Here is a 276,753-nt window from a genome sequence, read left to right as displayed (position 1 = left end):
GTTCGCTCTTGAACACATCAAACACATCAAGCCATAATCTATTTCGGTCACGTTTTCTCATCTCGTCCAGTTTGCCCCTCATCACAAATGTCCTACAGGTACTCAGGTTCCTCGTTTTGCGCAGAAGCTGCTGAGATATCAAGGACAGCTTCTGACAGCAGCGCTGATTCGGATAATTGAGTCAATATCAGGAAAGAGATTTGTTAGTGATTTGTTCCACCGAACCGTCATATGCGTTTGTAACTACTCGATAATAGCGTGAGTCCAGCTGAGGTGTCTTCCAGGTGCAGATGTTGCCCCACTGCACATCTGTAGAAATTGTTGAGATGTGTTTATGTAATTCTGCTGCAGCGTTTCCTCAGATAGTTCTGTGGACTCGCCTGCACAAAGGCTGCTTCTCTCTCTTTTGAAGTTGAGCTGAATCTGGTTTTGATTTGATCAATACTTTGTGTTTTAGAGAGAAGAAGGGCTGCCAGAGAGGAGCTCCCCCGCTGACATAAGAGAGTGAGGAGATAACTGTTGGAGCTCAGAGGAGGCGAACAACACACAGGCTGCTGTCTTCAGAGCCATGAGCCGTGCTCTTATGGACCACATCTCCAGCAGTTTCCGAGAAGATGCGCCTCGACCCCCGGTGCCTGGGGAGGAGGGCGAGGCGCCCTGCTACCCTGGCAAACTGTCCATGATGAAACCTTTGGAAACCCCCAAATCGGTTCCTCCATGTTCTCCTGGCTCTTCTACGAGGAGAAACGAGGATGGACTTGGGGAACCAGAGGGGAGCGCTTCTCCAGATTCGCCGCTCTCACGGTGGACCAAGTCCTTGCATTCTCTCCTCGGGGATCAGGATGGTGCTCTTCTTTTTAGGACATTCCTGGATCAGGAGAAATGCGTGGACAGCTTAGACTTTTGGTTTGCCTGCAATGGCTTCAGGCAAATGGACCTCAAGGATACCAAAACGCAGAGAGTTGCCAAAGCAATCTACAAACGCTACATTGAAAACAACAGCATTGTCGCCAAACAGCTCAAGCCAGCCACAAAAACCTTCATTCGGGATAACATCAAGAAGCAGAACATTGACTCTGCCATGTTCGACCAAGCACAGACCGAGATCCAAACCAACATGGAGGAGAACACGTACCGAATGTTTCTCACCTCTGACATTTACCTGGAGTACGTTCGGACCGGAGGAGAGAACCCAACTCATGTTAGCTCTAATGGGTTGGCTGAACTTAAAGTTGTTTGTGGATATTTACCAACGCTCAACGAAGAAGAAGAGTGGAGTTGTGATATCAAAGGCAAGGCTGGGCTGTCTGCAAAGAGTCTGGGGGGCGCCATGTCTCTGAGAGCTGTAGAAGTCATGGACAGGGCTTACAGGTAAGACCGCTTTTTTTGAAACACATGCATCAGCATTGTTAAGAACTGCAACAGATCCCTGTGGTGCACCACATTTCACCAACATAGTTGTTGGATGGTGCTTCACAACTTCTTCAGTACACACTCCGATCAGCCGCCATCAAAAGAGCAACTGTATCATCAACTTGTCCGCACCAAAAGCAACATTCCGCATCGTCGGCACCTTTGAAACAGCTCCTTTAACCCCACCCTATCTGTGAAGTGCGTATCACGCAGTCATGTCTTTGACGCCCTGGCTGTCTCTGGCACCATCTCCCCCTCTCACCCTCCCTGGCAGCAGCGACAGCCCTCTGCTGACGCTCGCCTGGATTTCCGGGGCTTTGAAATAGTTCCGCAGAATGAGGGATCATCTTCCACAGGAAAAGTTCATAGAGCAGAGTTGGCTCCGGCTGCAGCCAGCGAATAATAGATGATGACATTGCTATGCTCTCTCCTCAACTGCACTGTCCTCGGGCCCTTGGCAGAGAGACCTTGTATATTGACTTTCTAGTTTCATTTTGGGAGGACACTGTAGTTCGCTAACTTTGGAAAGTGATGTGCTCATGGGTACTTGAAGAGTTATTTTTAGGGTTCATAGTGTACAGAGTGCTGTAAGGAATGTATCCCCAGGATGATTGTTATGACATATATGCTAAGTCAAACAACCATTATGTAGAAGAAAAACTCTTTCTTTTCCATGTCTTTTTGCCACTTTTTTGCCATCTACTCAAAGTCATTAGTGACTGAAGGTTTTCCATCTTGTCAAGCTGGCGATGTGCATTTGCCTGTAGGTGAGTCACTTTCGCAACAAACTACCTGCCCTGCCTGGACCATGTGGACTGACAGCGAGTCTAATTGTGCTGGAGGGATTCAGACCTGTAGAAAAGTCCTGGCTGACATGCGGCCCCTGTGCCTTTTCTCTCTCCCCACCATTGTCACCGTACAGATTCAAAACATGTGGAACCCATTTCTGCCTTTTCCGCTCCCCTCTCCTCACCTCTTCTCATCTGGCTCAGGTTGTCTAAAAAAAGGGGAAGAGAGCGAAAACAAACCCTGATTGGCAGCAGCTACAGTGCAGAATCCACTCCCCCCCTCCCGCCGCCACCCCAGCCGCTCACTCTCTTCCCTCTTTTCTTGTTTGCGTCAATTCTCCTCTGATTCCCTCCTTTGCTGCTCTCCCCCCGCCTCCTTCACTTTTATCTTTCCTTCTTTTGAAAACTCGGGGATAGGGACTTGGAGGCATGCTTTGGAGTGAAAGTAAGGGGGGAAGATAGCAGAAAAGGAAGGATGGAAGAGAGAAAGAAGTAGTAGAAGTGTTTTTTTTTTGGTTTGGAAGAATAAGGGGGTGAAATGGAGGCAGGGAGGGAGGAATGCAAGGCCAGCTGTGTTAAATACCTGACTCTTTGCGAGCCCCTCTGAAGGTCAGCTTGGAACTGGGGCCCTACAGCTTTAGTCATGCTGGCTCATAGAAACCCCTTACCCCCCTCTCCCATTTCTTCCCCTCACTCATGCCCCTGCTATACTTTTTCCTGATGGTCACCCTCCTTCCTCTGAGGAGGATGCATGCACAGTTGGAGATGGGGAAAGAGTGAGTGTGAATGGCAGAAGTGGAAAGATATTTGAGGAGGCATGAAAAGGACTTGATGGGATTTTTTTTTCTGTTCTGTTGAACTTGAATTTTAGCAAACAGCTGCAGAACATATTGAAAAGGATGAAGTGGAGTGGAGTGGAGTGGAGTGGAGTTCAGGCCAGGTGGAGCAGCTCGCTGACATCACCGATCTGGCTTTTATCAGCAATATGGATGATGAGATATGTGAACTATAAACTCCGGTTGGACAAAATGGCATGTGAGCAGATGTACCACAGAAGCCAAACAATTGAGCTACACTTCAGGAACTTTCTGATGTAGAAGTAGCAGCGCAGGGGGAGTTGATGACTATCCTTGCCATCCTTGCATCAAATTATGGACTTGGAAAGCACTCACAGAGTGCAGACCACTGCCAAGCTGCTTCTTTAGACCCTTGTTGTGATTCTATTAACCATTATTATTTAGCACCTTTATTTTATTGAAATCTGTTCATCAATTTTCAAGCTGTTTATATTTAGAGATGCCCTGTTTATGGACGATGGCTGTCCTGAACATGAACCAAGTTTGTAAATGCCTGAATCTGTAATCGCCTCTCCAGATCCTACAAGCGAGGCGAGTCAGTCAACGCCTGCCAGGTGGGCTCTTGTGCCCCCGTCAGCAGCACCAACGACAGCGAGGTGTCCAGTGACGCGCTGACCGATGACACCATGTCCTTGACAGACAGCAGTGTGTAAGTGAAATTGTTATGCTACTGAAAAAGTGTTTATTACCAAGAAAAGAAGCTCTGCATCTTGTAATTGCTACGTAAAATGGTTTAAACATGATCTAGAAAGTGTTTTTTTAAGTCTACATTTTGTCTTGTGGTGAAGATCCAATCATTCCTCATGTAGTCCAGCTGACTCTCCTCTCATAGTGCAAAAGTTACTGTACTAGAATTCGCCTAAAGCTTTACTGTGGACTTTGGTGCTTATCAGCGTACGTGCTTCAGCTCTCATACTTCTCACACATAATCATGTGTCAGTGAAGCCCACATGAGGTCACCGTCAAGGCCGGAAGTTTTCAGATCACAACGACAGGAACCTCTTGGCGCTTCCTTACCTCATCCCACATGGGAGCCGACAAACACAAGGTCAAGGAAACGGCAAGATTAAGTACAATCAAGCCGACGAGGGTCACTTGGTCCAGTGGGCCGGGCTCTACACGTGTATATGACGGCTGTAAAGGGACTTTTTTTACAACCTCCTCTCAGACATTACCGTCTGCTTCAAAGAAGCCGAGGTCCATATAGTGACGTTGTGCTGCACTTTACTTTGGCCGAAGGAACACACCCCCACGCCATGTTCCGCTTTGATCTGCATATCTGCCCCTCTTTAGGCCAGTTAAAGCCACCCATAAACATTTGAATACAGTTCACAGATAAAGAAAAGAGAAGAAACAACAGCGGAGGAGGCGGTCGGGTGGGAAGAGAGAGCGGTGGAGGGGGAATTTTTGCTTATATCTTATTTATGGATTTGCTTGGACGCTAGGGAATGCAGCTGCGCAGACTTCAAACATTACCTTATCTTACAAACCAGGCTTTTGATGTGCGGAGATCAGAGGCAGAGGCAACGCTTGCCAAATGAAGATTGGGGCAGGAGGGGGAGAGCGCGTGGGGGGGGTTGCTTATGCTCATGACTGTAGCATTTCAAAGCAAAAGTGAGAAAGTGCTTCTCAGTTAGGCTAGGTCACCAGGAAAGTGCTGTTTAGCATGAGAGGAAAGACACAGATTTACACTGTCAAGTGCCTCAGTTTGAAGTCGGAGCTCTGCTGCTTTTGTCGCTTGATTTCAGCCACTCAGCCGTTCTGCCCCTCAGATCGATTCCAGCGTGTTGGGGTGACACAGGGGCCCTGCCCTCTGAAACTCTTTCGAGTAGCACTGAAGCTAACTTGGGCCTCTGCACTGTTTGTCTGGGGGATGTTGACCATTATTCTCGCACCTTCATTGTCAATTTCAAATCTTTGTCTGGATGTATTTCGGCAAACATATGTGGCCCTTTTACTGGGCCCCCACAGACTTTCATCACAAAGAAGATAGTTCTCTTTTCATTTACTTTTATTTTTTCCTTTATGTAATATTGTAATATTTCGCCACATTATTTTTCAAAAATATTATACTCTTGAAACAAATAATGAACAGGTCAGTCAGTTATTGCATTATATTAAAGCCATGACCTTATTGCTATGTTTAATAAATATTTTATTAATTTAAAAGACTTGGGTTTTTGGTCACAGGAGACTTTGTTCCATGGAAGGAGCCCAGGGGAAGTGTAGCTGAGAGTATAGCTGAGGATCCCTCTGTTTCAAAGCCTTGTGGTCATGGCAGATAAAAATGTCCTTGGAAGATTTGTTTTAACCCTTTGCACTCGCTCTGCACTCCCACAGAGATGGCATCCCTCCATACAAGCTGGGCTCCAAGAAACATTTACAGAGAGAAATGCAGCGTAACATCAGGATGAACAGCCAAGTCTCCCTGCCCGCCTTCCATGTAAGTACACAGTTTTTGAACCTGCTTACCACGGTTTGCAGCTTCTTTGCTGGGTTTCTCAAACTGTAACCTGCATTCACAACTCGAGCTCAGATCAGACGACCATTGTCAAAGTCTTCCCGCTCTGTCAGACGCATAAGCTCACACACACACTTCCAAACATGAAGCCCCCTGCTACCTTTGGTGTCACCTATACCCCCATTAGGGTTCCTTGAAGTCAGCGGGAGACGAGGAGGTCCCTAAGCTGTTTATCGCCGCAGAGCTCGGAACACACCAGGGTTTTTCTTCCCTGCCAGTGCTGTAAATGTGGAGAACAGAGGAAGATGAGGAAGATCTGCTGTTTTATCCCGGGGGCTGTGAAATCAGTATGGTCCCCCTGTAGAAACACAAAGATTCTTTCTCACACACTTTATTACACACACACACACACACACACACACACACACACACAGACGCACACACACTTCTTTGATCTGAGGATGAATGGAGCGTACTTGCCGGAAAGTGACAACTTCCAACTGAGCTGGGCCGCTTTTTCCAAGCCCCCACCCCCTATATACACTTACACATCCAACCTCCTGCACCCGCCCTTTAAAAATGAGCAATCTATGGGAAAAGTTTGAGCATGTCATGTGAGTGTTCGGTGGGAGTGTTCGTGTTTCTCACTCAAGATTCCAGACAATTATCCTTGCAGGCAAACGTTTAAATGACCATTGCCTAATTCTGCTCCTGCGGCATCTTTACTTTTACCGTGTTTGATTTTTGGCAATGCCTGACATTCCCATGGTGCACCTGCCTCGGGCTTCGTCCTCTCTTCTTCTCCTTCATCCTTGTAACAAAGGGATGGCGGAAACTAAAAACGAGGAAAACCAAGAATGCCCCGCCGCACAAAATGCAAATACTGACAGATCAACGTGCACGCGCTCACACAGACACACTCCCGCTGTCACTGTACTGTACCTCAAAGATGCCCAGCAGGTGACGGAGAGGTAAATTACCTCCGTCTTTTTTTGATCCTCTCTTCTTTTCTCTGGCCCCTTAATCTTTTTTTTTCCTGCGAACACACATCTTTGCATCTCAAATTTTCACTCCTCCTGTTATTGAGTTCCTGGTCGCCCCCATTGTGATTCACTATTTTCCTGTATCGCTTCATTCCAACCACATTTGCAAACCTTCTCTCCCCTACTGTGTTTGATATTTGACATGGACGCCTTTGAAGACAGGGGACTTGAAAGAGAGCAGCTGCACCAAACCTGGGCATTGTGTGGGTCCATGGCCACATTGGCTCTCTGATTGACCTGTAGAGCTTCCTCCATGTATACTGTTCATTTCTTGTCTCACCGGTCCTCCACACACGAGTTATCAATGAGTCATCCCACTTCTGACACCAATTAAAGGGGACATAAAAACATGACCCCCCATTTATAAGTACCACATTATCAACCTGTTCTGATGTTCTTCTTTTCTAAAGCGCACACGCTGTCCACCAAAGGAGGTTGTTCCGGTGGAGCCCGCCAAGTTTGCAGCAGAGCTGATATCTCGCCTGGAGAGAGTGAAGAGGGAGCGGGACAAGATGACAGACGAAAAACTCCAGCAGATTCAGGAGGTTTGTATTTGTTTGCTGTTAGCTCCGACTCCTCTGTCTTGTCATTGGAATTCATGGTGAATGTTCTGTTGCTGCAAGGAGGAGGAACGGGAAGACGCAGAGATCTTGGGAAGCGCCTCCCAGCTCTCGCCACACCCTCTGTCGCTCTTCTCTGGCTCCATGGACGAAGATCCACAGGCCATCCTAGATGAGCACCTCTCACGAGTTCTGAAGACGCCTGGCTGCCAGTCCCCGGCCATTGTTTGCCACTCACCTCGCTCCAGCTCCCCAGAAGATCGGCCCCTGACTCGGGCAGGTTTCGGAATCAAGGCCTTGATGCGGTCTGGGCCTTCGAGCTCCCCTGATCAAGGAGCCTTTACACTGACTTTAGGACCCAGCGTGACCCTTGTGAGCAGGCAAAGCACCAAACATATCCACCACCACTACATCCACCATCATTCCAGTCCCAAGAGCAAGGAGCAGATCGAAAGAGAAGCCGCTCTCAGGGTCCGGGGTTTGTGCACTGGCGGTGGGGAGTGTCAACCCTGCCAGCCTTTCCATCGGAGCCGCAGCCTCGGCAGAGAAATGTGTGGCGCTGTTTCAACAGATAACAACATTGGGTCAGTTCCTGGACTTAAAGCTGTGCATCGTAACTTGTTTTTGTCATAAAATTTAACGGTTTACTTCCTCATAGGCGTTCCAGCTCCCTGTCAAGGCGTGTTTGCCGTTCTGGCGCGGAGGACGGCGCGGACAGGTGCGAGGACTGTGGACCAGTACAGCTTCCCAGTGACAAAACGGACCCCACCCAGAATGTGCTGCAGTGGATCCTGGAGAGCAAAAGACAGAGCAGACACAAGTCTAACGGGTAAGAAAGTGAAAATTGTTGTGATAGCCTCACCATGCCAGCCCCTATGCTTGCAAATGGGATGGGCTTGATCTCACCTCTGTTTTGGTCTAGCTTCTCCAACACGCTTCCCTCTGTCTTGCAGTACTCAAAGTGGCAAAAGAACCTTCGGAATATCTTCCAATCAAACCCACACTTGGGGCGGCGGCGGCAACTGTGGCCATCTTCGCAACCACCAACCTGCACAGCCCTTCATCCAAGACCCCGCCATGCCACCCCTGCCTCCTCCCAACACCCTGGCCCAGCTGGAGGAGGCCTGTCGCCGGCTAGAGGAGGTTTCCACCAAGACCACTAAGCCAAGGTACACACCGTCAGTCTACCGTCAGAACTTCTCAGGCTGTTGCTCGCCTAACATGCCTTTCTTTCTTCCGACAGGCATTCAGTGTCAAGCAATCCGCGAGAAAAGAGCCACCCAGTGTCTCTGGCCAATGCTAGAGACAGTCCAGCAGGCCTCCCAACCAGCCCCAGTCTCCACTCAGAAGAGTACGATGCCTCTAGCGTCCTGCCTTCCCCTTCCTCTCCTCCTCTCTGCTCCTCTTCTTCTTCTTCTCAACCATAGCCTCCACCTTGCAGTGTACTTTTACCCTTTTAACTTTTCCGTCTCTTCACCGGCACTCAACATGTAGGCTGTTTAAACACATGCACGCCACTAGTACATAGCAGGTCAAGGTGACCTCCTTCCTAAGGGTGTCTTTGCTGTGTAGCAGACGCATGTGTGCATGAGTGTAGTCAAGTGTGTATTTGTTGCACCAGCTAAACACATTCTTTATATATATATATAAATATATGTAGTATTTTCATTGGCTGTCCTTCAGTGAGTGTGCAGTTGGCCCGTGCAAGCACAGCTAAGCAAAGAGCGCGCAACCCTCTGAAGTGGGCCTACAAAGACTTGGAAACATCTGTAGGGGAATTGATAATACTGACCCCCCTCACTGGGTCACATGCCACGAGTCCACTTCATCTCTGTAGGAAGTGGAATATCCCTTTATAACCCAGTTTATCGTCGAGTGTCGTCCACGCTTCTCTACAACCTCACACTCATTTCTCCCTCTTTTTTTCACAGGATCGAATGTAAAAATGGTACAGCGAGCGGTGAGACGGTAGTGACATACTTCTTCTGTGGCGAGGAGATCCCTTATCGGAGAATGATGAAGAGTCACAGCCTCACACTCGGACACTTTAAGGAGCAGCTGCGCAAGAAGGGCAACTACAGGTGTGTATGCTGGAAACTTGAAAATCACATTTCATCCATCGATGTTCCACTCACTTTGACGTCCTTACTGAGATATCACCACAAACGTGGTCAATTCAAATGGTTCCCAGGGCTTTCAAGTGTGTTTCAAGTGTATTTGTCTGCATGTTTATGTTTCACTTGTGCGTAGATGGTGTCACAGGGTGCAGTGAAAAAGAAAGGAGAAGAGGGAGGGTGGTGTGGGGGTTAGTGGGAGAGCTTGAACTGCAGCGATTTAGGACCCATCTGGTATTGATTTCCATGCTAAGGCACACTTAATACACACGGCTTTGAAGCCTCGGCCGCTTTCATTTCCACCAACAAAGACTCACACAAATGGCCGGCATGCAAATTCTTCACTGATGCTATCAAGGCTGCTCCGCTCCGCCGCTGTGATATGTGTGAATACATGCGCCCATCAACGCGCCCACAATGTAATGTTTACACATGTTGTAATCATTTTATGGATACTTTTGAAAGGCGGGTTATTAAATGCCAGATTGTTTGCCGTGCTGCAGGGAAGCGGAGCGTCAGCGTGTTTGCGTGGAAAAGATCTTTCTTTGATTTCCAGTGGCCATTAAAAAGGGAAAAGATCAGACGCTTGTTGTTTAGGCTGCCAGGATCTGTAAGTGTTTTGTTAATAATTAAATGTTTCGAGCTGATTTGCGGCGAAGAGGAAAGTTACATCCAGTCCAGATGTGCGCTCTGCTTTTTTGGGCAACAAAATGAAATAGACTTAGTTACTTTTCAGTCAACTTATTCAGTCAACAACAGCTAAAACTTGTGATGAAAACATTATTTTTCAATACAAAAACCACATTCTAATGAACTTTGATTCATCATTCTTACAATTAAAAAGATTGTTTTGTAGAATACCCAAATCTATGTATTAGCTTGTAATGTTAAAAACATGGAATGAATCGGTGAATTGTGTCACACTTTTAACCTCATATTTAGCTCTGAATTACTACTTAAGCTTCTATTATTCTAAGTAAAACTTAAGGTAAACTCATAAGAAGACCAAAAATGAAATGCTATTTTTACAGTAGTAGTCTTTAAATTTTGTTGCGAGTTGAAGTTGGGTGAGAATCAATGAAGGAAATGCCATAAAATATGATCATAGTTGGACCCTCCCAGCACTGCTTTGTCCTCCACATCAATCGTCTTCGCTCTCTGCCGCTTGCTATTTCAGTTCCTGTGTCATACCGTCCACATTTTTGGGGGGGAACAAGAGCTTTAATAGCAGCCAGAGAATGTGTGGAGTTGGGTCATTTCAACATGGCAACGGTTCAACAAAGAACAGTACTGCCTGCCGCTGCCAGACGATATTGGTGCCAGATGTCAGTACAAACGCAGATAGAAAAAAAGGAGCGAAGGGGAAACAGATCTCACCACATAAAACGTGTTCCAGTAGAAATTCGTCTCCCTGTCTCTGTGAGAAGGGATCACTGCACTCTAAAGAGTTTTGTAACATTCTCTTCCTCCTCCTGATATTAAAGGACTTTAAAGACCTTTATTAATGTGTGTTTTCACATGCTGCTTTTTATGAACGGCCACCCCGGCGCTGATTGGGCGGCGCACGCCCGCGCGGGCACCTCCGCCGAGCTGTTGTTTTATAAGTTTGCTTGCCGCCGGCCTTGTTAAAAAGAAAACACAAGCAGCAAACACACAAATACATTCCAGTTGTCCCACACATGGAGCGTATCAAGACCTTTTTCCATTACATACTTAATGAGTGAGTTCTGAGCCCCCCCCCTTTACTAAGTCACCCCTGCTGCTTTCTCTTCCTCTAAAATTAGGATGGGGGGGTTGTATCATTAATGGCCCAGTGAAGTCATGGCTGACAAGAAGTCCCTCCCTGAACGCTCTTTCCCCTCCAACACACACTTACTCTCTCAAAATGTTTGCAGTCTGCTGCCCTTCCTATAGCTCCGTGAGAGCCAGCGGTATAATGGGGGGGTAAGGACACGGTGTTCCGCTCCCTCGCTCTTCCATCTCCCCGGCTTTCACTCCCTCTTCTCTCCACTTTGTCTCCCGCACAGTGGATAAAGGCTTGAGTCTTCTCACGTGTAGATTCGAGGGGGTTGAAGGACGGACTTGGGACCGCCGTCTTTTCTGTTAATTTGGACAACATTGAAAAGTTGATCTGATTTTTTTCAACACTCATGATACACTATAACAACGACATATGGTTGTGCGTCTGTTGGTGGTGAAGTGTGTCTGTAGCACGAGCTAACAGTAGCGTAGTTTGTGTGTGTTTTGATGTGTATTAAGGCCCCACAGGAACCTTTTTGTTGAGGACCCAAAAGATGCTAATGTATAGTGACGGTTCCCTTCCCAAATTGATGGTTCGTGTCGCTTCCTCTCCTTGGCATCATTGTTTCAGAGGCCGGCTCTGAGACACATGGTGTCAGAAGTAGGATGCTATTGTCAGAACACAGTCGGAAATGGTGCGATAATCAAGAGTTAGTGTTCTATGTCACTAAGTTCGGCAAAAAAGTGGTATCAAAAGCTTTGCTCTAAACTCAGTCTCCTTTGTGCCGCAGGTACTATTTCAAGAAGGCCAGCGATGAGTTTGAATGCGGCGCCGTGTTCGAGGAGATGTCGGACGACTCCTCCCTGCTGCCCACCTACGAGGGAAAAATCCTGGGGAAGGTGGAGCGGATGGATTGAGACCCCGCCCCTCCCCGGACTTGCTAAAGGACGTTTCACCACTACAGATGGATGTACCGCTTCACATGCACACAGCACGAGTGCCGCGTCCGAGGACTGGTCGAACTGGATCAGGATGCAAAGACTGAATGTTGAGGTGGAGGAGGAGTGAAGGCCTGCGCTGCCCTCGCTCGTACATTGTGTTGTGATTATTTGAGTGTAAAGATCTCTATTGCTATTTATTGAAACTATCCCAACTCTAATTCTCTTATGGAATCGCTGCTTGAAAAAAAATCTATTGTGAGTCTGTTTCACCTCTCCAACCATCCCGTCTGCTCCAAGGGTCCCAGGTCATGCGCCGAAAAAGCAATGGAAATGCCATTAATGTTTGTCCAGCCTTGATCTGTGGCGTCTTAGTGCCTTTGTTTCAGCGGCGCAGGCATGGCACAAACTGCCGACCTGTTCACGAAGAAGAAGCCGCCCTCCAGTCCACACCGATGTGTTTACGTCCATATAGAACCATGTGCTCCCCGATGTGACGAGAAGATGATGCTCACGCGCTACGCCTCGCTGCGTTTCAATTGAGTACAGTAACTACATGGATTCTTGCCGTGTTTTACCCCGTTTTAAGGGTCTGTTTACTCCCTTGGTTTTCACAAGGGGCCTTACGTTGAAGATATTTTTATGCATTTTAGTATCATGCTGTTTATGTTTTATAATATTTTATCATGGCTTCCTCAGCTCCACTTGTAAATTATGCGTTCTATAGAGCTCAGTTAAAAAAAGACGCCTCGGTACTTTAATTATTGTAATTATGAAAAGATGTAGCCTTTATTAAAATGTTCTATTTTTCAAATTAGCTAATGGCTTCCTGTGGTTCCTCGTGTGTGTGTGTGTGTGTTTGCGCGGACTTCCTCGCGTTCAGCGCGTCTGATCCTGTGAGAAAACTGCGGCGCATTTGCATCCATTATCTGCTCTTAATTTACTCCCTGTTGGAGCAAGAATATGCAGCATTCATTTGGCCACCGGAGCCGAGTGTAGGTGTGAGAGTCTGTTTAAATGTCTTAATGAGGTTTTTGGTGAATGAATATGTTTGGACCAGCTATTTACACGGTAAACCACTCGGCCTCCTGTGGCACTTTACGAACTGCGAGAGTAATGTGCTCATTTGCTCCGGGCTAATTAAGAGTCCAGTGAATCTCCAGGTGGCTGAGCGCTAACTGAGCTGGCAGTCCACACGGATGGCTCTCAAATATTTATTTTAACGCTGAAGTGAGTTTTACTGTTACACTTCCCAACGTTTACTCCTGTTGCTGGTGAAGCGACCTCCCAGCAGCGAGCTTTTCAGTCACTTTTTTCTTTATTTCAATGCAGACAGGATTGAATGTCGGATGTAGCTTGGGTTTTTTATCGGTTTGTGAGCGCCCGAGTTCGGTTTGCTAACAGTTATCATAGCTAGCAGCATAAACCATGATTCTCCACCTGCAGTCGGAGGACCAGAAAACCACTTGGTTAACCAATGAAAGTTGAACATCAGCAGAAAAAAGTTGACCGAAAATAAAAAATAAAGTGTTTTTACAAAAAAATAAACAAATTTTAAATATTAAAAAGGAGTTAAAAACGGTTTATGGTGGGAATGCACAAGACATTTTATTAGTTTGAATTTAATTTTGGGTTAAAAAAGAAAATTCTATTTTACTCTTCACCAAAGAAGAAGAAATGTGAATGAATAAATGTGATTTTTAAATAAACAAAAACCTAGTCCAACAAAATTTTAACAAGAAAGAAGCAATAAAAGAAAGAGTACCAAAGAAAGCGCTTGAAAAAAAAGACACCCCCCCCCAAAAAAAAATCTCTGGACTCAAATATTTATTTTAATAGAGAAGTGACTTTTATAGTTGCGCTTCCCAACATTTATTCCTGTTGCTGGTGAAGCTAGATCTTAGCAACCAATTTTTCAGTCACTCAGAGGTTTATTGCAATGCAGACAGGATTGAATGTCGGATGTAGTTCGGGTTTTTGCGTTGGAGTTTAGTTTGCTAACAGTTAGCATAGCTGGCAGCCAAAACCATGATTCTCCACCTGCAGTCAGAGGACCAGAAAACCACTAGCAGAGAAAAAGTTGACTGAAAATAAAAGAAAATATCCCAAAGGTTTTTACAAAAAATAAACAAACAGTTAAAGGCGGGAATGCCAAAGACATTTTATTAGTTTGAATTGAATTTGGGTTTAAAGAACACATATGAAAAGTAAATTCAATTTTAGCCTTGACTGAAGAAGAAGAAGAAGAAGAAGAAGAAGAAATGTGAATTAATAAATGATGCCCCTAAAAAAGAAGAAAAAAAACAGGTCCTCATAAGGACCTGATAGCTGGACTGAAACATTTATTTTAACAGTGAAGTGAGTTTTACGGATTTTTATTTAAGTGAGGTTTATTTTATTGCAGACACGACTGAATGTAGGATGTCAGGTTTTTCATTGGTTTATGAGCACCTGACTTTAGTTCGCTAACAGTTAGCATTGCTAGCAGCTAAAACAATGATTCTCCAACTACAGTCAGAAAACAGTTTGGTTACCCAATGAAAGTCGAACATCAGCAGACAAAAAGTTGACAGAAAAAGAAAACTTTTCACAACATATTAGACGGGGGATGCTGTGCAGTCACCGCCGAGGTGCGTCGCACCTGTGCATCTGAGCAGATCAGCGATCACAGCGTGCCTTCTGTAATTTAATTTGAATATGTAACAGCCCCACAAATCCGCCGCGCGCTCCTGCCACCCGCTCGTCTTTCATTGGCTAACAGAGCCGCTAATGCTGCCTTTCATATTGAAAGGGCATCGTGATATTGTTAAAATACCATGGCTGCCCTCTTTCATCAGCAAAGGTCAGCGCATACACTTGAAGGCCACCTTTTGCAGCTAAGAGGCTTCACTCCGTGGTGCTCCACAGTCAGGAGTCCTGCCGAACCCATCTTTGTGTGGGGGACTATTTCTGAGCTCTTCTGTTTGAAGCCACGACTGAAGCTCACTAAGGAGCCCGTTCCCAGATTCTGATGATGATAAGGCTCCTTTCCAAAAAGCAGCCGCAGCCGCAGCTGAACTGGCGGGGACCAAACATGTGAGTCAAAGGTTGGTACATGATGAAGAGTGGGGAAAACATACTTTTATATAAAGTCCAGTTGAAATGTGACACATTCAGTTGAATGTAGCACAAAAGACTAAACTGGAGTTACGCAACTCATAATATTAAAAATGGTGCCCCGTAACGTGAAGTTAGCATTAGCATGTCATGATGCTAAACATTTGGACAGAGAACATCAGCGGTTGTGTTGCTTGTGTGCCACGTCTCTGCAGCTATTGTTTCCCTGTGGTGGTCTCCGCTACCTGTTCCACCCACACAGGCGGCGATCAAAGGCTCCCACTGTGAACAGCAGCACGACAGGAACCTAAACAGGAAGTGGAACCGGGATCACACGCGCTCTTTGATTCCAGGCGGCAGGGCGCTGACGTCCAGGACGTTTTCCAAAACGGGGCCTGTTATGGTGTAAAGGACCAATAACAACCACAAGAAAAGAAACAGCTGAATGATGGATTTCTCTGCGACAGGAGCGACTGTGAAGCCTGTAACGCCATGGGAAAAATCTGCTCACCCTCGGCCTCAAAACCATTTAAGTACACTCCAATCATTCCGCCATAGACGGATATGAGAGAGTGAGACCACCAATTTTGGGTCTTGAACCTCTTCATTAGGATCAGCCGTGAGAGTTGCTGGATGCGGGCATCAACCCAGACAGCCGTGGGACTGTGGTCAACCAGGGGGCCTCGCCTGGAACCGGGCCAGGCGCCGCCGCCGCAGCTGCTCAGTCTCCGAACCGTGTGGCTGCTCCGAACATCACCTGAACGCTGGAAATAAGTCTGGGAAACTGAAGCATTGCAAAAGTGTTTACATCTCTGAGGCTTTGGTTTCACTTTCAGAATTTTGTTTCCTTTTGCGATGCCACACAGGATTCTGTGAATGAGGAACAGAGGTTTGAAGCCGCCAGCTTGTATTACCATCTGAGGTGCGTCGGTGTTGCGAAGAGGTGTCGGATGTGGCCCTGCTAAATGGGGTGCCGGGGACATGAGCCGTGAAGGTCCGAGGAAGCCTCCACCTCGCGGCTGAAGGAAAAGGATATTTTGTAAAGAGAGCGAGCGCCATTGTCCTCCTTTGGTGTTTAGGTTTGTCTTGGGTTTCACTTCACGCACCGGGCCACAGGGCGGCCATTGTTCTGGGCCCGTGTTGGAATGGTCGCCTGCAGCCACCTTCTCTCTGACTGTCGCCGCCGTCCCGCCACTGATCCCCAGAAATCTCTTTGTCCGCGCTCGCTGACGCAGACTTCCTGCTTCCTCCTCTCCTTTTGTCTCCTGCGATCTTCCTGGTCGGTTTGAGTTTGGGGGTTGATCCCGGCTACACCGGGCGCATGTGAAACTTTATGGCCAAGCACATGTGTTTTGGGATCCTCCAGCTCTTTTTTTCCCAGGGTGAGGGGCTGCTGAGGGAGAATCGCACATGTGGTTCTGGTTTGGGGCTCAGCAGGCAGCGCAGCTACAAACATCTAAACATTCCCTGATTCTCACTAAACACCAGACGATGACACTTGTCAAGCGAGTTGCAGTTTTGCCTTTGCGTTATCGAAAACTCCTGGATCAGGTTTCCTGGCTTCCATGGCCAGGCCTGAGAGGGAGGAAATCAGCACGAGGCTGTGGAGTGGAGTTACACGGCAACACGTGAACAGACAACTGAGCTTGAAGCTGGTGCTGGCGGCACCACTGAGCAGCAAACATCAAGATGAAAAACAATACAACCAGACTTGAGTATGGTCCTCTGTTGACACCGCAGCAGTCCTGATGTGCTGTGTCTTAGATGTGTGTTGGGTGGGCGACCTATCCAGGGTGTCCCCCACACCCCTACTCATTCATTCTTTTTTTTTGTTGTTATTACTGGTGAATTGACTCACTTTTGACTCAACAAGTCCTCCCTCTCAGTGCGTGGCATTTATGGGACGCCTTTGTGCCGCTGTCTGTGTTGCTGGTATGTGTTGTGTCCTGCTGGTTTTGACACCCCTTCATCTGATGGTTAGATGGAAGACAAGTCACAACAATATATATATATATATATATATACTAACATGGAGGAATCCCTGAACAAAAGCAAACAAAAGCATCTGTTTGCTTTTGTTCAGGGATGTTTTTCACAATGGCCAGAGTTTCCACTACTCTGAATGTACTTGAAATTCTTATACAATTGAAATTCTTATACAAATATTTTCAAGACATTAAAAGAGCTTCAGTTGAAATAAGGTGATATAAAAACTTGAATATAGCCACCATCGATGCAAAATAAACAATATTTTGTGTTTAAATGTATGTATGAGTCCATTATTTGATTCGGTCATATACCAAATTTATTCAAATTGAATTGGCTTCTTGTGGCAAATATTCTTATACCATTAAACTGCGAATAATTGAGATTCATTAATCACAAATTCTCTAAACTAGAATTCTCTTAGCTAGATTTTTTTATCAAATCAGACTGATCAATTTGTCAACAGCACTTGTTGTTTATTTTATTTTATTTTATTTTATTTTATTGCACCATGTGCCAATGCACCTTCCTAGTTGCCGGGATCCTCACTGACATTGGCAATAAAGCTGATTCTGATTCTGAGATGACTGACTTCTGGGTCACCCTCGGACACCAAAACCTGCTCGACCACAGTCGATATGCCACACCTTAAGAGTGAAAATGTGTTGGCTAGACATAGAGGGCTTGTTGTCTGCTTTAAATACACCTCAAATTGAATGTGGGGCCATGTCATTCTCCTGGGACTTGAGTTCCATGCAACGCATTTGACTCAATGGGACTTCAACCTGTTTTGCCCAACTATTTCAGAATGCACAACTAGTCGGTGGTTGGTTCCAGTCTCTCTTGGCTTGTCATGGACTTGTTGTTGATCACTGCTTTTTTCAATATCCGACTCAGTCCGAGGCTGAGGCCGTCAGGATGAGTAACAGCGTGATCTGTGTCAGGAACAGACGTGGATATACATCACTCCCGCACACTCCATCAGCGAAGAATTCATATCAGGCCATTTGCTTGCAGGAGGAGTGCAGGCACACGTTTGTGTTGAAGGAGGCACAAAAGCAGAAGAAGAGACTGGCGCGGCTGCAGAGAATTAGGAAGGATAACGGCGCCCGCTCAGGAATTTGACTCACGTGTGTGCGTGTGTGTGTGTGTTGACTTAATGTGCAAGAAGTGTGTCAGAACAGCAGAATTGAAATTGATTCCGTTCCTCCGCTCCAAACATTTGGAAGGTCACAATTCTCTGTCTTCCAGCAAGAGTCATGAAATGCAGCAGTGATGATGGGCGGGAGAGCAAAAAGCTGTGATCCAGATGAAAAGGAAAATTTAAAGCAGTGCCGAGCCGCGCGTGTGTGACTGGGCGTGGGTCAGAACCGGAGTAAACAAACCCACAGCTTAGCAGCTCCTTTGATCTGCTCCACTGTGAAACAGTGAGTGGAGCAAACAGAAAAATGACTGTGGGTCAGCTACAGGGGAGCGCTGTGAAGGGACGTGTGTGTGTGTGGTGGGGGGGTCAGAAATAGGGGGGGCTGTGTGTGTGTGAGGGTCCGTGTGTGTGTGTGTGTGTTTAGGCAAGAGAGCACGGCCGCTAAAACAACATCTTAATATGGTCTGATCACCAGCGTTTCAACACCTGAAACCTGCCCTGTCAGCGCTCAGTCGGAGTTCATAAACATATTGAGGCTCGTATTGCGGCTTTGTTGTGTTGTTGTGCGCAATATCTTGCTGCAGGACAGAGTTTATTTCAAGAGGAGCCGACAACCGGAGGGTTCACATTAAAAAACAAATCTCTTCTGTTGAGGCTTCCTCAGCTGATCACCTTGCTCGTCGTATTCCTGACTCTCTGAGGTCCACGTCAGACGGTCAACACTGAAGGGATTTGAGGCCTTCTGTTAGTTTGATGAAGTCAGATGAAGAGCTTATTCTGGCTCTGGTTCCATCCTCCATGAGGGTTTATAGCACATCATTTCCGCGTTACCCTGAAGGCATCGCAGCTTGTGCTGTGGTGACCGTGTGTTGCAGGACCCCACAAATGTAGTCTGAACTTTGAAAGCAGCTCCACAAATGACACTCTTCGCCTCCTCAGTCAGCTGCATCAACTGAGCCTGAGCATCGCCCAGTGATCCATGTGTAACCGGGATGTTGCGCACGCTTTGGTCTCCCAGCACCTGCACCGCCACATTTGTGCTCTGGTTTTGATGGATTCGCAGAATCATTGAGCTGGTAAACGATCCAATCTGGCAACGCTGATGTTCAACAGCTGCTGCTGTTGTGGTCAAGCCAAGAGAGAGATGGGTCGGCTCTCTGAAGAGAAGTGAGCTGGATGAGCTCCACGGATGAGACATGAGTGGGAGAAGACTCAACCACGGCGCCGAGCGACACGTCACGCGCACGTCTCACCCACTTATGCTGGATAAAAGTGAGGCGATGGTTTGTGTTCGACGGTTTTTGGGCCGACAATGTTTTCATTAGCCTTCAGAAGTGACAGCACACGATCGCTGGAAGATTTTATTTTAGGCGGCATGTACCACCCAACAACAAATATTGAGGCGGATTTCGCGACATAAACAGACGTATACGTTCAAATAAATGTGGACTCTGCGATGCAGTGCTACGACCTTGAGTCCTGATTTTGTTAGCCGCTAGCTTGTGTTACTACGACTACTACCATGCCATAGGGCCGAGGCCCATGGTTGGGCCGCGAGTGCCTCCTATAGGGCAGAGAAAAGTGTTTTGTTTTACACCTTTGGGCCGTGAGGGCCGCAAGACGCTCAGCCTTAATACATTTGCCACATATGGTGGCAGTAGTGTGTTATTATATAGACCTGACAGCTGCAAATCTGTGATAGTTTTGAAAATAAAAAATGCTAAAGAAAGGGATGCAACCTCCACAAGGGTGAAAACTGTATATGAAAACAACTGTTGAAGCTGTTTTTAAAATTAATTTAAAAATTTTTAGGGCAATACTTTCATTTACACTTTACTTATATCATCTTTAGAGTTTATTTTGAAAATAAAATATATTATTTTAATATACGCCAGCAAATTTGACCAATATGACTTACACCTGGTTCTTCTGCTGGTTGGACTTTTCAATGACTAATAAATCTTTGCTATGATCACATGGTTTCATGTCATTTGGTTTTGGCTTCTTTACGTGTAAGTAGATTAAATATGGTTTACTTGAATGGGCCCCGGTCCCATTTGTTCTGGAAAAGGTGGGCCCTGAGATAAAAACAGGTAAAGGTAAACACTCTGGACAGGTCACTCTAGTAATTCTGAAAGATAGAGGAACATAAATAACAAATGCATTTTGAAGAATGAATGAATGAGTCTAAATGATCCTGAAACTGGGTGTCCTCCAACACACAGGTTGTAAAATCTGTAATGGAAAGTGACTTTTGTCTTTGTCCTGTCGTTCAGGTGTTCAGCGACGACGATAATGTCGTGATTGTTCCAATTTGCAAGCCGAAATTCAAACACGCTGATCCTCAGAAGATAAAAGTTCGCGCATCAGCGATCAAAAGCAGATCCAAACGCCGAACTTCAGAGTCGGCATTACTTCAGCCGACCTCCGTCTCTTTTGATTCTCCGCAGAATAAGAAGCAGGTCATGCAGAACAATCTTAATGACACACCTTTGCCTGTTTTTCCAACCTTGAAGTCTATAAAATGAGTCTTTAAAGACGATGGAATTCAAAGGCTGGCACATGAAAAGGGGGGCAGAATCAAATGTCGGCACTGCAGCGTTAAAAGCGAGATGGGAGATGAGAGATCCTAGTGTCTGACTTTGGTGTGACTTCAAAAGCGTGTGTTTAAAGCGGCAGGACTTAATGCTGGCCTGATAGCACAACTGTCGTTTCAGCGTGACCTCCCACAGCTGGCCGGCCGGGGACACGGGACCCATGCTGTCTGCGCGTCTAGATGTGCACATCGGAGCCTGTTTGTGTAGTTGTGTGTCGGCCCTCTTGCGGCTCTCACTCTTGCCGTGAATGTCTGTGTGTCTTTTAATGTTGCGGATGTGTGTGTGTGGAGGTTGAAGATCAGAGCCTGGCCCGGCCCTCTCTCCCCATGCACAGGGGCCTTTTTTTCTTCTTGTTAAGATTCAAAAGCTGATAGACTTTGAACTGCAGCTGTGGACTCTGCAGTCGTTTCACCACTTTAGCTTGCGACAGTCGCCCTCACAGCGCCACATCAGCCACAGTGGGCGAAGGCATGTGGCACCATTTATTGAAGCTTCTTTCTGATGTGGCCAAACAAACAACTGAGCTCAGATGACTTTGTTGTTCGATACATCTTTACCGTTTAGTCCCTATACAACCTGTGTCAGAGCCATTCCAGTCTGACTCTCTTCAGCTCCAAGCTCACAACCCTGGTGTGATCCTTCTCCAAAAGTTGTAGTTGAAGTATCCTAAGGTCTTGTTGGGGATTGGATAAAGGATTAGGATCATTAGATGGATCAATGCGGCCTCTTTTGTAGGGGTTGCTGGCAAAGGAAGTTAGAAGATGCAGATGGTTGAGGCACAGGGAAGCGAAACCCAGTTACCTGTCAAGTTAGATTTGGCAGCCGACTACAGCTCTCATTGCCTGAACAATATCTTTTATCTCAATTTTGAGGTTTGAGTTCTTTGGGGACCCGTGTTTTTCCATGTTTGGGGTCATTTTTTTAGCACAGTCTCAGTTATATGAATGTACAGTCAATGTTTTGCTTTGACACAATCTGACCCATTTGAGCAAAAAACACTCACAAAAAGCAACAAGTATTAAAACAAAACAAAGTGATATATTGTCATTTATATAATAAAATGTTATTTTTACTTCTACACTGTCCAGGACAATCTATCCCTCCGATGGGGCACTCGGCCATAGGGCGTCTTCTCAATAGGGTGCAACCAAGAAGACACCTAAAGGGGAGTCAATCACAACCATTGGGGAATAGATTTGGGATAGTCAATTCCACAACTGAGGACCTCTTCTGAGTTAGGCATTCGCATCGATGGCGACTCCCACAGGGTTGAAAACATCAATGGAGGAAAAACACATGACCTTGAGTCACCCTCCCGACCAGGACTATCTATTCCCCAGAAGAGGTGTTTGAACTTCCGTAAGGCCTCTTCCTAGCCAGGCATACCCACAGAGGAGAGCCGAACTGACCTGCCCTTTCTAGCCTAGTCAGTCATCCCAAACTAATGGTCACAGGTGAAATGAAGCCATGATGACCTGGAGAATCAGTTCCTTGAATGAGGTGCTTCATTTCTCCACCTATACAGGGTATGGCGTATCCTGGTCCTATCCTTCCCTCATCCAGAACAAAGCCCTGGGACACTTCAATCTAGTTGAGTGAGAACTACTGTCTCAGATGTAATGCAGCCGATGTCCAGGCATTAAACAAACATCATCACCTCGACAGTCCGAGGCACCTTTCCCTCTCGCTGTCCTTCTCCTGCTCCCCTTATCTGCAGGCAGAAAACTCTTTCTTCCTCTTCTACAGGAAGACACTGCCGAGAGCTGCTTCTTTTTTCTTCTGTGCATTTGTTCTCTTAGAAGAAAGCAGATGTTGTGGAGGGACCGCTAGGTACACAGAGCTTTGCCACACCTTTAGGTCCATGCGCCGCATACCGAGTGAAGCCCATCGGGGATCCTCTCTCTGCATACGCATCCTGTTTTTAAACCACACAGGAGAAGGAGGCCAGCGTGTTCCTATCAGTTGATCAAATGAAAAGTTTCCAGTGGTCACCTCCCGGCTCCTCACTGTGTGTCCGCTCTGCTGTCAGCGGGAGAGCGAAGGAAACATCGGGAGACGCTCCATCCCACCCCGATCCACGCTTTGATGAGTCACATCAAACGATGTCCACATCTAAACGTCATCTTTAAATGAGAATTTGATGTGCGAGTACGAGTGGAAAACACACACAAATGACACACAGGAAAATATTTTCAAAGGGAATCGTCTATAACTGGGCAGAAAATAACTGGCTTGATTTTCTATTTGATTCATTAGTGGGGAAACTTTTTTATTCCTGGTTTACGGGGCTTTAGAGATAAAAGTTTGTGACATAGTGTTTGATTTCTTTAAAACAAAATAATTATATTTAATGTTTTTCTGAGCTATAACGTTCAGTTCGAACGTGTAACATCCTGAGCTGAAAAGATACGTTTACATTTCTTGAAGACAGATGGTTTTTAGCGTGAAAGCAGTTTTGTCCTCTGGTTGTTGTTGGCACAATGCAGAACCAGCATCTGCCAATAAAAGAGGCTTTCCCTGTGATGAAGATTTAATGTGTTCGTCGCATGGAACTGCTGGCATATGTTTGCCCTCGTAGCTGCTTTCTTTATTCATCGAAGACTGCAGTGCTGCACTGAATTCGCGGAGTCCTGGTTTTAATTCAATATCAACGGCGAGGCATCACGAATTATGCATGAACCCGACCAAGAACAGGTTTGTCAAAGGGGTCAAGGGTGAACTAGTTGGACTAACCATCGACAGCACAAATACAGCTGCTTCTTTGACCATACATGTGCCTCTATAAAGCCCCTCTTGTCCTGGGCTGGTTGAGGAAGCTCAGATGATGAGGAGGTTGAATTCTTTAACGCCAGCATTTTCATCATTTTACACGGATCAGTCATCAAAAAAAGCTTGTTCAACAACTTCCTGTGTTGTGATCGTGACTTGTACTTTAGGCTAAATCTCACTTTTCCCTCTGCTTCTCTCAGTTTTGGGGGGACTCTTGGCTGGTGCTGAGACAACCACACACTCACACCTAGTATATCAATAAACCCCTTTATAGGGGTTTGACTGTGGGAGGAAACTGGAGTGCCTAAAAAAACATGGTAGCACAGAGGAGAACATATAAACACCCAAAACTTGCCCATAATCTTCATGTTTTCAAGCTTTTGTATTTCTATTTAGTGATATTTAGTGACTAATATGGGTTTGTATTAAATGGTTTTGTTATTTAAATATGATTTATTAATGGTTGTATTAGCCACGTATTGTGGCAGTAGTGTGTCACTGAATTGACTTGACAGCTGCAAATCTGTGATAGTTTCCAACTATGGAGAAGTTCTTGAAAAGAAACAATGATAAAGAAAGTGATGGCGCCCTGCCAACGGTAAAAACTGTTCATGAAAGCACCTATTCTGAAATGGTGATACTTTTATTTACACCTCAATTATATCTTCTTTGGAATTTTTATTTTATTATATTTAGACATGGTTTTATGATATTAATTTCATTCAGAATTTTATTCAGTTTTTCCATTTTTTTTCCTGGTTCCGCTGCTGGTTTAGTGACTAATATGGGTTTGTTTTAAGTTGTTTTGTCACTTAAATATGATTTATTTATGGTTGTAGCATTAATGTACAAATTCCTGGGCTGACCGTCCTTGCTCAGTGTGGGCCGGTACTTGACTCGTTGTTTGTGACACGTCTCCTCTATGTGTTGTCATGATAAAAGCAGTCGTGTTCCCTCTGCCAGCAGGGGGTCCCGTCGTCTGATTAAAAATGCTAATGTCTCCTGCCGGGACTTTCATCTGCATCTCTGGCGCACACAGCCTGCCAAGGTTACCGAGGGCCCGAGCAAGTCTTTATTTCAGAGCCCTACGCTGAGAGGCACCACGCTGGGAGCCTTGACAATCCCCATCAATGGTGTCAGGCATCTGCACGCAGGTCTGCTGACCCCCTGCATCACACTCTCGTGAAGAAACTGCACGTTTGATCATCTCGCTGCTTGAGAACCTTCAGACGTTCATGGGCATCGCCTGGTTCAGGGATGGAGATGAGGGTGTGGAAGTTCTGAAGGAAGACCTGGCCATGACGGCGGTCGGGCTCAACCAAGATGACCAGATAACCTCTGTCGAATGTAGCTTTTGTTTGCAACAAACTTCTCATTGGCAGTGGGCGCCGTTCCAGAAGCACCTGCGAACCTTCCTGCTGTCACACTCTGCTTTCATTTCCTGTATCCTCTGCTTCCTGCAGCCCTAACAACCTGGCAGGAATCCTCCCTGTGTGTTCTCATCGCCGTCATCCACTGCTCAAAAATACTCTCCTCTTCCATCGCTCCTGACACAGATCCGCCAGGCCACTCCAGCGGGTGTGTGGATTTCCAGTCTTGATGAAAACAGGTGCCTGCAGGATGTGATTAGTTTCGGGGAGGAAGAGGGGCGGCGATCAGCTTGGCATGAAGCGACCTGTTACATCTCTTCCTTCCTCCTTGTCTCCTCTCACCTTTTCAGGTGTCACATGGCAAGCACTGGAGGAATGTAAGAGGAGGGGGAAACAAACGGAGAATGTTCTTCTCCTCGGAGCGATCTGGCAGGGTTGGATTACACACACACACACACTACACACACACACACTTCTCTTTGTTGTGAGTCTACCTCTTGGCTCATTCTTGTCCGATCCTAGCAACTGAAATGTGAGACTGCATCTTGGTGCAAGGGTTTGCCTAAAGCTGGGACTTAACACAAACAGCAGCGTTTAAAAAAGGTCTATCAAGTGAGAGGATGAAAAAAAAACTTTTATGCAAACAACCTCTGCAGCAACATAGTCATTGAATGTAAAACCAACTTTTCCGTTTTTTTCCAGACACTCAAATAGAAGCTACACAGCTCTTCAAATGAAACATATTTAGGAAGGTAGTTGTGGTTGCTTTTACCCTTGTCTGCATGTTACAGGTGCAAAAATAGATCACTAGAGACTTTGGGGCAGAACAGGCTGGCGAGACTGCACTTTGAGGTTGAGTTTTCTCCTTGGCTGACCTTGAATAAGGGGATGGGAATGAATGGCAGATGTGAGCATCTCCTTTGCCACTACAGCGAGAAGTTCTGTCACTCGGGAGAGACTCGGAGTAGAGCCTCTGCTTCTCTGGGTTGAGAGAGGTGGGTCAGACCCAGGTCCAGGTGGAGGGATTTTATCTCTTCACTGGCTGGGAGCATCTCAGGATCCTTGGAGCTGGTGGATGTTGCTCAGAAGAAGGGCGTTTGGCGCGTCTGTTTGAAGCTGCTGCCCCCACGACCCAACAATGGATAAGTGGATGAGGATGGATGGGTGAGTTATTTTGTCATTTACTAAGAGATATCACCAGGAGGAGACTCAAAGTAGAGCCAACCACTTCCAAACATGTGGGAGGAGGCCCTGGGGCGGACCCTGGATATAGCAGAGAGCCTGTATCTCTCAATTGGCTGCTTCCATAGAGCAGTGATTCTCAACCATAGGGCTGGGGGCCATGGCTGGGCCGCGAGCGCCTCCTAGAGGGCCGCTAGAATTTTTTTTTTATTTACACCTTTGGGCTGCGAAACGCTCAGTTTTAATGCATAAGCCACATATGGTGGCAGTGTGTCTCTGAATTGACTTGACAGCTGCAAATTTGTCATAGTAAATAACTATGTAGAAGTTCATGAGAGGAAAAATTGGTAAAGAAAAAAACAGTAAGAAGTGTTCATGAAGGCACCTGTTGTCCTGTTTTGAAATGGCGATACTTTTATTTACCCCACATAAAATATTTTTATTTTATGATATTTAGAGATGGTTTTAATGGTATTTATTTTATTCAGAATTGTATTCAGTTTTTCCAATTTTCTCATCTGTTTGCATCAAGTTTTTTTTTTTTTTTTTTCATTTTTATTTCTTTAGTAAATTTGATGATGACATGCACCTGGTTCTATTGTTGGTTGGGCATTTCGATGACAAATATCTTTGTGATTATCACATGGTTTCCTGTCATTTCACAAGATTTTGGTTTGTTTACGTGTAGAGTAAGTAGATTAAATATGGTTGTTGATATAGTTATGTTGTTCTAGAACTGGAATGGGCCCATTTGTTGGGGGAAAGGTGGACACCGGGATCAAAAAGGTGAAGAACCACTGCCATTGAGCTCTGCAGAGAGGACAGCCCGGACTTCTCTGCTGCTGCTGCTGCCTCCGGGACAGATGGATGTACTTGCTGCAGAAGCCTTTCCTCTGCGACCCCTTCACTGACTGACCTGCCTCTGTCCCGCTCAGAGACCCACCTGTGGCCCACAATAGCGGCTTTATTCCGGCTGGTCCTGCTCTGCCTCTATCAGCCGCTGGGATCTGGACGCGGGCGGCTGCCAAGCCGACACCACAATGCTTCAAAGTATGCAGCTAAGAGCACCACATGTTGTTCCGCTTTAATCTGTGGCTTAAATAGTGACCTCATTAGCCAAAAGCATGGAGACCATCCAGAGTGTCATCAGTGGGTTTCTTGAACTCTGTGATGTAATAGTCGACTCTCATTATGTCCAGGAAGCCAAATCCTGTGATTTGTGCTTCCTCAGACATAACACAGCGTCCCAGCGACCAAACATTGCCGTCTAAATAGCACGCTTGTTAGGAATCTCTCTTGAAGTCTGCCGGCGAACACGCGGATGAAAGGCAGCCAATGACAGAGCAGGCGAAAGCCATCAGATGTTTTGTCCAGAGCAGCCGCCGGCCTCGGACGCAGAGTCGCAGGCCACGTGAGCGAGGACAACAGGAGGGGATGTCACCGCTGCGCAGGCCCAGGTTAGCATGGTCACTGGTCCACAGACTTGACCCGGGCAGGGTGACCCGGAATACCATCCCTTCTTCTTTATACTTTATACTCAAACAAGGAGCATTTACTGAACAGGTTCACTTTGCCATGTCCAGAACGGCAGCAAACTAACTCAGTGTATTCTGTATTCTTAATCAAACAGCCCCTGTGGGAAACACAAACCGCTGTCTCTGCTCCCGCTGTTGTTTTTGATTGTTGCTATTACGATTAGACCGCACCGATACGGAGGAACGAAGAGATAGACAACACCAATTCCGGCTCCCATCGGGGCGCCAGGTCTGGGATGGGAGTAATCTCAGACGTCGAGACGGAATATTGGCTGCTGAGGCCGCGAGGGAAAGATGGGCAGTCACATTTGGAAATGATGTAAGTTTGTTATGGTTGTTAAACCACCATCAGTTTACACAGGACGACATGGCATCCTGATATGACACTTGGTTAAAGGGACACTTGGTGAAATATGGCGGCCTCCATTTCGCTGACTCCATTCGCCTACAGACCTCAGTAGGATCAATTGGATCCGCTGTCACGAAAGACTGGTTTGTTCGGTGATTGATATTTTTAATTTGTTAAATCCAGAACAAAGTCAGCCATTTTTGTAGTCCTTGCTGTGCTTTCGATGTAAACACTTTTGTAAACCACCTATCACTTTGAAAAGATGAACATTTAAAATTGTATTTAGAGATGCAAAGCTACCCCTTGAGTCAGATCGGATCACAGGAGGTAAACAATGCGATGCACTGCAATGAGTACAACCTGCAATAATGAACAAAGCATAATAATAATAAAATAATAATAATAAATTCAAAAGCTATATATATATATATATATATATATATACACCAGGGAAAGGGAGAGGAGGCTGATATCTAAAGAGGTTCATGGATGAGGACATGAAGAGGTGAAGTTAGGGAGGATGAGCAGGTAGTTCAGAGTAGATTCGCTGGGTAACCATCAGCCCAGAAGATATTAGACAGATCAATAAGTAGCAGAAGTTTTTGCTCTTGAATATGCTTTCTGCTTTCATGAAGTGAGCCTTCTAGTCGAGGTTTTATTTTAAGAGCTGGCATCATTGTGAGGAGGATATTTGCTCAGCTAAATCCTGGGAATCAGACGCTGCGCTGCGCTGGCCTGGCCTGTCAGAGACGCCATCGCAAAGCGAAATGATTTCCAGACTTCTAACACGTGGACATAAAACTCTCGCAGTATACGGACGAGGATTTATAACTGGGATCAGAAGAATAAATATCAGCCGTCTGAGGAATTGTTTGACTCTGGCTTTGATTCGGCCGGCGCAGCAGTGATGTTGGCACCACACAATGCTCGTAAAAATCCAAAGTATCCCAAACAAACTTCATCACTCCCCTGCTGGCCTGTCCTCCCCTCTGATCTTGCTCTCCTTTCATCCTCCTCTGGTATGGCCCCCACTTCCTCCGTGTCTCTGTTGTCCCCATTCTTGTGCCGTTTCGTCTCCAAGCAACAAGGCAAAGAAGATTTTAGCGGCGAGAGCCGGCGACCGGAGAGATAGCTGGCTTCGCTTGAAACTTCGGAGACAGCAATGCAAGGAATGCAGGTGCCTGCTGGGAGGACAACAAACAGGGTGTCTCCACCTCAAGAGCTTTCCCAGGAGAGTGTGTGGAACAAAGGCCACTTTTTAAGATGCTTTTATTTCACGTCGTCTAACTTGTATCAGCGACCTTCAGGACGAGCTTCAGACCTCGGAGCTGAGTCACTGTCAATGTGGCAATGTTGTGCTAGGTCGCACTAGCTTAAAAAATAGTGAGAAATTGTGTAGGAAAAAAATCTTCTGTCAGGTTCTGAAAACATTTTGCTCACAGGAAGTGTTTTCAACATCACAGAGGTAGCTTTACAAATATCGTGTCACGTCCAACATCCTGCTTCTTTTAATCTGGAAACAAATTCTCCGCTCTTGCTTTGTGTTTCAGTCAGTGAAGAGTGAAGCCACATCAAGGAGCGCGGAAGAAAAGAGTTCCATAAGAATGTGCAGGAGAGTCAGTGTGTGTAATGTGGCTGGCTAAGAGGACACAGATGACAGAGAATAGTTTAGTCACTGACATGAAAGAACATAATTTAGTGAGTGTGTGTGTGTGTGTGTGTGCAGCTGCCCATCTGCCTGGTGGAGTCCTGGGGCCCTGTGGCCCCTTACAGCTTACGACTGATGTGATTTACTGGCGCAGGTCAAAGGTCAAGAGCCCCTAGTCTCCATCTGTGTCTGAAGAAAACGCCATCAGTAAAGGATTAGCCTGCAGTCAAAGGACCTGGTGACATGTCTGCCACCAGCACACATTAGACACAGCAGCATATTGTCTGATGGGTCGGTGACGCGTTTCACTCTCATCAGGTAGATGAGGAGCCATTGAAATCTTCATAAACCTGTGAAGACATTTGAAACCAGCAGCCTCCCTGGACTGATTCTAGTGTGTGACAGGAAGGCTGTGCAACATCGCTCCCCAGTGCGCTCCTCTTTTTTTTTTCTTTTTTTTTTTTAGCTTTGAGGATTTCTCTTTCTACATTTCTGGAGGAGACGGTGGTGTTTGCGAGGAGCTGTTTGACAGACAGACATTCCTGCGATGGGCTGAAGACAAGTGGGTTTGATGAAACATGGCAGGAGTCACATCCCTGTGAGTTCTCTCTCTGAACCTCCAGAAGGAAGATACCTGCTGGAAAAGTCTGCTGTTTTCCACAGTAGTTTGGAAAATAAGCTCATTTTTAGATGGTGCTGTGAAGTCCAGCGTTTGCTTTCGGAGAAATGCAGACTTCAGATGAGAACTTCTACGTCTTTACTCGTCGCCAACCGCTAAACTAACAAATAGCATTAGTGGTCATGACAAACCACATGTAAAATGAAAGGGCCTTCAGTGTTAATGAAAATGAAGAAAAAATGAATAATAAAAATGTAATTGATAATAAATTCAAATAAAAAACGCTTGTATATTATTATAATATTGAGCTTATCCTGATGTCATTGAATTTTCCACTGTTTATTATCATTAATATTATTATAAATCCTAGCTATAGTAATATGTCTGCCCTGTTTTTATCTGTCTGATAGTTTCATTTTGATTTGAATACTTATTTATTAATTCTTATTTATTATTTATTTATGTAATGCACTGTGTCTGTCTGAAAAGTGAAAGATTATTATGATGATTTGTGATGGGGCCGACATAAATATGTCGGTAACTTCATGTTTGTGAAAAAGTTTCTGAAATATTACGATTTTTTCTTACCCTACTGGAGGAGAATTGATGAAAGTAAGTAATGTAAAGACAACTTTATTGAATTTATTTTTTTTTTAAATCACTCATGCATCTTTTATTATTATTAGTAGTAGTAGTAGTCGCAGTTGTAGCACTAGTATTGTTGTTGTTGTTGCATTATTGCATATGTTCCGAGATATATAAATGAAAAGTTAAGAAAGTCAATTATTTCACGCGTACATTTTTTAGTTCATATTTTTATAAACAATATATAAATATATATTTATATTAATTGTATACTTATTATTAATGTGCTTTATTCATATATATATATATATATATATATACATTTTTTATTTATTTATTTTTTTTTTTATACGCGGTTCCTGAACCGCAGGAAGCCCAGGTGTAGTGCTGTGGCGATCCTGTTCTGCTGTATGTGATTGGTGGGAGATAATCTCTGCCTGCAGCCAGGTATCTGCCCGGATTATCACAACAACCTTTGGCCCTCACCTGTACGAGAGGATTGGTGCTCTTTAAATGCGTTTTCTTTGAAGACAAACTGCTTTTAAACCGTCGCAGTTACGATGTTATCACTTGAGCCCGGCTTGTCCCATCAGTTCAGCCATGGGGGTCACATGACGATCAGGGGCCCTTGCTGGGGAAGAAGGGTCAACATTTTGAGGGTACAGGAAAAAGCCCAGACCTGACTGAAGTTTCCCTCTAATATCACTTCAGAATTTTACAGTTTGGATCAGGACTCACGACAGACATCTTCAGCCTGGTGGAGTCTTTTTCTCGTGGTGAGCACTTTGGGTCGGCTATCAGAAAATCCAGAGGAAATTCAGCGAAGGGCGATTACGAATTCAAATGGTTGCTTCTACATCAGTGGCAGGCTTTGAAGACCTCTTAATGAGAAGATGGCTGGAGTTAAAGATTTGAGGAAGTCTTCAAAAGAAAGATAAAGATGAGAGATGTGATGAGGGAAGCAAAGAGTTGAGGCTTTTTTTGTCAGGGAGATATCTGCAGGGCGGCATGAGTGAACGCTATCAAAGAGCAGTTGTCTTGAGAGAGCCGCGTTCAAAGCTTTGTTTGGATCCAGAGTTGGATTGAGCTCCATGAATCTGCAGCGTCCACACTGCTCTGATGTCTCATGTCTGCCGAGTTAAAAGATTGTATATGTGGAGCAACTCAAAAGAGGACGTAGGCTTAAACTGCTCAAAAGGCCGAGGAACCGGACAAGTGGAAGAGAAAACTGGAATAAAGTGGGAGTTGTTTTCAAAGAGCAAGAGATGGATGCAAGGAATTAGAGGAAACAAACAGCGAGGCAGAGAAGTGTTCAAAGCAGCGAGGTCTGAATTTCAGAGTCAAAACTCAGGTATGCCAAGATGAGCTGCTTCAGAACCAGAACCAGTCCATTTTTTTATATTTCAGGAAGTGTTATTGGTTATTTTCATATTCTTAACTCTGGATTATCTTCTCCTCTTACCGAAGTGCAGTGTTCTTAAACTAACTATTTTTTTGGGAATCACATTAAATAAACCGAAAATAAAACTTTGCCCCAGAGGATAAATACTTTTGTGATTCTTTGTATACAAAAAATAAACAAATGTACAATAGAATTGAACACTTTTTAACAGGTCTATTGTTGAGAAAAAGGTGCTCCACTGATAAATAAAAGCAAAGAAACGACATGTCTCAGACGCAGGCTGGTCCATTTGACCTTGACCCTGTCGAGGGTCGGCCAGCGAGACGTGAGGCTTTGAAAAGCGACACACAACGAGCAGGTTTTGTCTTTGTGCAAGGCTCCGGTGTCACATGAAAGCAGTGTACGCCTCCATCTATATGTCAACATGCTCCGCCACATGCGCACGCCGACAGCAGATTTATGTATTTATGCGGCGCTGCTTCAAGGTTGGGTTGGGGGAGAAGACGGAGGAGAGTGAGCCGCTTTGGCCTGGAGACAAAGACGGATGGAGAGCTCAGGGGGTCGGAGGGCGACCTTTGGCTGACAGGAGAGACGGAGCAGTGGGGAGCAGGACATCTGGTCGATGAAGACACCGATTCCTCAGACGATCCTGCAGACCAGAAAGTCGTGAGATGGCGACGGAGGACAGCGGCCAGGGAGCAAGTCACACATCTCATGAGTTGATCACCTGACTGGACCACAACCCCTATCAAAGAGGGTTTAGAGGTGTAGTGGAGGGGGGGCAAGAGGGGTCCCTCAATAGCGTCTCTGTGTCCATCTAATATGGAGAGCCAGCATGCTGGGAGTCGGCCCTTTTTTATTCAGCCAGACCTCCATCTCAGACAATCTTTTCTAAGGCCCCCGACCTGTGAGCCAGCCGCCCAGGCCCGGGCTGATAGCTGCCTCTGCCATGGGAACAAGCAATCTGCAGCCTAATCCAGCCTCAGCCCCTGGACAAGCCTTTACAAACAAGCCAAGTCAGGTCTAATACCTTCTCGAAAGGCTTCAGGCTGGACCTTCCTTCCCCTCATATGCTCCCTTTGCTTCTGTCTGGAGAAGAGGACAAAGGAGCTCCTACCAATGGCACCACATTCGACTGCTTTTATGGTCATGTTGAAGGTGGTTTGGTCTTTGTTCGCGGGGAGAGACTGCGACTTCATTTCACTCTGGTTTTGCTTGAGGCCAAAATATATAAATTAAATTAAATGCCAGTGTTTTTTTAGTATTAGATGCCACTTTTGTGATTTTGTAATAATATTAAAAATAATAACTCCTAAGTAACTAAGATAAATGATTTGTTTTGGTTTTTATGGAGCCCAAATCCTCCCCCGTCAAACTGTGTCGACAAAGTTTTGGATTTTCAATGTTCAACCTTTTCCAGCATTTCATGCAAATGTCCATTTTAGATTCTGAACTGACTAAATATCTCAGTGTCTCTTCGAAGCATGTGTCAAACTCAAGGATTGGGGATCCGAAATTCGGCCCTATGGGTCACTTCAATGGGCCCTCAGGATTTTTCTATTTATATAGTCAAGCCTCAATAAGAATGCTGTTAAATCTTCCTCAAGAGTGTAAATGTCACCTATTAATGTGGAAACTTCCAACAATGACTGAGGTAACCAACCATGCAGCAAAGCAACTTTCTCCGTTGCCCTGACATATCAGGTATTAATGTGCATTTTCTACTGTTTGATGATGATTATAGAAAAATTAAATAGAAATTAAATGAATATATATATATATATATATATATATATATATATATATATATATATATATATATATATATATATATAAAATTTATTATTTGTCTCTATATATATTATATTATTTATCGCATAAAAAAGTTTTTCCCAACATGAATAATAAAAAATAAAAGACATTTTTGTGGCTATAAAAGAGTATTTAACAATCAAATTAAATAAAAAAGAAATTATTTTGATTTAAAAAAAAATACAAATATTAAGTTATTTGATGCATCTTTTAATCTGAGATCATAGTCTCATTTCCTGTTCACTTTCTTGCCCTATATTTTAGATATTTTAATGAACTGCTTACAGATGAAAAATAATAATGGCATCTTAATTCACCATAGCCGACCTGGGCAAAGTGCAGCCCAGGGGCCATATGTAGCGCGTTGCATGTGTTTTTGTGGCCCTCATGAGGTCAGACTAAAACTATACAACTGAGAAGTTGTAATTATCAGTCTTTTTTTTTTTTAATCCTGTTTCCATTTTAGCAAGTACTAGTTCAATACAACACATAGATAGATACAACACATTCATGACTAATTTTTTGTTTCTTCGTTTCATTTGGCATTATAGTATTTTCCTCAAAAATTATTGAAAGAAAATTCAAAATATAGTTAGAAATAAATCACAACAGTCACAGTTTATAATGTGGCCCTTTAGGAAATTTAACTGCCCACCTTTGCACTATAGTATGTATTTTTGTTTTAATAAGTGACCACAAAAGAAACACCTCAGTGGCACTCAGTCCATGTGGCGGGCCCCTCCCTACACTCTAAAGTGGCCCCTGCCTCTGAAAGACGAATGGTCATGAAAGCGAACCAAGGCGGGACACGCATCTGAATCAGGGCCATCTAAAGCGGCTCTTGGGCGAATAGTGTCATGTTTAAGTTCAAAGGTTGAATGAAAGCAAGTCTTGGCTCCTGTGCGAGCGCTGATATGAGATCCAAAGGCTTTTGGCCTTTCTAGCTCCAGAAGTCCCCCCTCCTGACCTCCTTTCATCCCTCCATCCCTCCACCTCCACTCTTTTTAATACAAATCAGCCACTCAATGCGGTGCACATGTTTTAGTGTTATTTGAACTCTGGCGGAGAACTTCAAACAGCTTTCAACAGAGTTTTTCCTCTCTTTTTTTCCTCCACTCCATCTCTGAAAGAACAGAGCCGGGCTTCCAAGTTCACCTGATCAGAAGGTCGAGGGACGGGGATTATGAAATGCAAATGAGACCTTGTTATCAGCTTTGACATTTGTTATGAAGCAGAACAGAGGAGAGAGCCAACATGAAACGGTGGAACCTTTGTCAGCACAACCTTCCTCTGTTTCTTCATTTGAATCAAACACCCTGGTGGAGAAGTTGGGAAAGTGATAACAACACACAAAAGACTGGAGCGCTGATGGACAGTATTACTTGAATGTTTACACTTTGCACGCACTTAAATGAGCACCAAAGGTTTTCACCCTCTCAGAAAGGGACCTGCTAAAACTGTGGGGGAGTTCAAAGCAACATGGTGGTCTACTTTCCCAGCCTGGTGATATGAAGAGGAGTGGGCTTCGTATGTTATTATCACGTCAGCATGGAAGATGGGCTCAGCACTCTTTGAATTTAGCAGCGGGGGTCCGCAGAGCTTTGATGTGAATAATACTGTTATTTGGAGGTCGAGAGGCCCACAGAGTCGCGTTCACCTGAACTGTATATGATGAATGTAGAACACATCAAAAGGCAAAATACATGCATACGCCTATGCATATTTTAATTTTCATACAAAGAAACATAATAAAAGAGTCATTAGATAGTAACATGGGTTCTGTCAAAGCTCTTCTGTCGCGTTGCGCAGCCAGAAAAGATAAATACATTTACAAATAAAAAAAACGTTCTTCAGAAAAAACAGTTTTAAAATTGTCTACATGATTCTATTTCTCCACTAGATGCCGCCAAAGCAATTTTCAGGCGCGTCTTAGGCTAAAACAATAATAGTAAAAGATTACTCTATCAATTACAAAATGCTACATTTTAGGATAGGTGGAAATTATTCACCTACAACACAAGTTTGTGAAGAAGATGAAATGAAATGCAAAAAAACAAATAAACAAAAATGGAACTTAAAAATGGAAATGTTGCACAGTCGAAAACAACACTTTTATAAACATTTTTTATTTATTATTGGTATGTAATAATTCACCGTTAATTTAATTTAAATGCTTTTGGGTTATATTTTTTTCGTTAAAAAATGCATAAATACAATAAAAGGAAGAAGAAAATCGACACAACCATGTAATCGGTAGCGGCTGAGATAACCACCTCCGACCGCCAGGTGGCGGCATCCTCAAACAAATGGACGAGGCAAAATTAAGTTCAATTTCAGACTGGTCTTCCGTGGTTACAAATGTAACTTGTTTTTCAAAGCGTGTGGGTTAAGACGCTTTTCTTATGCCTTTACTCGGAAACGTCATGTCGCACCCAGGCTTTATTGACTGGTTTGTTGTAGCTAGGTCCGGATGTTCGGACCGTAGGAGCCCAAGTGCTCCGTGTTGACATCCACGCGCGGCGGAGCGCCATGACGCAGCTGTCTCTCCGCTGCATCACAATGAAATATGAATCACCGCTGTGCAGGCGGCGGCTCCTTTTCCGGGTCTAAATGCTCGTTAACATGTGAGGAGGGGGTGTGGTGGCGCTGAGATTCTCGCTTTCACCCACTGAGCACACGCCCAGGTCTCGGTCGCCGCGGAGCAGGTTTGCTCGCTGGGCCGGTTCAGCGCCCCTCCGCGTCCCGCTGCAGGCTCCGGGTCGAGGCATCTCCGCTGTCGCCTCCGTCTCCCTGCAAACCTGGAAGCTGTGAGAGCGGATGGAAGGTGGGTTCGCTGTCAGCAGGACAAAGAGCTGATTTGCTTATTTAGATTTATGAATGCGATCCCAACAGACGGGCGTCAGGAGGCATGTTTCCTAGCAACCATTTCTGATAGGAAGATCTAACATTGATGTCTGACCTTTCACTGAAACACCTTGTTTTGCTTTGTGAGATGATTTATTCCAGGAGGAGGGGGTGACAGATGTATGTGTTGCTCTGTGGCGTCACCAACATAGAGATCCATAAACTACCCGACTGTAATCTTGATTTTAAAAAATAGAAGGTCATTTTAGATCACAATAAAGAGGAGAATGTTGTGCTAGGCTCCATGTTGGGGCAGAAGATTTAAAGTCAGCATGCATAGTCTGAAGCTCAGTGTTTACTGAGACTATCAATATGAAGCCAGATTTATGAGAAGAAATAAACACAGAAAAAAATTGATTTTTGAGAGAAACAGAGACCTGAATTTTAGAAAGTATTTTCTCATTTTTTCCTAATTTTTTCTTACATTTTTCCATATTCAGTATCTTAAAAATGTCATATTTTTTCAGCACTGCAAGTGTCGTGATCTGTGCTGCGCTGTCTGTCGGTGCCGAAGATTGAATGCCTTTAAAATCTCAAGGTAAGCTGTTGATCCGGTCGTGAATGCTGCTCTCTGCTCAAACACCACCTCTTATTGCCCTCAAAGATTTTCAGTAACGTTATAAATGATCAGGAAACCATTTAAAATTAAGAAAAACAATCTCTCAACTTTTCTGAACTGATTTAAAAATTAGATCTTTTTTTATTTATTAGTGGAAGTTAATTTCTAAAATCCAAACATTTTTATCCTCTTCTGTGATGTGGAGTAATTACATTTCCAAATAAAAAGTTAACACTCAAAATATATTTGTTATTTTATGTTGAAGATTTCACAGTGACTCAAGGGAGCGAGTGAATTCCACTGATGCAGGAGGGTTGAAGATGACAGCGAACAGGAGATGTATTTATTGACGTTTCTACAGCTACATATGTGTATGTTTAGGTCTGCAGGGTAGAAAAGACAAACACAGATTAGCATCAAAATGCATGTTGCTCTAACTGAAGAGGAAGTGACCATGATGAAACATAGGAAGTGTCGTATAATATGCTCCAGTAGAGATACAAGGCCACTGCTCACAGATACCACTTGTTTCTCAGGTGGCTGAATATGAACTTTTCTAAATGCTGAACAGTGGCTTCTACTTCATGCTAAACCATTTTAAAACAAATTTCAAAAACAGAACCTATGTGGGCAGAAGGATAAAATATATTATACAAGCAAGATGCATTATTAAAGTAATCAATGTTTGTTATTATTATTATTAGATTTCATGGCATGTGTCATAAAGGGAATCATTTTCATGGCATGTGTCATAAAGGGAATCATTTTCAATACCTTTTGTTTATAAATATGAGGGTGAACTATTCAAACAAAAAATGATAAGGCAGGTGAATATAGTTAAAATTTGATGAAAGTGGAGAAAGTAGAATGGAGAAAACTCAATATTTAATAAACTATAATGACTCAAAAACCAGGAATTAGTGATTATTTGAACAGTTTCCTAGTTTGAATCTGGTGCATGTGTTGGACAATCTGGTAATGTTATTGCTATAAACAGTTTGAATCCTTCATGTCCTGTGCAGTTCATATAGAGAGAGTGGCCTGGTTATCCTTTAGCTCTTTGTTTTTCTGACATTAGCTCCTGTCTCTGTTTTGATGCGTGTATTTCTCAAGCGTTTCCAATCGAACACGACCGTGATGCTGAATCAGAGTGTTCTACTCTTAATGGCTGTGCAGAGTCGGACAAACACTCCACTCCGCAGCGCAGAGCAGCTGCTCATTCACACAATGAGTCACAAACAAGGCTTCAGTGTTGTTATGGCAACAAATATCGCACAGCCAGGTATGAAGTGGAGAGGTTTCATTTCATGGATTATTTAGTTCCAGAATACTTTAGAGTTAATATTGAAGTACTGAGTGGATTTTTAATAGAGGCGTGGTTTACAGACCAGTCGCTGCTAGCTGGTTGTTAGAAGGATGATTTTTCTAAATCCGTTCATCCGTTATAGGGCTATTTTTAGACGTGCATATCATTAGAACTGTCTTGTTTTGCCTGTTATAGTTCTGAAAAGAAGCTACTAATTTAAATATCATTTCCCATGTCACCACTAGCTCACCTACAAATGTCACCTGTGAAAAGGTCAGGCTCGGCCTCCTTGGCTCTGACTCTTCCCTGGCTTTGTTCTTCATCTCTGTTGTGCCCTCATCTCTTGCCAAAGCACCCGCTAGCATCACAGCGCCAGTCGTTCCTTCGCACCTGTATCTGAAATCTGACACACAAAACCACCCTCATGCGTAACTAGGTTCTCGATCTCGGGGTCGTGAGCTGGTGAGGGTGGCCATCTGCTTCCCCACTTGTTGCTGCGACACTGATTTCCACTGAAACCCAGGTCGAAACCTGCGACCCACTTCAGGACACTTGTGTCACGTCATTGTTTCTGGTTATGATAAGCCATGCCTTAATTCTGGATGGAAACTGTGTCCTCTCTTACAGGCTGAGCCCTCAGCAGGGTGGTGATGAGCAGTCACGGCAACGGCAGCGGCGGAAGTGGACAGCATGCCGACTCTCCCCCGCCGCGCCCCCCGCCAGGGCCCAAGCTGCAGGTGCAACGCTCCCTGTCTCGTGACACGATCACCATCCACTTCTCTGCTCTGGGGAAAGAGGAAGACGACGAGGAAGAGGAGCTCTATGGCGGCACCATGGGGGTGATGACTCACATGGATGGAGCTGAAGAACGGCCTCCTTTAACTGGCGTGGAAGCCAAGGAGGAGCTGTTGCTGGATGATGCCAAAGAGGCTGCTGTGCTCGATGTGTCTTCAGGGTTCCAAGCCTCCACTCCCTCTCAAGCCATGACCATCGTCGCTACTTCCAGCAGCATGCAACTGAGCGCTGCTCCAGCCAGCTCCTCCTGGCCGTCTGAGCGGCCCTCAGGCATCGCCGCCCCCAGCAGCTCCAACTCCTCGTCCCCGGGCAAATCCACCCCTCTGTCGTCAGCCAAGCCCTTCCTCAGCCTGGTCAGGTCCTTGTCTAGTGAGGTGGAGTCCAGGGAAAGCCCCCATCCCCCCACTACCATGGCTCCGTCGCACGTACGCCACAGACATTTAATGAAGTCCTTCGTGAAGTCCCTCTCCACCGATGCCTCAAAGGCTGAACAGGAACAGCCTGCTCCTCACCAACTCCAGGCTTCGCAGCGGCCCCCGCCGCGCAACATGCAGCTGTTCAAACAGTTCTCTCAGCCCCGCTTATCTTCCACTCCAGTCATCACCAGTCAGGTCGGCAGCGATTCCAAAACGGCGCCGTCGTCCCCCATCATGTCCCCGGACGGCAGGTGCTTCTTCAAGGTGCAAGAGGTGGAGGCCAAAATCGAGGACACCAAGCGCCGGCTCTCTGAAGTCATGTCAGATCCTCTGCATCTTTTCAGCAAAATCATAGGGGATGAGTCAACGGTGGGAGCCGTTGGGAGCTCCCCGCATCGCGCCAAGCTTCTGTCGTCCAGTGCCTCGGAGCTCAGCGGCGCCACGGCATTAAATGGACACTCGGAGGGCACCAACAGCTTCAGCATTAAAGAGGAGGAGTGGCTGGAGGGGGAAGACGAGGAAGAGACCCCCACTGAGAGAGGCTACGATTCGGTGTTTTCATCGTTCGCGTCGCTGACTCCCGCTCAGACGCAGGCCTTCCCCAAGTCCCCCTCGCTCACGCTAGGCCGCTGCTCCATGTCCGCCCTGGTTGCCCGGCAAGAAGACGAGGACTTCTGCGAGCTGTACAGCGAAGACTTCGACTTGTGTAGCGACACAGAAACACCAGATGGAGACCACCCTGGTTCCCAGCAACCAGGGAGCACAGGGCTGTGCAGCGAGCTTGAAATGGAGGAGATGGCAGAGGAGGAAGTGGAGACTGTGCCTGTGGTCTGTCTGGTCTTCCTGACTCAGATGGTTTACTGCTATTTAGTCCTCCAGGTGCCTCCGTACGTGAGTGCGGTGGTGCACGGTGTGGTCTGCGGATTCATGCTGACCCTGCTGGTGCTGTGGCTCTCCGCTCCGAGACGCAGCTCTTCGGAAATGAGGAGGAGCAGGAGGAGAAGGATGGAGGTGTGGAACCAGCTGGACATCAAGGAGCCAGGGATATTCAAGGTACCTTGGCTCTCATTTAAAGCAATAGTTTTCTAACCCTCCGGAAAGGTTAGTTTTAAGTAACTACAACTCTACCCTTCTTCAGCTTGTGGTTGGATTCTGATTGATGATAAGGTTAGTGAAACTGGTTTGGCTTCAAAACATAACACTGTTTCAGCCTTCCAATGTGGGATGGTTAACAGGAGATGAGACTATGAAGTCAACAGGAAGTCAGTGAGGGCTGCCCATGATGCCATTTTGGGGTTGAAGTGAACTCCCTGCTGCAAAATGAGTGCAGATTATGATCTTTGCTCACACACTGTTCGCTCGTTTGTTGCCGTCAGAACTCTTTGGTTGACTAAAGCAAAGCCTAAGTCATGTGACAAATCTTAAACTGACATTTCTTTCTGCCTCAGTCCAAACAAAGCAAAGTATTCCAGGCATGTTCTCATTCAGGCCACTGGTTTTCCCCCAAAAGACAGTAGATTTAAATATCGTCAAAGCTCTTTGTTTTTTGTATTTTTTTTGTCTTTTTTTTCAAGACTTCGGATCACCTGTTTTTCACATCCTCCTGAAGCAGGTTTAAGTCAGACTTTGTTGCAGATTCAGAATGAACCTGTTGGTGCCGAATTGTTTACCAGTCTGGGGAGGTTACATAAGCACGTGCACTTCCAGGGTTGTTCCTTTCACGGAGCCATGGAGCAGTAGACCCTCGCAGCCCGAGGGCGCTGCCATTCTGAAAGAGACGGGGTGCAGTCAGGCGGAACCAGCGGACACATATGAGCAGCAAACCTTCAAGCTTCTTCTGCCTTGGGAACAATTATGTTTGTTCCCAATCTTGTCGTCGTTTCTTCATCTCGTGTCCTTTGTTCTGCAGGGCTGGATGAATGAGATACAGAGCTACGACCCGGAGATGTACCACGCCACCCTGACGCACTCGGTTTTCGTTCGCCTGGAGGGCAGCGTCCTTCGTCTGTCCAAGCCCAACCGAAATATCTCCCGGCGAGCCATACACAACGAGCCCAAGCCGGACATCACTTACATCAGCCAGAAGATCTACGACCTGACAGACAGCAAGGTGGAGAGGGGAGAGCATCTGTGGCTTGGTGTATCTGTGAAAGTGATTGGTCAAAATGCCTGTTTTCATTTTCCTTTAACTCTGTTTAGATCTACCTGATGCCACAGAGCCTTGCAAGGAAGCGAATCTGGAACAAAAAGTACCCGATTTGCATCGAGCTGGCCAAGCAGGACGACTTCATGTCCAAGGTCCAGGGAGAAAGACCAGAGGCCGGGGAAGACAAATGTCCAAACGAGAGGCTCGACAAAACGGAGAAGGCCGAGGGGCCGGGGGAGGAGCTGAAAAGGCGAACTTCTGGAGGCGGAGATCTGACAATCTACTTGTTTGGGAGGACGGGTCGCGAGAAAGAGGAGTGGTTTCGCAGGTTTCTGCTAGCGGCACGGACGAAGTCGGAGGGAAGAGGAAGCGGCGTCGCTGTCATCTGTAAGAACGGTAGGTGAAGAAAACTAACCCTGTTGCTGAAGTCTTCTTTGGACTCCATACTCACGAGCTGTGTTACCATTCGAATGTTTAGCCTTCCAGCCCTCCCACAGCCGCAGCAGCAGCAACCAATCAGGTGGAGGGCTGGAAGCCGAGAGTCGGAGCAGTAGCCGGGGAGAACTGGACGAGCTGTGCCACGCCCAGTCCCGCCTAAGAGAGAACTCCTCTGCGCCTTCCACTGGCTCTACATGGAAGCAGAAGATGCTGTTGGACTACAATATCTACATGGCTAAATATGTGAACCCCCCTCCACCGTCCACAAGCCCCACCCCCACCATGAGCTGCGGGAACAGCCCTGAGGGCAGCCCCAAGACATCCAGGAAGGTTGGTCAAACCCAGGTTCAAATATTGGGACATTAAGTCAGAAATGTGTGTGTGTGTGTGTGTGTGTGTCTCAGCCATCAGAAGGAAGCGTTGAACCCGAGGCCTGGGTCAATGCCTTCCTGGGGAGAATTTTCTGGGACTTCCTGGGAGAGAAGTACTGGGCCAACATGGTCTCTAAAAAAATCCAGATGAAGCTCAGCAAGATCCGGGTAAGTCCAGTTGGTCTGAGCAATGTCTCGCAGCCACTAAGTCGTTTGAACTGTTGCAGCTTCCATACGTTATGAATGAGCTCACTCTCACTGAGTTGGATATGGGCTTCTCTGTACCGAAGATCCTCGGGGCCTCCAAGCCATCTGTGGACCACCAAGGTGTGATGAAAAAGTTCAGCAAAACAGAGCGTGTAATGGTCTGCGGTGCTTGTTCATTATGAAACATCCGTGCTCAGGTCTGTGGTTTGACCTGGAGGTCTCCTACACCGGGTCGTTCCTCATGACACTGGAGACCAAGATGAACCTGGCCCGACTTGGGAAGGAGGGTGAGGGGCTCGGGGAGCACGGGAAGGAATGGTGAGAACTGCACATACATTACACGCGCAAGTGTCTGCCGTATATCTCATTCCCCTCTCTCTCTTGGTTTGCTCCTCTCTGGATGGTGAATGGTGAGTTTGGAAGTGAAGGCTGGTGAAGTCAGTCAGGCCTAATTTTTGTGTCTGTGGTAGGTCCAGGCCACGCACTTACTGCCTGGCAGATAGTGATGAAGAGTCATCGAGTGCTGGCTCCTCAGATGAAGAAGATACTACAGAGCTCCACACTGAAAAGTCACTTCAAGCTGGCACTGAAGGGTGAGTACATGAGTGTCACAGTTTCAGTGTTAACGTAGCCTTTGTTGGTGTTCATATCAGAGTATTAGGATTCATGTAAACGTGGCCTACGTTTTAGTCAATCACCCAGTCAGCGTTTTACACTGTGGGTGCCGGAGATGCTGCCGTGAATAAATCATGAACCTGACTCATTGCGCTGGTCTCCCATCCTCCTCTGCAGCTTCGTGGGAGGCCACAGGCCCAGCAAGATCATGCGCTTTGTGGACAAGATTGCCAAGTCCAAGTACTTCCAGAAAGCCACCGAGACGGAGTTTATCAAGAAGAAGATGGAGGAGGTGTCGAACACGCCCATACTGCTCACTGTGGAGGTGCAAGAGTGCCGCGGGACGCTCGCCGTCAACATTCCACCGCCCCCTACTGACAGGATTTGGTACTGCTTCTGCACATGAACACTTCTTGCTACCCGCTAGTGGGATTGAATTAATGATTATTATTGAATAATTATTGATTGAATCCAAGTGGCTCATCCGAGTGACAATATTAAGTTGCATCTGGAAATACACAGCAGAAAAAAAAAAGAATTCTCGGACGTTTCTGTTCAGGTACGGCTTCCGGAGTCCGCCTCACCTGGAGCTGAAGGCCCGACCCAAACTGGGAGAGAGGGAGGTCACGATCGTTCACGTGACTGACTGGATTGAGAAGAAGCTGGAGCAGGAATTCCAAGTAAGATTTGAGTCCGTAAGAAAACAACTTCATTTTTATTCACTGACTCTCAACCTTCTTGTAGAAAATATTCGTGATGCCAAACATGGACGACGTATGGCTACCCATAATGCACTCTGCCATGGACACGCGCTCGAATGCCAACCTAGTTACTGTGACAAGCGATGCCTTGAAGGACTCCGAATCAGAAGAGTCCGAGGTCTCGTAGATGCGAGCGACCTGGAGGGGTCAAAGATCACCATGGCAATAGGAAGAGTCACCACGAGGGGACTGACCTTCCAGCTTCATTGTTGCACAAACCCGTGGCCAGACTTGACCTAAATGCACACAGGTGAGCCGCAGATGTGAGTGAGTGAAGTCATTCGATCATGACTGCAGGAGTGTAATCTGTTCATTACAGCGTGTGTGACGCCAAAGTCTGTGTTAGATCCAGCCGCAGCAGTGATTTCCAAACCTTCTCACACACATCGGCCGTGCCGTTCTCAACTCCTTAAATGCTACTGAGCTCTGGCTACTTTGGCTTCACTCCCACCGGCTAGTCAGGGTGGTATTGGACATTTTACTGTACTGTGGGGTCTTGTTCAATCTGGGTCCAACGAGTTTTCATTGACCTGTGGTTGTCCCATCAATCTGGGTTATGAGAACTATAATGTTTGCAATGGCCAGCAAAAAGCCAAGATGGCTGCTCATGAGGTTAGTCAGCAGGCAAGCCTTGCTATTCTATTTGACTCATATTACAGTGGAACCATGTGTTGCTTTCAAGCTGCTCTTGACCCTCCTGCCACCCTCCGCCAAACTTGAAAAATAATATTGTTAACCGCAATACTCCTGTAAGCTGTGACCCAGAGGAAAGGAGTACCTGCTGCCCAACTTTGCCTCGGGTCTAAGGAATGTACCACACTCACGCTGCGCAAGGAATTGCTCTTTCACCAACGATGCGCTTCAAGATTCATTTTCAACTTTGGTTTGGGTGGGTTCTCTGGAAACTTACTCAAAGTTTTCTTTTCACATCTGGGCGTCGTTCATCCATGAATTTACATTCGAGTCATGGAAGTAGGAGGCAACATGAATACGTGTTTAGCTGCAACTTCAAGAGACGAGATTAGTACTGCCTTACTTGTAACAAAACTCCTTCCTAAACAAACAAGGATAAACAAAGACGATTAAAAAAAAGATGCAATTTCGGCGCAGTGCCACCTGCTGACCAGGAGGTATAACTGCATAACATCATGGCCGCAAGCTTTTTCCTGTTTGCGTGTATGACAGCGAACAGCGCCATCTGCTGTCATGTTGTACCAGTCATTTTTAATTCACAAAAAAAATCTTTTCAACATTTTCATTCCATGGTGACGTATGTGAGCGTTTGTAAATGGTGTTGCGTCGTTTATTTGAGGTCTTCACAGTGATATCACAAGCTCTGATACAGCTGGAGTCAAAATACGTTGGCTTTTATTTATGTAATATTTGATAACATTTTAAACATTCTGCTCCAGCAATCATGTCCCCAGATTGAGACAATTTTAACCTAATGATTTTCAGTTACATGTGATTTCATGCCTAATTTTACCACCACACAAATGCAAAATAGGTTTTGGACTTGGGTGAATTGTGACCTCTCAAACTGGGAAGCAGTGAAACGACTGATTTGGTGTTATTGCCAGCTTGTTTTAATAATTTGACTTGTCATTTCTGTACTGTACACACAAACTTAATGTGACCTGCCAAGATGCAGCGGCTTTACTTTTATGTTCTATGATGTCGGTGACGTATGAGGCAGAAAGTGCCTTGAAAACAAACATTCCTCCACAGTGAGCCGTTGCATTCTGTTGGAAGAAGAAAAACCGTCCTTGTGCCATCAGTCTACAAGACGCCTTTCGTTTCTGTTGCACAGTGATGAAAATGTCCACATTGCTGTTGTGTTCAGTAATGTCACAGAATGTTTCCCATCTGATCAAGTGGATCAATAAAAAAAATAAAAAAAACATTTGCTTGAACACCAGGGTTTTATTTAGTTTGGGAAAACAATCTTGTTTCTTGCTTTAAAAGAGAGACTTGGGAGGAAGCCAAGAAACCCCAGTTATGACAAGATCAAGTCGTCTCGCACTAGTCTTCACCCTCAGGACCACGAACGGTCAGTCGGATTTGAAGGACAGTGCAGGTCACGTGACATTTTAAAATAACCAAACACACAAGGGGATTATAGAACTGAACTTTATGGACATTGGAAATGAACAGCCCCGACAGAGATTCCTGGAAAAGAAAAATAAATCACCGATTAATAGAGCTGACAAGTACATATCAAACCCACCAGGGGGCGCAAAATTCCTCTGTAACCTTAAGGTAATGTGGGAATTAAATGACTTCTATGAATGTTCTGTTTTTCCAGGTCATATCAGACAGGTATGTTGACTTCATTTTTAAATCAGAAGTCTAACGCACAAATGAATCATCATTTATGACCATCAGACATTAAAATCTGCATTTATTTGGGCAAGCTCAATAACAATCATTGTTTTCATAGGTGAATCATCTTTATGACACACGTTCTTCAAAGTAAATATTTACTCACATCTACTACTCTTCTCCACTGACATGTTCCTCAGCACCCCCATGAAAATCAAATCTGACTCACTGAGATAAACAAAAAAGGAAAGAATCAGAATTTGACTTCAGAACGATTCAGAAGTCTAACGCACAATGACATTTTACTTACTGTCGGCGGGATTTGGCGAACAATAGTCACCGCTTCTAAAATTCTGCCACCATTATGGTCACACCTCAACAGCTCCTGGAGGGAGAAAACGGGTTTTATGTTTTTCAATAGCAAAAATTATTGAAATTATTATTGACATTAGGGTTGGTGGAGACTGTTCAGGTAGAAAGTTTGACTTCATTATTAATCAGAAGTCTAACGCACAATGAGCTCATCACGATCGCCCCACAGTTTACTTTAACGGCAAACTCGACGTTAGTAGAATACGCCGAATGAACAGAAATTATAACATATCCGTCACGTGTTCTTACGTTTTCGCAGGCCATTTTCGAGCCACGTGGGGAAGCGCCACCATTTCAGGCCATCTTCAGTGGATTCCCGCCAGTAAACTGAGTCTATTGCAAAATTAAAAACATGATTAGAACATTCTCACAAGAGGCAAGTATTTAAATATGAGCTTACCAACACGTTTTGATCGTCATTTTTGGCCCATTCGTGCGGTTAAAGACGCAAATTGGCTCAGCATTATAATCGCGAGGTGGCGTGTTGAAACGAAGTTTCGAAAGTTGATAAATAAAACGCGACATTGTAGATAGGCGCATGTTCGCCAACTCCAGAACCACTTGCTTTAGCTCGAGCTGTGGCGTGTTCGACGCAAAGAGAACTCGCCGTCTTCTTCTTCTTCTTGATCTTTTCGCTATTACGGGCGCTTTAAGGCTCATTACTGCCACTTGCTGACTTAAACCGTCATTACCTTTATGGGGGAAAAAAACAAGGGAAGCATCGTTTAAATGTATCTAAATTGCTTGGATGGTATAAATAAAGGCAAATCCAACTGAATAGACAATGCACTCTGACTTAGCATAACTATAATAACACGTCTGTCCTTTTGTTTTGTGGCCTATTTACGTCCATATTGTCTATTATTTAACTTAAAAAAATACAACAAATCATCATTTTGTGTGCCCTAATTATCGAGCGTTTCCCCGTCATATAGGCCTTTGCTCCTTTGAACAAAAAATCCTCGCGATTCGTTGAGAAATATTTGTTTATGACATTAAGTACAACAAGAGGATATGTGTATCTTTCTCCGCTAGGTGGCAGCATGCATCATAACGTTCTTCACCATCCCCGGCATTAAACAAGAGAAGAAGAGTGAATGCGCTGAAAAGCACACACACTGGTTTACTCCAGGAAGAAGACACCGCTGGTGGTGTCTTACGGTTTCATGCCTCTAGCTTTTTAAGAACAGTCGCTCACCCCTGCTGCGAGACCGAACTATGTCTGTTTTAATGTGACTCCCCCGGACTAGTTCCCCCTCCCGGCTTCAACGAACATGGACTGGACTGTGAGCAGTCGGGCCCTGGTGTGGTGCATTCTGGCACTGCTCTGCTGCGCGGTATTTCCACAAAAGGTAAGAATTCAACCCAATGTAATGTCGTCCTGCTACCAACACGGTCGCACGTTATAAAATACACCTGTCGTCGAGCACATATGACATTTCAAGCGTTAATCATTGCTGTCCATCTGTCTGTGTTCTGGCGTGTTGTGGCGCATGTTCTTCCCAGATGTAGGCTAGTATTAGCCACAGGGCTAAAAGTGTGCTTGAAATGCATTTCAATTCGCTTCCCCGTCGGTGTGTTCCACGCTCTCATCCCCTTTTTCCAACTGAAATAGATTTATCGTTTTCAATTGTCAGCCTGAATCGAGGTTGTTGAGTTGTCATACTCGAGTCAGACTGTTAAAGTGACTGGATACCGGCGTGGCTGCTGCTTAACTGTCATCACTTTAGTATAAACAATTCTGTCCGTCATGTTTTTGTCAAATTCATTCTCCACAAGCGCCACTTGAACTTGACTTTCCTCTTCCTCTTCAGTATCTGACTTCCTTCAACCTCATTGATGTTGTGGACGAGATGCCAGCATGTTACATGTTTACTCCTTTGGTGTTTTTAAATATCACAAGGTCCTTCTCCACTCACGGTTTTTCTTCAAACGCCTTATTCAATGCAAATATCAATGACTTTCTGCATACCTTCAGACCTTTCTGTACCAATATTCTTTACTCTTGCCCCCCTCCACAATATTGACCTGCTCTATAACAACCCACTCCTGCCCCCACCTGAGGGGATAAATAAATTAGCCAAGTGGCTCATTATGTCATAAAATCGGGATGTTTTTTTTGGAGTGTTTCCTTCTGTTAAAGCCAAGCGGTACTAAGATATAGTGTTCTCTGAATCCAGGCGATTTTCGAATAAAAATGAAATTGATAAACGGCATTTGCTGTTGCATTTGAATGATATAACTTGGAGATGTGTGCACTCACCCTCTCAGCTGCCACAATACTCTCATAAAAACATGAATCCTTTGTTGAAACCTGAGTGGTGCTTTGAGTTCAGACTGAAAATGTTGCAGATGAGCATCATGTTTGGATTGCGGGAAGACAATTTGCTCATCAGCGGTTCATCTTTGAACAGCCAGTTGGCTAACAATCTAGTTAACCCACTCAGCTAAGTAGAGGATTAGCGGCCTCATAGATTTGTGGCCCCCGCATGTATTGTAGCAGAAGCTTAGCTCTTCAGTAGATCCCATCATCTGTTGAGTGAAACACTGTTGTTTGTGATTTTTCTTTATGAAAAGCAGCATGTGCAGTCTGGCTCGTCTTATCTCGCAAGTATAGATTGGGCTCAGCGTGTGCACCAACCAGATACAGCACGTGACTGACATCCTCTCCGCTGAAGCTATGACATACAAAGAGTAACTGATAAAGCCCAGTGTTTGTTCAATGGCCACTACTCAAACACACACACATCATTCTTTACTCCCTAACATTGAGTTGATCTCAGCAAGTTCTGTGACACCATGTCAACCTGCTTGCTTCTGAAGAGTAAAAGCATAGTCAGGTTTGCGGAACCCTAAGGGGTCAACTGCCTCAACCACTTTTCCACTGAGCAAATATCCTTCCAGATCATCTATTGAATGTTACAGCTTATTTGCTTTGCTGGAAGTAGATTTGTTTTAACTCTGAAGTATGCTGGAAAGATGATACTGCGGCTGACCCAGAAGATGTATGTTGCTAGATGTCTCTAGTAAACTTTGAACCTCAGGGGGTGAAAGATCTTAGGCAGATAGCACTTGACAATTAGCATAGCTTTTACGCGCCACAGGGGAAAATGATGCAGCTGCTGTTAGCCACTTCTCTCGCCAAGTACCGGTTGTAAATCAATTTCCATGTTTAAAAATTAGTTTGTCCTAAAAGACTTCAAAGGCCTTTTTATTGGGTGGGAAATTGTAGATGCATTGAACACTGAAATAAATAAAAACCTGATTCTCCTAGTGAGAAAACGTGGCGGAGCAATAGCAGCCAAAGCTACATTTTAATCCCTTAATGAGTCATTCTCAAGCCAAACATGAAGCAATGGTTACTGCAGCGGTGTCAAACTCAGTCACGCAGCAGGCCAAAATGTACGCACCTTATTGCAGGATACAGTCTGAACACAAGGTGATATCAAGCTTCCTTGATCGTTGGAGGCTAATTTTAGCCAAAGCATCTCTGCGGTTCACCACCGACTCCACATCAGAACACTCTGCTTTCTCACCTTGAAGCACAAGCATGTGCTCACCTCCCCACCTTTCATTAAATTCCTTTCCATCTGCATATCTAGTTTCCTTCTAAGTTGTGATCCATGATTGCTTGAGAACGACCTGTGGTCGCTTGTAATGACTTCTCCGCATCTCCAATACGAACCTGTCTTTAACAATACACTACAAAAATTTGAGACGGAAAACCATTTCTGCTCAGTTTAAAAAATGATGTCGCTCAACCAAACAGTGTGGGCTGTGTTGTGTGCGATTTCCAAAGACTTGGATCGGATCTCATGCCAAGCAAATGAGAGCAAATATTAGCTCTAACATTGACTCCCCTGTTTTGTTTGTCATTATTAATGAAAATCTTGACACTTCTCTTTTAATGGCTTCAATATTCTATGCATTCATGCCTGCACTTTCTTAGATTCCCCTTTTGTTTGTTATGTAATTACATCTTGAGTGTGTGTCTGAGCAGGGAGGGTTTTTTTGTGGAGTGGGAGAGCAGCCAGTTACATTATGTTCCCGGTGCTCAAGGTTGTGAAATTCTAACTCTTCACTGGGTTGTGATCTTTTGAGCGGAGCCGCGCTTGTGCGTGACCTCTGCATCAAACAATGGCTCAACGCGCTTTGGCGTGATCCGTTTCTGTTATGCAACAAGTGCAGAAACTTAAAAAAAAAAAAAGGAAGTCCGACTTCTAACTGAAGCGTAATGATGCAGTCTTTTCGATCGATTTTGTTGTTAGTTCCTCCGCTGGTATAGTTTGTTAAACAAACTAAACCCCTGGTGCTAGGATACAAAGTAGCTTGTGAAATTTCGTTTTACAACTGGAAACTATGACTCAAAAAATTGGCTTGTATGTATGACTGGTTTAAGCAGAGCCGCAGTCCAGCGGCAGAGGAAATCTTTTTTTTTTTTTTATTGTGAGGTGCTAACAGATGTTTGTGACCCTTGGCAGTGCGCCATGTGGGGGCGCGTGACCCCTACTGTTCACTTGTTGTGCAGTGAGAACTGCTGCAGGTGCACAATGTCAACACTAACGCTGGAGATTACACTGCTGGGATGTAGTGTTTGCAAACGTGAGTGTTCCTGGAGATCCTGGGTGGTTTGAATCTTTCCTGTCAACAACCAATCAGCTGCTGTTATGATACTTTTGTTTCGTATAATTTATCATTTATTTGGACCCAGAATGAGACGCGAACAATAGTTCTATCTCAAGTCATCCGCACATTGCCGTCACGCTGCTCTGGTGAGAGACTATATTTTTGGCATTGGACTTGACTCTGCACTGTTTGCTCTCAACACAACTCAACCTGACTTTGACCACATCACTGCCCAAGAGGACTGAAGGGCAGCTCGCCCACCAAAGCTTCATAGAGAATCATTAATAGGTCATCTTGCTGTAGTCAAGCATATGTGGCTTTCATTGAATAGATTTGCAACCTTTGTGAGAAACCCACCAACATTGAAGGAAAAAGTTGCTGGACACAGTACTGCGGCACATGGTGATGCACTAGCTCAAGTCATTGGATCACTGAGTGTCATCACTATTGCTCAAGTTCAGGTGGTCAGTGGAAAAGCTAGAGTCGATAAACTCAATATTAACTGATATTGTTGTAGAGCAACTCTTTCTTTCTATGAGAAAGGTGGCGACTTGAGCTCCAAATGAAACCTCAAACTTGTGAACAATGTTCTTGTCTTCCCATTGTACCGTGTATTTAAGCGTCCCGCGATGACGTCCCTCGCTGACTCTCTCTATTGGCATACTCAAAATGTGCTGAGCAAGGTGTTTTCCTTTACCTGTACAAAGCTTATCTGGTACACAAATATTGAGCTTTCAGAGAAAAGCGTGAAAGTTAAATACCTGACGGTGCAGTGTAGCAACAGCCAGTTGTTTCCCTCTGTGTAGTTGTCTGTATTGTCTTATCTACCGAGGCTCGCTCAGAATGCCATGGCAGACCTTGTTGAGTCCATTATAAGTCGAGTCAGGCCTCAGTGATGAGCAGGAGAAAAGACTTGTGAGAATGTTTTTGGCTGTTTAGGGATGTTGGAACTCTGAATGATGTCAGTTGTGTGTTGACTGTATTTTTCTTGATGTCTGCAGGGGCTGTGCAGTGCCAGCACAGTCGCGCTCCCTGAGAGTCTCCTCTTTGTGTCTACACTCGATGGAAACCTGCATGCTGTGAGCAAGAAATCCGGCTCGATCAAGTGGACTCTGAAAGAAGGTAGGTCTCTCAGGAACAAGCTGGTGTAGCAAAGGCCCCACATGTTCTGCTGGAGGTGGAGAAGAAGTGTAATAATTAACCAAGAGATGTGCAGATGTAGCCTGTAATGTATGGCGCGTTCATAGAAAAGAGAGTTGGAAGTTTTTTTTGGTTTTTTTTTAAGGGTTGTTCTATTCAGTTACTTAATTTTTTGGTGACCTGAAATAAAACTCTAGTTTATTTCATTCCTTATTTTCAATTTTCCATTCATTCTAACTGAAAGCCAGAGTTGAGCTGAAATTTTAGAGCCTCACAAGCCGCCATCATGAATGAGCAAGTGGCTGGTTCCGCCTGCATCGTCTGTTTTTCCATGGGAGCTGGTGAATTGTAATGAGGCTTTTTCTGTTCCACTCATCACACACCTGTTATTTTGCTGAAGCAGAAGGCAGTAAATCCTTGTTTGGGTCAGGCATAGTTGACCGATACCTCTCGACGCCATGTCACTGTCTGTTGCTATAATGTTTGTTTGGGCTCCCGGGGGGTTTTGCCGAGATGCTTATTTGTCTGTCAGCACTGGACTCCACCTCTCTATTGTGTTGCAGTCTCTGCAATTACATTGAACGTATACACTGACACTGTGGGCCACTGCAGTTTCAAGCTCATCCTCCACTTCCTCATTCTCTTTTGGGGCAAGCAGATCAGACGTCTGCCTCGCCCTGAAGGTGCATCCTGCGGGGAGCCGTTTGAGTAGTCAGATGGATTTGGGCGTGTGTGAGCCCGGGTACATCAACCTGATCACGTTAGGTGTCGCCACCACTAACCAGGTCAAAACGGGATTAGCATCTTGAATATTCTGACACCATCCTGTCCTGAATACACAGCCTTGCTTCAGGGTCTTGCAATGGAGGGGGTCAGGAGGGAATACTGTGGAGCCTTGGTCATAAGATCTCTCTGCTCTCCTTCGGAAAGGTCTATAGAATGCAGCTGATAATCGTGGAAAAACAAATAGAATGAAGTGCATTTCAATTAATCTTGATTTTCTACAAGTAAAAATATGTCAAGAGGGTGGAGTGTTGTGATAAATCTCTCAACACTGATGGAGTCATTTATCAAGAGGTAATGTTCTATTAACCAAAGTGTGCAAGTTATTCCGGTAAATATTAAAAAGCTGATCTTAATAATACACATCTCATGTTCATGATCAAGGACTGACTGAATAAATATTATTTGAGAAATGTGGTTGTGATCTGAATGAGAAGAGAACTGCTCTGTGTTGAGTTAACCCTGTATATCAGGTTGTGCCCTTTCATTGCTTTCATTTTTTTAAGGGCTTAAAGTACTTTTTCATGCTCTCACAAGTGGTCATGCCTGCTTGTTCTCTCCACAGATCCAGTTCTTCAGGTCCCGACCCACGTGGCAGAGTACGTATCCATGAGTGTGGTGTGTCCTCGGTGTATCATGTGTCCATACACTGTTATTCTGAATGGAGATGGTCATTGTAGTGTCTCACATAGTCCTTCCTTTGAAAGTTAATGTGTGTGAACATTGGTGTTGGTGGTGTGATGGCAAGGTTTTCTCTTACAGACCAGCCTTTTTGCCCGACCCCAATGACGGCAGTCTCTATTCTTTGGGAGGGAAGAAGAACGAAGGCTTGACCGTAAGAGGAAATGGCTTTATCTAATAGAATAATCTCTGCTGTTCCCCAATCGGTCGAATGTGTGTCAGTGCGGTGAGTTTGACAGGGTTTGTAGCTGGTAAAACTTTCTCTCTCTCTCTCTCTCTCTCCTCAACAGAAATTGCCGTTCACAATTCCAGAGTTGGTCCAAGCGTCTCCCTGCCGTAGCTCTGATGGAATCCTTTACATGGGTGAGATGGAGGGCTTCTGTCAGCACGGAGCTTCATGAGTGTTGAGCAAAGCGCGAGCCCCGTGTTCGATACCAAACATCAGAGTGATTTCACAGCAACGGCTGCGTAGCTGTGAAATCACTCTGTGAAGCTGATAACAAACAAATGTCCAAGATGGCGGACTTCTTCTGTCAGTGTTGCTCATTGTTGTTGCTCAGGAGATCAACCACTTAGTTGACTTTGGAAACTGAATGGTTTTTGAAAACATTTTTAGTGCAATTAAATGTATCATATTTTAAGAAAATAATTTCTCGCGTCTCAAGATTGTGTGGTTCACAACGCAGATGTCCCACTTCAAGCTTTGATGGTTGTACTGGGCCAGCAAATCCCAGATTCAGTCTCCACTCCCCGTGATCCGGTCCAGCGTGGCCCTCTGTGAAATTCCTGTTTGACACGACCTCCCTGCAATTCCTGTCTTGAGCTCTATAATTGCAGCTCCACCTCACATTGAGAAAATGATTGTGTCGCTACATCCAACAACAAACACCGACTCAATGGTTTCAGCAAAGAATTTCTCCACCCTGATCTGAAAATGTCTTCTGATTCATGAATTCTCCTCATTGCCTAACTAAACCAATGGAAAAGGGCCAGTGTGGACTGTGTGAATGTGAGTTAGCTCTGACAATTTATTCCTCCTTGATGTGCAGGTAAGAAGCAAGACTTGTGGTACGTGGTGGACCTTCTGACTGGGGAGAAGCAGCAGACACTGACGTCTTCCTTCGCGGAGATGTTGTGTCCGTCTTCGTCACTTCTCTATCTGGGGCGCACTGGTAAATACTCCATCACTTTAGCTGCAGTTTTCACAAAGCTCATGGTAATAACACTGAATGCCTAACTGAAGGATGTCAGTACAATGTAAACAAGATGAGTTTTGGGATTTAGATTAAGCATTGTAAGTGTAAATAATGGTGATCTGAGATGGGGCCGATGATGTAACGTCACTTTGACAGCCAGTTTTTCTGCACGGCAAATGCATTCCACCTGGTGATTAAAGCCTTGGATCACACGTGACTGCAGCAGACGGTTGTTATGAAAGACTGTTGAACATATTTGTCTATTCGCCAGAGTACACCATCACCATGTACGACACCAAGAGCAGAGAGCTCCGCTGGAATGCCACCTACTCGGACTACGCCTCCACCCTTCCTGACGACGACAGCAAATATAGTAAGACTCAAAAGCAAATATAAGACTCCTGGACTCTGGCTCAAGTCTCAAATGTGACAGTGTTTTTTTTTTGCCGCACACAGAGATGGCTCATTTTGTGTCCAACGGGGACGGCCTGGTGGTGACCGTGGACAGCGAGTCTGGAGATGTCCAGTGGGTCCAGAACTATAACTCCCCCGTGGTGGCCATGTATATCTGGCAGCGCGAGGGCCTGCGCAAAGTCTCCCACACCAACGTCGCCGTGGAAACCCTGCGGTACCTCACCTTTATGTCGGGGGAAGTGGGGCGCATCACCCAGTGGAAGTACCCTTTTCCCAAGGAGATGAAGCCCAAGAATAAGTTGATGTAAGCAGCTACACACGTCACTCATGGCTTTATGTGTGCATGTTAAACACTGCTTTTCTCTGTCAGGGCAACTCTGTACGTGGGCAAATACTCCACCAGCCTGTATGCGTCGCCCTCGCTGGTTCACGACGGAGTCACTGTGGTGGTGAGAGACGCTTTTCATGTGTGGTTTTCATGAGTCGTCCCATCCTTCATCTCAAAACATCCCCTCCACTCAGCCTCGGGGAAGTTCCTTTCCCATGCTGGAAGGTCCCGACAGCCTGGAGACGGACGAGGACAAAGAGTGCGTCATCACGCCGAGCACCAGCGTCAAGTTTAACGCTGCGCTCCGAGAGAAGAACCGCATCAACTTCATGAGGAATTCTCTCCTCCTCATCGGTACCGTTTGCTAGCTTTAGCATGATGGTTCCAGATCACCTCCATGGTGTGAGTGATGTGCACTGTTGTTGCAGGACATCATGAGATGCCTCCTGAAGCTCACCCCAAGATCCTGGAGAAATTCCCAGAAAGCTTCCCCCGCAACCAAGGCAACGTCATCCCGCCCACGACTGACAAGAAAGTAGAAGAGGTTTGTTTCTTCAGTGCCGTCTCAGTTGAGCACAGCCATTCATTTCCCTTTATGATGCTGCAGAAGGTCAATGACAGTGGCATGGATGAAGGCCCCGCCCCCTCTTTGCCGGACACGTCCATCCAAGAGCCTGGCATCAGCAGCCTCCCTACCCGAACCGAGGCTTCTGTGGATTCCATGCTGAAAGATATGGCCACCATCATCTTCTCTACCTTCTTGCTGGCAGGCTGGGTGGCCTTCGTGATCACCTACCCGAAGGCAAGTGCGCCATCTGCTGTTCAGCAGGGAGAACTACACTTGTCTATCATCTTTAGATTTTCAGTTTATCTTCCTGAAATGAAACGTGATTTTTTTTCCTAACTTTTCGATTTGGTGCTTGCAGAGTGTCCACAAGCAGCAGCAGCTGCAGCACCAGGAGTTCCAGAGACAGATGGAGGAGCGCTTGGAGCTGTTGCAGAGGCAGCAGCCCTTCCCTCCCGCAGACATGGGCCTGGCTCTGACCCCAGACAGTGACTACCTGGAGGTGGCTCACGCTCGCTCCGACTGCTCCGACCACAGCAGTCCAAACGTCACCCCTCGTGCCTCCAACCACTCCAACCTGTCTGTTTCTGAGCTGGGCTGCTCTGCTGCCGAGCATGAAGACGGAGGTGAAGTGCCAAAGACTTTCTCTCTTCACACTTATTTGCTCAGACTTGACATTCTGTGCTTCTAGATGATGACTCCGTCTTGGTCAGAGTGGGAAACATAACTTTTCAGCCCAAGCAGGTGTTGGGTCACGGCGCTGAGGGCACCATCGTTTACAGGTAGGTTTGTGTGTAGAGCCCCCACCGCATCATCATCATCATCATCATCATCATCATCATCATCATCATCATCATCATCATCATCATCATCACTGTGAAACTGCAATACCTGTGTTTTTCCTCTAGGGGCCAGTTTGACAATCGACCAGTGGCGGTGAAGAGGATTCTGCCCGAATGTTTCAGCTTCGCCGACCGCGAGGTTCAACTGCTGCGGGAGTCGGACGAGCACCCAAACGTCATTCGGTACTTCTGCACGGAGCGGGACCGCCAGTTCCAGTACATCGCCATCGAGCTCTGCGCCGCCTCACTTCAAGAGGTGCCATGTCTCGCACAGACCTGCAGCTCATAAAGCACCCGCCTGGCTCTCCTCTCACTCCTGTGTCTCATCCCCTCAGTATGTGGAACGGACGGACTTCGACCGTCACGGGCTGGAGCCAGTGGTGCTGCTGCAGCAAACCATGTCGGGGCTCGCTCATCTCCACTCTCTCAACATCGGTAGGCCCCTCCACCGCTTGGTCAGTGTCCCCACTCCTGGGTCCTCATCTGTTTTCTCTCCAGTCCACAGAGACCTGAAACCTCACAACATCCTGGTGTCCATGCCCAACGCACATGGCCGGGTTCGTGCCATGATCTCTGACTTTGGCTTGTGCAAGAAATTGGCCGTCGGCCGACACAGCTTCAGCAGGAGGTCCGGGGTTCCGGGCACGGAGGGCTGGATCGCCCCGGAGGTGCTCAGCGAGGACTGCAAAGATAATCCGGTTCGTGGTGGTTTTTGTTTTTGTTTTTTTTAAGATGGGAACCAAGGGCTCTGCTTGACTGCTCCTGTCCTGCATCTTTCAGACCTGCGCCGTCGACATCTTCTCCGCTGGTTGCGTCTTTTACTATGTGGTGTCCCAGGGATCCCACCCTTTTGGAAAATCCCTGCAAAGGCAGGCCAACATCCTGCTGGGAACCTGCAGCCTCCAGCACCTCCAGCCGGATGTGCACGGTGAGAGACTACAAGACACATGTTTCACGTGCATCAGTGGATGAGTCACCTGACCTCATGCTCCCAACACGTTTTCCTGAGGAATATGAAAATGATAATCTCCCTAGGGCAGGGGTCACCAAGGGCACTGTGTGACCCGAAGGACTGCCATCAGTTCGGTACACTCTTCTGCAGTCACGCTATATAATGGATGATAAATTATATTCCTCTCAAATACTTCTCTCATTGCTGAGTTTTCACGAAAATAACCAATGGTCTAACAATAGAGAAAAACTATCATAACATAATAACATGGTTATTACATGTAAATATGAATTATGACCATGTTGGTAACCCCTGCTCCAGTGGGTCTTGAGTTTCTCATGCTCCAACCTATTCCCCAGAGCACGGTCTGCAAATATCCTGAGAAGAGAAAAGTGTATTTCAATGTCAGTCCCAATCTTTCCCCACCAGTGGCCCTCACAAAGCCACATCATGACAGACCGTCTCCGCCCTAAAACCATCTGAGTTGTTACTGGAAAATGTATGAATAACTTGAATGTGCAGGTGACATCGTGGCGCGTGACCTCATCGAGAAAATGTTGAGCGAGAAGCCTCACCAGCGTCCGGCGGCGGAGTGCGTCCTCAAACACCCCTTCTTCTGGAGCCTGGAGAAAGAGCTGCAGTTCTTTCAGGTGTGTGCTCTGAGGGTTATGTTGGAGGAAACACACTCTCCTCACGCGGTGGGCAGAGCTTGTTGGGTGTATTGCAGTGGTGCTCGCAGACAGCAGACTGATGTGTTGCATGCAGGATGTGAGCGACAGAATCGAGAAGGAGCCCCTGGACGGACCCATCGTCCGGCGGCTGGAGTACGGTGGCCGAGCGGTGGTGAAGGGTGACTGGAGGGAGCACATCACCGTGCCGCTGCAGACAGGTACTTTGATACTGCGGAGATGTTTCCCTGCACAGAAGTGACCAGTTCCACCTCAACTGTCTTTTAAGATTTGAGGAAGTTCCGTTCCTACAAGGGCGGCTCAGTGCGAGACCTCCTCCGAGCCATGAGGAACAAGGTGGGTCATCTTTCACACCAGTAAAACGCTGTGTTTCGGAGTGTTTGACCCGAGCTGCCTTCCTCACCTCACCTCACCTCACCTCACCAGAAACATCATTACCGGGAGCTGCCGTCGGAGGTGCAGGACACTCTGGGTTCCATCCCTGATGACTTTGTCTCCTACTTCACCTCACGTTTCCCTCACCTGCTGATGCACACATACCTGGCCATGCGGACCTGCACACAGGAAAGGCCTTTCTTGCCTTACTACTCCACTGCTGAGCAGTTCTTAAAGACAGACGCCCTCCACACGCACCAAAGGCCACGGGGCCACACCAAGACTCACACCAGTGCACCCGCACCTCCGTCCCAGACCCAGGAGTTGACCCCAGTGTTGAACACTGACAAACCCCTGGAGTCCGCTCCCTGCAGTGACGAGCCGGAGCAGACACACAGTAACCTGCACTGTCACACTCACTGCCAAAAAGAGCCGCACCCTTCCACAGCGATCAGCGAACCAGAGTGACCCGCACCGCAGACGTTTTGACCCACGTCCGCACTGCCTTAGAGGCCAAGCAGCTGTGTGCTGACGAGGACCAGGCCTGCAGCGCCTGGGATCCCCCACCAGACTCAGCTGTCCACCCTCCAGCCAAGTGCCTCCTTCTGCTCCCAAGGCTTTCATGACGAACCATCCTGCTGTAGTGAGCTCCCGACACCAATAGGGGCGCTGTTTCTCGCTCTGCTACACAGGCGTTTCACTATTTTGTATTGGCGTGGCAAAAACGCCTCTTGGTGTCTGAAATGTCGTCGAGCATGCCGTGTTCTCACGTGCACCTTTTCACCGCAGAAGTATGGGATGCAGATATGCTGTTTTATACGATTAAGATCTTTGATGTCGAATCATCTAATGTTGTGCCTTTTGTATTTTTTTTTATTTTTTATTCACCTTCTGGGTTCAGATCTTTTAATGAACTATGCTTAATGCTGCTAAATCGCTTGTCAGTAATTTAAAATTGTGGTGTTTACAATGTTTTATACAATGCAGGAGGTGGAGTCATGCAAGTGTTCGCATTTGAGTTTGTTTTAATTGGTCATGTTTTTTAAGAGTAGGCTTTTTTTTTTTTTTTTTTTTTTTTTTACTTCCTCTCTGTGACTCGTATTTTCTTTGCTCATTCGCGACAAAGCCTGTTCAATTGTGACAAAGATTTTTAATAAATTATATATAACACATTTCTCACTTTTCCTGCTGCCTCAAACATCACCAGCAGCTGTTTAGGAGCAAGTATTTAATAATAAAACCAAGTATAAACATGAAAAGAGTGTTTAGTGCAGTCGATATATTAGCATGGGGTGTTTGGTCCTTTATTTTCCTCAGGACCGCTTCCATTTTGCAAAGTCGTCCTTGCTTTCCACAGCTCTCACGTCTCCCACGGCGATCAGCATTTGGGCCAGGTAGTAGGTCACCATGACGATGGAGTTTCCGTTGTCCACCTTCATGACCTTAAAGACCTGCAGCGCCAGCGACAGGTCAGATATCATGAAGATCAGGCTTCCCAGGACTGTCAGGAACTGCCCGCTTCTGATGGCCAGCGAGCCCATGAGCGCGATCAAGAGGATGTAGACGGCCACCCCGGGGGTCAGGAGGTCGGCGTGCGGGTCCTTCTGCAGGAAGGGATACAAGTAGGCGTAGAAGCCTGCTCCTAACAGGACCAGGATGAGGTAGAGCAGGCGAGTCCAGGAGGAAGATGAGTAGCTTGTGTAGCGAGACGAGAGGAAGGTGGCGGAGTAGAGCAGGTGAGCCACGGCAAACGCTCCCATACCTGGGGAAAGGAATCGTGAACGTCATGTATGTGAATACATCTTACAATTGTACCCAATATTGCACCTATGTTCAAACCCAGCCACTCATTTACACCCTATATTATTGCGTTTAGCTCATGGGACAGCAGGTGGCAGTAGCGTTCTAGTACTCTGATGGCAGCGTTTCTTGAAATCCATCCATTTTTGGGCGGATATTTTTGCTCACAGACAGACAGAGGAACGCTGTTGATCACATGACCGCTCGGTGGAGGTAATACAATATTTTTTTTCCTCTTCCACATTGAGTCAAGCCGGTCAGGAATGTTTTGAAACATGAAAGGAAACATCCAGCTGCCAAGCTATGAGAGTTTTAATGATCAGAGATGTATTTATGTTGGAATATGTATCAAGATTTGAAGTGTGTAAAATGCAATACATCAAACTCGGTTAAATGTGTGATATAAAGTGACTCCTAAATTGTTTATGGTTTTTCATATTAAGGAGCTGAGACGCTGGTGTTACCGTGGACGAAGAGCTCTGACCACACCAGGCAGACGTCACCCACAGCCGACAGGATCAGTCCTCCTCCCACTCCCAGCACGCTCCGGCCTCCGTTCCAGATCAGCACGGTGAGAGCCAGCAGCAGCGTCGGTGCCGACTTGATCCCAGCGATGGTGACGGACGCTGGTGAGTCTGGAGTCCACAGGTTGAAGTAGAGAGCGGAGGCCATGAAGAAAGGCAACAGGGAGAAGAACAGAGCGCAGGACTGGAGGAGGAGACACCTGTTACTATCATGAGGGAGATAAAAGCCAAAATAACAAGGGAAGATTCGCACCACATTTCTCCTCTGGCGCCGATCAAAGGCATCAGTCTCCAGGATGTCCATCTTTTCTGGCCCGGTTCTGGTGTCAGTGACCGCGACTAGCTCCTCGACGCGCTCAGCCACTTCTCTCGCGGCCTGTCTGACTGAACTTTAGACCGGTCCTCGTTGTCTGATCGCTCCCTGATAATCGACGCCGGAGAAATCCTGACCTTTGACCTGCTCCACAGCAATATATTAGTGACATCAGCAAGAAGTTCAAAGTTGAGGACACAGTGAGCAAATAACACGGTTGTTGTTTCGCCTTTCATGTTTCATGTCAGTGAAACTAATGGCTGAGTTTTCCCTGTTTGCACAGAGGCTTGTGGCGGAAGCAAAGGAGTTGAACCACAGACCTCAGTGTGCCGAGGGGAGATGTGACTCAGTCATCAGTGTACGACATTGTTTTTTTTCATTTAAGTTATTAAAAATACAGAAATCCTTTTGAATAAATGTTTGAGTTGTGAAGGAAAAAGTCCCAACATGCACTGCAGCTGTAATAACAGAGACAGAGGGTGAATTCCAGTTTGAATTTTCATAAAGTCCATCCCATAATAATCCAGACTGGACTGTTTATCCAGTGATGAGGTTCCTCTGTGGTCTGGCAGTGCCAGGCTGAAGATGCACCTGGAGGCGGAGCTTCTGATGACAAGTTGGAATAATGATTGACTTGTGCAGGCCGGACCTTGGACCCGGCTCAGTGGCCGCGTGAATCTGAGAGTGGTGCTGCGGATTATCAGGTGAAAGATGCAATAAACAAGAGTCAAGATTAGGCTCCTCATTGATGATCTCTTAGCAGGACATGGCAACCAGCTGCAGGATTGGAGTCGTAGGATTCGGTCACCTAGGTCAGAGCCTTGTCTGGAGGCGGCGTCTCTTGAGTGCCACGGTGAAACTGTGTGGTCTGCAGGGCAGTTCCTGGTGCGGAAGATCCTGGAAGATGGAGCTGAAGTCGGGTTGGCGTTGGCTTTTGTCTGGAACCGAAACCCTCAGAAGCTCAGAGGTCTGGTTCCAGACCAGCATATTCTGGAGGATCTTGCTTCCTTCTCAGACAGGCGAGTTGAAAGTTCAGCTAAAGTTTTAGCGTCAATGAACGTCCCCTCCGTGTGACAGGCGCTGTGATGTGATCGTGGAGGTGTGTCACCCGCAAATCGTCCGAGAGTTCGGCCTCCTCTTCCTCTCTCAGTCACACTTCATGGTGAGAGTCTTTTCTTTTTACATTCCTCATCTAAAATTCAAGTTTTACGTGTTGTTTGTTTTGGGTAGGTGGGCTCCCCTTCCTCTCTCTCTGACCCCGAGCTGAACCACAACCTTCGGCAGGCGGCTTGTGACCATGGGAGGACTCTGTATGTGCCCAGTGGGGCGCTGTGGGGGGGTCAGGACATACAGCGGCTGAGCGACTGCGGCGGACTGAAGGTAGCACTCCTCAGTGTTTAGTCTACTTCAAGCAAGTTAGACACTAGAAAACAATTGAACCAAGTGACAAGCAGCTGGACTGTTGTTTAGTTCAAAGTTTGCTTTTTGGTTTTAAAGTTGCCAAAAAGCTAAATGCTCAACAAAATAAATGCGCTCCAAAATGTAAAGACAGAAGGATTAATTGTTTTTATGAAGCAAGTTCAGACAAAGAATGCTAAGGATTTGTCTGGAAACTCAACACTAGAATAAAATCACGCAAAAGAGAAGTGATAAAATCGAACCAGTTATTGAGAGCAATTGGACGCATTTGAAACAAATACATTTTCTGCTATTTGTTTCTGCAAATAGCCTGGAAAATGACAGCTGGGTCTCAGTAACTTCAGTGTTTCCACAATTTTCTATAGGACTTTAAGTACAGGTCACTTTGACCGAGGTTCCTTTGGTGGTGGGATTTTTGGGACTGGGATTTTTTCAATGAACCAACGGTGCCATGGCCAGAAAAAGGTTGAAAAACACTGGTTTTGTTGTTATAGACTGTCAGTGACACATTTTCTAGGCTGGATTCATTCACCAGCTTCACATTTCTATGGATGAAAACGTTTCATTTAATAGTGAAAATAAAAACAAATCTCTCTCGCTTCAACTTCTCATGTATTTCCAGGCTTTGTTTATCAGAATGTCAAAGCATCCATCCTGCTTCCGGCTGACCGGAGATGTCCTCTCAGACTGGGCAGAAGACGAGGGCAGGCGGGTTCTATATAGCGGCTCTGTGGCAGAGCTGTGCCCGCTCGCCCCCAACAACGTCAACACCATGGCGGCGGCGGCAGTGGCCGCCGGGTTTCTGGGTTTCTCCGGTGTGCGGGGAGAGATCGTGTCAGACACGGCGTGAGTGGAAGGCTCGTTCACTGTGAAGCTGCCTGGTGTCACAGCTTGAACTCTGCAGGTTGAGAGACTACCACGTGGTGGAGGTGGAGGTGACCGGACCTGACGGGTTCTCTGTGAAGACGGTGAGGAGGAATCCAGCCCGACTCGGAGCCGTGACGGGCAGCGCGACGTACAGCTCCTTCTGGAATAGTTTACTCGGTGAGATTTCTGGAAGCTTTTAGTTTTGCTCGAATCTTGGGCGCTACAAGGGTCATGGTCAAGGAGAGAGAGACCTGGAACAGGAAGTCTGGTCCAAGCCGACCCTTGTGACCCCAATTTCATTTAAACCAAAGACAAAAGAAGGATGGAAATCATTGTATTTGACATTGGTTTTCAGACTCATTCTGGGAAACTTCTGTCCGTCACAGACTCTTTAGGCCAGGGATTCTCACCTGGTGGGGAACCAAAGTGGGGCGCAAAACATCCGTCTAAAAAATGACATTAATAAACTACAATATGGTTTCAAACTTCTATAAAATAAAGTTAAAACCCCAGTGTTAGGGTCAAATACGAGTGAAATGGGACACAGCTTGCTCCTGCACATTGATGTAATAATTGTTCCCCTGTTTTCTGTTCCCCTCCAGTCTGCAAAGGTCATGGAGGAAGAGTTTATCTGTGCTGAAGCAGCTGAATATTCCTGAAACATGGTACAATGGTTGCCCCCCTCCCTCAGAATAAAGAGCCAGGTATCACCAAGCACTCGTTCATTTGCTCATTTTATTTCATCTGGATGATAACAAACAACAAAACTCACTTGGAGTGTAGCTACAGACCTGTTTCTGTTTGTTCCACATGGATAGAAACGTATTCAAGTGCTAGTCTGAAACCCAACCATCTCCATCACCAGCTTCCACTTCAGCCTGACAGTAGCACCGTGACATAAGGCGGTGAAATAAAATGAAAACATGAAGTCTGACCACTTTTGGGATTTTCTTGTCCATGACATTTTTTGGGGGAAAGTGCGGCTATAACGGAAATATTGATATTTTTGATGACACGCTGGTAACAAGGATGTTTTTCAATCTGTCACTGAAGTATATACTGTTAATATATGACACTACCTTCATCCAGTGTTAGTACTGTCTGAAACACAGTCACTGCGATGTGAGGTTTGCGACTCAGTAAAGCGAAACAACCTGCTGGTGTAACTTTGAGGGTGACTCAAATAAAGCTGGCGTAGTACCGCATTTCTCTCAAGTAGACTGGGAAGACGCCGACGAAACTCACAACAAACCGATAGTTCTATCGCACACAACGCAGTGCAGGAGAGTAACCGCATGTCACTAGTGAGGTCGAACATTTCCCTGTGTGTCAGTTTTTGTCGCTGACTTCGCCGTTGCTGCTGCCGTTCACACTGGAGGCGGCAGACAGCTTGTTTTTGTACGGAAGACTCTGTGGCTGGCGGATGTTTATCCGGTCCTTCTCCGCCTCCTCGTCTTCATCGTAGCGCTCGTCCTCGTCGTCTTCGTCCTCGTTCTCGTTCTCGCTGTGGTGCGGCGAGGAGAGGCGAGACAGGGCCGGGGACGGCGGCACCGAGGCGGGACGAGGGTAGCGGAAGCCTGAAGTCTGCAGATGAAGTTTAAACCCAGTCAAACTGTCTAATACAGCGCTTCATAACTTAAGCGTATATTGTGCAACAGCGCCCTCGTGCTGTCGTGGCGTTATCGCTTCCACTCAAATAATTACAAAATAAATACGTTTATTGCTATTTCAAACATGATTTAAATTAAAAGGTTAAGTTCAAAGGTTGGTCACTTGATCTGAAGACTTACCGAGGTGGGCTCCTGGGGCACATACATGTAGGTGTCAGGAAAGGCCTTAGCCAGCGCCATGTGTCGGGCCGACACATAGTACTGTTGCGGAACACAAAGGCATGTTAGCATTTCACCCATCCAAAGACCAATCCTCTGAGAGAGAGAGAGAGAGACGTTCTGACCCTGCCCAGGTATCTCCAGTCCAAAAGGTCACTGAGACGCTCAGTGCGGTTCCTCTGGATGATCCGCTGCCGTCGGCTTTGCTTACAGAACTGGAACAGGAAGGAGGTGAGCTGGTTGCACGACTCGTCCACGCCACGGAACCGTCGGTCCAGAATGTAAATGCCTGGGAAAAGTGACATGAAATGTGACTGAAAGTGACTATTACTGTTACTATTCTGTCGGCAGGACAACACTGACCGTAGGCAGATGGGTCAGCGATGTGTTCCTCCATGAAGCAGCCGAAGCCTGATAGGTTGGTTGAGATGGATGGGATGCCCATCACCGTGCACTCCGCTGTGAAAAACAGGAAGCAGTCAACACTCGGAGTGAGCTAGCGCTCAACACCGCAGCTCACCTGGGGTGTAGCCCCAGGGCTCATAGTAGGAGGGGAAGACGCCCAGGTGGCAGCCTCTGACAAACTCCTCGTAGTCCATGGGCAGCAGAGGAGACGTGGACGAGAGGAACTCGGGGTGGAAAATGATCTGTAGCACGGAGAGGACAGGTCAGATGAGCAGGCGACCGCTTCCTGGTCAGAGAAATGGCCTGACCTTGACGCGGTCAGAGGAGCTGTTGAAAAGGCCAATGCGGCGGACGCTGCTGAGGATGGGGTCGGAGCTGTCCTCCAGCATGTTGTGGGTGCAGATGGGAGGCTGAGACTGTCTCTGCGTGGCAAAGATGGCGCGCTTCATGATGGTGAAGTCCTCTTTGTCCAGTATCTTCGATACGTCCGGCAGCTGTCCGCTGTGGAAACGCACCAAATTGATTCAGTGTGAGCAGTTTAGAAGGTTAGAAATACCAATATATATTAAAACTTCTTATGCTCCTACTTACACGAGGAGTGACTCATAGAGCTTCTTTCCAAACCGCTCCTTCACCGTTTGTGCAGTGTCCCTGTGTAACAGACACAGTCAGACCAAAGCAAACGGAGCTCAAACAACCCGAAACGAGGCGTCTCACCAGAGCTGCTTCCTGACCGCCTGACCCTTCAGTGTCTCCACGTTAAAGTTGTTGGTCCGCGCCGGCATGATGAAGAAGGCGATGACGGTCACGTCGCTGTTGTTCACCTGCGAAACTTGTGCTTCAGTTCAAAGTGCTTCAGTTCAGAGAGGAAACTGGCAACAAACCCTCAGGAGGTAGTTGAGTCGCGCCAATGCCTCCAGGAAAATATCGGCGCCCTTGTTGGAGAACTCGTAACGTCCAGCAATGAAGAGGAACAGACACTTGTCCAGGTTGAAATCAAGGTGTCTGATAAACAAAAAAAATAAAACACTCAAGTTTAATTTAAAGTAAATGACAGGTACATCCATAAGAGAATATACTGACCCATAGAAGTGACCCCTCACGAACTCCTGAATGCGGTGCTTGCTCTGAGCGTGGAGGTTTTGGAACTCGTGGACGGCTGAAAACTTCTTCACGTTAAGGCCATTTGGAGTGACGATGTCTGCGTGAAGACGTGAGTCACATCTGTTAAACTCCACGCTCATGGGCCGGTTCAGCCCGGCTCCTCACCAGGTTTTCTCTTCAGCAGATGCTCCGCCTCGATAGCGGTGATCTGTGACACAGTGGTGAAGACGTGCGCGCAGTGCGCCGCCGCCCGCTCTAAACAGTAGCGGTGGTAGATCTGCCTGTCGCCTGCTTCCTTGTCTACATTGAACTGAGACAGAAACACCAGTGAAGTCAAATACACAGAGTACATCACGTGAAGGCCTGTCATTTAAAGCACCATCAATGCCTGACCATAATGTTTGGAAGCCACTTCACATCAAAGTGCAAACCTCAGCAAGGTTGTTGTAGAAGTCCACGTTTCCAGCACACAGATACCGGCCCAACAGCGTGGCGTGAGTGGTGAAGATGGTTGCCACCGGCAGCTGCCTCTGCCGACACAACACCAGGCCGAGACCCGCCAGCCACTCGTGGAACTGAGCCACGATGTGCGGCGGCTCCTCGCACTGCGCCGCATACTGAGAGTTGAGAAAGGGAAGCCAAGCAAAACGTTAGGTTTTCAAAAAGTAGCACTCCAACAGCGGCTTCAGTGACTCGCCTCCCCCAGGAGCCAGGCTGTCAGGAAGCCAAAAAGCACGGCGTCGTTGGCCTCGCGGTCGAACCACGGCACACCGATGTCACAGAGGTCCCACAGTTCGCTCTTCCACGTGTCCAGGGACCAGGCGGTGAAGGCCACGTCGATCAAGATCACATAGGGGCTTCCCTCGATCAGCCAGCGCCCAAAATAGACCTAGACACAAGTGACCGCTCACCGAATCACCGATCACAAAAGCAGTGTTTCTTTTTAAGCCACGTCTCATTTCACTCATTGATAAAATAGCTTAGTCAAAAGTCCTGTAAAGAATCCCTTTTCATTTGTGAATTGTGATTTTTGCATGTTATTTGAAGAAACAAATTTCTGAACATGTGTCCAGAAAGGGGTGGGAAATATTGCAAAAATGCATCATTATTTATTTTATTTATATATTAAATATATATACACATCGTTTTATAAAACACATATCACAATGTATTTATTTGGTTCGGCATTTCGTTTTTAGCTCACATCAAAACCACAATGCAAACTTTGACAGTCAGCTATTGCCAATAAAGTTTTGAAGTGAGATGTTAGCCGTTAGCTCTGTTAGCTTTGGCGATCTATTATTCTGTGGAGAAGTTGTGTGGTCACGTCAGAGGCGCTTCAGGTTTAAAAACAAATCGAAGTTGCGCATTTGACCAGCTTCTTAGCTGTGAGTGTGTCGGAGGAGGAGCGCTGCGCACAACACTGTGGGTGATGGACGAATAGCGTCAGCATAGATCTATAGTGTATAGAGAGAGTGTGACAGAATCCATGTGATCTCCTCATACTGTTAGCAACAAGTTCTAATTGTTCATGATTTAATGTCATGATATTGTCCACCTCCAGAACAGCCCAAAATAAATTAACTTTTTTTAACTTATATGAAACCCGGCGTATAAATATGCTGCGGCAGTAAGAGCTAGAGTTTTGGAAAAAGCTGCCCAACCTTGACCCTCAGCAGTGACACAAAGAGGCACACGCGCGTCTATTTCTGGACTGTTTTCAGGAGTGTTCTAGCAAGAGTGGGGGGGGGGAAGACATCGATATAACATCTAACCTCCGTGGGGAAATGTCACAAGGGTCGCACATGCCGAGTCAGACTGAAGGCTGAGCTGAATTTAAGTTTGGTTATTAAGAAGCTGCGGTAAATCTGGCTCTGATCTAAAAGAGAGGGTGAAAAGTGGTGTGTGTGGGCTCACTGTCCGGGTACCTTGCACCCGCTGGAGTTCATCTTGTCGATGGTCCTCTTCAGTGCAGGGTCAGAGGGCTCGATCAGCTCCACCTGTGTGCGCACGTTGCTCTCCACATACGGACCCACCAGGAAATAGTTCTCCCCCCATTCCTCCGCGGTCAGGCGGGCTTTGGTCTGGATGACGGTGTAGATGCCTCCAACTTCACACAGAGTCACAAGTTAGCACACACTGTCCACATTAAGATCACAGCACTTCCTGCAAATAGAAAGCCTGACCAGGACCTCCGGGTCAGGGCTCAAACAGATTCTGCCTTCCACCTGAGCCACTACGCCCACAAGCGAAACATTCACATCCACTGAAGCACCATAATGTACTGCAACAGTTAGAGCTCTATATTACTCTATAAAACAGCAAAAGATATCATCATATTTGTCTCCCGCTGCTTTGTTTTAAAGAATTTGGCAACATTAAAATAATAATAACACATTATTATAAACCAACCACACACCTTTGTTGGCGACCTCCCATGCGATCTCAAAGAGAACAGCATCCTCCAGATCAAACTCCTCGTCCCACTCCTCCAGTCCTGACAGGGACGTGACGGACAGGCTGCGAGCCAGCGGCATGCTGAGTCAGCAGGAAACAAAGGCACACACGTCCCATTCAAGCTCAGAAAATCAAGAATAGTTCACAACCACTCCGCCACCATCATCAGAGGAGTGGATTTTATGCAACATCCTAGCTGACGCAACCGTCCCCTTTCACCACAAGAAACATTCAGCTCCAACTATAGAATAGTCTTATTGACAAAAATAATAAAAGTGAAGAACAAAAAATAAATAAATTCGAAATAATTTGACAAATGTATAAAAACAATTATAAGGTGATGAATAGTCTCAGTTCAGTCTATGTGGATTAGTTTAGTATTAGGAAATTACACAGCCTTAAAATAATAACGGCTGTGTAGTTGCTGTGAAAGTACTACTCCTTGCACAACCTTTACAAGCAGGGAGTGGCATGGAAAAACAGTCAGGTATAAACATGATACAGCTGTCGAACGTGACCAACTTCTAGATCAGCTGCAGATACCTATTGGTTAAGAGAGTGTTTACACAAGACAGAAGACTTTTCATTTAATAAAAAATAAAAGTCATATTGGCATATTCTTGCCCTCATAATAATAATAATAAACATGAAGCGTTAAAATATTGTATTTATAAATAATTCGACCTCAAATTTCGTTTAAACAAAAAAACATCAATAATATTTCTTTAATAGTTATTTTTCAGAACTTTCAGAGGCATGAAGTCCCAGCACGAGCACACAGTACAACCTTACATGAGAGCAGAAAACAGCAGTCGAGATATGAACCGCTGCTTCTGATCCAAACCTGTATTGATGACGATATTCCTTCAGGTAAACAAAGCTGCCACCAACACTTGACCCTTGTCCACAGATCCCACGGTCAAGGCCCACAGGTTGCCAACAGCAGAAGTCAACAGAAGCCGGCTGGGAAGACAGGTCTCGACCTCTGGTCTGCCAGAGTTGCTCTGCTCTAACGTGGATCTGTGATGCTCATCTGTATGTCTCCCGTGACTCCGTGAGTTGTGGGGCGACGTGACAGCGAGCACACACTCCAGCAGAGCTGCGCCAAGCTGCACGCCGAGCCACCGCGCAGCCGCCGAAGGGCGACAATCCCAACAACGACAGTGCGGAACACGACATGATCGACTCACCCTCCGATTTGGACGGAAACTTCACCAGGATGAGAAGCACATAGGCAGCTGTCACAGTCAGTTCCTCTGCAGACGCGGAGTGCAGGCGAGTGGGCGGGGCTTTAACGCGGCTCTGCGGGCACGGGGTCACGTGACGTCCGCGTTTGAGTAGTGTGACGCGAATGTATTTTGGTAGAATATAAACACAAAAAAAAACGTTGAGTAAAACTTGTATATATTTTCAGTATTTCTCATTAGTCACATATTCTATGTGTGTGTGTTTCACGCGTTATATTCAAATATCGGATAATTTATCTGACTATTCCGGAATAATTTGCAGAGATTTTATGATGTACGTCTAAATTAATATATTTGCCAAGTACAACCGATACAAGTATTGACTAGATTATAAGGGGCCACCAAGCCAAGAATCAGAGTGGACGAAGACAAAGATATAATGTGAAAAGATTTGTTTAGTACAAGAACAAAGCATCATCAAGTGTGTCAACTTTAATTTAAACTTGAACTTCAATGAGTTATATTTAGAGTATGACGAGCAATATTACAAAGAATTAAATGTTTTTTATAAGTCAAGTTGTGTGACTATGCCCATCATGTGGATTTGTCACTGTTGCCCAGCTGATGTCCAGTTCTGTGGAGTCGTTCTACAAGAAAGGCTTCGCGGTGCAGCGCGAGCATTTTTACAGTCTGGGCCTGAGGTCTCTCCTGTTGCAGTATTCATGACCCTGGTTTATTATTGGTGCTAGTGTCTCTGCTGTCTCCTCCTCTGAACACAACGTGAGCAGAGCTGGGTGTTTCTCTGACTCGACCCCTCAATTGGCTGAGGAGGTGCGAAGAGGAACTTCTCTAGTTAGTGGTTAATCATCCTCTCACAAAGGGGTCAAAGTGAGGAGGACTTTAGCATGAAAAGGTGTTTATGTGTTCATTTTAGAGCTTGTATTGTCTCAAGAATGCCTTCCAAACAAAACATATTTCACTGCTGTCACCATGGTAACCAGGCATTTTCCATGCTGGCTGGACTTCCATCCATCCTGTCAGTACATCAACACAAATAGTCAAGACACTATATCAATACAGCTCAACATTCCAGCATCACTAAATATAATAGCTGTTGCCAATTCTGGGGATTCCATACGGAGCATAACATGACAGTTGACCTTATAGATTTCTGCCTTGTGATTGACAATAACTAGATATGGATTGTTGTTAGTGTTTTTTTAAGGCTATTTACTTATAGCACAAAAGTGATTTGATTCTGGGGAAAAAGGGTCAATTCTTAATACTTAAAAATGTAGACTAAAGAGAAGGAGATGCCCACGGTCTCATGATAAAGATAATCTACTAATTTAAATAAAATAAAAAACACGAAGTTCAAAACTTAAATCCAATCTAAATAGCGTGTTCAGCCAAAAAGATGATTTCCACCTCATATACTAAACTTAATTTATTTTGTTGTCATTTGAGTCCAAATAAGTTTTTATTCTTTGTTCGGGAAAATTCGGCAACGTTCGGGAGGCTCCACTTCTCTTCCGCCTTTGTCATTGTTGCTGACCAATGGGAGGAGCCCGCGAGCTCCCGCTAATGTGTGACATCATCGTGCTCTGGTTGGGTCGCTCGCACCGGAAGTAGATTTCTGCGCGCTTTCGCCTTCTCCTGAATTAAAGGCGAGTGGCGGGAGCCGTTGTCAACCGGGGGGCACCAACTTGTCGTTGTTTGTTGTTTACCTCGATCCTGTGCGCACTTCCTGGCGGCCTGGACTGTGTCGTCTCGGAGACCGGCTCTTCTTTCAGGTGAGGACGATGTCTGCGGAACCTTTACAGCTGTTAGCTCAGCACGAACAGAAGCTGGCGAGCACGCGCCACTTGGTGACCACCTGACGGTGTTGAAGATGGACGTTGATGCCATCTTCAACACTGTATTTCAGGTGAACTCTTAACAAGGAAGCGTATTTTGTCACTCGGTTCCTCCCAGAAGCGCTTGACCGACTTTGCATGAAGTGTTGTTCTGGGCGCGTCTGTTTTTATTGTCAGGACAAGTATGAAAACGTGGTTCACGCGAACAACTTTCAGTCCTTGAATCATACCAGTCTCATTATTTATCAAAAGAACAGCATGGATGGAGCCTTAAATTTGTCGACTTAGACACTAATAAGCAGAGGTGGATGTTTATATTGACAGTTTCCCAGACGGTCAAGAAGAGGAGTGTGTGATTAAAAACGTATTAATAGTACATTCATTTACATTGTTGAATTTCCCTGCTGTGGGACTAATAAAGGCCATCTAAATGTAACGTGTTTTTTTGTTTTTTAAGGGGTTTGTTTAACAATATTTCCAATGCTAGTGATAATCACATGTTTGTTGCTCAAGTTTCTGTTCTTCTCTGTGATTTTGTTGTTGTTGTTCATTCAGACATGGATTTTAAGAGGCGGAACGGCGGCCCCCACCTGGGTGGACAATCTCAGGCGAAGAAGGGCAAGATGGCTGGTGACTGGGAGGACGGTCCGTCGCACTTTGAGGAGGAGCTGTCTATGTTTGATGATGCCGACATGGAGGCTGAAGGGATGGAGGGCCAGGCGGGTCATGATGTGATTCCAGTCGGTAAGTCCTTGCGAGATGTAAGTCAGTATGTGTTGATCCATGGCTCCCTCCCCTTCTGCAGGTGAACTCTTCTCAGCCGACCTGAACCCACGCTGGCGACGACCTGCAGCCCAAACACTCGACTCCTCCACAGAAACTCTGGTGTTTCAACAGATAGACCTTGACTACTATTTAGGTATTTAACAACCAGACTTCACGTATAAATACAGGCTTTGGTTGCAATATTTATTTCCTCCCCGGCAGGATCGTCGGTCGCTGGCATGCCGGGACAGCTGCAGGGAAAAGTTCCGATCATACGAATGTTTGGCGTCACCGACAGCGGCAACAGTGTGTGCTGTCACATCCACGGCTTTGCACCTTACTTCTACATCCCTGCGCCGAACGGTGAGCCGCTCTTGTCGTCCGTGTCCTGCTGTGGTGCTTGTGACGTCTAACCTTTACCACCCTCTGTGTGCTCAGGGTTTACAGCTAATGATTTGGGCGACTTTAAGAGAGAGCTGAACTCCGTCGTCCTCAAAGACATGCGCTCCAATAAAGACGACATTTCCGTCACAGTGTTGGCTGTGGACATCACACGTAAAGAAAGTGAGTTTTGATGTCAGTTCGCTTTCAGAAGGCAAAGAAAACTGGACTAAAACCAGGGCTGCAACTAACTATTATTTTCGTTGTCGACGTTGTACTTGGCGTTGTCGATTATTTTTTCGATTAGTCGCGATGACCTTTGTTTGGACCTATTTTGAGTTTCTGTTTAACCTAACGTTGCTTAAATCATGTCACTGTGATACTCAGACACCATACATTACTAAATAAGTATGTTAAAATAATGACACATCATCCAGGAACATGCATTAACCCTGTGAGGCATAAAACAGTTGACGCAGAGCTGCACTTCTTTAAAACCGAGGTCTTTATTGGTCACTGAGAGGGATTTAATATCGTCACCATACACATATGTATCCCATATAAGACATCTGATCAACATCCACATCAAAAGGTCTTATTTGAATAATAATCTAAAACTATATGTTCAGTGTAGCTCCCTAGTTCAGTTCCGGTTATTATGAGGAGGAGGAGAGAGACAGAGGACACTTGACTACATCTAAAACTGTTAGCTCGAGGGTGTGCGGCGTCGCACACCAAACACGGAACTCTCTTTCATCATTCTACCATGGTGTTGAATTAGTTTGCTCATCCTTAAGACGCGTTATCTTCGCGAACAAAACGAAGCCAAACTTCTGAACACTATGAACCGTCGCCACTCGAACTCCTCCGGAGCTGAGCCTGGTCAGTCGGAGGTGGTGAGGCGGAGCCTGGGGCACACAGCGAAGGTGGCCATTTGGAGTCGGACCTCAGTCTGGAACCAATTAAAGGAACAGAAATGAACATATCTTCATGATTCCAGAGAATGTGATCATTTCTCACTGCTTCTGAATAACAACCAGTTCTCCATGAGTGTGTTTACAGCAACACGCCGCATGGACGCACAGATTTTGACGTATTTTTTGCATGACACCTTTGAACATGACTTTCATTGTTGTTCCTGTCCGGCCAGATATGTATGGTTACCATGGCAAACGTGTGATGGACTTCTTGAGGATCACCATGGCAATGCCTCGACTCATCGCGCCTGCCAAACGCCTGCTGGAACAAGGATTCAAGTTCGGCCAGTTCCCCATCCAGAGTTATCAGTCCTTTGAGGCCAACATTGACTTTGAAATCAGGTGGGTTCACTCAACCTTCACACCCAGTTGTGCTCCAGTAATGATGGGTCTGAAGGGACTTCTCCATCGGTCTGGTCAGGTTCATGGTGGATGCTGACGTGGTGGGCTGCTGCTGGATAGAACTCCCTAAAGGAAAGTACATGGTACGAGAAGAGAAGAGCAGTGGAGGCTCGGATTCTCGGAATCCAGGCAAGGTGGGTGAAGCTGAGGATATAATGCAGCACCTGTTTTTTACCCCCCAAAAAAGAACTTTCTGAGGATTTTGCTCTTCATTTTCCAGGTGTCCTTGTGTCAGTACGAGGTGGATGTGGGGTGGACTGACATGATCAGTCACCAGGCTGAGGGAGACTGGCAGAGGATCGCCCCTCTGAGAGTCCTCAGCTTCGATATTGAGTGTGCGGGAAGAAAAGGTGAGTGAAGAGCTTGTGCTTGGGAAGTGAATTCAGTCTGGCTGAATCTTCATGTTCACTGCTGGTGTCCAGGAATCTTCCCAGAGGCCGATAAGGACCCGGTGATCCAGATTGCGTCGATGGTGCAGCGGCAGGGTGAGACGGAACCATTCATCCGCACAGTCTTCACCCTGCAGTCCTGCGCCAGCATTGTGGGCTCCCAGATCTTGTGCTTCACTCAGGAGAAGCAGATGCTCCAGGTACAGTCAGGTCTTCATCACCCCTCCGTCTCTTGCTGTTATTGACCCGTTTTGGTGAGCAGAGTTGGGCCGAGTTTTTGAGGACGGTGGACCCCGACATCATCACCGGGTACAACATCCAAAACTTCGACTTCCCGTACTTGCTCAACAGAGCGGCTGCTTTGAAGGTCAGGAAAGTGAGACCAGCGAAGAGTGGAGATCTTTGTGAGTAACGGTCTGACTCTCTGGCGCAATAGGTGAACCTGTTCCCCTATCTGGGCCGGGTCCGAGGGATCAAGTCTGTGCTGAAGGATCTGAACTTCCAGAGCAAGCAGATGGGCCGCAGAGAGAACAAGACCATCAACATGGAGGGACGGGTCCAGTTCGACCTGCTGCAGGTGGCTGCCGACAGGGACCCAGGTGACCATGTGACGTCTGGGTTCCTCACTGTTCTCCTCTCTTCTGTCCCAGGTTCTGCTCCGTGACTACAAGTTGCGCTCATACACTCTCAACGCTGTGAGTTTCCACTTCCTGCAAGAGCAGAAGGAGGACGTCCAGCACTCCATCATCACTGATCTCCAGGTTAGATGATGACCTGCCGTCTGAAGCCCAGTCCGGTCGCCCCTCACCTCTCCAACTTCCTGTTTCAGAATGGGAACGAGCAGACGCGGCGGCGCCTGGCCGTGTACTGCCTGAAGGACGCCTACCTGCCGCTGCGGCTGCTGCAGAAGCTGATGTGCGTCATCAACTACATGGAGATGGCCAGAGTGACGGGCGTGCCCCTCACCTACCTGCTCTCCAGGGGGCAGCAGATCAAGGTCGTCTCCCAGCTGCTGAGACAGGTACCGCTCGACAATCCTCGCTCTCCACGCCTGCTGCTGTTTTCCAAGTGTGTCCGTGTGTGTTCAGGCGGCCAAGCAGGACCTGGTCATGCCGGTCGTGAAGTCTCAAGGAGGCGAGGACTACACCGGGGCTACCGTCATCGAGCCAGAGAAAGGGTGAGAGTTCTCTCCTCCCAGCGCTCAAAAGTTTCAGAGCCACCACAGCGCCCCCCGCAGGCCGCGGCATGCAACTCCACTGACTCCCCCCTGCTTCTCCCACAGTTACTACAGCGTCCCCATTGCCACTCTGGATTTCTCCTCCTTGTACCCGTCCATCATGATGGCGCACAATCTTTGCTACACCACGCTGCTCTCCAAAAACTCTATCGACAAACTGGGGTGAGTCTAAGGTGACAATATAATCGAAAGGAATTTCTTTTTCCATCACCCTGTTTCATGAAACACACTCTCTACTAAGATGCACCTCTCCTCCCTGACCACCACATAGCTCTGGTGCTAATGTTGAGTGAAATAATTCAACTGACCTATTTGATGGTTTGTTGGTGCAGTTGGCAACTTTCACTGTAGATCACGGAGTCTGTTCATGGCATTGGCCACCAAACTAACCCAACAGTTCCTGCGACTCGTTCTCGGTGACTCACTATAATATTTTATTGTACTCACTTTGTTATTAGAGCGTGCTATTTACATTTGCTTGGCGATTATTCTTTGTTCTTTATATAATTTTTATAAATGCTTTGTTTATGTGAGCAAAATTGAAATGGCTCAAGTTTCTGCATTATATTGAATTTTAAAAAATGGTGGCAATAAACAAGATGGAACGAAATGGGGGCAGAAATCGTGGTCAGATTGTTGTGTGCTGTATTCCAAAAGTGTCATAGTCACTTTACCCAAACTGAAGTCAATATTTATTCTTTCAGGCTTTCAACAGAAGACTTCATCAGGACTCCCACTGGTGATCTGTTTGTGAAAAGCTCTGTGCGCAAAGGTCTCCTGCCCGAGATCCTGGAGAACCTGCTGTCCGCCCGAAAGAGGTTTGACAGGCGGGAAACAAAGGTTGTGGCCGTGATAAGAACATGCCTGAGTCTGTGTTTTCTCCTCAGAGCTAAAGCCGAGCTGAAGAAGGAGACCGACCCGTTCAAGAAGCAGGTGCTGGACGGTCGACAGCTGGCGCTCAAAATCAGCGCCAACTCGGTCTACGGTTTCACGGGAGCGCAGGTGGGCAAGCTGCCCTGCCTGGAGATCTCGCAGGTGAGGACTTGCTCCGTACTCCAGGTTCAGAACTTCAGCCAATGTCTGCGGTCTTTTGTAGAGCGTCACTGGCTTCGGGAGGCAGATGATTGAAAGAACCAAGCAGCTTGTGGAATCCAAGTACACCCTTGCTAACGGTTACCAAGGTGACGCCAAGGTCAGGACTCGTCTTCTGAGCGCAGGTATTCTCACTCCACAGTCTTACACTTCTTTTATGTCCAAGGTTATTTATGGCGACACCGATTCCGTCATGGTGAAGCTCGGGGTCTCCACGGTGACGGACGCCATGACGATCGGGAGGGAGGCGGCTGAGTGGGTGTCGTCCCATTTCGTCTCACCCATTAAACTGGAGTTCGAGAAGGTAGATGTCTGAAAGCGCTTTTATGGACGGGTGCCTGCTCACAAGCGCCCCCTTGTGCCAGGTCTACTACCCGTACCTGCTGATCAACAAGAAGCGCTACGCTGGACTTTACTTCTCCTCCAACGCCAACACACACGACAAGATGGACTGCAAAGGCATCGAAACTGTCCGCAGAGACAACTGCCCCCTGGTGGCCAACTTGATCAACACCTGTCTACAGAGGATTTTGATTGACAGGTATGTTGGAGACGAGCGAGTGAAGGAGGGATAGAGTTGAGGTACTGTCGCCATCTAGTGGGCATTTCAGTCCTCACCGAGCAGATGTTCTCGCGTGCTGGCAGGGACCCTCAGGGGGCCGTGGATCATGCCAAAGAGGTGATCTCCGACCTGCTGTGTAATCGCATCGACATCAGCCAGCTGGTCATCACCAAGGAGCTGACGCGCACTGCTCAAGAGTACGCCGGCAAGCAGGCTCACGTGGAGCTGGCAGAGAGGTGAGCAGCTCCTGGCTTCCACTTGTCAAGTCCTCGGCACTGATGGGCTGCCACTGCAGGATGAAGAAGAGAGACGCAGGCAGCGCCCCCAACCTGGGAGACAGGGTCCCTTACGTCATCATCCAGGCGGCCAAGGGCGTGGCAGCCTACATGAAGTCGGAGGTCAGCGGGTTACAACCCACCTTTTTGGATTCTACTGGATAGTAAAAGTCACTTCCTGTTTCAGGACCCCATCTACGTGCTGGAGAACAACATTCCCATCGACACACAGTACTACCTGGACCAGCAGCTGTCCAAACCTCTGCTGAGAATATTTGAGCCCATTCTCGGGGAGAGCAAAGCCGAGAGCGTCCTCCTCAGTGAGTCCCCCCCCCCACCCTGACTCAGATTTCCGAGGCTCATCCGTTGTCTCCTGTGCGCAGAGGGCGACCACACCCGCTGCAAGACCGTGCTGACATCCAAGGTGGGCGGCCTCATGGCCTTCGCTCAGAAGAGGAGCACGTGTATCGGCTGCAAAGCAGTTCTCAAGACAGAATGTGAGTGAACGGTTCTTCAGTTTGAAGGAAAGCAAAGCAAACGTGTGTGTGACCTTTTGTAGCTGCTGTGTGCGACTTCTGCAAGAAGAAGGAGTCAGAACTTTACCAGAAAGAGGTAAGAAGTTCTGTCCATCTCTGAGGCTGTATTCTCATGTCACCTCACGCCTGCAGATCTTCCACCTGAGCACCCTGGAGGAGCGCTTCGCTCGGCTCTGGACTCAGTGTCAGCGATGTCAGGGGTCCCTCCACGAGGACGTCCTCTGCACCAGGTATGGAAGAAAACCACCTGTTTTTGCTCCCACGCTTCCATAACTCACCCCTCCCTTCCATCTACAGTCGAGACTGTCCCATCTTCTACATGAGGAAGAAGGTTCAGAAGGACCTGGATGACCAGAGCAAACTGGTTTCTCGATTCGGTTGGTGAAAGTAGCCAACCCCCTTTGGAAGACACTGACATACACCAGCCTGTTGCTTGTAAAAAAAATATATACGTTTCTATTGTTTTCTATTCTGAATAAATCAATACTGTCTTTTGTACTATCATTTTGGCCAAGAAAGTTGATAGAGAGTTCACCCCCAACATTTCTTTATCTTCTGATGCAACATTCTTCCCGTTTTGAAATAATTCCAGATGAACACGTCAAAAATATTTGCAGTACTTTATTCTTCAACATCAGTGCGGTTCGATCACGTGATCGCCATGCAGTGTTGCGGCGTGTATCAAAAATATAAACACGGATTTTGAAAATGGTAACAGAGTAAGTGATGACAGTTCCTGCAGCTCTTAAAGGTTTAAAAATATACCAAGTTGTTCAGAGGGCAAGAGTGGAAGAACATGAAGCTTTTATTTTAAAAAAAACAAGTGATCATGGGGGAATGTTGTTGAATGACGAAGTCCACTAATCCTGGGCCATACAAAAAGTTTTGACACCAGAGCAACATTTCTTGTAAATACTCAAATATACCTGTTCAGCACAAAAATACAGACTAAAAATTCTCATTTATAGCTCATACCATAGTAAGAATCTGATTTCATGGACTTGCTAATGTTACCTGAGGGGTGTCAGGGCGTCCCAATAACAAGGGATCAGCTCTTTGGAAGCGTGTGTTATAGTAGCGTGCAGCGCCTCTGCGTGTTCTTCTTGCTCTTCTTATTGCTGCGGTTGGTCTCCTTGTATCTCCTGATCTCCCGCACTAGAGAATAAAACGCCTCCTCCACTCCCTGGTGGGAGAAAGCGACACGAATTAGAAGTTAAATGGCAGTTGACGCTAGAAAAGCACAGCACACTTGTGAAGTCAAATAAAGAGGCAGACATTTGAGTTACTTCAACCTATATAGTCCTAGGCAGCACTGAGAGCAACTGTGTGGTCTCACTCTGGCAGTTTCTCTTCCACAGGGAAATTGCAACTTGAACTGAAACCGGATGGTGGCAACAAAACAGGGAAGAACAAGCTGCTGCCCCACTTTCACACCACACACACCTGTCTGGTTTTGGCCGAGGTTTCCACAAACGGCACCCCGTAACGCCGGGCCAGCTCCTGAGCTTGTTTCGTCTCCACCGAGCGAGTGCTCAAGTCACTCTTGTTCCCGACCAGAACCATGGGAACACTTTCACTGTCCTTCACCCTGTTGATCTGCTCTCTGAGGAGCAAACAATACACCTTATGTCCACAAGTCCACTGACCGCTTGTTGACTTGGATCCAAACAAACAGTGACTCACAGCTTACCTGTAGAGGTGAACGTCTTCAAAGGACTTGATGTTGTTGATGGCAAACACGCAGAGGAAGCCTTCCCCCGTCCTCATGTACTGGTCCCTCATGGCGCTGTACTCCTCTTGACCTGCTGTGTCTAGGATGTCCAGCAGACACGTCTCCCCGTCGATCACCACCTGCTTTCTGTACGAGTCCTGCAACACAGTCATGACTCAGCACTCGACCGTCAGCAAGACAACTGAAATCAAGTGACGCAACCCAGAAACACGAAGCGAAACTCGGGACACAAAAGTGATTTTCAGCTTGACAAAGTGCCCAAATAGCGAAGTGAAAGCGAAGCTACGTCCACAACCATTGTTATTATTATTATTATTATTACAAAGATTGACTCTCACCTCAATGGTGGGATCATATTCATCCACAAAGTGGTTCTGGATCAGCTGGATGGTGAGCGCACTCTTCCCCACGCCACCAGCTCCGACCACCACAAGCTTGTACTCGGTCATACCTGGAAATATTTGAGGAAAAAAACAAAACAAAACTAAGACGGCGCGTGTCAATAGCGACGACGATGAGCCTGACGGGCAGATCACCGACATGGCGAACACTGACCCAGATTTAAGTGAGCTTTCTGTCTGTTACGACACTTGTCTGGGCGATTTAATCTGCACAACAAGTCAGACAAAGGAATCTAAACTCAAACAAATAGCCAATACTCACTTTAAGTTGCGACTTCTTGTGTTTCTCAGCGGGTTTGTGGATGAATAAACCAGATTAGCTTGCTACATAACATTAGCCGGAACCGACTTCCCAAACTTGAAAAAGGCCCGTATGAGCAACGTATAGAGACACGCGCAAATAAATCAAGATCAAAGCATAAAAACGCGAATTATTACTGTGTCTCTGGGGGATAAAGTGACACGAGTTTCTGGTTAAGTCTCCATTGTGGAGGAGCGATAATCCCCTCGCTTAAAAACCAGCCGAGCACGCAGATTGACGTAACAATTGCCCAATCACAATGAAGTATGGTGTCTAAGACACGCACCATATGGACCAATCACAAATAGGAATACTCACAGTTGAAGTCGGTTTAAACTCTTCTTCTTCCATTGCATTGGAAACTCTATCAAGTTTATAACCCCGGATCAAAATACGCCAGTAATTAAATGTAAAAATGTGGTATTTTATTAAAAAAATATATTGATTTGAAAATAAATATACGCGTACGCCGCCACTGAGTGGACACCTCTGGTACTGCAACGTGTCTTAAAAGCAACGACGCGTAACATGTAGAGATAAATAGATTATTTTCATATTTCCTGAGGTGACAAGTTTCAGTTTGAAGTGTCAAAAATTCTGGAGTCAGACCCTCCAGCTCTCTGTTAAACGCTCCTTCGGACTATGTAACTTTCTCTGGTCGAGCCGCCCGGGGGGCGTGTTCTGGGAGTGACGCCACAACCCCAACTGCAATGAATCCCGGACAAGTGTCAAGTGCTTGGCAATAACTGAGAGCTACGAAAGGCTTTTCATCTGATCCTGTAGTGGCGACAGACGTCACTAGAGGGTCCAAACCACTCTCTGGTCAATATGCCTCAGTGTTCTGTACCACGCTGTTTTAACAGTGAGACAAAAACCTCTCATTCTACCGCGTCCCTGCGAAAGAAAATGAGAAGAGGAAATGGCTAAAGCTAGTACGGTAAGTTAGAATTTGGGAAAATAAATGTATATAGTGGTCAGTTTAGTGGTCAGGTTAGCGCAGGCTGGCAAAACTGTGTCAATGTTTGATTACGTGGTTGTCAGTCATTTGACAAAACCTTTTGTCTCTCTCATAAATAACATCTGCATTATGTTCAAACAGTGTTCGCTGCCTGGTGGAGCCGGAAGTGAGCGTGGCAGCGGATGTGACATCAGACTTAACAACTGCTGGTGATACTAACTAGCCATGATGCTAATAATCGCTCAACTCATGTTTCGTTTTCTGGCCCAAATAAGAGTACAAAACAGTGTTTGTAGGGGAATTGTACCGGGAGGCATTCCTTGTGCTTACCACGGGTCTTGGGTGTGTTATCAAATGTGGGGAACCTATTTTTGAGATTCTAACAAACGTGTCTGTTACTCATTTTATTGTGTTTATCACAGTACAGTGTAGATATACCAGATATTAGCTGCTAGCAGCTAATGTCCGCTAGCATTTATCAGACAGAAAAAATAGTCTATTCACCGTCATCTGGTTTGGACAAGTGTAACATGTTATACCGTATATATATATAGAGCCACATTTCACCATCCCTGACTGTTGTTCTGGAAAGAAGAATAGTTTCTAACTTATAACTTCAAAAGTTTGTTGTCACCAATTCAGTTAATGTCAAAACTTCCCATTTTGCTTCATTGTGAAACATGCAGTTGAAATAAAGTTTTATAATCTGGGTCCTGCTTCAGCCTCTCCCTGAACTAGCCGTGCCGCCAAAAGCAAAAATTCTTGAACGACCTAATGCTGCTTTAAACCTTCACTAGATAAATGAATTAATGGTTATTACGGAGGATTTAACTTGAGAACTGATGTGTTTTGATAGCCATCAATTTTCGCATAAGACAACTGACTTCCATCTTTTCCAAATAAAGCGGCTTATAACAGGGTGCTCATTTTTATTTTTGTTTTATTCATAAGCGAGTGTGTAATAAAAGAAATAGCTTGAAGTGAATATTGTATTTGGTATTACCCGACTTAACTCATTTTGTTTAACCGGTGTTAAAATGTCTGCAGTAATGTGGTCAACAAGAGGCTCCTGACGTCAAAACATATGTTGTTGCGCCTCCGGGTTATTGTGCTTGTAAATATTGATGCATTTTGTAGTCTATGTAGGTGTTATTCTTATCCACGTGTGGCAAATGAAGCAGCATATTCTCCCAGCAGGAGTCATACCTGGCACACACGCTCCCATATTGTCCCACCCTCAGCGTGAGGCGTGTTTCCGCCGCTCCCTCGCCAGCACAGTGCATCTGCTCTCCCATCTAATCTTTGCCTAAAATCACAGATAATCCAACATCCATCTGTCCAGGGAGAACCACAGGGAAAAGTGAAATCATCCTCCAGATCTAATAAGGAAATAAATAAAGACTTATCTCTGGGTCGAGGCTGACCGTGTCAGAACGAGTTAAACAGCTCAGATTCAACTTTATTATACAGAAGGATATTCCACATCAACTTCATTTGTACATCAATCTTTTTTTTTTTTTTGTCGCCATACGTTTCAATAGGACACAGGAGGACAATATTCAATAACTGAGACAAAGAACACCGATACAACATTTAAAAATGGGAGAGCCATTCATGTCCAGAAGACATTTCTCGCCAAATATTACTGTCCCCTGTTGAGTCATTGTCACACGCTGCAGCTCCATTCACACACATTCTTACTGAAAAAAAAACACTGTTTAAAGTCAAATACTTGTGTTGTGATTGTCGGTATGTCTGCTAGCTAGAGAGTGTAGGTAGAAATGGAACGCCTCTGCTGCAAGTTCAGGTGCAAAATACTGCCACAGAACAATGCGACCTCCGCTCCTGCTCTCAGGAGACGCCATCACCCAGCTGTCTGCAGCAAGATGGAGGGAGTTGTTGCTTTTACAGGGCATCCAGAGAAGATGCTGTGATGGTTTAGGTAGATGAATTCAGCTTGTGTTGTTTCCATCTGCACATGAAATCACCTTCACTCACGCGCATGAGTGTGTCTGAATGGAATTAGCACCTAATGTGTGTGGTTAAAAGGAGAGGAGGGTCGGTAGGGTAGTGCGTTGCTCCGCGCATTACAACATGCTCACTGCACAACGGTTCAGCACCTGCACCCAACACAACACGCTCACAGTCGCACGGGCGCGGACGACAGCCAGGCTCAGACATGATGGACTGAAGAGGTGGAGATGTGATGGAGGACGATAGAAGGGGAGGAGAGAGAGGATGAGAGAGGGAGGGAAGTTGTCGTTCTGACCTGTGAGCCGAGCTGCCCGTGACCTAGTTGGGTCAGGTGAGACTCATCCTGCCACTGAACGCAGCGCCATCATTGACCTCCTCACAAACACGTCCGGTTAGATCTGCCGAACATGCTCACACCCAACTGTGTCAGGCGCGACAACACAGTTCCGACAAAGCAAAAGCACTGGAGAGCAGCCGGTTCAGGCTGGTGAGTGACCTCCAGGATTAGTTCAAATTATTAACCCAATTAAGGCATAAATCTGATTGACATATTCATGACCTTTCGCTGACCCCTGGATCTATAAAAATCCTTGCTCCAACTCACTGGAGGAGTAAGGATTCTAAACATACACGGATGTTGTTGGAGAGTCTGTGGCTGAAACCCAGGAGAACGACACAAAACATCTTTCCAATTTAAATAAATATTCACTTCCACCTCTATAATTTCGCCGTCTTGGGCTCAGTAGAGAGGCGTTAACACTGTCACCTAGTGGTGGGAGGCCGTCAGTGAGCATTGGGCGAACATGCATGGCGGGAAACCCAGTGATGGCATGGTGATATATTTGCGGACAACCGTCCACATGTGAGCTGGCCACACAGTATAAAGTGCCTGGCAGGCGTTGCCTTGAGTTTGACACGTGATCTGACCAGTGACCTGAACTCAGAGCTAAAGTAACAAAAAAACGACATCAGTCCCAGTCAGGAAGGATCAACTTCGGGAGGCCATTTGGAAGACTGAAGACCAGCAGGTGAGAGAGATGAAATGCTCTCTAAATGGCCAGTACAGGAAGTGTGTTGGAGCTGCTGTCAGGGAAGGAGTGGGTGTCAAATGTCGGGCAGAGGGTCTTGTGCTTCAGCGTGTGCTGGTGCGTGTGAGTGCTTGGCATTTGTTTGCTGGATGTGCTGGCCTCAAATCCCACTGTACGTTTCAGGTCAATCAGAAAAAAGCTCAGAATAGTTGAGGTATAGAAACCCAAACGTTGTCATGCACTCACTCAAAACAAACACACACACACACACACACACACGATGGAATGAATCCTCTGTTCCTATGAGTCCCCTCAGCGGTGCAGTGAGCGACGATCCCAAAACAATCTTTTCTTTTCCTCGCATCAGTGCGTCTTCTATGTCAGCTCCTTCTCTTCTTCCCCGCCGTACATGTAAGAGTTGTATCCAGGCGGCTGAACGTACTCCTCAGACTTGTCCCAGTCGGACACCCAGCCGGCTCCAGCTCCTCCTCCTCCCCCGGCCCCTCTGCCGTTTGAGCCCACCACCTGCTGACTCATGGCTCCGTACTGCCCGCCTCCTCGGTACAAATCCTCCGTTTCATTGGCCAGTTCGTCCTCATCGATGATGCCACACTTCTCCTCGCTGGTGTCCTCTATATCGGCCCAGGACTGCTTCTCTCCTGACGCAAAGATGCCTATGGAGAATTTGGGAAGGTGAATTTAATTGTCGCGTCCTTTGAGGAAGAGGGTCAAACCCCGACTCACCGTAGAAGATGACACCTCCGTAGTGGACCAGAGAGGCGATGAGAAAGACGTACTGCCACTCTTCACGAGTCTGTCACCACCAGACGGTTACACACTGACCCGACTACGCCACAAACAACAAGTCTACCTTGTGTTTGGTCATGGCTCCCACGATGAGGGGACACACCATCCCGGATAACGTGCCCACTCCATTGGAGATCCCCATCAGGATGCTGGCGTATCGAGGCGCGATGTCCAGGTGGTTCACGTTGAATCCTGAGCGGACACAGACCCTTAACTTAAACCTTCTAAATCTCACCCTACTTGTCACTTCAAAGCTCTCACCTGAGATTGCGAACCCACTAAAGCCGACGGCCAGAACCAGGAAGGAAATGGCGATTCCCTTGGTGTGAGAGAAGCCCACCACCAGCAGCAGCGTGGCCTCCATCCCAAAACCTGAAGCAAAAGACCTGTTTGTCAAACTCCTCGTGGAGGCATTTATTCGCAGGATGGCACACGGACAGCTGCACAGTGGCGCGGTATCTGCTGGAGTATCAAAATGAAAATCTCTCTCCTGCTCAAATATTGATGCCCTAGCTGCAGGCAGATGCTGCCTTTCCAACACCGTGGGCAGAACTTTCTCTGCTAGTCTGACACAAAGTTACAAAACTTGGAGGTAGCTGGAAGGCGAAGGTTTAAACTTTAATATTGACGGTCCAGATCCTGCACCTGGTGTCAGGCCTCCCACCGTTCATGCTCGCTGCCTCTGCACTCGACCACCTCACCTCCGCAGTTCATGAGCTTCCGGACATTGGTGGTGGTCATCAGGTTGTGGGTCCTGAGGTAGTCTGCCAACTGGCCTCCCAGTGGTACGATGATGGTCATCACCAGATGGGGCAGGGCCGACACCATGCCCACCTGAGGGGAGGGCGGGGTGTAACAATCAGTGTGTAACATTTCATCATCATGACGTGAAAAACGTCATTTTACGATAGACGGTATATAAATCTATGGTGATCACCTTGCTGATTTCAAACCCAAACACTTCCTCGAAGTACGCCGGCTGGCTGATGAGCAGCAGGTAGAAAGTCCAGCTCCTGCAGAAGTTGGCCACTATGATGGCGTACACCGGCATGGAGGTGAAGAAATGTCGCCATGGGGTTTTGAATTTCTGCAAAATAAAAGTCCAGTTTCACAGAATGCATTGAGAGCGAATGCGTGGATGGAGACAACCTACATGCAGAGGGTTGAGGAAAGTTGCCGACTCGCCAATGGCATCTTCGATGTACTTCCTCTCCTCCGGCGTGATGGTGGGATGAGCAGCCGGACTCTCGTACGACACCAGAATCCAGAACAAGTACCAGAATATCCCAAAACTTCCTGGGAGTGTCCAAGCACCGACAGTGAGATCATGCAGCTGCGATGAGGAACAGCCGCTTACTAACCATAAACATAGAAGACTGAAGGCCACCCGGAGTACTGCACCAGTATTCCTGCTAAAGGCATCGCCACAACAGCTCCGGCGTAGGATCCTGAGGAGACAGCAAGCACCGCACTCTCAACTCTAGATCGGAAACAAACTGCCGACTCTCCGCTGATATCAGATCATTGTTGCAGTTTACCACAGAAGGCTGTTGTTGCTAATCGACTTCTCTCCAGAGGAGGGGCCCACTTTGCCCAGATGCCGTGGCAGGCTGGGTACGACACGCCCTGCAGGAGGCAGCAGACACGGCGTCACTCATGAGCCACAAGCACTCGGACAGAAGGCAGACACTGCACCTCCACCAGACCCTGACATATCCTGACTAGGATGACGCAGCTGTAATGGCAGCGGGCGGCTGAAGGGATCAGCATGTTGAGGGTGGACGTGGCCACGATGGCGAAGCCGAACACTCTGAACAAAAACAAGAATATGTGTCAAAGCTAGGTCACAATGATCCTGTTGAATTCATGCGTAGAGATTTACCTATTAGCTGCAAATTTTTGACATATAAACCCCCCTGGGATCTGCGTGACGATGTAACCCCAGAAGAAGGACCCGTGGATCATCCCGACTGTCTCCGGGTCCCAGGTGAACTGGGCAGCCTGCAGGGAGAGCACAACTAAATCACTGATCCTGATCCTACTAGGGATGGGCGATAACTTATTGTACACAATATTCTGCCAAACACAATCTCCACCATGACAATTCTGCAGCTCACGATAAATTCGATAAACACGTGACACACTCGCTACATTGGACTTGCACACCTGAACTTGACGGGAACGCGATCGTCGTTTTAACCTTATTTTTAATCCAGGGAACCTTTGACTCTGAGTCTCTGGATCTGGTGTTTATTTTATTAGATGGAGTGGTCCTCATAGGTTCTCTGATGCGGTCGTCTGCCTCGGTTCATATCAACACGTGCAGGTCTCCCGCTGCGCTGGCACCTCGGCCAAACACCGTGGTGAAAATAGGATGGACGGAGCTCCGCTCCAGTATTGGCGGCGGCATCCTCTCCCTCGTCCCCATTAGGGTTCACTGATCGTGGACACACTCTCACAGGCAGCGCTAATGCTACAACCCAGCATCAGTTAGGGACCATCAACAAATTGTAAAGCGTTCAAAGTGTAAGTGAAATCTTCAATAAGGAAATGAAAAACAACCATTTTAGGAGAGACAATTGTGAAAAGGTTTTTCATCACAGAGAAAAAGGACTGACAGTGTGTATCATGATTTGGAAAATAGAATATGACTAAATGATCATTTATTCACATGATTTCTAATATTTCTTCAACAGCATCTAGGACATGTGTCCAGACTGGTCCTTAGTTAAAGTCAACTGTTAAGAGACATGAGACACAGCAGACAGACGGCTCCATTTAACCCCTAAATAAAGCTGGCAGAGCAGTCTGTCAGACACCAGTGGCTTCTACCAGAGACGTGAAACATTGACTTGACTCATCTCTACACTTAGTTAACTATTATATTTCAATAAATATATTCATATGTATTCATATATTTCATAAACAAATAATGATGTTGGCGGCAAACTCCACTTACAAGTTTCATCATAAAACACTTTCAAGAGAGACTGTAGTGTGTACAACACATGGAATAGAATGAAAACGTATGTATCGTGATAATTACCGTTATCGCCGAAATTACAACATTTATCGCGATGACTTTTTTTGTCCACGTCGCCCATGCCTAGATCCTACTGATCACCGTGTGAACAAGTATGGATGTGTTTAAACGCTAAAGCGATGACGAAATGAGGGCTGAAAGTGTTTATTTTTAAACTCCACTGACAGTTTGGGTGCAGGAGGCCTGTGATCATTTGGTTTACCTAAAAATAATCTGCAGTTTTACTCCACCTCGGACGAAGGAGAATCTAACAGTGAAGAAAAAAAAACATCAAGGAGGCACCTATTTATAACAGCACAGGTGTCTGCAGTTGTACATGCTGTTCCCATGTTCACTTTTGTGTCGGCAAACTGCAACCATGTTCCTTCACTATGAGTATATGCATCATTTCATTCTTTTGCCTGTCAGGTTTATCATCGACAAGTACTGCGGGGTATTTTAAACAAGCACTGAGCTACAAGAATACGACGATCAGCGCCAAGTTCCGTGCCTCCACTCACCACGAGAACTTCTTTGTTGCCCTTGTAGACGGTGTGATCGTTGACCATGCTTACGATGGCCACACCCAGGTTACACCGGATCCCGAATGAGATGCAGAATCCCAGGCCGGAGAGGATGGCGATGATGTAGCGGCGGGGCAAACCGAAGCAGGTGCAGTCGACCATGGGCAGCTCCTTCTCCTCCACCAGCTGAGGTCGACCCTCCGCGGACAACTCAATGGTTTCTCCATTGGGCTGCTTCTTCTCGATCAGCCTGAGACACAAGGACAAGGATTGGATCAGAACTGTGGACAAATCGCTTTTTAAAATCATCATTCAACTCATTTCAGAATGCATTAAAACATCCCCTAGTGAAAACCAAAACCCAGCTTTTAAAAAAATTCCTCAAATGTACAGTGTATTTTGGTCGGATCGCCATGTTCTTTTAAAGCTGTTGCTGGAGTATTTCCATTCATATTTTCACTGCAGAGATTCTCTATTATTTATGTGCTCCTCAAAAGCACACACACATACACACACACACTGGGCGTCAACAGGCGCCATGTTGCTGCCTGGCCTGACTCAGCCTGTCCCAGTATCCGCTCCGTTTAGGGCGCTTGGGACTTGCTGCCATACTGGTACTGCGCAAGATGGCCACTCCCACACAGAAACAGGCTGAACTGTGCGTTACAATGGTGTGGTTAGGAGGAGGATTATGACCAAGAGCTGCAGCATGGACTAGAAAAGTACATCAGAAACCATCTGATTCAAGAAGTCCAAATTTCCAGCTTGATAGTTCAGTGCCATAGCTCTCCAAAAGAGTCACACAGAGGCATCAGCAGAGCAGCCATCTGTGTGTTGTAGCTTCTATGCCCTGAACAACACACACACACACACACACACACAAAAAGTACGTAGACTGGAATCAAATCAGTATATTTTTAGTCGCAAATATATGTTTCCACCACGTGCACGAGACAAAGCTACCAAAAACTTCAGTACTTGACAAAACTGAAGTCGCTATTTCACATATTGAGGTGTTTTTTTGGCAGAGATTAATAATTTAATCTAGTTTTTCCGCTGTAATCTGTCATTGTCTCTCCACTTGCTCGCCTGCCTGCCTGTTTTGCGGCATGTATCATCCATCCCATCGTCATATCGCCTGGTTATGCACATGAATTTCTCTCCCTCCCCCATTTGCACTCGACTCCCTCCATAATCTCCTGGTTCCTATGCGAACAGCAATTGTGAAGGGATTTTAAACCTGGACTCTTTCAGGAGACATATAAGGTGTCAAGTGAAGATGGTGACCATAAAAGTGATTTGTCAAACAACATTTTTCCACCCAGATAGATTAGAGAGGCTGCACCACACACACTCTCTCTATCTCTTAATCTGTCACAACATTCAGATTAGGATTACAAAAATGATTTACTTCCGGAAATGAATATGAAGGACGAGCACTGGGCGTGGCTCCACTGCACATTTCTCACATTGTTATTGGCTGCTTCAGACTCTCACATTTTGTCCGAATAAACCTCGGAGATTCAACTTTCACTGTTCACTTAGTTGGACAAATCAGATTCCTGACTCGACGAAACCATAGTGGGGCACAAATGAAGAAAACTTCGGTTGGATTTTTCTCTGTTTTGTATAGCCTTATAAGAGACCTGAGACTAGCTTTTCATTCATTCATTTCAGACATTTCATTCAGTCTGACATGGGTAAAATCTGGAAAATACATGACATAAGCAGAAGTGAGAACCACATACTCTTACCCCGGTAAATTCTCACCGTGACCTGCTCCTTATCATGCTCCTTCTATTCACGTCTTCTGATATTTAAAATGGATGTTAGACCACATGCCACACAAGGGCTTTGTTTCTCCACCCTATATGGCTATAAAGTTTTGTTTTATAACTAAATTAATTAAGTGATTTATGATACAGTGCTCCTTATATGAAATATGTGTGTCATTTCCATATTTTACTGTTATTAAAATTTTTAAAACATTTTGTTGTCATCCTTTTATCATGGCATTTTACCCCAGTCTTTCTTATCCAAATAATTCAAAAACAGAAGAACGCACTGCAATTGAATTGTCAGGTACAGTTGCAGTATTCAGCTACAGAGACGAAATGGCACCAATAAAGGGTGGAAGTAAAATCACAACGTGGGTTTGACGGAGGTCTGCACTCTTTGAGTCCATTTCTAGGTAATAGAACTGACTGTCAGATTCCTCTCTGATGTCTGCTAAAGTAAACAAAACCTCTCAACTTATCATGTGACCGCGCCCCACGTGTCTCACCGGCGGAGCTGAGACAGGAAGTGAAAAATGCGCTTCTGCGACTGAATATCTGCTTGATCCTGACGCAGTTTGGCTTTTAGTGAGCAAAAGTGCTGACGCGCCCCCAGAGTGGCGCTGAGTTGGTGAAGGCTACATCCTCATTAGACCTCACGACAGATTGCCGCTCGGCAGCTTCACATATGTTACCAGCTAACGAGAAACTTGCCCGCGGCAGAAATCGCCGTTAATTACGGACGCCTCCCACGAAGGGCCACTCGGGCTGTGAACGTCCTGAAAACGCTAAACAAGGGAGGATAAATCATCCTAAAATGAAGGGCTGTTTAAGGGTGGGAATTGATGTAGAACAACGGGGGGGGGGGAAGTGGACAAACTGACGTAGTGACGGGGTGAAAAAGTTGTTGTTTATTTGCATGAGGTGTCTGATGCAGATGTAACGCCACTCAGCTGGGAGCAGCTAATGAGCGGGAAAACAGGAGCGGGCAGGAGGCCGGGCACCCGGGGCTCTTTGATATGTCAGAATTACAAGAGAAACACGAGGGTTACCCAACACCACGTGAGCAGGTAGATGGAAGCAGCCTGGGTGTTGGAATAGTAGCCGCTGAATCAGTTCTGCACTGCATTCATGAGGAAGCAGGCTGGATGAGCCGGGTGGGCCAGGCACAAACCTGCTGGTGAGCGACCTGTGACCTTTGTTCCCCTGTACACTCAATTCACTGAGCATCCTGTGTAATCCGCTCATAAGAGGATGAGCGAGATGGAGGGAGACTACGAGGGAGGTTGACAGCAAAAATATTATATAACAGCTAGAGTTGGTATTTGTCAAGTGTCCACTTAGTTACATATGGTAAATACGTTTTTAGGAATGATATTTTTGACTCAGCGATCATTCTTGAAACAAAGTGTGTCGGTGTCCCCGCCATCCATCAGGCATCCATCGCTCTCTGTCCCTGAAGTAAACAGATTGGGTCTCAGTGGGACGGTGTCACCCAGGGAGACACCCCCCTCACCATCCTGCTGTTCTCACACGTATGTGACATTCAAACGTGCACAAAAGTAACCTTCACCGATGCCACTTGCCTCCTAACAGATAACATAATAACCGCGACGACTGTTATTATTTACTATTCATGAAGGGTGTAGGAAAATATTGATACACTCAAATATTACGAGACTTGGTTGTACAGTATTGTGTCAATATTTTTACTGAAATATTGCAATATTTGAGTGTGTGATTTTGTCTTGATATTTTATGTCGCTATGTAAGATAGTTGGATATTACGCTGCTTTTGTGAAATGTTTAACAGTAGCGTTTTATTTCTGTACAGTGGAGTTATTTTGTTGATTCGAGACTCATTCCTCTGTTTGAGCGTGGAATTTAACTGAAAGTTTAACTGGACTTGCAAAAAAAATTGCAAAATACCTTGATCAAACTACTTCTCCCATTGCAACTACTACCAATTACTGCGACTACTTCTGCAGCTATTTCAACCACAGCATCAACAAACTCAAACCACTACTGCTAATACAGTAAGATATATATTTTTTCCACCACCTGCAAAACTGCTATTAAATAGTGTCAATTCTACTACCACTACTAATGTCATTCCTACAACTGCTGCTACTACGAGAGCCACTAATATTGTCGGTAATACTGCAATGGCCTCTGGTGATACTAACACTTGTACGACTGTTACTTGTACTTCTTCCGTGTGCCAGTACTCTGACAAAAAACATTTACTCTCAATACAGCTACTAATACAACTACTGATAATTCAACGACCAATTGGGTACGGCAGCAACATATATGATCCTTGTCTGCCAGAGTTGGAAAAAAAAACAGAAAAAACCTACAATACTCACTGGTGAGCCACAACATTATGAGGACATTCATCTTCCTGTGTTATATTCTTCATCTGCTAAGGTCAGAGGGTAAATATGATCACACACCGGCAGCAGACACTGGCTAGCGTGGTCATAAAATAAAAAAATAATGCCATCAGATCATCTTCTTCCATTACTCAGGGGCCAGACGCTTATGTGCCTTATCATCAGTGCTTTTAGAGGTCACCAGAGTCAGAATCCCCATCTCTACCTGTATCAGCATTGCAGCACGAGAGATACAGCAGCTCATCTGTTGGATGCTGTGAGCCGAGCCAAACTCTATTCCAACACGTCTGAAATATTTTGGAAATATTAGCTTGTTTTCCTCATTACCACATTTATGAGCTTTTTTTTTAAACAAGGAACTCTAATAAAGCCGGTTTGTATGCAGAAATGCAAATCAATACGTATCGTAACGTAGATTAATGAGCAATAAAAACTGGAAATAATTGAATGCAAATTGACTCCAAATAAACACGGTGACAGGCATTTGGGAAGGTGATGTCACAGGGGACTTTCAACAATTTCCCAGTTTTTAAACTCATTTTAATGGAGTTGAATAGTTGACAACATGACAGCAGCACAAACTTAAGCTAAATTTTACTTGAATTACAGGTAAAAGAAAAACATCTAAATGTTTTTGCTACAAACAGAATATTGAAGAGGTTATAGAGAACTGATCAAATAAAACACAATTTGCTTGCAAGTAATTATATCAGTAGTCAACAATCAGCCATTTTTATTTTTATTTTTTTTTTCCTATCAGCAATATTAATATTATGATAATGCTTCTGAGTAAAAATAATGTAAACTGATTAGCCCAAAAATGATTCAGGTAACTGATGTAACATATGTTTTTTTTTTTCCTTTAAGAATGTGATGACAGTTTTGAAAATAAAGCAGTGTAACACATACTGTCTCCACTACTACTGTCTCCGGTGTCAGAGGGAAATGAAAAGTGATTTCTCGGTTCAAACATTTCAAAGAAATGACGCCATGTTTGTTATGCTGCAGCAGCAGGCATCATGGTGACCAATGGTGAAAACTCGTGAGGAATCTAACTATGAGACTTGCTCAGCATTTGAACTGCTCTAGTGAACGATCCATTATCTCCAGGAGATGACTGCAGTGTGACAAACACCACTCGATTGAATGGCTGTATGGAAAAGCTGTTTAAATAGTTAACACCACCATTATTTATATATTACAATGGCGAGCGTGTTAAAAACAGGTGACTTCTTCCTGCTTGAAAGAGTGAGGCTTTCATCCTGCATTAGACGTGTGGTTTCCATCAAAAGATATGTACAAGAAGTGTTACAGTTTTGGGGGTCGCTCTGGTGTTTTCTGGGCCTCACAGCGTTGTAGTTTATGCTTAGCTAGTAGAGTTTAATATAGAAACAGCAGATGCAATCTGATGGAGAGTTTCTTTAAATAATTGATGGACTTCTGGCTGCTTTCATCAGGAGGGATCACGGTTTTGTCTGTGAGGTGGTGGTGCAGATATTCACCCAGAGCAGGGATGCCCTCCGCACACACACACTCTCCTGCACACACACGGAGCATCTTTTCACATCTGTGTGAGCCAAACACTCACTTTTCCACATGAAATCATTTAACCGTGTGAGTTAAAGCCCAAAGGACACGCCCTTCACGATCAGTTTGATACTTCGCATCTCTCACAGCATCAGGACTGAGGACCAGGACGAGACAAAGCTTCAACCGTTGCATGTTAATCTGGGACAGGATGAAACTTATCTGAGCTCAATAGATGGACGGATTGGAGGATGGATGGATGGATGAGGGAGCGGCTGGAGGAAGTGACATGGGCAGGGATGGAGGGAGTGGGAGGGGAGAGTTTAGGGATTTGCGTCGCTCGACAGCTGGACTGAAAAACAGGCTATTTCAGGACGGGATTTATACGTTGGTTTGCTACCTCAAATCCTGGGAGAGTGAAAGCTTAAAGCTACACATGAGGTTCTATCACTAACTTTAATCTCTCTTTTCTCTCTAAAACAATGTCGTGCACACTGGTTCGTGTTTCCCGGCTTGTCATGACACACAATCGTTTCACATTGTTTCACAGCAGGAAGATTTGTGACCGGGGAATGATTTAGCTGTATCATCAGGAAATCAACTTTTACATCATCAGCAACTTAGAAACGGCATCATTCAAATGAATGATGATGCAAAGAGTACACGTTAAATACATTTTAAATACAAGATGGGATGTATGTAAAAAAAAAAAGGATGGCAGCGGACTTGTCATGGGACGGATGGATAAACAATGATCTCACCATGAAAATTGATATCTATTTTTAGAACTACAAAAACGGTGCATGCATGAAAAATGAAAACACACACACACATATATATATATATATATATTGTGTTGTTAAGATGCTATAAAGTATTATAAACTGATAAATAGATCTTCAACATGTTTATAAAGAGCTATAAAGAGACAGAACCAGATGCAAACGCATATAGATACATAGATACAGATAGATATAGATACAGACCCTTAGACACAGATAGATAGCTACACAGACAGACAGACAGACAGACAGACAGATAGATAGATAGATAAATAGACAGACAGACAGATAGATAGATAGATAGATAGATAGATAGATAGATAGATAGATAGATAGACGGGTCGATGGGTAGATGATAGATAGATGGACAGATGGACAGACGGACAGAAGGACTGACAGACAGACAGACAGACAGACAGACAGACAGACAGACAGATAATAGATAGATAGATAGATAGATAGATAGATCCATCTGGTCAAGTCGTGCCAACAGCTCACGGCCACATTACATAATCACACGATCTTCTCAGCTGGATCGTTCACGTTAAGCTCTAACAAACGCGTGAAATAAACTCAACAAACACCAGCTGCGCTTAGTTTTGACAGAACATTTCACAGGGAATTTTGTTTTAGTCTGCAAAACATACTAAATATGTCTAATCCGAGCTGTCACTGTTGTTGAAATGAATGTTTTTGTATTCAGATAAACTGTCGACACACAAATGTCACGATAGTTACTCAAACTATCGTCTTTGCGACCGCGCGTGACGTGCGGCTTTTTATTAAATTCTCTTTTCAGTATCGTGATAAAAAAAATGTGATTTTTTTTTTGGTCCAACTTTAAAACGAAAAGTCATGTAAACTTTCTCGGTTCTGGTTCCGGGAGCCGCGCGGTGAGCAGCATCCTCGCCGACTGTCCCGCAGCCAGAGACGGCGAGAAGAAGAGGAAACAAAGGGACGCGCAGCAGAGTTCGGAAATGTTGTAAATACCTGTTTATTTTCCCCAGAGTTTTCGCAGCGACCGCCTTAAACCTGTCTGGTCGGACCTCCATCTTCGCGGCTCCGTGACCCGGCCGGTGTGGTGGACTCCCGCGCGCCCTCTTGCCCGCGTGAACACGCACGGCGCTCGCGCTCCTCACTCCCTCCTCCCTCGCGCTCCAGAGGTGAATGAAGGAGGAAGTTACACGAATTTCCACATCAAGGTAAATGAGAAAACGTTCCGTACTCAGACAATAAACTGGATTTTCAACTACACGTTTATTCAAGTCATTGTCTACAGTACAATGCCATACTGCCACACACAGAACCTAATGTGGGCTCATCTGAAAACCACTGGGTGTTGAGGTAAACTGATAAAAACTCAATACATATTGTAAACTCGTTCACACAGACACACACACAACACATCTGATCTATTCACTCACGTCTTTGCTGGTGCAAATACACCTATATTTGTCCACATTCCAACAACACAATGATTCAAAACTCTAAATGTTTTCATGCAGCAACCTAAAAAAAAAGGAGCTGCCAAAATCTGTAACTCACCATCAATACTGATCGATCAGCAGACTCATCTCAGTCGGGCAGGATCTACTAAGTTAAACGCTAGTGTTTCACACAGTATAATATACATTTAGTTTCTACAAATAATAGCAGCACTTTCCTGTATATGTTCATGTTTTGATACTCTAGGGTCTAAGACTATTTATTTGTTCTTTTTAGAAAAATCAGGATGGTAATTTATTCATTCTTCAGTAAAAATAACTCTGGCTCCTCAACAATCCAGACTGTCGAGTCAGTAGCCAAGTATGAGATACTCAGTCTTTGTTCATTTCTCTTCCCTTCACATTTTGGCGTCCTGTTCACACACCTCACGTCCAATTTCACACTCTGGTGTCCTGTTCGTCCTCCTCTAGTTGAGAAAGAAGCCTGTAATTTTCGTTTGCCATCGGCAGGAAGATTGTCCGGGGGCGACTGTCGTTTTCCTCAGACGCAACTTGCTGGGAGTCCAGAAGTTCAGAGGAGTTGCATTTGGTGTAGAGCTCTCGATGGATTTGTTGATCACTTTCCTCGCCACTTGAAGGGCTGCTGCGACTTGTCAGCATGGAATGAAGGTATCCGATGGGCACGGGCAGACTGGCCAAGACGATGAGCAGGACGATCATAGCCAAAGCCCAACCTGGGTAGGCCAGAGTCTTCTCTGAGGCCTGCAAGTCAAGGGAATTTAAAAGCACAAATACACAAGGAATTCACTCACAAAAATGTAACAGTGGATATTATAAAGTGGTCTTACAGTGATTTGGTTCCACGACGTGTAGGTGGGTCCTTTAAAGACAATCCGTAAAAAGCTGGCAGCCAGAAGTCCAGTCATGGCCAGCAGGCAAACATACTTCCACAGATACTTGTACAACACTGGAGGGCGCCATTTCAGCATGTCCTCGATATCGTCCAGGAAGCTGAAGTGAATAAGGACCAGTCGAATGATAGAAGGAGTGAAAAGAAAAAGTCACTCAAAGAGGTTCCTCACCGATCCGTCCCGTAAACCCAGGACACAGCAAAGGTCTCAAAAATCACCACGATGATTAAAGGCAGAGTTGCAGAGTAGTCGTCGAACATGGTCACAAAGTAGTTACCAGAGCGCTGAGTGAAAAGAAGCCCGATCAAGAAGCCCAAAGCACAGCTGGACACTGAAAGGAAATCATGTTAGAAGCAAACAGCGGACATAGATCAACACACAAACAAAGTGTCGTGTGTTACCAGTGAGTATGGTTCTGTGGCGGCCGAGGATGCTGAAGTTGTCCATGAGAGGTGTGAGGATGCCCTGCATGGTACCAAACATGGTGCTGAGGCCCAGATTCAGGAGCATGAGGAAGAACAGCGTGGACCAGAAGGGGCTGCCGGGGAAGAGCGCCATCACCTCGGTGAACGCTATGAAAGCAAGACCTGTGCCCTCCACACCCTGAGAGACAGAAAGGAGGTTCAAAAACATACATACGCATCTGACCCTGAAATAGATCTTCACTTGAAGCAACAATAAGAAGAGGTCTTTGGTTGAGTATTGTTTTATTGACAAAACAAACAGAGGAAGGAACTCGACATGAAACTTCACAGCTTGTGTCCACTGCCGCAGGAGCTTCAGCATATACATCACATGGGTTTTTGTCTACTCGTCCGGGAGATACTTTATAGCATAGGCCACATTCTTAAGGGGTCCTGGGAACACAGGGACCTCAGCCTCTTACTATTGTTGCCGCACCTAATGAAACAACTTGCTGCGTTTGTTTGCAATATGTATGAGTAAAGGTGCAGCATGAAACTGTAGAAATATACAGCCATCAACAATAGAACAAAGAGATTCAACTTTAGTATTTATTTGAATAGCTTCCATATTTTACCCCCAACAATAGTCTAATTTCGTATTTTGGTCTGACCTTGTTCATCTCTTCTTCCAGACTGCAGTCGGTGATGTTTGCGCCCACCATGGAGCCGTAGTGACCGTACCACTCACGGTACTCAGGAACAGACACGGATCCCGGGTCGGACATGTTGAACCAGGGCCACCAGTGCTGATCACTGCCCCGAGTCGACATGAGGTTGAGCACTCCCAGATTCCTGCATGAGAAAACAGGTCAAAATCTGCTTGTAACATTCAGGAGCTACATATATTAGCAACGTCACGCTAAAGACAATGATGCTCTCAATAGGACAAAGAGATAGAGATTCAGTGAGGAAAGATTTCACAGATAACCGACCCCTGACCCTTGAGGTTGTTTTTTATATTGACAGCAAAATATAGATACTCAGCCACGCAGCGCAGGGCGATGTTCTTGGCTCGGAAACCCAGGATGACGAACACCACCAGCGAGGCCAGAACCGAGGTCATAAAGTTGATCCCGGAGACCAACAGTGCATCGCGGTGGCAGTTGTTGTGGACCGGATTGTACGAAGAATACGCGATGACTGAGCCGTAGCCCAGTCCCAGGGCGAAAAACACCTGCGTGGCAGCCTGGCGCCAAACCTGCACGTTACCCCAGATCTCCAGCTGAGAAAAAAAACACAAAAGATTCCAGAAAGAGTTGAGATACAAATGATTTGACTGGTTTAATGAATTAGTACTATACATAAAAATAAACGTACTTTTGGGTAGAACATATACGTGATCCCATCCATGGCACCGTCCAGAGTCAGCCCTCGGATGAGGAAAATAACAAGGACCACGTAGGGGAACACGGAGGAAAAGTACATCACCTGAAGACAGAAGCAGATGAGAGTGAGAGGGGAGAGCAGGGAAAGAGATTTGGCCGTTGGAGACGGACCCTAGCTGAAGACTTGATGCCCTTGATCATGGCCAGCGCCACAATTGTCCATGCAGCCAACAAGCAGCCAGTCATGACGGGATTCATTTCTCCCGATTCTTCAATGGAGTTTGTGATATTTAAAGCTTTCCGGAACCAGAAGTAGGATGTCGCAGAACTGCGGGCGCATTCTCTCACTGCCAGGACAAAGTACAAAGAAGGGTGAACGAAGCATCGGATTTCAGTTGCACTTAACACACACACACACACCGAGTACCTGTTTCGTTGGTGGCCACATCCACGGGACACTGGTTCCACGGCAGAGGGTACTGAAAGGAGTTCCCCATGTAGAACAAACTCCAGGCGATGATCACGTTGTAGTACAAAGCCACATAGAAACAGACCTGAGAGTAAGTTAGAAACTTAGAAAGTTAGACTTACAGAGAACATATATTATATGTTAATATATTCCATGTTAAATTGTTTTGTCCAAAAACGTTTACTTTGGACCAGTGATTCTTAACCAAGGGCCCTAGAGGGCCGCTAAAAGTTTTTTTTTGTTTTATACCTTTGGGCCGTGAGGGTTGCGAGACTCTCAGTTTTAATACATTAGCTACATATGATGGCAGTGCATTGACTTGACAGCTGCAAATCTATGATAGTGAACAACCATGTTCTTCAAAAGAAAACACTAAATGAATGAAATCACCTGTCGAAGCAGTTTTGAAAATTTTTATGGCGATACTTTTATTAGCACTTTACTTATATCTTCTTTGGAGTTTAAATAAAAATATTTTATGATATTTAGACATGGTTTTATTACATTTATTTTATTCAGACCTCTATTGAGTTTTTCCAGTTTTCTCAACAGTTTATATCAAGTGTGTTTTGTTTCTATTTTTCTTTAATAAATTGGATGAATATGACTATGACAAAATATTTTTGCAATGATCACAAGGTTTTGTTTGTTGCCATTTGTTCTTTGAAAGGTGGGTCCCAAGATCAAAAAGGTTAAGAACCCCTGCTTTAGAATATATTCTGAGGGTTAGAGTTTTTATTTCCATAAACTAAGAAAATTCCTAGAAACGTTTTTGGAATTCATACAGAGAGTTCTTGTTCACACTGAGAGAGATCTGTTGCATAACATGCGAGCAGCATGACGGTGCGCTGCCCCTCTCACTTTACACGGTGTCATCGTGCTCACACAGCTTAAACACACATGTGTAAACCACTTCAGTTTGGAGTTCTCATTTGGAAAGGGATGGCATGAAGAATTCTAAGAGAGGAGACCCAAAAAAGTGCAAAGCAGCAGTCACATGTTGTGTAACTGGAGTGTTGGCATTGTTGACAGGTGTGAGCAGTCTGGATATGGAGTGGCGTCCAGAGACCAGTCAACAAAAGTGATTCATCATGCTCACCAGGCAGCTGGAGTAGCCGATCCCTGACAGTTTAGGGGAGATGTGCTTCCACACGCCGATGCTCCCTTGGCGAATGCTCTGACCTGCAGCCAGCTCCATGAAGAAGAGAGGGACTCCCACCACCAGCAAGAGGAAAACATAGAGCAGCATGAAGGCGCCTGAACACAGCAGAGGGAGCCAACACTTTCATTCACACGGTGCCGAATTATATTACACACACAGTTGAGAATTTTGAAAATGTTTTCCCTGACGCTGGAGCCACTGGCAGCTGAACACATTCTAAAAGAATCAGCTGAGCACATTGTGCAATAGAAGAGTGGAGCAGCAGCATCAAATTACAAACATCCCAAACCACGGATGTATCTCAAAACCATCTCCAAAAACCTGTGCTGACCTGTTGTTCGTGACACTCACCTCCTCCATTTTGGTGACACAGGTAGGGGAACCTCCACACGTTCCCTAGGCCGACACTGAAGCCCACCTGCGCCAGCACGTACTGGATTTTGGAATCCCACGCTGGTCTGTCTTCATCGCCAGCCTCAATCTCATCCCCATTGTCTAAAGCTGCAAGCTGTGATTCAGACTGGGCATCACCCAGCCAGGCTTGGTCCTCACTGCCGTCCAGAGGAGGCTTCTCTGTCTGAAGAAGGCAGGAGAACCTTCAGAACATTTGAAGGTAAAGGAACAATGTTCTCACACTAAGACAAAAACAACAGCAGCTTCGCCCAGAGCCTCATTTCCACAAGAGTGTGAAACATGTGAAAGAGCTGATAAGATTATTGCAAGACTACGCAGGGGTCAGCTCTGTTTTCTGTTGTTGGAGTATCACATGTGTGCTTACACTCAGCAGCCGCCATGTGAAAGCAGCAAGGTTACACACATGTGCTACAGTCATTCAACATGAACTACATGTGGTAAAACGTGCACCAACAGCCACGGTCAGGGGGCAACATAAACACTACCGCGATCCCTTCTGAGTGCTAACAACACTGTGAGGAAATGGGCTGAGGTTTAGTGGCTCTGGACTAATGTGCTTATTATGAGATGTGTTATGGTGAATGAGCTAGTTGAGTCATTGATTCAAGCTTTATTTAAAAAGCAGCCAGATGTGGAGTGAGTGCAGCATTTAGAGGAGGATGTTATAGCGTGGAGTGAAACAGCAGGGTCTGCACAGCAAAAAGGAACGATAAAAATCTACTTACATTTCATCGTAATAAAAAGGGATTTAAATACATGCATATTAATGATATGATTTCAAGCAGTAGTAGCTGGATAAAGTGCAGCAGGGAAAGTGACTAGGATGAGGAAACAAATGGAAAACTAGTGGGGTCTCCACACTGAAAGTCACCTTGATCATGAGGAATGTTAGCAGTCGATCATGGCACGGTGTTAACAGTCTTCTCTAGAAATGCTTGTGTCTCTAAAAGTGCCAAACACTGGTGACCTTGCTGGATCATGTGAAAGTGCTGCTGCAGCTGGTGAGAATGGAAAAGTACAAGGAAAGTGGAACACTGTGTCACCCAGGAAAGTATGTGTCCACAGACACACGGGCCAGTGTTCTGGAATGTAAATGGTCTCCCAACCGCGCACCTTCTCATAAGACAAGGGGGAAGTCGATTAGTACTGAGCCCACTGGAGAAGGGGAGGCTTGGAAATAAGTGGGTGGGACACTCCAATGAGAAGTATAAGGATTAGATTGGACCACACTGTGGGTGGTGCGTGCAAGTGGACATGAGGTCAACTTGTGGGTACTGGGACTGAGACAGCTCATTAGACGACAGGGGCACGTGGAAACATTTCGTCTTCCAAGCAGTTTAAATGGAAAACTTGAGGTTTTAGTTCAGGTTAGACTGAGATGAAAATATAAACAGACAGTTTTTAAATAAAGATATAAACAGTTTAAACCACTTATAGTCCCTGCCCCCTGACAGTCTCTCTGCCACCAGCTCTGTCACTCAGTGGAGGAACAAAAATATAAAAATGTATCCCTCTTCTTTTCAGTTTACTTCATGATATTTATTTCACTGATGCTTGTAATATACAATCCGCAAATGTTACGCTGTCGTCATGTTGCTAATGTTGGTGGAATATGAGAGATTCTTTCTTATAATAGAAAACCTTTACCAGATAACACAAGGGTTTGTTTCATGATGTAACAATCGAAAACTCTCTCAAGTGGGAAAACCTCTCATCTAGGAAAGAAAACCCACAAAAAGACTTACTTTTACTTGTGTTAGTGATTGAAAAAAGTGGCACAGAAAAAAGAGCTGCGACCAAACTAACTATAATTTGCCTAATACAATATATGTAGCCTTTGAGAGTCGTTATATCCTGGAAACTGAGGTCAGTAGTATAAAAAGTATTATTTAGTAACACAATACTTTAGTGGTTAAGGGAAATATATACCATATGACCAACAGACAAACAGAGTGAAGATGCTATCATCCAGATGTGTGTGGAGGGGAGCAGCTATCTTTGAACGCACACACAAATGGAGGGAAAAGATATATGTTTTTATGAAGCCTGTCTACGCTTGAGTGAAAGACGCTCTCTCTCTCTTGTGGAGAAACGTTCGATTGATCATTTGGAATATAAAACAGTTTATCATTTGCATTGACAAGTGAGTAAATAACTTGGGTTTAGTCTGCAAAACATGTAGTTTCCTGTGGTTCCACCTCATGCTGACCAAACTCTTGGACCACATGGTTGCACCCGACAGGATAAAGCCTCTTTTATGCACACTTTTTCCACTATTGGTGGTGAAATAACAGGCGGAGCTGAGAAGTATTCGACTTCAAGTAAAACATAATGTCATTGATTCTTAGATTTTAACAGAGATCAAGACTTAAAATCGAATTTAAAGTGTGCTGTAAGACAGGAAAAAAATGAATATGAGCAACACAATTGTTCCAGTTCTTCCACACACACTGAGTGGAAAAAGCACAGCGTGTTTCATTCCTGGGAGTCAATGTATAGAGCAGAGGGGGGAGAGGAGAGACCTCATGACCGCCGCAGTAGCAAAACAGTCTGCTCACTTTAGAGTACCAAAACGTGGAAGGAAGACTGCGTTTTAAAGTCAGTAACGGGGAACATACCATGCTGACAGGCTGCTGGAACACGGGCGGAGTTTGGATCCAACTGTTGATCTCTGTTCTTCAACTTCCAACTAAATTTGGAGTCGAAATCTTTGTGTGAGAAAAATAAATATTCTCAGCGCTTATTGTGATTTGTTGACGCGATTCGACCAGCACGTGTCGAGTCTTGTGTTGGGAGACTCTGTGCCGTCGGCAGCCAAAGACGAGGAGAAGTTAGCGGATCCGCAGCCAATGAGGAGTTTGGAGGGGCTGAACTTAGAGGGGAGGGGCCGCACATCACCAAAATAAACCCACGCTCGTGGATCGTGTTACGCGCGGCCAGCTCGGGAATAGTTTTCCCAGCTGCGCATCTATTAGGATAGTTAGGACAATAAACGTCGAGGTTGATATCATATACCGATCGATTTTTTAAAAATTTATTTCAACTATCCCAGTTTGCGGTCGCTGCTACAAAATAAAATAAAATAAAATTGGTGAAGCGGTAGTAGCAGTTGTCATTGTAGTAACAGAACAGTACCACAAATTCTGTGCTCTTAAGGAACAAGTATTAGTACTATTGCTTCTACTGCATCAGCAGCTGCTTAACCTATACAAATATTTCCAGTAACTTCTTGTACTCATACTAGAGTTGCTTAAATAATAAGCAGCAGCAGAAGCATTGCTACAATACCATGACCAACTATTTCGATGCAGTACTTATTTGATTATATGTGAGAATGACAACACATTTAATGGTAGAAAATCAATGCAGGCCAAGAAATAATACTTCAGTCGGTAGTAATAACCAATGATATTATATTTATGATATGATAGTTAGTTACTTAAATTGAAAATACATACGATGCTTCAAGTAAAATCTGTGTTATCTGGTGCATGCAGCGACAGTGCAGTAGAGACGCAATACTTGATAATAGTCCTCCGACCGGCAAAGGAGCAGCAGTAAGTCACACTATTCACTTGACTGTAGAACTCAGTTCCAGCTGGCTAGAGTTGTGAGTTGCTGAAGAAAGTGTCTCACTGTGGTAGCAGGGGAACATATGAAAACGCTCCCCTGCTATGGATGAACACAGAGTAAGAATGTTGGTAAAGTCCCAGAGGAAAGTACCTGACTGCAATGTCAACACTGATGGCAGGAATGTCTGGGTAGATCCGGTACATACAGGTAAATAAACTATTAAGAAGCATAACATGACACTTTGAAAATTTGTTTTGACACCACGCGTGTGCCTACTAAGTCACTATTATATTTCTATTGTATGGCTTTAAATAAACCATATCTCACTTTATTCTAGCGCAGCATCGGTCGAGACATTTAAATAAAGTTTCACAGAGTGTCCCATGAGTGCAGTGTGTCCAGCAGGTGTCCCTGTTCAACTCAAATTGAAGATTACATTCAGTAGGTGTCTGAGCTCAGGCAGGAATGACAACTACGTTGTTCCATGCTTGTGCTGCGGACGCCTGGGTTCCATCCAAAAAAGGCTACTTGGCACCAACAGTGACCTCTGACATGAAGATCATAGCGAGACACCAGCCACAGGGTCATGGGTCAGAAAGGGGGTGTCAAATAAAGGAGATGCAAAAGTTAGAATAAATAATATATGTTCACAGGACTATTACTCATAATAATACTAGACCAGTATTTCCTACTTCCAGCGGACAGGAAAACCTTGAAAGATGACCGCTAGATTACACACCAGCTAGATTGTTGTTTCCTTTATTGTGTTGGCTCAGATTTTAATAAGGGCAGGTTGGAGATGACTGTTCCAACAATTTCTTCTTAGCTCAGATCCTCTCTTCTGATCTTGCACCAGATAATGTGACTCAAACCACAAAAATCTAACGCTGCTCTAGGTAAGCCACAGTTGTCCTCTGAGTCTCTCACGCCCGACTGACCTCCCCAGCCCCGGCACTGACTCAAAATGTAAAAAAATGACGCTTTTTCAGAACTCAAAAAACTTTAAAACTACTTGTCTGCCATCCATGAACCATCGGAACATCAAGGAAAGCAAAGACATTGATTGAAATACACACAATTTTGGTGATTTTTTAAAAAATTGGTCCTGGCATATGATGGCCTTATCGCTGTCATATGAATTTTGCAAAAATTCACCAAAATTTGACGATTGCATTTTTATCAATTTCTCCGCTTTCCTTGATGTTCAGATGGTCCAAGGATGGCAGACAAGTAGTTTTAGAGTCATTTTTTGAGTTTTTTGAGTTGTTTTTTGGCATTTTCAGTCAGGGCCAACTCATCTTCCCAGACTATTGGTACACAGTAAAAACTGTGACCGACACCACACTTTAACACTCTTAACCACAACTGCAATGCAGATGAAGCAACACATCCGTGCTAGTTGTCGTACGAGTCTCAATCGAAACTTGGCGGTGTGGAGCTTAAAGGAACACATTTTTGGAATGGAATGTGATGCAGATCACATTAACCCTTTGGCACGGGCCACAGGTTGGGCTGAAATACCTGTCACAGGTGAGCAGAGCGCGTGTGTGTGTGTGTGTGTGTGTCTCGGTCTGAGGAGAGTGAAAGCAGATTAACTTCCAGGGAAGACTAGTTTTTCTCGTTTGTGCATATCTGTGGAAGGCGGACGGAGCCAGGTTGAGGCTCAGTGCACGGAGAGCTCAGCACGAGGCTTTGCTTCTGTCACTTGGATTTATTTCAACTCGAAGTGCGACAAAAGGTACAGTGGCGTATGGCTGCTTTTTCTGTATAAATCGAGTGTTTGAAGCTGACACGGGAACCATGTGCTGACCCTCGAGAAGCCGCTGTGTCACCTACCTTTGTTCAGGTTACATTTTCCTGACGCAGTTTTTCTGAGAAAGCGATGTCCCGTGAGGATTTGCAGAGTAACATCATTGACTTGCACCACATAAGTAAAAACTGACTGTTTATTTTGTGGTGTTTATTATCTGAAGTTTGGCTGGTTGTGTCATCTGCATACCAGGTGACAGTGGTTTTTCCTGTAGTGTTTCCGTCAATGACAACACACACACTAGCAAATGCCATTCATACCTGAACAACATATGGAGTTTAACAATATCAGGGTCAACTTTGAAGGGTTTCTTTAAAAGGGGTTTTATATTGAGTTACAAAAACATTTTATTTGTTCATTAAACTGCAGAACAAGTGAATTAAAATCTCTTTTGACCTTGTAGATGTCCGCACCCCCAGTTGTACCCCGGAAGCCTTCAGGGGTCAAAGTCATGCCTGGACCTGGGGGTCATGTTATCTATAGAGAGCCTGCTGTCTCAGAGAAAGGTACGTGTATGTGACTTGTCGTCCAAAAGCGCTTCCTGCTCGTGTTTCTAAACATCCTGTCTGCTTCAGTGACTGACGCCACTGAGAAGTCATATCAAGCATCTGAGCTGGATGCAGAAAGGGAAGTGGTGAGTGATCATCTTCAGACTTTCAGACCATGAATGAGTGTGTTGTGTATGGGAAGTCATGCTAACTTAAAGCTAACCAGTAGGGCAAAACACTGCTGAGGCTTCAACTGAACAGAAGTTTTAAGTGGAAAGGGAAGCTCATATACACCTTGAATTATTATATATGTTTCCAGATATCAAGCTTTTGCATTAATCCCAATGTCTGATTTCACCATATTTGTCAGTATAAAGCTTGACAAACCTCCCTGCTGTAAATATCCTCACCTCCTCAGGAGATCATTAACCACTGCTTCGATGACGTGGAGCGCTTCATGATGCGTCTGCAGCAGACGGCCGATGCCCAGAGTGTCCTGAACCAGAGGAAGAGCAAGAGGAGCCGGAAGGGCAAGAAGAAAAATGATCAGGATGGTAGGAAAAAACCTGTCACATCAAACCTTCAGGAGTTTTGATCTGCGGGAAAACAGATCACGTAAAATGAGTAGCTGAATCGTAAAACTATGGTTGTAAGAGACGCTAGAGTCGCCCCACACCTTTAACACTGGGACTGACTCAGATGAGTGTTTATGCTGGGCAGGACAAAGAACAGTCTATTTTTTTGGATGATTAACTTTCAGGTTGGGATGACTCAATCTCATGTACATGAGCCGCTGACACCCTAACACTTCGAGCACATCAGCTCACTGCAGATTTACAAACGAAGATTTGGGCGTTTTCGAAACAGATCGGTGGAAGAGGCACACAAAGACAGGAAAAGTCCAAGCTGTGGCCTCTTAGTCAGACATGTGCTGGAGGTGATGTCATTTTTAAATACAAGGTGGAGCCTTGAATTGGCTACTTCTAATGCTACAGGTGTAACTACATAACCGTCCGACAAGAGGATAAATAATGCTTCCATGAGTCTGAAATAGTGGGCCCCATCTTTTGTGTGCAGATGACCTGCTGGCCATGAAGGCCCAGCCTCCATCTGAGGAAGAATTCACTGACATCTTTCAGAAGATCAAGTACTCGCTCTGTCTTCTGGTGAGCGCAGGTTTAAATCCTGACTACCAAGAGCTCAACGTGTTTTTATCTTTGCATTACTAATGTCAGCGCATCCCGTGTTATTTTTAGGACCGTCTGAAGTCATTGATATCTCAGCCAGACGCACCGACGCTGCTCCATCACGTCTTTGTTCCTCTTCGACTGGTGAGTTTCTCCACAGTTCAAACATTGTCACTTCCCGTCGCTGAGTGCCTTTGTCTCAGATGGTGAAGACCACTGGAGATTCAACTTTGGCTGCATCAGTTCTCAGTCCAGCTATGACCAGTGGTGCAGTCTCCTTCCTCCAGGACAACCTGACTGCAGATGAGAAACAGCTGTGGACCTCATTAGGACCCAACTGGAACTCCCCTCGGTGAGTCGGTCGGTCGGTCGCTCTGCTTGTGTCCATCTTTGGAGGTTTACTCATCCTTGCCTTCCTCTCCAGATCCCAACTTAGTGTTTCTGTACCTCCATATTCGCCGGTGTTCCTGGACCGATGGCAGCCTCCGGCTGTTAACTCTTCTGGTAGATCGGTGGAAGACCCTGTTGAATCCCAGCACAAGCAAGAGGCCTTCAGAGAGCATCTGGAAAGACAAAGAGTTCAAGTTAGTCACACAGAGGAGCATCACGGTGAACAAGCAGAGTAAGTTATTAAGTGTGAGGGTTTTTTTATCTGAATTTAAGACCAATTACTGAGAGTTACCCAGACGCATTCAATGACATAAGGTAGACAAAGTGGTGTTGAGATGGACTCCCATTTATGGAAGTGGCTTTGACCTTAGAGCAGAACACACTTGAAAAAAATGTTGACCGACACATTTTTTACAGTGTTTAAAGACACCTTTTCTAATCTACAGTGTAAATTTACATTCGAATGTTCACACAAACTGAGCAGGAAGTGCAGGCGAACGGTGCACCTCGGAATAGCACCTGAACAGCGGCTGACTGGTGTATCATCATGATTTCAGAGAAGTGGACGGAGCCCCACCGGAGGGAGAGCGGCTTTACTGCTGCAGTTATGATTTTGTGGCGAGGAACAGCAGTGAGCTTTCAGTGCAGCAGGGAGAAACACTCGAGGTGAAGACGCTGTAGGGAAGTAGGTGAATCTTTTCCCGCCAATGTCCACGGTTCAACTCTGTTTCATTAGGTCCTGGATTCGTCGAAGCGCTGGTGGAAGTGTCGGAATCGTTACGACCAGATTGGCTTCATTCCCTCCAACATTCTGGAGCCTCTGTCCGCCCTGAGCAGCACAGAGCGGGGCAGCGAGTTGCTGCGCAGAGAGTCAACGGTCACCACAGCTCTTCTTGACCCTGACAAAAGCACATGATATTCATGCTCATTATAGTGCCTCCCCTTCACAGAAGACGTCCCTCTCCCCGAGGTCAAAGTACTTTTCATATGCTGCGCCGAGCTCAGATGGGACCAGCCCCACCGCTACAAGCCCAACCATGAGACCTCAGAGCATGGTCTTGCCTTCACTGCCACTGCAGGGAGACAACGGAAATAAAGGTAACTTTATTTCCTCCACCAAGTTGAGGGTTAGAGGTCATATGAGGAAAAAAGTAATCATTTTTGAAAAAAAACCCCCATATAATTAAGATGTTAATATAACAAAATACCAAGAAATAATATGTGAAAAAAACCTAAATCAAATAAACATCAATATTTGTTGTTGAATAGCAATATTCAAAAAATGTGTCTGTTGGAGTGATCCACAATAAACAACTAGTCATGAGGAAATTAGTGGTTAAACACATTTCCAAATTCTACTTCTGGGGAAAGAAAAAAAAGTCATAAAAAAGATGGAAAGCCAAAAAAATTTGAAAAATGTGTCACAGTACTAATGTATTCATGGAGTGTCCTCCACACGTCCTGGCAGGATGGTAGAGCCCAGCTGTCCGTGGGCGAGAAGAGGCGGATCACCACGCAGTCAGAAAACTTGTGACATTAAATTCAAAAGTCAGACATTGTTTTTTTTATAATCTCGCTGCCATACTTTGCTGTCTCCATTCTGACAAAAACTATCAGCAATATAAACATTCCAGTCTGATTTTGAAAATACAACAAAAGCCATCAATACCTCTGTTCACATCAGGTCACAGCGCATCAGATGCCAATGTCTGTGTGTTTTCAGTCCTCATCATGAACGACGAGCTTTTGGAACGACTGGCAGGCAAGAAAGGCTCGTCCCGTGCTCTGGTGGTGCCCCGCTCCGCCGGGAGCGCTGCCCCCCTTAACTACCACTCCTCTGCATCAGAGGTGGAGACCTGGCTCAGCAGCAAGGGCTTCAGCCCACAGTGAGTCAGTTCCACTTTTCCTATAAAGGGTCCTAAGCAAACCATTTTTTTAGTAAGGGCTGGGGAACATGCTCCACATTTGTATATATATTTACTTATATTTAAGGTTCCGCAGTTGTATATTTCTCAATTGTTTAAAGTAAGGCTGTCAATAGATTATAATAGTTTTAACTCATGTTTAATGGCTTATTTATCACACGTTTTGTATTTGTAAAAAAGGATCAAGAAAATGCAAAAAATGGAAAAAAAAATTATCACGAGATATCGTTTGTCTCGGTGAGTTTATTTTTTGTGATGTGACATGCATGAGTTTATGTTTTTATCTCGAGATCATTTTCACAAAATAAACTCATGCATGTCACATCCAAAAAAATAAACACATACATGAAACCTCGAGGGGTCCGTAAAATATGAAAACATACCTAGCTTTTTTAGTAATTCAATTCTTAACAGCGTTATTATTTTCATTACTCTGCGCCGTTGAGTTTGATACTAGATTAAATGGTCCAATATCGCCACCATGCGTCGGGCCGCCATGATAACAGTGTTGTGATCGTTGACAATAAAACCATGGACGTGTCTCTGGGTCAGAACCGTACAGAGCCTGGGGATCTTGAACGCGGCACAACTGTTCTCCCTGAAGAAAGAGGAACTCCGAAGGGTGTCCCCGCAGGAGGGAGTGAAAGTCTACAGCCAGATCATGATGCAGAAGGCCCTGCTGGAGGTGCTCATGTTCTCCCCGTCTGTTTGCTCGACCTTGACTTTCAGCACTGACTTACATAACACAACCTACTTTGACCGCTTTCTCAAATATTGACGCGTGTGGAGTTGACCTGCTGCACCTCCTCATTTTCCTGATGTCGCCTCCCGCAGGACGAGCGCAGGGCCACCGAACTGGAGAAGGCGATGGAGAGGCAGAAGCAGAAGATCGCCCTGGAATGAGAGATCAGACCTGAGTGGGATCCTACAGAGAAACAGTGTGAAGATAATACATGAAATAATGCAGCATCGAGTGACTCTGGAGATGAGCTGTTGTTGTTGTTCACAGGTCACTGCTCCCCCTAATGTTTTATATAAAATTATTGCATCAAAAATGCCTCTGAAATGAATCAGATCTGAATGCAACAAAATGGCTCAAGTCAAAAATGACATCCAGATGAGAGGCCAGAGATAACATGAGGCGAAGAGGAGAGTGCAGGCAGGGTGTCGGGGGCTGGACTCCGATCCTCACAAAACTTCAGAGCAAAAAGAGACATGAACACCGACACGACTCCATTTTTATTATTGATCTTTATTAAGATACAAACACTTTCACAGTCTTTCAGAACATCAATTGTGCGGTAGGTAACCTGATATATTTAAAAAAGTCAAGATTCCAAGTCTGATTTCTTCAGGGATTGCACAAACACACATGATATTCATTCATCTGCTATGGTTCTTTATGAGAGCTTCACATTGTAACACTGAAATTTAGACTTAAATACAGGACTTATTTTGATCATCATGAAAACCTTTAATTCTAAATGTAAAAAAAAATGAATATATCACGAGTTGAAGTTTAAGAATAGACAAAATGATTTTCAAGAATTCGACAATATGATTTTCAGAGGTCACACAGAACAAAGCAGGTGATGTCTCTTGAGGCAAACATCTTACTGCATATAGAGAACAATTCAGACTGAAACGTCATAAATTGAAGTGCACTTTGTTGAGGTAAATCACTTGTTAGCAACAGTAAAAAGTTTCCAGCTCTCCAGCAAGCACCAAAGGTTTCTGACTCTCTCTGCGATCCCACTCCTCAGCTCTCACTGGTGAAGCTTTGGTCCCAGCAGTCCCAGTTCAAGAGCTCTTGACCCTGAAACCACAGTTGGATCTCCCTCTTCGCGCCCTCAAGAGAGTCACTGGCGTGGACCACATTCCTAAAATCAACATGTGCTGTGTCAGCTACTGATTCCAGAGGTTACAGTAAAGGGTTTTTGGTCACCTGCTAACATGCAGGCTGAAGTCGCCCCGGACCGTCCCCGCCGCAGCCTGAGCCGGATTGGTGGGACCAACCATGGTGCGAGTTGTCTGCACCACATCCAGACCTTCCCAGACCTGGACCCAAGAGCACAAGCAACACTATGTTGAGCAGCTGAACCACACCACGGATTATGCTGCGTCCTACCATGACAACCACGGGGCCAGAGGTCATGTACTTGAGCAGGTTGGGGTAAAAAGGTTTCTTCCTCAACTCGCAGTAGTGCTGAGACAGAAGGTCCTCAGAGACCTCAGGGTCACAGAAGGATTTCAGATGACAATAACTCTGTTGCATTAAAGTCTTATGGGCAATACCTGCAGCATCTTCAGGCCCACCAGCTTGAAACCCCGCTGCTCGAACCGGCGGATTATTTGTCCAACCAGTCGCCGTTGGACTCCATCTGGTTTCACAGCCACCAGGGTGCGTTCCCTTATGTCTGGGGGAGAAGCAGTTATGTAGTAATTATAGACAAGAAATTGGGTATTAAAAGTGAGTAGCATGCAGCTTCAGAACAAATATTTCTTACATTAATAGTGGTAGCATGGAATCATTTATCCTCATTTATCAATGAGCGCAACTAAGCACTGTATTTTAGAACAAGCCAACGTCAGTATGTCGTCCATCCAAGTCGTCAATCTACAAACAGAAGAGCGGCTATAATGACTGACAGCATGCAGTCAATGGAACACGCATGTGATCGCCACGAGAGGCTCCCGGCTGGACTGAATTAAAAAGGAAATAGAACCGGGTGACGTTTGGGTCTATAACGCAGATAGATTCCGGTCCCACAACAAACATGTCACTATCACCATCTCGGTGCCTCTAACCTAGTTCCAGTTCATGACCTGTGGAGTTGATCTGGCAACGTGACGCTCGGTGGCAAACACGCTATTATATAGAAAATAAGTGATAAATGCGAGCCATACACGCGAGAATTATCGGTGAAACGATGCTTCTTTGAAGGGAAACTTGTAAAAGTGTTACCTGAGTTATGTCGGAGTCCAGCGAAGACTGGAGGAGGACATCTGACGAGGAGACTTTTCTTGGCTCCTCGGACCCACGAAGACGCCAGTGATCGAAGTAAGCATCGCTGCAACATCACGCCTCTGGTCGGACGAGCCCGTCTCAATGAAACGCCATTAAAATAGTCCCCTCTCTCCACCCCACGCCCCTTCTTTGACTATTTGACCAAAACATGTGATGGCGAAGGTGCGTCTGTCATTTGTGCAACATTAAACTTTCACCGTGAATCCAAACATTTGCTCACGCGCTCTTCGTTAAATAAACCCGACACGCAACAACAAACGCACGTTGGCTTTGATTTGGAACTCGGGTTATGTTAGTTCTTAAACGCGTTATGTGTTATCAAAGACTTAAGTTGGAAAATTATTTTTTTTTTTTACAATATTATGCGAGGTAACTTTGATTCACGGCGAATATCGGGAGAAAAAATTCCAATGTTCCTGAAATAAACTGTTACACTAAGTTATTTAGAACTTTAAAAGCAATAAACGAAATAAAATAATGTACTTTAGTAGAGTTAAAGTTGAAGCCGGGAGCAAGCCGATGCTACATTAGTTAGCAAGCTAGTTGGCTAATACACGCCACGAAGTTTATCACCATACATTTGCATTTAGCCACACACTCATGCAGCCTACGTCGCTCTTTTCGTTCAAACACATTTCACTGACTGACATTTAACTGAACATTAGTTAAAACCAAATCACGTACCTTTAAATTAATTCTGGTGACGCACATGCACGCGCTCTTCGACCATTCACCCTGGTGTTTATTAGCTTAACAAAGTTGTGGACTTCAGTTGTTCTTTTTGGAAAAACATCAACAAAAATCCAGGCTTTGTTTCACCAACATTCGTGATGTTTTACCGAAGCAGGAACATCTCAAATTGAAGGTTTTCGTATGGAAGAAGTGAACAAGGACGACCATTTTATCCATCGTACTGTTATAGGGAGAACAAAAAAATAAATATATACTGTGTTCGTTCAGGAAAAAAAGGCGATTTTGATTTTACTAAAAAATTGCTTTAATTAACTTTATTAAGGAGAGTTTCTCTTTCAGAATGGAATGATAGTTGAGAGTCTGTCAAAGGCAAAAATCAACAAAAGCAGACATTTTAAAAACTCAAAAGGAGTTGAAAGTGCTCAGTCCCAGCCCAGCGTTGACGCAGGGCTGTGAGATAAAAGGCCTGGCTCAGACTAATCCGGTTCCGGGGCGAAAGCCATCGGCAGACCAGGTTTACATTTTTGCCAAATACTCATTCGCAACAAATAAGGAGGGCTCTGCTTTTGGGTTTTTAAATAGCGCCAACAAACTACAGTAGAAAAACATCAGCAGCATCCTGAAACTCCAATGACTCGACCTTTAACACGTGAATTAAAATTCCCAGTTTGGGAAAGGAGTGTTGGGCAAGTGGTCAGCACAGGCAGTCCATGAACATCATCGTCGGTTCAAAAGTGGTCGACACAGTCGTCGTGCTATAGCTTGATAGTGCCAGTGGGCAGACTGCTGTTGCACAGTCGGTAGTAGCGCAGGTCGTTCACTAGCCGCTGCACGCTCTGAGTGAACGAAGGCAGATCCTGGAGCAGAAGAAACTGGATTAAGACACGGAACAAAACCTCACTGGAGCATCTTCAGTACCTGTTCAAGCTTGAAGTTGCGTGCCAGAACGGCTCGCTGGTTGCTGTCCACTCCCTGGCAGCCGTTGAGGAACTCGGGCATGAAGGCTGAGTAAAAGGCATCAAAGTCCACGGAGGCCATGTTGTAAATGGCGACGGTGATCTCCTCCTGCAGGAGGTCGTGACTTTTGTGAAGGAGGACTTGTAACAACACGTTGATGAAATGGAAGAGCATGGAAGTCCGGAAAAGCTTCTGCGAGACATCAGGAATCGAGCGTTACATCCATGGCAACAACGTCTTCCGAGTCGCCGTCCTGCAAGTGCAACTTACTCTGTGGTACAACTTGTGCTTGCTGTTGAGGGATTCCAAGTAGCAGAGGTTCTGTTTGAAGATGTGGATGTCGGGCTGCAGGAACGACTGTCCAAAAGCCTGAGGAGGACAAGTAACAGTTTAGCTGAGCCTTGAATTACTTATCTGTTTAAACTGATTTGTCTCCACCCCGCAGTTGTTCAACAATCATAAATGACAGCTATGTCTCACCACGACACTCCCACGCCAAGTCATGAAAACATGACTCAACCGTGGAGTGTCACAAATAGTGCTGTCGGGTGATTAAAAAAACAATCTCACCTGCATAGCGGCTGTGAACTGAGCTTCGTTCTCCATGGCTTCTTCTGCAACGCCTCTTTGGACACTCGATAAGACTGATGTTTTAAAGAAATACCTCCAGTTCTGGTGCAGAATCTGATACAACAGCTCAAACATCTCCGCCTTGACGTCAGGGGAGGAGCGCTGTTCAGGTACAGACAGCAGAGGTGAGTCCAGGTGACCGACGCAAGTCATAAAACACTGGCTGACTCACCTCAGCTAGAACAGGGTACACTTGCTCCATGCACAGGGAGAGGATGTTGGGGAGAAAGGGCTTGAAGGCCTGGCCAGGTTCTTGCACCACCACCTGCAGGATCTTCAGAAACTTCTGAACCACGCGACAGCCAGCGCTTCCCTCATTCAAAATGCTCGCTGCAAGCTGCTCCCTGAAAGATAAAACAGAGACAAACACTAAAGCTTTTGCAAAGAACTTTCAAACTTCCTCTTTACTCAAACTACAAATCACCATTTCATGGGAAAACATCATTGTCCATGAACATTCTTACCTGGTGAACATGCTGAGGAAGTTGTGGATGATCTGCCCAGTGAAGGCCACGCCCATCTGAACTCTCAGTGCTTGGAAAAGGGTCAAGAAGAAGGCCAGCATCTCGTCGGTCACATCTGCAGAGGAGCAAAACATTGGCTGAGGAAAAACACCTACGGTGACGACGCAAGAGGGAGAGCTAGTGACCTGGCTGCTGGATGAAGATGGGGAACAGGCTGAGCGACACCTGGACTGATTCTTGGAGACTTTGATAGCAGATCTGGCGGGATTTGGTGGATTCCCCGGAGATGCTGTTCACAAGGTCTCGGAGCACAGATAAGGTTTGTTGGACGACGGCCTTGACTGGAAGAACAGAGGGCAAACTTAAACGTGGACGTCCAGACAGGAAACTTAACAAGCAACACTGACATTCATTCAGATCATGGCGTCTGGTCGTCATGGTTACGGTCCCTCTCAAAAGACGGTACTCTCGGGTGAGAGAGGAAAGAAGGCTGCCGTGGTTGCTGGAGCGGGTCGGCCACTGCTGCTCGTTCTCTGGGAGATTTGGCCACGGGAGCAGCAGCATGTTGGATAAAGCGCGGCACACCAGCAGATGAGCCTGCAGCAGCAGACGCAAGGATTTAGAAAGCGTTTTTTAAAAATCCACAATAGATTTCGTGAAGCAAGCGCAGACCTCTTGGGGCAGTCTTTGGGGCTGACTCCCGGTGATGAGGTTGAAGATGTTCTGAACAGCAGGCAGAGTCACCAAGAAAACTGGTCGCACCGTCGACGTGATGGAAACGATTAAGTGGCATGATGACAGGAGCAATTTTTCAGGTACCTGTGGCAGAAGGAGAAGGAGAAAAAGCTTGGTGATGACTCGATGGAAAGGCTCCATATTAAATGAAGAGGAAGTCACGTGTCAAGCAAGACGCTCATAACAGAGCAGTTAAAAAGGACGACTGAAGATTTGAGCAAAAGGGAACGCTACCTTGGCAGTGACTAGTGGACAACTGGCATTAATAGCAGATGTTATGAGGTTATTGAACTGGCTCTGGTTTTGACCGTGGGCTTCACTGTAGAACTGGGCGAGCCAGTGACAGTAGGCCTGAAGTGCAGCGAGGGCCTGAGCGTGTCTGCCAGAACGACGAGAGAGCGAGCGTGAACACAGGATTCAACTAGTTTGGTTTGAACATGGCTTACACATCGATGAGGTCGGGCTTGAGCACGGAAGGCACAGCGGTCTCCAGGTCGTAAAGGCTGGTCTGTGAGCCGTAGCAGGTCACTTCAACCAACCTACAGTAGGGAAAAGCAACCACTGAGTTCACAACCATGAAGCTAACATGTGAGGGATCTGATGGGAACCCACCTCTCCACCACTGCTAGAGCGTCAGTGAATCGTGCAGCAAAGACTTCTCCGATGAAATGCTCCGCCAAGCGTCCCACAGCTTGAAGTAAAGAACTGAGATCCCTGAGAGAGCAGTGGAGTCGGCGGCAGTCATTCTCAGCTGTGATGTTGAGTCTCCGGCCTGAGAACAGTCACAACATGGCGACAATGACTTTCAATGCAGCAAAGTAACGCCAACAAAATTCAATAAAAATGTGACTCACTTGTACCAGTGGTGACGATGAACTGCTGCAAACCTAAGTACACATCCAAGTTCTCTTGAAGAATCGGAAACTGTAGAGAACAGAAGTCATTCTTAAAAGTTGAAAGTAGAACTTCAATTACTTTATGCACAGAAATTTTCTGCTTAATTCACTATACATCCACATTTTGATCACAAAAACACACCACCCACCAGTGTTGTGAACGCATGTGACGGCAGCAGCTCCATCACTTTGGCAACCACCTCCAAACTCTGACGTAGGTACCTTTGCCACTCGGTCTGTTGCTATGGTTACCAAACGACAAGCGAGAGATGACAAATGAAGATGTGCTTTGAAGTTTAACTGCTCTAACAGAGACAAAAAAGGGCCATAAATTGACTTATTTCACCCGACATTTTCTTACATCATCATCCAGGGTTTCATCGTCCAGCTCTTCCAGCTGAGCCTGGTTGAATCTGAACTGGATACGATTTAGAACTTCCCTCAGCAGAAGAACCAAGGCATCTTTGTACCTGTAGAGAAAAAATATATATATTCTTGTGTGTATTCAAGCAGGTACATGAAGGAAGATTTCGGTCAATCTGTTACAATTGTATCTTCATTTTGTGTCGCCGAAGGTTTCTGCAACGCACCACATGGGGTCGCCTTTTAATCCGGTGTCAGGACAAAGTCCAGATGATACTTAAATTAAATTAACTTAAGTTAAATTACACTTAAGTTAAATTAAATACCACAGACATCGATTGCCGTTTTGAACACCTGATGTCATGCTTGTATTGGTAAAGCAACAAGAGTCAGCTACTTACCTATTGAGAACACTCTCTCTATCAGCCAGTCTACTTTTGATTTTGGTGGTGAGGAAGTCCAAGAACACACTCCAAATATCCAAACACGCAAAGTAGCCCTCATGTGTTGGCTGTGGAGACAGAGAGCTTCAGCAATTACTGCCTCCAACTGCTGGAGTATAACATTAAAATGACCTTTACCTGGTTAAACGTGAACTTGAAGAGGAGGGCGAGGAACTCAACAATAGGAAACTGAGGACTAGACTCGATCCGCCTCAGGTGCACGCTGACAAACAGGCGCAGGAAGTCGGTGAACTTCTCCAAGTAACTGCAAAATTACGATGACATTTTATCATCAAACAGAATGTTTGGTTCACTGAAGCTGGCACAGATATTTAAAACAGCATCAAAAGAACAAACATTGAATTAAAGACCTCCTTTCAACAACCATGAAGTACTGAGTTTCCTAGTAACCATGACAGGTCAGGATGTGTTTCAAAGCCTGCATCCAGTGAGATATGACATAAGAGAGATACTACTGCGACAAAAAGTGGACAACACAGACCATAAGAAGAGAATATAAGTGAAGATATTTGAATGAGGAAAATTATTGCAGCACAATGACACATTTTTACCCTCTCAAGTGTGTCTATAATCCTTTACTTATGCAATTATTTAAATTTGTAAGTTTACTATTTTAACTTATAGTAAGGCAGCAAAACTAAAAAAGAAAAAAAAAGTGACTTTCTCATGTTGCTTTCACTGAAGATTGCTCACTTCCTCAGTGCAGTGACTCAGACTGTGTGCAGCAGTTCATGCCCTCGGGGGATGAAATATGGTGCGAATTTGAAGCCACATTCTACAGCATGTAATACAGTAAATATACTTGACTTTTTCTATCACTAGAAATGTTTGGCTCATTCCTGTTACGATGGGGGTGGAGCCTCTCCCAGCCCCTGTGGGGCAAGAGTTAGATTAGAAGGAGACCATACACTCGATTACAGTTTATATCTTTCAAACCTATCGGTGCTCATGTTCCAGATCTATGTGGCCTTAAATAATTTTTTGAAGCCACATTTCCGCAGTTTCAAGTTCCCTGGTGTCTGGCATGAGAGGCACTTCTCTACATGGCGGATAAAATTCCTCCAACCTATTCATTTCATTGTGGCTCACTGACTTGTTTTCTTGCTCATTCATCACATGAACTGCGCAGACGTGACCTTGTGAACTACCAAACAGTGCATTACATTATGATAGAATTAAAATCTGATCTTATTTGTCAATTATTCAGCTGCTATACTCAGACAAAATATATATTCTAGGTCACTTATTATAGAGAATAGCAAAATATTTTGAAAACGTCTTCTGCTAGACTTCACTCATTTGGAAGAATCTGTAAGAGGAAACCAGCTGCATTTTAAGACATTAAAACAACATATGTGTGAATTTTTTTCAGATCCCACCATTTTATGGTTTGCTGAACACATCAGTTTCAAATTTGATCAATCCTGAGCAGCATGTGTGTGAGTGGACAAACCTCTCGTCCAGCTCCTGCAGTCGACTCTTCACAGTGTGAGCATTGTTCTCGCGTGTTAACCTCTGGAGGAGAAAGAAAGTCTGCTGGAACATGCGCAACAGATATTCCTCGAAGTCCATTGGCACACAGTTTTTGGACACTAGTTCATTGACACAGGTCATGGCGAGCACTCCAAGCTTGGCACGGTCCACCTTGCTGCTCTCGCTCTGCTGTCCGTTTCGTCCGTTGGACGCCGGCGCCACCGTCCCCGGGTTCAGCTGTCCGTTAGATGAGGTGGAAGTGGACGATATGAAGGATCCGCTCTTGGACTTCGTTCGCAGATCGCAACCAAAACGTGCAAAATGAAAAATGGAGGCCAGCAGGGAGGGGGTGATGCTCGTGGAGAGAGGGATCCAGCTGAACAAGTGGGCCAAACACTCCAGAACCAGACAGCAGAGCTGATGGCTGTCGTTGTCTAAAGATGCCATGGGTTGGCAGAGCAGCTTCGAGTACTGGCTGCCCTGAAACAAGCTGCCAAGCAGTTCCACTGTTGGAGAATAACAGAGGTTAGCACAGCAGAAATTGAAAAATACAACAGTCCACTTACGACTTTGGCCTGAGGTGGGTGATGGGGGAGGAGTGGATGCGATGACACTGTGCTTGTCCCAGTACGTCTCCAGGATACCTTCAGGTTGGGAAGGAACAAAATTGTTAAAAACAAAACACAGAAATCCGAAGTCACTGCTGAATTCCTTTACATTCTATTGGCACTCACCTGTCAGCAGTCCAAGTACAGTCGGTACCTGATCCAGCAGAAGTTTGCGCAGCTCATCTTTCCTGGCAACGCTCAAGTCTTCCCGCGGACAAGCGAGCTCCTCCGAAGTGGTTTTCAGCATTACAAGACCGAGTGGCGCCAAAGCAGGAGACTGGATCAACTGCGCATATAATTCATCCATTAATATCATGGCAATGCATCGTTTGCTTCTGCTGTTGGTCCTGGTTTAAAGCAGGTCGATCAAGTAGAACTGGCTAAGGGAAGGAAGCGGTGGAATCCTGAGGAAAGCAAATGAAGGAATCCTCTAAACATGATGAATTATATTCCCCCAGGGATAGGTTTGGTGGAGCCAGACGAGCAGGAAAGATGGGGGAACTAAGACAAAGCCACCCATAGAATCTGAATTACAGTCACCAACCAGTCAAACCCCTTTGTTGTGAAGGAGAGTGAATGAAAGTATACGACTTAGTAAGGTGATAAATATCATTGCTGCCAGGACCTACCTGAAGAGTATTTGTGAAGAAATCATGATAGAACATCGGCCAGTCCTGGCGACCGATGTCGACGATGACCTTGCAGAGCTTGTTGCGAATAAAGTAGGGCACAGATTTATGCTGAGCAAGCAGGAGTTTGGGCAGACAGTTACGAATTTCCATCTTGTCTTGAGACGCAAGGCCAATCCACATCTTGTTCACCAAGTTCTGCAGGTCAGAAACAACTGTGTCATGACATAACCATGAGGCTTGCTTGTTAGTGTGTGTGTGTGTGTGTATGTATATATATCCGTTTAAATCAATCGTGGATCTTTAATAGAGGACAATAACAGAACATATTTGTAGTTGATTCCTTACTTCTGACTTCAGTTATTCAACTTAAAAATAAACAATGATGTCAGTTTTGCAGCCTACTCAAATGTACATGAATTGCTGTATTCAACATGAACATACTCCAGACACTAGAGTACTTACTTCAAATACTGTGAGGCTGTACATCATGACATATTCGTTCTGAGTGTTGGAAAGGAAAAATAAGCAGTGGCGCCATGCTCCAGTCTGCTGTGCAAAATTATTCAGCAGCTCCTCTGCACAAACAAGGAAGTTAGTCAGATCACAAACCGAGGTGATGCGGTCGAAGACAGGAAGTGGATTTCAAATTACATGAAAAGAGAAGGTCAGACCAAAAACTAAAAATACAGATCCTACTGTTACATATTAGTGAAAATAAATCGGTTTTCTGCATATCACGATGAATTCGATAAACACACGGCTCATTCGTTGCATTGGATGACGGCGCGCCGCAGCGTTTCACAGCCGACACGGGCGTGTGGCAGCTGTGGAGCGTTTGGTGGACTTTAGATCACAATAGTAGTTTTAAACTTTTAATACAGGAAACCTTATAATGACATTGGTCGACTGAGTCTCTGGATCAGTTTTTTTTTTATTAAAAGGAGTTGTCCTAATGGGTTCTCTGATGCGGTCGTCTGCCTTGGTTCACATCAACACATGCAGGTCTCCCGATGCGCTGGCGCCTTGGCGAAACACCGAAGTGAAAATAGTTGGATATTCTATAACAGTATCTGGGAAATATGTCCATATGGTCCATCGTTAAAGTAGACCATCAACTGACAGAGCAGACACGAGCAGCTTCTACCAGAGATGTGAAACATTGAATTTGTCATTTCTACACTTAGTTTACTATTATATCTAAACACAAACAAATGATGATGTTGGTGACCAGCTCCACCATCAATTGTCATCATAAAATAGTCGAAATAACATTTATCATGACATTTTTTTGTCCACATCGTCCATCCCTAATAGCTTCAGTTTATTCCATATATTATTAAAAACGGAGGAATATTTGTCTAAACATTATTGCACAGGCTGTGTGCAAATGATTAGCTACTAAACTGCTGAGGCCAGCAAACGATTCAAACCACATTTCAAGCAGTTCAAATGTTGAGTTTCAAATCAGTATTAACTATTTACAGCAATTCAGTCGGACGGGTTGTGTTATGGTAAACGTCATATGCCGACCAGTCGACTGTCAATATGGTTGTAACTTATATAACTAGTGTTTATAATAAGTATTTTTTTGCTTTCTAATGACACTTTAACAGTAAAGTTTGTGGGTGACTAGTCATCGTTGTTAGCAACAGCCCTAGTACCTGCAGAAAATGATTTGGTGTGTTGGACAGACATACCGATTTCTTTCTTTCGTTCATTTGTGGTGTAGCCATGGAAGAATTCAGTCATCAGACCTTCCAAAGCGCGCAGCGATGACTCTTCAGAAGCCTGAACGACAATAAAAAACAAAGTTAGGCCCAAATATAGAGAAGGAATCATATTTAAAAACATAAACAAAGAGTGCAGCGACGGAATTCATAGTGCTCACACTCTTGTAGTTTCCTAAAAGATAGCTCTTCACATTTCAACCCATCGGAAGATCAACCTATAACATCATCATCTCAACCAACGATAGAGCAACACATTCAATTCAGGGGGGGGTATTGGTAAAGGGCTGGATGCTATAGTTTTTTAGGCCAACAGAAGCCGTACTAAAACTAGCTGCTAAGGTCAAAAAGCGAAGGATCTCAGGAGCCTCCCCTGCAGCAGGCGGGTCTGAATTCCTCAAATGAGCCACAACATGCTGAGAGTGAACACAACTGAGAGGAAACACTCAGTTAAGTAAGATGGGCGTCTTCGTGATGACACAAACCGCTACACAACATTTACTCATGTACTTGTAAGCCATGATATTCTCGTGTGTCTAGCGTGACTCCCGGGTTCACGACAGAAATGTTGACACACGTTGCGTCATAAAGCTCCGAGACTTTGTATTTTGTGGAGGAAAACACGAGCGTACTCACCATGGTTGGAGGTTGATTTCCGTGGTTTCTGGATTAGCCTTAGTCACTTAGCCGGAGAGGAGGCTACCGTTAGTTAACGTAGCACTAGCTTTTAGACCCACAAATGAGCTTTTTCATGGTCTCCCAGCCGGTCAGGCCACGCTAAGCGAAAGCTTAAAAACATGCTGAGCATGTGACTCTGAAAAAACAAGCCGGCCAGAGTGAACCTTGCACGCAGTCCCTTGAAAGCGCTCCACCATGGGGTGGTTTCAAATGAAAAGTAACCTGTCAACACGCCGTTTAAACCGCCGTGTGGTGGTCAGCACACACCCTATAAGAACATATCACGCCGCTGATATGTGACATCGGATCCAGAACCGGAGACATGAGCAGTAAGACTTAGAATCCCTTGTTTAGCTTCGGCTACACCGATGCTAACAGCGGGTGGCTAATGCGTTAGCTTTTCTAGAAGGATGAAGCCAATGTTGCTGTCAAATAGAGACGTGCTTACACCTTTCGTTGCATTAGTCGTTGGCTATTTCGAAACCGGAACACATGCACATGTGGACGATGTTGTTCCCTTCTTTATATCAGCAGTAGCACAGCTCAAATGAGCGATCTTGTGTCTAATATTGGCTGCTCCAGTGAGCGCTCGGGCGGCTCAGCAGCAGCGAGCTGCTTACACCCCTTCACTTCGCAACTTCCTCTTTCGCTCCACCAACCAAAGTCAACTCGCGTCAATTGCATCATATTAAAGTCATTATTTTCCGGTCACCTTTTTCAAAATATAATGGGTTTTTTGCAAGTTTGCCATAACGAAGAGCTTTAATGAGTGGTTATTGACAGTAACGAACGTCACAGATTGCTGAAAAACAAATAAAGTGTCTTGCTTTTATTAGGTTATTATTTTTACTATTGTTATAGTGTGATAAAACCAGTCTCACATTTTGAGAAGTTTATTTATTAATCTACAAGCGTGTAATTGATCGATAATAACCATGTGAATTTGGTTCAAAATAGTGACCAGAAAACAATTATTAATCCTGAAAATTATATCTATGAAAAGCATGTTGGATGTGACGTATAAACGAAAACAAGAGCAATACATGATCAGATAAGGTAATATAATCCTATATTCTTCTCGCAATGAGCACGGCAGCAAACACTAAAGAGATAATGAACACAAGGTAAAATGACATATGCACTATTTGACAACATAAAATAACATTGCCAAATGGACATCACAACAGAGTTGGGGCACATGTATTTTCCCTACAGTTCTGTCACCACAATATTCATCACCTATAAAAAAATTATATATTTCCAAAATAAAATAAGATTTAATGAAGTTACATATTTGAAGCATATGATGTCATGCTGAAAATAAGCGTTTTCCTATGTGTAATATTTAATATGTAACACAATTTAAGCTACATTTAACAAGAATAAAGGAATCACTCCTTCATGCGGTGAAGGTGGAGAAGTCTGTCACTGAAGAATGATGATGAATTGCTAACAAAAAGAAGACAGATTCAGTGGATGTTTTTTTCTTCATGTATTTTGTATGAATGCAATATTTAAATACCATATGGGCAGTTCATGTCAACCTTCATCTTGGAGTCCCTTCAGTACATGACATCAGGATTTGAGGGAACGTTTACGTAGTCTTAAATAAAATGAAAGCAGTGTAACAGGACAACAAAAGAAGAGAACACAGTATATTACAGTTTTTAAATGAGGTTAAAAATGCTGTTTCGCACTTGGCCAGTTCTGAGTTAGCAGCTGAGTCGAATCCAGGCAAAACAGACAAGAGGTAGCAGACTTGAGACAAGACTTTATCTGAACCGGTAACAGTGTTTCAAACTAGCTGCACTCGGATAGCTTTTGGTAACAAATAAGCAGAACAGAAAACTAAATGAAGCGTTAAATAGATATTTAAATAAAACCGTTAAATAAAAACACAGTAAAATGACCTGTTAATTAAATCACAATCATTTGTCTTGTGACAGCTTGGACTTGTTTTTTCTCTGTGCCTGCATTGAGTACGCCCAAGCTCTGTCCACTCCTTGTCCCTCGATCCTGCAGGGCTTCCAGTCTGGGAGCGGAAAACGACCGGCCACCACAACGGCATCATCCGGAAGCTCGTTGTGCAACTTCTTTTGCAGCAATGGAAGCTAAACCAAAAAGTAAAATGAATCAAAATCTAAACAAAAAAATCACCACATATGATTTGAGTGACACCAACCACACTGGGAGCTAAAAAGACCGTGACGTTCTTGCATTCAGTCAAGTCTACCTGAGGAAAGAGCAGAATTATCAAAACACCATTAGGTTTTAGTTGTCAATATTGAAAATTCCTCCTAACTCCAGACATTACAGACCATTTCAGGAAAATAAAAGCTTCAGATCACTCACCTTCCAAAGATCTTCCTTTCGGTATGACACTTTACTGTGTTGTCCTGCCCTCCACGCGTGGAAGCGGGCCAAGCGCACCAGCCAGGGGTTGAGCTCATAACCAATAGCGGGAGTGAAGCCAAGCCTGTGTCCTTCTAAAACCTTCAGGAGAAAATATTCATCAGAAATCTTACAATATTTGAGGGTAGAAATGAAAACACATGATCGATACTCACAATGCGGCCGTCACCAGACCCGAGATCCACCAGATTCCCCTTTCTGCCTTTCAATAACGTCATGACGTTCTGAACTTGGGCTCTGCTGGCAGGGATGTACGGGACCTGAGGGAGAGATTCATAAAGAGTAAAATGTGATACCAATATACAAACAAAGTGCAAGTTAAATGATACCTGAAGCTTCAGGGGGACTTTCCGGAATCCTGGTTGCAGTATCCCAGCCCACATGGCATAGACGGCCAGTCCAGTACCAACAGCTATCTGAGCAACATCCCAAAACTTGAGCTCCTTGGGCTTTAGTTCATCAAAAATCTCTTCAGGGGCGTCGTCATCCATTGCTGCAGGAAGTAGCAAGAGTGGGCTTCAGTGGGTCCGAGTTGACATCAGGGCTGAGGTGTCACTCACCCTTGTCACTTCCCCAGCCTCTTCACTCCTGTAAGAACAGAATATTCGAGCTGATTCAAAGTAAAAATCATTTATAAAATGAAGATGAACCAATTTAGCCATTGTCATTTTTTATTTTGACTTTTAACTGTGCTTTTTTTGTGTCGTTACACGCGAAGGACGTGTATTGGGGGAGGGGTCGCAACAGACGCGTCCGAAAACGCTGCTTTCCGTTGCTAGTGAACTGTATTTAGTTTAACAGTATAAATTCCTTCCACAATTCCTCATGCTTCGTCCGAGCAGAAGGTATTTACAGCGTAACTTAGAATGGCGGTCACACACCTGTTGTTTTCTACCTGGTGACGTACTCGAACTGATCTTTTAAAAATATCACATTGAAAAAAAAGACGACGTCAATGCGTTACAAATATTAAAACAGCCGAAAATCGAAGAAACTACCTGTGAAGGAGTTGTCGGACGCATCAAAGAAACGGCACGGTCCGTCCGGCGGAAGTTCCGCCCATCAGTGACGAAATATAGTTCCGGTCAACATGATAACCACTTACAACTATTTGTACGTAAAGCGGTTGCAAAACAAAAAAAAGTTACCTACCTAGCAAGTAGCTAGACACAGTTTTTAAAAGCACAATTTAGATAAAAAAAAAAACAAAAAAAAAACCAATAAAAATATTGAAGGAACAACGATTTTAATTCTTTTTATTCAAATCAATATTAACATTTTACTAAAACATTTGTAAAAGCCAATTTCTGCTGGAAGCAAGCGCAGACTTCCAACCATTCTGGAGCAACAAAGGCCTTGTGCCCAACACAAACACATTCCTGATCATGCACTGTCACCGTCGTCGCTGATGATCCCCTGCAGGTTGGACCAATCGATTCTTCGGCGTCCACCATTCCCTTTGTTCTCTTGATCGCTGCCCGATGAGGAGTTCACCGCATGCTTGTACATAGACGACCGAGAGTCTTCCTGCTTGCGCCCTGATGCCGTGCCTCGTCGACTAGTGCGTCCTGAAGGAAAGGTTTTCCACTTGTTAACCCCTGAGAAGTAAATAGTTACGCTTTCTGTCTACCTTCAGAATAAATGATGTTGTCCATATTAAGCTCTGCAAGTTCTCGAGCTTCTTCTCTTTTCATCCGAGCCTTCTTGCATTTTTGGATGGATGGTTGTCCTGTAACAGAGGGACAGGTCTACGTCGAGGCAGAGGCGTGCGCTAGCTGCTTTGCTTCACTTTAAAAGAGTTTTTCTGAATGACCTTTGACCCCTAGATCTTCCAGCTCCTTCTTCAGAACTGCCACCATGGCCTGAACAGAGCGACAGTCTCCCAGAATCTTCTTGTAGTTCCGTCTCACACCACAGAGGGCGATGTAGCGCTTCAGCCTCACCACAGATTTGTTGTCTTCCTGCGTGAGCCGCACCGTATTTACGACCGAAGACTTACCAGCTTCTCTAAAGCTCACCTTGGAACCTTTAGCTTTCTCTGCTTTCTCGCTTTTCTTTTTGGCACCCTGCTTTTTCTTTGACTTGCCATCATTCTCATCATCTGAGGAACAAAGGAAGAACAATTCAGTTTGAGCTCTTGAATTCACCATCATGAAGGAAACTCACCGCTTTGACTGGCAGAGGATGTGTCGCTTGCAGACTTGCCCTTATCACAAAACACTAGTCAGCTTTATTTTTTTTAAACTTTACATTCATTTACCTCTTTATTCTTCATGTCACTCTTCCCCTCTTTTCCCTTGCTTTTCATTTGGGCTACTTTCTTTGCAGCCTCCACTTCTTTGTCATCATCCAAAGAAGGGAGAGAAGATGAGTCAGAATCTTCTTCTTTCTCTTCTGCGACACGACATAGGGGCTTGTCACATTACGGTCAGTTGCAAACTAACTTGAGCCTCACCCTTCTCATCATCTGAAGACTCATCACTCTTCTCCTTGTCACCTGTTTTGGATTCGTCATCGTTGCCACTTTCATCTTCGTCGCCACTCTCTGGGCTTTTTTTTACTTTTTCATCATCGCTTTTTTCTTCATTGGTTTTGGGCGTCTCCAACTTTTCTGTCTCCTCATCACTCTTTTCGTTGCTGACATCTTCGTCATTCAGCGATTCTGATGCAGAGAAGCACAAGGATCAATGAGTCAAGACGTGTGGAGAGAATCCTCTCTCATTTACAATACAGAAGCAAACAACGTTATCATAGACCACTTCCACAATTCAGTGACAGTTGCCGTAGCTCACCCGATGAGCTGGAAAGACGCCTTTGTTTCTTAGTCTTAGACTTGCCGTCTTCATCACTCGTGTCAATAACTTCCTTTCTTTTCCTTTTGATCTGCGGCTTCACCGCCTCCATCGCACTTTTACTGCCGTCACTATCCTGAAATAAAAGAACAGCAGCGAGAAGAAGGTCAAATGTTGGCAGTGCCATTGAAAGTCACACACAAACTCACTTACCGTCATTACGAGGTCTTTCTGTAAATAATAAACTTCCCACTGCAGTAGACACCTTCTGACATCAAGATTAAAGAGAAATGTAAACAAAAAAAAATTCATTTCATTTTAATGATCTCACAGTGACAATTTTCCACATTAAATCTGACAAAACGGCCTCAAGCTTTTTTCTATCGCGTCCTTAACAGACCATATAGCATATATGCTTTGCTAAACTAACAGTACTCTCCAATACCATTGACATATGTCATTTAAGTCCGTCTCGAACTCGATGGACACTCATAAAACAATTGACAAAAACCAGATTCATGTCATTCACTTACTTAAAGTCGTAATTTGGCTCCTGGGGCGCTTTAATGAGCGTTGTTTTGATCCGTCAGAAGCGTGGAAACCTTGTTGACTTCTTTTGGCGCCCGCGTTCAGCAGGATCTGACGTCATGTGGGAACCGCGCCCCTCTTCTTCTACAGCGGTACTGAAGGCTTTAACGGACATTGCTGCCATCTACTGGTGTGCATGAGGAAACGCCGCACAAATATAAAATTATTTTGACAGACGGGGATTTGAACGATCACACTGCATTGGTCATTTAAATGAAGCAATAATCCAAAAATAAGTGGAAAACAAGGCGGGCATAGCAAAAATAATGAACAAAACGAACTGACTGAAGCGTTTTAGTGATTTATTAAGAGTGCTGAAAGGCGGCAATCAAAGAGTTACACTTGTGGAATATTCAAGAGGGACTATTGCTTTCATTTCATATTTTACTTTAAAACATAGTGGTTTGGTCTGTTGGAGAATTTACGAACGGGGCACAAGTCAGTGGTTTGGTTTAAGACACAATAGGAAAGTTCATGGCTCAGAGTGAAGAACGCAATCACAGTTCTCTTTCAAACATTCGAACGAAATGTATCTTGACACTGACGTTTGAAAAAAAGAATCAGGTGCAATAGAGTGCAACACACAAAAGGTACTCTCATTTCGACCACAGATTGCATACGATACAAAAGTTAAATACCAAAACAATAAATTAAGGTCATAAATTATTATAAAACAATCTTGAAGCGGCAGCCGAAATAATTTAAAGCAAACTTAGCTGCTCATTCCTTGGACAGAGACAACATGGCTGCTCCAGTCCCGTGCATTTATACACCACCTCAGCTCACTAGAACAGATTTCACATCCCCAAAAACAGCCCATGTTGTACCAACTAGCAGGGCAGACAGTGCATATCGTCATAAGATTCCAACAGGACGGAGGTTTGTTAAATGTTATCCATGCAGGTCGATGTGGCGTGTTATTATTTGAGTGGTTCCTATTTGAAGACAGAATGTAAACAGAAGAACTCCTCCACACAGGACCTCCTCAGCAGCACAGACTCGAGTGTCAAACTTCACATTATTGTTGGTATTAGTCTTTGTAGACGGTCTGCTGGCCGTGCCCTCTCTCATCGTGCATAATGTGCCTTCGGACGTGAATCCGCCGCACGCGTCTGTCCCCGCCCACAGCGCCCTCTTCCTCCGAGCCCAGGCTTGATCCGGCCCCTCTGGAGTCTAACAGGTGCAAACCCCCGGGACCCGAGCCCCTGTTGTTCTCGTAAATGAGGATGTTAAGCGTCTCTTCGAAGATCCGAGCTTCCGGAAATTCCACCTGAGAAGGCAAAGGAAAGAGGGAAATAATCCCAGTCTTGCTTGTCAACAGGCTTGTTTGCTTTGATATTTACTTTGGTTTGCTTCTTTTCCGTGGCGTAGACGATGGAGGTGCAGCAAACTTCTGCAATCTTTCGTCCTTCGCCGTAAAAGGACCAGCAGCAGATCTCGTCCCCAAGGACGTCTTTGACGAAGAGCACGCGGCCGTTAAAGCGCAGCACCAGTTTGTCGAACAGTTCGATGTTTTTCAGCAGGTTGTCGTCGGAGTTGCTGGAGACAGAAGGGGACGGGAAGTAACTGTGGAACACCAGCACCGGATGAGTAGGTGGAAATGACTTACCTTGTATATGAATATTTGTTGTTTCCTCTGTTATTCTGCAACTTCACAACCGGCTGCAGAAGGGAAAACATATGTATTTTACTCATTCCATCGCAATTCAAAGGTGTCATAACAGATATTTTGAGGTAGGTGGAATGTGAATTCTGAATTCTATCAGCATGATAAACAATCAAACATATGTTTAAAAGTGAACCTTTGTTCGACAGGAAAAACATTCCACTCAAATCTATGAGTCTGAAGTCAGGAAACACACAATCCCCCTGCATCAATGCATCAATCACTATCTATTGATTTTTCACTTGCATATTGACCTTCCTACAGGTGGCAATCATCCTTTGTTCTTCTTTGGCTGAGGTGATCATGGGGATCCGGCACACGGTTTCAAACACATCCTTTTGTTTCTGTAAAGGAAGGAAGTCTTAGTTTGTTATTTCCTGAGAGGCTTCATATCCACCACGGAGCTCCACTTCACCTGCATGGCATTAAGACAGTGTTGAACCAGGCCCTGGACACGGTAGTACTGCGCCTCCTTCAGAACCTCATCCAGCTCCCTGCGGTCCTCGGGAAGGGGAACAGAGCCATCACGCAAGAAGTTTAACACCAGTGAAAAATGGCGGCCGGATCGATCCAAAACCACCCAACCTGTAAGAGATGGAAAGGAAAAATCAATCAGATTCCTTTCCCTCTGAATACATTCAAAATCAATGATAGTAAAGTCACCTTCTGAGTCAATGTTGACTTCTGTGGCTCCATTACAGATGCTCTGCAGAAGACTTTCTTCCTTACTCAGAGTCTGGACGGTGGTGTAATGAAGCGAGCCACCCACATTCAACTTGACGTATTTGCTTCCCAGCAGACCCTGACTTCTGTGCTCCTCCGTGTTCTGGCAGGCGGCAGAGGACTGGGCAGAGTCGGCGGCATGACTGCCAGCTGACGCCTCAGCAGACATGGAGCTGAAGGGTTCCTACCTGACTTTATGGAGAGAGCGGGGGTCAACATCTTTATTGACTGCAATAGGTAATCGATTGTTCAAAAATAAACGTGTCCAATGGTGCGTTATGACTTACTATAAGTAACTAATGTTAACTAATGTGGTCCCTAAAAAATAAGGGATGTGTGTATTTTTTAAATTAGAATAACACAGATTTGTGTTAAAATGACAACAAACAACTCTCAACACTTACCTGCCTGAACATTCAAGATGATCCTTAACGTGAATCTCGGCCAATAATAATAGGTAGCGCACCAAAAGCGCGACGCTTGGAGTGAAATTATTGAAAAAAACAACAACAACGAACGATTACAAAGCAACGAGCGTTTGACAACTCATTCTGAAAGGCGTTAGCATAGCTACACTAAGAGCTAACAACGATTCCCTCAGTACATGGCTTTCCTTCGGTTAGATCCTGAAAACTAAATAATTACCGGTCATAATTGTGACGCTTTACCTTAAGGAGTGCATTTTAAGGAGATAAACATCCGTAAATGGTGATGTGAGGAGCTAAATAGGTCACACGGAAGCGAAAACAACGCAACCACTTCCACCGCTTCTTCTTCCGCACAGTTGAAAAGGCCAGAAAGTTGTTTTACTGCCCCCTACTGGCCCAACATTGTCAACATCCACTCCCTCCCGATGCTGAAGCATGAGTGAAATAATCTGTACGCCACATTTTAAGTCACAAAATCATACAATCGACACGAGTACATTTAAGAGAGTTTATTTCCAGTTCAGCAAATAACTTACCGCCTTTAAAAGAGTGTAATCTTACATGAAGCAAAGAAATGCTACTGATAAAATGAGTTAAATCTACAAAGCAACACTCTCCAACACCCTTTAGTTTGGCACGTGAATGCGACTACATTCACTAGTGAAACAATCAGTAATAAATAAAGATACATAATGCATCACAGCAAGCAGCCAAGTTTGTAGTTTGTCATCAACATAGTGCATACAACATCAAATCGGATAACAATGATTAAGTCGCAATAACTAGAATGAAGATGGCAAGTTTGAGCAGAAGCAATATAATTTACAATCAGTGCATGCTCTAAGCATTATGACATTCATGTCCTCGCCTTGGCGTTCATGTCACGTGACGCGGTGCGCTTGTGCACTCCAGTAACTGCAAAAAAACACTGCCTTTGTAAACACTATTGCAACAACAGATGAAACACTTAGGGACATTATATTAATCAACATTATATTTTGGCACTGAATTTTCATTACATATAATGAAAATATTTCCCCTTCCACCTCCATGTTTATATAGGTTTGTGAGGCTTATATATGTAACTTGAATGCATATATGTCAACCTCAAGTCAATATTAACTCAGTATTTACATTCAATTTGTGTGTGTGTGTGTGTGTGTGTAACACAGAGACAAAGTGAGAAAACAACATGGTTTTGATGGAACTCTTCTGCCCTTTACCTTATTTCTTAAACGTCACATTGGCCACACGACTTAAAGGAAAACATTCAACATGTACTGTGAGCTTATAACTGTCATTCTGATTGTTACAAAACATTTGCTTTTAGCCTTAATATATTTTTTTCTCACAATATTTTCAATTTCCGTACATTGTCAAGGCACCAGTCCGAATAATGGGATATTTAAAGTGTGTTGTATTTCAATTAAATATATTTAAGCATGTTTATAACGGACGTGAGAACTAGTGATATCGATAAAGTTGGTTTAACTTGAATATGAAAAGGGGACTGAGGCTTTAAAATAGCAATTCAAATACATATGCTCATGTTTTTAAATGGAAACTTCATACTCCCGTGTATCCTGTGAAGACAAGCAAGAGAGGAGTTAACGGCAACATATTTTGAATTGTGATTACTAGATTTTTGTACTCACCCCTGCCTCATAAAGGGGGTTGTTGAAATCTGATTCGACGGTGATGGGGCTGTATGAGTGTGTGTGAGAGAGAGTCTTCCAGAAGAGTGGCTTCCACTCTAGTCTGCAGATGCTGCAGGTCAGAAAATGAGCAGAATTAAAATAAAAAAATAAAATGATGACTGAAAGTGTTTTGGGCTTAAATAATACTTAAAAAAACAACAAAAACAAAAATGTATTACTCTGCAGCGCCCTAGTGGCTAACCTTCGTCATTACAAGTGCACTCACTTGGTGTAGTACATGTAGATCCCTCCGATCAGCAGGATGACCAGGATGATGGGCAGAATTATTGCCAGAGCAATGTTCTCGCTCAGGATCTGGTGGGACGGCTCGAAGGTCTGGGACACTGCAATAAATGCCAGGAAATTTGAAATCATTTCTCAGCATTTATACAAAAGTCATTTTACAGAACAGATTCTAGTCGGGTGATTTTAAGTGAATAATAAATATCACCTTTTAACTGGTGGTCTTCCAGAAGTTCCTCATACGCAACTGTTCAAGAGAGACGTGCATGAGACGAAGGATTTCGTGGGCATAAAGGTGAGAAGGCAACAACCATCTTGACCTTTGCAGAAGGGCGGGGGGCTGCTCCACTGAGACGGATGTCCGGGGATACAGTTGATGATGACCTCCCCGATCAGCTCGTAGCCCTCGTAGCAGAAGAAGCGCAGTGTCTCTCCAGCCTGGTAGTTGTGCTTGTACAGTGTTTGGTAGCCGTTGTCGGGAACGCCGGGGTTCGGGCAGGGGTCGTATTTCACTGCTCAACACAGACAGCTGGTTGATTCCAAACACCAGACGTGAGTGAGGTGTTCACTTACAGACACATTTGGGGCTGCGGTCGCTCCACTTCGGGGTTCCTGTGTCTCGTCCGTGGCAGGAGATCTGGCTGGGACCTTCCAGTTGGTAGCCCTGGTTGCACGAGAAGCAAACCACGGTTCCCACTGCAAACCCGCCTTCAGGTCGCACGTAGCGTGCGCCGTTCACCACCTCTCCTGGATCTGGACACTGCTGGACTGTAGGGGGCGCAAACAGGACGAGTTTTTCTTGGACTGGAGTCGCCCGGAGGGAAGGTCTCACCTTTGACACAGGTGGGGGGGCTGCTGCTCCAGGAAAGGTCCCACTGGCAGGTGATGATGTCAGAGCCGCTGATGTCATACCCAGGCTGGCATTGGTAGGTCAGCACGCTGCCTCTCACCAGCGAGGAGTGAGACGAACTGATCCACCCGAACTCGATCTTGGGCAGCGTGGGGCAGGTGTCGTTGGGCTCCACCTCTGAGGGATGAGACACAAAAACCATCAGCACAGCATTCGTGGGGCTTCTTCGGACTGCACGGGCTCACCGCGATAATGGATCAGGAATCCCTGACTCAGGATGAAACTGGAATCTTCCGGGTCACTCTGGAACTGGATGGTGACCTCCGACCCTCCGGACACCACCTGGAAGCGCTCTTTGGAGCCCAAGTACTGGCCGATCACGTGAGACGTCAAGTCCCGGCCGTCGAAAACCGTCAGCACGTCAGTGTGGCGGATGTTTAATCTTGGAGAGAACAAAAGACACCGTTGAAGGTTCGGTTATTTATACGAGCCGCCCACAAATACTTGTTGTTATTCTGCTCGCGGCACCGAAGGCAACGGCAGATTATGTAAAGATGTTTCTTCATCATCCTCAGCTGCATTTTTCTCCTGATAGCTGTGAAATAGAACAATGATTCTTAACCATAGGGCCGAGGCCCATGGTTGGGCCGAGAGCACCTCCTAGAGAGTTTTTGTGTTATCTTTAATACATTTTCCACAGCTGGTGGCAGGTGTGTGTCATTATATTAACTTGACAGCTGCAAATTTGTGACAGTTTTTTAAAAAAGAAATGATAAAAAAAGTGATGCCAACTGTTCATGAAAGTCGAAGCAGTTTTTATAATTAATTCCAAAATTTTATGGCGATACTTTTATTTAGACTTTTCTCATATCTTATTTAGAGTTTCTTTTGAAAACATATTTATTTGTATTATTATATGTATTATTATTATATTATATATATATATATATATCCCTTACTATATATTATTATATGTTTATTATATGTATTATTATAATATATATATATATATATATATATATATATATATATATATATATATATATATATATATATATATATATATATATATATATATATATATATATATATATAATTATATATAATTATATATTTATTATTATGAATATTTTGGCATTGTTTTATTATGATATCATGATGTACAATTTTCTCAACAGTTTGTATCAAGTGTATTTTTTTCTCTTTTTTTCTTGAGTAAATTTCATGAATATGACTTGCACCTGGTTCTGTTACTAGTTGGACTTTTTCGATGACTAATAAATCTTGAGCTATGATCACATGGTTTCATGTCCTTTCACAAGGTTTTGATTTGTTTACGTGTAAGTACATTAGATCAGGTTTATGTGAATGGGCCACGGTCCCATTTGTTCTGGGAAAGGTGGGCCCAGAGATCAAAAAGGTTAAGAATCCACAACATAGACAACTGCTTCATCATCCTCATCCTCCAAATCATCCACCTGTGTATGAGGTTAGTGAGCACATAGACAAAACATGGAGTCACCAACTCATTGACGGAGGCTCACATGTGGACATCAAGCTCGATGCGCTTCTCCTCGTTCCCATGAATCTGCCACACACAGTCCAGTCCTTTAGAGTAGCTCTGCGGCCAGTCAGGCGAGAGGATGGTGCCGGAGGGCTCAGTCAGTTCACCTCCACACAGAGCTGGGGCAGCAGAGGGCAGACAAACAAGCTTAAAGTGACTCAGCATTTCCATCAACCACACCACGACATGCCTTAGATGAAGAAAGACCAGATCTCCATCAGTATGTCCCTGAGGAGGGAGGGTCATCCCAACAACAAGGTGTGAGAGGCAGCAGACAGCGCTCACCTAGCTACGGCACTCTTACCCTTGCACACCGGCTCACTGTCGTTCCAGTGAGGATTGCTGGGGTCGATGCACTCGATGGTTCCTGAGCCTTGTTCCATCACGAAGCCTGGGGAGCAGTTGAAGGTGACCACGGTACCTAGTTGGTACGAGATGTCGCTGCTGCTGAAGTTTCCGTGCGGCATGTACGGCTCCCAGCAGTGCTCGTCGTCGAACGCTGGACAGAGAAACGCATGAGAACCGGATGTCAATATGGAGGACGGGTGGCTTCAGGTGGAACTTGTTGAAAGCTCAAGTCACCACAGAGTTTCAAGTCAAAGCTATGGAGGTTAGACACAAGGCAAAAAGGAGAGGAAGTCAACCACTGAAGACAGGTGTGACCAGGGAGGATGAGCAAGAGATGGTGAGGTGGAGGAGACTGGCTTCTTGATGATGAAGAAGAAGAAAAAAGAGGGGAAGGTGAAGAGCGCAGAGCTCCTTTGTTTAGAAATCTCAAAGGAGTAAACTATCAATAGCTTTATTCTATTTTAATGTTGGTCAGAAAAGCAGCAGAAAGAAACTACACAGGGTGATTTGATGAACTTTTTCAGGCAACTAGGATCATAACAGAATAATGAAAGAAGAGATGAATCCCGTCCTGCGCTCACCCTCATATCGCAGCGCCAGCAGCAGAGGGATGGAAGACGAGTCGGCAGTGAGCTCCAGGTAAAGAGAGGAGCTCTCACTCAACAGCCCACGCTCTGGAACGTCGTCCAGGTCCGAGTCAAAGAGGAGGGGGGACAAGGAGCTGTTGCCGCTGCGCACCATCAGCCTGAGAGGAAGACGCCACAGGCACGGAGGGTGACTTTTGAGAGCTGGATAGTGAGGGTTCTTCACAGTAGGAGTGAGAACAAGAACATACTTATCATCGTCTTCGTCCAGCGCAATTCTCTCAAAGTGCAGGTGCAGCCGGTGGCCCTCTTTGGATTCGATCAACCAGTGGCAGCTCAGGTTGTTCCCGTTACTGTGGTTGCTAACAGACGGCGGCGGGGGAGAGAGGATCCGGCCCACCGTTGCGTTCCGTACCCACCCTCCGCAAGACACCGCTGAGGACACACGCGGCAGATCAGCTCGGATCTTTCACAAACTCGAGTCGATGCAACTCACCGACGCACTGCGGCTCCGATGTGCTCCAGTGGGGTTGCGTTGTGTTGACGCACGTCGCGACCTCGTGACCGCGGACTTGAAAACCAGGATCACAGTGGAAGTGAGCCTGACCTCCGGGGTGGATGTCTGTCACTGTCACGCCGCCGTTGTCAGGGGAGCGCGGGAAAGTGCAGGACAGCAGAAAAGCTGGATACAGAGGAGAAACTTTGAAGCAAGTCGTCTTCCTCTGACCCAATGGATGTGGATAAAAGCGTGCACACACACCTTGGTAGTGCAGGCTGAAGGTTCCATGGTTGCTCTGCCGCAGACTGCGATAGTAGATATACACCTGATTGGAGGTGCTGCGGATCACCTGACCCTCTCTCATCAGAGTTTCGTTGGCCAACAGTTCCGGACCAGAGCGTCCAAGTCCCATGACTGTGAGAGACTCTTCCTTTGACAGATTCACCTTCCTCACCTGGGGGGGAAATCACACCAATAAAAAAATTCACAATTCCAAATGGCTTTTCAAAAAAGCATCTTAAATTGCATAATGTAAATGCATAATTGCTACTTTAATGTATTACATTTATTATATATATATATATATATATATATATATATATATATATATATATATATGTATATATATATATATATATATATATATATATATATATATATATATATATATATATTTATATTTCATGCCCCGATTTTTCACTATTTTCCCCCTTATTTATTTATTTATTTATGTGTGTCTGTAATTATATTTTCTTTATGTTTTATATAATTATATTTATTTCTGAACTTATTTTCACATGATATCCACCAGATTTATAATAATAATAATAATAATTTCTCTGTATTTTACTTTCCTATTAATAAATATATTTCCTTTTTTTCTTTCTATTTTTTCTAAAATACATCATTAGTTAACTGAACGTTTGTCCCCCATAGAAATCATCCCCACAGTGTCCCGCTGCAATTTGATTTTGCCCTTTTAATTTGTTTCCAAAAATATAATAATTTCAACTTTGCTCCAATAGTTATTAAAATTTCAATCTTAAGGTAATCGTGAGACACAATCTTAGAATGACAGGAAATAAAGCCAAGACATCACCTGGATCTCCACCCCATAACCAGCATAGACGGTGACGCTGTACGTGCACTCCAGCGGGGAAAGTGGGGATGAGGACGAGGCAGAATCTGGTGACTCAACAACATCTTCCATCGCTGACAAGGTCGCGTTACATTGTACTGATGAAACGAGAAAATATTCCTCAGTAAGTCATCGCATTTATCGAGCTCGGGCAAACTATTCAAATACAGCTGACAGCCATTTGTCTTGGAGTGTTCCTCCTGACACAACTCCCGGGACAAGCAGCGATTCTTTTCTCAGCATGAGGGGGGGCGGAGGTGTTTTGATTCCTCAAATGGAGGGTAAGGTAAGAAGCTCTGTCACATTTGACAAAACTGCATCAATAAAAACTGAAGTCATGACAGGTTTTCAGTCCTCTTTAGGGAGGCAATCTGAGGCCACAAGAACCTTCCACACACAAGAAACTCGACTATGTTGTGAGCAGAATCGTCTCCTCACTCCGGATCCTGCAAATCTGTGATGTTCCCGCTGAAGATCATTCCTGACAGTCACTCAGCGCTCCTGTTGGGTCACCAGCTCCCATTTGTATTCTGGTCAGGGTGACACTGTTGACTGAGGATTTGTAAAATTAATTCTTCCTCTGCTGTCGGAGCACGAGGGAAACCATCCTGAACTTCATCTGATTCATCGCCAACTGAAACGTGAAGTTGTCACTGTTATTAACCTAATGAAGCTTGACATATCTATGAATATGCGACTGTTTTTGGGGTCGGGTTTGGTGGTTCTGGGTGACGCGTGTGTCGGCGGCACCAGCGCTGCACAGCCCTCGATGGGAACATGCTAAAACACACAGAGTCGTGTGAGACTCTTCACTGGATGCTTCTCATCTGTTTTCTTGCTTTGAGCTGGAAGAACAGAGAGAATATGATGATCCTTCTGTGGACACTCACTGCTCCGTGGGCCCCTAATGTTGAATTATGTGCACTAAGATGATCAAAACACTGAAATATAGATAGACAGAAATCCCATCGTGACGCGGAACAACATCACTGATGAATAAGAGGAAATGCGACCTCCTCTTCAACAGTATCTACAGCTCCGTCGGCAGGTCATTTTCAACATGAATATTTCAGGATAGTTTCATGCTCTTCTTTCACGTCCTCCTTCAAATGGAAAGTGGATCACCCCTTTTCTTTCGGCTTGTTTTCAATATGTTCAGTTTTGGCTTCACTGCTTCTCTATTATTTATAGAGAACAAGAAAGCGTCGTATTCTTTTTGGCATCAAGATGGAAGAAGCAAGGACGGGTCTGAGTAAATAAATACCCCTTCTTTTTTCAGACTATATCACTGAGCATCGCTTTTTTTTTTTTTTTTTTTTTGCAACATGAGGACGTGGAGAGAGCATGATCTGTGGCGTCTCACCCGGCATGTGCATGGTGGTGATGGTGGTGGTGGTGATCAGAGTGGTGGTGGTCTCCTCCTCCAAGGGCAGCGAGGTCATGGTGTTCCTGGGTCCAGGCCGACGGGCCGCAGATGAAGAGCCAAACGCTGTGGTGAGCAGTCCCGGCGAGAGAAGAGACGCCGTCGACTCGGCCTGTCTGAACCCGGGCACGGCCTGAGTCGGGTTGGTGGTGGTTCCTACGGGGAATCAAAGTTCATTACCGGCGTCACAAGTTACAATCCAGCGGCCTCATTGATGTCACCTTGAGGATAGGAGTCAGGGGGGGCTGTTGGAGTCGGGTTAGACTCTGGAATCATGAAGCGCATACCTGATGAGAACACGACAGGGTGAGGTAGGACTGCCATGTTTACACCAACAATCAGGCTCCAAAACTCAGAAACCTTTAACAGGAACGTCACGTGTCGTCTGTCAAAGCCTCAAACAACTTCTGAACTTCCTCATTTGTCAGCACTCCTTCATGAACGTCATGAACCCTCCTGTCCGGCCACAGCCGAGCTGTCAAAATCCTAACCTTCCTATTGGTTGTTCTACACTTGATGTCCTCCTCAACCAGAGAAAAAACAATCTTATTCAGTAGAACTTTAGATTAGCTCTTTTATTTTGAGTCAGTCTAATATTGTGGTCCAAATAGAATTAAATAAAGAGAGGATTGATATCCATTCATAGTGAAGATGAACTACATAACTGCATGAGGAAAAGAGGCTTGGTATATCTTTCACACACAAATCACAGGAGTGGATGAAAAGGCGGGGGACACCGGAAAAAGGCCATCATCATCAAAATTATATTCCCTACACCAAATGCTGATGGACTTACCTGAAACCAGGTGGATGAAGGTGACGGACAGCACCAAGGAGAGGCGTGCGAGCCCCATGATTCTGGAATTGACAGACCTTAAATGCAAAATAAGAAATCGTATTTTTGACAGGAAAATAAATAAAGACAACATGTATATTTAATTGAGCCAACGTTCCTGTTTACACCACAAGAGGCGACAACCTTCCATAAAGCCCAACTGGGGAAACATATTTATTATTATCCAAGAAACAAAATGGCAACCAAATTGTCGCTTTTCATTTTACGCGCGGGATGAAACGTTCAAGCCGCATCTTCTCCTCCTGCACTCGCTTTATTTCCAGATCATTGGAAGAGACATCGGAGAGCAAACGTGTGATGAGGATTAGCTGAATGTTGGGATGCTGAGCATCGACCTCCCTCGCACCTCCTCCGGCCCTCTTTGTGCGGAGAAGCGTTTTTTGGCATCAGTCGGAGCCACAATGACACACCGAGCGCGGCGGTGATGGACGCGGTCCTCGTCTTACCTTCCTCCTGCAGGCAGCGTCCACTGTCGATCCGGACTGTATCCTGTTGCTTCGGGCCCGGTGAGGCGGCGGGTCGGTGCTGGTGTGGTTCTGATTACTGACGCATTCAGCGCTGGTGTGAGGGCATCCGAGCGGGAGAGTCAAGCGCGCCCTAGCGGCCTGCAACGGAACTGCATTTGTGATGGGAGCGCTGAGGACTGACGTGGGCCGAACAGCTGATGTGGGAATTAGGATTTGGGATTGGGAATCAGATCACCGCGACATGACCAATTTCTACGCATTAAATGGTCTATACGTGCAAAAACATGCATCAGTATCTTTATTAAATACACAAACAATTGAGAACGAATGATGTACACTCGCATTTTATCGCGCTTTAATTAGAGGAACCGACTCTCCCGGTTCAGTTCACGGATCCGTTACTGGCAGCCGACTCGTTCTCGAGCGACCCATGAGCGGCGGAGGAGCAGCGTCGCAACCGCAGCTGGACCGAGTCCGTCAAGGTAATTTCGAAGACGACGTGTTTTCCATCCTGCCTGCCCTTCAGTAAGACGTCAGCAATGTTGAGGCTCGACCGCTTTCAAAGCATTTATTTCAGGCGTTGTTGTAGACGTGGATCACTCCGAGGTTTTGGTGACGAGCTGACGCAGAGCCCAACAAGATGGAGAGACGTGAACTCGCCCAAAATCTGACCCGAGGATTGGTGCCGCACTTTTGCTTCGCCTTTCAGTTTCCATCGCTTTACTTTCCCGGCCAACTGGGACTTTTGAATCAGCGATTCAACCGACGTCACACACACAAAAAAATAGCGTGAAAGATTGTGGCCTCGTTCTTCATGTATATAGTTTAAATTAATCAAGTTAAATTAATCCTTATACTCACTCACTCCCTTATAATCACGCTTCCTTTTATTTATATATTTGTATTTTTATCTATTTTTTTTCTCTCGCATATTTAAGTAAGTCCACATTTAATTATTTCTAACCCTAATTTATTATTTAATCCAAAATATCCATTAGAGCATCAGCATTGCACGAATGTCAATAGTTCGGATTCTGAGTCTCTGGTAGCTGCAGCCAAAGACGAAAACATTGTCCTAACCATCTCAGCTATGTGTTTTAAAACAGATTGAGTTAGAAGGAACATGTTAATCTGAGCCATCCCTGTTAACTTGATCTTTTTTCTGACAAAGCCCTTATGTAAGAAGCCACCAACAGGAACAGGTGGGCCAGTAGGTCAGTGCTCTCTGTTGTGTTTTGACTCATTTCCTCCAAAGCTGGGATTGACTTGAGTACTCCATGACCCTCACGGTCTGGTATGAGAGTGATGAGAGTAATTGCCATGAGTCAGCGGTAAATTCAGCACATATCATAATCAGAAAATCACATTAAATATGTAGCTAATGATGCATAAAAAAGATTTGCCTTCAGGAATAGGATTGTAGCACCACTAGATGTCGCCTTTGCTGAACACAAGCTTCCAACAAAGACCCTTTTTCCCCCCATGTCCTGTCTGATGATTTAATGTGTTTGATGGCTTGTGCTTCAGCGGTGCTGAGGTCTGAAGATGGACTGGTGGACGAGCGGTCTGGTCCTACCTCCGTACCTGGAGCTGGGCGTCCAGTCCCTCAGCAGTGTTCTCTGGACTCTGCTGCTCCTCTTCCTGTGGCACTGCTACAGGATGGGCTCCGACCTGCCGATGTCAGCCCACGCTCACGGTGGGAAGTCCAGCTCTAGAAGGTCCATGATGTCCCGAGGTGGCAGCTGCGGTGGAGCTGGTGCTCGATCCAGGAGCGATCAGATCATGGAAACGGAGGAGGACGAAGAGCGAGGTCACAACTACCTCACTCCGGTGCAGAGTCACGCCTTGTTCCCAGCTCAGGCCTCAGCAGAAGCCAAGAAACTGTATGGGGCCCTGCAGGAGTACGCTAAGCGTTACAGCTGGGTGGGCATGGGCCGCATTCACAAAGGGCTCAGAGAACAGGTACAGCTCGCGGGTTCCCACCATGGGCCGAGGTGTTTCTAAAAACCTTCTCACTTCAGGTGAGACAGAAGGACCACTCAGCCATTCAGAAGCCTCATCTCTTCTTTCTGCCCGACGTCCCGAGCGTTCCCTTCTTCCCTCGCGATGCTCATCGTCACGACATTGAGGTCCTGGAGGCCAACTACCCCACCATCTTAAAGGAGTTCCGGGCTGTTTATCAACGAGGAACGGACACCAAACAGGGCTGGACCAGTCTGACTTCCAAGGTATTTACAAGTGAAATGAACCTTGTTTTCGCTGAACACAAGGAGTAACAGCATCTTCCTGGTGTCCGTCAGGGTCAGTCTGCCTTTCCCCTCTACAGCTCCGGCATCTGCGTGGCGGGAAACTGTCGCTCATGTCCATGCACCTACAGAATACTGCTCTCCCTGCGCACCTTCATCAGCAGCAATTCTCTGGGATCGGCTGGATTCTGGCTGCTGGGGCCTGGGTCTACTCTTGGGAGCTCTTATGGACCCACGAACGCACGCCTGCGCTGCCACCTCGGTCAGCACAACCAATTCCCCTGCCTCTCACCCCAAGCATCCGCCTCAGCCACCCTGTAGCTTAGGCAGCTAGCCTTAAATTGTCTGAATACTGAAGCTATTACAGGGCAAAGGTCGAAGAGCACAATGACTCCATCTCGGTTCCATATTTTGGTTCCTGCCGTTTCATAACATGACCTTAGCGTGATTGGAAAATCTACTTAAGACCCCAAAATACACCCATTGGGCCGATTTAATAAGCAACAACTGGCTCCTGAGAGTTCAGCATCTGGAGGTTAATTCCTCTGAGCCCATTTGTTGCTGTGATCCATCTGCTTTATAATCTAATGATGACAAGGGCTTTTTTTGGGTCCAGATTAAAACCATGATTCTTTTTCCCGCAGGGTTGCAAACTCCCCCCCAGTGTGAGCTGGTGGTGGGTGGGGAGCCCCAGTGCTGGTCAGAAGGTCACTGCCTCCTGGTGGACGACTCCTTCCTTCACACCGTCTCCCACAAAGGTTCGCGTCACAGCAAATAGTCTGCATTTCATGATGGTTAACTCAAATCTCTGATTGTAAAGGTCCTCCTGATGCGGCCCCCCGCGTCATCTTCAGCGTCGACCTCTGGCACCCAAATGTGGCCGCTGCGGAGAGACAAGCTCTGGACTTCATGTTCAGCCCTGACCTCTGACTCCCGGCGGGTATTCAGTTCCAATCCCAGCACTGTGACTAACTGTTCTGAGCTGACTTTTTGTAAGTCACTAACCAAACTTGCTGAGACTCTTCAGTGAGATCTGGCGACAAAAAAAATACAGCACAAACAGCATTCTCATGTACGACATTCAATTTCATGACTCAGCAGTTTCCTTTTGACTCTTTTTGACGGACAATCCTTTTATCTCCTGAATTTAATGTATCCAACCAAAGTATGCCAAAGGGTCCAGATGTGATCTGTGGAATGCCTTGACTGCATGTGATCCTACTAACACTGTGTTTCCAGAGCCTGTGCATGAGTTGTGATGCTGCCTCACCACAATACTGTGACAATAAATAAATATATGTATATATATATATATTCCCTTACACTGTTTATTCCTGTGGTACTGTAGTAAGGACAAACTTTCGGTCAGATTAAATCTTATTCTGGACGACTAAAACCGTTCCGCTGTCCCGACTAATAAAGGTCATATGTTCGGTAAACACTACAGTATCATGTTTCTGTAAACTCGGCTCACATTGTGGTTCATTAAGCTTGCATCGCTCTTTTTTTGGCTCTGTCAGACAGTAGATGAGAATTAGCACAGTGATTTTGTCTCCGCAGCCATCTGTTCGTTCGAGGGTCCCATGATGAGGATTACTGAACTAATCCACACCAGAGAGACAGATTATTCCTGAGGTTCTGTATATGTTGTTGTTTCATGATGGATGACAGAGATGGACAAACTTTGACATGGAAGCAATGAGCCGCCGCATAGTTGAGGAGGAGAGAGATGTCGGAAATGATAGTCTAAAGCACAGCAAAGCGCTGATAGATGGCTTTTAAATCACTTTAAAGAAATCCAATATTGCATCCCTTAATAAATGATATTGTAATCTGAAGACAGCCAACATCATCTGGGTCATCTGTCAGGATTATTCACCAGTGATTTACATATCTGCTCGCAGCCAGAGATTAAGAAGGAATTGTTACAATCAACGATGGAAGCTAAGAGTCAAGGAAGAGATGGAAGAGATTGGAATGAGGAGATGGACTCACCAGGAAGACAATGAAGAAAATTCATGAAGACATGAAGAGGTGTGTCTGGATGCTCAGGTTTGAGTGGAGAATTTGGGATGGAAAATGCAGGAAAATGAAGATCCAGTTGTCCCTGTATAAAGAGAGTGCGGCAGCAGTTTGGTATCTCTTTAAACTACCAAGTGAGTTCCAGCTGTGGCAGTGCTTTCTGGGTCATTATGAAATAATGGAGACCGATGACAAATTTACTTCAACAATATTTACGTCTAACTTGCTGACTTGACACTTTGAAGAATGGTCCTATTAGAAACCACCGAATCAAAGGCGCCAAAGAAGCTTGAAGCAGATCAGTGCAAACCGCACAAATATATTTACACCTTCCAACTGAACGCTAAAAATCCCCACCAACTCGGCCGCCAACAGAAATGGACATGGAAATCATCTAAATGAAAGTGTAATACCCCGAAAGTTTAATCCAAAGGTCAACTTTTGATACATTTTTAATCATCTAAATTGTCATCCTTGCGTTTCATTGAAGCATGTGTGGGGTCACAGTGGACAGATGGTGCAATGTCTGAGTCAAAATAAAGGACATATGGCAGCGTTCACCATTACATTTTAAAAGTCAAGAGATTTAATCTGGACTGCACAAAACAGCTGCTCAATTGGGTTCTGGCACTGCGGGAACAAGGAGTTGCTGCAAAGACGTTTGATCCATTACAGGTAAATGGGGGAAAGGGAGGAGTAGAGCAGAGAACCACGGCCTCAGACTTAGAAGCTGCGGTGGTGTTGCCGCGACATGATGTCGGGTTGAAAGATCCGCTCGGTTGGTTACATTCCTGGTGTCAGAGATGTTGTTGTGCTGAGTGTCGTGCTCATGTAAGAACTTCAGTGCTGTACATCATTATATACATATATATATATATATATACACAAGAAAGTGTTCATAAATAGTCCCTAAAATAACACGAGGTTCCACTACAAACCGGCTAAATCACTGTAGCTTCAAGATGAAATGATAAAACTGCATCTATTGTTACTCAAGTGTGGAGTGAAGGGGGCAACTGGCCTGTTGTAGGAGTGCTCAAAGTCACAAGGATAAAAGGATGAAAACATCCCGAACAAATCAAATAAGACCCCAGTGGGTTCGTCCAGTCTTCATTTCATTGACATCATTTTGACAAACTCTGCAATGAAAAACAAAGGGGTAAGTTTGAGGCGATGATAACGTCCTCTCCGAGTGTTCCAAGCCCTCTCACCTTCAAAGTCCACCGTTCCGTCACCGTTGTCGTCGGCTTCTTTGACGACGGCTTCGATTTCGCTCTGGTTGGTTTGCTGTCCCAACAGCTTCATCATGGCCTGTCGCAGCTCATCGGACGTGATGGAGCCGTCGCCATCGATATCGAACTATTGACAAAGCAGTCACCACTGTGAACAAGCCCCTTCAGACTAGGTCACGTATTTGGTTAAATGAAAGTTGCTTTGCTCTGCACTTGAAATGCAACTTGGTTGATCGATAGCTGGACCGAGTCCCACTAGTTACCAGGACTTTCTTGGTTTATAAATGAATTTATAAAGGCATTGACCCAAAGAAACACGTCGCCCTGACATACCAGGTGCATCTGACACAGATCTGAGCTGGATAGTAAAGTTTTTGAAATCACATACCGAAATATTGTTGCACACTCAACACCGCAAAGTGTGTTGATGACACGTTGTGGAGGCAAAGGTTAATGCCTAAAAACATGGCTCAGATTAATAATAATAATAGCTGTAGATACATAGATATCTAGCTCATTTTGGTACTTCACTTAACAGAGAAGTTTTTGCGAGACGCTTTGATGTAAACAACTATTATTACTATTATTATAATAACTTGAAAATTCATGTTATGTCCACCGAGAGGAGCCAAAGAGCTGGGGAAAAGAGAAACAAACCTCTCTGAACGCTTCTTTCAGTTCCTTCAGGCCGATCATTCCAGCCGTCTCAGCCAGAAGTTTGGGGGTCATGAGGTCGACGAAATCCTCAAAGTCTACCCGTCCACCCACTGTCATGAAACAAATGATAAGGAAACTAGACAACAGAACAAGGAATGTTTGGGACTCAGCTGCTGAGACCTGCCATTAAAGTCACTAGTAGTTGACAAATGACTCCCTATGAATGACGCAGTTATATGTACTGAACAATGCATTAGATTTGAGACTTAATGTCAGAAGTCTATGTCTCGCTCTGTCACTGTAAAACACAGAATATGACGTCACATAAAGCTTATTATCATGTTCAATTTGTGATGCAAATAGAGGAGTAGTTTGGGGTCCATGCAAAAGAGCTGCTCTGCATTGTAAAAACTGTGGTTAACACCGACCACCTGAAAACACATGAGAACTCACAGTTCATGTTGATGTTCTGGCTGAGTTCTATCAGTTCCATCTCAGTGGGCATGTAGCCCATCGTCCTCATCAGGTTCCCCAAATCTTTACAGCTGATGAATCCATCTTTGTCCTTGTCAAACTCTACAAACGCTTCACGCAACTCTGAAACACAACAGGAACACATCATTGCAACACGACAATAACAGCTCAACTCCAAACACGACCCGATTGTTGCAGCATCACTGCCACAATGGAGAAATATTTACTGCTTATATTTTGTTGTCAAGGATTCTCATAAAGATCGAAACACTATACCAATGATCACAGACCATAATAACAATCCATGCTACTAAAGTGTTCAAGTATTGCTCAAGGGAACTTTTTTTCAAATTAAAGGTTTAAGTTCAATGACAGCCAAAGTTAGATCAAGGTGGGTAATGACACTTTCACAGGGGCCAACATTCCTAACACTCACTCACTGCTTCCCCTACCTCCTCATGTTTTAGTGGTAGAATCATACACAGCTCGTCATAATCTTTAGAAGAATCTACATATTCCCATAAACCTACACCTCTGTTTTTTTTTCACAGAAAAGCACATTTGAAATGAAAGAGAAAACCAAACTACCGTCTATCTCGTCTTCTGTTAACGTTCTTGCCTGCGAAAGAATAAAGCAAAACTTCAGAGACTTGACAAATACTACTGAATAACAATTTAATTTTTAAGCAGCAATTAAAAAAAAATTTTTTTTTTTTTTAACTTGATATTTTTTTTATTGTTGATGCACATATAGAATACAGTTACAGCATTATTCATTTCACTTCAGTACATCATAGAAAACTTAATTGTATACATGTAATAATAGGGGGGAAAAAAGGAAAAGGAAAATGAAAGGAAATGCAAAATTCAAAACCATATGGAAGAGAAAAAAATAAAATAAAATAAAATGGTGTCTGTGAGGGATACTTATATTATTTCACAATACAATACTTGTTTGTTTTTTGTAATTCAACCATTTTTCCCAGTTCCGGTCAAATAGTTCTTCTTTGATTTTCAACTTAAATGTGAGTTTCTCCATCATTGACAAATGTTGAACAATGTCAGTCCATTGGCCCACGTCCAGTGCAACAGGTTGGAGCCATTTTCTTGTAATAGCTTTCTTCCCAGCCACCAAAAAAATCTTGACCAGGTATGAGTCTGATTTGATCCAAGGTACAATACACTTCCAGAAAAGGGTATCTTGTATCCCAGCACTTTGCATATTATCCCGTGAATATTCTGCCAAAATGTCTGGATTTCCGGACAACTCCAAAAGATATGTGTATGGTCGGGATTAATTTGCTCATATTTTCTCCAACATGTCTGGTTTTGTTTACATTGTTTACTTTTAATCTGGGGCGTAATAAAGTATCGTATTTGATTTTTCCATGAAAATTCTCTCCATTCATGGGATTGAGTGGTTGTTTTCAGATTTTTCCACATTTTGTTCCACGTTTCATTAGTTATTTCTTCACCTAATTCTTTAGACCATTTATCCTTAACATATATTGTGGTTTCATTTTTAAATCCCATTAAATGTAAATATAATATTGATATTGCTTTGGTGATAATATCGTCATATGATTTCATAATTAATTTAATTATAGGGTGACTTTCTTCTGTATTTGTCTTAATTTTTTTATCATAATAATCTCTTATTTGTAGATATCTAAAGAAATCATATTTATCTAATTGAAATGTATTCTTTAAATTTTGGAATGTTTTTATTGCCCCATTCTCGGTTATTTTATGAAATGCAGTAACCCCTTTAGACGTCCATTGTTTGAATGTATTATCCAGTTTATTTGGCTCAAAATCCTTATCAAATGCGACCCATTTCAGGAGGCCCAGTTCTTTTTCTATTTTTTGTTTCTTAATTATTGATGCCCATATGTCCAATGTGAACATAATTATCAAGTTTTCATCCAAATCATTGTGAATCAAGCAGCAATTTTTTAAAACTCACTGGGTGTGTGTGACAGAAAATGGGGAAGTGGTATATGCATGAGCACACACACCTGCTCTATTCAAACTTTTGGATTATTTTTAAAGCAGCTCTTCATGGCATGCTTGGAAGGACACCGATATATCTTCTCTTTTTGTCATACAGCGAAGCGATTATTTCACAGAATAAAACATTTATTTATTTTAAGTTCATCATGTGAGCCATATTAAATGCATGTAACAGCAAAAGGCTAATACACTTAGTGTCTTCTTTCACTGATGTTTTAAAGCCAAAAAAAGCTTAAAATATGTGAGTCAAAAACCCATCTGTTTTTCGGGTCAAGGTTTGAACAAAGTTTTAATCCCACTTGAACTACTGCTCTATAATCCATGTGACGTCCACATATTGTTGTGAGGACAAAATAAAAATGTACATCTACTGTGTAAAGACACTAGAAGTAGAGGGATTTACTCACTGGTCTCCTGGTTCCTCCTCGGAGAAAGATGCAGGCTTGCTTCAAACTCATGACAGTCTGATTCTGAATTTATTCTTCACCCAAATCTCCCCAAATAAAGTATTTTAATCTCGTGGGTTAGTTTTGTGCCCGTGTCAAGAGGAGCATGTGTGTGTTTGTGTGTGTGTAGTAAGTGACCAGCGCTGATCTGCCAGAGAGGAGGGATGAGGTCCGTCCTGGATTATCTCTCCAGCTTTGGTGTGGAAAAGGAAGATGGGCTTAATGCTGCACATATATAGAGACTAACATTCATGTCAACATGATTTTTCTTTTTATTTAAAACCAAAATTCACAGCTGTTTCATTTAATTTCTGGGTTTAGAAACTGCATTTTTATAAATCAATTAAAAAAAAAAAGAAAATCATTAACTGACGAGACAGAAGTTTTTGAGGAAGTTCTCAAATGACAATTGTTTTCTAATATTCTGTAACAAAGGCGTCACCGCCGATGCACTCCTTAATCTGAGCGTGCCAGTGGTGAGATTATGGAGCACTTTTAAGAGTCGTTCTACTCTATGTTTCCGTAACGGAGACTATATGTGGTTATATAAGAGCGTAGCGAATGCTGTACGTCGCCGTCGCATGCTAGACCATGTACAGTCAGTGTGAGACTGAGCAAAGCAATCACTTTTGCAGACTCAAGTCGGAGAGAATTAATGAAAATGCCTGCTGAAAAATGAGCATCATGTGGAATCAATAGCATCATGCACTTAAATTACATAACAGCATTTATCTAATGTACACAACACATGTGCAGGAAGTGGACTGACAGAGTCAGATTAAGTCTAAATTAAGAATCTGTGTCACATACGGAGGGATAAGGAAAACAGGTCGGATTTCACAGTGAATATTGTTCTGCTCACAATAAGCGCATCGAAATGAATGTGTTGAGTAACGGAACAATAATTCTGCAACTAAAGACTTAGGTCTCATGGTTTTCATTATCATACTTGTAGTTGACTGACCGGCTGATTCAAAGAATCTCGTCACTGCAGACGTATGAATCAATGATTCTCTAGAGGTTGATCAGGGAGATCAAGGTCAAGAAGCAAGTTTTCCCACTTGAAGGAGTCCCAGGGGCAAACCCAGGGTGTGCTGAAGACCGTATATCACTAAAAAAGGGGCCTCTGGGAATCAACTGCTGCCCCCACAATGTCGCCCCAGCAGAAGAACGTGGATGGATGACATGCTTATTCAACATCACGTCATGTCAGATCAAAAGGTCCCAGTTATCGTAAAATGAACTTCCATCACCACAGAACACTTGAACTCCGACCCAAGCACAGACATTGAGAAAGACTCGGACCGATACTGAAAACCAGCTGTGGTTGTGGTTATGGCTTCCTGGCGTTAACGGTAAACACAGCCATAACGGTCATTTCTGACAAAAAAAGGGAAGTACTCTTAAAGGGCACACTGGGGTTAAAAAAGGTCGTGAAAGAAATGACAAGGTTTTGAATTGGAGTGGCCAATGCTCAGTTCTCCACTTGGTTTCTAGGGCAGGTTACAACTCCTGGGCCAAATATTCCTGTCAGTGATGTTTCATGACTCAGCAAAAAGCACTCAAAAGAGCTACACAGAGGTGATGTTTGGTTTAAGGTAGATCACATGACTGTATTTGAAAAATGTGGTTTCAGAATATGAACATGAGGACAAGGCCTGTAGAGTATAATATGATATGAGAAAACAAACATGTTTAACGTGATATGTCGGTCTAAATGCTTATTTTAGAAAATAAATAAAACAACCCAAGTCCAATCTAATTCTTTATCAATCAATTGCTGCTGTCTCTCTTTATGCAAATGAAGCTGCTATAAAAGGTGGGGGTCATGTTGTGGAGGCAGCAGAAGCTCTCATCAGATCACCTTCACCATGTTCTCTGTTGCTCTGCTGCTGCTGTTTACAGCTGGATCCTGTGAGTCTCTTTGAGAAACAACAGTCTCTCTGATATTCTGACTCCATAACCAACATGTTTCCTCCACAGGGGTCCAGTGTGAGCAGCTCACCCAGCCTCCCTCTGTGAACCTACAGCCGGGTCAGCGTCTGACCATCACCTGTCAGGTCTCCTATTCTGTTAGTAGCTACTACACAGCCTGGATCAGACAGCCTGCTGCAGGAACACTGGAGTGGATTGGTCGTATATATACTTCAAGCTCCTACACCAAAGAGTCACTGAAAAGCAAATTCCGCATGAATGTAGATTCCTCCAACAACAGAGTGACTCTGACCGGAGAGAACATGCAGCCTAGAGACTCGGCCGTCTATTACTGTGCCTTAGAGCCACAACAACACAAAACACCAGCAGACCTCAACAAAAACCCACAAACCACCAGAGGGGGAGTCACAGACCAGCAGCCACTGTCAAACATCTCCACTCTCATTCACCAGCAACTTGTTCACAACAGTAATAATCACATGGTCAGAAGCTCCATGAGTGTTTCTCTTGTGATATTCGTGATGAATTCAAAATGCCAGAGAAAGAAAAGACAATTCAAGATGTCAGGACAAACACAGAGCCATACAGGGAGAACACATATGATGAACTGACACCAATTGACTTCTGACCGGTGTTTAAATATTGCACGAGAAGATTGCGGGATCAGGAATCAAGAAGTGACCCCCGATCCTGGAAGAGAAGAAGGAGAAGAGGTGGGAGCAGAAAGCAGGCCAAACCATTTTGAACCGACGGAGAGGGGTTCGCGGCAGCTTCAGCTCAAAAGTCGACTTGTTGTTGGGTTCTTTCATCAGCAGGACACACAGATGAAGCTGCTTCATAAATCAAACTGTTCCAGTGACATTTAAAGGTGTCGGAACCATAATCCAAAGTCATCCTCATAAAACAAAACAAAGATCCTAAAACCTCCTCGCCTTGACTGCAGCTAAATGTTCTGCCTGATCAAGGGGTAAATATCACGCACGTCTCTGTTGGAGGGAAAAGACTGATCCATTACAGACAATAGTTACAACAGCAACCAAACTAGTGGATTCAATCATCTTCATAACTTATAAGACAAACTAAAACATAAACCTCATGTGAAACTGACGTGAGACTAAACATTTATTTTCTAATGCGAAAAGTTCTGAGCATCCCTTTGTTCAATAATCTACACTAGGACACTGTCCTTCCAGTCCTTGTCCTTCATTCTCTTAACTGACGATACATCCAACACTTGCTTTGCACTTCCCCTCACTTTTGTTCTCACCACACTGCCACTTCTCCTGAACAACCAGAGAATGTGTTCACCTCTCTCTGAACTCATAACATTCTCCTCGACGCAACTGGCACCATTAAATTTTGGGCTGATTTTAGAACAAAATAAAAATTGACTACTAATTGAGATATATATTAAAAACAATTTAATGACATCACCAAAACAAAATCACACCAGACATTCTCTCTCAATGGAGTTAAACTGACTCGCGGAATTTGACTTAAATTCTGTGACAAGACAAAACAAAGAGGCTTGTAGAAACTCTGTCGTGCACATCTTCCGTCACTGTCTAAGTCACTTCATTCGCAGGTGTACACTTCAATGCAAATGAAGCTGCTATAAAAGGTGGGGGTCATGTTGTGGAGGCAGCAGAAGCTCTCATCAGATCACCTTCACCATGTTCTCTGTTGCTCTGCTGCTGCTGTTTACAGCTGGATCCTGTGAGTCTCTTTGAGAAACAACAGTCTCTCTGATATTCTGACTCCATAACCAACATGTTTCCTCCACAGGGGTCCAGTGTGAGCAGCTCACCCAGCCTCCCTCTGTGAACCTACAGCCGGGTCAGCATCTGACCATCACCTGTCAGGTCTCCTATTCTGTTAGTAGCTACTACACAGCCTGGATCAGACAGCCTGCTGCAGGAACACTGGAGTGGATCGGGCATATATATACTTCAAGCTCCGACTACAAAGAGTCACTGAAAAGCAAATTCCGCATGAATGTAGATTCCTCCAACAACAGAGTGACTCTGACTGGAGAGAACATGCAGCCTGGAGACTCGGCCGTCTATTACTGTGCCAGAGACCCACAACAACACAAAACACCAGCAGACCTGAACAAAAACCCACAAACCACCAGAGGTGGAGTCACAGACCAGCAGCCACTGTCAAACATCTCCACTATCCACTTCCTCTCAATCCCTGAAGTCACTGCAGCACCTTCTGCCCTTCTCTCTTCGTCTCTCAACATCCTCAGAGGAAACAATGGGTCAGTGGAGCGCTTTCTTTCATGAAACTGTGTGGCTCACTTCTCCTCTAAGCCTGGACACCTACCCACACCTTCATAAAGTGGCTGATCAACTTGACCTCGCCATAGTTGCTACAGTTCTGAGCATCCCTTTGTTCATTCATCTACACCAGGACACTATCCTTCTAGTCATCATCCTCTCAGTCTCAGTCTGGTTCACCGCTCTCCCTCCTGCCCCCCGACTCTTCAATGTATGAAGAGCTGACTTCACTTCTACCTTGCTGGATTATAAGATAAGATGGACTTTATTGATCTGACCTTACATTACAGCAAGGTAGAGGTGAAGTCAGCTCTGTGTAGGATGAAGAGTCGGGAGGCAGGAGGGAGACTGCTTAACCAGACTGTCTGATCCACCATCGCACCTTATGTATATCTTTCCACCTCTCTCTCTCATTCTCTCTATTCATCAGTTGCCTGAAACACTCTTCATCTTTTTCCCCTCCGTGTTAGTGATAGCAACCTCTCTATGCCCGTTGTCTCCGAGTTCTGGCTCATCATCCCACTTTCCTTTGCTGAGATCTCTTTTGCAGAAACTCTCCTGAACCCCATCACTCCACCACCAAGGCTTCGTGTCCTTCTTTCTCTTAACCGACGATACACCTAGGAATGGGCGATACATCGAGATTTGCGATTTCTCGATACGTTTCATGAAATCGAGAAAGATTTTGGCATATCGAAGATTTCGCCACTCTGCTCCCCCCCCCCCCACTGCTGTGGAGCTGTCCGCTCGCCTCCTTCTTGCGTTCCCAAAGGCACTGGTTCCCCCTCCCCAAGAGCCATATATGGCTGTGCCCTCCCCTGCCCCTGCGTGTAAGCGACGTGTGTGTGTTGATAACTCATTCACCATGGCGGTGTCCACAGAAGCGGGCACGAGATATTTCGTAGCAAAGAAAAAGACAAACGGCTCCATTATATGGCAATATAGTGGTACCTTGGTTTTCGAACGTCCCGGACTTCGAACAAATCAGAGTTCGAACAAAAATTTCGAGATTTTTTGCTGTCGATTTCGAATGAAAATCCAGAACTCGAACACCCCCGACAAAAGCCAGAAAAACATAACATGCACAGACTGATCAGCTGACCCACGACACACTTTGTTATTGTTTATAACGCAGCCTCTATGCAAACGTGTCCCGTTAGCTACATTTACTGACTGTTTTCTGCTACTGTTGTCGGCTGGAGCTGGGACAGGGATGAGGCGAGTCTCGGACAGAGCGTTACTTGGTTTATCACTTTGTCACAGCCAAACTGCACAGAAGAGCACATTCAGAGCTGGACACGCACCGGGCACCTCTTCACTTCTGGAGAGACGTCACTCACTCGGCAACCCCTCCCACATGCAGCGGCCACACACATAGAGGAACAGCGCACCTGCAGCAGACACTCTACATTCACTCCTACAAAAGACTATTTTAAGGCTTGGAATGCATTATTTCTTTTTCCATTCATTGTAATGGGAAAAATCGACTCAGATTTCAAACAAATCGCTTCTCAAACGGCCGTCTGGAACGGATTGTGGTCGAGAACCGAGGTACCAGTATACTTCAGATTTAAACAGTCAGATGATGAGCTGAAATATGTAACGTGTTTTTCGGACTATATGCCGCAACTTTTTTCTCGCTGTCTGAAGGCTAATATATGGATTTTTACAAGGGATGCTCCAATCGATCGGCCACCGATAATGAAAGGCTGACCTCTGATCAGCATTCACCAATCACTGCCTGTCACTGCCGATCACAAAATCTGATCACATGTGACAGCCGGCGCTCTGATGAAGCACCGCCCGCGGGTTGTGATGCGTCGCTCCTGCTTCCCTTCCTGCCAACTCACCTGGCAATAGCATGTCTAATGTTGAGGTTTTTTTTCAGTCTGTCATGTAAAGTTTGCGTCCTGCAGCACATGCACATTAAAAGGCATCAACGCCACAAATTACATACAATATTTAAAACACCAGCACTTGACGGAGCACAGAGTTTTCTGGTGCTCATGAAAGTGAAACAGCAGGAACCAGCGGTCTGAGCGAGACATTCGGAACACGAAGCATATTGCCCAAGAAGTAATCATTAATTTCACCGAGCCAGATGACCGGTCTTTCTCAGGTGTTGTTTTAAGACGGAATCAACCGCAACCGAATCTGTTTTGTGTGTGTCAGATGCAGTATTCTTTGACCACCTGAATCTGAAACCTTTGCAGACGTCCAGGGTGGGAACTTTCATAAAAGAGGTTGAAGACAGTTGCTTCCATATGGACCCCTGTGTGTCATATATCGAGATATAGCAGAAACATAATGAGATTAGTTTTTTTTCTCAATAAAAAAACGACCACTGATTCATAAATATATTATTCTACAAAAACAAATCTTATTAGACCCCAAGTTATTTATCATAGGACTTTACCTAGAAAAACATAAATATGATATGAGCGTGCATTTATCGAACTTAGTATTTTGGTTGCAAAAAAATTTATTTCTGTAATGTGGAAAAATGTGAAAGACCAAAGATAAAGCCGTGGTTGCATATGTTGCTGTCTTGTTTACCATTAGAAAGAATTACATATACACTAAGAGGGGAAAAAATACATTTGAACAAATTTGTAATCCTTTTATATGTTATGTGAAAGATTCACACTTGGAAGTACACATATGAATCGGACTCAAGTGCAGTTCCAGTTTTTTTTTCTTGGTGTAGTTTATTACTTGGTTAAGAGTACAATCTTTTGTTTCTGCTGTTGTTATAGGTTTTTGTTTTTTGTAATATTTTATTATTATTCTTTCCCCTTATTAGTGCATGGTAATATTTTGAAAAGATGAATAATTATATTTTATGGATGTTTGAAAAATAGGTATGAAATGTGAATAAGGAGCCATTAAATGACAAATAACTTACCCAATTAATTATATGCAGAAATAAGAAAAATAATAAGGTCAAAATGAAAAACATATCATAATAGTCTATAATTCATAAATGATTTCAATGGAAACAAATGAGAACACAAACATGCATCACAAGGTATATGACATCATCACAACAAAAATCACACCAGACATTCTCTCCCAATGGAGTAAAACTAACTCGCGGAATTTGAATTAATTTATGTGACAAGACAAAACAAAGAGGCTTGGAGAAACTCGTGCACATCTTCCTTCACCGTCTGTCTAAATCATTTCATTTGCTGCTGTTCACTTTCATGCAAATGAAGCTGCTATAAAAGGTGGGGGTCATGTTGTGGAAGCAGCAGAAGCTCTCATCAGATCACCTTCACCATGTTCTCTGTTGCTCTGCTGCTGCTGTTTACAGCTGGATCCTGTGAGTCTCATTAAGAAGCAACAGTCTCTCTGATATTCTGACTCCATAACCAACATGTTTCCTCCACAGGGGTCCAGTGTCAGCAGCTCACCCAGCCTCCCTCTGTGAACCTACAGCCGGGTCAGCGTCTGACCATCACCTGTCAGGTCTCCTATTCTGTTAGTGGCTGGTGGACAGCCTGGATCAGACAGCCTGCTGCAGGAACACTGGAGTGGATTGGGAACAATGCAGGTTCAAGCTCTAACTACAAAGAGTCACTGAAGAGCAAATTTCGCATTAGTTCAGATTCCTCCAACAACAGAGTGACTCTGACCGGAGAGAACATGCAGCCTGGAGACTCGGCCGTCTATTACTGTGCCAGAGACCCACAACAACACAAAACACCAGCAGACCTGAACAGAAACCCACAAACCACCAGAGGGGGAGTCACAGACCAACAGCCACTGTCAAACATCTCCACTCTCATTCTCCACCAACTTGTTCACAACAGTAATAATCACATGGTCAGAAGCTCCATGAGTGTTTCTCTTGTGATGTTCATGATGGATTCAAAATGTCAGAGAAAGAAAAGATGCTTCAGTCAGCTCAAATGTTGAATCTTTCTTCAGCAGGACACACAGATGAAGCTGTTTCATCAATCAAACTTTTACAGTCACATTTAAAGGTGTTGGCTTCATGGAACCAACAATCCAAAGTCATCCTCAGAAAACACATCAAAGATCCTCAAACCTCCTCGTCTTGACTGCAGCTAAATATTTTGTTTGTTCAAGGGTTAAATATCACACACGTCTCTGTTGGAGGGAAAAGATAGATCCATTACAGACAATAGTTACAACAGCAACCAAACAATAACTTCGTATCTATAACTTTGTCGGCAAATAAAATTGATAAACTGGACCATGAATTTCACGACATGAAGTCCTTGAATAAAGATACACTGAAGAAGTGAAACTGAACAAACATGTCATGTTACAAGTTCAATAAAATAAATGATAAACTGAGTGCTAAATTAAAATGAAATGGAAAAATTGAATGTGAAAGACAAAGACCTGATTCCATGGCTGTGGATGAGAGGCGGAGTCGTCCTCACAAACATGGCTGTCATGTGTAAATATGTCTCCATTTCCCTGTAGAGGGAGGGCTATGCAAACCTTCTCTGACATAAACTCTGGTTCAGAAATGTTAGCTGGGAATATAGGAGTCCCTGAAACTCATGCGACAGAGAGCAATCATGATCTTCTGCTGGTTCATCTGCATAGTTGGTTTTCATGGTGAGACTTGATTGAGACAAACACACCTCTGTTTTATTTGCTTGTTGTTGATGCTGATTATTGATTCCAGGAGTCTGGTCTGAGATCAGACTGGACCAGAGTTCCTCTGAGGTGAAGAGACCTGGAGACACAGTCAAACTCTCCTGTGTCACCTCGGGGTTTGATATGACCAGCTACTACATGCACTGGATAAGACAGAAGCCTGGTGAAGGTCTGGAGTGGATTGGGAGGATGAATGCTGGAAGTAACTCAGCAGAATATGCCAGCTCCTTTGAGGGTCGCTTCATCATGACTGAAAACGTCCCGAGCAGCACTCAGTATCTGCAGCTCAACCGTCTGACCACAGAAGACTCTGCAGTTTATTTCTGTGCTCGAGGCCACAGTGTGTAAAAACACAGGACACACTGCACAACAACCTCCACAGCTGATCAACTTGACCTCGCCATAGTTGCTACAGTTCTGAGCATCCCTTTGTTCATTCATCTACACCAGGACACTATCCTTCTAGTCATCATCCTCTCAGTCTCAGTCTGGTTCACCGCTCTCCCTCCTGCCCCCCGACTCTTCAATGTATGAAGAGCTGACTTCACTTCTACCTTGCTGGATTATAAGATAAGATGGACTTTATTGATCTGACCTTACATTACAGCAAGGTAGAGGTGAAGTCAGCTCTGTGTAGGATGAAGAGTCGGGAGGCAGGAGGGAGACTGCTTAACCAGACTGTCTGATCCACCATCGCACCTTATGTATATCTTTCCACCTCTCTCTCTCATTCTCTCTATTCATCAGTTGCCTGAAACACTCTTCATCTTTTTCCCCTCCGTGTTAGTGATAGCAACCTCTCTATGCCCGTTGTCTCCGAGTTCTGGCTCATCATCCCACTTTCCTTTGCTGAGATCTCTTTTGCAGAAACTCTCCTGAACCCCATCACTCCACCACCAAGGCTTCGTGTCCTTCTTTCTCTTAACCGACGATACACCTAGGAATGGGCGATACATCGAGATTTGCGATTTCTCGATACGTTTCATGAAATCGAGAAAGATTTTGGCATATCGAAGATTTCGCCACTCTGCTCCCCCCCCCCCCACTGCTGTGGAGCTGTCCGCTCGCCTCCTTCTTGCGTTCCCAAAGGCACTGGTTCCCCCTCCCCAAGAGCCATATATGGCTGTGCCCTCCCCTGCCCCTGCGTGTAAGCGACGTGTGTGTGTTGATAACTCATTCACCATGGCGGTGTCCACAGAAGCGGGCATGAGATATTTCGTAGCAAAGAAAATGACAAACGGCTCCATTATATGGCAATATAGTGGTACCTTGGTTTTCGAACGTCCCGGACTTCGAACAAATCAGAGTTCGAACAAAAATTTCGAGATTTTTTGCTGTCGATTTCGAGCGAAAATCCAGAACTCGAACACCCCCGAAAAAAGCCAGAAAAACATAACATGCACGGACCGATCAGCTGACCCACGACGCACTTTGTTATTGTTTATAACGCAGCCTCTATGCAAACGTGTCCCGTTAGCTACATTTACTGACTGTTTTCTGCTACTGTTGTCGGCTGGAGCTGGGACAGGGATGAGGCGAGTCTGGGACAGAGCGTTACTTGGTTTATGACTTTGTCACAGCCAAACTGCACAGAAGAGCACATTCAGCGCTGGACACGCACCGGGCACCTCTTCACTTCTGGAGAGACGTCACTCACTCGGCAACCCCTCCCACATGCAGCGGCCACACACATAGAGGAACAGCGCACCTGCAGCAGACACTCTACATTCACTCCTACAAAAGCCTATTTTAAGGCTTGGAACGCATTATTTCTTTTTCCATTCACTGTAATGGGAAAAATCGATTCAGATTTCGAACAAATCGCTTCTCGAACAGCCGTCTGGAACGGATTGTGGTCGAGAACCGAGGTACCAGTATACTTCAGATTTAAACAGTCAGATGATGAGCTGAAATATGTAACGTGTTTTTCGGACTATATGACGCAGCTTTTTTCTCGCTGTCTGAAGGCTAATATGTGGATTTTTACAAGGGATGCTCCAATCGATCGGCCACCGATAATGAAAGGCTGACCTCGGTGTGATCAGTGAATGCCGATCACAAAACCTGATCACATGTGACAGCCGGCGCTCTGATGAAGCACCGCCCATGGGTTGTGATGCGTTGCTCCTGCATCCCTCCCTGCCGACCCACCTGGCAACAGCATGTCTAATGTTGAGTTTTTTTTTCAGTCTGTCATGTAAAGTTTGCATCCTGTAGCACATGCACATTAAAAGGCATCAACGCCACAAATTAAATACGATATTATAAACACCAGCACTTGACGGGGCAGAGTTTTCTGGTGCTCATGAAAGTGAAACACCAGGAACCAGCTGTCACTCGTGGACACTCACCGGTCTGAGCGAGACATTTGGAACGTGAAGCATATTGCCCAAGAAGTAATCATTAATTTCACTGAGCCAGATGACCAGTCTCTCTGTTGATTTAAGACGGAATCAACCGCGACCGAATCTGCTGCTGTTTTGTGTGTGTCAGATGCAGTATTCTTTGACCACCTGAATCTGAAACCTTTGCAGACGTCCAGAGTGGGAACTTTCATAAAAGAGGTTGAAGACAGCTGCTTCCATATGGACCCCATGTGTGTCATATAATCGAGATATAGCAGAAACAAAAGATTAGTTTTTTTTCTCTACATCACCCATCCCTCGATACACCCAACACTTGCTTCGCACTTTCCCTCACCCCACTGCTCTAGTGGCTGTCCTGTACCACCAGAGCAGTGTGTTCACCTCTACCTGAACTCAGAACATTCACCTCGCCTCATCTTACACCATGAAATCTTGGGCATAAATACATTATTCTACAAAAACAAAAAAACAAATCTTATTAGACCCCAAGTTATTTATAGAAGGACTTTACCTAGAAAAACAAATATGTGCGTGCATTTATCGATCTTAATATTTTGGTTGCAAAATGTTAAGGTACGAGGGAACTAAAGCCAAGTGTGGAAGACATGGAGTGGGACCCAAGCGCAAGTGGTGATAGGCACAGGAGGCAGGAGCGAGTAAAAAATAGATATTTAATAATTAAACTACAACAGAACAGAAAGCGTCACCGAACGGGGAGAAACAGAGCGAACACAGAATGTAAAAACAGAGTAACCAAACTAATAGAAGTGCACAAACATGAGTAAAAAGTCCAAACAGAAAGCGTCACTGAACCGGGAGAAAACAAACTTAAATCACAGGGAACTAGTTTGAAAAAACACAAAAAACAGATAATCACAAAAGGAACCAGGGAGAACACGGAAGCAACGAGAAACAAAACACTAAACTCAGGCAGCAGGGTTTAACACAGAGTAACAAAAGAACAAGCTGGCGCACAGAACAGGAGACCTAACACAGGGAGAGACACAAGAACCAGGAGTTACCACAGGAGAATGAGAGTCCAAAATCACAGGAACCAGAGGACACATAACAGGGAACATGGAAACACAGACAATGGGATAAATAACGATCTGGCACACGGTGCTGGAGCCTAGGTGTTTTTGAAGTCAGTTCGTCAGGGGTTAATCGGCTCCAGCCGTGTGCCAAAGGAACAGAGGGAGAAACGCAAAACCAGGACACTTAGCCAGGAAGCGGAGTCATGACACAAAAAAATGTATTGCTGCAATGTGGAAAAATGTGAAAGACCAAAGATAAAGCCGTGGTTGCGTATGTTGATGTCTTGTTTACCATTAGAAAGAATTACATATACACTAAGAGGGGGAAAAATATATTTGAAAAAATGTGTAATCCTTTTAAATGTTATGTGAAAGATTCAGACTTGGAAGTACACATATGAATCGGACTCAAGTGCAGTTCCAGTTTTTTTTTCTTGGTGCACTTTATTACTTGGTTAAGAGTACAATCTTTTGTTTTTGCTGTTGTTATAGTTTTTTGTATTATTTTATTATTATTCTTTCCCCTTATTAGTGCATGGTAATATTTTGAAAAGATGAATAATTACATTTTGGCAAAAAATAAAAAATCCATAAATATGTTTGAAAAATACGTATGAAATGTGAATAAGGAGCCATTAAATGACAAATAACTTACCCAATTAATTATATGCAGATATACGAAAATAATGAGTTCAAAATGAAAAACACAACATAATAGTCTATAATTCATAAATGATTTCAATGGAAACAAATGAGAACACAAACATGCAACACATATACCTCATATGACATCATCACAACAAAAATCACACCAGATATTCTCTCTCGATGGAGTAAAACTGACTGGCGGAATTTGAATTACATTATGTGACAAGACAAAACAAAGAGGCTCGTAGAAACTCGTGCACATCTTCCTTCACGGTCTGTCTAAATCACTTCATTTGCAGCTGTCCACTTTCATGCAAATGAAGCTGCTATAAAAGGTGGGGGTCATGTTGTGGAGGCAGCAGAAGCTCTCATCAAATCACCTTCACCATGTTCTCTGTTGCTCTGCTGCTGCTGTTTACAGCTGGATCCTGTGAGTCTCTTTGAGAAACAACAGTCTGTCTGATATTCTGACTCCATAACCAACATGTTTCCTCCACAGGGGTCCAGTGTCAGCAGCTCACCCAGCCTCCCTCTGTGAACCTACAGCCGGGTCAGCGTCTGACCATCACCTGTCAGGTCTCCTATTCTGTTAGTAGCTATTGGACAGCCTGGATCAGACAGCCTGCTGCAGGAACACTGGAGTGGATTGGGAACAATGCAGGTTCAAGCTCTAACTACAAAGAGTCACTGAAGAGCAAATTCCGCATTAGCTCAGATTCCTCCAACAACAGACTGACTCTGACCGGAGAGAACATGCAGCCTGGAGACTCGGCCGTCTATTACTGTGCCAGATTAGCACAACAACACAAAACATCAGCAGACCTGAACAAAAACCCACAAACCACCAGAGGGGGAGTCACAGACCAGCAGCCACTGTCAAACATCTCCACTCTCATTCTCCACCAACTTGTTCACAACAATAATAATCACATGGTCAGAAGCTCAATGAGTCTTTCTCTAGTGATGTTCATGATGGAGAGTTATGGAGAAGTTATTCACAGGAATGCTGAATGACGGAGTGTGGCTGAGTGCGTGTGATAATTTGAAGTTGCAGGCGGAGTTCAAAGACAGGAGTGAGCCACACTGGAGGAACAAACATTGGAACTTATTAGAGGGCCCAAGGTCAGACGGAGGAGGCTGGGAAGTACCATCTTCTCCAGAGCTGGAAGGAGCTGATCCTGATAAGAGCCCCTTGGGTCCGGAACGGGTGTGCATGCTTTGTGATTGTTGCCATGGTTACAAGGGAACCAGTGACCAGGACTGTCGCTTTTTTTTGTCGCTCTACCGGACTACTGCTAAGGCTAAGTCAGGTGTAGTTGCTGACCCAGAATTCTGCTTTTGCATTAGACTCCTCTGTCAGGGAATACATTTTTTGGATATAACTTGTTGGATTTTTGGTAGACATTCTCATGAGTAAACGAACGTGCGGAGGTACACAGGAGGTGTATTTCCAACAACACACAGATGAAGCTGCTTCATCAATCAAACTGTTCCAGTGACATTTAATGGTGTCGGCCTCATGGAACCAACAATCCAAAGTCATCCTCAGAAAACACATCAAAGATCCTAAAACCTCCTCGCCTTGACTGCAGCAGAATATTTTGTTTGTTCAAGGGTTAAATATCACACACGTCTTTGTTGGAGAGAAAAGACAGATCCATTACAGACACCAACAGCAACCAAACTATAACTTCGTCTCTATGACTTTATCGGCAAATAAAATTGATAAACTGGACCATGAATTTCATGACATGAAGTCCTTGAATAAAGATACAGTGAAGAAGTGAAACTGAACAAACATGTCATGTTACAAGTTCAATTAAATAAATGTTCATGGTTGTTTAACTGAGTGCTAAATGAAAATGAAATGGAATCATCAAAGTTGAATGTGAAAGACAAAGACCTGATTCCTGGGCTGTGGATGAGAGGCGGAGTCGTCCTCACAAACATGGCTGTCATGTGTAAATATGTCTCTATTTCCCTGTAGAGGGAGGGCTATGCAAACCTTCTCTGACATAAACTCTGGTTCAGAAATGTGAGCTGGGAATATAGGAGTCCCTGAAAGTCATGCGACAGAGAGCAATCATGATCTTCTGCTGGTTCATCTGCATAGTTAGTTTTCATGGTGAGACTTGATTGAGACAAACACACCTCTGTTTTTCTTGCTCGTTGTTGATGCTGATTATTGATTCCAGGAGTCTGGTCTGAGATCAGACTGGACCAGAGTTCCTCTGAGGTGAAGAGACCTGGAGACACAGTCAAACTCTCCTGTGTCACCTCGGGGTTTGATGTGACCAGCTACTACATGCACTGGATAAGACAGAAGCCTGGTGAAGGTCTGGAGTGGATTGGGACGATGAATGCTGGAAGTAACTCAGCAGAATATGCCAGCACCTTTGAGGGTCGCTTCATCATGACTGAAAACGTTCCGAGCAGCACTCAGTATCTGCAGCTCAACCGTCTGACCACAGAAGACTCTGCAGTTTATTTCTGTATATTACACAGTGTGTAAAAACACAGGACACGCTGCACAACAACCTCCACAGCTGCCAGCACTGCAGTGGAGGAACCACTGATCTGGTCATGGTGCAACCTGAGGGCCACATGAGGCCCCTTGACAGCCCCGCCCTGGTCCTTATGAGCACAACAGCAAAAGATAAATGATACTTTCAAAGCAGAGACTCAATATTGAGTTTTCACCACACATTTGCTAAATAAACATGAAAGAAATAAATATGAAGTGATGTCACTTGCTAACTTCATGATCACTCCTGTATGAAATCAAGTGCGTTTTCCCACTCAAATTTCACAAACAAAATTAATTGGATTTTCTTTATTTTGAGATGAAAAGTGAACCAAACACAAAGTCAGCAGATCATAGTTCAGATAATAATTGTTGAAGTCAGCTGATATTATTAGAGTAAAACTGAAGGAATACAAAGAACTGAATTCAGCTTTGAAATGATCCCAGTTGAGGGTGTGACCATTGTACACTGAGGAGTTTTTCCATCAGGTTCCTGTCCCAAGGTGGACATCAAGGGGTTAGCCCACAGTGACAGAGGCTCGGACAGAAACCTGCTTGTTGACAGAATGTAGATGGACCTCACGCCAAACACTGCTCAACACAACAGTGAGCATCAGTGAAATCTGACTTGGCTGCCATCAGTCGAATCTTCTCTCGTGATGATGAAGCAGGTCTCATTCACTTTTGCCCCAGATCATGAAAAACACTTCCAAGTCTTTATTTGACTGAATGGACTCTTGACTAGTCATGATGCAAATGAAGCTGCTATAAAAGGTGGGGGTCATGTTGTGGAGGCAGCAGAAGCTCTCATCAGATCACCTTCACCATGTTCTCTGTTGCTCTGCTGCTGCTGTTTACAGCTGGATCCTGTGAGTCTCTTTGACAAACAACAGTCTGTCTGATATTCTGACTCCATAACCAACATGTTTCCTCCACAGGGGTCCAGTGTCAGCAGCTCACCCAGCCTCCCTCTGAGAACCTACAGCCGGGTCAGCGTCTGACCATCACCTGTCAGGTCTCCTATTCTGTTAGTAGCTATTGGACAGCCTGGATCAGACAGCCTGCTGCAGGAACACTGGAGTGGATCGGGCAGAAATATACGTCAAGCACCTACTATAAAGAGTCACTGAAAAGCAAATTCAGAATCGATGATGATTCCTCCAACAACAGAGTGACTCTGACCGGAGAGAACATGCAGCCTGGAGACTCAGGCGTCTATTACTGTGCCAGAGACCCACAACAACACAAAACACCAGCAGACCTGAACAAAAACCCACAAACCACCAGAGGGGGAGTCACAGACCAGCAGCCACTGTCAAACATCTCCACTCTCATTCACCAACAACTTGTTCACAACAATAATAATCACATGGTCAGAAGCTCAATGAGTGTTTCTCTTGTGATGTTCATAATGGATTCAAAATGTCAGAGAAAGAAAAGACGCTTCAGTCAGCTGAAATGTTGAATCTTTCTTCAGCAGGACACACAGATGAAGCTGTTTTATCAATCAAACTTTTCCAGTCACATTTAAAGGTGTCGGCTTCATGGAACCAACAATCCAAAGTCATCCTCAGAAAACACATCAAAGATCCTAAAACCTCCACACCTTGACTGCAGCTAAATATTTTGTTTGTTCAAGGGTTAAATATCACACACGTCTCTGTTGGAGGGAAAAGATAGATCCATTACAGAGACCAGTTACAACAGCAACCAAACTATTGGATTTAATTGTCTCTCTAAGTTTGTCAAATAAAATGGATAAACTCAACCATGAATCTCATGACATGAAGTCCTTGAATAAAAATACACAGAACAAGTGGAACTGAACAAATGTGTCATGTTCCAAGTTTAATAAAATAAATGCTTAAATGTATTAAAAATGTTTAACTGAGTGCAAAATGAAAATGAAATGGAAAAATTGAATGTGAAAGACAAAGACCTGATTCCTGGGCTGTGGATGAGAGGCGGAGTCGTCCTCACAAACATGGCTGTCATGTGTAAATATGTCTCTATTTCCCTGTAGAGGGAGGGCTATGCAAACCTTCTCTGACATAAACTCTGGTTCAGAAATGTGAGCTGGGAATATAGGAGTCCCTGAAACTCATGTGACAGAGAGCAATCATGATCTTCTGCTGGTTCATCTGCATAGTTAGTTTTCATGGTGAGACTTGATTGAGACAAACACACCTCTGTTTTTCTTGCTTGTTGTTGATGCTGATTATTGATTCCAGGAGTCTGGTCTGAGATCAGACTGGACCAGAGTTCCTCTGAGGTGAAGAGACCTGGAGACACAGTCAAACTCTCCTGTGTCACCTCGGGGTTTGATATGACCAGCTACTACATGCACTGGATAAGACAGAAGCCTGGTGAAGGTCTGGAGTGGATTGGGACGATGAATGCTGGACGTAACTCAGCAGAATATGCCAGCACCTTTGAGGGTCGCTTCATCATGACTGAAAACGTTCCGAGCAGCACTCAGTATCTGCAGCTCAACCGTCTGACCACAGAAGACTCTGCAGTTTATTTCTGTATATTACACAGTGTGTAAAAACACAGGACACGCTGCACAACAACCTCCACAGCTGCCAGCACTGCAGTGGAGGAACCACTGATCTGGTCATGGTGCAACCTGAGGGCCACATGAGGCCCCTTGACAGCCCCTCAGGAGCACTACAGCAAAACAGAGATAGTACATGAGTGTTCAACACATATATTTGCTTCGTGTGTGGAGTGACATAATGACACAATAATACAATAGAAATGGACATTTCAGTGATTTAAAGTCCTCGTGTTCAGAAATATTTGGGATCTGGACACTTCTGAACAACATCATTGTTGAACCATGCTTGAAAACTATGAACGCAGAACAATATCTGCAATTATTAACGAGTCATTTAATCCCCCAAATTACATAATCAAAATGTTACACATGAAAACAGACGTAAATATGAAGTGATATTCATGTGCTACATTAATAATGAACCTGAGCCAACTATCCTTCCTCACTATCACACTTGTCACTGTTGCCAAACATCTACTCCAAACTCCTGCTGGATGTTCAATAAAAGCCATTTACATCTCATAACTTTGCTACTTGTGATGGAGGCCAGCAGAATGAAACCATTCAGGTTTGTGTCACTGTCAGACTGAAGTTCTCTGTTGATATCTATTTTTAAAAAGTTAATTCATTGAAACAAGGACGCAGCACACAGGAATATACATCAACATAACGTCAAGCTGGAAAACTGCTCTTGTGTTCAAAGGTTTTTCATTAAATTGTATTATTACACAAACTAAGAGGGATTCCACAGATTCAAGTTTGACTTCAACAACTGCATACATCGTGGTCCACACAAATATGAATTCATTTGTCCAACAAAAATACCAAAAAGCTATAAAATACCAATTATTTATGTCAGTTCACTGTCAGTTAATTGTACAATACTCTTCACTAATCAGTTTTAAATCTGCAGACGAAACATTTTTGCTTTTATATTTGCACACTACAGACTGTTGAATTACACTGTTTAAATCTATTCAGGTTCAGTTCACAGCTCATTGTTCACGGAGGACAAACATTTCTTATGGGAAAAGAAATTCGACTATAAAGACAAATGACTGACAGCTAAAATATTAATTCCTGATGCTTTAAGATTATAAAAGTAAAACAGAAGCAATGTGTACAAAACCAAACAGAAACCAGGGGTGGCACCATCGTGTGCTCTATATTGGCTCAGGTTTTTGTGTGGACAGCTACCACTGTGTATACATGGGCCACAGTGATACATGCTCGTACAAAAACCTGCTGTGGTTGAGCTGCAGCTGCTCACAGCTTCGAGGGACGGCCAGAGTTGAGGACATGTGATACTTGACTGAGACGACTGTGTTGGGAGTATAAATAACACAAAATACAAAAATGACAGTTGCTTTAAAACCAAACTAAAACACACTGTGTTTGTGTCTCATAAACAATAGTTTCATTTCACATTACAACAGTTTTAGAAAGAGTATTTGAAAAGAAACAACCATTTCATAATTATATTTTACAGTGTGTGAAAATTTAAGTGAGATTTTTGGTGTACAGAGAAGAGAAACAAATTAACACCAACGTCACAAATTCATTAAAAAACAGACCAAAATAATCTCCAGAAACATTTTAATGTGATTTTGTGCTTTGAATTACTTTGAAATCACTATAAAACAGAATTCCGTCTGTTACTCTGTCACAGTTTATTTCAAGGACAAGAAAGTGTCTTCTCCACCTCAGAAAAGCTTCTGTGCCACATTGTAAGAGGGAGAGGAGAGTGTTTGGATGTCAACTGCTGCTGTGCTGAGCAGGACCAGTTCCTTCTCACTCAAGTGTTCGGTCAGTTCATCTGACCAATCGGCCTGAATCTCATTCAAAGCACTAATGTTGGCATTTTCTCAACAGACCTCACGGCCAAAAAGCTACTCAATATAGCATCAGTAGAATCTAATCTGGCTACGATCAGTCGAATCTTGAAAAACACTTCCAAGTCTTTATTTGACTGAATGGACTCTTGACTAGTCATGATGCAAATGAAGCTGCTATAAAAGGTGGGGGTCATGTTGTGGAGGCAGCAGAAGCTCTCATCAGATCACCTTCACCATGTTCTCTGTTGCTCTGCTGCTGCTGTTTACAGCTGGATCCTGTGAGTCTCTTTGAGAAACAACAGTCTCTCTGATATTCTGACTCCATAACCAACATGTTTCCTCCACAGGGGTCCAGTGTGAGCAGCTCACCCAGCCTCCCTCTGAGAACCTACAGCCGGGTCAGCATCTGACCATCACCTGTCAGGTCTCCTATTCTGTTAGTAGCTACTACACAGCCTGGATCAGACAGCCTGCTGCAGGAACACTGGAGTGGATTGGTCGTATATATACTTCAAGCTCCTACACCAAAGAGTCACTGAGAAGCAAATTCCGCATGAATGTAGATTCCTCCAACAACAGAGTGACTCTGACCGGAGAGAACATGCAGCCTGGAGACTCGGCCGTCTATTACTGTGCCAGATTAGCACAACAACACAAAACACCGGCAGACCTGAACAAAAACCCACAAACCACCAGAGGGGGAGTCACAGACCAGCAGCCACTGTCAAACATCTCCACTCTCATTCACCAAAAACTTGTTCACAACAGTAATAATCACATGGTCAGAAGCTCCATGAGTCTTTCTCTTGTGATGTTCATGGTGGATTCAAAATGTCAGAGAAAGAAAAGACGCTTCAGTCAGCTCATATGTTGACCTCTTGTTGGAATCTTTCTTCAGCAGGACACACAGATGAAGCTGCCTCATAAATCAAACAGTTCCAGTGACATTTAAAGGTGTCGGCCTCATGGAACCAACAATCCAAAGTCATCCTCAGAAAACAAAGATCCTCAAACCTCCTCACCTTGACTGCAGCAGAATATTTTGTTTGCTCAAGGGTTAAATATTACACACGTCTCTGTTGGAGGGAAAAGACAGATCCATTACATACACTAGTTACAACAGCAACCAAACTATTGGATTAAATCGTCTCTATAATGGATAAACTTGACCATGATTCTCATGTGAAAGTGAATAATCATGTCAAGTTACAAGTTCAATAAAATAATTGCTCAAATGCATTCAAACTGTTTAACTGAGTGCAAAAAAACTGAAAATGAAACGGAATCATCAAAGTTGAATTAGATAGACAAAGACCTGATTCCTGGGCTGTTCCTCACCATCACACTGTTGCCAAACATCTACTCCAAACTCCTGCTGGATGTTCAATAAAAGCCTTTTACATCTCATAACTTTGCTACTTGTGATGGAGACCAGCTGAATGAAACCATTCAGGTTTGTGTCACTGTCAGACTGAAGTTCTCTGTTGATATCTATTTTTAAAAAGTTAATTCATCGATACAAGGACGGAGCACACAGGAACATACATCAACATAACGTCAAGGTGGAAAACTGCTCTTGTGCGTACATTGTGCTTCACACAAATATGAATTCATTTGTCCCATAAAAATACCAAAAAGCTATAAAATACCAATTATGTATGTGAGTTCACTGTCAGCTACTTGTACAACACTCTACACTAATCACTTTTTTTCACTTGCAGACTAAACATTTTTGCTTTTATATTTGCACAGTAAAGACTGTTGAATTAAACACTTTTAAAATCTATTCAGGCTCAGCTTCGTTCATGGAGGATGGACATTTAGTTTCTAATGGGAAAAGTAATTCAAATCCAAAGACAAATTATTGACAGCTAAAATATAAATTCCTGATGTTTTAAGATTATAAAATTAAAAGAGAAGCAATGTTAACAAAACCAAACAGAAACCAGGGGTGGCACCATCGTGTGCTCTATATTGGCTCAGGTTTTTGTGTGGACAGCTACCACTGTGTATACGTGGGCCACAGTGATACATGCTCGTACAAAAACCTGCTGTGGTTGAGCTGCAGCTGCTCACAGCTCCGAGGGACGGCCAGAGTTGAGGCCATGTGATACTTGACTGAGACGACTGTGCTGGGAGTATAAATAACACAAAATAGAAAAATGACAGCTGCTTTAAAACCAAACTAAAACGGACTGTGTTTGTGTCTCATAAACAATAGTTTAATTTCACAGTACACTGTAAAAAAGTAAGTAGAAATTACAGTCAAAAACAGTCAAATCACAACAGTCGAAGGCCATAAAATGTAAAACTGTATATGAATGTAGAAAATACAAGAAAGTACTGGAAATCAATTAACTTTACATGACTTTAATTCTTATGGTTGTATTCAGTAGTAAACAAAGATTTTTTTTTTTGAAAATGAAAAAATACCGTTAAAAAAACAATATAAAACTGTAACATTCTGCAAAGTTAAAGGCTACCAGGAGGAAACAAACAGGCACTTGCAGTAGTGTTAGCTTTTTAAATTAAGATTTAAAATAAATTAAAACAACGTATAGGCCTGCAGAAGGTTCCAAGCTATCCATTTTAGTTTGTAGAAGAAGAAAAAAAAACGGTTGAATGATTGAATTCAAACATCAAATTGCTTCAAGTAGCATCTAAACTCATTTTAAAAGCATCTTGAAACATTACGTTTTATTTCTTATGATCTTTTGGTTTGACATTAACAACGCGCTTTATTGAAATTGACCAATCAGCGAACAGTATCGGACTCCCACTCCTTTAACCAGAGACCGTGAATGTCAAGTTACCACGTTCGTTGTTAACTTTGCCTCCAACAACCTCCGGACTGGTGGAAGAGAGGAGCTTCATCAGCGGTCTGGATTTTTGGAGTTTGCCACAGCCAGAAACTGAACCTGTCCTCAGTTTCCTTGCTAAGTAGCATTCATCAAAAAAGTTCATCCCATGGCGAGAGTGGCACTGCAGACAGCTAGCATGAAAACGGTGCTAATAACCCCATAGCTTTACGGCTAACTTACTAAACTTATACATGTTTAGATGTGTTTGGGAGGACAGTGTATTGGAACTGGTTTGACTGTTTTTGGAAGCGGCGGGCTAAAGCAGGATCGGTCGACAGTGTGCTGAAATAAGCTTCTGGTTAGCCTAGCGAATCGCTCGTGTTTGCTGCACATTGTTACCGTCGTAAATTTTACCGGCAAAGAAAATGCATTGTTAACGTCGTAAATTTTACCGGCAAAGAAAATGCATTGTTAACGTCGTAAATTTTAATAGCAAAGAAAATGTATTCTTGCAACGTATGTGGGGAAAACGTTCAGTCTGTAAAAACATATGTTTTGCATTGCAAATTGCGTCGCAATGAACCAATAATTGTAAGTTGTAAGTTGTAATCAGGTATTTTCAAGCTATACAGCTTTAAAGTCGCACTTCTATCGCCACCACAACAGCACGCTATCCGTTAGCGTTTTTCAGGATGTGATGAAAACGCCATTAAAATGCACCGTTTCACTTTGTGACCATGAGTGTGAGGGAACCAGCTGATTGCTCACTTAAAAGAACTCATCACGGAAGGGCGTCAGGTAGCTTGTCCAGTGAGAGGATGCAAAAGTGTTTTCACTGGTAAATCGTCTTTTACCTCTCACATGTCCAGAAAGCAAAAGACATTGGTCAGAAAATGTGAGTGGTGCTTCAGTCCACTATACACAATGTGACAGTCTAACTGCTTCAGTAGAGGAACCTGCTAGTTTTTCCGATATAGTGGAAACTCTAGGGGATGGGTCTAATTTCAGTGACCTGTATCTAAGAAATATATGTATGTTTTACATGAAACTACAGGGACAGCAACTTCTTCCAGTGTCTACCATTCAAAACATTGTTGAAGAAATACAGAATATCTATGAGTTGGGACAGACCTATACTTTGAATCGCCTAGACTTGCTTCTAAAAGATATTTCAATTTCAGATGCTGACATTGTAACAATCAGTGAAACCATGAAACAATCAGACCTATTTACAGCTTGCCACACAGGGCCTATGAGAACTGCATACTCACGAACTCGGTGCTTTAAAGATATGTTTAAATATGTGGATCCCCAAAGAATTGTGTTGGGCAGAGATGAGAACAGGACAGAGAGGCCTGCCTATTATATTCCTGTATAGGTATGCAGGTGTCAGGTTTTTGGCAGAGCCTTATGCCAGTGGATCATATTAATGTTTCTAAAACAGATGTTCTTGCTGACAGTTGTGATAGTAAAGTGTTTGTGTCAAACACATTTTTTCAGGAAAACCCAAGTTGTCTGAAGCTGGTGATATACCAGGATGCATTCGAAGTATGCATCCCAGTTCAGAAAAGACCTCAACATTTGATCGTACCCCCCCCATGTACGATCAAATGTTGATGTCTTTTCTGAACTGCTTGCTGATCTAAAAGAACTGGAGGATAATGGGATAACAGTGGGAGACAAACTTGTTGTAAAGGGAGCTCTCTACTGCATTGTTGGGGACAACCTAGGTTCTTCACACCATTGGTGGTTGATACAGAAATGTTTAGTTCATCTGAGTACTTCTGCAGATATTGTATAATTTCTCGAACTGAATTTCAGGGTGCTGATCCTAACATCTGTGGACTGGAGCGGACTCCAGAAACATACAGATCTGCCATTGAACAGCTTGAGACAGAGGAAGCTCCACAAGTACAAGGGATGAAGTTTAGGTCAGTATTTAATACTCTTGACATTTCTTCACCTGGCATGCCCCCCTGTCTTGGTCTTGACATATTTGAGGGTGTCCTCTCATATGATGTTGTCCTTTACCTCAAATACTTCATCAAAAGGAAGAGATGGTTCACGTACACAATTTTGAACAGGCGAATCAAGCAGTTCAAGTGCAAAGCAACAGATGCTGGCTCCAAACCTTGTGAGGTAAATCTTTTTACTCTTTTTTTTTTTAATTGGTGAAAAAGTGCAGGAGCCCCAAGAGGATGTATGGCAGTTGATTTTGCAGCTTAAGGACATTGTTGACCTGATTTGTGCTCAGCAAATTTCCAAGGCTCAGGCCGCTTACCTTGAAGTTCTTATCCAAGAATGTTTGGAAACCAGGAAGATTCTATTTCCAGACATCAATTTGAGACCCAAACACCATTATTTGCGCCATTATCAAGGACTGATCCTGAAATTTGGCCCACTGGTTAGGTTATGGACTATGCGTTTCGAGAGCAAACATAGTTACTTCAAAAGATGCACAAGGCAGCCAAAGAATTTCAAAAACCTGTGTTTGACTCTGTCAGAGGGGCATCAGATGTTTCATGCCTTTCCTTCTACTGCAGACCTGGGCAAATTACGGCCCGCGGGCCACATCCGGCCCTTTGTACGTCCCTGTCCGGCCCGCGTAAGACCAATCATAAACACCATAAATTAAACAATTTTTTTAAAACTTTTATTTTGAAATTTTATTTTGACTACATATACACGTCGTAGACGTAGCGCCTTCACGCGCGTATACACCTGAGTGAGTGAAGGTGATACTGTTCGCCAGGGTACCCTCAAGATGTCGGCACACCCCAAGAAAAGAAAAGTTGATAACGAATGCCGTATTTTCAACAAGACATGGACTGCCAAATATTTCTTTACAGAAATTAAAGGTAAAGCAGTGTGCTTAGTCTGTGGTACACAGGTTGCTGTGTTTAAAGAATATAATTTGAATCGCCACTACACGACCAAGCATGAAGATAAATACAGAAACCTGTCTGGTGAAGAGCGTGCAAGGGAGTCTGATGCATTGCTTGCAAAACTACAAACCCAACAAGGATTTTACACTAAACTTCACACTTCCAGAGATGCAGCCGTCAGGACAAGTTATGTAATTTCTCATAAAATCGCCAGAAAAAGTAAGGCATTTTCCGACGGAGAGTTTATTAAGGAGTGTTTATTGGACTCTGCTGAGCTGATGTGCCCAGAAAAAAAGGGCGCGTTTGAGAACGTTTCACTCTCCCGACGCACTGTAACGAGGCGGATTGAGGACATCGCGGGAAATTTAGAGCTGAAGAAAAGAGCGGCCGACTTTGACTTTTTTTCTCTGGCTTTGGATGAGAGCTGCGATGTACGTGACACCGCCCAGCTGCTCATCTTCTTACGTGGGATAACCGCAGACTTTCAAATCACGGAGGAGTTGGCAGCCATGCAGTCAATAAAAGGGACAACCACAGGTAATGACTTGTTCAGAGAGGTAAATGCATGTATGGACATGTTAGGACTGAAATGGGACAAGCTTGCAGGTGTGACAACAGATGGTTGTCCAAATCTGACCGGGAAAAATGTTGGACTTTTAAAGAGAATGCAGGATAAAGTGACAGAAATGAACCCTGATCAGAAATTGACATTTTTGCATTGTATCATACATCAGGAAGTGTTGTGTAAGACAGTGTTAAAAATGAAACATGTTGTTGATTCTGTCACTAAAATAGTTAACTTCATCAAAGCGAGAGCTTTAAATCACAGACAGTTTGTTGCTTTGTTGGAGGAAAATGAGGCTGAACATGGTGACATAAGCTATCACTGCACTGTTAGGTGGCTCAGCCTTGGCAAAATTCTGAAAAGTGTCTGGGACCTGAGAGACCAGATTCAGGAGTTCTGTGTTCAGAAAGGTCATGACGTCTCAGAACTTTCAGATGAAGACTGGTTGGCAGACCTCGGATTCACTGTGGATGAAACTGCAGAGCAAGGGCCTTTTTGTGCATGAGATGTACAGTGCAGTGAAGGCTTTTATGAGAAAACTGCAGCTTCTCTCAAGCCAAGTGAAGGACAACATTCTGACCCACTTGCCAACACTTAAGGAAGCCAAAAGATCAGGCGATCACCTCCAAAAGTACTCAACCATGTTAGAAACATTGCATGCAGAGTTTTCAAGGCGATTTCAAGATTTCAAAACTCTTGAGAGTGAAATGCACATGGTCTCTTCTCCCTTCAACTGCAGTGTGGATGATGCGCCAAGTGAAGTTCAGATGGAACTCATAGATCTGCAGTCTGACACACTTCTGGCAGATCACTTCAAGTCAGTCTCACTGCTGGATTTTTACTCCTCCCTCAAAGAGGAGAACTTTCCACACCTGAGGAAGCATGCTCAGAGGATCCTAGTCCTCTTTGGATCTACCTATCATTGTGAACAGACATTCTCAGTTATGAAGTTTAACAAATCCAAACATAGATCCTCTATGACTGATGACCACCTCTCAGCTGTCCTTCGCATAGCCACTTCAGACATTCCGCCAGATTTCAATGCCCTTGTTCAAGCCCAGAACAGACTGGATTATTCTCACTGAAGAGGTAACATGAGGTGGAGAACATTACAAGTTATTGTTGGTGGAAATTAACAAGTTAAAAATAAATTGCACTGGTTCAATGATTGTTTTTCTTATTTAACCAATACACCACAATTTCACATAACCTAATATAAATATTTACAGAGTGCTATATTCTTCTGATTATCAGTATCAGCTATTCAAAATATTTAATTTGAGCATTTTACAATGAAAGAAAGTTGGTGGCCCTCTGACACAATTCAGGTTTCTCATGCGGCCCCTGATAAAAATTAATTGCCCACCCCTGCTCTACATTCACTCCTACAAAAGCCTATTTTAAGGCTTGGAATGCATTATTTCTTTTTCCATTCATTGTAATGGGAAAAATCGACTCAGATTTCAAACAAATCGCTTCTCAAACGGCCGTCTGGAACGGACTGTGGTCGAGAACCGAGGTACCACTGTACTTCAGATTTAAACAGTTGGATGATGAGCAGAAAGATGTAACGTATTTTCCGGACTATATGCCGCAACTTTTTTCTCGCTGTCTGAAGGCTAATATGTGGATTTTTACAAGGGATGCTCCAATCGATCGGCCACCGATAATGAAAGGCTGACCTCTGATCAGCATTCACCAATCACTGCCTGTCACTGCCGATCACAAAATCTGATCACATGTGACAGCCGGCGCTCTGATGAAGCACCGCCCGCGGGTCGTGATGCGTCGCTCCTGCTTCCCTCCCTGCCAACTCACCTGGCAATAGCATGTCTAATGTTGAGGTTTTTTTTCAGTCTGTCATGTAAAGTTTGCGTCCTGCAGCACATGCACATTAAAAGGCATCAACGCCACAAATTAAATACAATATTTAAAACACCAGCACTTGACGGAGCACAGAGTTTTCTGGTGCTCATGAAAGTGAAACAGCAGGAACCAGCGGTCTGAGCGAGACATTCGGAACACGAAGCATATTGCCCAAGAAGTAATCATTAATTTCACCGAGCCAGATGACCGGTCTTTCTCAGGTGTTGTTTTAAGACGGAATCAACCGCGACCGAATCTGTTTTGTGTGTGTCAGATGCAGTATTCTTTGACCACCTGAATCTGAAACCTTTGCAGACGTCCAGGGTGGGAACTTTCATAAAAGAGGTTGAAGACAGTTGCTTCCATATGGACCCCTGTGTGTCATATATCGAGATATAGCAGAAACATAATGAGATTAGTTTTTTTTCTCAATAAAAAAACGACCACTGATTCATAAATATATTATTCTACAAAAACAAATCTTATTAGACCCCAAGTTATTTATCAAAGGACTTTACCTAGAAAAACATAAATATGATATGAGCGTGCATTTATCGATCTTAGTATTTTGGTTGCAAAAAAATTTATTTCTGTAATGTGGAAAAATGTGAAAGACCAAAGATAAAGCCGTGGTTGCATATGTTGCTGTCTTGTTTACCATTAGAAAGAATTACATATACACTAAGAGGGGAAAAAATACATTTGAACAAATTTGTAATCCTTTTATATGTTATGTGAAAGATTCACACTTGGAAGTACACATATGAATCGGACTCAAGTGCAGTTCCAGTTTTTTTTTCTTGGTGTAGTTTATTACTTGGTTAAGAGTACAATCTTTTGTTTTTGCTGTTGTTATAGGTTTTTTTTTTGTAAAATTTTATTATTATTCTTTCCCCTTATTAGTGCATGGTAATATTTTGAAAAGATGAATAATTATATTTTATGGATGTTTGAAAAATAGGTATGAAATGTGAATAAGGAGCCATTAAATGACAAATAACTTACCCAATTAATTATATGCAGAAATAAGAAAAATAATAAGGTCAAAATGAAAAACATATCATAGTAGTCTATAATTCATAAATGATTTCAATGGAAACAAATGAGAACACAAACATGCATCACAAGGTATATGACATCATCACAACAAAAATCACACCAGACATTCTCTCCCAATGGAGTAAAACTAACTCGCGGAATTTGAATTAATTTATGTGACAAGACAAAACAAAGAGGCTTGGAGAAACTCGTGCACATCTTCCTTCACCGTCTGTCTAAATCACTTCATTTGCTGCTGTTCACTTTCATGCAAATGAAGCTGCTATAAAAGGTGGGGGTCATGTTGTGGAGGCAGCAGAAGCTCTCATCAGATCACCTTCACCATGTTCTCTGTTGCTCTGCTGCTGCTGTTTACAGCTGGATCCTGTGAGTCTCTTTGAGAAACAACAGTCTCTCTGATATTCTGACTCCATAACCAACATGTTTCCTCCACAGGGGTCCAGTGTCAGCAGCTCACCCAGCCTCCCTCTGTGAACCTACAGCCGGGTCAGCGTCTGACCATCACCTGTCAGGTCTCCTATTCTGTTAGTAGCTGGTGGACAGGCTGGATCAGACAGCCTGCTGCAGGAACACTGGAGTGGATCGGGGAGAATGCAGGTTCAAGCTCTAACTACAAAGAGTCACTGAAGAGCAAATTTCGCATTAGTTCAGATTCCTCCAACAACAGAGTGACTCTGACCGGAGAGAACATGCAGCCTGGAGACTCGGCCGTCTATTACTGTGCCAGAGACCCACAACAACACAAAACACCAGCAGACCTGAACAAAAACCCACAAACCACCAGAGGGGGAGTCACAGACCAGCAGCCACTGTCAAACATCTCCACTCTCATTCACCAAAAACTTGTTCACAACAATAATAATCCCAGAGTCAGAAGCTCCATGAGTCTTTCTCTTGTGATGTTCATGATGGATTCAAAATGTCAGAGAAAGAAAAGAGAGAAGCTTCAGTCAGCTCATATGTTGACTTCTTGTTGGAATCTTTCTTCAGCAGGACACACAGATGAAGCTGTTTCATCAATCAAACTTTTACAGTCATATTTAAAGGTGTCAGCTTCATGGAACCAACAATCCAAAGTCATCCTCAGAAAACACATCAAAGATCCTAAAACCTCCTCGGCTTGACTGCAGCTAAATATTTTGTTTGTTCAAGGGTTAAATATTACACACGTCTCTGTTGGAGGGAAAAGATAGATCCATTACAGACAATAGTTACAACAGCAACCAAACAATAACTTCGTCTCTATAACTTTGTCGGCAAATAAAATTGATAAACTGGATCATGAATTTCATGACATGAAGTCCTTGAATAAAGATACACTGAAGAAGTGAAACTGAACAAACATGTCATGTTACAAGTTCAATAAAATAAATGATAAACTGAGTGCAAAATGAAAATGAAATGGAAAAAATGAATGTGAAAGACAAAGACCTGATTCCATGGCTGTGGATGAGAGGCGGAGTCGTCCTCACAAACATGGCTGTCATGTGTAAATATGTCTCTATTTCCCTGTAGAGGGAGGGCTATGCAAACCTTCTCTGACATAAACTCTGGTTCAGAAATGTGAGCTGGGAATATAGGAGTCCCTGAAACTCATGCGACAGAGAGCAATCATGATCTTCTGCTGGTTCATCTGCTTAGTTAGTTTTCATGGTGAGACTTGATTGAGACAAACACACCTCTGTTTTTCTTGCTTGTTGTTGATGCTGATTATTGATTCCAGGAGTCTGGTCTGAGATCAGACTGGACCAGAGTTCCTCTGAGGTGAAGAGACCTGGAGACACAGTCAAACTCTCCTGTGTCACCTCGGGGTTTGATATGACCAGCACCTATATCCACTGGATAAGACAGAAGCCTGGTGAAGGTCTGGAGTGGATTGGGACGATGAATGCTGGACGTAACTCAGCAGAATATGCCAGCACCTTTGAGGGTCGCTTCATCATGACTGAAAACGTCCCGAGCAGCACACAGTATCTGCAGCTCAACCGTCTGACCACAGAAGACTCTGCAGTTTATTTCTGTGCTCGAGGCCACAGTGTGTAAAAACACAGGACACACTGCACAACAACCTCCACAGCTGCCAGCACTGCAGTGGAGGAACCACTGATCTGGTCATGGTGCAACCTGAGGGCCACATGAGGCGCCTTGACAGCCCCTCAGGAAAACAGAAATAATAAATGAGTTTCCAACACATACATTTGCTTCGTGTGTAGAGAGACATAATGAGACAATAATACAACAGAAACGGACATTTCAGTGATTTAAAGTCCTAGTGTTCGGAAATAATTGGGATCTGGACGCTTCTGAACAACATCATTGTTGAACCATGCTTGAAAACTATGAAGGCTGAACAATATCTGCATTTACTGACAAGTCATTTAATTCCCCAAATTACATAATCCAAATGCAACTGAAACAAGGGCGGAACACACAGGAACATACATCAACATAACGTCAACCTGGAAAACTGCTCATGTGTTCAAAGGTTTTCCATTAAATTGTATTATTACACATATTAAGAGAGATTTCTGAGCTTCAAGTTCGACTTTAACAACTGCATACATTGTGGTCCACACAAATATTAATTCATATGCCCCATAACATTAGCAAAAAGCTATAAAATACCAATTATTTATGTAAGCTCATTGTCCGTTATCTGTCCAACACTACAGTAATCAGTTTTCATTCTGCAGACGAAATATTTTTGCTTTTATATTTGCACAGTGAAGAATGTTGAATTAAACAGTTTTTAAATCTATTCAGGCTCAGTTTCCAGCTCATAGTTCACAGAGGATGGACATTTATTTTCCCATGGGAAAAGAAATTCAACTAAAAAGACAAATGATTGACAGCTAAAATATTAATTCCTGATGTTTTAAGATTACAAAAGTGAAACAGAAGCAATGTGAACAAAACCAAACAGAAACCAGGGGTGGCACCATCGTGTGCTCTTTATTGGCTCAGGTTTTTGTGTGGACAGCTACCACTGTGTATACATGGGCCACAGTGATACATGCTCGTACAAAAACCTGCTGTGGTAGAGCTGCAGCTGTTCACAGCTTCGAGGGACGGCCAGAGTTGAGGACATGTGATACTTGACTGAGACGACTGTGTTGGGAGTATAAATAACACAAAATACAAAAATGAGAGTTGCATTAAAACCAAAATAAAGATAAGTGACACTCTTTCCTGAACTGCTTTGGATTGCAAGAAAAAGCTCAAACTCACAGTATTTGTTTCTTGTAAAACAATTGTTTCATTTCACATTACAACAGTTTTAGAAAAAAAAATATTTGAAAAGAAATTACCATTTATGAACTATATTTTACAGTGTGTGAAAATGTAAGTGATATTTTGGTGTAAGCTGAGACTGAACAGAGAAGAGAAACAAATAAACATCAACATCATTAATTTGTTAAAAACAAAACAAAATAATTTCCAGAAACATTTGAATGTGATTTTGTGCTTTGAATTATTTTGAATGAATGACTATAAAACAGAGTTCCGTCTGTTACTCTGTCACAGTTTATTTCAAGAACAAGAAAGTGTCTTCTTGAGTGTTTGGATGTCAACTGCTGCTGTGCTGCGCAGGACCAGTTCCTTCTCACTCAAGTGTTCGGTCAGTTCATCTGACCAATCGGCCTGAATCTCATTCAAAGCGCTAATGTCGGCATTTTCTCAACAGACCTCACGGCCAAAAAGTTACTCAATATAGCATCAGTGAAATCTAATCAGGCTACGATCAGTCGAATCTTGAAAAACACTTCCAAGTCCTTATTTGAATGAATGGACTCTTGACTAGTCATGATGCAAATGAAGCTGCTATAAAAGGTGGGGGTCATGTTGTGGAGGCAGCAGAAGCTCTCATCAGATCACCTTCACCATGTTCTCTGTTGCTCTGCTGCTGCTGTTTACAGCTGGATCCTGTGAGTCTCTTTGAGAAACAACAGTCTGTCTGATATTCTGACTCCATAACCAACATGTTTCCTCCACAGGGGTCCAGTGTGAGCAGCTCACCCAGCCTCCCTCTGTGAACCTACAGCCGGGTCAGCATCTGACCATCACCTGTCAGGTCTCCTATTCTGTTAGTAGCTATTGGACAGGCTGGATCAGACAGCCTGCTGCAGGAACACTGGAGTGGATCGGACATAAATATACGTCAAGCACTTACTACAAAGAGTCACTGAAAAGCAAATTCAGAATTGATGATGATTCCTCCAACAACAGAGTGACTCTGACCGGAGAGAACATGCAGCCTGGAGACTCGGCCGTCTATTACTGTGCCAGATTAGCACAACAACACAAAACATCAGCAGACCTGAACAAAAACCCACAAACCACCAGAGGGGGAGTCACAGACCAGCAGCCACTGTCAAACATCTCCACTCTCATTCACCAACAACTTGTTCACACCAATAATAATCACATGGTCAGAAGCTCCATGAGTGTTTCTCATGTGATGTTCATGGTGGATTCAAAATGTCAGAGAAAGAAAAGACGCTTCAGTCAGCTCATATGTTGACTTCTTGTTGGAATCTTTCTTCAGCAGGACACACAGATGAAGCTGCCTCATAAATCAAACAGTTCCAGTGACATTTAAAGGTGTCGGCCTCATGGAACCAACAATCCAAAGTCATCCTCAGAAAACAAAGATCCTCAAACCTCCTCACCTTGACTGCAGCGGAATATTTTGTTTGCTCAAGGGTTAAATATTACACACGTCTCTGTTGGAGGGAAAAGACAGATCCATTACATACACTAGTTACAACAGCAGCCAAACTATTGGATTAAATCGTCTCTATAATGGATAAACTTGACCATGATTCTCATGTGAAAGTGAATAATCATGTCAAGTTACAAGTTCAGTAAAATAATTGCTCAAATGCATTCCAACTGTTTAACTGAGTGCAAAAAAACTGAAAATGAAACGGAATCATCAAAGTTGAATTAGATACACAAAGACCTGATTCCTGGGCTGTTCCTCACCATCACACTGTTGCCAAACATCGACTCCAAACTCCTGCTGGATGTTCAATAAAAGCCTTTTACATCTCATAACTTTGCTACTTGTGATGGAGACCAGCTGAATGAAACCATTCAGGTTTGTGTCACTGTCAGACTGAAGTTCTCTGTTGATATCTATTTTTAAAAAGTTAATTCATTGAAACAAGGACGGAGCACACAGGAACATACATTGACATAACGTCAAGCTGGAAAACTGCTCTTGTGCGTACATTGTGCTTCACACAAATATGAATTCATTTGTCCCATAAAAATACCAAAAAGCTATAAAATACCAATTATGTATGTGAGTTCACTGTCAGCTACTTGTACAACACTCTACACTAATCACTTTTTTTCACTTGCAGACTAAACATTTTTGCTTTTATATTTGCACAGTAAAGACTGTTGAATTAAACACTTTTTAAATCTATTCAGGCTCAGTTTCGTTCATGGAGGATGGACATTTAGTTTCTAATGGGAAAAGTAATTCAAATCCAAAGACAAATTATTGACAGCTAAAATATAAATTCCTGATGTTTTAAGATTATAAAATTAAAAGAGAAGCAATGTTAACAAAACCAAACAGAAACCAGGGGTGGCACCATTGTGTGCTCTATATTGGTTTTTGTGTGGACAGCTACCACTGTGTATACATGGGTGGATGGGTGGGCCACAGTGATACATGCTCGTACAAAAACCTGCTGTGGTTGAGCTGCAGCTGCTCACAGCTCCGAGGGACGGCCAGAGTTGAGGACATGTGATACTTGACTGAGACGACTGTGCTGGGAGTATAAATAACACAAAATAGAAAAATGACAGCTGCTTTAAAACCAAACTAAAACGGACTGTGTTTGTGTCTCATAAACAATAGTTTAATTTCACAGTACACTGTAAAAAAGTAAGTAGAAATTACAGTCAAAAACAGTCAAATCACAACAGTCGAAGGCCATAAAATGTAAAACTGTATATGAATGTAGAAAATACAAGAAAGTACTGGAAATCAATTAACTTTACATGACTTTAATTCTTATGGTTGTATTCAGTAGTAAACAAAGATTTTTTTTTTTGAAAATGAAAAAATACCGTTAAAAAAACAATATAAAACTGTAACATTCTGCAAAGTTAAAGGCTACCAGGAGGAAACAAACAGGCACTTGCAGTAGTGTTAGCTTTTTAAATTAAGATTTAAAATAAATTAAAACAACGTATAGGCCTGCAGAAGGTTCCAAGCTATCCATTTTAGTTTGTAGAAGAAGAAAAAAAAACGGTTGAATGATTGAATTCAAACATCAAATTGCTTCAAGTAGCATCTAAACTCATTTTAAAAGCATCTTGAAACATTACGTTTTATTTCTTATGATCTTTTGGTTTGACATTAACAACGCGCTTTATTGAAATTGACCAATCAGCGAACAGTATCGGACTCCCACTCCTTTAACCAGAGACCGTGAATGTCAAGTTACCACGTTCGTTGTTAACTTTGCCTCCAACAACCTCCGGACTGGTGGAAGAGAGGAGCTTCATCAGTGGTCAGGATTTTTGGAGTTTGCCACAGCCAGAAACTGAACCTCTCCTCAGTTTCCTTGCTAAGTAGCATTCATCAAAAAAGTTCATCCCATGGCGAGAGTGGCACTGCAGACAGCTAGCATGAAAACGGTGCTAATAACCCCATAGCTTTACGGCTAACTTACTAAACTTATACATGTTTAGATGTGTTTGGGAGGACAGTGTATTGGAACTGGTTTGACTGTTTTTGGAAGCGGCGGGCTAAAGCAGGATCGGTCGACAGTGTGCTGAAATAAGCTTCTGGTTAGCCTAGCGAATCGCTCGTGTTTGCTGCACATTGTTACCGTCGTAAATTTTACCAGCAAAGAAAATCCATTGTTACCGTCGTAAATTTTACCAGCAAAGAAAAAGCATTGTTAACGTCGTAAATTTTACCAGCAAAGAAAATGCATTGTTAACGTCGTAAATTTTAATTCACCTTCACCTTCACCTTCACCTTCACCTTCTTCTGCCGCTTATCCGGGGTCGGGTCGCGGAGGCAGCATTCGGAGCAAGGAAGCCCAAACTTCCCGGTCCGCACAAACCTCCTCCAGCTCCTCCCGGGGGATCCCAAGGCGTTCCCAGGCCAGACCGGAGACATAATCTCTCCAGCGAGTCCTGGGTCTTCCCCGGGGTCTCCTCCCGGTAGGACATGCCCGGAACACCTCCCCAGGGAGGCGTCCAGGGGGCATCCGGATCAGATGCCCGAGCCACCTCAGCTGGCTCCTCTCGATGTGGAGGAGCAGCGGCTCCACCCCGAGCTCCTCCCGGATGACCGAACTCCTCACCCTATAATCTCTAAGGGTGCGCCCAGCCACCCTGCGGAGGAAACTCATCTCAGCCGCTTGTATCCGCGATCTCATCCTTTCGGTCACTACCCAAAGCTCGTGACCATAGGTGAGGGTGGGAACGTAGATCGATCGGTAAATCGAGAGCTTCGTCTTGTGACTCAGCTCTCTCTTCACCACGACGGTCCGATACAGCGACCGCATCACTGCTGCCGCTGCACCAACCCGTCTATCAATCTCACGCTCCCTTTTTCCCTCACTTGAGAACAAGACCCCGAGATACTTAAACTCCGCCACTTGAGGCAAGAACTCTCCACCAACCTGGAGAGAGCAAACCACCGTGTTCCGGTCGAGAACCATGGCCTCAGACTTGGAGGTACTGATCCTCATCCCGGCCGCTTCACACTCGGCTGCAAACCGACCCAGTGCATGCTGAAGGTCCCGGTCCGATGAGGCCAGCAGAACAACATCGTCCGCAAATAGCAGAGATGAAATTCCGTGGTCCCCGAACCGGATCCCCTCCGACCCCTGGCTACGCCTAGAAATTCTGTCCATAAAAGTGATGAACAGAACCGGTGACAAAGGGCAGCCCTGGCGGAGACCAACATGCACCGGGAACAGGTCTGATTTCCTGCCGGCAATGCGAACCATGCTCCTGCTCCGGAGCATGGTTCGCATTGCATCAGGTTCAGATCGGCCTACCCGATCTGAACCTGAGCGGTGTTCTATTACTGGACTTCTGTGCCACCCACAGTTTGTCCATAACGAACACCATGTTTGAGCACAAGGGTGTCCATAAGTGCTCATGGCACCAGGACACCCTTGGCCGGAGGTCTATGATAGACTTTGTGATCGTGTCATCTGACCTTCGGCCACGTGTCTCGGACACTCGGGTGAAGAGAGGGGCAGAGCTGTCAACCGATCACCACCTGGTGGTGAGTGCGATCCGCTGGCAGGGGAGGAAGCCGGTCAGACCGGGCAGGCCCAAACGTATTGTGAGGGTCTGCTGGGAACGCCTGGCGGAACCCACTGTCAGTGGGGTCTTTAACTCCCACCTTCGGGAGAGTTTCTCCCAGATCCCGAGGGAGGTAGGTGACATGGAGTCTGAGTGGGCCATGTTCTCCTCCTCCATTGTCAGTGCGGCTGCACGCAGTTGTGGTCGCAAGGTCTCCGGTGCCTGTCGCGGCGGCAATCCCCGAACCCGGTGGTGGACACCGAAAGTAAGGGATGCCGTCAGGCTGAAGAAGGAGTCCTATCGGGTCTTGATGGCCTGTGGGACTCCTGAGGCAGCTGACGTGTACCGGCAGGCCAGGCGTGCCGCTTCCCGTGCAGTCTTGGAGGCAAAAACTCGGGTCTGGGAGGAGTTCGGAGAGGCCATGGAGGAGGACTATTGGTCGGCCTCGAAGAAATTCTGGCAAACCGTCCGTCGCCTCAGGAGGGGGAAACAGTGCCTCACCAGTGCTGTTTACAGCGAGGGTGGGAGACTGCTGACCTCGACTGGTGATGTTGTCGGGCGGTGGAAAGAATACTTCGAGGGTCTCCTCAATCCCGTCGTCACGTCTTCCACTCAGGAAGCGGGGACTGAGGACTCGGACGGCTCTCTCATCACCCGGGCCGAAGTCACCGAGGTTGTTCGTAAGCTCCTCGGTGGTAGGGCCCCGGGAGTGGATGAGATCCGTCCGGAGTATCTGAAATCCCTGGATGTTGTAGGGCTGTCGTGGCTGACACGTCTCTGCAACATCGCGTGGCAGTCGAGGTCAGTGCCTCTGGATTGGCAGACCGGGGTGGTGGTCCCCCTGTTTAAGAAGGGGGACCGGAGGGTGTGTTCCAACTATAGGGGGATCACACTCCTCAGCCTCCCTGGAAAGGTCTATTCCAGGGTACTAGAGAGGAGACTTCGGCCAATAGTCGAACCTCAGATCCAGGAGGAACAGTGTGGTTTTCGTCCCGGTCGTGGAACACTGTAAATTTTAATAGCTAAGAAAATGTATTCTTGCAACGTATGTGGGGAAAACGTTCAGTCTGTAAAAACATATGTTTTGCATTGCAAATTGCGTCGCAATGAACCAATAATTGTAAGTTGTAAGTTGTAATCATGTATTTTCAAGCTATACAGCTTTAAAGTCGCACTTCTATCGCCACCACAACAGCACGCTATCCGTTAACGTTTTTCAGGATGTGATGAAAACGCCATTAAAATGCACCGTTTCACTTTGTGACCATGAGTGTGAGGGAACCAGCTGATTGCTCACTTAAAAGAACACATCACGGAAGGGCGTCAGGTAGCTTGTCCAGTGAGAGGATGCAAAAGTGTTTTCACTGGTAAATCGTCTTTTACCTCTCACATGTCCAGAAAGCAAAAGACATTGGTCAGAAAATGTGAGTGGTGCTTCAGTCCACTATACACAATGTGACAGTCTAACTGCTTCAGTAGAGGAACCTGCTAGTTTTTCCGATATAGTGGAAACTCTAGGGGATGGGTCTAATTTCAGTGACCTGTATCTAAGAAATATATGTATGTTTTACATGAAACTACAGGGACAGCAACTTCTTCCAGTGTCTACCATTCAAAACATTGTTGAAGAAATACAGAATATCTATGAGTTGGGACAGACCTATACTTTGAATCGCCTAGACTTGCTTCTAAAAGATATTTCAATTTCAGATGCTGACATTGTAACAATCAGTGAAACCATGAAACAATCAGACCTATTTACAGCTTGCCACACAGGGCCTATGAGAACTGCATACTCACGAACTCGGTGCTTTAAAGATATGTTTAAATATGTGGATCCCCAAAGAATTGTGTTGGGCAGAGATGAGAACAGGACAGAGAGGCCTGCCTATTATATTCCTGTATAGGTATGCAGGTGTCAGGTTTTTGGCAGAGCCTTATGCCAGTGGATCATATTAATGTTTCTAAAACAGATGTTCTTGCTGACAGTTGTGATAGTAAAGTGTTTGTGTCAAACACATTTTTTCAGGAAAACCCAAGTTGTCTGAAGCTGGTGATATACCAGGATGCATTCGAAGTATGCATCCCAGTTCAGAAAAGACCTCAACATTTGATCGTACCCCCCCCATGTACGATCAAATGTTGATGTCTTTTCTGAACTGCTTGCTGATCTAAAAGAACTGGAGGATAATGGGATAACAGTGGGAGACAAACTTGTTGTAAAGGGAGCTCTCTACTGCATTGTTGGGGACAACCTAGGTTCTTCACACCATTGGTGGTTGATACAGAAATGTTTAGTTCATCTGAGTACTTCTGCAGATATTGTATAATTTCTCGAACTGAATTTCAGGGTGCTGATCCTAACATCTGTGGACTGGAGCGGACTCCAGAAACATACAGATCTGCCATTGAACAGCTTGAGACAGAGGAAGCTCCACAAGTACAAGGGATGAAGTTTAGGTCAGTATTTAATACTCTTGACATTTCTTCACCTGGCATGCCCCCCTGTCTTGGTCTTGACATATTTGAGGGTGTCCTCTCATATGATGTTGTCCTTTACCTCAAATACTTCATCAAAAGGAAGAGATGGTTCACGTACACAATTTTGAACAGGCGAATCAAGCAGTTCAAGTGCAAAGCAACAGATGCTGGCTCCAAACCTTGTGAGGTAAATCTTTTTACTCTTTTTTTTTTTAATTGGTGAAAAAGTGCAGGAGCCCCAAGAGGATGTATGGCAGTTGATTTTGCAGCTTAAGGACATTGTTGACCTGATTTGTGCTCAGCAAATTTCCAAGGCTCAGGCCGCTTACCTTGAAGTTCTTATCCAAGAATGTTTGGAAACCAGGAAGATTCTATTTCCAGACATCAATTTGAGACCCAAACACCATTATTTGCGCCATTATCAAGGACTGATCCTGAAATTTGGCCCACTGGTTAGGTTATGGACTATGCGTTTCGAGAGCAAACATAGTTACTTCAAAAGATGCACAAGGCAGCCAAAGAATTTCAAAAACCTGTGTTTGACTCTGTCAGAGGGGCATCAGATGTTTCATGCCTTTCCTTCTACTGCAGACCTGGGCAAATTACGGCCCGCGGGCCACATCCGGCCCTTTGTACGTCCCTGTCCGGCCCGCGTAAGACCAATCATAAACACCATAAATTAAACAATTTTTTTAAAACTTTTATTTTGAAATTTTATTTTGACTACATATACACGTCGTAGACGTAGCGCCTTCACGCGCGTATACACCTGAGTGAGTGAAGGTGATACTGTTCGCCAGGGTACCCTCAAGATGTCGGCACACCCCAAGAAAAGAAAAGTTGATAACGAATGCCGTATTTTCAACAAGACATGGACTGCCAAATATTTCTTTACAGAAATTAAAGGTAAAGCAGTGTGCTTAGTCTGTGGTACACAGGTTGCTGTGTTTAAAGAATATAATTTGAATCGCCACTACACGACCAAGCATGAAGATAAATACAGAAACCTGTCTGGTGAAGAGCGTGCAAGGGAGTCTGATGCATTGCTTGCAAAACTACAAACCCAACAAGGATTTTACACTAAACTTCACACTTCCAGAGATGCAGCCGTCAGGACAAGTTATGTAATTTCTCATAAAATCGCCAGAAAAAGTAAGGCATTTTCCGACGGAGAGTTTATTAAGGAGTGTTTATTGGACTCTGCTGAGCTGATGTGCCCAGAAAAAAAGGGCGCGTTTGAGAACGTTTCACTCTCCCGACGCACTGTAACGAGGCGGATTGAGGACATCGCGGGAAATTTAGAGCTGAAGAAAAGAGCGGCCGACTTTGACTTTTTTTCTCTGGCTTTGGATGAGAGCTGCGATGTACGTGACACCGCCCAGCTGCTCATCTTCTTACGTGGGATAACCGCAGACTTTCAAATCACGGAGGAGTTGGCAGCCATGCAGTCAATAAAAGGGACAACCACAGGTAATGACTTGTTCAGAGAGGTAAATGCATGTATGGACATGTTAGGACTGAAATGGGACAAGCTTGCAGGTGTGACAACAGATGGTTGTCCAAATCTGACCGGGAAAAATGTTGGACTTTTAAAGAGAATGCAGGATAAAGTGACAGAAATGAACCCTGATCAGAAATTGACATTTTTGCATTGTATCATACATCAGGAAGTGTTGTGTAAGACAGTGTTAAAAATGAAACATGTTGTTGATTCTGTCACTAAAATAGTTAACTTCATCAAAGCGAGAGCTTTAAATCACAGACAGTTTGTTGCTTTGTTGGAGGAAAATGAGGCTGAACATGGTGACATAAGCTATCACTGCACTGTTAGGTGGCTCAGCCTTGGCAAAATTCTGAAAAGTGTCTGGGACCTGAGAGACCAGATTCAGGAGTTCTGTGTTCAGAAAGGTCATGACGTCTCAGAACTTTCAGATGAAGACTGGTTGGCAGACCTCGGATTCACTGTGGATGAAACTGCAGAGCAAGGGCCTTTTTGTGCATGAGATGTACAGTGCAGTGAAGGCTTTTATGAGAAAACTGCAGCTTCTCTCAAGCCAAGTGAAGGACAACATTCTGACCCACTTGCCAACACTTAAGGAAGCCAAAAGATCAGGCGATCACCTCCAAAAGTACTCAACCATGTTAGAAACATTGCATGCAGAGTTTTCAAGGCGATTTCAAGATTTCAAAACTCTTGAGAGTGAAATGCACATGGTCTCTTCTCCCTTCAACTGCAGTGTGGATGATGCGCCAAGTGAAGTTCAGATGGAACTCATAGATCTGCAGTCTGACACACTTCTGGCAGATCACTTCAAGTCAGTCTCACTGCTGGATTTTTACTCCTCCCTCAAAGAGGAGAACTTTCCACACCTGAGGAAGCATGCTCAGAGGATCCTAGTCCTCTTTGGATCTACCTATCATTGTGAACAGACATTCTCAGTTATGAAGTTTAACAAATCCAAACATAGATCCTCTATGACTGATGACCACCTCTCAGCTGTCCTTCGCATAGCCACTTCAGACATTCCGCCAGATTTCAATGCCCTTGTTCAAGCCCAGAACAGACTGGATTATTCTCACTGAAGAGGTAACATGAGGTGGAGAACATTACAAGTTATTGTTGGTGGAAATTAACAAGTTAAAAATAAATTGCACTGGTTCAATGATTGTTTTTCTTATTTAACCAATACACCACAATTTCACATAACCTAATATAAATATTTACAGAGTGCTATATTCTTCTGATTATCAGTATCAGCTATTCAAAATATTTAATTTGAGCATTTTACAATGAAAGAAAGTTGGTGGCCCTCTGACACAATTCAGGTTTCTCATGCGGCCCCTGATAAAAATTAATTGCCCACCCCTGCTCTACATTCACTCCTACAAAAGCCTATTTTAAGGCTTGGAATGCATTATTTCTTTTTCCATTCATTGTAATGGGAAAAATCGACTCAGATTTCAAACAAATCGCTTCTCAAACGGCCGTCTGGAACGGACTGTGGTCGAGAACCGAGGTACCACTGTACTTCAGATTTAAACAGTTGGATGATGAGCAGAAAGATGTAACGTATTTTCCGGACTATATGCCGCAACTTTTTTCTCGCTGTCTGAAGGCTAATATGTGGATTTTTACAAGGGATGCTCCAATCGATCGGCCACCGATAATGAAAGGCTGACCTCTGATCAGCATTCACCAATCACTGCCTGTCACTGCCGATCACAAAATCTGATCACATGTGACAGCCGGCGCTCTGATGAAGCACCGCCCGCGGGTCGTGATGCGTCGCTCCTGCTTCCCTCCCTGCCAACTCACCTGGCAATAGCATGTCTAATGTTGAGGTTTTTTTTCAGTCTGTCATGTAAAGTTTGCGTCCTGCAGCACATGCACATTAAAAGGCATCAACGCCACAAATTAAATACAATATTTAAAACACCAGCACTTGACGGAGCACAGAGTTTTCTGGTGCTCATGAAAGTGAAACAGCAGGAACCAGCGGTCTGAGCGAGACATTCGGAACACGAAGCATATTGCCCAAGAAGTAATCATTAATTTCACCGAGCCAGATGACCGGTCTTTCTCAGGTGTTGTTTTAAGACGGAATCAACCGCGACCGAATCTGTTTTGTGTGTGTCAGATGCAGTATTCTTTGACCACCTGAATCTGAAACCTTTGCAGACGTCCAGGGTGGGAACTTTCATAAAAGAGGTTGAAGACAGTTGCTTCCATATGGACCCCTGTGTGTCATATATCGAGATATAGCAGAAACATAATGAGATTAGTTTTTTTTCTCAATAAAAAAACGACCACTGATTCATAAATATATTATTCTACAAAAACAAATCTTATTAGACCCCAAGTTATTTATCAAAGGACTTTACCTAGAAAAACATAAATATGATATGAGCGTGCATTTATCGATCTTAGTATTTTGGTTGCAAAAAAATTTATTTCTGTAATGTGGAAAAATGTGAAAGACCAAAGATAAAGCCGTGGTTGCATATGTTGCTGTCTTGTTTACCATTAGAAAGAATTACATATACACTAAGAGGGGAAAAAATACATTTGAACAAATTTGTAATCCTTTTATATGTTATGTGAAAGATTCACACTTGGAAGTACACATATGAATCGGACTCAAGTGCAGTTCCAGTTTTTTTTTCTTGGTGTAGTTTATTACTTGGTTAAGAGTACAATCTTTTGTTTTTGCTGTTGTTATAGGTTTTTTTTTTGTAAAATTTTATTATTATTCTTTCCCCTTATTAGTGCATGGTAATATTTTGAAAAGATGAATAATTATATTTTATGGATGTTTGAAAAATAGGTATGAAATGTGAATAAGGAGCCATTAAATGACAAATAACTTACCCAATTAATTATATGCAGAAATAAGAAAAATAATAAGGTCAAAATGAAAAACATATCATAGTAGTCTATAATTCATAAATGATTTCAATGGAAACAAATGAGAACACAAACATGCATCACAAGGTATATGACATCATCACAACAAAAATCACACCAGACATTCTCTCCCAATGGAGTAAAACTAACTCGCGGAATTTGAATTAATTTATGTGACAAGACAAAACAAAGAGGCTTGGAGAAACTCGTGCACATCTTCCTTCACCGTCTGTCTAAATCACTTCATTTGCTGCTGTTCACTTTCATGCAAATGAAGCTGCTATAAAAGGTGGGGGTCATGTTGTGGAGGCAGCAGAAGCTCTCATCAGATCACCTTCACCATGTTCTCTGTTGCTCTGCTGCTGCTGTTTACAGCTGGATCCTGTGAGTCTCTTTGAGAAACAACAGTCTCTCTGATATTCTGACTCCATAACCAACATGTTTCCTCCACAGGGGTCCAGTGTCAGCAGCTCACCCAGCCTCCCTCTGTGAACCTACAGCCGGGTCAGCGTCTGACCATCACCTGTCAGGTCTCCTATTCTGTTAGTAGCTGGTGGACAGGCTGGATCAGACAGCCTGCTGCAGGAACACTGGAGTGGATCGGGGAGAATGCAGGTTCAAGCTCTAACTACAAAGAGTCACTGAAGAGCAAATTTCGCATTAGTTCAGATTCCTCCAACAACAGAGTGACTCTGACCGGAGAGAACATGCAGCCTGGAGACTCGGCCGTCTATTACTGTGCCAGAGACCCACAACAACACAAAACACCAGCAGACCTGAACAAAAACCCACAAACCACCAGAGGGGGAGTCACAGACCAGCAGCCACTGTCAAACATCTCCACTCTCATTCACCAAAAACTTGTTCACAACAATAATAATCCCAGAGTCAGAAGCTCCATGAGTCTTTCTCTTGTGATGTTCATGATGGATTCAAAATGTCAGAGAAAGAAAAGAGAGAAGCTTCAGTCAGCTCATATGTTGACTTCTTGTTGGAATCTTTCTTCAGCAGGACACACAGATGAAGCTGTTTCATCAATCAAACTTTTACAGTCATATTTAAAGGTGTCAGCTTCATGGAACCAACAATCCAAAGTCATCCTCAGAAAACACATCAAAGATCCTAAAACCTCCTCGGCTTGACTGCAGCTAAATATTTTGTTTGTTCAAGGGTTAAATATTACACACGTCTCTGTTGGAGGGAAAAGATAGATCCATTACAGACAATAGTTACAACAGCAACCAAACAATAACTTCGTCTCTATAACTTTGTCGGCAAATAAAATTGATAAACTGGATCATGAATTTCATGACATGAAGTCCTTGAATAAAGATACACTGAAGAAGTGAAACTGAACAAACATGTCATGTTACAAGTTCAATAAAATAAATGATAAACTGAGTGCAAAATGAAAATGAAATGGAAAAAATGAATGTGAAAGACAAAGACCTGATTCCATGGCTGTGGATGAGAGGCGGAGTCGTCCTCACAAACATGGCTGTCATGTGTAAATATGTCTCTATTTCCCTGTAGAGGGAGGGCTATGCAAACCTTCTCTGACATAAACTCTGGTTCAGAAATGTGAGCTGGGAATATAGGAGTCCCTGAAACTCATGCGACAGAGAGCAATCATGATCTTCTGCTGGTTCATCTGCTTAGTTAGTTTTCATGGTGAGACTTGATTGAGACAAACACACCTCTGTTTTTCTTGCTTGTTGTTGATGCTGATTATTGATTCCAGGAGTCTGGTCTGAGATCAGACTGGACCAGAGTTCCTCTGAGGTGAAGAGACCTGGAGACACAGTCAAACTCTCCTGTGTCACCTCGGGGTTTGATATGACCAGCTACTACATGAACTGGATAAGACAGAAGCCTGGTGAAGGTCTGGAGTGGATTGGGTGGATGGATGCTGGACGTAACTCAGCAGAATATGCCAGCACCTTTGAGGGTCGCTTCATCATGACTGAAAACGTCCCGAGCAGCACTCAGTATCTGCAGCTCAACCGTCTGACCGCAGAAGACTCTGCAGTTTATTTCTGTGCTCGACGCCACAGTGTGTAAAAACACAGGACACGCTGCACAACAACTGTCACAGCTGCCAGCACTGCAGTGGAGGAACCACTGATCTGGTCATGGTGCAACCTGAGGGCCACATGAGGCCCCTTGACAGCCCCTCAGGAGCACTACAGCAAAACAGAGATAATACATGAGTGTTCAACACATATATTTGCTTTGTGTGTGTGGAGTGACATAATGACGCAATAATACAATAGAAACGGACATTTCAGTGATTTAAAGTCCTCGTGTTCGGAAATAATTGGGATCTGGACACTTCTGAACAACATCATTGTTCAACCATGCTTGAAAACTATGAACGCTGAACAATATCTGCAATTATTAACGAGTCATTTAATCCCCCAAATTACATAATCAAAATGTTACACATGAAAACAGACGTAAATATGAAGTGATATTCATGTGCTACATTAATAATGAACCTGAGCCAACTATCCTTCCTCACTATCACACTTGTCACTGTTGCCAAACATCGACTCCAAACTCCTGCTGGATGTTCAATAACAGCCATTTACATCTCGTAACTTTGCTACTTGTGATGGAGACCAGCTGAATGAAACCATTCAGGTTTGTGTCACTGTCAGACTGAAGTTCTCTGTTGATATCTATTTTTAAAAAGTTAATTCATTGAAACAAGGACGCAGCACACAGGAACATACATCAACATAACGTCAAGCTGGAAAACTGCTCTTGTGTTCAAAGGTTTTTCATTAAATTGTATTATTACACAAACTAAGAGGGATTCCACAGATTCAAGTTTGACTTCAACAACTGCGTACATTGTGGTCCACACAAATATGAATACATCTGTCCCATAAAAATACCAAAAAGCTATAAAATACCAATTATTTATGTCAGTTCACTGTCAGTTACTTGTACAATACTCTTCACTAATCAGTTTTAAATCTGCAGACGAAACATTTTTGCTTTTACATTTGCACAGTAAAGACTGTTGAATTACACTTTTTAAATCTATTCAGGTTCAGTTCACAGCTCATTGTTCACGGAGGACAAACATTTCTTATGGGAAAAGAAATTCAACTATAAAGACAAATGACTGACAGCTAAAATATTAATTCCTGATGCTTTAAGATTATAAAAGTAAAACAGAAGCAATGTGAAGGAAACCAAACAGAAACCAGGGGTGGCACCATTGTGTGCTCTATATTGGCTCAGGTTTTTGTGTGGACAGCTACCACTGTGTATACATGGGCCACAGTGATACATGCTCGTACAAAAACCTGCTGTGGTTGAGCTGCAGCTGCTCACAGCTTCGAGGGACGGCCAGAGTTGAGGACATGTGATACTTGACTGAGACGACTGTGTTGGGAGTATAAATAACACAAAATAGAAAAATGAGAGTTGCTTTAAAACCAAACTAAAACACACTGTGTTTGTGTCTCGTAAACAATAGTTTCATTTCACATAACAACAGTTTTAGAAAGAGTATTTGAAAAGAAACAACCATTTCATAATTATATTTTACAGTGTGTGAAAATTTAAGTGAGATTTTTGGTGTACAGAGAAGAGAAACAAATTAACACCAACGTCACAAATTCATTAAAAACAGACCGAAATAATCTCCAGAAACATTTTAATGTGATTTTGTGCTTTGAATTACTTTGAAATCACTATAAAACAGTGTTCCGTCTGTTACTCTGTCACAGTTTATTTCAAGGACAAGAAAGTGTCTTCTCCACCTCAGAAAAGCTTCTGTGCCACATTGTAAGAGGGAGAGGAGAGTGTTTGGATGTCAACTGCTGCTGTGCTGAGCAGGACCAGTTCCTTCTCACTCAAGTGTTCGGTCAGTTCATCTGACCAATCGGCCTGAATCTCATTCAAAGCACTAATGTTGGCATTTTCTCAACAGACCTCACGGCCAAAAAGTTACTCAATATAGCATCAGTGAAATCTAATCTGGCTACGATCAGTCGAATCTTGAAAAACACTTCCAAGTCCTTATTTGAATGAATGGACTCTTGACTAGTCATGATGCAAATGAAGCTGCTATAAAAGGTGGGGGTCATGTTGTGGAGGCAGCAGAAGCTCTCATCAGATCACCTTCACCATGTTCTCTGTTGCTCTGCTGCTGCTGTTTACAGCTGGATCCTGTGAGTCTCTTTGAGAAACAACAGTCTGTCTGATATTCTGACTCCATAACCAACATGTTTCCTCCACAGGGGTCCAGTGTGAGCAGCTCACCCAGCCTCCCTCTGTGAACCTACAGCCGGGTCAGCATCTGACCATCACCTGTCAGGTCTCCTATTCTGTTAGTAGCTACTACACAGCCTGGATCAGACAGCCTGCTGCAGGAACACTGGAGTGGATTGGTCGTATATATACTTCAAGCTCCTACACCAAAGAGTCACTGAGAAGCAAATTCCGCATGAATGTAGATTCCTCCAACAACAGAGTGACTCTGACCGGAGAGAACATGCAGCCTGGAGACTCGGCCGTCTATTACTGTGCGAGAGGAGCACAACAACACAAAACACCGGCAGACCTGAACAAAAACCCACAAACCACCAGAGGGGGAGTCACAGACCAGCAGCCACTGTCAAACATCTCCACTCTCATTCACCAGCAACTTGTTCATGCCAATAATAATCACATGGTCAGAAGCTCCATGAGTGTTTCTCTTGTGATGTTCATGATGGAGAGTTATGGAGAAGTTATTCACAGGAATGCTGAATGACGGAGTGTGGCTGAGTGCGTGTGAGAATTTGAAGTCAGGAGTGAGCCACACTGGAGGAACAAACATTGGAACTTATTAGAGGGCCCAAGGTCAGACGAAGGAGGCTGGGAAGTACCATGTTCTCCAGAGCTGGAAGGAGCTGATTCTGATAAGAGCCCCTTGGGTCCGGAACGGGTGTGCATGCTTTGTGATTGTTGCCATGGTTACGAGGGAACCAGTGACCAGGACTGGCGTCAACAGCGGAGGACCAGTCGGACGAGGAGGGAGCCCATGTAGAGAAACTTTTGTGTATAAAGCGTCAAGCCACAGCTGTTTTTTTGTCGCTCTACCGGACTACTGCTAAGGCTAAGTCAGGTGTAGTTGCTGACCCAGAATTCTGCTTATGTATTAGACTTCTCTGTCAGGGAATACATTTCTTGGATATAACTTGTTGGATTTTTGGTAGACATTCTCATGAGTAAACGAACGTGCGGAGGTACACAGGAGGTGTATTTCCAACAACACACAGATGAAGCTGTTTCATCAATCAAACTGTTACAGTGACATTTAATGGTGTCGGCCTCATGGAACCAACAATCCAAAGTCATCCTCAGAAAACACATCAAAGATCCTAAAACCTCCTCGGCTTGACTGCAGCTGAATATTTTGTTTGTTCACAGGTTAAATATCACACACGCCTCTGGTGGAGGGAAAAGATAGATCCATTACAGACACCACAACAGCAACCAAACAATAACTTTGTCTCTATAACTTTGTCGGCAAATAAAATTGATAAACTGGATCATGACTTTCATGACATGAAGTCCTTGAATAAAGATACACTGAAGAAGTGAAACTGAACAAACATGTCATGTTACAAGTTCAATAAAATAAATGATAAACTGAGTGCAAAATGAAAATGAAATGGAAAAAATGAATGTGAAAGACAAAGACCTGATTCCATGGCTGTGGATGAGAGGCGGAGTCGTCCTCACAAACATGGCTGTCATGTGTAAATATGTCTCTATTTCCCTGTAGAGGGAGGGCTATGCAAACCTTCTCTGACATAAACTCTGGTTCAGAAATGTGAGCTGGGAATATAGGAGTCCCTGAAACTCATGCGACAGAGAGCAATCATGATCTTCTGCTGGTTCATCTGCTTAGTTAGTTTTCATGGTGAGACTTGATTGAGACAAACACACCTCTGTTTTTCTTGCTTGTTGTTGATGCTGATTATTGATTCCAGGAGTCTGGTCTGAGATCAGACTGGACCAGAGTTCCTCTGAGGTGAAGAGACCTGGAGACACAGTCAAACTCTCCTGTGTCACCTCGGGGTTTGATATGACCAGCTACTACATGCACTGGATAAGACAGAAGCCTGGTGAAGGTCTGGAGTGGATTGGGAGGATGGATGCTGGAAGTAACTCAGCAGAATATGCCAGCACCTTTGAGGGTCGCTTCATCATGACTGAAAACGTCCCGAGCAGCACTCTGTATCTGCAGCTCAACCGTCTGACCGCAGAAGACTCTGCAGTTTATTTCTGTGCTCGAGACCACAGTGTGTAAACCTTCATGGTTGCACCCTGAGGGCTATATGAGGCCCCTTGACAGCCCCTCAGGAGCACTAAAGCAAAACAGAGATAATACATGAGTTTCCAGTTTTTAAATTCAACCATTCAGGAATATTACTACACTTCTGAACATGAGGCTTGTTGAACCATGCTTCAAAAGAATGAACACTAAATATTAGCATTTATTGCAATGTAATTTGAACCCCAAAATTTTATAGTGAAAACATCACATGAAAACAGACATAAATATGAAGTGGTATTGATGAGCTACATTAATAATGAACCTGAGCCAACTATCCTTCCTCACTATCACACTTGTCACTGTTGCCAAACATCTACTCCAAACTCCAGTAGGAAGTTCAATAAAAGCCTTTCACATCTGATAACTTTGCTACTTGTGATGGTTGCTAGCTGAATGAAACCATTCAGGTTTTGTGTCAATGTCAGACTGAAGTTCTCCTTTGATATCTGATCTTGATATCTTTTTTAAAAAGTTAATTAATTGAAGAACGGAGCACAAAGGAACATATATCGATATCGCGTCCACCTGGAAAACTGCTCTTGTGTGCAAAGGTTTTTCATTAAATTGTGTTATTACCCAAATTAAGAGAGATTTCACAGCTTCAAGTTTAACTTTAACAACTGCACACATTGTGCTCCACACAAATCTGAATTCATTTGCCCCTTGTGAGCATGATCTCAACAGACCTCACGGCCGAAAAGTTACTCAATATAGCATCAGTGAAATCTAATCTGGCTGCGATAGGTCGAATCTTGAAAAAAAACTTCCAAGTCCTTATTTGACTGAATGGACTCTTGACTAGTCATGATGCAAATGAAGCTGCTATAAAAGGTGGGGGTCATGTTGTGGAGGCAGCAGAAGCTCTCATCAGATCACCTTCACCATGTTCTCTGTTGCTCTGCTGCTGCTGTTTACAGCTGGATCCTGTGAGTCTCTTTGAGAAACAACAGTCTCTCTGACATTCTGACTCCATAACCAACATGTTTCCTCCACAGGGGTCCAGTGTGAGCAGCTCACCCAGCCTCCCTCTGTGAACCTACAGCCGGGTCAGCGTCTGACCATCACCTGTCAGGTCTCCTATAGTATAGGAAGCTACTGGACAGCCTGGATCAGACAGCCTGCAGAAGGAACACTGGAGTGGATTGGGATGAAGCAAATTACAAGCTCTAACTACAAAGAGTCACTGAAAAGCAAATTCAGCATTGATTCAGATTCTTCAAACAACAGACAAACACTGAATGGAGAGAACATGCAGCCTGGAGACTCGGGCGTCTATTACTGTGCCAGAGGCCCACAACAACGCAAAACACCAGCAGACCTGAACAAAAACCCACAAACCACCAGAGGGGGAGTCACAGACCAGCAGCCACTGTCAAACATCTTCACTCTCATTCTCCACCAACTTGTTCACACCAATAATCATCAAAGTCAGAAGCTCCATGAGTGTTTCTCTTGCGATGTTCATGATGGATTCAAAATGTTGGAGAAAGAAAAGATGCATCAGTCAGCTCAAAAGTTGACTTGTTGTTGTGGTCTTTCTTCAACAGGACACACAGATGTAGCGTCACCATGACTGAAGATAGAACAACTCAGGAACAAGAACATCATCAGTCGGGAGAACCAAAACTGACGCTCATCCTGGCTGCTTCATAAATCAGACTCTTCCAGTGACTTATATGGGTCTAGCTTACATTGGCATAAAAAAAAAAACATTGGCTGAAAACATAAACATAGAAATATATTGTTATGTTTATTTTTAAAACCTTCTAGTTTTCCACCTCAATACAAAAATATTTCAGCCAATATTCTGTTTTTCAATTCCTATATTCTTTATTTCAGGCAATATTTTTGTTTCAATGTGCATCTTTTGAGTTCTCTTCAAGGTGGGACTGTATTAGCGTGGAGTGCGTGGAGGGGGCAGAGGGGATGATCAGGGAAAGGGGGGGGGGACAGTGTTGAGTGAAGCTCATGTGTACAGAGCCCCAGACCTGACATGGCAAAAAAAAAAAAAAAATCATGTCCACGAAATAAGTGAAACGTGCGCACGAAATACTAATTCGATGGAACAAAGTACTGAATTGTGGCCAAGTACGTGCAAATCAAGCGCACCTTCTTAGCTCACGTGCCAGACCTGTTTAAGTTGACATGTACTTGTTGGATCGATTAAGAAGGACCCAGTGCTCTGGCCATTCGTCTGGATCCTCTGTTGATCAGATATCATATGCTGTGAAGCAAAGCGATCCAACGAAACCAGTGAGACAATGCTATTCAGGGCCCCAAATCTGTCTTTTGGCTCTGATTCCTTGGGCGCTGGCCACTCTTGAACGGCGCCATTCATGGCGTGCATGCTGGCTTCAGCAATGTCCAAGGTGACGGTCTAAGCGTTCCTCAGTGGTAGAAACTCAGGTCACGTGACTTTACTGTAGTACAGCGGTTAAAGCATGTCCCCATGGTTCACTTGGTTGCCGGTTCGTGTCCCTTGTGCATTTATTTTATCCATGATATCTAACTAAATAACAAGGCCATATACAGTTCCACAGTTCCACATTCCACATTCCACATTCCAGTTCACAGATCAGTGCGCACATCCCATGTCAGGTCTGGGACTCCGTACATGCGCCACGTCGAAGATGTTGAATTGCACTTCGAAACCTCAGATTAGTCATTTTTCCTTCCGTTGATTCTAATGGGTGCAAGACTGCAGTTTTAGAGATACAGCACCCCTGGAAGTGGCGTCATGCCCTGAAGTACTTCATATTAGTTGGATTGGGGATCTGCAGATGCCGTTTAGAAAACCAATCCGTTCGACAACTGCCCTCTCCAGCCAACATATTGTAGCGGCGCACAAACTAGTTTGAAAAACGGAGCCAGCAAGTTAGTCAGCAGGCATTGCCCACCTGTTTCCTCCAAAAACGTACCTCTAACACTGCAGTGTTGCACACATGGGAATCAACGGAAGGACATATGACTTACCTGAGGTTTTGAAGTGGAATTCGACATCTTCGACGTGACCAATCATGATCTTCTGCTGGTTCATCTGCTTAGTTAGTTTTCATGGTGAGACTTGATTGAGACAAACACACCTCTGTTTTTCTTGCTTGTTGTTGATGCTGATTATTGATTCCAGGAGTCTGGTCTGAGATCAGACTGGACCAGAGTTCCTCTGAGGTGAGGAGACCTGGAGACACAGTCAAACTCTCCTGTGTCACCTCGGGGTTTGATATGACCAGCTACTACATGCACTGGATAAGACAGAAGCCTGGTGAAGGTCTGGAGTGGATTGGGAGGATGAATGCTGGAAGTAACTCAGCAGAATATGCCAGCTCCTTTGAGGGTCGCTTCATTATGACTCAAGACGTCCCAAGCAGCACTCAGTATCTGCAGCTCAACCGTCTGACCACAGAAGACTCTGCAGTTTATTTCTGTGCTCGAGACCAGAGTGTGTAAAAACACAGGACACGCTGCACAACAACCGTCATAGCTGCCAGCACTGCAGTGGAGGAACCACTGATCTGGTCATGGTGCAACCTGAGGGCCACATGAGGCTCCTTGACAGCCCCTCAGGAGCACTACAGCAAAACAGAGATAATACATGAGTGTTCAACACATATATTTGCTTTGTGTGTGTGGAGTGACATAATGACGCAATAATACAATAGAAACGGACATTTCAGTGATTTAAAGTCCTCGTGTTCGGAAATAATTGGGATCTGGACACTTCTTAATCCCCCAAATTACATAATCCAAATGTTAGACATGAAAACAGATGCAAATATGAAGTGATATTCATGTGTTACATTAATAATGAACCTGAGCCAACTATCCTTCCTCACTATCACACTGGTCACTGTCGCCAAACATCGACTCCAAACTCCTGCTGGATGTTCAATAAAAGCCATTTACATCTCATAACTTTGCTACTTGTGATGGAGACCAGCTGAATGAAACCATTCAGGTTTGTGTCACTGTCAGACTGAAGTTCTCTGTTGATATCTATTTTTAAAAAGTTAATTCATTGAAACGAGGACGGAGCACACAGGAACATACATCAACATAACGTCAAGGTGGAAAACTGCTCTTGTGTTCAAAGGTTTTTCATTAAATTGTATTATTACACAAACTAAGAGGGATTCCACAGCTTCAAGCTTCAAGTCAGATTCAGTTTCCACCTCATTGTTCACAGAGGATGGACATTTATTTTCCAATGGGAAAAGAAATTCAACTAAAAAGACAAATGATTGACAGCTAAAATATTAATTACTGATGTTTTAAGATTATAAAAGTTAAACAGATGCAATGTGAACAAAACCAAACAGAAACCAGGGGTGGCACCATCGTGTGCTCTATATTGGCTCAGGTTTTTGTGTGGACAGCTACCACTGTGTATACGTGGATGGGTGGGCCACAGTGATACATGCTCGTACAAAAACCTGCTGTGGTTGAGCTGCAGCTGCTCACAGCTCCGAGGGACGGCCAGAGTTGAGGACATGTGATACTTGACTGAGACGACTGTGTTGGGAGTATAAATAACACAAAATAGAAAAATGGCAGTGGCATTAAAACCAAACTAAAACTTGCTGTGTTAGTTTCTCATAAACAAAAGTTTCATATCACATTAAATGACAATTTAATAATTATATTTTACAGTGTGTGAAAATTTAAGTGAGAATTTTGGTGTAAGCTGAGACGGAACAGAGAAGAGAAACAAGTTAACATCAACATCACTAATTCATTAAAAACAGACAAAAATAATCTCCAGAAACATTTGAATGTGATGTTGGGCTTTGAATTATTTTGAATGAATGACTATAAAACAGAGTTCCGTCTGTTACTCTGTCACAGTTTATTTCATGAACAAGAAAGTCTTCTCTGTCTTCTCCACCTCAGAAAAGCTTCTGTGCCACATTGTAACAGGGAGAACAGAGTGTTTGGATGTCAACTGCTGCTGTGCTGAGCAGGACCAGTTCCTTCTCACTCAAGTGTTCGGTCAGTTCATCTGACCAATCGGCCTGAATCTCATTCAAAGCGCTAATGTTGGCATTTTCTCAACAGACCTCGCGGCCAAAAAGCTACTCAATATAGCATCAGTGAAATCTTATCAGGCTACGATCAGTCGAATCTTGAAAAACACTTCCAAGTCCTTATTTGAATGAATGGACTCTTGACTAGTCATGATGCAAATGAAGCTGCTATAAAAGGTGGGGGTCATGTTGTGGAGGCAGCAGAAGCTCTCATCAGATCACCTTCACCATGTTCTCTGTTGCTCTGCTGCTGCTGTTTACAGCTGGATCCTGTGAGTCTCTTTGACAAACAACAGTCTGTCTGATATTCTGACTCCATAACCAACATGTTTCCTCCACAGGGGTCCAGTGTGAGCAGCTCACCCAGCCTCCCTCTGTGAACCTACAGCCGGGTCAGCGTCTGACCATCACCTGTCAGGTCTCCTATTCTGTTAGTAGCTACTACACAGCCTGGATCAGACAGCCTGCTGCAGGAACACTGGAGTGGATCGGCAGTAGATCTACTTCAAACGCTTACTACAAAGAGTCACTGAAAAGCAAATTCCGCATCGATGTAGATTCCTCCAACAACAGAGTGACTCTGACCGGAGAGAACATGCAGTCTGGAGACTCGGCCGTCTATTACTGTGCCAGAGACCCACAACAACACAAAACATCAGCAGACCTGAACAAAAACCCACAAACCACCAGAGGGGGAGTCACAGACCAGCAGCCACTGTCAAACATCTCCACTCTCATTCTCCACCAACTTGTTTACAAGAATAATAATCACAGAGTCAGAAGCTCCATGAGTCTTTCTCTTGTGATGTTCATGATGGATTGAAAATGCCAGTGAAAAGTGAATTCTTCAGCAAGACACACAGATGCTGCTGCTTCATAAATCAAACTGTTCCAGTGACATTTAAAGGTGTCGGCTTCATGGAACCAACAATCCAAAGTCATCCTCAGAAAACACATCAAAAATGTGAAAACCTTGAAAGCCTTGCGTGCAGCTATATAGTATTTTGTATTTTATTATTATTATATAGTATTTTGTCTGTTCAAGGGTTAAATATCACACACGTCTCTGTTGGAGGGAAGAAATAGATCCATTACAGACACTAGTTACAACAGCAATCAAACTATTGGATTCAATTGTCTCTCTAACTTTGTCACCAAATAAATGGATAAACTGGACCATGAATTTCATGACACGAAGTCCTTGAATAAAGATACACTGAAGAAGCAAAACTGAACAAACATGCCATGTTACAAGTTCAATAAAATAAATGTTCATGGTTGTTTAACTGAGCGTTAAATGAAAATGAAATGGAATCATCAAAATTGAATCCAATTCCAAGTTCAATAAAATAAATGCTCAAATGTATTCAAAATGTTTAACTGAGTGCAAGATGAAAATGAAATGGAAAAAATGAATGTGAAAGACAAAGACCTGATTCCATGGCTGTGGATGAGAGGCGGAGTCGTCCTCACAAACATGGCTGTCATGTGTAAATATGTCTCTATTTCCCTGTAGAGGGAGGGCTATGCAAACCTTCTCTGACATAAACTCTGGTTCAGAAATGTGAGCTGGGAATATAGGAGTCCCTGAAACTCATGTGACAGAGAGCAATCATGATCTTCTGCTGGTTCATCTGCATAGTTAGTTTTCATGGTGAGACTTGATTGAGACAAACACACCTCTGTTTTTCTTGCTTGTTGTTGATGCTGATTATTGATTCCAGGAGTCTGGTCTGAGATCAGACTGGACCAGAGTTCCTCTGAGGTGAAGAGACCTGGAGACACAGTCAAACTCTCCTGTGTCACCTCGGGGTTTGATATGACCAGCACCTATATCCACTGGATAAGACAGAAGCCTGGTGAAGGTCTGGAGTGGATTGGGAGGATGGATGCTGGAAGTAACTCAGCAGAATATGCCAGCACCTTTGAGGGTCGCTTCATCATGACTGAAAACGTCCCGAGCAGCACTCAGTATCTGCAGCTCAACCGTCTGACCGCAGAAGACTCTGCAGTTTATTTCTGTGCTCGAGACCACAGTGTGTAAACCTTCATGGTTGCACCCTGAGGGCTATATGAGGCCCCTTGACAGCCCCTCAGGAGCACTAAAGCAAAACAGAGATAATACATGAGTTTCCAGTTTTTAAATTCAACCATTCAGGAATATTACTACACTTCTGAACATGAGGCTTGTTGAACCATGCTTCAAAAGAATGAACACTAAATATTAGCATTTATTGCAATGTAATTTGAACCCCAAAATTTTATAGTGAAAACATCACATGAAAACAGACATAAATATGAAGTGGTATTGATGAGCTACATTAATAATGAACCTGAGCCAACTATCCTTCCTCACTATCACACTTGTCACTGTTGCCAAACATCTACTCCAAACTCCAGTAGGAAGTTCAATAAAAGCCTTTCACATCTGATAACTTTGCTACTTGTGATGGTTGCTAGCTGAATGAAACCATTCAGGTTTTGTGTCAATGTCAGACTGAAGTTCTCCTTTGATATCTGATCTTGATATCTTTTTTAAAAAGTTAATTAATTGAAGAACGGAGCACAAAGGAACATATATCGATATCGCGTCCACCTGGAAAACTGCTCTTGTGTGCAAAGGTTTTTCATTAAATTGTGTTATTACCCAAATTAAGAGAGATTTCACAGCTTCAAGTTTAACTTTAACAACTGCACACATTGTGCTCCACACAAATCTGAATTCATTTGCCCCTTGTGAGCATGATCTCAACAGACCTCACGGCCGAAAAGTTACTCAATATAGCATCAGTGAAATCTAATCTGGCTGCGATAGGTCGAATCTTGAAAAAAAACTTCCAAGTCCTTATTTGACTGAATGGACTCTTGACTAGTCATGATGCAAATGAAGCTGCTATAAAAGGTGGGGGTCATGTTGTGGAGGCAGCAGAAGCTCTCATCAGATCACCTTCACCATGTTCTCTGTTGCTCTGCTGCTGCTGTTTACAGCTGGATCCTGTGAGTCTCTTTGAGAAACAACAGTCTCTCTGACATTCTGACTCCATAACCAACATGTTTCCTCCACAGGGGTCCAGTGTGAGCAGCTCACCCAGCCTCCCTCTGTGAACCTACAGCCGGGTCAGCGTCTGACCATCACCTGTCAGGTCTCCTATAGTATAGGAAGCTACTGGACAGCCTGGATCAGACAGCCTGCAGAAGGAACACTGGAGTGGATTGGGATGAAGCAAATTACAAGCTCTAACTACAAAGAGTCACTGAAAAGCAAATTCAGCATTGATTCAGATTCTTCAAACAACAGACAAACACTGAATGGAGAGAACATGCAGCCTGGAGACTCGGGCGTCTATTACTGTGCCAGAGGCCCACAACAACGCAAAACACCAGCAGACCTGAACAAAAACCCACAAACCACCAGAGGGGGAGTCACAGACCAGCAGCCACTGTCAAACATCTTCACTCTCATTCTCCACCAACTTGTTCACACCAATAATCATCAAAGTCAGAAGCTCCATGAGTGTTTCTCTTGCGATGTTCATGATGGATTCAAAATGTTGGAGAAAGAAAAGATGCATCAGTCAGCTCAAAAGTTGACTTGTTGTTGTGGTCTTTCTTCAACAGGACACACAGATGTAGCGTCACCATGACTGAAGATAGAACAACTCAGGAACAAGAACATCATCAGTCGGGAGAACCAAAACTGACGCTCATCCTGGCTGCTTCATAAATCAGACTCTTCCAGTGACTTATATGGGTCTAGCTTACATTGGCATAAAAAAAAAAACATTGGCTGAAAACATAAACATAGAAATATATTGTTATGTTTATTTTTAAAACCTTCTAGTTTTCCACCTCAATACAAAAATATTTCAGCCAATATTCTGTTTTTCAATTCCTATATTCTTTATTTCAGGCAATATTTTTGTTTCAATGTGCATCTTTTGAGTTCTCTTCAAGGTGGGACTGTATTAGCGTGGAGTGCGTGGAGGGGGCAGAGGGGATGATCAGGGAAAGGGGGGGGGGACAGTGTTGAGTGAAGCTCATGTGTACAGAGCCCCAGACCTGACATGGCAAAAAAAAAAAAAAAATCATGTCCACGAAATAAGTGAAACGTGCGCACGAAATACTAATTCGATGGAACAAAGTACTGAATTGTGGCCAAGTACGTGCAAATCAAGCGCACCTTCTTAGCTCACGTGCCAGACCTGTTTAAGTTGACATGTACTTGTTGGATCGATTAAGAAGGACCCAGTGCTCTGGCCATTCGTCTGGATCCTCTGTTGATCAGATATCATATGCTGTGAAGCAAAGCGATCCAACGAAACCAGTGAGACAATGCTATTCAGGGCCCCAAATCTGTCTTTTGGCTCTGATTCCTTGGGCGCTGGCCACTCTTGAACGGCGCCATTCATGGCGTGCATGCTGGCTTCAGCAATGTCCAAGGTGACGGTCTAAGCGTTCCTCAGTGGTAGAAACTCAGGTCACGTGACTTTACTGTAGTACAGCGGTTAAAGCATGTCCCCATGGTTCACTTGGTTGCCGGTTCGTGTCCCTTGTGCATTTATTTTATCCATGATATCTAACTAAATAACAAGGCCATATACAGTTCCACAGTTCCACATTCCACATTCCACATTCCAGTTCACAGATCAGTGCGCACATCCCATGTCAGGTCTGGGACTCCGTACATGCGCCACGTCGAAGATGTTGAATTGCACTTCGAAACCTCAGATTAGTCATTTTTCCTTCCGTTGATTCTAATGGGTGCAAGACTGCAGTTTTAGAGATACAGCACCCCTGGAAGTGGCGTCATGCCCTGAAGTACTTCATATTAGTTGGATTGGGGATCTGCAGATGCCGTTTAGAAAACCAATCCGTTCGACAACTGCCCTCTCCAGCCAACATATTGTAGCGGCGCACAAACTAGTTTGAAAAACGGAGCCAGCAAGTTAGTCAGCAGGCATTGCCCACCTGTTTCCTCCAAAAACGTACCTCTAACACTGCAGTGTTGCACACATGGGAATCAACGGAAGGACATATGACTTACCTGAGGTTTTGAAGTGGAATTCGACATCTTCGACGTGACCAATCATGATCTTCTGCTGGTTCATCTGCTTAGTTAGTTTTCATGGTGAGACTTGATTGAGACAAACACACCTCTGTTTTTCTTGCTTGTTGTTGATGCTGATTATTGATTCCAGGAGTCTGGTCTGAGATCAGACTGGACCAGAGTTCCTCTGAGGTGAGGAGACCTGGAGACACAGTCAAACTCTCCTGTGTCACCTCGGGGTTTGATATGACCAGCTACTACATGCACTGGATAAGACAGAAGCCTGGTGAAGGTCTGGAGTGGATTGGGAGGATGAATGCTGGAAGTAACTCAGCAGAATATGCCAGCTCCTTTGAGGGTCGCTTCATTATGACTCAAGACGTCCCAAGCAGCACTCAGTACCTGCAGCTCAACCGTCTGACCACAGAAGACTCTGCAGTTTATTTCTGTGCTCGAGACCAGAGTGTGTAAAAACACAGGACACGCTGCACAACAACCGTCATAGCTGCCAGCACTGCAGTGGAGGAACCACTGATCTGGTCATGGTGCAACCTGAGGGCCACATGAGGCTCCTTGACAGCCCCTCAGGAGCACTACAGCAAAACAGAGATAATACATGAGTGTTCAACACATATATTTGCTTTGTGTGTGTGGAGTGACATAATGACGCAATAATACAATAGAAACGGACATTTCAGTGATTTAAAGTCCTCGTGTTCGGAAATAATTGGGATCTGGACACTTCTTAATCCCCCAAATTACATAATCCAAATGTTAGACATGAAAACAGATGCAAATATGAAGTGATATTCATGTGTTACATTAATAATGAACCTGAGCCAACTATCCTTCCTCACTATCACACTGGTCACTGTCGCCAAACATCGACTCCAAACTCCTGCTGGATGTTCAATAAAAGCCATTTACATCTCATAACTTTGCTACTTGTGATGGAGACCAGCTGAATGAAACCATTCAGGTTTGTGTCACTGTCAGACTGAAGTTCTCTGTTGATATCTATTTTTAAAAAGTTAATTCATTGAAACGAGGACGGAGCACACAGGAACATACATCAACATAACGTCAAGGTGGAAAACTGCTCTTGTGTTCAAAGGTTTTTCATTAAATTGTATTATTACACAAACTAAGAGGGATTCCACAGCTTCAAGCTTCAAGTCAGATTCAGTTTCCACCTCATTGTTCACAGAGGATGGACATTTATTTTCCAATGGGAAAAGAAATTCAACTAAAAAGACAAATGATTGACAGCTAAAATATTAATTACTGATGTTTTAAGATTATAAAAGTTAAACAGATGCAATGTGAACAAAACCAAACAGAAACCAGGGGTGGCACCATCGTGTGCTCTATATTGGCTCAGGTTTTTGTGTGGACAGCTACCACTGTGTATACGTGGATGGGTGGGCCACAGTGATACATGCTCGTACAAAAACCTGCTGTGGTTGAGCTGCAGCTGCTCACAGCTCCGAGGGACGGCCAGAGTTGAGGACATGTGATACTTGACTGAGACGACTGTGTTGGGAGTATAAATAACACAAAATAGAAAAATGGCAGTGGCATTAAAACCAAACTAAAACTTGCTGTGTTAGTTTCTCATAAACAAAAGTTTCATATCACATTAAATGACAATTTAATAATTATATTTTACAGTGTGTGAAAATTTAAGTGAGAATTTTGGTGTAAGCTGAGACGGAACAGAGAAGAGAAACAAGTTAACATCAACATCACTAATTCATTAAAAACAGACAAAAATAATCTCCAGAAACATTTGAATGTGATGTTGGGCTTTGAATTATTTTGAATGAATGACTATAAAACAGAGTTCCGTCTGTTACTCTGTCACAGTTTATTTCATGAACAAGAAAGTCTTCTCTGTCTTCTCCACCTCAGAAAAGCTTCTGTGCCACATTGTAACAGGGAGAACAGAGTGTTTGGATGTCAACTGCTGCTGTGCTGAGCAGGACCAGTTCCTTCTCACTCAAGTGTTCGGTCAGTTCATCTGACCAATCGGCCTGAATCTCATTCAAAGCGCTAATGTTGGCATTTTCTCAACAGACCTCGCGGCCAAAAAGCTACTCAATATAGCATCAGTGAAATCTTATCAGGCTACGATCAGTCGAATCTTGAAAAACACTTCCAAGTCCTTATTTGAATGAATGGACTCTTGACTAGTCATGATGCAAATGAAGCTGCTATAAAAGGTGGGGGTCATGTTGTGGAGGCAGCAGAAGCTCTCATCAGATCACCTTCACCATGTTCTCTGTTGCTCTGCTGCTGCTGTTTACAGCTGGATCCTGTGAGTCTCTTTGAGAAACAACAGTCTCTCTGACATTCTGACTCCATAACCAACATGTTTCCTCCACAGGGGTCCAGTGTGAGCAGCTCACCCAGCCTCCCTCTGTGAACCTACAGCCGGGTCAGCGTCTGACCATCACCTGTCAGGTCTCCTATAGTATAGGAAGCTACTGGACAGCCTGGATCAGACAGCCTGCAGAAGGAACACTGGAGTGGATTGGGATGAAGCAAATTACAAGCTCTAACTACAAAGAGTCACTGAAAAGCAAATTCAGCATTGATTCAGATTCTTCAAACAACAGACAAACACTGAATGGAGAGAACATGCAGCCTGGAGACTCGGGCGTCTATTACTGTGCCAGAGGCCCACAACAACGCAAAACACCAGCAGACCTGAACAAAAACCCACAAACCACCAGAGGGGGAGTCACAGACCAGCAGCCACTGTCAAACATCTTCACTCTCATTCTCCACCAACTTGTTCACACCAATAATCATCAAAGTCAGAAGCTCCATGAGTGTTTCTCTTGCGATGTTCATGATGGATTCAAAATGTTGGAGAAAGAAAAGATGCATCAGTCAGCTCAAAAGTTGACTTGTTGTTGTGGTCTTTCTTCAACAGGACACACAGATGTAGCGTCACCATGACTGAAGATAGAACAACTCAGGAACAAGAACATCATCAGTCGGGAGAACCAAAACTGACGCTCATCCTGGCTGCTTCATAAATCAGACTCTTCCAGTGACTTATATGGGTCTAGCTTACATTGGCATAAAAAAAAAAACATTGGCTGAAAACATAAACATAGAAATATATTGTTATGTTTATTTTTAAAACCTTCTAGTTTTCCACCTCAATACAAAAATATTTCAGCCAATATTCTGTTTTTCAATTCCTATATTCTTTATTTCAGGCAATATTTTTGTTTCAATGTGCATCTTTTGAGTTCTCTTCAAGGTGGGACTGTATTAGCGTGGAGTGCGTGGAGGGGGCAGAGGGGATGATCAGGGAAAGGGGGGGGGGACAGTGTTGAGTGAAGCTCATGTGTACAGAGCCCCAGACCTGACATGGCAAAAAAAAAAAAAAAATCATGTCCACGAAATAAGTGAAACGTGCGCACGAAATACTAATTCGATGGAACAAAGTACTGAATTGTGGCCAAGTACGTGCAAATCAAGCGCACCTTCTTAGCTCACGTGCCAGACCTGTTTAAGTTGACATGTACTTGTTGGATCGATTAAGAAGGACCCAGTGCTCTGGCCATTCGTCTGGATCCTCTGTTGATCAGATATCATATGCTGTGAAGCAAAGCGATCCAACGAAACCAGTGAGACAATGCTATTCAGGGCCCCAAATCTGTCTTTTGGCTCTGATTCCTTGGGCGCTGGCCACTCTTGAACGGCGCCATTCATGGCGTGCATGCTGGCTTCAGCAATGTCCAAGGTGACGGTCTAAGCGTTCCTCAGTGGTAGAAACTCAGGTCACGTGACTTTACTGTAGTACAGCGGTTAAAGCATGTCCCCATGGTTCACTTGGTTGCCGGTTCGTGTCCCTTGTGCATTTATTTTATCCATGATATCTAACTAAATAACAAGGCCATATACAGTTCCACAGTTCCACATTCCACATTCCACATTCCAGTTCACAGATCAGTGCGCACATCCCATGTCAGGTCTGGGACTCCGTACATGCGCCACGTCGAAGATGTTGAATTGCACTTCGAAACCTCAGATTAGTCATTTTTCCTTCCGTTGATTCTAATGGGTGCAAGACTGCAGTTTTAGAGATACAGCACCCCTGGAAGTGGCGTCATGCCCTGAAGTACTTCATATTAGTTGGATTGGGGATCTGCAGATGCCGTTTAGAAAACCAATCCGTTCGACAACTGCCCTCTCCAGCCAACATATTGTAGCGGCGCACAAACTAGTTTGAAAAACGGAGCCAGCAAGTTAGTCAGCAGGCATTGCCCACCTGTTTCCTCCAAAAACGTACCTCTAACACTGCAGTGTTGCACACATGGGAATCAACGGAAGGACATATGACTTACCTGAGGTTTTGAAGTGGAATTCGACATCTTCGACGTGACCAATCATGATCTTCTGCTGGTTCATCTGCTTAGTTAGTTTTCATGGTGAGACTTGATTGAGACAAACACACCTCTGTTTTTCTTGCTTGTTGTTGATGCTGATTATTGATTCCAGGAGTCTGGTCTGAGATCAGACTGGACCAGAGTTCCTCTGAGGTGAGGAGACCTGGAGACACAGTCAAACTCTCCTGTGTCACCTCGGGGTTTGATATGACCAGCTACTACATGCACTGGATAAGACAGAAGCCTGGTGAAGGTCTGGAGTGGATTGGGAGGATGAATGCTGGAAGTAACTCAGCAGAATATGCCAGCTCCTTTGAGGGTCGCTTCATTATGACTCAAGACGTCCCAAGCAGCACTCAGTACCTGCAGCTCAACCGTCTGACCACAGAAGACTCTGCAGTTTATTTCTGTGCTCGAGACCAGAGTGTGTAAAAACACAGGACACGCTGCACAACAACCGTCATAGCTGCCAGCACTGCAGTGGAGGAACCACTGATCTGGTCATGGTGCAACCTGAGGGCCACATGAGGCTCCTTGACAGCCCCTCAGGAGCACTACAGCAAAACAGAGATAATACATGAGTGTTCAACACATATATTTGCTTTGTGTGTGTGGAGTGACATAATGACGCAATAATACAATAGAAACGGACATTTCAGTGATTTAAAGTCCTCGTGTTCGGAAATAATTGGGATCTGGACACTTCTTAATCCCCCAAATTACATAATCCAAATGTTAGACATGAAAACAGATGCAAATATGAAGTGATATTCATGTGTTACATTAATAATGAACCTGAGCCAACTATCCTTCCTCACTATCACACTGGTCACTGTCGCCAAACATCGACTCCAAACTCCTGCTGGATGTTCAATAAAAGCCATTTACATCTCATAACTTTGCTACTTGTGATGGAGACCAGCTGAATGAAACCATTCAGGTTTGTGTCACTGTCAGACTGAAGTTCTCTGTTGATATCTATTTTTAAAAAGTTAATTCATTGAAACGAGGACGGAGCACACAGGAACATACATCAACATAACGTCAAGGTGGAAAACTGCTCTTGTGTTCAAAGGTTTTTCATTAAATTGTATTATTACACAAACTAAGAGGGATTCCACAGCTTCAAGTTTGACTTCAACAACTGCATACATCATGGTCCACACAAATATGAATTCATTTGTCCTACAAAAATACCAAAAAGCTATAAAATACCAATTATGTATGTGAGTTCACTGACAGTTACTTGTACAATACTCTTCACTAGTCAGTTTTAAATCTGCAGACTAAACATTTTTGCTTTGATATTTGCACAGTAAAGACTGTTGAATTAAACAGTTTTTAAATCTATTCAGATTCAGTTTCCACCTCATTGTTCACAGAGGATGGACATTTATTTTCCAATGGGAAAAGAAATTCAACTAAAAAGACAAATGATTGACAGCTAAAATATTAATTACTGATGTTTTAAGATTATAAAAGTTAAACAGATGCAATGTGAACAAAACCAAACAGAAACCAGGGGTGGCACCATCGTGTGCTCTATATTGGCTCAGGTTTTTGTGTGGACAGCTACCACTGTGTATACGTGGATGGGTGGGCCACAGTGATACATGCTCGTACAAAAACCTGCTGTGGTTGAGCTGCAGCTGCTCACAGCTCCGAGGGACGGCCAGAGTTGAGGACATGTGATACTTGACTGAGACGACTGTGTTGGGAGTATAAATAACACAAAATAGAAAAATGGCAGTGGCATTAAAACCAAACTAAAACTTGCTGTGTTAGTTTCTCATAAACAAAAGTTTCATATCACATTAAATGACAATTTAATAATTATATTTTACAGTGTGTGAAAATTTAAGTGAGAATTTTGGTGTAAGCTGAGACGGAACAGAGAAGAGAAACAAGTTAACATCAACATCACTAATTCATTAAAAACAGACAAAAATAATCTCCAGAAACATTTGAATGTGATGTTGGGCTTTGAATTATTTTGAATGAATGACTATAAAACAGAGTTCCGTCTGTTACTCTGTCACAGTTTATTTCATGAACAAGAAAGTCTTCTCTGTCTTCTCCACCTCAGAAAAGCTTCTGTGCCACATTGTAACAGGGAGAACAGAGTGTTTGGATGTCAACTGCTGCTGTGCTGAGCAGGACCAGTTCCTTCTCACTCAAGTGTTCGGTCAGTTCATCTGACCAATCGGCCTGAATCTCATTCAAAGCGCTAATGTTGGCATTTTCTCAACAGACCTCGCGGCCAAAAAGCTACTCAATATAGCATCAGTGAAATCTTATCAGGCTACGATCAGTCGAATCTTGAAAAACACTTCCAAGTCCTTATTTGAATGAATGGACTCTTGACTAGTCATGATGCAAATGAAGCTGCTATAAAAGGTGGGGGTCATGTTGTGGAGGCAGCAGAAGCTCTCATCAGATCACCTTCACCATGTTCTCTGTTGCTCTGCTGCTGCTGTTTACAGCTGGATCCTGTGAGTCTCTTTGACAAACAACAGTCTGTCTGATATTCTGACTCCATAACCAACATGTTTCCTCCACAGGGGTCCAGTGTGAGCAGCTCACCCAGCCTCCCTCTGTGAACCTACAGCCGGGTCAGCGTCTGACCATCACCTGTCAGGTCTCCTATTCTGTTAGTAGCTACTACACAGCCTGGATCAGACAGCCTGCTGCAGGAACACTGGAGTGGATCGGCAGTAGATCTACTTCAAACGCTTACTACAAAGAGTCACTGAAAAGCAAATTCCGCATCGATGTAGATTCCTCCAACAACAGAGTGACTCTGACCGGAGAGAACATGCAGTCTGGAGACTCGGCCGTCTATTACTGTGCCAGAGACCCACAACAACACAAAACATCAGCAGACCTGAACAAAAACCCACAAACCACCAGAGGGGGAGTCACAGACCAGCAGCCACTGTCAAACATCTCCACTCTCATTCTCCACCAACTTGTTTACAAGAATAATAATCACAGAGTCAGAAGCTCCATGAGTCTTTCTCTTGTGATGTTCATGATGGATTGAAAATGCCAGTGAAAAGTGAATTCTTCAGCAAGACACACAGATGCTGCTGCTTCATAAATCAAACTGTTCCAGTGACATTTAAAGGTGTCGGCTTCATGGAACCAACAATCCAAAGTCATCCTCAGAAAACACATCAAAAATGTGAAAACCTTGAAAGCCTTGCGTGCAGCTATATAGTATTTTGTATTTTATTATTATTATATAGTATTTTGTCTGTTCAAGGGTTAAATATCACACACGTCTCTGTTGGAGGGAAGAAATAGATCCATTACAGACACTAGTTACAACAGCAATCAAACTATTGGATTCAATTGTCTCTCTAACTTTGTCACCAAATAAATGGATAAACTGGACCATGAATTTCATGACACGAAGTCCTTGAATAAAGATACACTGAAGAAGCAAAACTGAACAAACATGCCATGTTACAAGTTCAATAAAATAAATGTTCATGGTTGTTTAACTGAGCGTTAAATGAAAATGAAATGGAATCATCAAAATTGAATCCAATTCCAAGTTCAATAAAATAAATGCTCAAATGTATTCAAAATGTTTAACTGAGTGCAAGATGAAAATGAAATGGAAAAAATGAATGTGAAAGACAAAGACCTGATTCCATGGCTGTGGATGAGAGGCGGAGTCGTCCTCACAAACATGGCTGTCATGTGTAAATATGTCTCTATTTCCCTGTAGAGGGAGGGCTATGCAAACCTTCTCTGACATAAACTCTGGTTCAGAAATGTGAGCTGGGAATATAGGAGTCCCTGAAACTCATGTGACAGAGAGCAATCATGATCTTCTGCTGGTTCATCTGCATAGTTAGTTTTCATGGTGAGACTTGATTGAGACAAACACACCTCTGTTTTTCTTGCTTGTTGTTGATGCTGATTATTGATTCCAGGAGTCTGGTCTGAGATCAGACTGGACCAGAGTTCCTCTGAGGTGAAGAGACCTGGAGACACAGTCAAACTCTCCTGTGTCACCTCGGGGTTTGATATGACCAGCACCTATATCCACTGGATAAGACAGAAGCCTGGTGAAGGTCTGGAGTGGATTGGGAGGATGGATGCTGGAAGTAACTCAGCAGAATATGCCAGCACCTTTGAGGGTCGCTTCATCATGACTGAAAACGTCCCGAGCAGCACTCAGTATCTGCAGCTCAACCGTCTGACCGCAGAAGACTCTGCAGTTTATTTCTGTGCTCGAGACCACAGTGTGTAAACCTTCATGGTTGCACCCTGAGGGCTATATGAGGCCCCTTGACAGCCCCTCAGGAGCACTAAAGCAAAACAGAGATAATACATGAGTTTCCAGTTTTTAAATTCAACCATTCAGGAATATTACTACACTTCTGAACATGAGGCTTGTTGAACCATGCTTCAAAAGAATGAACACTAAATATTAGCATTTATTGCAATGTAATTTGAACCCCAAAATTTTATAGTGAAAACATCACATGAAAACAGACATAAATATGAAGTGGTATTGATGAGCTACATTAATAATGAACCTGAGCCAACTATCCTTCCTCACTATCACACTTGTCACTGTTGCCAAACATCTACTCCAAACTCCAGTAGGAAGTTCAATAAAAGCCTTTCACATCTGATAACTTTGCTACTTGTGATGGTTGCTAGCTGAATGAAACCATTCAGGTTTTGTGTCAATGTCAGACTGAAGTTCTCCTTTGATATCTGATCTTGATATCTTTTTTAAAAAGTTAATTAATTGAAGAACGGAGCACAAAGGAACATATATCGATATCGCGTCCACCTGGAAAACTGCTCTTGTGTGCAAAGGTTTTTCATTAAATTGTGTTATTACCCAAATTAAGAGAGATTTCACAGCTTCAAGTTTAACTTTAACAACTGCACACATTGTGCTCCACACAAATCTGAATTCATTTGCCCCTTGTGAGCATGATCTCAACAGACCTCACGGCCGAAAAGTTACTCAATATAGCATCAGTGAAATCTAATCTGGCTGCGATAGGTCGAATCTTGAAAAAAAACTTCCAAGTCCTTATTTGACTGAATGGACTCTTGACTAGTCATGATGCAAATGAAGCTGCTATAAAAGGTGGGGGTCATGTTGTGGAGGCAGCAGAAGCTCTCATCAGATCACCTTCACCATGTTCTCTGTTGCTCTGCTGCTGCTGTTTACAGCTGGATCCTGTGAGTCTCTTTGAGAAACAACAGTCTCTCTGACATTCTGACTCCATAACCAACATGTTTCCTCCACAGGGGTCCAGTGTGAGCAGCTCACCCAGCCTCCCTCTGTGAACCTACAGCCGGGTCAGCGTCTGACCATCACCTGTCAGGTCTCCTATAGTATAGGAAGCTACTGGACAGCCTGGATCAGACAGCCTGCAGAAGGAACACTGGAGTGGATTGGGATGAAGCAAATTACAAGCTCTAACTACAAAGAGTCACTGAAAAGCAAATTCAGCATTGATTCAGATTCTTCAAACAACAGACAAACACTGAATGGAGAGAACATGCAGCCTGGAGACTCGGGCGTCTATTACTGTGCCAGAGGCCCACAACAACGCAAAACACCAGCAGACCTGAACAAAAACCCACAAACCACCAGAGGGGGAGTCACAGACCAGCAGCCACTGTCAAACATCTTCACTCTCATTCTCCACCAACTTGTTCACACCAATAATCATCAAAGTCAGAAGCTCCATGAGTGTTTCTCTTGCGATGTTCATGATGGATTCAAAATGTTGGAGAAAGAAAAGATGCATCAGTCAGCTCAAAAGTTGACTTGTTGTTGTGGTCTTTCTTCAACAGGACACACAGATGTAGCGTCACCATGACTGAAGATAGAACAACTCAGGAACAAGAACATCATCAGTCGGGAGAACCAAAACTGACGCTCATCCTGGCTGCTTCATAAATCAGACTCTTCCAGTGACTTATATGGGTCTAGCTTACATTGGCATAAAAAAAAAAACATTGGCTGAAAACATAAACATAGAAATATATTGTTATGTTTATTTTTAAAACCTTCTAGTTTTCCACCTCAATACAAAAATATTTCAGCCAATATTCTGTTTTTCAATTCCTATATTCTTTATTTCAGGCAATATTTTTGTTTCAATGTGCATCTTTTGAGTTCTCTTCAAGGTGGGACTGTATTAGCGTGGAGTGCGTGGAGGGGGCAGAGGGGATGATCAGGGAAAGGGGGGGGGGACAGTGTTGAGTGAAGCTCATGTGTACAGAGCCCCAGACCTGACATGGCAAAAAAAAAAAAAAAATCATGTCCACGAAATAAGTGAAACGTGCGCACGAAATACTAATTCGATGGAACAAAGTACTGAATTGTGGCCAAGTACGTGCAAATCAAGCGCACCTTCTTAGCTCACGTGCCAGACCTGTTTAAGTTGACATGTACTTGTTGGATCGATTAAGAAGGACCCAGTGCTCTGGCCATTCGTCTGGATCCTCTGTTGATCAGATATCATATGCTGTGAAGCAAAGCGATCCAACGAAACCAGTGAGACAATGCTATTCAGGGCCCCAAATCTGTCTTTTGGCTCTGATTCCTTGGGCGCTGGCCACTCTTGAACGGCGCCATTCATGGCGTGCATGCTGGCTTCAGCAATGTCCAAGGTGACGGTCTAAGCGTTCCTCAGTGGTAGAAACTCAGGTCACGTGACTTTACTGTAGTACAGCGGTTAAAGCATGTCCCCATGGTTCACTTGGTTGCCGGTTCGTGTCCCTTGTGCATTTATTTTATCCATGATATCTAACTAAATAACAAGGCCATATACAGTTCCACAGTTCCACATTCCACATTCCACATTCCAGTTCACAGATCAGTGCGCACATCCCATGTCAGGTCTGGGACTCCGTACATGCGCCACGTCGAAGATGTTGAATTGCACTTCGAAACCTCAGATTAGTCATTTTTCCTTCCGTTGATTCTAATGGGTGCAAGACTGCAGTTTTAGAGATACAGCACCCCTGGAAGTGGCGTCATGCCCTGAAGTACTTCATATTAGTTGGATTGGGGATCTGCAGATGCCGTTTAGAAAACCAATCCGTTCGACAACTGCCCTCTCCAGCCAACATATTGTAGCGGCGCACAAACTAGTTTGAAAAACGGAGCCAGCAAGTTAGTCAGCAGGCATTGCCCACCTGTTTCCTCCAAAAACGTACCTCTAACACTGCAGTGTTGCACACATGGGAATCAACGGAAGGACATATGACTTACCTGAGGTTTTGAAGTGGAATTCGACATCTTCGACGTGACCAATCATGATCTTCTGCTGGTTCATCTGCTTAGTTAGTTTTCATGGTGAGACTTGATTGAGACAAACACACCTCTGTTTTTCTTGCTTGTTGTTGATGCTGATTATTGATTCCAGGAGTCTGGTCTGAGATCAGACTGGACCAGAGTTCCTCTGAGGTGAGGAGACCTGGAGACACAGTCAAACTCTCCTGTGTCACCTCGGGGTTTGATATGACCAGCTACTACATGCACTGGATAAGACAGAAGCCTGGTGAAGGTCTGGAGTGGATTGGGAGGATGAATGCTGGAAGTAACTCAGCAGAATATGCCAGCTCCTTTGAGGGTCGCTTCATTATGACTCAAGACGTCCCAAGCAGCACTCAGTACCTGCAGCTCAACCGTCTGACCACAGAAGACTCTGCAGTTTATTTCTGTGCTCGAGACCAGAGTGTGTAAAAACACAGGACACGCTGCACAACAACCGTCATAGCTGCCAGCACTGCAGTGGAGGAACCACTGATCTGGTCATGGTGCAACCTGAGGGCCACATGAGGCTCCTTGACAGCCCCTCAGGAGCACTACAGCAAAACAGAGATAATACATGAGTGTTCAACACATATATTTGCTTTGTGTGTGTGGAGTGACATAATGACGCAATAATACAATAGAAACGGACATTTCAGTGATTTAAAGTCCTCGTGTTCGGAAATAATTGGGATCTGGACACTTCTTAATCCCCCAAATTACATAATCCAAATGTTAGACATGAAAACAGATGCAAATATGAAGTGATATTCATGTGTTACATTAATAATGAACCTGAGCCAACTATCCTTCCTCACTATCACACTGGTCACTGTCGCCAAACATCGACTCCAAACTCCTGCTGGATGTTCAATAAAAGCCATTTACATCTCATAACTTTGCTACTTGTGATGGAGACCAGCTGAATGAAACCATTCAGGTTTGTGTCACTGTCAGACTGAAGTTCTCTGTTGATATCTATTTTTAAAAAGTTAATTCATTGAAACGAGGACGGAGCACACAGGAACATACATCAACATAACGTCAAGGTGGAAAACTGCTCTTGTGTTCAAAGGTTTTTCATTAAATTGTATTATTACACAAACTAAGAGGGATTCCACAGCTTCAAGTTTGACTTCAACAACTGCATACATCATGGTCCACACAAATATGAATTCATTTGTCCTACAAAAATACCAAAAAGCTATAAAATACCAATTATGTATGTGAGTTCACTGACAGTTACTTGTACAATACTCTTCACTAGTCAGTTTTAAATCTGCAGACTAAACATTTTTGCTTTGATATTTGCACAGTAAAGACTGTTGAATTAAACAGTTTTTAAATCTATTCAGATTCAGTTTCCACCTCATTGTTCACAGAGGATGGACATTTATTTTCCAATGGGAAAAGAAATTCAACTAAAAAGACAAATGATTGACAGCTAAAATATTAATTACTGATGTTTTAAGATTATAAAAGTTAAACAGATGCAATGTGAACAAAACCAAACAGAAACCAGGGGTGGCACCATCGTGTGCTCTATATTGGCTCAGGTTTTTGTGTGGACAGCTACCACTGTGTATACATGGGCCACAGTGATACATGCTCGTACAAAAACCTGCTGTGGTTGAGCTGCAGCTGCTCACAGCTCCGAGGGACGGCCAGAGTTGAGGACATGTGATACTTGACTGAGACGACTGTGTTGGGAGTATAAATAACACAAAATAGAAAAATGGCAGTGGCATTAAAACCAAACTAAAACTTGCTGTGTTAGTTTCTCATAAACAAAAGTTTCATATCACATTAAATGACAATTTAATAATTATATTTTACAGTGTGTGAAAATTTAAGTGAGAATTTTGGTGTAAGCTGAGACGGAACAGAGAAGAGAAACAAGTTAACATCAACATCACTAATTCATTAAAAACAGACAAAAATAATCTCCAGAAACATTTGAATGTGATGTTGGGCTTTGAATTATTTTGAATGAATGACTATAAAACAGAGTTCCGTCTGTTACTCTGTCACAGTTTATTTCATGAACAAGAAAGTCTTCTCTGTCTTCTCCACCTCAGAAAAGCTTCTGTGCCACATTGTAACAGGGAGAACAGAGTGTTTGGATGTCAACTGCTGCTGTGCTGAGCAGGACCAGTTCCTTCTCACTCAAGTGTTCGGTCAGTTCATCTGACCAATCGGCCTGAATCTCATTCAAAGCACTAATGTTGGCATTTTCTCAACAGACCTCACGGCCAAAAAGTTACTCAATATAGCATCAGTGAAATCTAATCTGGCTACGATCAGTCGAATCTTGAAAAACACTTCCAAGTCCTTATTTGAATGAATGGACTCTTGACTAGTCATGATGCAAATGAAGCTGCTATAAAAGGTGGGGGTCATGTTGTGGAGGCAGCAGAAGCTCTCATCAGATCACCTTCACCATGTTCTCTGTTGCTCTGCTGCTGCTGTTTACAGCTGGATCCTGTGAGTCTCTTTGAGAAACAACAGTCTCTCTGATATTCTGACTCCATAACCAACATGTTTCCTCCACAGGGGTCCAGTGTGAGCAGCTCACCCAGCCTCCCTCTGTGAACCTACAGCCGGGTCAGCATCTGACCATCACCTGTCAGGTCTCCTATTCTGTTAGTAGCTACTACACAGCCTGGATCAGACAGCCTGCTGCAGGAACACTGGAGTGGATTGGTCGTATATATACTTCAAGCTCCTACACCAAAGAGTCACTGAGAAGCAAATTCCGCATGAATGTAGATTCCTCCAACAACAGAGTGACTCTGACCGGAGAGAACATGCAGCCTGGAGACTCGGCCGTCTATTACTGTGCGAGAGGAGCACAACAACACAAAACACCGGCAGACCTGAACAAAAACCCACAAACCACCAGAGGGGGAGTCACAGACCAGCAGCCACTGTCAAACATCTCCACTCTCATTCACCAGCAACTTGTTCATGCCAATAATAATCACATGGTCAGAAGCTCCATGAGTGTTTCTCTTGTGATGTTCATGATGGAGAGTTATGGAGAAGTTATTCACAGGAATGCTGAATGACGGAGTGTGGCTGAGTGCGTGTGAGAATTTGAAGTCAGGAGTGAGCCACACTGGAGGAACAAACATTGGAACTTATTAGAGGGCCCAAGGTCAGACGAAGGAGGCTGGGAAGTACCATGTTCTCCAGAGCTGGAAGGAGCTGATTCTGATAAGAGCCCCTTGGGTCCGGAACGGGTGTGCATGCTTTGTGATTGTTGCCATGGTTACGAGGGAACCAGTGACCAGGACTGGCGTCAACAGCGGAGGACCAGTCGGACGAGGAGGGAGCCCATGTAGAGAAACTTTTGTGTATAAAGCGTCAAGCCACAGCTGTTTTTTTGTCGCTCTACCGGACTACTGCTAAGGCTAAGTCAGGTGTAGTTGCTGACCCAGAATTCTGCTTATGTATTAGACTTCTCTGTCAGGGAATACATTTCTTGGATATAACTTGTTGGATTTTTGGTAGACATTCTCATGAGTAAACGAACGTGCGGAGGTACACAGGAGGTGTATTTCCAACAACACACAGATGAAGCTGTTTCATCAATCAAACTGTTACAGTGACATTTAATGGTGTCGGCCTCATGGAACCAACAATCCAAAGTCATCCTCAGAAAACACATCAAAGATCCTAAAACCTCCTCGGCTTGACTGCAGCTGAATATTTTGTTTGTTCACAGGTTAAATATCACACACGCCTCTGGTGGAGGGAAAAGATAGATCCATTACAGACACCACAACAGCAACCAAACAATAACTTTGTCTCTATAACTTTGTCGGCAAATAAAATTGATAAACTGGATCATGACTTTCATGACATGAAGTCCTTGAATAAAGATACACTGAAGAAGTGAAACTGAACAAACATGTCATGTTACAAGTTCAATAAAATAAATGATAAACTGAGTGCAAAATGAAAATGAAATGGAAAAAATGAATGTGAAAGACAAAGACCTGATTCCATGGCTGTGGATGAGAGGCGGAGTCGTCCTCACAAACATGGCTGTCATGTGTAAATATGTCTCTATTTCCCTGTAGAGGGAGGGCTATGCAAACCTTCTCTGACATAAACTCTGGTTCAGAAATGTGAGCTGGGAATATAGGAGTCCCTGAAACTCATGCGACAGAGAGCAATCATGATCTTCTGCTGGTTCATCTGCTTAGTTAGTTTTCATGGTGAGACTTGATTGAGACAAACACACCTCTGTTTTTCTTGCTTGTTGTTGATGCTGATTATTGATTCCAGGAGTCTGGTCTGAGATCAGACTGGACCAGAGTTCCTCTGAGGTGAAGAGACCTGGAGACACAGTCAAACTCTCCTGTGTCACCTCGGGGTTTGATATGACCAGCTACTACATGCACTGGATAAGACAGAAGCCTGGTGAAGGTCTGGAGTGGAAGTTTGCACACTGATATCATATTTTTACAAGAGACACATATTAAGCATACAGAAGTTTTAAAATTGAGATGTGGATGGGTAAGGCAAACGTATCTACATTTTCTGCGAAAGCATGCGGTGTGGCAATATTAATCAGAAGGAATGTTCCATTCAATCATGACAGGCACCATTTTGACGTGTCATGTGACATTATTGAATATATATGCTCCCAATTTCGATAACCCTGGGTTTTTCCGCAGCATTTTCAAACATATTCCTGACATATCAAAAACAACTTTGATTTCAGGGGGTGATTTCAATTGTGTCTTAGATATAATACTGGACAGGTCCTCCACGCGTTCAAAAACCCCACTTGACTCCACAATCGTTTTAAATCATTTAAAGAAGTCCATCAATCTGATCCCGCTCAGAGAAATTATTCTTTTTTTTCTTCTGTTCACAAAACCTACACACGGATCGATTATTTTTTGATCGACTCTAAATTAGCATCTGCTGTCTCCTCATCAAAATATTATAACATACTCATTTCAGATCATAGCCCAGTTATGATAAGTGTTGATTTTGGTTTAAAGAAAGCTCAATACAATTGGCGTTTGAACCCTAATCTACTCAAGAATTAAGAGTTTTTATATATCTGTGCAAACCAGATCAATGATTATATTAAGCTGAATGACAAGGGGGATGTTTCTGATTCAACATTGTGGGAAGCTTTTAAAGTGGTTATTCGAGGGACTGTGATATCTTATGAAGCTATGAAAAAAAAGCAAAGAAGAGCCAGGTTAGTTGAAATTGATCAAGAAATTACAAAAGCTGAGATACAATATAGAGTAAATCCATCTACACTGACACTCAAAACTATTGTAAAGCTAAGGCATGAATATAACACTATTCTTACTAATCAGGTTAACACGATGCTTTTAAAAATCAAACATAAACACTTTGAATTGGGGGACAAACCCACATCTTTACTTGCTCGGCAATTGAGAGGAACGCAAGCCAGTAGAGCTATACTTCAACTTTCATCACCTGAGGGTACGATCATCACTGACCATCAGGAGATAAATGATTGTTTTGAGAGATTCTACTCAGATCTGTACACCTCCCTAAACGTAGTCACAGAAACAGAAATAAATACATTTCTGAGTTCAATTCCTCTTCCACAATTACAAGATGAGGCACGGGGGAAACTCAATGCAGAAATATCGTTACAGGAGGTCCGGAACACAATAAAAGAATTTCCAAATGGTAAGTCAAGTGGGCTGGATGGGTATTGTGTCGAGTTTTATAAAGCATATGCGGAGGATGTGGCACCCTTGTTGCACAGAATGTTTAAAGAATCAATAAAAAACAAAAGATTGCCACGTTCTTTATATGATGCCGTTGAAGTTGATACTGATCCTTAATCATATCGACCAATTTCGCTTTTAAATTGTGATCTCAAAATATTTACGATATATATAATATATACGATATTTATTTATTTAGATTTTAGCTACTAGGTTAAATGAACACATATCTACTATAATACACCCTGACCAGACAGGTTTTATTCCCAGGAGATTTTCATTTTTTAATGTATGCAGACAATTAAATATTGTTAATCATAAATGGAGCAAACATTCAAAGTCTGCCATCCTTGCACTTGATGTGCACAAAGCTTTTGATCAAGTTGAATGGAAGTATATGCTGTTAACCATTTTAAAAATTTGGCTTAGGCGAGAGTTTTGCTTCTTGGGTTGAGATGCTATATTTGTCCCCGACTGCAGCAATTATAACCAAGTCGGACCGATCTATGTCATTTAATCTTCAGCGTGGAGTTCGCCAGGGATGCCCATTGAGCCCTCTATTATTCGCTTTGCGCATTGAGCCATTGGCAATTAGTATTAGAGACAACCGGTATATTACCCCGATACATCTGGGAAAAATGGATCACCACATAGCTTTGTATGCTGATGACATTATATTGTTTCTAGCACAAATTGAAGAATCTATCCCAGCGCTGCTAGATCTCACTGAAAGAGTTGGAAATAGGTCTGGATACACAGTGAACTGGCAGAAGTGTGAATTAATGCCTCTGGGCAATGGTGCCGACTCAAAGTTTCTGAGTGATCTACCAGTCAAAATAACTGACCAAATAAAATATCTGGGAGTTACTGTGAGTAAACAGTCTGATTGTTTGTATGATTGATGATGTAAAAGTAGTCAACTAACTGCGAAATAATATAGAATCCTGGCGAACACTCCCAATGTCAATGATCAGCAGAGTTAATGCTATAAAAATGGTCACATTGCCTAGGTTCCTTTATGTATTTCAAAATGTGCCAATTTTCATACCCAAAACATTCTTCAAAACTTTGGATTCGATTATATTGGCTTTTGTTTGGGGTTACAAAACTCATCGAATAGGTAAGAAACATATTTGTAAATCTAAAAAACTAGGCAGCCTGGCTCTTCCTGTATTCCAACACGACTACTGGGCAGCAAACGCTCACGCTCTTATTTATTGGAATAATGCATTTCCTGGTGATGTCAAGGACACAACTCCACCTTGGGTTGCTATTGGGCAAAATTTAATTGGTACTTCACTTCCAGCCCTGCTACATATGAAAGAAGGGAAGACCAAAGCCGAGAAAGAGCTTGGTTTTATTGTTAAAAACTCTTTAAAGGTATGGAAACAAATTAAAAACAACTTTAGGCTGCCTGAAACTTCTAGTTTGGCCCCAATTTGTCATAATCATTTATTCCCTCCCTCAAAACTAGATGCTGGTTTTTTGGTGTGGAAGGGAAAAGGACTAGTCACCATCAAAGATCTGTGTATCGATAATGTTTTTGCATCGTTTGCCCAATTACAGCAAAAGTATACACTTCATACATCAGATTTTTATCGATACTTACAAATCAGGAGTTTTGTTAAAAATAATATTTCACATTTTGAAGTTTACTCCCCCCTTGAAGAACTTGAATCGCTTATAATAACCAAACCTTCCACAAAGCACCTGGTATCTTTGTTTGTAAACTTATGTGACTCTTCTATGACACCGAGTACTGAACACCACAGGGCCTTATGGGAAGGTGAAATAGGAACAGAATTAACAGCAGAATGTTGGTCTAAATGCCTATGCAACATCCACTCTTGTTCAGTAAACTCAAGGCACCAATATAAGGTAGTACACAGGCTTCATTACTCTAGAGTGAAGCTTCACTCATTTTACCCATCCACATCTCCATTATGTATCAAATGCAAACAGTCTGAGAAGAAATATTTCAGATTTACTCTGAGGTTTTGTGTAGAGATTTATCTCCTAACCCTGGAACAGCCATTTTAGGTAGCTCACAACAAATGGAAGATTGAAATAATTATCAAAGAATGGCAGTTTCTTATGGCATGGTTCTGGCCAAAAAGACTATTCTGCAGTACTGGAATAAAGAAGTTCCACCTCGCTCTGAAATATGGCTGATGGAATTTTCAAATACCCTTTACATGGAGAATATTCGCTATGCTTTAGCAGGTAGAACTGAAATGTTTAAACAGATTTGGCAGCCATTTTTAATGTCTATTACATCGCACGGATGACTCTAGACACATCTGGACTGTAATGTTCTCTCTGTAATATAATGTACGAACGCTTGAGAGGATCATATTTTTTTGTGTGTGTGTGGAGTGCACCCTTTCCTTTTGTTTTTGTTTTTTGTTTTTTTTAGCGGGGGATTTGGTGGGATATGTATGTTCTGTTTTGTATTATTGAAAACTACAAAAAAAAATGTTAATTCACTGAAGAACAGAGCACAAAGGAACATACATCGATATTGGGTCCACCTGGAAAACTGCTCTTGTGTTCAAAGTTTTTTCATTAAATTGTATTATTAAACATATTAAGAGAGATTTCACAGCTTCAAGTTTGACTTTAACAACTGCACACATTGTGCTCCACACAAATCTGAATTCATTTGTCCCTAGCGCTAATGTGAGCATGATCTCAACAGACCTCAGGCAGAAAAGTTACTCAATATAGCATCAGTGAAATCTAATCTGGCTGCGATCAGTCGAATCTTGAAAAACACTTCCACATCCTTATTTGACTGAATGGACTCTTGACTAGTCATGATGCAAATGAAGCTGCTATAAAAGGTGGGGGTCATGTTGTGGAGGGAGCAGAAGCTCTCATCAGATCACCTTCACCATGTTCTCTGTTGCTCTGCTGCTGCTGTTTACAGCTGGATCCTGTGAGTCTCTTTGAGAAACAACAGTCTCTCTGATATTCTGACTCCATAACCAACATGTTTCCTCCACAGGGGTCCAGTGTCAGCAGCTCACCCAGCCTCCCTCTGAGAACCTACAGCCGGGTCAGCGTCTGACCATCACCTGTCAGGTCTCCTATTCTGTTACTGGCTGGTGGACAGGCTGGATCAGACAGCCTGCTGCAGGAACACTGGAGTGGATCGGAGAGAATAAAGGTTCAAGCTCTAACTACAAAGAGTCACTGAAAAGCAAATTCCGCATTAGTTCAGATTCCTCCAACAACAGAGTGACTCTGACCGGAGAGAACATGCAGCCTGGAGACTCGGCCGTCTATTACTGTGCCAGAGACCCACAACGACACAAAACACCAGCAGACCTGAACAAAAACCCACAAACCACCAGAGGGGGAGTCACAGACCAGCAGCCACTGTCAAACATCTCCACTCTTATTCACCAAAAACTTGTTCACAACAATAATAATCACATGGTCAGAAGCTCAATGAGTGTTTCTCTTGTGACAGAGAAATGAAATGAAATGACAGAGAAAGAAAAGATGCTTCAGTCAGCTCAAATCCTCAGAAAACACATCAAACCTAAAACCTCCTCTGCTTGACTGCAGCTAAATATTTTGTTTGTTCAAGGGTTAAATATCACACACGTCTCAGTTGGAGGGAAAAGATAGATCCATTACAGACACCAGTTACAACAGCAACCAGATTTAATCGTCTCTTTAAGTTTGTCGTCAAATAAAATGGATAAACTCGACCATGAATCTCATGACATTAAGTCCTTGAATAAAAATACACAGAACAGGTGAAACTGAACAAATATATCATGTTCCAAGTTCAATAAAATAAATGCTCAAATGTATTCAAAATGTTTAACTGAGTGCAAGATGAAAATGAAATGGAAAAATTGAATGTGAAAGACAAAGACCTGATTCCATGGCTGTGGATGAGAGGCGGAGTCGTCCTCACAAACATGGCTGTCATGTGTAAATATGTCTCTATTTCCCTGTAGAGGGAGGGCTATGCAAACCTTCTCTGACATAAACTCTGGTTCAGAAATGTGAGCTGGGAATATAGGAGTCCCTGAAACTTATGCGACAGAGAGCAATCATGATCTTCTACTGGTTCATCTGCTTAGTTAGTTTTCATGGTGAGACTTGATTGAGACAAACACACCTCTGTTTTTCTTGCTTGTTGTTGATGCTGATTATTGATTCCAGGAGTCTGGTCTGAGATCAGACTGGACCAGAGTTCCTCTGAGGTGAAGAGACCTGGAGACACAGTCAAACTCTCCTGTGTCACCTCGGGGTTTGATATGACCAGCTACTACATGCACTGGATAAGACAGAAGCCTGGTGAAGGTCTGGAGTGGATTGGGTGGATGGATACTGGAAGTAACTCAGCAGAATATGCCAGCACCTTTGAGGGTCGCTTCATCATGACTGAAAACGTTCCGAGCAGCACTCAGTATCTGCAGCTCAACCGTCTGACCACAGAAGACTCTGCAGTTTATTTCTGTGCTCGACGCCACAGTGTGTAAAAACACAGGACACACTGCACAACAACCTCCACAGCTGCCAGCAACTGATCTGGTCATGGTGCAACCTGAGGGCCACATGAGGCCCCTTGACAGCCCCTCAGGAGCACTACAGCAAAACAGAGATAATACATGAGTGTTCAACACATATATTTGCTTCGTGTGTGGAGTGACATAATGAGACAATAATACAATAGAAATGGACATTTCAGTGATTTAAAGTCCTAGTGTTCGGAAGTAATTGGGATCTGGACACTTCTGAACAACATCATTGTTCAACCATGCTTGAAAACTTTGAACGATGAACAATATCTGCATTTATTGACAAGTCATTTAATTCCCCAAATTACATAATCAAAATGGAACTGAAACAAGGGCGGAACACACAGGAACATACACCAACATAACGTCAACCTGGAAAACTGCTCTTGTGTTCAAAGGTTTTTCATTAAATTGTATTATTACACATATTAAGAGAGATTTCACAGCTTCAAGTTCGACTTTAACAACTGCATACATTGTGGTCCACACAAATATGAATTCATATGCCCCATAACATTAGTAAAAAGCTATAAAATACCAATTATTTATGTAAGCTCATTGTCCGTTATCTGTCCAACACTATACTAATCACTTTTTTTCACTTGCAGACTAAACATTTTTGCCTTTATATTTCCACAGTAAAGACTGTTGAATTAAACACTTAACACTTAAATCTATTCAGGCTCAGTTTCCAGCTCATCGTTCACAGAGGATGGACATTTATTTTCCCATGGGAAAAGAAATTCAACTAAAAAGACAAATGATTGACAGCTAAAATATTAATTACTGATGTTTTAAGATTATAAAATTAAAAGAGAAGCAATGTGAACAAAACCAAACAGAAACCAGGGGTGGCACCATCGTGTGCTCTATATTGGCTCAGGTTTTTGTGTGGACAGCTACCACTGTGTATACATGGGCCACAGTGATACATGCTCGTACAAAAACCTGCTGTGGTTGAGCTACAGCTGCTCACAGTTCCGAGGGACGGCCAGAGTTGAGGACATGTGATACTTGACAGAGACGACTGTGTTGGGAGTATAAATAACACAAAATACAAAAATGACAGTTGCTTTAAAATCAAACTAAAACGCACTGTTTGTCTCTCATAAACAAAAGTTTCATTTCACATTACAACAGTTTTAGAAAGAGTATTTGAAAAGAAACAACCATTTCATAATTATATTTTACAGTGTGAAAATTTAAGTGAGATTTTTGGTGTACAGAGAAGAGAAACAAATTAACACCAACGTCACAAATTCATTAAAAAACAGACCAAAATAATCTCCAGAAACATTTTAATGTGATTATGTGCTTTGAATTACTTTGAAATCACTATAAAACAGAGTTCCGTCTGTTACTCCATCACAATTTATTTCAAAAAGAAGAAAGTGTCTTCTCCACCTCAGAAAAGCTTCTGTGCCACATTGTAACAAGGAGAGGAGAGTGTTTGGATGTCAACTGCTGCTGTGCTGAGCAGGACCAGTTCCTTCTCACTCAAGTGTTCGGTCAGTTCATCTGACTAATCTGGCTACGATCAGTCGAATCTTCTCTCATGATGATGAAGCAGGTCTCATTCACTTTTGCCCCAGATCATGAAAAACACTTCCAAGTCTTTATTTGACTGAATGGACTCTTGACTAGTCATGATGCAAATGAAGCTGCTATAAAAGGTGGGGGTCATGTTGTGGAGGCAGCAGAAGCTCTCATCAGATCACCTTCACCATGTTCTCTGTTGCTCTGCTGCTGCTGTTTACAGCTGGATCCTGTGAGTCTCTTTGAGAAACAACAGTCTGTCTGATATTCTGACTCCATAACCAACATGTTTCCTCCACAGGGGTCCAGTGTGAGCAGCTCACCCAGCCTCCTTCTGTGAACCTACAGCCGGGTCAGCGTCTGACCATCACCTGTCAGGTCTCCTATTCTGTTAGTAGCTACTACACAGGCTGGATCAGACAGCCGGCTGCAGGAACACTGGAGTGGATCGGGCATAAATATACTTCAGGCTCTTACCTCAAAGAGTCACTGAAAAGCAAATTCAGCATCGATGTAGATTCCTCCAACAACAGAGTGACTCTGACCGGAGAGAACATGCAGCCTGGAGACTCAGGCGTCTATTACTGTGCCAGAGGCCCACAACAACACAAAACACCAGCAGACCTGAACAAAAACCCACAAGCCACCAGCGGGATCGCCACAGACCAGCAGCCACTGTCAAACATCTCCACTCTTATTACCAGCAACTTACTCACAACAATAATAATCACAGCTCCATGAGTGTTTCTCTAGTGATGATCATGACGGCTTCAAAATGTGAGAAAGAAATGACGCTTCAGTCAGCTCAAACGTTGATTTGTTGTTGGGGTCATTCTTCAGCAGGACACACAGATGAAGAGTCATCATGACTGAAGATGCTGCACATAAATCAGGAACAAGAACAAGAGCAGCTGCTTCATAATGATTCATTTCCAACATAAAAATACATTGTACCTAAAAAGTTTTGATATACATGTATCAATGAACATCCATCCATCTAACCAGGGTTTTGACAAACTTAACCATATATTTATGCAAGACCATTGTCAGTTATGGCGGTAAACTCACGCGCATCCTTAAACAACATTGTATCAAGATAACTAAATCTAATTAGTTTCTAGTTCTGTATTGATATTTGCAGCATAAAGGATGCAGCAATTTGTTGAATTGAAAATGTTCGAAACCCTTTATGGAGGAAGAACATTCATTTTCTCATATGAAAAAACAATTAAATACAAAGACAATCATAGCTAAATTAATAATTGCTAAAACAGAAGCAACGTGAAGAAGTAAATAGCACTTTTAAATGAGTACAGTCAGGGGTGTGCTTTATATTGGCTCAGGTTTTTGTGCGAACATTTACCACTGTGTTGGGGTGGGTACGTGGGCACAGTGATACATGCTCGTACAAAAACCTGCTGCGGTTGAGCTGCAGCTGCTCACAGCTTCGAGGGACAGTGAAGGAGAACAAGACAAGTCAGACACGAGACATGTATATAACATGTCACATGAAAATGTCACCTGACATTTGTGTGCTACATTAAGAATGAGCATGAGCTAATTATCCATCCTCACTATCGCACTGGTCACTGTTGCCAAACATCCACTCCAAACTCCTCTTGGATGTTCAATAAAACCCATTTACATCTCATAACTTTGGTGTTTGCTACTTGTGATACTTGGTGGCTGGCTGAACGAACCCTTTCAGGTTTTCTGTTGATACTTATTTTTTAAATAAAAAGTCAAATAAAAATAGACCACACTGCTGTGGAATTTCTCGGCTTCAATAAAGAGAGAATTGTTGAAACTCTCACTGAGGAATTCTCAGCAAGCATACACTACATTCACCGGACGGGAGAGATTCACAATAAAATTGGAGATAACAAGCAAGAATGTAGCAACAACCATGAGCGTCTGTGAGAAGCTCAGTCTGCACTCAGAGTTCTGAAAACAAAGAGGAATGGTATAACAAAAACAATGGGCCAGCCTTCACCAGTTACTTTCCATTTGTCTGAGCAATGTCAGTAACTTTCCATTAGTCTGAACAGTAACACACATTTATATAATTTCCTCCTGAAAAATAGCTCTTGAATTGATCAAGTTTTTCCATTCAATTGTATTGAAACAAATTCAGAAGGATTCGACAGCTTCAAGTTTTAGTTTAACAACAGTGGACATTGTGGTCCACACAAATATGAATTGATATGTCTAAAAAAATTCTGAAGAGCTATAAAAAAAACCCCAATCATTTACTGTATTACTGTGTTTACAAATCTATTCTAAATATGCTGATTATATATTTTGTATATTTCCTCAACCTTCAGGCTCAGGTTTCTGGCTGATTGTTTACAGAGAGAGAATATTTATTTTCAGATGACAAGGGAAATGAATAAAAAGTCAAAGGAATGATAAAAAAATAATAAAATAATAACTGATGATATCTTAAAAGATTATGAGAGTAGAAGTAAACCAAGCTCCGAATGAAGTTCAGGGTGTAACCACTGTGTACTATATTCAGCTCAGGTTTTTGTGTGAACATTTACCACTGTGTATAGCTGGGGTATGGGCCACAGTGATACATGCTCGTACAAAAACCTGCTGTGGTTGATCTGAAGCTGCTCACAGCATCAAATGAGAGCTTCAGACTGACCACAACAATGTACTTTAAATAAGAAATTAAAACTCCAACACCAAACCGGTCCAAATTTGAGGTCCATGACTGGCAGAGTTTTTGTCGCAGCGTGTGTCACTGTGTGGAATATATATACGGGGGTGGGACACTGTGATACACCGCTTGACAAAAACCTTCTTTCCTGTGTCTGACTTGCAGTTGGTAGCACGTCAGGGGTGTCTTTAAGAGCCAAGGGGGAGCAACGATCACCTGTGGTACTTATGGCAATACGGGCTAAAAACGATACTTACTTACAATGACAACACAGAATTTTTACAATACATGAGGAGCATGTGGACTTCGACTCACGCTGACACAGTCTGGATTAAACCACTCTACCAATGGAACTATGTGGACCACAGGAGACCTAAAATAATTTTCTTTTGTTGTGGAAACTTCTTCGGTGCAAGTCAGTCATAAAGCAGATATTCTAGCCACTACTTCTAGTGATGGAGAAGACATCTGCACCTCAGCGAGAAGCAAATTTCATTTTCAAAAGTCATCGCACAATGTATCGTAAATGTATCTTCTGGTCAAATACAAGGAAAACTCTGCAACAACTGTAATAAATATTACAGCTGCATAAAAAAAAAAAAAACACATTTCACAAAGAGGAAGCCACCAGAAACCGTCGGGGACCAGACCAAGACCACAGCAAGTATATATTTCATCATAAATGATACTTCTGCTTTCATGATGAAGTAGCAGCAGATGGCTGTCTTTATTAAAATTCATCCAGGGTAGATGAGAATATATATATGGAGAAAATGGAATGGAGTTGAACAGAAAGTGGGAAGTGTAAAGGTTTTTACCACTGACATGAACTGAATTCTTTCACTGTGCTACTACTTCGACTACTGGGGACAAGGAACAAAAGTGACCGTTACATCAGGTAAGAGAAGACCCTTTTATTTCATTTATTTGTCATAATCGATGTTTTGTATGTTGTGTCAGAAAAATCTGCTTTGAGCTGCTTATTTTATGTTTTAATGCCTTCAACGTCAGGTAAGTCATTTGTGCAAACAGATAAGGGCTTAGATGGCAGATTGTTAAACATTAACTAATGAGGAGATAATGTTTCATATATTTGATGTATTTGCTACATTTAATTTGGGTTGGAGTGAGAGACGGGTCAATTGGGGTTTTCAGACACCAGTGTAATTAGTTTAGAGCAGTGTGTTATGCTTACGCTTACTGGGGACAAGGCACAACTGTGACAGTCGCATCAGGTAAGAAAATCCCTAAATTCTTCAAATAGAAGTGAGATTTATTGTTTTCCAAATGGCCTATTTTGATATTTGAACATTTTGTTAGGTAAAATTGTGGAATTAATATTGACCATTGTTGGCGGTGAAGTGATTCATATTCTTTGTGTTTATAATTCGTTTTAGTTGTTGAGTTGTTGAACGCATGTCAAATTTATTTTTCTGTTTTTTCAGACGCCATAAAGGCACCAACTGTGTTTCCCGTTCTGCCATGCGACACTGGCAGTGGAGACATTACCCTGACCTGCCTGGCCACTGGCTTTACTCCGTCCTCACTGACCTTTGCATGGACCAAAGGAGACACGGCCATTACAGACATCATCCGGTATCCGACCATCCAGAACCGCAATGATTTTACCGGGATCAGTCAAGTGAAAGTACGCAGACAGGACTGGGACAGCAAAGAGTATTTTTACTGCAAAACAACCCACAATGGAGAAGAAGATATGAAGTCTTTCCAAAGACAAGGTGATTTTTCATTTTCTCATATTTAAACCAAACTTTGACAGTAAATTCCAACTGTGATATATTGTTTTTAAAACAGATTTGTCAGGCTGATGGTCATGGTCATAGCTGTATAATAATGATACATTTTTTATTTAATGAGAAAACTTAAAACTTAATAAGAGAATGAATATGTGTAGGATGAACATAAAGAACATTTATTGATCTTTATTTTGGTTCTTACATTATGTAAGTCGATAAACATGCTTCTTAAATGTAGCCTCTGTATAAGGGAAATCAATAGCAGGAAAATACACTATTAAGGTAGTTAAGCGAAGATGCATGTATGTACAGTATGTATGTATGTATGTATATATCTTTAAGAATATGTCCATTAATCTCTGTTCTAATTGAAATAATTTAAAGCACTGAAGACATTATTCAAATTCCACTTTCATGAACACCATGAAGATCAAATAACTTGTCTAGAAGCTATTTCCACAACAACAACAAATTAACCTGCTAACGTAATGAAAAAAGATGTTGTAATGTTAAACTAAACGTACAAATATTGTGCTGAGTTAATCTCATAAATCTGAAAAAACTGAAACTAAAAATAAACAATAAAATAAAATAAACAATATGATACATTGAGAAGTTAAGGCTGATGTAAAATCATGTTATTATGACTATGAAAATGAATTTTAAATGAAATTATAATATGTATGGTATCACTCATCACATTAATTAAAAAGTATGTGTATTCGCAACATAATAGCATGTAATTAATCATAATATAGTACCAATTTGCGTTTGACTATGTTTGCCCTGGAATGGTCACTGAAAGTTCAGTGTAAACAGCTTAAATACTGATTTTAAACAGTTAATAAGTGCGTAATTATCTTCATAATAGTTCATCTATGCTCCCCAATCAGAAGTGTGACCATTAAAATGATATGAAATGAGAAAATATCTAAACAAAAATAACACTCATATGTCTACTTTGTGGAGCTTCAAAGTTTCAAAGTGGCAGAATGAAGCTTAATTTGTTCCAGTGTTTAAATAACAACGCTAAAGAAACAGCTTGTACTGTATCTGAATCTGAATTTAAAGACACAAGACCATGAGTGGATGAAAGAAAGTGCTGATGTTGTCTGTCATACTGGACCCATGTGAAGATAAGGCTGTAGTGAGCATGTGTCTCCCTGCTCTCCGAGACAAGATCATTCAGCTGTTGATCTCTGCAAATTTTTTCTTCTTTTTCTGCTTTTACTGACCCCTAGTGCTGGTAATTAACATCTACTCATGTTCCATCTGTGTGTCTGAACAGTCCAAGTAGATGCAGAAGCAACTCTTCAGACTGTGGGAGACTCTGAACCCACCTGCCCTGAACTGAACGTGTTGTCATCCGCTTCTGCATATGCGAATAAATCCTGCTTTTGCTTTTGTCTGTCTTTCAGAGGTGTTTTATAACCTGCCAACTCTTAAACTGTTGGCCTCCTCTCAGGCCTCCTCTCACGAGGCTTTCTTCGCCTGCTTTGCCAATGACTTTTCGCCAAACACTTTCGAGTTTAAGTGGCTGAAGGACGATGCAGAAATCACCTCCAGCAAAACCGAGATCACCACTGCCTCCAAAGTCAAAGACAGGCAAGACGGGAAGGTGTACAGTGCAGCCAGTTTCCTCACCGTTGAATCCAGCGAGTGGTCTGGCAACGCAAAGTTCACCTGCGAGTTTAAGGGAAAAGGTGAAATCGGAGATCAGTATGTGAACGCATCAGTGACTCACATGGCCGCTTCCCCAATTGGTGAGTAAATCCTGCCTTTTAGTGTGAGCCATAACATACTGCTATTGTGATTGTCGCTCTTGTGCAGCAAGCCTGGGCTGCGATGGGGGAGCCTGGAAATGGGTTCGGCCCATCACAAGAGAGTGATTTGTCTTTACAGTTCATAGTCCCTTATTAAGTCTCTGCCTTGACCTAATCCTACTCCTGTTGTAACAGCTCATACTGCAACTTGAAGATGTAGCCTTGTCTCACAAGTGAATGTGTTTTTGGGATGTGGAACCTCTCAGTACGCCTTGGTCAGAAGTTAACTTTTTATCAAATGCGTCACACAGCGAATGACTGTCCCGAGAAGGAGCAGAGAGATCTGCACATCGAGATCATCCCCCCAGAGCCGGAGAAGTTGTTAATTCAAAAGAAAGGAAGCTTAATCTGTGATGTCTATATCAAGAAGAAGGGCGTGACACACATTTTCTGGAAGGACATGGCCGGTTACTCTGTCAGGCCTGAGCAAGATAAAACTGGAAAAATAAGCCTCCCTATGGACATCACCTTTGACGAGTGGACAGCAGGGGTCCACCACACCTGTGTTGTCCAGCATTCTGAGCTGCCGGAACTGACAAAGGAATACACAAAACGGGCTGGTAAGAAAACTCATCCTCTTACGCTCAAGATATAGTTCTTCTAACATGGAACGATGTGTGCTATCTTTCAGAAAAACAAAATCGACCAGCGGTTTTCATGTTCCCTCCAGTAGAGCAAAGTCAAACAGGCATGGTGACCCTGACTTGCTTTGTCAAAGACTTCTTCCCCGAGGATATCATTATTACTTGGCTCGTCGATGACGTGCCAGCAGATCCGGCCTTCTACCAGTCAAGCACCACCAAACCGGTCCTAAACAATGGCTTGTATTCGGCCTACTCCCAATTGTCTTTCAATGTTGACCAGTGGAACAGCAGCGGCGTGGAATATAGCTGTGTTGTTTACCACGAATCTGTGGTCAACACTACAAAATCCATCGTCAGGTCCATTGGGTCCAAATCATTCGAAAAAGTCAACATGGTCAACCTCAACATGAACCTAGCTGATCGGTGCAAGACCCAGTAGATGTTCTGTTGTGGTGTCTGCTGTATGTCGTTCCATGTTTGCTGCTTTTGACATGATGTTGTCTTTACCTTTTTAATGCAAATCAAAATAAAAAAAAATAAATAAAAAGTCCTTATGTATGTTGCTTTGTGAAGTCTTTACTTAAAACTGTGTGTCCAGTTTGTGTGCTCTGTCACCAGTGAAAACACTGTATGTTTAGACCAAACTAGCTACATAACAGTATCTTCTGTGACTCGTCCATATGTACATTTGTTTTGTGCTTCCTCAACTGAGTCTTGCACCCATGCCAAACTGTTAAATCATGGAAATGCTGTCCAAATTCGGCTGAAATTGACATTCAACATAGTCTTTCATAAGCAACTTTGGGTCACCAGCCTTCTATTACATCTTAAAAGTAACTTTGCTTTGCGTTTAGAAAGGAAACCGCCATACCAAACTACTTTTTTCATAATACCAAAATGCATTTCTTTCAATGATGTCAACTTACAGTCTTACTCTGTAGACAAAAACATACTATATATCTAACCAGAGAAAACCCAGTTAAGATGTGTTTATGTTCTTTTTTCCCTCAAAAATCAAGCTCTCATTTTGAATGAGTTCACAAGAGAAAAACGTACTACTTTCTTAAAAAGAAAGGCACTGTCTGGTATTTGTAGTATACTACGTCATTTGTATGGATAGATTTGACAAAACATATGACAGCCACTTCATCACATCTCAGAACTGCAGTGCTGTTTTCATGCAACACTTTATTTAGTTGAATTTGAAAGTTTGACTTTCATTTAAAAAATAACATTGCTAGAATTTAAAGGTTATTTTGATGGGTTTAAATTTTGCTGTGCCATATCCGACCATGTCACCAACTTAAATTTGTGTTATTATACTAATATGACATGAATCATGCCATTGCTGACCATGTGAGTGAGTTGAATACCTATTGATATATAAATGTAAAACTGATGAAGATTCTTCATGTATATACTCACCATGTTTTGTATATGACTGTCTCCTCAGATTTCCTGTTTGTGGACTGCAATGTAAATGCTCCACAGCAAGATCACTTGGGCAGGACTGCATTTACCTTCATCCTCCTCTTCCTCATCACCCTCATGTTCAGCATCGGCACCATTGTGATAAAGGTAAGTTTCTACTATAATAAATAATGATGAAATCATTTGTCGAATCAATGTTATAGAACGATTCAAAATGGAAATGAATAGAATCAATTTTTTTCCACAAAGAATTTAGAGGACAAAGGAAGTAGTTGATGTCTTAGTACGAAAAACGCGTTAAAGCATTATAAACATATATAATACAAAAAATAAAATATATATACAACATAATAAAATAAAAATAGGAAGCTGCATGAGAGTAACATCAGTCACAAAAGCATTTTTTTCTCATATATATCTGGCATTTTTCCACTATCATTCAACATTAAATGCATCCAAACAAGAAATGAAAGCTGATCGTCATGCATTAAATGGTATCTTAACCTCTTCTCTGACTTAAGAAATGCCAATCAATATGGATGACTGCATTCATAAAATATTTCTGACACTTTTCCATCTTGATTCACAGGTGAAATGACACCACACGATGGTTTGAAAACTATTTTGTAAGACTTGATACCATGTTTGTTTTGTCACAAAAGATTCACAAGATTTATGAGATGATCATTGTTTTGCATGTGGTTTTTGTGTTTCTGTGTCTACATATAACCTTTATAAAACCTTTTTTAAATATAAATGCAGTATTGATGAATGGCTTTCTCTCCCCTGCAAACCATGTGAATATCTATTTTGTATCTGACCTGACAATAAATGTGCTATTATTTTGCATTTTGTTCTGCAGCACCTGGAATAAACGAAGCATGATCAGCCAAAAACGATGGTCGTCTTTAAGTATTTTAAAACCTGACACTAGAACTGATACCCCTCTGGTCAGTGTCAGATATGAATGTCATACTTTTTGAAGGGGATGTGAAATATTTAAATGTGCACTGTGCTTCTGTCTCACGCCTCGCACCTGCAGCCTGTTCTGCACTGTAGCTCCTGGCTCTCTTTCACTTCTCTATGAAACATCACTTCCCTTTGAGCGAGCTCCAGCCTTATCGTCACTACTATTTAAGTGTAGCGGTGCAACTGCGCCATCTAGCATAAACTCAGAGATACCACACTTAGAATAGGGAGGCAAGGTAAGAGGAGATCATTTCAAAATCTCAACATCATATGTGAGATGTACTGATGATTCAATCTCATCCACAGAAGAAAGGATTCTCCCTCCACGAATCACATTGCTTCCTATTAGGGAAGGAAAATCTGACAACTCTGCTGTCCGGCTTCTGTGCACACTGAGCGACTTCTTTCCAAACACACTGAGTGTCGAGTGGCAACAAGACGGACAACAACTCTCAGATGTGAAGGTGGTCGAAAAGAAGTATCAAAGTGTTGGTGGTCACCCAAAAACCTTCAGTCTGAGCAGTGAGATTGAGCCAGATATGTCAAAGTGGAACAATGGTTCAACATTTACCTGCATATCAACCCAAAAAAAACAAGAATTCAAGGAGACAGCAAGTATCTGTGGAAGTAAGTAGACAAAGCATTTTCAGTCGTGGCAGAATCGCTGCAGTAATCATACTAAATAAAAAGTAATTTGGTTGTATATTCGTAGCAATGTGAAAGAACATATGAGTCAGCCACAGCACCACAGCGGTTCTTTCAAGCAGGATACAATGAAGCATCAACGAAGTGCACTAACATGTGAATAACTATCTTCTTGCAGCACACAGAGATGCTTCTCCTACAATTCATGTGCAGATCCCCAGCTTTCAGACAGGAATGACGGGGTATTCTGATGTGACTGCGACATGCTCAGTTCAGACCACCTTAGCAGTCACTGTGATCTGGATGATGGATGGCAAGCAACCCATGAGCAACCAAGTGAGCCAGGCGACCAACTCAAGCCATGTCATAAGTAACCTGTCTGTTTCCATTGATGGCTGGAGAGACCTGAAGCAGCTGAAATGTGTTGCAAACCATCCCTGCTTCACCATGAAAGAAGAAACTGTTACTGTAGCAGGTACCACTCCATCAGTGGAGATCAGACGATCCCTCTCAGATTTCCTAAAAGGAGATGCTGCTGTGCTGGAGTGTGCAGTCAATGGACTCTCCTCCATCGATGCTTACATCTCTATCAAGGCCAATGGACTTGAGATAGCCGACAAACAGTTTCTAAACCTTCCTCAGTCTTCAGATCTCCACTCAATCACCAGACGTTTCAAAGTGTCAGAAGGCCACTGGGACAGGAGCTCAACGTTCACCTGCTCTGTGAATCAAGGCTTCTCTGACAGCTTCCATTCAGAACCCACTGGCAGAATCTTTGGTGAGAGCCGACCTCCTTCCTTCCAATTCAATTCATTCAAACGTTCATGTGAATCTACGACTTCTCCTGCCTCCCAGAGGACCCATCAGTGGAGCTCCTTCTAGTTCCCAGCGCAGAGTCAGGACCCCAGAGGCTCTTCTGCACTGGACAAGGCTTCAACCCACACATCAAATGGTTCAGCAATTCTCAGGAAAAACAACCCTCAACCTATGACATCAGTGTCTGCTCAGATGGACGTATGAAAGTGACCAGTGAAGTGCGCATCATCCAAACTGAGTGGGAATCAGGAGAGACCTTCACATGTGAAGTGGCTGATAAGTCTCTGAGCAAAACAAACAAGTCCACCGTCAGCATCTGCTCAGGTACATTAAAAAGTTGACACAAACTAAAACACCAGTAGTACTTTGCTGAGCCTTAGTAATGGCTGTTCTTTACAGTAAATAATCTAAAATCTTGGCAGCCTCAGAAACGAATGCATCTGATTGAATTCTAATGTTTCCCAGTGACCCCGCCATCAAGCCAGCTTGTTGGTGTGTATGTGTGGGGACCATCACAACAGGAGAACGACAACCAGGGCCCAGTCATGGTCACTTGCCTTCTAGCAGGTTATGAGCTCAATGGTTTTTCCATCACCTGGAAAGTAGATGGTTCTGACCTTTCTCACGAGTCCAAACTGGAGCCACCAGTGAAGCACAGGAATGGGACGGTGACTCAGCAAAGCTTCCTCAATGTGTCCAAGGTGAAGTGGGACGCACATAAACAGGTGTCCTGCAAAGCAAAACACAAATGTTCCACTGAAGGCCATGAGGAGTTCATCAGCAAGTCCAAAGGTAAGAATCCAGCAAAATCATAGAGGAAATGTTATCGCTGTAAAATAATAACAGCTGTGGGCTTCTTTCTATCCCCTCCAAGATTTGCGTCCACCAACAGTGACAATAATCCCACCTTCTCCCTCCGAGCTGTCGGAAATCATCCCACTTGTTTGCCAAGTTTCTGGATTTTTCCCACCTGACATTCTGGTGTATTGGGAGAAAGATGGGGAAAGAGCTCCGCTCACTGCCTTCACCAACAGTCCAGCATGGAGATACACAGCCACAGATACTTATACAGTGATCAGCAGATTCAATGCATCAAGAGCTGAAGACCATGAATCCAGCTACTCATGTGTTGCCAGACATGACTCATCACGGAAGCCGTCTAGAGACTCCATAAGGGACATCTTTGGTGAGACGTTCTTATCGATCATGTGTTACAATTCTTTATTGAATAAATAGCTTATCTGTAAATACACTCAACTGATAACTCGTCTTATTCTTAGACAAAATACAGTTCTATAACAGTTGGAGTTGGGCCCTCTAGCGACATATTTGAAAATTGAAAGTTAAAGTGTGTGATCCATGAAACAGTCATTTTAATTTCAAATTTGCCAAAAAACTAAAACCCATGTCTCACTTAGATCCCGACGAATTAGATCCTGCATCTACAGTTTCATTCTAGCCACCATAATTGTGTTCACTAGTTTTGTTGTAACATCACCATGATTATCTCCCTTTTCCCTCAACGTCCCAGCGTCACTCAGCCACACCAAGCCGACAGCTGCCCTGCTACAAGGGCCTGGAGAGCTTGTATGCTTGGTGTCTGGCTTCAGTCCAGCATCTATTGACATCACTTGGACATATGACGGCACCAAAGAACTTCTGGGATTCAATACAAGTGAACCAATCCGAGGCCCTGATGGAAAATACAGCATCCAAAGCCGGCTGCGCCTCTCACCGGCTTACTGGCTACCTGGCGCAGTTCACACCTGCAAGGTGGAACATGTGACCAGCACTTTAGTCCTGAATGTGTCCAGACCAGGTACCTTTGTCCGTCCGCTACATTGTCAAATAAGCTGCAAGTCACTTACCCAAGTGTGTGTCCACAGCGACCATGCAGGATTGTGACTTCATGGATGGACTTGCTAACCTGGTTGTAAGTCAAGACCTGGGAGGGGAAGCCTGGTACACGTCTCTGGCCTTCCTCATTCTTTTTATCCTCTCTACCATCTATGCAGTCGTCACCACTATAATAAAGGTAGGACTTCAGTCCATAGCTCCCAAATAACCCTGAATCAAAGTGGATATTGTTCCGGAACTATTCTGGCTGCAAATTATATTCTGTTAGGCTTAAAAATACAAGTCAACAAAAAACTTCTATGATGCAGCAACATTGGAAAGAATGAATAAAGAAGAAGAATCCCATGAAAATCTAATGTGTCTAATGTTTCTTTTCAGGTCAAATGATGACATCAGTTGTCTACTGGCATTAAATGCAGAAGAATGTTAAAGTGAAGAAATGGAAGGAGCAGGAGAAGCTGTCAAGAACAAATATACAAACAAACAATTTTTTTCACAATTTTTGTAAAGAATGCATTTTGTTTCAACCACTTTTACCCCCGTTTTCCTCAAAGTTATCATACTTTTGTTTGTAAATAAAAGCAGCCTCATTTAAAATTGTTGTATCCATTCAAGTTCTCTGAATATCAGGTGTTTCCTCTTTGTGCTTCTCGACACCACTGCAGGATGTTCATCCCCTCTAAGTAAATCGAAGCTGAGTTTGCTTTCTGGACATGAAAACTATGAGCTGGTGAATGAGAAATGAGCCATTTAGTCCGTCTTATTGAGACCCAGCCAAAGTTAAGGTAGACAGAGCAAATCTGGAACGTGATCCTTCTCTAAACTTGAATTAAAATCTTCTGCAAAGGAAGCTATATAATAATGGAATCAATATCTATCAACCACGTATTTGCCAAACTGACCACAAGAATTTGTTGGGCCTGCCTGTGCACTGTAAAACATATTTTCAATATACAGTGGTACCTCGGTTCTCGACCACAATCCGTTCCAGACGGCCATTTGAGAAGTGATTTGTTTGAAATCTGAATCGATTTTTCCCATTACAATGAATCTCAAAAGTAATAATGCGTTCCAAGCCTTAAAATAGGCTTTTGTAGGAGTGAATGTAGAGTGTCTGCTGCAGGTGCGCTGTTCCTCTATGTGTGTGGCCGCTGCATGTGGGAGGGTTTGCCGAGTGAGTGACGTCTCTCCAGAAGTGAAGAGGTGCCCGGTGCGTGTCCAGCTCTGAATGTGCGCTTCTGTGCAGTTTGGCTGTGACAAAGTCATAAACCAAGTAACGCTCTGTCCGAGACTCACCTCATCCCTGTCCCAGCTCCAGCTGACAGCAGGACATCAAACCCTGTCGAGAGCGAGCACCTCCCCTGCAACCACGGTCCAGTGCGGAGACAGGAATATGAAGAAACCTCAATATGAAGAAACAGTCAGCTGATCAGTCCGCGCACATTATGTTTTTTTTCGGCTTTTTCCGGGGGCGTTCGAGTTCTGGATTTTCGTTCGAAATCAGAAGCAAAAAAATCTGGAAATTTTTGTTCAAACTCCGATTTGTTCGAAGTCCGAGACGTTCGAAAACCAAGGTACCACTGTATTTGTCTCAAAGCTAGATATAAAAAGAATTTTTAACAAGTGTGATAAAGATGCTATTTTAAAAGAAGGAACTGATTATATTTTATTAACTTAACCACATTCTATGCACCCAATGTTTACCACGGCCAATGAGGATGAGAAAAACATATTTGTCACCATAGCTACATGAAAGTTGGTTTATATCAGTGATTTGACAGCATGTTATGCTTCCTGAAGAGAGGTTCTTCAATTCAATTGGAGCAGGGCACAGACTGGAATTTATAGAATTGAATGGGTGAAATCTTTAGACCCAAACAAATCCACGGGACATCACCAAAATGAAATCATGCAAGCAAATTTCCAACCAACCCCAAAAGTGTCCCTAAAATGTTCTGGAGATATTCTGTTTCTAAGCCAACCAACAGAGTCCAAATACATAACCTCCTCCTCCACCCATGGAAAAGGTTTAGTTTCCCGGGAGTTGATATGGCGCTCTCCCCAGCCACGCCCACCCTGCAGAGCTCGCTGAGGAGGAAACCTTCAGCCCGACAGAGGCTGCCTAACAGCAGACTGATGGGTTGTACTTTCTTTTGTCTCCGCTAAGCGACGCTGTTGTGAAGTAAATGCACATCGACAATCAACACGTGAATCCGAGAGAAGTGTGTCATTGCTTCACCAGAACGGTTTCAACTTCAACCATGACGGATGTCCTTCAAGATAGCATCGTCAGAGAGCACTAAAGGAGGTGTGTGAGACATACCCAGACCAGAGCGCTGATTTAATCTCTTATCAGACTGAAGTTAAAGAGAATGTGCACATCTGTGGAAATGTGACACAGATTTCTCAGTAACTGCCTTTTAGATCCCCCATGCCTGCTTTAAGATCCCATTTCATCATCATCATCCGTTTCCTCCTGCTTTGTTCTTACCGTCCATTTTAAGTTTCCTTTTCCTTCCACGGAGAGAATCCTGTAAAGTAAATACGGAATCAAAAAGCTAAGAACTGTTATTTTATTACTGGATTTCCTCCCAGAACTGAACCCGATCTCTTTGGCTGTGTTTTCTTTCTATATTTGGCCCAAAACGTCGTCCAACAAAATGAAAAATCAAGCCCTTGTGGATGCACTGATGACTCTTTAAGTACATGCTCTCTCAAATCATTCGCAGCAGAAAGCATTTTGGTTTCGCTCCCCCTCTGGGGTCAGTGTCGTCTGTTTGACCCTGATGTGGCGAGTTCATGACTCTTTTGTTTGATGTCACTTTAATAAGCAGCGGTCGCATAGATATGCAGTACGTGCGGCTCATTGAAAAGTGATGGATCTAGTAACGTTCTACTGTGTTCTTGCTTCTTTTAAGAATGATTTGAAGAAGTACAGGAAGCAATACAGTAACAGAAACAGAAACGTTCCAAATTAAGAGAAAGCCATTTTTGTTTTGTTAAACAACCAACGATTCCTTTTTGCTCTGAGCGAATATATAGATATTTAAAGTGTGTCTCAGTTATTCTAATTAGAATGTATATCAAATTTATTGTTTATTTTATCCTACATTTTTACAATAAAAAATACTCTTTATTCCTATATAATTTAACTACTATCTGTTCCTTGGACCATCTCCTGAGAATTCCATCCAAGTCTGTCCATACATTTCAAGTTATTTTGAACACCGACAAAGAAACCTGATATTGAGAAAGTTGTATTCATTGTGTAATGTGTCGCTAAAACCTTTTTTTATAAAACTGCTAATATAAGTTCCTAAAATGGGACATGTATTTTTAAATCTGACCCTCAACGATCATCTTCAGTTTGCCTGACACGTAATGAATTCCACCGCACAGCGGCGATAATCCTTCCAAAATCCGCACATTAGGACACACTTGTCCAAAATGAGATCAACTTGTGGTGTGGCAAGACGTTTGCATGGCCGCATCTCCTTAAAGAGCCTTCAAGCTGAGGATAGTTTGTGTCTACATGGTGCCCCCTCCCCCCGTCCATGCCCCCACAGATCTACTTTCCCTTGGCTCAGCCATTCTTTTCCCAGCTGACTGTTCAGCTGTTGCCAACACTTGTCCACTTGATAACTGTTGACATAGCTTAGAAGCCAGTGCACTGGTTCACAACCAATAATGGTTTTAATGAAATCCCAGCTCCTCTGTGAGACATACACGCAAGACAGATAATGAGCAGAACACGTCGTGTTGAAAAGTGGAGAGTGAGCAAAGAAAACAGAGGAACAAACCTCAAAACAGAAGTTTGGTTTCAGGGTCTGAGATGGCGTGCAGCAAGGCCCTGGCACCCCCAGACTTGTGGATCTGACGTCCTGTGGAAGAAAAAAGTTTAAACCAGATTTTATTTGATTATAAATTGAATAATGTCAAATTCGTACAAGCCCTCCCCACCTAACCCTGCACTCTTGACCCCAACCCCAACTGAAGACGTCAGCTGTTCTGATCCCGGTTCATGCAAGTCACTTCTTAATCCTCATGCCAACTCACTACTCCTCATTTATATGATTTCACCTTTAAGCATCTCTCATCTACCTGCTCAAACTTAAGCGTACCAAGTGACGAGTGAGGTTCCGCAGGGTTTCGTTCTCGGATCCCTGCTTTTGAGACATTCTGCCCTCCTCATTTTGCATAAAAAGTAGTATTAAAAATCTATAACGCAGTCTTCCTTCTGCATGAAGTCATTCTATCTAACAAGGATAACAGAAACAGTGTCACACAATAACTGCCGTTCTAAGAAGCACATCAACGTTGTCTGTTTACCTATAATAAACAGATGGGTAACGAGATGCTCAGGCTAACTGTATCACCAAACGTTACAGAACCAACTTACCGCATTTTCCAGATTATAAATGGCGTTTTTGTTTTTCAAAGTTTCGTGGTTCCTGTGGCTCATACTCAGGTGCGACTTGTTCATATCAAAATGTATAATTCCATATGAACTTCAACGCTACCTGACACTGAGCGACATGACGAAGGAGCAAACGGCACATTAGGTCCGTGGTGCGCCACGATCATTTTGATTCCGCCCTTTATTATCCAAGTCAGTAATTCCGCTTATTGATTAAGCATCACAACAACAGAAAAAAATATGATTGAAATGGACACTATTATGAATGGATTTTTTTGGAGTTTAAAAATAAATAAATCAAAACACTTGTGCAGCTCGCGGAACTCAAGTTCCTGTGTACAGCCCGGACACCTGAAGGGACGGACCGGGTGAGAGCGGCTGCAATTGCGTGATATTTATTTACTTTTCATGATTAAAAGCTAGTTGTTTTACTGTCTCAAATGCAATAAATTGGTGCGATTCTTGGCTACGGTTCCGTTCCACATCATAGTTCAATGCGATAAATACGAGTGACTTTGCGGGAGGACCTTCGTGGTGTTGCCACTTCGGTAAAAGATTTGTAATAAATTTCCCTCGAAAATGTGACATATCTTTCCTTTTTTCCATCTCCAATTGCAATTAGGATGCTTCTATGGCAAGATACATCAGCTTTATCATGATTTTAGCCCAAGTTAACTCTGAGTTAGTCACTTTAAAACCCACTGGCTGTCACCCAATTTAGGCTAATGTTAGATATTATGAATCTTGTCGAACATTGTTGATCGTAGTCAAAGCGATTAGCTTAGCCATTACTGTAGGTAATTTGATCTTGATCTAAATAATCTTTAAAAAAAAACGAGACCGAACTCTGGGTCTGCATCCATCCTATCCATCATCCTCTGACCTGAGAGTAAACAGCTCACATCCGGTCCTGTGTGGAAGTCTTAAGTGTTGGTTTCCTTCCGATCCATCACAGGCCCTATTAAGACCCTCATTCAGACATCCCTCAAACGTCACACGTTCAATTACTCAATCCATCACGCTCTTGCGCTCGACCCGCGATTGGCCGACGATCGTTGTCGCCCAACAATGGCCGAAGCTGTGTGTGTTTGTCCCTCGGAGGACACAACCCCAGTCTCGTCCTGGACTATTTTTTTCTACCCTTGTTCAAGGGTCAGAGGTTAAAGAGGGTTTGACCGAGTTGCAGAGGAGAGGGCTGACTGCCAGTGTGGACAGATCTGCTGGCTGGAGCGTGAAGTCTGAGAGAAGAAAGAACGTCTTATTTTGTCTGGAGCGATGAAAATCTTAATTTTAAGGGACAACATTCACAACTCCAGAGAAAAGTCTGAGTTTGATCCATTTATAACATGAATACAAACTACCAAAGTTTAAAGTATTAGCAGATATCACAATGGCATCATGAGAAAGTTGTCCCTCCATTGACAAGGCCCCTCTTCCCAGGGCCCCTTCCATTGAATAATAACGGTTGGGGGAGGGGACATAAAGGCGTATACATAAAGTTCTAGTTGAATTGTTATGGTCTGACTCTGTCAGAGCCAAGTTTATCTCAAACCACAACTTAAATCATCACGTTTATTTCATTAAGCAAAGAGGCATTTGTTAGTCTTCGGTGCAACTTTGAAGAGCTCAACCCACATTACAGTGTAAAAGAGACTTTGCAACCACATTTCTGCTCCAACCCACAAGTATCCCCAAAATCACCGCTCACAAAAACACCATCCAAATGACGGAATCTGCATTTGGCTGCTCCTACTGTACATTCCACGCACAAACTCCGTGCCTGTGACTAAAAGGTCGTCTTGACAAGGCCCTGATCTCTTCGCCATGTGATGATCCCGCACCACCTCGCGCTCATTTACTTAGCTGGACGCCACAGCTCCCAGAGGGCCTTTGATACCTGATATTTTGACGTGTGTGACCCTACAATCACTTTTTGCTGCTGATACCCAACACCCTTAATCTAACCACAGCTTTGGAGGGAGGCGGACCCAGAGGAGGAGGAGGACTGGAAAACTCATGACCCTCTGGGGATTAATGACTATTCTAGGAGGCGCCTTTTCAGCTTTCTGAACCCTCGACTTCTGCTTGATTCCGACGCCTTGGAAACGCTTTATTCAAGCAAGCACCACGACCTGGTGATCGTCGTCTCCTGGAATGAATTTTGGATGGGCCTGAGATGACGTTTGTGCGGTGCAATCTGAAAAATGTGACGACTTCATTCCAAGAGAGTCTGAGGGGAGCAGTAGAGCGAGCCGGTGCTTCAGTGTGGGTGGCTGCTATCTCTCTCTGTCTCTGGGCTGGGGCGGTGTGTTTATGCGTGCTGGGGTTAGGACCATGCGCGCACACACTCACAAACACACACAAAACACAGAGCCTCCATTGATTCCGGCTAATCAAGTCCAGGGGGGGGTTGGTGAAGCTGTGCGTGTGCGCGTGTGAAGGCAACACGTTCCTGACATTCCTGCACTTCCCAAAGAGGCATAAAATATTAACCACTACTCTAAACGGCCAGACCTTCTTTTCTCTCCGCTGGGGTCCCCCCTGTCTTTTATTCTTGTTTGGCGAGTCCAACCGAGCCGGTGACCGAGCCCTGACTCCTGCACCAGCAGGACAAAAGACGTCTGGTTCTGAGCGGCCGAGGAGTTTTTAGAAAGATCAAGCCTTTTATATGTGGACGACAATGTCACATGACTGTTTTCCCAGCACAAAGTGTCCGAAATTGTTATTTTATGGTGCTAGCATCACGATTGATGTCGCTGTGAATCGCCCTTCCCACCAAGTCGCCTTTTGATTCCCGACAAGAAACATCATTCAAGGTCATTGTTGGGATTTTGACACCACGAGCAGGGAAACTGTAGAACAGCTGGATTTCTATAACCTAAATAACAGTCTGGTTCTAGTTGAGGATTCTGCTGACTACATCAAGGTTTTGACAGTGGCTATTAATGTTTCAACAATGTTTGTTGGTTTTATTTATGGGGTTTTTTTTACCAGGGGAAAAAGCAAAGAAATCTGTAGGCTGCGGCAGTCATAAAATAGAATAAAATAAATACATAATTTTGACCACTTATAACAGAAATAAGTAATTTAATGTAGTATAATGTATAATATATATTTAATATAGTATAACAGATTAGTTGTGCTAAATACTCAAATAATACACAAATAATAAGTCAATATTGAAAGCGAATTCTTTAGGAACACTGCGGTAAGGATCCACAATGTGAATATAAAGAGACTGGAAAAGTAAAATAATTTAATAAAAGCCTATATAGGAAATTCTGACTAGATTAATATAAAGATAAAATATTTAAATGAATGAATTACTGATGCAATAAATACAGATTTAATATAACAAAAACAACAGCAATAATAATAATAATAATAATAATAACAGTATTCATTTGGTGGTCACTCAGGTAACGAAAATACTGTATTAAAAAGGAAAAATAGCAATATAGAATTTGAAATGACATTTTGGGATAGTTTTCAAAATCATTTCTAGAATTGTAATATGCAGGATTAGCTTATGCATGTTGCATGCTGTATGGAACAGTCACTCACAAGTACTCTGGCAGGGGAACTTCCATTAATCAGTCAGGTGAGTGCCAAAAGGAAAGCAAGGACACAAAAAAGTAAACATATATCAGTGAATTTTATTTTTCATGACTATAGGTGTACAGTTTTTGCACAGTAGATGTCGCTTGCAAGCATGTAATAGTTAGGGAAAATTTTAGTAAAAAGAAAATGAATCTTCTCCCACTGAAGACTTGTTCAAGTTTAACCCTAGTCAGTCTGAACCCTCTAGAAGCACCTGATTTAACAAGAACCCCGCAAAAACGCCTCATTGCTTCAAGCTTACACCCAGAGTCAAAGGGTTCAGGGCTGAGCGTCGTCGCCATAGATACAGTGTTTGACTTTCCCAGTGAGCAGTTCTGGGGCGACTGGCTTTCAGCTGGAATTCCGACGTTCCAGTGAAAGCAGTCTGGACGGACAATGGTCTGTGCCGGGGACGTCCTAGGTGCGTTTAAGTGGAGCGTCTTTGCTATGAATGGATGGCTCCTTGAGCAAATTCTCAGGATCTTTGGACGCCATTGAAAACATTGAGAATGTTGTGCTCATTATTTTAGTTGCACATTGCTTGTATTTAAACCCTGAAACGCATAGACCAGACAAGGCAGAGAGACGTCACACTTCTAATTTCCACCCACGTTATTGCCCTGCATGTATTTTACTAATATAATCTGTGTTAAATATATTCACTGATTTTGAAAGTTGATTTATTTTAGTAATTTAATAATATGTTGTTTTCTATTTTGTATGCAAAGTTATTGCGCTTTCGCTTTTTTAACCATACTCAGTCATGTGATGTGTAGGAGTGAATGGAGCCAATATTTAGAATGTTCGCATATCAAAACAGACCAATAGAATGCCACAAATATCCCACCACTTATCAGTTATCCAGTTAAAAACCAACCCTGGAAGTTTCCCTGAAATATTTGTGATCAGCAGAACGTTTATAAATCAAACACAAACATATTGAACTGCTAGAAAATTCAGTTTATTTGTAAGAAATCAACATGTGACAACATTTGGCATAAAAATTAAACAAAAAAAGATCTCCATTCGCAGCAGAGACCCCGGATTTGCTAAAGAAAACGTCAAAATAACATCCGTGAATAGTCTTTTTTTTTTATAAAATAAATTAAAGTTTGATGGTTTCGGTGGCCAAATTTCATGATAAAAAAAAAAAAAAGTTGATGTGAAACTGCTGATAAGAAACAGCGTGGTTTCTACATTATGTTTAAGGAACTATACAGGTACCATCAAGGGGAGCTACGACTCGTCTTGCTACGACTAAGCTAACACTGACGTTTCACCAAACCGCATTCATCAGTCAAAAGTGTTTGGCTCTCGCGGCTCCTGCGTGCTCTGTTGGGCTGCTGCGCTGGAACAAAGAAGCCTTTCACGCTGACCTTGACACACGGCCGCCCGCATCACCACAGGAACCATGGCAGAGGAATCCACCTCGACTGCAGATACCAATCTCAGCCAAGGTGAAGCTTCCAGGCTTGTATCTGACTGTTGGCGAGCAGACGGAGATGTCTCATCTCATTCAGGATTTCTCTGGCAAACCTTGTGTCTGTCGTCTTTTCCATCCCCTGATATTCACAGGTGACTTCCTCACCCTAAAATTACAACACATTTATTCAGTAAAAATATTTGTCTCTTTAAGTTCTCATTTACACTATAAATACAACAGCTTGCAACGTGTTCCGTTCAACGCCAACTAGAGTGTTCTAGTCTCGACCTCAGTAGTATCCGACTAGATCTCCAAACATGAGGAGAAAGTGCACACTGCGTTCAGTTGGCCAGCTCAAACTGAAGAATCCTTTTAAGTTAAACTCTGGACCTTCAAAAGGAGGGCAACCGATGGCGTCCTCAGCTCTACACAAAGTCCCTTGCAGATGCTGGCTCTCCATTTCCTTTCGTTTTTGTTCCTGAAGTCCTCAGATGTCTTTGGGTGCAAACTCCTTCTCCGCTTTCTTCCAAAACATTCCATTCCACTTTCACTTTCCATAGTCCGACATGCTTTTTCTTTCTTAAACAGTCGCTCAATAATGCCACTTTGGATGACTGGGCTCTGTTTTCATTCTCCATCTTGGCTTTCCAACGACAACATTTCATCTTAAGCATCACAGCTGCTTTGGCTTCCATCTTATCTTTCTTTTCCCAACTCCACGCCCTCACTCTTCTCTTCAACTTCTTCAGTCCCTCATAGCCTCCAAACTACTCACAGTATTTCAAATCTTGGGGAAAAAAATCCACTTTTTGGTTGCAGCCTGAGATGCACAACCATTCAGGCAATCATATTTTATTAAACAAAATAAAACTTAAAAGCTTTCTGTCTCGCGACAAAAAAAGGTTTCAACTGTACACTGAGATTTTTGCTTTACAAGGACTAGAGCTTCAAAAAATATTTTCACATTCTATACATCTTAAAACTGCTACATTGAACAACTGTGATTCTTCAAGAACAGCAGTCACATTCCATTTAAAATTCATGCTCACGTGCCGCTTGGCAACATTGAGGAGTGTCTCTTCAGGAGAGTCCAACTGCTTGCTCCTTCGGTTTGGATCCCCAGCCTGTGGGGTCTTGTTTCAGGTCCACCAAGTCCCATTCAGTCTGTGTCTACATGACAAGGGTTGGTGTATCGATGCTCGGCTTCATGGTAGATCCTTAAAAAGTCCTTGTAGCGAGGGGCGCAGCCCATCCAGGCCTCCCCGAACCTCACTGTCCCGGTGAACAAGAAGTCCCCGTCGCCAGATTTGGCGCCACACTGTGAGGGCATCTTGATGTGCCCGACCCAGCTGCGCACCCTCACGCCTCCCGAGACAAAGACCTGTGTCTTCTGCCGGTGAAGACGGCTGATCTCCACCGTGAGCCGGGAGTGGTCCTCGTCCTGGTGCACCGCTCGAATTCTCCCGCGAGCAACTGTCAACACCAAACCGGAAATTGAGACAGGTCACCTTACGAACTTTGCATTAAAAAAGGGAATAGCTCTATTTTTGTGTTTAAAATTCTGATTTAAAAATGAAAGTATTTGCTTGACAGTTAGAATAGAAGAATTTTAATAATGAAAGCAACTCACCAAAATCATTGGTGCAGACTGCGAGAAGTATCTCTGCGTCACTGCACGGTTCGCAGGAAGCTGAAAGGAGAATTGGAGTGATGTTAATGCAGCGTGTCAGGCAAGTGATTGAAAAACACAAGACAGACAGATTTGAAATTGATATGAAAAACAAATGGCGAGGTCTCACACTGAACTTAAGACCCAATCATGTGGCATTTTCATTGTCTCACAGCTGAAAATAACACAGAGAAGCTTCGCTGAATCATGAAACCATTGTGTGAACTGTGATCTGCCACTTCTTGAACTTCATTTCTCCTTTTGTCAGCAACGTACAGATCAAGGAAAGATAACAGTAGTAAGTGCACACTACCTCACGTCGTTTGCTTTGCTGTTGTGAGTAATGTTAAATCCAAATAAGAAGAACTCATTTTGGAGCCAGTAAGTGTAGAAAATGCACTTGCAGAAAGCGTGAGATCGGAAACATACAGTTCCAGTTGCGACATAATTATTACAAAATTGCGAAACCAGGAAAAAAAAAAAAGAAGTCCGAGTTAGGGGCACTCAACGGTCAGCTTCCACGCAACAGAGGAAACGCCCTTGATACCCCGTGACAAAGTAGGACCAGATGAGGAAGATCTGGGCAGCAGAGGCACCCCAACCCCTGTTTAGAGACCCTCACTGAGTCTAGTCACCAAACAGTTCGGACTCCTAAACAAGCATACGAAACGCTGAAGAAGAGCCTTGTCTTCCAACTCCAGGCCAAACAACTGGCTGTAAATGTAAGAGATTAAAATAAAAAGTCCTAAAGTTTTACAGCCTGCCTGAGGCAGGAACTGGCTCTGCTCCCCGTCACACTTTTACAGCAGGAGAAAGGAGCCTGTGATTAGTTGACTCAGGTGGTTCCGCGGCCCGACTGACCAGAAGGCGTTTATGAGCTCAAAGACTTCAATTTGGCTGAGAGGGGCAGGTGGGGAGGGGGGCGGAGGGGTGTTGAGTCAGCAGCAGGCTGAGGGTGGACGCCAAGTGTAGCTTTGCGCTCAACTGAACCGAAGCTGTTCACTTCAATGTGGCATGTTGATGGAATATTAATGGGCATGAGCTGAAAGTTCTGTCCCTTTAGCACAGCGGGTTTGTAGCATAACACACTTTACTAGTCAAAAGTGGCAGTAAAAGTTGAGTGTAAAAAGAAGAATTTGTTAAGCTGCTCTGAAGTTGAGGGTACAGGGTTAGAGGGCAAAGCAAGCATCAGGGGACTCGTGTAGCAACACAAGATGATGCCGCATCAATGGGGAGATCAGAGGTCAAGCAGCCACAAGCCCAGGCAGCTCAGGAACAGCTGGAGAGTCCGCTTGACCTGGCCCAGGGCCGGAGCCCGGCCCCTTTGAAGTGATCCTCCAATCTAAACCTCGCTCTCTGCCTCCACTGCAGCCCAGCACAGCTCGCGTGTCTGACTTGAAACGGGACCACAGGAATGAGCTGCTCGCCGAGTCAGCGTCTCTTTTGCGACCGAAAGCATGCGAGCTCCTCTCTGGTCGGAACCACTTCACAAGAGCTAGCGATGGATGAAAGATGGGAGTGGAGTTGGGGAGGGGTGCAAGTGGGTGATGTAGGGTTCAGCAACATCTGGACGCTGATGAATTCCAGCATGATGCAGCGGCCTTGCTAATACCACATCAGATAACTGGGAAGGGGCGCGGAGGAATGATAAACACACCAAAAAAAAAAAGGGGGCTTTTGGAGTCAAAAGGGAAGCACGGCATCTGTATCAATATTCGATCATACTATATCATAAGCAATTCCAGGGAAAGGTCTTCCAAGATTTCGACATTTGAAGGAAAGCGATGAGAAGAAGCAGCGAAGCAATTAATGCACCACACTAAACCTCCAATGACATGAGACCACTATCTTTGTGACTCAAGCGCAGGGTATCTGAAGCCACATCAGAAATCCCAGACCGTACTTCAGAGCCAAATGCAGCACACGAGTGTGGTGAAAACAAGTCCACACTCACTCTGATCTCCACTTAGAAATGCCTCTCCAGGTCTGCTGTGCCAGATAATGATGCAGGATGTGGATATGTGAACCCAGAGAGCCATAAAAACAGATGTGCGACTGATAGCGCTCGTGTTTTCGATTTAGGTGGAAAAGATATAAACATTTGGCTGAATGCGAGATGGTGTTGAAACAATGCAGGTTTGGCAGGTAACGATATACAGTTGTTTTTCCAGCTGAGGCCCACTAGAAACCTGGTCCAGAATCAAAAACCATTGCGAAATCCTCTTTATTCCCAAGTATTGAGGGAATATATACTTGGGAATAAGTATGAAGAGGGTTTTGGAGCAAGTTTCCACCAGCAGATGGCTCCTTCCAGACCAAGAAACTAGAGGAAGCAATCAGTTCCTTTTTATTAAAGATTTAAAAGAAACCTAAACTATAAACAGGATCTTTTCCCTCCCATTAAATATCCTCCTAGACAGGTGGGTTCTTCATCTGGTCCCTAATTTTACCCATCATTTTGTCTGCAGACCTTAACAGGCCATAGTTAATTTCAGCAATCCAGCTGACAACAGAACACACAATTGAATCATGCAATGCAAAACAGCACCAGAAAGAGAAACAAGCCAATAGCATACACAAGAGAGGAGTCAAATCCTATAGTCTAAAAAGAGCAAACCTCACCTCTCACTGGAAGCACCCCTGCACCCTGCCTGTTGCTGATCAGCTCGTACTGAAAGGACGTGATCCGTCGGCTGATGTCTGTGTGCGGGACGGCCTCGATAAACAGCGCCCCCTCTTGAATGTTGAAGCAGTGCACTTTGCCCTGAGCCTGGTCCTGGTCCTGCAGCAGTAGCCGCAGCGTTCCGTTGCGGTCCAGGTAGATGTTGGTGCCGCTTGAGTCGGAAAAGGGCTTGATGCAGACCATGAGTTGGTGGCTCGCCGCAGACAGCGTGTTGGACCGGAGGTTGACGATGATGGCCCCCGTGGGATAGAGCCACTCCAGGGAGCCTTGGGCGCAACGTAGATAAACCTGCTCCACGTCCCGGGTGTGACCCTCGTGAGTGAGGCCACTAGAGGAGATGAAGTGGATACAGTTAGTCATATGTTGATGTGAAACGTTGCATGCAATTATTTTCCAGAACTATTAATTTTAAAGTTCTGTAGATTTATCTGCTATTGAATGGCAATAAAGTGGAGTCCAAGGTTCAAAATGACAAGAAATGAAGCAGTTTTTTTATTTTGTTCTCCTGGTACATTTTGGCTTGAACATTTCAGCACTTCGTGTGTCAAGTTCACCGGGCCCTTGTCAGCGATAGGAAGCATCAAATCTGTTAGGTACATGTGTTGGCAGCGGCCACTGTGGAACCCAGACTGGTCAGTAGAAGAGCAACTGTGACCGATTCGGGTTCAAGTACCCTACAAACAATAGTGTTAAACCCTCTGAAATCCTATTATTCCCATTGATTCCAGAATTCTCTTTGCTTTGTTGTCCCTCACTGACATTCCACGTGACTGACATGACTGTCACCGCACTGGACAGTTGACAAAAATCTGTGCAGATGTCATGCATTTTCTTCACTAAAGAACTTTTATTACTCCCATCGCAAGCGTGGACTTGACCTCAGCAAGAGAAAATTTAGTTGTCTAATTAAGGTGACGACCTCAGGGAGACAGTCGACCACATTCCTCTTGAAAGTATTGAAGGCCGCCTGTGCACAAGACTGGCTGCATGACCAGTCACGAGCAAGAGCAGCCAGAACGACCTCAGCTTCGACACACACTCCCCCAAAAACCACATTGTTCCTCACACAGCTTTTGGCAAAACACACCGCAGCACTGGCAGGAAGCCTTTGGGAAGAGTTTGGAGGCAGAGACGGATGAATAGCGGGACACAGGGGCCTCTAAGGCAGGACAACGGCAGCAACAGTAGCTGGGCCTGCTGCAAGCAAGTGCAAATGCAGGTCACGCACCGAACCTCCCCTTGCTTTCAAGCCACCGAAAAGAGTGGAAGAGACTTGTCCAGGCAGCACTTCGGACCATGGCGCCAGTGTGACCAACTGACTCCCCTCTAGAACTTAATGCCTGGTCAGGGTTTTGAAAACTGGGGCCCGTCAGTCATTCTGTGGCAAAGCCTGAGGCAGGAAGCCATCAGTGGTGCTGCACGATGCCAAGCCAGCGGTTGAGATTCGGGTGGAGAAACACCCTCTTTCCTAAAAACAAGACTCTGAACTTCAGATCTGCCAAAAGTAACCCACGACACATGCTGAGCAGATGCAGCTGAAGCAGAATTCTGACCAAGCTCAGCTCAGCACGCCTTTAATTATGAGCCTTCAAATTTCATCATCGCTCTGTGCAATTAAAGGAGATTAGTCAGAGCAACTAAAGAACAACAGATTATTGACGTGAAGGGCAAAGTTTGGAATACTGCGCACCCCCCCTTTCTAACTAAACCACAATATTTGAAGAATTTAAGGGCACAACAAAATTCAGCAGATGCTCAATGAGAGGGTGAAATCTTCCAAGAAAGGATTTTAAAACTACATTTAAGATGCATTTGACCATCAAATGAACTGTTTTGGAGATGTTCTTTTTACTTGAGCTCCTGTACAGGAACAACTGCCAAGAGCATCACTGTAAATCTGAAAATCCATTTAAAAAGTATGCTTTAACTTGTATACTTGTCACAAGAAAGCAACGTCTGCCATAATATTAAGTGAACAAACAAAAAAAGCACCCAAACTAAACGTTGCATATTAATATTTTGAAGTTTCCGACAAAGCAGCCAAGTCGTTGACGCTTGTAACAACCAAAATAAGAACTGGTTTCATCAGAATATAATCGTGAACGCAAGCTAATCGTACTTTAAGGTCATTAGTAAATGGTGTAATCGAAACGAGTTATCAGTTTCTTATAATGTAAATAAGTATGGATAAAAAGAAAAAATAATAATGTGTGCGACGCTTAGTAAAGCATCACGTTCACAAAGAGAAATAAAACTTTGGAACTCTGAATGAGAGAGTTGTAAATGTCGGCCATTTTCTCCACAACTTTATTTAATACTATACCGAAGTAACAGGTTGCCTCTGCGAAAGGTTAGGCGCTGTTTATACGAAGCAAATCACTGTCGGTAACGAAGTGCTCACCTGCCCTTCCAACAGCACTGGTCACTGGAATACTGCGCGCCAGAGAGCCTCCAGAGCAGCAGCAGATGCAGCAGCGAGGCTAACACCGGGGCGAGCATGTTTGTCGCGCCGCTCACTTCGCCTCCGCTCGGGTGAAACTCTGCTCCGGTCCGCCGTGTTTCCAGCTACATGTCGTGTCCATGTGTCGCCGTTACTTTCCAAACGACTCCTGGGGCTCGCCTTCTTTTACTCCCGGGGGGTTAAAAAGTCTTCAAACACTCCTGTTGATGCTGCTCTTTCGCACCGTGTTGACAGCGCTCCGTAAAATGCGGAGTGAGTCGCGAGCGCGTCCCCGCTGATCTGACTGATCTCCACGTCACACCCAGTTTATCACCGTGTGGCGTTCACTGACTCACATCAGGCACGGAAATCTTAACTCCATCGTGTAAATATACTAACGTTTTCCTTCAAATAGTCCCTGTGAAACTTGTCGGGAGTAGAAATAGGACAAAGTAATTTTTATGATGCTTTAAGACACTTTTTTGACTAGTATATTGTTACGTTCTAACAGGCTTTACGTGGATTGATGTAACTAGTGCTACGGATTTGACTCATTCTTCCCCGGTACAGTCATTCGGAATCGATCTCAAGCTCCATTTTTATCTCACTCATGAACAAGACCATCATGTACTCACACAGGACATTGCATTTTGCCTTTCAACATCATGATTCTTAATAGTAAAATCGGTGGTCGGCGCTTAGAAGTTCATTTTAAGTTTCCTCTTATCCCAAATAATAAGGGACACAACACACAGAAGAGGAAAACTATACTATCCAAGTGGTTAAATATGTATAATTATGATAATAATTTGAAATGTTCGCTCTTACTAGAATAGCAGTGTGACTCTGAAAGATATTGTTTTGGGGAAACTTTTCCAAACCATCTTACCTACAATGTTTGAGTGAAGTTTTGTGTATATGGTAAATCTAATATAACTGGAAGAAGATTGAACAAAACAAAAAAAAAAGTTGGCAGAAACTATAAAATATTGTGCAATATACCACGTAAACATGATGTTATGTGATAGGAAACCTGTCCGACAAGGTGAACCACAGAGGTTGGTAACTGTTTTCTAATCTTGTGTCTGGGGAATTGGGATTAGACGTGGCTGGTTGATGAGGGAATGGTGTGCATCGCTGACCAGGCGCGACGTGTCCTGGCTTGGGGTCGCTACATGCCACAAGCCTCGGATGCTTGGTCAGATAGCCCCTAAATCTTCTTCCAGTTTCTGAGCGATCACAACTTTTGAGACGTAATTTGACCTGTGCTTTTTTTTTTTTTTTTTTTAAGAACATGACACTAGCTGTAGTGGTGATGTGTTCATGAAATAAAGAAATTTGCTATAGAATTCAGATTTTCAGTTGATCTTTTCAGAATATAGCAGAGTTAAGTTACCAGCTGGCTTTGGAATGTTGCATGATCCTACAGAAACAGCAAGATCACTTTAGTAATCATTCATAAAACTGATCACCAATTACCCTAATGAGCTTGGGCTCCAACAAAACCGACTCCTCTGGAGACTTGTGTCTGTTTTCCTTCTTGCCTTATTTTTCCAGTTGCTTGATCCCTTGCTCCTGGTGTTTGTTATTTCCGAGGAAACAGGTTCGGTGCTCACCCTCCACCTGTTGGAAGTTTCACTTTGAGTCGAGCAGGGGAAGAGAGGAGGAGGGGGAGGGATGAACGGGCAGATCGATGACAGATAGCAGGAGGCTGAAAGACACACTTTTAATGACATGGTCATGATTTTTCAACTGAAACTTGGCACAGAAGCAACCAGAGGTGTGGGCTGAGTGAACCTATCGACCGCATTCGGTGACGGTGTAACTCAAAAGAGGGAGATGAGAGAGTAACTGTGGGGGGGAGGATTGTTGTTTTTGTCAGGCCTGTTGTCCCAATCCCTTGCTGTGTGTGATTCACTTTTATGCCTGAAGTCAGCCTCCAGGTGAGAAAGCAGCCATAAAAGAGATTACCCTGCCGACAGGATGTGATTTTTATGTGCTGTGTCTCCCCGATATCCCTTGTTCTTTTATGCGACCCTAATTCTAAGCACTGAGGCAAAGTGGCGACAATTAACCAACAAAATCCTGTCTGTTTATTTCATGTCATCATCATCAACTGTGTTTTCTAAGTCTAAATCATGTTAAGAGCCCTATTAAATTGAATTGCTTTGTGTACTCAAATATATGGGGTCACAGTTTAATATAAACCACAGCACAAAGTTCATACGCTCATAACTGTGGCAGAGGAAGTGAAGGAAGGAATCCATCAACAAAATGCCATCATTATTCCAGCCACAATTACCAGCTCATCCAGCCTTATTTGATCTAAAACGGAATGTACAACCGCTGAAGCAGTTTGTCAAAGTTTGCATTTAGTGCTGAGTGCGACACTTAAAAACCTCCTTTGTGACCAATCTCCAGTCAAAGTGTTGGCAACTTCCTTAAAGCATTTTTCCTGGCACCAAATGGGAAAGCATTTTACTGTCTAGGATCAGAAAAGTTTCTTTTGACTGGAGTTTATTCATAACAACTTTCCCTCCACTGTCGTCCTCTACTTTTCCCCGGCAGTGTTTTCGCCCAAGCTAGTCTCAACCTGCGTGGTTGTGTCGACTATCTCGAGCAGATAAACAGTCAACTCCTGCCACACAAGCATGACCGATATCTTGTGGTATGCGCAGGCAGATTGGAAGACGCTGATACCATCAAGAGGCCGTCCGCCTGTCAACACCCCGCTCTGGCTCGCGTCCAGACCGTCAGAAATGCAGCTGAGCTCTTGTCCGCATTCCTCCCGCTGAACCGGAACCCAGTCATCTGGAAGTGCCAGCCATATCTTTAGAAAGACGTGGTGTTTGTATCTCAGCAGACACCTCGTACAACTCTGCACTCTTGCAGATTAAAAATGCTGGTGCGCAGATATCGCGCATAGCAGACATTGCAGCAGCTGGTCAGTGACTGAGGTGCTTGTCTATTTGTGTTGCACATCTCACTCAAAAATCCCCAGGATTTTTGGCAAGTCTGACAGAAAGAAACTGTTGTTTTCGACATCTGAGTCGATGAAACACCAAACACGATATCAAAATACAGTGAAACCAAATTACAGGAAACCAGAAAGGAAAACAGCATTCCTCCCGCTGGTTATATTACACTCCATGTGGAGACTGGCAGGGGAGATTAGATGCTGCCAAGGCCTCAGCGGTCCATGCTGGATTAGACCTTGATGTTTTCAAGCTGTTCTTAACACCACACTATCAGCTCCTTCATACCTTCACTCTGTCAGCAACACTACAAATCAGGGGGCTCGGAGAATTTGTGTCAATGCTCACTATCGCCAGAGAGGAGATAAACCTTTGTAGGTGCAAATTAAGATCTGTTTTTTAAAGATTAGCCTGACACAAAGAAGTATTTAGGGCAGTTTCTTTTGAGAATGGTATAGTCTCATACCTTAGTGTGTTCGTATTGTTGATTTGTAGTCATATGTGAGCTGCATTCACAGTGCAACCGCGTCATAAATCCCACCCAAACCGTTCGGTTTAGTTAGCTACGCTAATGCTAAGGTAGCGTCAGGGTAGGTATTGGTGAGTACGCTGCGTAAACAATGTCATTTGAGGAGTGTATTTTAGGCTTCATGCTCGATCTTTACGATAAACATTCTTTTTTCGGCAGACGAAGTTAAGTCATTCATTTTTTCGTGATTCTAGGCGCAACCGCCAAGGAGCCAAGACGTACTAGTGAGGGATCAGTGGACTATTATCTGCTCTTGTTGGCTACACATCGCATTGAGCCTGTGGTTTGGAGTGAATTACACCACCATTGTCAGTGAACGTAACACCACAGAATCCAAACCTATACTTAATAAGAGGCAGAACAGGGTCAAAAACATTACGGGAGCATGGTAGTTTACATTTCTAAACCAATTGTTCATGCCATCGAACTGTTTATTAAACATAATTATGGGTTTAAAATCAGTTGCATGAATCCATAGTTAATATCCAAAGGAAACAATGGATCGGCATGTTTTCTTTGGAGACTTTGCATAAGTGCCCACGCCTCCCCGGGATTTGACCCTGAGACCACAGGAATGTGCCAATGATAAGCTCAGGATTTATCATCAGGACCTGAAACTCCATATATAGAGCTGAATGTTTGGTTATATTGCTGCTAGCGCTGAGATGAGTATGTTATTCGCCCCTCTGTTTTCATCACTCAACCGTCCGACTGCATGACAAACCAGTGCAACAATGCTGAAATTATGTCCCAAAATTGCAGTGTACCCTGGAGGACACGGATAAGCATCATCCAATCGTGTGTCGGTGGTGGAGCGCTGTCATGCTGGTGCAGCTGGATAATATTGAACATCTTTTTTTTTCACTCAGGAGTTGCTTTCCGCCAAGCTGTTTCTCATTTGGGTCTGATTGAGTCCATGGCAGGCGGCTTCACTGGGTCTCATTACATGAAGGAAACATCAGATCGTGGCAACACATATTGCACGCAAATGTCTTTTGAAACTACATTTGATGTGCAACATTTAGAAAAAAAATTAAAACATATTTTTTGATTCAATCATTTCCCCTGCTGTTTCCTGTTTTATTTCAAATTATGCAGTACAGATGCCAGGCCTGTTTGTGGCATCGTACTGCTCGGGCAAAAAACAGAGAAGAAGGCGTGGCAAGAAGAAGCTTGCATGCTGTAAACAACTGCCACAGAAGAACACAAGCTCAGGAAGCAAGATAAAAACTTCCCCAGAGTCACTGGTTTGAGCTGTTATTACAGGTCGCACTTGACTTCAAGACTTTTGAGAATGTCAACTCAAGACAGACCTGGCAGCCCACGGCTGCTTCAGGAGTGAAGTCATTTTGAAATAGCTGTTTTCATAACTAAGTCTCGGTTGATTCTGGTTTGATAAAATAAAATGGTTAGATGGAGGCACTGAAACAGCAATGATTCTCAACTAGTTCCAAACAACCTCTCGTTGACCTGCTGAAGCTATTGGTTAACATTTAAGTCTTATATTGTGTTATTTTACTGTATTTAAATGAACAAGGTTCTGTTTTGGTCTTTATTTGGATCATGGCTTGTCATTTTGGGGTTAGATGAAGCTGCATGGGGGCCAACTTCCAAAATACGTTTTTGAAAGGCTACGCTTTTAAAACGTTTTTGCTTTCGAATATCTGAGGTGGAGACATGTTCCCTTTAAGGTATTTAATGAACCAAAAACAGACAGCTAGAATCAAACTGAAAAAAAAATGCGCTGTTAGATCATGAGAAAAATTATCGTCATACACATTTAACTTATCTTAAAATCCAATAAAACCATTTAGATGTATCAGATTAAACACGCAAAAACACATTTTAATTGAATTTTTCAACCTTTCAAAGTGCTAGACGTTGGTTGATAAAACTGGCCTCGACATTCCATCACTGTCGGCAGGATGACTTCCGTTAGCTAGATTAGCTTCGGCGATGTGATTCTCACGGCTTCCTGCTGCGCTCGCGCTGCCCCTGTAGCATGAGGCTCCTTCGCAGTTGTACTCATTCTCCCATTTGTTCGATTGGCCCAGGATGCTATAAACAAAAACCTTCATCTATTCACCTCGCTGATGCTGTGTGACAACCATGATAGATTCAGACACCGTGGGGTGGAGGAGGGGAAGCTGGAGTCCCTTCTTTTGTTACTTCTCAAGTTGTCTGGCTTCCACAGAGAGAAAGCTCTGCTCTTTTTATCAACCCACGGACTCTGGCATCCAGGCTGTCCAGTGCTGTGGCTTTTCAAAATACTTCAGGGAACATTTTCTGATCAACTATCCAAATAGTATCAGTTTAATAGGAAGCGCTTTCTGTTTATAGAACGTTTTTGGAAGATACACAATGAGAAAACAATGTTATTATTCATGCATTTTTCCTCATGGTTTCAAGGAATATCCATACATCCTTTCACTCCTGCTTGGTTTGAAGTCATGTGTTTCTCAAATAGCACACTTTCTCTGCGGACACATGCGCACAGCTGATATAACTAGGCAACAGCAGTTCTTTGAGAGCACTTCACATTAACAGCCTCATGTGTTTACACAGGGAGAGTAAGGGGATCAGAGGGTGTCCGAACAAGAAAAGGAAATCCAGGCGAGAAACACAGTTGCTCCATTGTAAACATGCAGTCTTATCCTAGCACACGGACCGCCCGGAGAAACAACTATTTTAAACTTAATAAGCAGCTAGAACATATTCCATAGCAGTAAACCCCACAGGGTGAGCTAAATGCACAGTTATTTTCAATGTGAACAAACTAGTGAGCATTTCTGAGTCGTCCGTCGAGTGGAAGTCTAGACTTTTTTGCGCTATAGAGTGGACACGAGACGTCAGAAAGGAAAGAAAACCCCAAAATATCCATCACCCATTTACATATTGCGGTATAAAAATGATAGAATAATTCAACATGCAGTGGTTTCCTGACAATTTTCACAGAAAATACTCTACGATAGAAGTGGAATTATAGTTACTGGAATGGACTGGTTTGTATAGTGGACAGTGGAAAAGTGACCTGGAACAAATGATGAAGGAGTTGGAATAAGTGACTGTTTGAGATGTTTTGGAGCCTCTCAGCCTGCTTTACGTGGCCAAGACAAGAGTGAGAGCACAGACAATTTGGGGTATTTCAGGTTGATGGATTTCTCTTACCACTGAATGAGCTTTTGGAAAGATTTCAGTCTAGTGTGAGAGAGAAAGTGCAGCCCATCCAAGTTTTGTTTTATTTCATATTAGCAGAGTTATCACACCAAGCTTGGCTCTGACATTTAGTGGTTCTGGTTTGATGGTACGTCATTAGCCGTTCAGTAGATAGAATAGCAAGATGTTATTTGGCTGGTTAGTTAGTAAAATATCATTACCTTGTTGCATATTTTGTTACAGTAGTGCAAATTACTGATATTCTTGGTATTTAGGAGCTTTTTGACTTCTATTTTTGAGCCAGAAAGTCAGTTGCAAATAGGAAATGTAAAAAATAGAGGATTCATTTTCTGTTTTTTTGTAAAGCTTCCTAAAATTCCTTGTTTAAAAAAAGATTGCCTTTGTCAATGACATGAATTTTGTTCTTCAGTCTGTGAGTCGGTACAGAGGCATACAACTAGGAAGTTACTGTAGAATAGTTGTGTTTGTTGGTGGGGAAGTAAATCGGTTGGTCTGTATTAGGGTGGAGACCATGCAAGTTTCACTGCCGTCTTTTCAGGCTGGACGATCTGGGTGGGTGTCCTCCTTAATACTCGGCTGTTAGTTACCTGGTAGTCGGATTAGTCAGTTGCTTTCAAGCTAGATATATGCCACATAATTACTGAGATGAAAAATCCTTTTTAAAAAGAAGAATTAAAATTGTCATCAGCTCTTTCCCAATCGGAGTCCGGTGATCTCAAATCATCAAATCCCTCTTTTGTTTTGGGCCCTTAAAAAAACAAAACAATGTAGGCAGGCCGAGACACGAGCGGCGCTCAGAGAGACACACACAAATAACCTGTTGGGTTTGTAACCTGCTGCATTCATCATGAGCTCATGTCAGGCAGAATGTCAGCACAGCCCGGGGGGAGAGAAGTAGTATTCTGCACGAGCAGAAATCCAGACGGCAGAGTTATTTCCAGGCTCTTATTAGATTGCTTTAATACCTTACACAGACTTGTGTCATGACTGAGTGATGGTGAGGCTTGGCTGGAGGAGGTTGGCCACTCGGATACCGCTCAGATGTTGAGGAACACTGAGCCTTTGAACGGAGATTATTTGGAGGTTCACACTTAGCGTCTGGAAATTGTGCAACCTGGATTAATTTGAAAGAAAGAAAGAAAGTGCTGACTGGGGATCAGCTGAGGGATCACAGGAGCTGAGAGTGCAGCTCTCTGTGATCTTATTATTGTACTTAGTGTCGGTCCACATTGGCGGCGCTGCGCAGCACGCGAACGTCGCCGAGTCGTCCAGCCGGTTTGTTCATCTGGTGCGCGCACACCAGTCGAGCAAGGCTCGTTTACTCCAAAAACACACGCCCTGAGTCACATGTCCCATGGCACTGACACGCTTCAGCGGGTCACAAGTCATGTGATACTGCGTGTGGAAACATATCAGATATGCTAACGGCAAAACACAGAACAAATCTGTTAAGAGTCAGGTTTGAAATATGGATGTATGAAACGAAAGATTGGTCAAATTTGAGCGAGACTACACAACAAAAAATATCCCCCCGGTCTTTTTTGGGGGACACATTAGCGTAAATATTAAAAATAAATAAATAAATCGGAGCTAGAATAACACAATTTCATGCACTGTAGTTGCTTATAAAGCTCTATTTATGAGCTTGGAAAGTAAAAATTAAGTGTTAACCACTGTTTTTGGACGGTGGGAGGAAACCAGAGTGAGCACAGGAGATCATAGAATGGGGCCGAGGTTTTCTCGCTGACAGGCACCGCGCCACAGTGGAGCCAACTCTGCCAAGTCATATCCAGTGTCGTGCTTTGTTTGTGTTACGGTCAATAACAAGGGTTCAACAAAAACCCTGACGTGCTGAGTTAAAATGTATATCTGATGATTGCGGCGACGCGGGCGTCATGTCGCGTCACAGAACTGAACATGAGCGGACTTGCTGTGGCAAAGTTGTGTGCTCCAGATATGCCTCTTGTATGATATAATCCCGGGATATGTCTCCAAACAAAGCCTGCGATTCAGCGAGGGACTTTATCTGCACCTAAACACTGGCCCTCTCTCTGCCTGCCAAGCCTCAGATCCACCAGCGGCCCGTGAAGTCATGCGACACACAATGAGCCCATTGTACATGTCAAGGTAAAACCATAATTGTGACACTCTTCCTATTCAGGTGAAAACACACCCACGTCTGACTCTTGGTGGCGTTTTAAGAGGTCTGCGGCTTCTTTGGAATTCAGTAATGGAGTGGAAGTCTCGTGGACCCGACGCTGTTTTTATTTGTCATGTGATTAATCCGCAAATAGTGACACACGCGATGGAAGGGGTGTGTGTTTATGGCAAATACAGTTTAGAAGATAATCAAACAAGTTGAACACTTGTATTTAATTTGAGCCGAAACAAGTTTTAATCTCAAAATCCAACGGAACGGAACGGAAAAAACTACGCGAGGAAATTGAACTTGAGAGGAGGCCAGAGGAAACTTTGAAGCTATGCTAGCAAACAGCTGACTGAACTGAGTTACTTGACCTATGCTATCAGTCCAAGATTAGAGGCCCAGACTCTGCCTCCCCTTTTTTTATTTATTTAAAAATTCTAAACATTTTCTCGGTGTACATGTTGCAAGGAGGTAACCGAAATATTGTGTAATGCCACCTCCGTGATGAAGGGTGGCGCTGTGAGCACCTCATATCTCCCGGTTCAACTGTCGATAGAGTGAGTCGCTGTCAAACCACTATATTGGACTGTACTGAATGATCAACTAGTTTTATTAAAAGGCGTCAGAATTGATGTAAATTCTCACGTTTATGTGTGAAATTAATATTCAGAGAAGACGTGGCCAGCACCTTTTTGGCCGTTTTTCTTTTTAGTATTGCAAGAATCACTGAAAGGGTGTAAATATAGTTACATACAATTGGAAATAATTCAGTTTTCTAGGGCAACATGTCACCACCATGATAGAATGACAATCCTTCCTGTTTTCCTGTGCAGCGATCCAGTTACATCCGACACCAAAGCAAATCCGTAAACATTACATACTTAGCCAAAATAGGTGGTTACAACAAAAGAATTCTGTCTCTCATTGCTATTATTTTGAGGGTTTTTTTCCCTCTTAACTCCCTCTTATCAAGGGGCTTTGCATGTCAGCCCCCTTTATCCAGCCCACGCGCCTCAAACATCCTGGGGAGATAAATCACCGCTCCAGGTCCCTCACCCTCCAAGGGGAAACAATATGGTGGTCTGGGTGGATCCAGCTGGGCTGTTTCCAGTTCTTAGTTGAGTCTAACAAGGCTCTGCGCGGAGCTTCCCTGTCTTTCATCCGTTTAGGAAACATCTGGAATCATCTGCCGGTTGATTGAAAGTTTGCACGTGTGTGTGTGTGTGTCTTCCAGGAGGTTTGCCAAGAATGTTATCATTGTGTGAAGGGCTAGCCTCACTGTCCAGAACATAAATGAAGGAAACCTGCTGGTTTATCGCCAATAAATGTTTTGGCTTTGACATC

General features: G+C 43.8%; 25 protein-coding genes, 1 long non-coding RNA gene, 1 other non-coding gene and 7 gene segments (V, D, J or C); 19 read left to right on the top strand and 15 right to left on the bottom strand.

Annotated features, from left to right (window-relative positions):
• LOC128751561 (axin-2-like) overlaps positions 1-12,696 on the top strand; it is a 13,373-nt gene extending 677 nt beyond the window's left edge. The window contains exons 2-11 of one of the 2 annotated variants that reach the window (XM_053852669.1): positions 458-1,371; positions 3,576-3,707; positions 5,399-5,501; positions 6,973-7,107; positions 7,186-7,706; positions 7,781-7,951; positions 8,076-8,291; positions 8,366-8,473; positions 9,054-9,203; positions 11,768-12,696. In XM_053852669.1, the coding sequence (XP_053708644.1) occupies positions 569-1,371; positions 3,576-3,707; positions 5,399-5,501; positions 6,973-7,107; positions 7,186-7,706; positions 7,781-7,951; positions 8,076-8,291; positions 8,366-8,473; positions 9,054-9,203; positions 11,768-11,894 (2,466 nt within the window). In that variant the 5' untranslated portion in view covers positions 458-568 and the 3' untranslated portion in view covers positions 11,895-12,696. Of the gene's footprint in view, positions 1-457; positions 1,372-3,575; positions 3,708-5,398; positions 5,502-6,972; positions 7,108-7,185; positions 7,707-7,780; positions 7,952-8,075; positions 8,292-8,365; positions 8,565-9,053; positions 9,204-11,767 lie in introns of those variants that run through there. The other variant, XM_053852670.1, reaches the window with a different exon arrangement.
• A 23,647-nt stretch (positions 12,697-36,343) lies between these two features.
• On the top strand, positions 36,344-46,433 carry tex2 (testis expressed 2). Of its 3 annotated transcripts, none has more exons than XM_053852397.1 (13): positions 36,344-36,833; positions 37,381-37,451; positions 39,406-41,042; positions 41,899-42,099; positions 42,189-42,531; positions 42,614-42,903; positions 42,978-43,112; positions 43,172-43,271; positions 43,349-43,469; positions 43,628-43,744; positions 43,944-44,153; positions 44,326-44,446; positions 44,511-46,433. In XM_053852397.1, the coding sequence occupies exons 3-13, from the start codon at positions 39,429-39,431 to the stop codon at positions 44,652-44,654; spliced, it is 3,396 nt and encodes a 1,131-aa protein (XP_053708372.1). In that variant the 5' UTR covers positions 36,344-36,833; positions 37,381-37,451; positions 39,406-39,428; the 3' UTR covers positions 44,655-46,433. The 3 variants fall into 3 exon arrangements, with proteins under 3 accessions (XP_053708372.1, XP_053708370.1, XP_053708371.1); XM_053852395.1 differs by having other exon boundaries at positions 43,622-43,744; XM_053852396.1 differs by lacking the exon at positions 36,344-36,833 and adding an exon at positions 37,140-37,304 and having other exon boundaries at positions 43,622-43,744.
• On the bottom strand, positions 45,884-47,837 carry LOC128751417 (uncharacterized). 2 transcript variants are annotated; one of them, XR_008413246.1, is made up of 5 exons: positions 47,622-47,837; positions 47,471-47,554; positions 47,160-47,234; positions 47,016-47,077; positions 45,884-46,696 (listed from the first exon to the last, which is right to left on the bottom strand). It is a non-coding gene; the product is annotated as an uncharacterized LOC128751417 (long non-coding RNA). The 2 variants fall into 2 exon arrangements; XR_008413247.1 differs by having other exon boundaries at positions 45,886-46,696; positions 47,039-47,077.
• LOC128751704 (small nucleolar RNA SNORA76) lies at positions 46,472-46,602 on the bottom strand. The gene has a single exon (XR_008413281.1). It is a non-coding gene; the product is annotated as a small nucleolar RNA SNORA76 (small nucleolar RNA).
• Positions 47,838-48,318: 481 nt separating the features above from the next.
• Positions 48,319-61,042, top strand: LOC128750897 (serine/threonine-protein kinase/endoribonuclease IRE1-like). The gene is made up of 22 exons (XM_053851515.1): positions 48,319-48,573; positions 52,849-52,969; positions 54,336-54,369; positions 54,533-54,605; positions 54,742-54,814; positions 55,501-55,623; positions 55,919-56,020; positions 56,104-56,365; positions 56,432-56,510; positions 56,584-56,743; positions 56,818-56,933; positions 56,997-57,191; positions 57,316-57,580; positions 57,646-57,736; positions 57,863-58,052; positions 58,132-58,231; positions 58,295-58,494; positions 58,577-58,724; positions 59,271-59,398; positions 59,514-59,637; positions 59,706-59,773; positions 59,864-61,042. Exons 1-22 carry the CDS (start codon positions 48,496-48,498, stop codon positions 60,278-60,280), a joined length of 3,147 nt encoding a protein of 1,048 aa, XP_053707490.1. The 5' UTR covers positions 48,319-48,495; the 3' UTR covers positions 60,281-61,042.
• Positions 60,909-63,176, bottom strand: tmem86b (transmembrane protein 86B). The gene is made up of 3 exons (XM_053851524.1): positions 62,390-63,176; positions 62,077-62,320; positions 60,909-61,574 (listed from the first exon to the last, which is right to left on the bottom strand). The coding sequence occupies exons 1-3, from the start codon at positions 62,438-62,440 to the stop codon at positions 61,126-61,128; spliced, it is 744 nt and encodes a 247-aa protein (XP_053707499.1). The 5' UTR covers positions 62,441-63,176; the 3' UTR covers positions 60,909-61,125.
• Positions 62,057-65,449, top strand: aspdh (aspartate dehydrogenase domain containing). Of its 5 annotated transcripts, none has more exons than XM_053851520.1 (9): positions 62,057-62,241; positions 63,092-63,153; positions 63,213-63,261; positions 63,324-63,468; positions 63,527-63,611; positions 63,680-63,829; positions 64,491-64,714; positions 64,773-64,912; positions 65,338-65,449. In XM_053851520.1, the coding sequence occupies exons 1-9, from the start codon at positions 62,226-62,228 to the stop codon at positions 65,373-65,375; spliced, it is 909 nt and encodes a 302-aa protein (XP_053707495.1). In that variant the 5' UTR covers positions 62,057-62,225; the 3' UTR covers positions 65,376-65,449. The 5 variants fall into 5 exon arrangements, with proteins under 5 accessions (XP_053707495.1, XP_053707493.1, XP_053707497.1 ...); XM_053851518.1 differs by having other exon boundaries at positions 63,210-63,261; XM_053851522.1 differs by having other exon boundaries at positions 62,067-62,807; positions 63,210-63,261.
• Positions 65,450-65,456: 7 nt separating this feature from the next.
• Positions 65,457-71,851, bottom strand: gys1 (glycogen synthase 1 (muscle)). 2 transcript variants are annotated; one of them, XM_053851516.1, is made up of 16 exons: positions 71,721-71,851; positions 70,493-70,611; positions 70,002-70,183; positions 68,771-68,962; positions 68,505-68,690; positions 68,239-68,383; positions 68,053-68,170; positions 67,854-67,974; positions 67,687-67,793; positions 67,561-67,620; positions 67,278-67,470; positions 67,085-67,211; positions 66,928-67,023; positions 66,690-66,853; positions 66,526-66,606; positions 65,457-66,319 (listed from the first exon to the last, which is right to left on the bottom strand). In XM_053851516.1, exons 2-16 carry the CDS (start codon positions 70,608-70,610, stop codon positions 66,065-66,067), a joined length of 2,145 nt encoding a protein of 714 aa, XP_053707491.1. In that variant the 5' UTR covers position 70,611; positions 71,721-71,851; the 3' UTR covers positions 65,457-66,064. The 2 variants fall into 2 exon arrangements, with proteins under 2 accessions (XP_053707491.1, XP_053707492.1); XM_053851517.1 differs by lacking the exon at positions 71,721-71,851 and adding an exon at positions 71,375-71,703.
• Positions 71,852-73,341: 1,490 nt separating this feature from the next.
• Positions 73,342-80,673, top strand: pold1 (polymerase (DNA directed), delta 1, catalytic subunit). Its single transcript, XM_053851899.1, has 27 exons — positions 73,342-73,510; positions 74,129-74,317; positions 74,379-74,492; positions 74,561-74,701; positions 74,777-74,902; positions 75,870-76,038; positions 76,118-76,232; positions 76,319-76,448; positions 76,521-76,687; positions 76,750-76,854; positions 76,924-77,064; positions 77,138-77,248; positions 77,317-77,508; positions 77,576-77,664; positions 77,770-77,886; positions 78,429-78,542; positions 78,612-78,759; positions 78,821-78,916; positions 78,983-79,120; positions 79,182-79,357; positions 79,462-79,614; positions 79,674-79,776; positions 79,841-79,973; positions 80,037-80,150; positions 80,213-80,265; positions 80,322-80,419; positions 80,487-80,673. Exons 2-27 carry the CDS (start codon positions 74,131-74,133, stop codon positions 80,572-80,574), a joined length of 3,318 nt encoding a protein of 1,105 aa, XP_053707874.1. The 5' UTR covers positions 73,342-73,510; positions 74,129-74,130; the 3' UTR covers positions 80,575-80,673.
• A 134-nt stretch (positions 80,674-80,807) lies between these two features.
• zgc:55558 (GTPase KRas) lies at positions 80,808-82,855 on the bottom strand. The gene is made up of 5 exons (XM_053851443.1): positions 82,585-82,855; positions 82,260-82,372; positions 81,880-82,058; positions 81,633-81,792; positions 80,808-81,372 (listed from the first exon to the last, which is right to left on the bottom strand). The coding sequence occupies exons 2-5, from the start codon at positions 82,368-82,370 to the stop codon at positions 81,259-81,261; spliced, it is 564 nt and encodes a 187-aa protein (XP_053707418.1). The 5' UTR covers positions 82,371-82,372; positions 82,585-82,855; the 3' UTR covers positions 80,808-81,258.
• A 1,708-nt stretch (positions 82,856-84,563) lies between these two features.
• slc17a7a (solute carrier family 17 member 7a) lies at positions 84,564-98,563 on the bottom strand. Its single transcript, XM_053851442.1, has 13 exons — positions 98,407-98,563; positions 90,934-91,186; positions 89,273-89,391; positions 89,086-89,200; positions 88,929-89,016; positions 88,752-88,838; positions 88,544-88,686; positions 88,328-88,477; positions 88,092-88,224; positions 87,652-87,762; positions 87,455-87,582; positions 87,328-87,397; positions 84,564-87,257 (listed from the first exon to the last, which is right to left on the bottom strand). The coding sequence occupies exons 1-13, from the start codon at positions 98,466-98,468 to the stop codon at positions 86,959-86,961; spliced, it is 1,758 nt and encodes a 585-aa protein (XP_053707417.1). The 5' UTR covers positions 98,469-98,563; the 3' UTR covers positions 84,564-86,958.
• Positions 98,564-98,674: 111 nt separating this feature from the next.
• On the bottom strand, positions 98,675-112,716 carry slc6a16a (solute carrier family 6 member 16a). Of its 4 annotated transcripts, XM_053851196.1 has the most exons (14): positions 111,574-112,716; positions 110,771-111,227; positions 109,888-109,973; positions 103,544-103,769; positions 103,130-103,287; positions 101,989-102,115; positions 101,733-101,908; positions 101,554-101,664; positions 101,217-101,458; positions 100,848-101,028; positions 100,174-100,375; positions 99,944-100,103; positions 99,710-99,872; positions 98,675-99,623 (listed from the first exon to the last, which is right to left on the bottom strand). In XM_053851196.1, exons 5-14 carry the CDS (start codon positions 103,277-103,279, stop codon positions 99,300-99,302), a joined length of 1,836 nt encoding a protein of 611 aa, XP_053707171.1. In that variant the 5' UTR covers positions 103,280-103,287; positions 103,544-103,769; positions 109,888-109,973; positions 110,771-111,227; positions 111,574-112,716; the 3' UTR covers positions 98,675-99,299. The 4 variants fall into 4 exon arrangements, with proteins under 4 accessions (XP_053707171.1, XP_053707172.1, XP_053707173.1 ...); XM_053851197.1 differs by lacking the exon at positions 111,574-112,716 and having other exon boundaries at positions 110,771-111,427; XM_053851198.1 differs by lacking the exons at positions 110,771-111,227; positions 111,574-112,716 and adding an exon at positions 107,182-107,278 and having other exon boundaries at positions 109,888-109,976.
• On the top strand, positions 108,809-114,621 carry eps8l1a (eps8 like 1a). Of its 2 annotated transcripts, none has more exons than XM_053851199.1 (14): positions 108,809-108,917; positions 109,393-109,495; positions 109,565-109,623; positions 109,896-110,031; positions 110,555-110,643; positions 110,734-110,808; positions 110,868-111,016; positions 111,089-111,286; positions 111,612-111,720; positions 111,791-111,931; positions 112,005-112,152; positions 112,778-112,940; positions 113,532-113,664; positions 113,814-114,620. In XM_053851199.1, the coding sequence occupies exons 2-14, from the start codon at positions 109,393-109,395 to the stop codon at positions 113,880-113,882; spliced, it is 1,572 nt and encodes a 523-aa protein (XP_053707174.1). In that variant the 5' UTR covers positions 108,809-108,917; the 3' UTR covers positions 113,883-114,620. The 2 variants fall into 2 exon arrangements, with proteins under 2 accessions (XP_053707174.1, XP_053707176.1); XM_053851201.1 differs by having other exon boundaries at positions 108,893-109,025; positions 113,814-114,621.
• Positions 113,774-126,973, bottom strand: xpo6 (exportin 6). The gene is made up of 25 exons (XM_053851194.1): positions 126,286-126,973; positions 125,620-125,710; positions 124,385-124,497; positions 123,920-124,117; positions 123,417-123,576; positions 123,249-123,326; positions 122,663-123,188; positions 121,327-121,453; positions 121,147-121,256; positions 120,744-120,852; positions 120,532-120,624; positions 120,341-120,410; positions 120,099-120,258; positions 119,933-120,025; positions 119,721-119,865; positions 119,424-119,570; positions 119,159-119,348; positions 118,937-119,092; positions 118,752-118,866; positions 118,460-118,631; positions 118,228-118,389; positions 117,928-118,026; positions 117,619-117,849; positions 116,692-117,557; positions 113,774-113,873 (listed from the first exon to the last, which is right to left on the bottom strand). Exons 1-24 carry the CDS (start codon positions 126,286-126,288, stop codon positions 117,456-117,458), a joined length of 3,450 nt encoding a protein of 1,149 aa, XP_053707169.1. The 5' UTR covers positions 126,289-126,973; the 3' UTR covers positions 113,774-113,873; positions 116,692-117,455.
• nme4 (NME/NM23 nucleoside diphosphate kinase 4) lies at positions 114,200-116,199 on the bottom strand. The gene is made up of 5 exons (XM_053851202.1): positions 115,945-116,199; positions 115,275-115,396; positions 115,108-115,209; positions 114,925-115,037; positions 114,200-114,859 (listed from the first exon to the last, which is right to left on the bottom strand). Exons 1-5 carry the CDS (start codon positions 116,057-116,059, stop codon positions 114,739-114,741), a joined length of 573 nt encoding a protein of 190 aa, XP_053707177.1. The 5' UTR covers positions 116,060-116,199; the 3' UTR covers positions 114,200-114,738.
• Positions 126,974-128,255: 1,282 nt separating the features above from the next.
• antkmt (adenine nucleotide translocase lysine methyltransferase) lies at positions 128,256-129,230 on the bottom strand. Its single transcript, XM_053852343.1, has 5 exons — positions 129,069-129,230; positions 128,895-128,999; positions 128,680-128,820; positions 128,510-128,560; positions 128,256-128,438 (listed from the first exon to the last, which is right to left on the bottom strand). The coding sequence occupies exons 1-5, from the start codon at positions 129,228-129,230 to the stop codon at positions 128,256-128,258; spliced, it is 642 nt and encodes a 213-aa protein (XP_053708318.1).
• Positions 129,106-132,178, bottom strand: hirip3 (HIRA interacting protein 3). Of its 5 annotated transcripts, none has more exons than XM_053851797.1 (11): positions 132,065-132,178; positions 131,745-131,799; positions 131,532-131,667; positions 131,195-131,401; positions 131,000-131,133; positions 130,906-130,945; positions 130,553-130,840; positions 130,370-130,468; positions 130,137-130,307; positions 129,300-129,327; positions 129,106-129,232 (listed from the first exon to the last, which is right to left on the bottom strand). In XM_053851797.1, exons 2-10 carry the CDS (start codon positions 131,748-131,750, stop codon positions 129,305-129,307), a joined length of 1,104 nt encoding a protein of 367 aa, XP_053707772.1. In that variant the 5' UTR covers positions 131,751-131,799; positions 132,065-132,178; the 3' UTR covers positions 129,106-129,232; positions 129,300-129,304. The 5 variants fall into 5 exon arrangements, with proteins under 5 accessions (XP_053707772.1, XP_053707771.1, XP_053707773.1 ...); XM_053851800.1 differs by having other exon boundaries at positions 129,152-129,327; positions 130,553-130,700; positions 130,758-130,840; XM_053851796.1 differs by having other exon boundaries at positions 129,151-129,327.
• A 231-nt stretch (positions 132,179-132,409) lies between these two features.
• kctd13 (potassium channel tetramerization domain containing 13) lies at positions 132,410-135,358 on the bottom strand. 3 transcript variants are annotated; one of them, XM_053851391.1, is made up of 7 exons: positions 134,913-135,358; positions 134,449-134,696; positions 134,201-134,370; positions 134,040-134,129; positions 133,729-133,781; positions 133,463-133,658; positions 132,410-133,389 (listed from the first exon to the last, which is right to left on the bottom strand). In XM_053851391.1, the coding sequence occupies exons 2-7, from the start codon at positions 134,675-134,677 to the stop codon at positions 133,150-133,152; spliced, it is 978 nt and encodes a 325-aa protein (XP_053707366.1). In that variant the 5' UTR covers positions 134,678-134,696; positions 134,913-135,358; the 3' UTR covers positions 132,410-133,149. The 3 variants fall into 3 exon arrangements, with proteins under 3 accessions (XP_053707366.1, XP_053707365.1, XP_053707367.1); XM_053851390.1 differs by having other exon boundaries at positions 134,449-134,700; positions 134,913-135,312; XM_053851392.1 differs by having other exon boundaries at positions 135,177-135,287.
• Positions 135,359-136,065: 707 nt separating this feature from the next.
• Positions 136,066-254,888, bottom strand: sez6l2 (seizure related 6 homolog (mouse)-like 2). Its single transcript, XM_053851365.1, has 23 exons — positions 254,750-254,888; positions 254,151-254,231; positions 249,111-249,223; positions 148,847-148,958; positions 144,585-146,498; positions 144,079-144,155; positions 143,504-143,569; positions 143,223-143,438; positions 141,821-141,957; positions 140,983-141,175; positions 140,719-140,904; positions 140,474-140,657; positions 140,220-140,383; positions 139,595-139,789; positions 139,271-139,409; positions 137,972-138,168; positions 137,709-137,903; positions 137,450-137,644; positions 137,197-137,388; positions 137,085-137,123; positions 136,860-136,977; positions 136,592-136,703; positions 136,066-136,519 (listed from the first exon to the last, which is right to left on the bottom strand). Exons 6-23 carry the CDS (start codon positions 144,134-144,136, stop codon positions 136,490-136,492), a joined length of 2,616 nt encoding a protein of 871 aa, XP_053707340.1. The 5' UTR covers positions 144,137-144,155; positions 144,585-146,498; positions 148,847-148,958; positions 249,111-249,223; positions 254,151-254,231; positions 254,750-254,888; the 3' UTR covers positions 136,066-136,489.
• Positions 145,024-148,305, top strand: asphd1 (aspartate beta-hydroxylase domain containing 1). Its single transcript, XM_053851386.1, has 6 exons — positions 145,024-145,087; positions 146,133-146,567; positions 146,627-146,833; positions 146,906-147,113; positions 147,496-147,609; positions 147,672-148,305. Exons 2-6 carry the CDS (start codon positions 146,151-146,153, stop codon positions 147,779-147,781), a joined length of 1,056 nt encoding a protein of 351 aa, XP_053707361.1. The 5' UTR covers positions 145,024-145,087; positions 146,133-146,150; the 3' UTR covers positions 147,782-148,305.
• On the bottom strand, positions 149,442-155,803 carry LOC128750838 (calcium-binding protein 5-like). The gene is made up of 6 exons (XM_053851402.1): positions 153,657-155,803; positions 151,825-151,855; positions 151,216-151,359; positions 150,763-150,872; positions 150,085-150,232; positions 149,442-150,012 (listed from the first exon to the last, which is right to left on the bottom strand). Exons 1-6 carry the CDS (start codon positions 153,705-153,707, stop codon positions 149,984-149,986), a joined length of 513 nt encoding a protein of 170 aa, XP_053707377.1. The 5' UTR covers positions 153,708-155,803; the 3' UTR covers positions 149,442-149,983.
• Positions 155,567-156,311, top strand: LOC128751381 (immunoglobulin heavy variable 4-38-2-like). The segment is given in 3 exon segments: positions 155,567-155,609; positions 155,679-155,995; positions 156,285-156,311. Coding segments are annotated over 3 exon segments (387 nt in total).
• Positions 157,292-157,918, top strand: LOC128751379 (immunoglobulin heavy variable 4-59-like). The segment is given in 2 exon segments: positions 157,292-157,346; positions 157,416-157,918. Coding segments are annotated over 2 exon segments (546 nt in total).
• On the top strand, positions 169,948-173,927 carry LOC128751377 (immunoglobulin heavy variable 4-38-2-like). The segment is given in 3 exon segments: positions 169,948-169,991; positions 170,061-170,494; positions 173,865-173,927. Coding segments are annotated over 3 exon segments (540 nt in total).
• On the top strand, positions 179,482-180,853 carry LOC128751376 (general transcription factor II-I repeat domain-containing protein 2A-like). Its single transcript, XM_053852341.1, is given in 2 exon segments — positions 179,482-180,239; positions 180,241-180,853. Coding segments are annotated over 2 exon segments (1,371 nt in total).
• Positions 183,017-184,736, top strand: LOC128751375 (uncharacterized). The gene is made up of 3 exons (XM_053852339.1): positions 183,017-183,059; positions 183,129-183,578; positions 184,417-184,736. The coding sequence occupies exons 1-3, from the start codon at positions 183,017-183,019 to the stop codon at positions 184,734-184,736; spliced, it is 813 nt and encodes a 270-aa protein (XP_053708314.1).
• Positions 186,565-194,123, top strand: LOC128751374 (immunoglobulin heavy variable 4-38-2-like). The segment is given in 3 exon segments: positions 186,565-186,619; positions 186,689-186,984; positions 194,058-194,123. Coding segments are annotated over 3 exon segments (405 nt in total).
• LOC128751373 (general transcription factor II-I repeat domain-containing protein 2A-like) lies at positions 194,678-196,049 on the top strand. Its single transcript, XM_053852338.1, is given in 2 exon segments — positions 194,678-195,435; positions 195,437-196,049. Coding segments are annotated over 2 exon segments (1,371 nt in total).
• Positions 198,213-199,932, top strand: LOC128751371 (uncharacterized). The gene is made up of 3 exons (XM_053852337.1): positions 198,213-198,255; positions 198,325-198,774; positions 199,613-199,932. The coding sequence occupies exons 1-3, from the start codon at positions 198,213-198,215 to the stop codon at positions 199,930-199,932; spliced, it is 813 nt and encodes a 270-aa protein (XP_053708312.1).
• Positions 210,850-211,279, top strand: LOC128751370 (Ig heavy chain V region 1-72-like). The segment is given in 2 exon segments: positions 210,850-210,889; positions 210,960-211,279. Coding segments are annotated over 2 exon segments (360 nt in total).
• Positions 222,523-222,952, top strand: LOC128751369 (Ig heavy chain V region 1-72-like). The segment is given in 2 exon segments: positions 222,523-222,562; positions 222,633-222,952. Coding segments are annotated over 2 exon segments (360 nt in total).
• On the top strand, positions 228,424-230,106 carry LOC128751368 (immunoglobulin heavy variable 4-38-2-like). The segment is given in 3 exon segments: positions 228,424-228,478; positions 228,548-228,864; positions 230,080-230,106. Coding segments are annotated over 3 exon segments (387 nt in total).
• On the top strand, positions 237,984-250,872 carry LOC128751365 (uncharacterized). The gene is made up of 16 exons (XM_053852332.1): positions 237,984-238,035; positions 238,105-238,410; positions 241,316-241,366; positions 241,914-242,207; positions 243,644-243,988; positions 244,300-244,608; positions 244,680-245,067; positions 246,086-246,210; positions 247,339-247,659; positions 247,856-248,455; positions 248,533-248,817; positions 248,959-249,285; positions 249,368-249,679; positions 250,025-250,312; positions 250,380-250,528; positions 250,729-250,872. The coding sequence occupies exons 1-16, from the start codon at positions 237,993-237,995 to the stop codon at positions 250,735-250,737; spliced, it is 4,152 nt and encodes a 1,383-aa protein (XP_053708307.1). The 5' UTR covers positions 237,984-237,992; the 3' UTR covers positions 250,738-250,872.
• A 4,432-nt stretch (positions 254,889-259,320) lies between the features above and the next one.
• Positions 259,321-266,861, bottom strand: metrnla (meteorin like, glial cell differentiation regulator a). Its single transcript, XM_053851394.1, has 4 exons — positions 266,544-266,861; positions 264,082-264,470; positions 261,421-261,480; positions 259,321-261,263 (listed from the first exon to the last, which is right to left on the bottom strand). The coding sequence occupies exons 1-4, from the start codon at positions 266,639-266,641 to the stop codon at positions 260,950-260,952; spliced, it is 861 nt and encodes a 286-aa protein (XP_053707369.1). The 5' UTR covers positions 266,642-266,861; the 3' UTR covers positions 259,321-260,949.
• Between the last annotated feature and the right edge of the window lie 9,892 nt (positions 266,862-276,753).

This window comes from Synchiropus splendidus, chromosome 19 (genome assembly GCF_027744825.2).
Source record: "Synchiropus splendidus isolate RoL2022-P1 chromosome 19, RoL_Sspl_1.0, whole genome shotgun sequence".
NCBI lineage: Eukaryota > Metazoa > Chordata > Actinopteri > Syngnathiformes > Callionymidae > Synchiropus > Synchiropus splendidus.
This window is presented reverse-complemented; position numbering and strand designations above follow the sequence as displayed.

What these genes read in the sequence shown, in the direction of transcription:
- zgc:55558 (XM_053851443.1), bottom strand. Translation starts at nt 82,370, where the DNA reads ATGACCGAGTACAAGCTTGTGGTGGTCGGAGCTGGTGGCGTGGGGAAG. An exon ending in AATATGATCCCACCATTGAG is followed by an intron (nt 82,059 to 82,259) that starts GTGAGAGTCAAT and finishes ACTGTGTTGCAG; the next exon opens with GACTCGTACAGAAAGCAGGT. An exon ending in GAAGACGTTCACCTCTACAG is followed by an intron (nt 81,793 to 81,879) that starts GTAAGCTGTGAG and finishes TTTGCTCCTCAG; the next exon opens with AGAGCAGATCAACAGGGTGA.
- LOC128751375 (XM_053852339.1), top strand. Translation starts at nt 183,017, where the DNA reads ATGTTCTCTGTTGCTCTGCTGCTGCTGTTTACAGCTGGATCCT. An exon ending in GCTGTTTACAGCTGGATCCT is followed by an intron (nt 183,060 to 183,128) that starts GTGAGTCTCTTT and finishes TTTCCTCCACAG; the next exon opens with GGGTCCAGTGTCAGCAGCTC. An exon ending in CAGAGTCAGAAGCTCCATGA is followed by an intron (nt 183,579 to 184,416) that starts GTCTTTCTCTTG and finishes TATTGATTCCAG; the next exon opens with GAGTCTGGTCTGAGATCAGA.
- slc17a7a (XM_053851442.1), bottom strand. Translation starts at nt 98,468, where the DNA reads ATGGAGGTCCGACCAGACAGGTTTAAGGCGGTCGCTGCGAAAACTCTG. An exon ending in ACTCTGGGGAAAATAAACAG is followed by an intron (nt 91,187 to 98,406) that starts GTATTTACAACA and finishes CTTGTGTCTCAG; the next exon opens with GCTGATCGAGAAGAAGCAGC. An exon ending in AGCAACAACAGCCTTCTGTG is followed by an intron (nt 88,839 to 88,928) that starts GTAAACTGCAAC and finishes CTGTCTCCTCAG; the next exon opens with GATCCTACGCCGGAGCTGTT.
- LOC128750838 (XM_053851402.1), bottom strand. Translation starts at nt 153,707, where the DNA reads ATGAGTTTGAAGCAAGCCTGCATCTTTCTCCGAGGAGGAACCAGGAGA. An exon ending in TGAAAGAAGCGTTCAGAGAG is followed by an intron (nt 150,233 to 150,762) that starts GTTTGTTTCTCT and finishes CTTTGTCAATAG; the next exon opens with TTCGATATCGATGGCGACGG. An exon ending in CGGAACGGTGGACTTTGAAG is followed by an intron (nt 150,013 to 150,084) that starts GTGAGAGGGCTT and finishes TTTTCATTGCAG; the next exon opens with AGTTTGTCAAAATGATGTCA.
- LOC128750897 (XM_053851515.1), top strand. Translation starts at nt 48,496, where the DNA reads ATGGACTGGACTGTGAGCAGTCGGGCCCTGGTGTGGTGCATTCTGGCA. An exon ending in ACGACGGAGTCACTGTGGTG is followed by an intron (nt 56,511 to 56,583) that starts GTGAGAGACGCT and finishes CCCTCCACTCAG; the next exon opens with CCTCGGGGAAGTTCCTTTCC. An exon ending in GCGCCGCCTCACTTCAAGAG is followed by an intron (nt 58,053 to 58,131) that starts GTGCCATGTCTC and finishes TCATCCCCTCAG; the next exon opens with TATGTGGAACGGACGGACTT.
- sez6l2 (XM_053851365.1), bottom strand. Translation starts at nt 144,136, where the DNA reads ATGGGGCTCGCACGCCTCTCCTTGGTGCTGTCCGTCACCTTCATCCAC. An exon ending in CCCTGACTCCTATCCTCAAG is followed by an intron (nt 143,439 to 143,503) that starts GTGACATCAATG and finishes GATTCCCCGTAG; the next exon opens with GAACCACCACCAACCCGACT. An exon ending in ATCGAGCTTGATGTCCACAT is followed by an intron (nt 138,169 to 139,270) that starts GTGAGCCTCCGT and finishes GTTCTCTCCAAG; the next exon opens with ATTAAACATCCGCCACACTG.
- eps8l1a (XM_053851201.1), top strand. Translation starts at nt 109,393, where the DNA reads ATGTCCGCACCCCCAGTTGTACCCCGGAAGCCTTCAGGGGTCAAAGTC. An exon ending in TGCTGCGCAGAGAGTCAACG is followed by an intron (nt 111,932 to 112,004) that starts GTCACCACAGCT and finishes TCCCCTTCACAG; the next exon opens with AAGACGTCCCTCTCCCCGAG. An exon ending in AGCAAGGGCTTCAGCCCACA is followed by an intron (nt 112,941 to 113,531) that starts GTGAGTCAGTTC and finishes TCTCTGGGTCAG; the next exon opens with AACCGTACAGAGCCTGGGGA.
- pold1 (XM_053851899.1), top strand. Translation starts at nt 74,131, where the DNA reads ATGGATTTTAAGAGGCGGAACGGCGGCCCCCACCTGGGTGGACAATCT. An exon ending in GGACATCACACGTAAAGAAA is followed by an intron (nt 74,903 to 75,869) that starts GTGAGTTTTGAT and finishes CTGTCCGGCCAG; the next exon opens with ATATGTATGGTTACCATGGC. An exon ending in CAGAACTTTACCAGAAAGAG is followed by an intron (nt 80,266 to 80,321) that starts GTAAGAAGTTCT and finishes TCACGCCTGCAG; the next exon opens with ATCTTCCACCTGAGCACCCT.
- slc6a16a (XM_053851195.1), bottom strand. An exon ending in TGGAAGAAGAGATGAACAAG is followed by an intron (nt 100,376 to 100,847) that starts GTCAGACCAAAA and finishes TCTGTCTCTCAG; the next exon opens with GGTGTGGAGGGCACAGGTCT. An exon ending in TGGGTTTACGGGACGGATCG is followed by an intron (nt 99,873 to 99,943) that starts GTGAGGAACCTC and finishes TATTCACTTCAG; the next exon opens with CTTCCTGGACGATATCGAGG.
- tex2 (XM_053852395.1), top strand. Translation starts at nt 39,429, where the DNA reads ATGAGCAGTCACGGCAACGGCAGCGGCGGAAGTGGACAGCATGCCGAC. An exon ending in CGCTGTCATCTGTAAGAACG is followed by an intron (nt 42,532 to 42,613) that starts GTAGGTGAAGAA and finishes TCGAATGTTTAG; the next exon opens with CCTTCCAGCCCTCCCACAGC. An exon ending in GCCCCAAGACATCCAGGAAG is followed by an intron (nt 42,904 to 42,977) that starts GTTGGTCAAACC and finishes TGTGTGTCTCAG; the next exon opens with CCATCAGAAGGAAGCGTTGA.
- gys1 (XM_053851516.1), bottom strand. Translation starts at nt 70,610, where the DNA reads ATGCCGCTGGCTCGCAGCCTGTCCGTCACGTCCCTGTCAGGACTGGAG. An exon ending in TCTGCTGAAGAGAAAACCTG is followed by an intron (nt 68,171 to 68,238) that starts GTGAGGAGCCGG and finishes GTCTTCACGCAG; the next exon opens with ACATCGTCACTCCAAATGGC. An exon ending in GCCCTGGGGCTACACCCCAG is followed by an intron (nt 67,024 to 67,084) that starts GTGAGCTGCGGT and finishes TGTTTTTCACAG; the next exon opens with CGGAGTGCACGGTGATGGGC.
- xpo6 (XM_053851194.1), bottom strand. An exon ending in ACGCCATGATCTGAATGAAT is followed by an intron (nt 119,093 to 119,158) that starts GTCAGTGTTGCT and finishes CTGTTCTTCCAG; the next exon opens with TCAAGGCCGTCGTCCAACAA. An exon ending in CATCTTCATCCAGCAGCCAG is followed by an intron (nt 118,867 to 118,936) that starts GTCACTAGCTCT and finishes GCTCCTCTGCAG; the next exon opens with ATGTGACCGACGAGATGCTG.
- aspdh (XM_053851518.1), top strand. An exon ending in GCGACTGCGGCGGACTGAAG is followed by an intron (nt 63,830 to 64,490) that starts GTAGCACTCCTC and finishes ATGTATTTCCAG; the next exon opens with GCTTTGTTTATCAGAATGTC. An exon ending in CTTCTGGAATAGTTTACTCG is followed by an intron (nt 64,913 to 65,337) that starts GTGAGATTTCTG and finishes GTTCCCCTCCAG; the next exon opens with TCTGCAAAGGTCATGGAGGA.
- kctd13 (XM_053851391.1), bottom strand. Translation starts at nt 134,677, where the DNA reads ATGTCTGCTGAGGCGTCAGCTGGCAGTCATGCCGCCGACTCTGCCCAG. An exon ending in AGTCAACATTGACTCAGAAG is followed by an intron (nt 134,371 to 134,448) that starts GTGACTTTACTA and finishes CATCTCTTACAG; the next exon opens with GTTGGGTGGTTTTGGATCGA. An exon ending in TGATTGCCACCTGTAGGAAG is followed by an intron (nt 133,782 to 134,039) that starts GTCAATATGCAA and finishes TCCCTTCTGCAG; the next exon opens with CCGGTTGTGAAGTTGCAGAA.
- antkmt (XM_053852343.1), bottom strand. Translation starts at nt 129,230, where the DNA reads ATGGATGACGACGCCCCTGAAGAGATTTTTGATGAACTAAAGCCCAAG. An exon ending in AAGTCCCCCTGAAGCTTCAG is followed by an intron (nt 129,000 to 129,068) that starts GTATCATTTAAC and finishes TCTCTCCCTCAG; the next exon opens with GTCCCGTACATCCCTGCCAG. An exon ending in TCTTTTTAGCTCCCAGTGTG is followed by an intron (nt 128,439 to 128,509) that starts GTTGGTGTCACT and finishes TTTTTGGTTTAG; the next exon opens with CTTCCATTGCTGCAAAAGAA.
- nme4 (XM_053851202.1), bottom strand. Translation starts at nt 116,059, where the DNA reads ATGTTGCAGCGATGCTTACTTCGATCACTGGCGTCTTCGTGGGTCCGA. An exon ending in TGGGCCTGAAGATGCTGCAG is followed by an intron (nt 115,210 to 115,274) that starts GTATTGCCCATA and finishes TGTGACCCTGAG; the next exon opens with GTCTCTGAGGACCTTCTGTC. An exon ending in TTCAGCCTGCATGTTAGCAG is followed by an intron (nt 114,860 to 114,924) that starts GTGACCAAAAAC and finishes TGTTGATTTTAG; the next exon opens with GAATGTGGTCCACGCCAGTG.
- tmem86b (XM_053851524.1), bottom strand. Translation starts at nt 62,440, where the DNA reads ATGGACATCCTGGAGACTGATGCCTTTGATCGGCGCCAGAGGAGAAAT. An exon ending in GGCGCCAGAGGAGAAATGTG is followed by an intron (nt 62,321 to 62,389) that starts GTGCGAATCTTC and finishes CTCCTCCTCCAG; the next exon opens with TCCTGCGCTCTGTTCTTCTC. An exon ending in GTCAGAGCTCTTCGTCCACG is followed by an intron (nt 61,575 to 62,076) that starts GTAACACCAGCG and finishes TCCTTTCCCCAG; the next exon opens with GTATGGGAGCGTTTGCCGTG.
- LOC128751371 (XM_053852337.1), top strand. Translation starts at nt 198,213, where the DNA reads ATGTTCTCTGTTGCTCTGCTGCTGCTGTTTACAGCTGGATCCT. An exon ending in GCTGTTTACAGCTGGATCCT is followed by an intron (nt 198,256 to 198,324) that starts GTGAGTCTCTTT and finishes TTTCCTCCACAG; the next exon opens with GGGTCCAGTGTCAGCAGCTC. An exon ending in CAGAGTCAGAAGCTCCATGA is followed by an intron (nt 198,775 to 199,612) that starts GTCTTTCTCTTG and finishes TATTGATTCCAG; the next exon opens with GAGTCTGGTCTGAGATCAGA.
- asphd1 (XM_053851386.1), top strand. Translation starts at nt 146,151, where the DNA reads ATGGACTGGTGGACGAGCGGTCTGGTCCTACCTCCGTACCTGGAGCTG. An exon ending in ACAAAGGGCTCAGAGAACAG is followed by an intron (nt 146,568 to 146,626) that starts GTACAGCTCGCG and finishes TTCTCACTTCAG; the next exon opens with GTGAGACAGAAGGACCACTC. An exon ending in TCACACCGTCTCCCACAAAG is followed by an intron (nt 147,610 to 147,671) that starts GTTCGCGTCACA and finishes CTGATTGTAAAG; the next exon opens with GTCCTCCTGATGCGGCCCCC.
- metrnla (XM_053851394.1), bottom strand. Translation starts at nt 266,641, where the DNA reads ATGCTCGCCCCGGTGTTAGCCTCGCTGCTGCATCTGCTGCTGCTCTGG. An exon ending in CAGTGCTGTTGGAAGGGCAG is followed by an intron (nt 264,471 to 266,543) that starts GTGAGCACTTCG and finishes CATCTCCTCTAG; the next exon opens with TGGCCTCACTCACGAGGGTC. An exon ending in AGTCTGCACCAATGATTTTG is followed by an intron (nt 261,264 to 261,420) that starts GTGAGTTGCTTT and finishes TGGTGTTGACAG; the next exon opens with TTGCTCGCGGGAGAATTCGA.
- LOC128751365 (XM_053852332.1), top strand. Translation starts at nt 237,993, where the DNA reads ATGTTCTCTGTTGCTCTGCTGCTGCTGTTTACAGCTGGATCCT. An exon ending in GCTGTTTACAGCTGGATCCT is followed by an intron (nt 238,036 to 238,104) that starts GTGAGTCTCTTT and finishes TTTCCTCCACAG; the next exon opens with GGGTCCAGTGTGAGCAGCTC. An exon ending in GAAGTCTTTCCAAAGACAAG is followed by an intron (nt 242,208 to 243,643) that starts GTGATTTTTCAT and finishes TCTGTCTTTCAG; the next exon opens with AGGTGTTTTATAACCTGCCA.
- hirip3 (XM_053851797.1), bottom strand. An exon ending in ATCCTCTGCCAGTCAAAGCG is followed by an intron (nt 130,841 to 130,905) that starts GTGAGTTTCCTT and finishes TTTGTTCCTCAG; the next exon opens with ATGATGAGAATGATGGCAAG. An exon ending in GGAAGATCTAGGGGTCAAAG is followed by an intron (nt 130,469 to 130,552) that starts GTCATTCAGAAA and finishes CCTCTGTTACAG; the next exon opens with GACAACCATCCATCCAAAAA.